At 44.0% G+C, this 274,863-nt stretch overlaps 1 protein-coding gene across 10 annotated transcripts; it reads left to right on the top strand.

Moving 5' to 3' along the window:
* The first annotated feature begins 110,919 nt into the window (after positions 1–110,919).
* On the top strand, positions 110,920–250,154 carry ZNF831 (zinc finger protein 831). Of its 10 annotated transcripts, none has more exons than XM_049869017.1 (7): positions 131,565–132,053; positions 150,830–154,840; positions 156,129–156,268; positions 174,290–174,441; positions 243,115–243,275; positions 244,766–244,844; positions 249,827–250,154. In XM_049869017.1, exons 2-7 carry the CDS (start codon positions 150,848–150,850, stop codon positions 249,871–249,873), a joined length of 4,572 nt encoding a protein of 1,523 aa, XP_049724974.1. In that variant the 5' UTR covers positions 131,565–132,053; positions 150,830–150,847; the 3' UTR covers positions 249,874–250,154. The 10 variants fall into 10 exon arrangements, 6 of the variants coding, with proteins under 6 accessions (XP_049724973.1, XP_049724972.1, XP_049724974.1 ...); XR_007515384.1 differs by lacking the exons at positions 243,115–243,275; positions 244,766–244,844; positions 249,827–250,154 and adding exons at positions 187,747–187,848; positions 191,352–191,450; positions 191,539–195,414 and having other exon boundaries at positions 131,566–132,053; XM_049869016.1 differs by lacking the exon at positions 131,565–132,053 and adding an exon at positions 110,920–111,123 and having other exon boundaries at positions 244,766–250,154.
* The last annotated feature ends 24,709 nt before the right edge of the window (positions 250,155–274,863 follow it).

Below are 274,863 nucleotides of genomic sequence, written 5' to 3'. Positions count from 1 at the left end.
CAGCCGGCGGACCGTCTGGCCGGTTTTTGTGGGCTCTGGCTTAGCTCGCCTTTGCCTTCTGTGGGAAGGCCGGTGGAGGAGTCCAGGCAGGCCATTTGCACACATAACCCCCGTCGTGTTCACTTCAGCAAAGTTTCTTGGCGCCCCTAGCAGAATGTTCATCGCACCTCCTGTTCCAGCTCAGGCTGTGGTGGGTCCAAGGTCAACCAGTTAACCCACCAACCAACCGCCCAACCAGTCAGCTCTGTGCTTGTTCAACTTGCCCTCCAAGAGATGATGCCCTTTGGTGGGAATATGACAAAGCACATGGCGGGGCCAACGATAGTTTGGTTAATGCCCCAGGGGGCTGTAGAAAGGGGAGGGATGGGTGTTGGATGGACAGAAAACTCCAAGAACGGGGAGGCTGGCATTGCACTGCCCTTAGATTAGTGGTGGAGCTTGGCTCAGATGGACCCCCCAGAGACGCCTTCTGTGACCCCTGTTTTTTTAGCAGATCATCCCGCCCCAGAGCTCGTCACAACGTCCGGCTGCATTTTTCTTAGCACTTATCAGTCTCTGAGATCATCTTGTTTATTTGTTTAACTTCCAGTCAGACATAAGTCCTTGACGGTGAGAATCTTGCTGTCTTGCTCAGTAATGGTTCTCAATGCCTTATATACTGTCATGTTTTTATATACTGTGAAGGCTCAAATAATGACTGATTGACAGATGAAATAATAATTATTTGTGGAATGAATTAATAAATGGAATAAACTAGTCTATTAGTTTAACTTCCACGAGAATGTAAGCCCCTGAGAGCAAGGTTCTTACCGGACTTGTTCAATAGTCTTTCTGTACTTCCATGATAATTACCTGTTGCAGAAATCAGTGAATGACTGACAAAGGAGGAACAGGAAGAGATGAACCCTGTCTACTGGACCAACTGCCTGGCCTTGTTTTACCTAGGGTAGCAAAAAAAACCCAAACCCTTTGTGGTCCAGTGGATTCCGACTCAGTGACCCTACAGGACAGAGTAGAACGTTCCTATAGTTTCCAAGGGGTGCCTAGTGGATTCACACTGCAGACTTTTTGGTTAGCAGCAGTAGTTCTTAAACACTACACCACCAGGGTTTCCAGCCCCCCCTTCCCCCAATCTGCCTTCCTACACCCCACACCCGCCCCAACCTTGTACCTCATAAGGGAACACTTTGCCATTTTAAATGATGCCTGTGGAGGAAACGCCTTTACATCTGGTTACTTAGAAGCTGGTTAGAAACAGTACCTCATTCTTGTTCTTAGCTTATTTGATTGTTAAAAACAAATAATAATTAAAAAAAAGCCAGGTTAATTTAGGAGGGAGGCTAAAATTTTAAAATAGCTGAAGCCCTTTATATAGAAAAAACAGAAAAACTACATTAGACAGGATGGAAATAATACGGTTGGGTAGTTGCTAAGTGCAATTTGTGGTACCTAGGATCTTAAAAAAAAACCAAAAACCTACAGTACTTACAGTGAATTCTTGGGGAGGTAAGCTTTAAGGGCTGCTAAGAGCCCACAGTCTTGGTTAAGATGCTAAGCTAACGTTGCTGGGTGTAAAAAACACTGGCTCAGGAACTATCAGCACAGAACAGCCTGTCCCTGCTATTCCTGGAGCTCGGTAAAGCTGTTACCATCCAGGATTCCTATTCTGTTTATTTTAGAGAATGTTATTCTGCCCCTAGTTCAAGATTTCTATTTTTTAAAGTTGTCAAAATTAAATGACACCTACCCCCAGCACTCACACACATTTTATCAGTCTATTGATTTGACTTGCTATATCTGCAATAATGGGAATGCAGGCATGGAAGGATGGGAATCCATGACCCAAGTATCTTTTCCATGCATCTCTCCAACGTGGTAATAATACCACCCCATACTATAGGGTCACTGTGAGTCAAAATCAACTCAATGACAACCGGTTTGATTTTTTTTGGTACTTAGATTTGAAGAGCAAGACCTTCACACATATTATCTCCTGGAGACGCACCAAGAGACACACAGAGGAGGCAAATGAATGGTTTTTAGATACCTAAGCTTTGTATCACTGACACTGTCTCTCAAACAGCCGAGTCATTAACAGGTCATTAACTTGACTTGAAATTAAATAGGTGACTGGCTGTAATGGCTCTTGCCTGAAGGATGACACACCATCTGGTCCTCATGCCCTTCCAGTTGGGATTCTTCTCACCCAGCCCTATGTCTGGACCAAGGAAGAAGGCAGATATGACTCCTAGCTACAGGGAGCATCACATCTGGCTGGGGAACCAAGATGCAACAATTAGAGGCTGTATAACAGCTGAACACAGTGAGGCTGACCTTACTGAGAGTGGTGAGCTCGGAGCAGAGAGACCCATGACTATGAGCTGCATGCAGCCCCTTGGGGAGGCTTCGTGGAAGATGGTGGGGGGAGGGGGTCACTTTCCTGGATGGCAGAGGATTTGGTGTGGGGCTGAGATCTGGGCTGGTTTGTGAAGAGGCTGGGGGCATTGACAATGTTAGTGGGTTCCAGAGACAGGCCTGGCTGGTTGGGAGCTGCCATGTGCTCCAAAGTTAGCCCGTTCTAGCTCCTATTTGCAGACTTCAGTGGTTCACACACCGTTTTCAAAAATGCCCTATCCATGTTCCACCTGTTCCATTACTTCATTTTTTTTTTTTTACATCAGCTCCTTTACAAATATACTTTAAATGGAAATTTTATCCACTATAAATAAAAAAACAGTATTTTTTTTCATGAAATACATAGTCATTACAATAAGACAGGGAGTCCCATGGGTCCCCTCACACCTTATCATATGCTCCAGCAGTGGGCGTGTCTCACTTTGGGGCCAGTTTCTAAGCTTCCCAGCTGCATTTTTTTGAGGCTTATCCATTCTTCTCAAACCCCAAATCCACTTTTTCCTCTGAACTTCTCACAACATTTATTTCTGAATTCACTGCAAACTTCTGCAACTTCTCTCTCCTTCTTAAAACGCCTTCTATTCTCATTAATCCTTTGAGTATTTCTTCTTGTGTCAGAAGACATATCCTTTCTCCTTTCCAATTCTTTTGCCTTTGATGCCTTCATTTATTCATTCAACAAATATCTACTCATCATCTCTTTGGGATTATCTCTATCCTATGGAAGGAACCCTGGTGGTGCAATGGCAACTAAGTGCTTGGCTGTTAACCAAAAGGTTAGCAGTTCGAACCTACCAGTGGCTCTGAGGGAGAAAAGACCTGGTGATCTGCTCCCTCCCATAAAGACTGCAGCCTAGGAAATCGTTTGGGGACAGTTCTACTCTGTCCTATAGGGCCACTATAGGGTTCGGAATCAAACTCGGAATTGGTTCAGAATCAACTTGAGGGCACAAAACAAGCGTCCTATGGAGCTTAAACCACTGGTTCTCAGCCTTGTTGATTTCCCCCCAGGGGCATTTGGCAACTTCTGGAGACATTTTTGATGTCAGGAGTGGAGGAGGGTGCTGTTAACATCTAGTGGGTAGAGACTAGAGATGCTGTGCAACATCCTACAATGCACAGGGCAGCCCCCACAACAAAGTGCTGTTATGGAGAAACCATGGGCTAACAGGCTCCATCTTTTGTATTCCTAGCCCCCATTTCAGCTGACCCCTATAGCTACAACAATTCCTTGCTGTCCCTCAAGAGGCCATGCAATTTCACACCCTTGACTCTGTACACGGTATTCTCTCTGCTCAGCGTGCACTTTCCCCTGGTTCATGGTGAAAAGTCTTACTCTGGAGACTCTGAGCAAATAAATACTCCACTCCCTCTGAGCTCCTCACTGATAGGCCTTTCCCCTAGCTCAACACAATGCTTTGCTTTTGCTTCTATGTTCCTGTTGGCATTTCATATCGACCTTTATAATGACACATTGCAGTATAACTGACGTGTGTGTTTGCAACTGCCATTTAGTACACAATATGGTGACTTCTGTGGTGGCTTCCTGTGTAAGTAGTCATCCTTATTTAATTCTTCATTATTTTAGCCCTCAGTATAATGGGGCAACACAGGGAAACAAGAATCATCCTAGCATGCAAATATTCACTATGAACCAAATACTTTTAAAATTGGTGCCTGCAAAAACACCAGCATAGAGCCTTGTCTGTAGAGACCAACTGTCTGCTGGTTAGTCTCTCACTGGTGGTCCAAGGATGAAAGTGTAACAATAATGGTTTGAAAAGTAAAACTGAAGTTCCTGGAAAGATGAAGGATTTCATCAAGTTGATGAGAGTGATGTTCAAGAACTCTTTGATCATAGCCTAAGCCACTGGCAGGTGACTTCATATAGAATTAAGGCAGTTAACACTTGAGAAAATCAACAAGGGATGCTTCCCAATGAAAAAAGATGTCAAAAGGCAATGATTTGAATAGCCAAGGATTGAGAGAGGTGCTTAGGAAAACTAATGAAGTCCTTGAATATTTCTGAAAAGGTGTCTATCACCAGGATTGGGCTGTGAAATTCAACCATGAAATGTGGTACTAGCATACAGTTTGGTGGTGAAAATTACACCAAAAAAATAGCACTCGACTTATGCCATGTAATAAGAATTTTCAGAGTTACAATTTTAACTTGTTTCTCTCTCTATATACCATATGTTTGTCTATTAATATCTATTTAAACTTATTATCATCATTTCACATTTCTTTTTTCAGATAAAGATTTGGCCACTTTTCACCCCATTATTTAATATGAAATTTTGGTCTTTGTTTTTAAAGGGTTCTCTTTCAGTGGGTTTTATTGAGCACCAATTATACACTGAAAATGAGAGCTTTCTTAAACCCCAAGAGCTAGGACTATATGGAGAAAGCAATGGCTAACTTCTTGGAGAAGCTTTCTTGAGATCTAAACTTGGTTTTGAAAGATGAATAGGAATTTTCTAGGGAGAGAGAAAAGGGGGGAAAAAAAATGCATTCCAAGCAGAATGGCAAAAGTAAAGACCTTGGGGCTTGGTAGTAGAAAGGTATCAGGAAGTAGTTTTATTGACTTGAGTATAAGGTCCTTGGGCAGCAAGCTGAAAGATAGGCTGGGCCAGGTTGGCCAGCACCTTAAGGGAGTGTGGACTTTATCCTGTAAGCAATGAGGAGCCATGGCGGGCGTTTAAGCAGAGGAGCGATGTGATTGGAGCTGTAGTTTAAATTAGACTAGCGTTTCCCAGAATGCATTTTGTGGTAGCTTAAAGATGGCTAAAAGTCCTTTGCCACTCTTCCCATTGCAAGGTGGGGTCTATTTCCCCTCTGGATAGTTACATTTTTGTGCAGTAGAATGTTCCCTCTTGGAACCCAGTTGCCATGCTGTGAGAAGCCTAGCCAGATGGGAAGGCCAAGTGGAGTAGAACAGAGGTGTTCAGCCTCAGTTGAGCTTCTAAGTTGACAGACTGCGCTAACTTCCACTGTGTGAGTACACCGTCTTGGATGCTGCAGCCCAGTTGAGTCTCCCACCAACTGCAGCCCCAGTTGGCATCATGTGGAACAGAAGGCAAATCACAGAATCAGCAGAGAGAATAAATTGTTGCCATTGTTTGAAGCCGTTAGATTTTGGTGGGGTTTGTCATGTGATAATAACCCCAAAACCAAATCCGTTGCTGTCTAGTCGATTCCAACTCACAGCGACCCTATAGGACAGAGTAGAACTGCCCCATAGGGTTTCTAAGGCTGTAATCTTTACGGAAGCAGACTGCCACATCTTTTTCCTGCCACACGACAGTGTTGTTGTTAGGCACCATTGAGTTGGTTCTGACTCATAGCGACCCTATGTACAACAGAATGACACACTGCCCAGTCCTGTGCCATTCTCACAATCATTGCTATGTTTGAATATACTGTTCCAGCCACTTTTTTGCTGACCCTCTACTTTACCAAGCATGATGTCCTTCTCCAGAGACTAGTCCCTCCTGGTAATATGTCCAAAGTATGTGAGGTGAAGTCTCACCATTCTCTCTTGTAAGGAACATTCTAGCTGTACTTCTTCCAAGACAGACTTGTTCATTCTTCTGTCAGTCCATGGGATATTCAATATTCTTCGCCAACACCATGATTTGAAGGCATCAATTCTTCTTCAGTCTTTCTCATTCATTGTCCAGCTTCCACGTGCATATGATGTGATTGAAAATATCATGCCTTAGGTCAGGTGCATGATACTATCCTCAGGGTGATATATTTGCTTTTTAACACTTTAAAGAGGTCTTTTGCAGCAGATTTGCCCAATGTAGTGCGTTGTTGGATTTCTTGACTGCTGCTTCCATGGGCATTGATTGTGGATCCAAGTATAATGAAATCCTTGACAACTTCAATATTTTCTCTGTTTATCGATGTTGTTATTGGTCCAGTTGTAAGGATTTTTGTTTTCCTTATGTTGAGGTGTAATCCATACTGAAGGCTGTGGTCTTTGATCTTCATCAGTGAGTGCTTCAAGTCCTCCTCACTTTCAGCAAGCAAGGTTGTGTCATCTGCATAACAAAGGTTGTTAATAAGTCGTCCTCCCATCCAGATACCTCGTTCTTCTTCATGTAGTCTTGTTTCTCAGATTGTTTGCTCAGCATACAGACTGGATAAGTATGGTGAAGCGATACAAACCTGCCGTACACTTTTCTTGACTTAAAATCACTAAATATCCCCTTGTTTCTTTTGAATGACTTCCTCATGGTCTATGTACATGACAATAGAGAACCAAAAAAACAAAATGAAAGAAAAAACAGCATTTGTACCCCTGGTGGGCAATCAAGGTGAATTTCAGTGGTATTCAGAGCTGAATATTCAAATTTTTTATTTTAGTAATGATTATTTAGTTTAATGTTCTTTAGGAAAATACTGGCTTTCCAATGACATCAACTCAAGAGACTGGGTTAGTTGCCTATTGCTGTTGTAACAAGTCACCACAAATTTAGTGACATATAACATCACACATTTATTATTTCATCGTATTTTGGAGTTCAGAAGTCTGAAATGGGTCTACTAAACTAAAATCAGGGTATCATCAGGGCTGTGTTCCTTTCTGGGGGTGCTAGGGAGAGTCTGTTTCCCTGCCTTTTGCAGCTTCTAGAGACTGTCTACTTTCCTTGGCTCCATAACTCCAAACTCTAGATCCGTCACCACATCTCCTTTTCCTGTCCATGACTCTCCCACCTCATTTTATAAGGACACTTGTGATTTCATTGAAACACCCAGATAATCTCCCATCTCAAGAGCCCCAAAGTAATCACAGCTGCATGGCAAGGTAACCTATTTATGGGTTCTGAGAATTAGGATGTGGACATCTTTGGGGGACCATTACTCAGTCTACCACAGTGACCAAAATGAGCCAAGTTAAAAAAAAAAAAATCAGTCGTTAATAATCCGGTTGCTATGTAACATGAACATGGCCAAGAAGAATGGGAGTAGCCTGGGAGGAACTGTAGGTGGGGAATGGCTGGATGAGGTGGCTGGGCCATGGAGTAGGGGCTTGAGAGCAGGGATGGGTGGCGGTTGAGGGTATGAAGATCATCAAAGAGAAGATGCAATAAGTACTTAGGGTGAGAAACAGCAAGGGCACAGTTGGACAGAGGGGATGGAAAAGTTTGAGTGTGTGTGCTCTTACTTTTCCACTCTCTGACCAAATTTGTTGTCGTTAGTTGCCATGGAGCGGATTCTGACTTACAGCAACCCCATGTGTGCAGAGTAGAATTGTGCTCCATACAGTTTTCAAGGCTGTGAATTTTCAGAAGTAGATTGCCAGGCCTGTCTTCTCAGGCACCTGTGCCTACTTGCTGGTTAATAGTCAAATACTTAACTGTTTGCGTTAACCCGAAGCCCTTACAAAATGGAGAGCCGAGTTGGTGCGCACTGGCTGGGGCCGTAAAATAAGCCAGAGCAACGCAACCTGCACAGCTCAAGCCGAGACATCAACACCACTGTGGTTTCTCCTACCTGGGAGATTTAACCAGCCATAGAAGGAGAGATGAGAAAGTAGCAGGGGCCCAGAAGGGCTGGCTGAGCCTTCTAGGCCTGGAGCCCACCTCCCACTTGTTCCTTACACATTTCTGGAATCTCACCTTACTTATAATTTAACAAGTATCCAGAGTCAAATTCAATTTAATTCCCGTTAATGATTGAAGATTTCGGGTAATTCTCCAGAACTTCCTATCTATATATTTTTCTTTTCTTTTCTTTTTTCTGTTTACCTAAGTCTCTAACCAAGTTATCCCTAAATTCCTGTCATAAGAAATGAATCTCTTCTCCTGGGAGGACTCTGACTATTCCAGTAATTCCTCGTCTTGATAAATTAAGGGTAATTTCTTAAAGCTAAATCAATTTGTCTTACTAGCAATCTTCCCACAGCTGGGCAGCCCATATCGGAATTGGCTTGACTCTCTTTCTATGCTAAAAGCTTTCACTATGAAAAGAATGTTTCTCATAGACACACACACTCACACCCATACCCACACCCACCCACCCACATACAGTATAAAACCCAGCCAGGAATCCTTACTGGGAAAATAAAAATGTCACCATCAGCTGTGTGCCTCCAGATGAACAGGCCATCCCTGGCCAACTGCCTAGCACCTGAAGTCCAAAGAAGGTTCACCATGCACTGGTGTGGACTTAGATATAAGCTACGCTTTTCTTTCCCCATGTAGAAGACATTTCTTATTTGAAGTCACCCACTTGGTGACCTGCTGTCTTTTGACCATGGCCACATAGTGGGGCAATCACCTACGTTTCATTTAATCAGTAGGCAGGGCTGACATCTGTCTGATGGCCTTTTCGTGAGAGCCGTAATTGTTGTTGTTAGGTGCCGTTGAGTTGGTTCCAACTCATAGTGACCCTATGTGCAACAGAAAGAAACACTGCCTGGTTCTGTGCCATCCTCACAATCACTGGTATGCTTGAGCCCATTGTTAGAGCCACTGTGTCAATCCATCTCATTGAGGGTCTTCCTCTATTTCGCTGACCCTCTACTTTACCAGCTATGAAGTCCTTCTCCTGGGACTGGTCTCTCCTGATAACATGTCCAAAGTAAGCAGGATAAAGTCTCTCCATCCTCCCTTATAAGGAGCATTCTGGTTGTACTTCTTCCAAGACAGATTTGTTCGTTCTTTTGGCAGTCCATGGTTTACAAAAGGGGATAGCACCTGGCTCTTTGCGAGCAGCGTGGCAGTTCCCTCCATTTTCCAGCAGGCAGATTACTTTTCCATCTTTGCTGGAGGCTGAGCAGCCCATCCAGAAACAGGCCGGGCCTTGCCGGGGCCACCCTTCCCAGCACCCCAGTCCACAGGGGGCCTTGGAAATGGAGGTACACCTGCAGCCACACGTTGGCTGGGGATGGATCCAGACAGCTTCTTTTTGGATGGACTATTCTCGCTCACCTTTATCTCGGTGACCTTCCAGATATAACATTTCAGGGCAGACAGTGTCAAGAGGGAGAGGAGAACAATTAGAGTCGCAACCCACTTCCTGAAAGCAGTTGACCTGAGCTACAGTTTCAAAGGATCAAACTGCCACCTCTTTCAATTCCCTGGGGTTGGACTCAGCCAACCCACTCAGTAATAAGTGCCTGGGCAGTATTCAGAGGTTAATAAATATCTTGTCTTTCACCGAAGAAGCTCAGAGCGCTTCCCATATTTTCTCTCATTTGCCAGTGCTACAACCTGTAAAGAAAGGAAGAACTATTATTTTTGTTTTACAGCTAGAAAGTGGAAGCAAAGAGATGTCAGGGCCTTCTCTGTCCCCTGGGCTTTCTAATTCCCAGCATTATTCTCCTGTGGATGGATCCTGGGCCTGGGCTGAGGGCAACCCAACAAAGCCTTGTTTAAGGTGCGTCCTTGTTTCTCCAGGCCTAGGTAGCAAGGGCAGCAGCCCCAAGCTTGGTTGTGTAATATCAGAGTGTGACCTGCTGCGTCACCCTTCTTCATCCTGTAATAAGAAGAGTGGGTTCCTACATTCTGAACAGAGATGGAAATGCTGGATTCTAGACACAGACTCTGGGACGTTGTTGTCGTTGGGGGTTGTCGAGTTGATTCTGACTCATAGCCACCCTACAGGACATAGTAGAACAGCTCCATGGGCTTTCCAAGGCTGTAAATCTTCACAGAAGCAGACTACCACATCTTCTTCCTGCAGAGCAGCTGGAGGATTCCAACCGCAGACATCTTGATTAGCAGCCAAGTGTTTTAACCACTGCGCCACCAGGGCTCCCTAACAACATGCCATATGTATCAATGGGGGTCAGCAGGCATGTGGACAGGTTCATGAACCTTGATAATACCCTGAATTTGGAACTTGCAAGGCACAAAATGAAGGTCCCAGAGCCACAGAGAACACAAGGGGACAGGGAGAAGGCCAGAAGGTGCCCAAGTGTGAGCAGTGCCCTGGCACCCTCTATGGGTCCTAAGGCTGTATCTGGGGAGACTGGTCTTCAAGACCAGAGTGAAGCAGGACAGCATGCTGGTGGGCAGCTCAAAGCAGGCCTGGAGGGAGGGATGTGCCTGTTGCCCAAACGGCCCTCATCTGAGAGAAAAGCTGTTGGCTTGGGCCTGTGGCTGGGAAAGAAAATGTTGAGCCGCATATCCTTAGTGGATCAGTGCTTGGCCCTGCTAGAAGAAGCGTAGTAATGAGGGATTAGAAGATAACCAGCCAGCCCTGCATATTGCTTATACTTGCTGGGTGCTGCAAGTTTCTTGAATGTCAAAATGCACTCAAATTTACCCTGTTCCTTCTACTTCCATTTTTCATCAAAAAAGTTGTCCATAAGTCCATGTACTGTAACCCATGGAGAAGAGAAGAAGGTAAGACACTTTCTTAAGAGCTAGTACTGACACGTGAAGTGTGAGCTCCAACAGAACCATCGCCTGTTATGGGGTCTGTGCTACCTTAACAATAGTGAAAATGTTACGAGCACCTGCGAGCTGTTAGATGATCATGGAATCCTACATTCCTGTAAGAATTTCCTTCCAAACACTCCAGACGCCTCACAGATGGGGAAAAAGAGGCACAAGGATCCATGTGCTGAGTGAAATAAGATCATAATCTAGGTCTCCAGTCTTTTTTCTTTTCTGACTTGTCTGTTCGCTAAGAATTGTTGTTGTTCATTGCCATTGAGTTGATTCTGACTCATGGCGACCTCAAGTGTGCAGAGTCGACCCACAATCTTAGGGTTTTCAAGGCTGTGACATTTCTGAAGCAGATTTCCAGGCCTGTCTTCCGAGGTGCCTCCAACCTTTCAGCTAGTAGTCAAGCACTTAACTGTTTGTGCCACCCAGGAGCTCCTTCACTAAGAGTGTTGTTGTCGTTGGGTGCCGTGGAATGGATTTGGACTCATGGAGACCCCACAGGGCAGACTCATAGAGCTGCCCAATAGGGTTTTCTTGGCTGTAATTTTTACAGAAGCAGCTCTTTCTCCCTCAGAGCTGCTGGGTTTGTCTGAACCGTTGTTAAGAGTAAACCAAAAAAACCAAACCCGTTGTTGCTGAGTCAATTCCAACTTATAGTGACCCTATAGGACAGAGTAGAACTGCCCCATGGAGTTTCCAAGGAGCAGTCGGTGGATTTGAACTGCTGACCTTTTGGTTAGCAGCTGAGCTCTTAACCTCTGTGCCACCAGGGCTCTGTCACTAAGAGTACAAAAAAAAAAGTAGTAATGTAGAAAAAGTCTACCTCAAGAAATAATTTCAGTGGTTTCACTTTTCTTCAAAAGGCATTGAAGCTAATTCTAAATAAGATGAAATCCTCAAAGAGCTTTCGTTGTTTACTCCAGCCAGGTGGTACTTCAGTACAAATACATTCATGTATTTACATATTGAGCCCATTGTAAATGGCGCCCTGGTTGCGAACCAAAAGGCTGGTAGTTTGAATTCAACAGCCACTCCTTGGAAACCCTACGGGACCGCTCTACTCTGTCCTATCAGGTCACTATGAGTTGGAATTGACTCGATGGCAATGGGTTTATTGGTTGTATATCTATTAAAATTGCACATTGGGGAACTGTGGTTAATTTGAAAAGTTAGTATAAAATCTTTAAAATTTTATGCAACATTAATTTAAAAAGTTATAATTTTCTTTCATATAGCACTGTCATTTATAAACTATAATGAAAAGTACATTAAAATATGAAATAACCCCCTTGCTGTAGAGTCGATTCTGACGCACAGTGACCCTATAGGACAGGGTAGAACTGCCTCATAGAGTTTCCAAGGAGTACCTGGCAGATTTGAACTGCCGACCTTTAGGTTAGCAGCTGTAGCACTTAACCGCTACGCCACCAGGGTTTCCAAAACATAGGTGGAAATCTTCATAAGAATCAGATAGGATCTATATGAAGAGCATCATAAGTTTTTTCAGAGAGACATAAAAAGTAACTCAAGTAAGTGGAGACATATCACGCTCTCAAACAGGAATAGTGAATGTTTTGATGTTGTCAGTTCTTCCCAAATTAGATTAATGAAATTTCAATCAAAATACCAATAGAATGGCTTTGGAACCTGACAATGTGATTTCAGTGTTCATTTGGAAGAATAAAGTGCTGAGAATATCCAACAAATTTTGAAAAGGAAAAGAGGAGAATTTGATTTACTAGGTATTACAGTATATTATCCATTTCTCATACCTAAAATAGTGATTTACTGAGCAAAAATGGGTAGAAAGAAATGGATAGCCTTAAAATAAACCTTAGTGTACACGATATTTTAGTGTGTGATTTAAGTTGGCATTTCATTTCCTAAGGGAAAGGGTAGATTATTAAATAAATGGTGTTGGGATAGTCAGATATTTGAAAAAAACATAAAGTTGTATGTCTCAGGTTATAGTCCTATATCAATTCTAGATCAACTAACGAGATAAACATAAAAAATCTACACAGTAAAACATGCACCAATTCAGTGACATTGATTACATTGCTCAAGTTGAGCAACCTTCCTCACCTTCCTTTTCTGCGTTGTTCCTCCCACGTTAACATAACTCACTGCCCCCAGTTTCTTATCTAACCTTTCCAGTTGCCGCTGTCATTTTGATCCCATGCAGTGAATTCTTTAAAAGAACACAATATTCAAGGCAGACATTCTTTACTAATTAAGCTAAACTATTGTTTGATTTAAAGAAGACTTCAGGGGATATTTTGGTTTAAGACTTAAAGGTTATCTCAGGGCAATAGTTTTGGTGGTTCATTCAATCTTAGTGGCTCCAGAAAATCTGGATTCCATGAGAATTTGAAATTTTGTCCCACATTTTCCCCTGTTTTGATCAAGATTCTTCTATAGAATCTTTGATTAAAATGTTCAGTAATGGAAGTTAGGCACCATCCAGTTCTTCTGGTCTCATGACACAGGAGGCAGTTGTTCATGGAAGTAATTAGCCACACATGCCATTTCCTCCTCCTATTCTTGACTCTCTTTCCTCTGTTGCTACAGGTGAATGGAGACCAGTAGATCTATTTAGATGGCCACTTGCAAGCCTTTAAAACCCCAGGTGCTACGCCAGGAACTAGGAGGTAGAACAGTAGCCCTAAACAATAGTAGGCCAATTAACTGGGATGTCCCATGAAACCATGACCTTAAACCTCCAGACCAAGGAACCAAGTCCCATGAGGTGTTTGGTTGTACATAAGCAGCCTCAGCAGCTACTCTTCATCTTCTTTTGTGGTGGTAAGTATATCTATCATACAACATTTGCCAATTCAATTTTTTGTAGGTGTACAGCTTAGTGACATCAATTACATTAATTGGCTGTGCAACCGTTACTCTTAATGTGAGTTTTCCATCACGGTAAACAGAAATTCAGTGTTTCATAAGCAGCAACTACCCCTTCACCACTCCCTCCTGTCCTTGGTCCTCCCGCCCTTGGTAACCACTAAACTTTGGTGTCTATACATTTGCCTATTCTTGTCTTTTTATATAGGTGAGGTCTTGTAATATTGTGATTGTCTTAGTTCACTCAGCATAACATCTTCAAGCTCCTTCCATGTTGTAGCATGTGTTAGGACTTCATTTCTCTTTCTGGATGAGTAGTATTCCATTGTATGTATATATCACATTGTATTTATCTGTTCGGCTGTTGATGGACCTTTAGGTTGTTCCCACTTTTTGACTATTGTGAGTAGTGCTGCAGTGAACATTGGTGTGCATACCTCTGTTTGCATCACTGCTTTCTGGTCTCTTGGATATATTCCTAGCAGTGGCATTGCTGGGTTATATGGTAGTTTTATTTTTAGTTTTTTGAGGAACCACCATACTGTTTTCCACCATGGCTATACCATTTTGCATTCCCACCAGCAATGGATAAGGAATTTCCCCACATCTTCACCAGCAATTGTTATTTTCCATTTTTTTTTTTTTTTAAATCTTAGCCTTCTTAGTGGGAGTGAAATGGTATCTTATTGTGTTTTTTGCCTTTTTTTTTTTAATAATATTGCATTTTTGGTGGAAGTATACACACACAAAAATGTTCCCATTCAGCAATTTCTACACATATTGTTCAGTGACACTGATGACATTCTTCACATTCTCATTATTTCCATTCTAGTTGTTCCATTCCCATAAGCCTTCCAACCTTCTCATCTATGCTTTAGAGTATTTGTTGACCATTTGGTCTCAAATAGATGGTTTTTGAAAAGAGTGCAGTACTCAAGGGTGATATTCATTACTTTATGAGCTAACCTGCTATTTAGTGAAAAGGTGACTTGAGGGAATAGTTTCAGTTCAAGGCTTAAATATTCCAGGGTAATAGTCTTGGAGTCCATTAAGACTGGATTGTTTTGAAAATTTGAAGTTCTGTTACATATTTTTCTCCCTTTCTATCAGTATCCACCTATCGTGGTCCTGATCAGATGTGCGGTAGCGGTAGCTGGGCACCATCTAGTTCTTCTGATCTCAGGGTCTCATCGTGGTTTTGATTTGCATCTCTCCAAAGGCTGCTAACCAAAAGGAGTCCATGCAGAGATGCCTCGGAAGAAAGACCTGGTGATCTACTTCCAAAAAACCAGCCATTGAAAACCCTATGGAGCACAGTTCTACTCTGACACATGTGGGGGCGCCATGAGTTGGAGTCAACTGGACAGTAACTGGTGGTACTTACAACTGTGCCAGACAGATTCCACATTCATGATTCTCCTTATGTTCCCTGCAGAGAATAGGGGATCAAATAATTACGTATTGGGTGGATGAACGAGTGTCTGCATGAATGTTTAAAGGCGTGTAATTTGTTGTAATGAACAATTTGAAGTCACCTAAATGTCCAACACAAGAGGAGGGACTAAGCAGATGGCAGTATAATCATTCAGTAGAAGAGTTTGCAGCCATTAAAATGGAACACTACGAGGATCATGAAAAACTGAAAAATGCTTGATGCAATATTCTATGGGGAACAAAAACAGAATACAAAATATCACATCCTTCGCAATTACAGCTATGGTCCAAAGTGAGAGGGGATACTGAGAAGTAAACATTTGTGTTATGGGGAGAGGTGGGGCCTGCGGGTGAATTTAAAAAAGTCCCTTTAATGATTCAAGAATACTGTGTTAGCAATGAAATAACAGCAACAACAACAAAAAAGTAAGAAAATGGCTGCTGTGCAGAGAGAAAAATAGGGGCGTTGATTTTTTGTTATTGTTGTGGAAGGCTCACAATCAACCAAGTTCATCTAAATGCAGTTTGATGAATCTCTACTCATGTAGGCACTTGCTTAACCTCCACCCAGATGGATTTATAGGACATTAAAAGCAGGTGGTTTTAAATGGGAAAAATAGTTCTGGTGTCTATTTGGAGGGCGGATATGAATTAACACAATATTATCCTGCAGAAAGATAGCCTGGCATTACCATTGCAAAGATACGCTGTTGTAAATAAAGTGCAGCGTGGAGAGCCCGTTTTTTTCAATGGAGTTCTGAAGTTGGCAGATTTTTCGAATGAAAACAGTGCCAGCCAACTTTTTTCCTCCCTTTTTCTACTAAAAGGCCCGGATGGAGGAAAAGCACTTCAGAATGAGGACACACAGGATGTATAACTACAGATCTGACACCACCGAAATAATATGCATAATCTCAGGTTTCCCTTCTGCAGGACAAACAAAGCAGCCAAGAAAACCTGGCTGGAAGGACCACTCTCAAATGGTAGACCACTATTTGGAACGTGGAAAAGGTGGCAATGGTGAAGGGGCAATTTGGAAAGAGGCCTGTCCTTGTTTCTGGCCTCATCCTTCCCCTTGCTTTCCTCCAAAATGGGGGTGGGCACGTAGATATCCCTCTCACAGCCTCCCTAATGCCCAGGCCACAGACACTGCCGCCTTACATAATTTCACTGTTTTCTATTTGGTTGGTAATTTATCTGGAGTGTTGCTTGGCTGCTTTATCTTCTTCTCCCCACACGGCTTCTTAAATTGCTTTGGCAGATTCTCACCTCTCCAGAGACAGGAGATAGGCAGGAAGCTTTGTGCCGGACTCCCCTAGGCCCCACGGAGGTGTGGGTGGTTAATGACTGCTACCCGATGGCCGGGATGAGTCACTGAGATTTAGGGGCGATGTGTAGGAGGGTGAAAATGGAAAAGGGCTGAGCTCCGAGGCAGGAGATGCTGCAGGTCAGGCATGGTGACGTCAGCCCTGAGCCCAGGCTTTGAGACCAGTGAACCCCCTCTGTCAGTCAAAATGATGCTATGGGGGAGAACAAAACCTGCGACGGAAGGTTCTATTGCTTCCGGAAATAAAAGTAATTTATACTCCATCTCAAGAGAAACAAAAGGTACGAATCAAAATAGAATCGGAAGTGGTCTAAGTAGTCAGAAACACATCAAAACAGCCCGAGTGAATGTGCCATGCTCTCCACAATAACAACGAGAGAAAACTGGTAGAACTAGCCAACAGCAAATATATCTGGCTCCTTTCCCCACTGCAGTAACCTGGGTGGGCAAGATTACCAGCTTCTGCTTTACAGCAAATAACATATGTCTCCTGTGGATCCTTATTAGAAATAACGCAGGATCGAGCACGCGAGGGTAGGGACCATGGAGCATTTGTTGCTGAAGCTGTCTGAGCTTATTACTCCAAAGAAAAATGGATCTGAGTATGTTTTAGGGTTGTGTAACTTGCCCAGGCTTGAACAGTCCAGGCTGTTTATTCATACATACTTAATATGCCAGTATTTAATGTAAATGGTTTCCTTCCCTTGATGGAAAATAGAAGGCTATTAGTCAACTACCCCAAGTGTCCTGGCCCACCCCCCCCAACCCACAAGAAAGTCTTTGTGGATCCTATACAATGAGGTGGCTAAATTCTTCAGTGATTGATTCTATGTAAGAATATAATCACCAAAAAATAACATTTAAATACTATCAGTGTATAGAACAGCTGGACACAGAGCTGGCACTTAGTAAATACCAAATAAGTAATGAGACTGCATCTGTAGTTCTAAATTCAAAATCAATTCTGCAACATTAATAATAAAAACAACCACTTGTAGGAATAAAACTTTTTGCTTTCTTTTAGTGATTCACAAGCTTGGGGTAATAAAAGTAAAAATAGGATTTACCCATTGAATTAAAAAAAAAAAAATTCTACTCAGGAGAACTAAGTAAAGCCAATCATTAAATACTGCAGTTCCTTAAAGTATAGTTTTAAGTTTGTCTTTTTATAAAATTAAGTTTAATAAATATTTTAATGATAAATAGTATGAGACTAGAGATCCTATTTTTTTCTTAAATAACCTGAAGCAACTTAATAATTATAATAATAGTTAATTCCAATTCCCGTTGTTAGTCTTTATGTATTTTCAAGCTGTTAAACAATGCAAGATGTTATTTTACCCGATAGCACTTTGTGCTACCCATGAATCGCAAGTGAGAGCCAGCCACAGTGATCAATTTGTGCTGTTTGGCACCGTTCTAATAATTTATGTCAAAAAAGTATGCCAGCAAACTGTTGTGGAGACATTCAAGTGCCATCGGCATACAGCATGGTACAAATACATAAGGGAAATCTACATTGGGGTTACAAAATGATAAGAATATAAAAACCTAGAAGACTTTAGGTTGAGTTGAAAGTTTTAAAGAAAGCTTTGTAGTTATCAAGAAAGGTAGTAAAGAATCTGACTGCATAACTGGAAGTTTTGACTCTAATTCTGTATTCACCACCAAGCTAATTTGTAATGTTCTAGGGGAATGAGAAAGATAACTCTGTATTCAGACAGACTCCTGTGACTGTTCAGGGTAAGCCACATTCTGTGTCACAACTGCAGAAGAAAGAGCATTGCCCCTTTCTGCTAGAAGAGTTTGGGAGCACAGAACATGTTTATGATAAATAGCCTGTCATTGGATGGAAATAATCTGGAGTCTGCAATGTAATGGGAAGATTTCTATTGCCTTGGTAGAAGAGGAATAGAATGATAAATTTAGAATGATCTACAAATAAAATATTCTTAAGAACAACCTTGCATTTTTTCCAAGATCTTCTGAACAAATGAGTTTATATATTAGAAGAAAGTTTTCAACCTTAAATGTTGCCAAAAATGTCGTTTTGGCTCAGGATAAACAACAAGGTGAATGTCCTACCTGTATAATAGATTAATACTTTTACCTTCATGATTATAAAATATTTATCAGGAATATTTAGAAAGACACATATTAGAAGAAGATAACATGATTCAGAAACTGCGAAGTGTCATCCATAATATCTGGCAAACAATAAGGAATTACTTGACAAAAGAAGAAACAAGAAAAGTGACATAATCAAGAAGATTAAAGAGTCAATAGAAGTAGACACAGAGATAATCCCTATAATGAAGTTAGCAAACAAGTATTTCAAAATAACTATGATTTACATATTAAAGAAAATACAGAAAAATACGGGCAGAACAGATGAAATTCAATAGTGAATTAGAATATATGAAAATAATCAACTAGACACTCTAGAATTGCAAAATACAGTACCTAAAATTAATAACTAATCAGATGGGTTTAGCAGCAAAATGGATGCAACAGAATTAAGGATTATTGAATGTAAAGACAGATCAATAGAACATTTCAAGATGGAAGAACAGAGAAGAAAGAATGGGGGTGGGGAGAGATAAGTGGTAAGAGATGCAACAGGCAAAATATCTTTGCATACATGTATTTGGAGAGATAATGAGGCAGAAGCAATATTTAAAGCATTTTTTTCAAATCTGATGAAAGAGAAAAACCCAAAGATTAAAAAATTGCAGTAAAGCCCAAATAGAGGAAACACAAAGAAAACAACATTTAGGTACATTATAGCGAAGCTGGTGGTGGAGAGGAGAAAAGATAAACAAAAAAAAATTTAAATCACTGAGGAAAAAAAAAAGACATTTCTTTCGGGGAATAACAACAGAAGCTCTGGAAGTCAGAAGACAATGCAATGACAAGAGAGGCAAGAAAAATCTCCTGGCCTAGAATTCTATACCAGCAAACTTATCTTTTACAAATAAATGTGACATAAAGATGTTCTCAAACAAAAGCCAAGAGAATTTGTCTCCAGCAGACTTCAAACTCAAGGTTATTTACATAATCCTAAACAAAATAATCGTAGATAAAATCCAAAGTGTATGTAAATCGTAATATATCATAAAGAAGTGATGAGATTTATTCCAGACATTCAAGGTTGATTAAACTTTTAAAAATCAAATGTTGATTTACCACATTACCGCGTAGAGGACACAGAGGAGTCATTTGAAGAATTCAAGACCTGTTCATGATTTAGAAACAAAACAACAACAAAACCCACAAAACCCCACAACCCTCAGCAAACTAGGATTAGAAGGGGCCTTTCCTAATCTTATAAAGATGAACTACAAAAACCCTTTAGCTAACATCATTCCTGAGGTCAGGAACAAGATATGAATCATTACCACTTTAGTGAACATTGTACTAGAGGGCCTACCCAGTGCTACAAGGAAAAACAAAACAGCTAGGAATTAGACTGGAAAATAACAGATAAAGGTGTTACTGCTCACAAATGATACGGCTGTACACACAAAAGAATTGATAAACTATTAAGTAATAACTTAGCCAGGTTGCTAGACACAAGGTTAATATACAAAAATCAATTTCTTTCTGCATATAACAACAAACAATTGGAAGATGAAATTAAGAACACAATCTTTTATAATAGCATAAAAAAAAATCAAATGCTTAGGACTAAACATAAAGATGTGCCTGAACACTGTACAGTATTACTAAGATAATTTAAATATGACATAAATAAATGCATGATATAACTTGTTCATGGATTGTAAGGCTGCTAAGGTGTCAATTTTCCCCTTAGTTTATAGATTAAATGAAAATCTCAGCAGGTGTGTGTGAATGACTGTGTATGTATGTGTGTGTGTAAACTGGTAAACTAAATTTACAGGAATGAGTGCTTATGTTTCCAAAAGACAAAGAATCAAATGTTCATGTCAGCTTTATTTGTAGTAGCCCCAAACTGGAAACGATACAAATTTCCATCCATAGAAGAACGAGTAAATGAACTGTCAACACACACACACACACACACACACACACACACACACACTGTTAGGCACTGTCGAGTCTATTCAGACACGTAGTAACCATCTGCTTCGTAGGATTTTCTAGGAGGAAGGTCCTTAATGAGATGGATTGACACAGAGGCTGCAGCAGTGGGCTCAAATATAGCAATGATTGTGAGGATGGTACAGGACTGGGCAGTGTTTCGTTTTGTTGTAAATAGGGTCTGTATGAGTCAGAACCGGCTCGATGGTACCTAACAACAACAACAACAACATTGTGTTTTCTTGGTTATAATGGAATCAATCACCAGGCCTTTCTTCTGTGGTGCTGCCAGGTGGGTTCTACCTGCCAACCTAAAGGTTAGTTGTTGTTGTTATTGTTGGGTGCTGTCAAGTCAATTCCAACTCGTAATGACCCCATGTGACACAGTAGAACTGCCCCGTAGGGTTTTTTAGGCTGTGATCTTCACAGAACCAGACCACCAGGCCTTTCTCCTCTGGGTAGGTCTGAACTGCCAACCTTTTGGTTAGCAGTTGAGTGCTTAACCGCTGTACCATCAGGGCTCCTTGAACACACATGTAGATGAAAGAATATTATAAAGCAATGAAAAAGAGCCAACTACTGATATATGCCATCACATGGGTGAACCTTATATATAGACTGTTGAATGAAAGGAGTCAGACACAAGTGAGAATATACTGTACAACTCCATTTATGTGACGTTCAAAAACCATCAGAATTAGTATATAGTGCTAGAAGAAGCCAGGTTTACAGAGACCATGGGAGAAAGCATGAGGAAATTTTCCGGGGTGTTGGAAATGTCCTATATCTTGATGGGGTGATGGTTACTTGAGCATTGTACTGTATGTAAGTAATACCTCAATAAGAAAAGAAAAGTCAAATAAAATCCTGGAAGATATTTTTAGTTGAGTGTTAAACTGTTCCAAAGGGGTCTAACATTGTCTTTTAGTTTTAAAAAATGCTAAAATGTTTAATCTAATCTCTTTTCAGTTACTGAGAAATGCAGTTTTAGGACCCGGATCATCTCCCTAAATTATCTTTGATGTTAGCTATAAATCAAACAGGAAAACAATTGCTGAGGACCCCAAAATGGATACAAAGTTATTCTGGTCAAGATACTTTTGTTGAAATCCTGCTGTTTGAAAATTTGGCAGTTGATTTCTGGTCTCATCATGATGCCAAACATTGGTCAAAGGTAACTATTCAGTGAGACACCCTGATGGATTGATTAGCATGGATTTGTTAAGATTCCTGCTAGGAGCCCAGGCTGTTGCATGTGTCAGCAACCAGTTAAATAATTGTAGTGACTGAAAATGGGAGCAGGGCAGGAGTGAGGGCAGCAGTAGGAACTGTCTGACTCCATCTCATCTATCAGCCCAGACAGGGACAGAGAAGGGAGAAAAAAAAGCCTTCAAACCCAGACAGGGGGTGTCTTTATCTCTCACCCCTGTAACCAGAGAACAGTGAAGCTCTTCCCTTTATTGCTTTCATTAGAGACTCAAAATGCAGGATATCACACTTGCAAAAAAGCTCACATAAAAGATTCCTGATGGCTATTTCACTTGCTGAATTTCCTGTTCGTTTCAGACACTGCTCTCTGAAAGCAGCATTCAAATGGAAGATATCATGTATTTTCCCCTCCAAACCTTTTCAGCTACCTGATGTGAAAATATGATAGCCTAGCCTTTTAAGTGGAAGGGGGCGTTTATTTCCCCAGGTTTCTACACTGTCTTCAGCGTTTCAATTTTCCGACCATTCAGAGGCTCCTGTGGACTTATTTTCCTTTCAAAGTCAAGGTCGCCAGGGCTGTGGGAGTCCTGAGACGATGAATCTCTGCAAATTGTTCTGCCGGCTCACAATAGACACGGCTAGGATTCCTGCCTCCCTATTTGCTGTAGGCAAGTTTTGGAGTCGATATACCTCCCCGCATAGAAATGCTGAGAGAAGAACACAAACCTATCCTTTAAATTCCCGGGGTCAAAACCGGCCAGCTGCCCATTTTTTTATAGCCCCCAAGCTAAGAACCATTTTTACATGTTAAATGGTTGGAAAAAAAAATCAGAAGAATTATAGTTTGTGACACACGAAAACTACATAAAATTCAAATTTTCACTCTCCGGAAATAAAGTTTTACTGGAACATAACCAGACCCATCGGCTTATCTATCATGGTGGCAGTGGTAGTTCAGTGGTAGAATTCTCACCTTTCACATGAGAGACCTGGGTTTGATTCCTGTCCAGTGCATCTCAAATGCAGCCACCACCCGTCTGTCAGTGGGGGCTTACACGTTGCTATGATGCTGAACACTTTTCAATGGGACATCCAAACTAAGGCTAGGAAGAAGGGCCCGGCAATCTACCTCTGGAAATCAGCCAGCGGAAACCGTATGGGTTACAATGGTCTGATCTACCTCCAATATTGGGGATGGCACAGGACTGGGCAGCACTTTGTTCTGCTGTGCATGGGGTTGCCATGAATAAGGGGTCAACTCGTCAGCAGCTAAGAACAACGACAACATGGCTGCTTTAGTGCTACAATGGCAGAGTTGAGTCTTTTTTGACAGAGACCTACCCAAAGCTGAACATATTTACTACCTGGCCCTTTATAGAAGTTTGCCCACCTCTGATCTAAAGTGAAAAAGCCCAGGTACTACCACTGAAAGGTATTAATGCCCTTTTCAGATCTTTGGCTTCAACAAATGCCCCAGACGTTTCTCCGGATTCCTCCCACTGACACCTGGAGACAGAGCACTGGGGGTAGCTGGGCTCTGTCTTGGTAATAGGGCGATCTCAGTAATGGCTGTCTCTCTCTGCACCCTACAAATCCCCACGGTGACGTGATGCATCCTAATTTTCCTGATAGAAAACGAATCAAGAACTGTCAATCAAACTCCCACTTGAACCAACTTCTCAGAGTCTCCTGATTCAAAATTTTTAATTTTTTAAAAGAGGCTTTACTTTAAAAAAAAGAAAAAAGAATGGTTCCTTCTGATGTTCTGCCTTCTAATATTTTTAAGGCCACCCACTGGTGGACTTTCCAAGAGGGCGCCAGAATGTAGAGATACCTCTAGCCTCTCATTTTGACACCCCGAATAGTAAGATGAAGGAACTAAATGTTTTGGGCTCATTTAAAAAAAAACAAAATGAAACATTTTAAGACTCCAAATCCACTTTCAAAAGAGGATTCAGTTAAAATATTTGATGAAAGCAAATTACCATTTGAGAAAAAATAATATAATTCTCCTGATCTGCATTCTATGATTGGTTACAGTTTTAAAGTGCCAGAACCATTTGTGGAGTCCTGTGTGGCATAAACGGTTAACACCCTCATCTGCTAACTGAAAGGCCAGTGGTTCAAGCCCACCCAGAGATGCCTCAGAAGAAAGGCCTGGCAATCTACCTCTGAACAATCAGTCATTGAAAACCCTACGGAGCAGGGTCCTACCCGACACGCAGGGAGTTGCCTTGAGCCGGTGATGACTCACCAGTAACTGGTCCAACCGTGTGTAGAAGTCGTTCCGCACAGGTGCCACCGGCTGACGTGACACAGCACGAAGATCTACATGGAGGTGAACGCTAACCTGGGCTGGTGATGAAGATCTACATGGAGGTGAACGCTAACCTGGGCTGGTGATGAAGATCTACATGGAGGTGAACGCTAACCTGGGCTGGTGATGAAGATCTACATGGAGGTGAACGCTAACCTGGGCTGGTGATGAAGATCTACATGGAGGTGAACGCTAACCTGGGCTGGTGATGAAGATCTACATGGAGGTGAACGCTAACCTGGGCTGATGATTCCCTTTAACAGGGCTTTGGGGTTCCTTTGGAAATGATTTGGCTTATAAACATCTGATTGTTGGACATTGTTCTAGAACACATCTATTGCACAAAGCATCAATTCCCGATCAAACACAACAGGAATTGGATGAGAAGCTTCTGATTCTGGTGCTAAGGGGACACAAATATACCGAGACATAACTTTGACCTCAGTGAATTTATGGAACTCATTGTTAGCCTGCTTGCAAAGCTGAGGAAGTTCTAGAGCCAAGGGCTAGGTGGATGGCCAGGCTCAGGCGTGCAGTCCATGTTCAGGGCGGGCGAAGGTCCTGGCAGCATCGCAAAGCCACACGGGAGGAGATGGATGTCAGTTGAGCTGTACCTATGAGAAGGAGGATGGTTTGAATAGAATAAAGAGGGCAGAGAAAACTTCTGGGTGGGTCCACAATGGGAGCCTCGACTCAGAGTGCAGGGTACAGTGTTGTGGATTGAATTGTTGTTGTTGTCTACAGGTGCTGTAGAGTCAACTTTCGACTCATAGTGACCCCATATGACAGGGTAGAACTGCCCCACAGGGTTTCCTAGGCTGTAATCCTTACAGAAGTAGATCACCAGGTTTTTATCCCTCAGAGCTCCTGGGTGGATTTGAACCGCCAACTTCTTGGTTAGCAGCTGATCCCTTAACTGTTGCCCCATCAGGGTTCCTTATGGATTGAGTTGTGTTTCCCTGACTATGCGTTGGCATCCTAACCCCTATACCTCTGGATGTGATCCTGTTTGGAAATAGTTGTTTTATTTGTTATGCTAATGAGGCCATATCCGGGTAGGGTGGATCCTAAACCTAACCACTTCTGAGTTACAAAAAGAACAGATTAGACACAGAGACACACAAGGCGAAAGACAGATTCCAAGGAAAATGAAAGGAGCTGCTGGGGCTATTGACAAGGAGGGGTCCACCCTGGCCCCCCACTGCCCAAGAGCTGGTGCCCTAAATTCAGCCTTCTAGCCTGCTGAACTGTGAGAAAGTAAATTCCTGTCCTTTCAAGGCACTCACTGTGGTATTTGTGTTACAGCAGCACTCGGAGACTAAGACAGACGGCCGGCTTCCTGAGGGCAGGAGCTATGTCGTGTTTGCTTGTCACTAACACTGGGTGCTGGGCTTGACACAGAGCTGGGGCTCAAGCCTGCTGACTGACTGCGTTAATGATAGTGACAAGATTGTTGTTAGCTGTTGCCAAGTTGGCCCCTGACTTCTGGAGACCCCAGGCACAGCTGAACAAAAAACCACCTGGTCCTGTGGTATCCTCACGATCAGGTGCAGATTGAATTGTTGTGATTCACAGGGTTTTCACTATCTGATTTTCGAAGTAGATTGCCAGGTCTTTCTTTCTAGTCTGGAAGCTCTGCTGAAACCTGTTCAGCATCATAGCAGCATGCCAAAACAGAACCAAACCAAACCCAACCCAACCCAAACCAAACCAAACCAAACCAAACCAAACCAAACCAAACCAAACCAAACCAAACCAAACGAAACCAAACCAAACCAAACCAAACCCATTGCTGTAAAGTCAATTCCGACTCATAGGACAAAGGAGAACTGCCCCATAGGGTTTACAAGGAGCAGCTGGTGGATTCAAACTGCTGACCTTTTCGTTAGCACCTGTGGCTCTTAACCACTATGCAATCAGGGTTTCCATAGCAACATGCAAGCCTCCACTAACAGATGGGTGGTTGCTGCACATGAGATGCATTGGCTGGGAATGGATCCCCGGGCTCCTGCATGGAAGGTGAGACTTCTATTACTGAAACACGACTGCCCCCTAGTCAAAAGTGTACTGATTCCAGATCCCTTCTTCCTTGACACCACAGGTCCCTCTGTTTGTCCATGTATGGCCAAGCCTAGTTCCTGGTACAGAACAATGAATGCTTCCTGACTGAAAGAAGATTAATTTATCTTCCTCTGATTTTATTTAGTAGTGTCTTCCGAACAGGATGTTCTTAGACTTTCAGGACTTTCTTATCGTTTGGTCACATAGGGTCTGATCTTTCATATTGCTGCCATTTAGAAAAATGGGGAAAAGATGGAGTTTACAGCAATTTGTTGAGTATGTGAAACTGCTATCAGGAGTACATAAGCCTCTGTTATTGGGAAGATTGGTGGGGGTGACAACGGCAGGGAAAGATGGGCTTCGGAAATAAAATTCCTCCGTCAAGGATAAACATAAGTTTGTAAAGGAGCAAGAGGGAGGCTCCAGGGATTAATACCTTAAGTTATGGATAGGAGGAGGCATGGGAGAGATTTTAGGACTTGGTAATGACAATGATGACATATACAGGCACTAAATACAAACAAGTCCGTAGGTAATGCAGATTACATGAAAGTAATGTATGCATCATTCTGCCTCTCAGAAACAAATAAAGGGCAGTTAAGATCAGTTCAGAAATACTTTTCTGAAAATGTGGGGTCCCTTTCCTCTTGATCCCTATCTAAAAACCCAAACTAAACCTTTTCTAACTCATAGTGACCCTACAGGACAGAGCAGAACTACTGCCCCATAGGGTTTTCAAGGCTGTAATCTTTACAGAAGCCAACTGCCACATCTTTCTCCTACGGAGCAGCTGGTAGGTCCAAACCACAGACCTTTCAGTTAGCAGCTGAGTGCTTATCCACTGTGCCACCAGGGCTCCTTCTTCTACCTAGAGGGCATCGTTATTTATCCCAGGAATTCTTAAAAATAAGAATCAAAGTCAAGCGCCTTTCAGTGATCTGGTACATCCATGCATCTTGTAAGGAAACTGGAAATGGGTTAAAATGAAGGGTCACATAAAATGCCCATCACTTACTTGACACTCAGAATGTATTTTACTTAATGATTTTTATGATTAAAATTAAATATAAATGTATAATACCTACTTCACTCTGATCAGCTCAGTCGCTGGGCTGAGACAGAAAAACCTACCAGCTATAGTCCTATCTTCCCAACTTTTACACACCAAGAAAAAAAAAAAACAACCAGCTTTCAGAATTACCACGCTGAACTTCGATGGCAGTCTCAGAAAGTTAATGCTTAATTCTACATCTCTTAGGCAAAGCGGGCGGTGCATGATTTCATTTCAACTTAATAAGTCAATTACCTGAAAAATAGACACCAAATTACAATGTATACTGTTTTTTTTTTTTTTCTTATTCGCTTGCTAGAGAATGAAAATGTCACAGGTAGGTGGGATACAACAGAATTTAAAAAGTTTTCTGCTTATGAATGATACATAATTTCAAATGACTCACAGTACTTACTGAAATAAAGTATCCAACTTGGGTGACTCATAGTAACACTGGCAATAGAGTTTCAAAGAAGTTTTCCATAATAACAAAACTGGACCCAACGTTTGTATTGCAGAAAGTTATCTTGACCACAACAAATGACTCATGACCAGGCTGTCAATCATTTAAACCAGCAATACTATCACAGGAAAATGCAGTCAATTGCCTAACCCCATCTGGCAGTTCCCTGGGAACTAGAGGAGGGCACTCCTAACTTTAACAGGATGCTGTGGAATGCATTTTAAGATCTTTTTTATAAGCAGCCTCCATTGTAAAGCCCTAATGAAAAACCGGACTCTGTATTCACCTACAATTTTGAAAATGGTTTCATTTCTTCTCTAAGTACACACAAGACATTTTGGGTAATTTTGGAATACTGAATTTCTTAAAATCGCTATGTGAAAGATGTGGATGTCTGGGCATGAAAAGACCTGGGTGCCTTCACTTGTTCCATCCCTTTCGAACCCACAGAGCCTGAAGGGATCGTATGATGCATTTTTCACTTTGACATATGGTTTTCAGTGAGAAGGTATTAGAACAGAAAAACAGAACCCTAAATAATTAAGACTGATTCACACTTAGTGGCTTGCAACAATTTCCATCTCACTTGTTTAAAACACTTGTGTGAAAAATTCCATTTTAGCTTTCTCTTCCAGGGTGGAAAGGGGGCATTTTACTTTTTAGCAATAATGCTTCAAAAGGGGAAAACCAGAGACACAGAGCCATCATGCTTACGGAAGAGAGGAGACACTAATGGATTTATGTGAGGGAGGCTTTATGAAAGTCCTGATATTAGCGTTATTCAACTTTGCTGTCATTATAAACACCTTTTCTGTGTGAAGAGGGCACCCATTACTCTTTCTTTTTCAAAAGCAGACTTCTTTGGAAGAATTACAAAGTTCTGAAGAGGTAGGAAGAATCTCTGAAGAGTTGGTTTGTCTGGAGTTTTCTAATTTCCTAAGATAACCACCCTGTTCATTCAGCCAGTATTTACTGAGTACCTACTATGTAGATCCCCGGGTGGCGTGAATGGGTTGCGCTGGACTATTAAACGTTTGGTGATTTGAACCCACGCAGTGGTGATCTGCTTCCCTAAGACTCAGCCAAGGAAGTCCTATGGAACAGCTCTACTCTGTCTGTAGCACATGGTGTTGCCGTGAGTCAGAATTGACTCTACAGCAATTTTTTTTTTTTTTGTACCTATTATGCGTCAACTGGAGAGTTTAAGGATCACCTGACCTCAGGGAATTTACCCTCCGGTAGGACAGAAAAGTTCTTAAAGAGAAAAGTGGTTGTTAATTACAAAGTGTGATAGTCATGAGAGGTAGGAAAAAGGTGAAGAAACCGAGGATGACTGTGGGCAGGATGGGATGAAGGGAGATGCAGATTGTGACCTAGATGGGTTGACTCAGTTACCCGAGCAGGTGACTGACATCTTACCTGAGATCTGAGGAATTAAAAGCATTCAGCCACCTGGCCAGCAGGAAGAACAGTTTTCAGGAGAGAAGATAGTGGGGCTGAGGGCCCTGAGGTCTGGAGGACTCAGTGTGTGTGTGTGTGTGTGTGTGTGTGTGTGTGTGTGTGTGTGTGTGTTTAGGAACAAGAAGAAAGAAGGGGCAGCATTCATAGTTCTTGCTTAACCTGGTTCCTTCCCTCTTTCTTCCTCAGGGGTAACCAAGGCAGGTTCAGAGTCAGGTGAGGGTGGGGGTGGGGCAGCAGCCTCCTGTATATGTGTGTTTCAGACAGTGCACGTGTGTATGTGCTCCCTAGGGTGTACAGGGTGCTGTGGGCAGATGTGGGCTGCTCCAGGATTTTTTGAGGAAGCCCTGAATCTCTGTGCCCCTGTGTGCTCTCATGGACGTTAATCTACGACGTGAATGGTGCTACTTTAGATGTGGTGCAGTGCATTGCCTGAACACCTGGACATGGTTGCCCTGGCTGTGAGGGAAGCATCTGGGCAATGCAGGGATCTGGCTTGTGCTACTGGCAGTGCCAGGTACTGAGTTAGGAAGGACTGAGGGGCCAAGTTGGGGGGGGGGAAACGAGTAGGACTAGTCCCTCCCCCTAATTAAGTGGCTCGTTTCTTCCAGTAACATCAAGTAAAAGCTCCTAGGGGCAATGTCCCTTTACCCCTTAAGCCCAAGAGGAGCCCCCACTGTGCATGTACGCTCCTGCCCGGCATGGACATCGGAGGGTGAAGCCATGGGATGAGAGGCCAGCTGCCTTGGTTTCTGCTGGGTCCCTCCTTCTGCCAGCTAAGGGTCACCTAAGTCTCTGGGTCTCAGCTTTGACATCCGTAAAGTGAGTAAGAGGAGACGCCTGGGTTGGGATCCAGGACTCTGTGGCTCCCGAGTGCCTGCTCACCACCATTTTTCCTGCTAACTCCCCCACAGCCCTTCTGTGTCTAAGTTGTAGGCACATGGTCCCCATTGAAGGCATCTCTTGAAAGCAAGCATTTAAATTTTTCCTTTAGGCATGCAAAAGAAGTCCCAGGTTTCCCAAGCAAATAAATTTTAAATGCAGACTATCAAATTTTTAAGTACAGAATATCAAAGATGATAGACCTCATTTTGGTCTGTCTTACATATAGTAATAATTTCCAAATGATTCCAAAGCATTTCTATCCCTTGCTATAGTAAATTAGAGTTGAGAAATGGCTTCATTCTTTACCAAGCTCAAATATAAAACGGTCAGTTGAAATGAGATATATATGACCCAGGAGGCTCCAGCTGTAACCAAAACAGCTGCTCACGCTCCATATTTCCAATTCTTTCATTTATGTCTGTAATTTTTTTAGAGCAAGTAAAACAAGACAAAGGAATATTTAGGTTTCTGGGGGATTCTGAGAACTTTGAAAATAAGGTCAGTGCTTCCAGAAAAAAGGAATGGCACAAGAATGGTGAACTCAATCTCAAAGTCCATCCTGAAAACTTTTTACATTTAAATCAACAAAATATTTTTCTAAAACCGCCTACATTTGCATAACTTCACCTTGTCTTCCCACGAAAAGAAGGTTCCTCTCCTCACGTGATGGCATAGGACACCTGGTTCTGGTCTTGTCACGTCTGCGGTCAGCTTGGGAAAGGCACAGAACTGAATACCGGGGAGCATTTATGGGCGGACACACCCCCATGGGACAGTGGCACCTACCACGCAGCAGGTATGATCCTGTTCCTAGTGACTTCCAGTTTTCCTGGGTGGTACAAATGGTTAACATGCTTAGCTGACAACTGAAAGGATGGAGGTTTGAATTCACCCAGAGGCACCTCAGAGGAAAGGCCTGGCACTCTCCTTTTAAAAGATAAATCATTGAAAACCCCATAAAGCATAGTTCTACTCTGACACCAGAATTGACTCAATGGCAATTGGTTAGTGACTTTTGGGTGAGACTCAGCATGTCAGCTCAAGAGTTATCTGATCTACTACTAGTCTATAACATCAAGACAATATTTCTTTTTAACACTACGTGAGTTCTCAGCTCATTGTTGTAGTAGACATGAAAATGTGAAGACACCTTCTGACAAACCTGGAGAGATATGGCCCCATTCACACCTCATCTGGTCCAGAGATCCTTCTGGATCAGTCAAGTCAGAGTGACTTTCCCCCCCTTTCTTAGAGGCCCATAGGAGTCCCTGGGTGGGTGCAAACAGTTAAACAGTCAACTACTAACCCTTAAGTGGTTCGAATGTCCCAGAAGCACCTCTGAAGAAAGGTCCAGTGATCTGATCCCAAAAGTTCATGGTCTTGAAAACCCTATGGAGCAGTTCTACTCTGTACCCATGGAGTCGCTATGAGTTGAAATTGACTCAGTGGTAACTTTTTTGCTGTTGTTGTGTGCCATCGAGTCGATTCTGACTCATAGCGACCCTATATGACAGAGTAGAAGTGCCCCAGAGGGTTTCCTAGGGTGTAGTCTTTATGGGAGCAGATCACTAGGTCTTTTCTTCTGTGGAGTACCTGGTGGGTTTGAACCACTGACCTTTCAATTAGCAGCCAAGCACTTCACCAATGAGCCACCAGACCTCCTTTGTTTTTGTTTAGAGGCCCAGCATTCTGGGTTCATGCCTCAGTTGTGGCATTTTGTGTCATTTGCCTTGCAGTGCGATGTTAATGTGTCTATGCTAGATTTTGCCTTTCTTCCTCAGAATAATGCCTTCAACCTAACAGTTCCTCAACAAATATTTACTGAATTTGAATTTCAAATTTGCTCCCTATTAATAGACACGATCACTGAGAAATTCACTATTTGTATTTCAAGTTTGAGCTGAGACACACACGGTGTCAATCAAGATTTCTGATTATCAACAACAGAAATTGGTTCTGATTAACTTAAGAGGGCAGGGATTTACTGGCAGGGCATCAACAGTTCACAGAACCGATGAGGAGGCTGGTAAAACAGTCTTGGAAAGTGAGCAAGAATTTCAGGCATGGGAAGGTAGGAACAAAAGATCACGCCACAGGGAGGTGTGCCGGGCTACCCTTGGCACTTCCCCCACTGTGCACAGCCCATCACCACTCTTAGACCTTAACTGGGCTGCCATTGTGCTAAGTGACCTTGAGGTGTATCTGCTTCTTATGGTCACTGCCTAACATTTCAAAGCCATGGACAGAAGCATGTGAGTTGCAAAGTCTGGGTCACGTGCCCACATCCTGGCTGTTAGAAAATGGGGAGAGGGGCCAGCTGCGCCCCAGCCTTTGCTCCTTTCTGGAAGGAAGGGACTTCCCCATGGAGAACTTCCTTAAGATCTGAGGGGTGTTATCTGGGTGGATGCAGAGAGAGAGAAAGAAGAGAGAGAGAGCGAAGAGGACACTATCTAGTACATACTCATTAACTAGTTAGGGAAGACCTTTTTTTTTTTTGGCACATTTTATTTTACTTAATTTTTCCATGGGGTGTGTTATAGCTCCATACTTTATTATTTTATTTTATGTATTTATTTATTTTATTGTACTTTAGGTGAAGCTTCACAGAGCAAAATTAGCTTCTCATTAAAAAATTACTGTTTTAAAACAAAATATTGTTTTATGACATTGGTTGCCAACCCCACGACATGTCAACACTCTCCCCTTTTCGACCTTAGGTTCCCCGTTACCAGCTTTCCTGTCCCCTCCTGCCTTTTCATCCTTGTCCCTGGGCTGGTGTGCCCATTTAGTCTCATTTTGTTTTATGGGCCTGTCTTATCTTTGGCTGAAGAGTGAACCTCAGGAATGATTTCAGTACTGAGCTAAAAGGGTGTCCAGGGACCATACACTTGGGGTTTCTCTAGTTTGTGTCAGACCAGTAAGTCTGTTTTTTTTCTTTGAATTAGGATTTTGTTCTACATTTTTCTCTAGCTCTGTCTGTCCGGGACCCTCTATTGTGATCCCTGTCAGAGTAGTCAGTGGTGGTAGCTGGGCACCATCTAGTTGTGCTGGGTTCAGTCTGGTGGAGGCCGTGGTAGTTGTGGTCCATTAGTCTTTTGGACCAATCTTTCCCTTGTGTTTTTGGTTTTCTTCATTCTCCCTTGCTCTAGATGGGGTGAGACCAGTGGAGTATCTTAGATGGCTGCTTATAAACATTTAAGACCCTGAATGCTACTCACCAAAGTAGAATGTAGAACATTTTCTTTATAAACTGTGTTATGCCAATTGAGCTAGATATTCCCCAAGACCATGGTCCCCATACCCCTCAGCCCAGAAATTTGGTCCTTCAGGAGTTTGGATGTATCTATGGAGCTCCCATGACCTTGCCTTGGACAAGTTGTGCCGGCTTCCTCAGTATTGTGGACTGTCTTACCCTTCACCAAAGTTACCTCTTATCTTTTGTCTCTTTAGTGTTTTTCTAGAGAAGAAATTTTGACTTTGTTAATCTTGGTTTTTTAAAGCAGGTTGTATCAGTCAGAATTCTCTAAAGAAACAGAACCAATAGCATCTCTCTCCCTCTTTCTTGCTTTCTTGACCGATCTCTATCTCTATCTCTATCATCTTTGTCTCTAACTCTATCATCTCTATCTTTTATCTCTCACCTCTATCTCTATGTATAACATCTCATTACTGTGTCTTCAGAGATTTATTTTAAGGAATTGATTCAAGTGTTGGTGGGTGCTAACAAGTCCAAAACCTGCAGGGCAAGCAGCACCCTGGAAACACTATAGGAGTTGGCACTGTGCTCTCAAATCTGAAATTGTTCTCTGGGAAACCTCAATATTTGCTCTTAAGGCCTTCCAACTGATTGAATGAGGCCCACCCACACCATTGAGGGTAATGGATGGTAGACCTTAGTCACAGGTACACAATACCTTCACAGCCACACCTGGCTTAGTGTTTGACTAAATGGCTAGGCTAGCCAAGCTGACACATAAAACTAACCCTCGAGAAGGTAGAACAAACTCTTTTCAAAAACAAACAAGCCCTTTCTGAACAAACTTACCTAGAAAATGTAAATGGTTTGTAGGTATAGAAAGAGCTTAAGTATATAATCTAAGTTATAAACCACATACTGACAATACAATATCAACAATTTAAACACTGAATAGAACCAAAATGTAAAGAATGAAAATTATTTCTCATCTCATTGCTAATAAAAAGGGAACCATTTTAGAATAGAAACCAGAAAATTAGTTACTAAGCAGACAGATTTAGATCTCAGAAATTGAAACTGAAGACCTGTGCAATAAACATTCTCTTAGTTTCAGGTGGTGGCTCTGCCTGGTCAAGTTCTGAGAAAGAGACCGCTTATGACACTAGGAATTAAGGCTGCTCCTAAGGTGTGTTAATATACAGAGAATATAACTTACAAGGAGCCCTGGTGGTGTACCGGTTAGGAGCCTGGCTGCTAACCAAAAGGTTGGCAGTTTGAATCCACCAGCCGCTCCTTGGAAACCCTATGGGACAGTTCTGAGTCAGAATCCACTTGACAACAGTGGGTTTTGGGTTTTAGAGCTTATAAATCATTTTGTTTTCGTACTAAATCAAAACTGTTTTTCCTAGGGTAGAAATTAGGGATGCTTATAATGATTGTCGGTGCTATGTCACCAGGCTGCTAATTTCCCCTTTCATATTTCCCACTTTCTTCTAGTTTTTCGTGAATGGCTATTCTAACTTTCCTAAATACTCCAGGTGACTCTGTATACCTTCACACACACCTTGGGTGACAATGACTCTTTCTTGTAAAACTAGTGTCTTGCGTTACTTATCCTGTCTCGACTTTGTTAAGCCATGCTCCAAAAAAAATAGAAACTTAACATTATAAAATAACATGGCACAGAAAATACCACCAGTTCATGGTTATTAATTTTTTTTTTCTGCAAGTGGGCAAGTCCAAATTCCTACTGTGTGATCTACTGATAATATCCCAGGAAAAAGCAAACAAACAAACAAAAAAACACTTAAAAAGTTAAAATTGGTATGCATCTGGCCCATATAATATTGGTTCTCCAATTGCTAATTATATGGACAACTTTCAAGATGCATGAAATGGCATTTGTTTGGTAAACAGTGACACAAAGCCTCAACTCTGTAAACGATTTTACTTTAGTTTCTAAAGATCATTCCCAAAGAGGTGATCTTTACTGTCTTAATGGTGATAAGTAAATGAACCACCATCTTCTTAACAGAATGTTAAAGGTGGCTGTTAGGGATTGATTGTGTCCCCCCAAAATATGTGTTGTAAATCCTAACCTCTATGCTTGTGGTTATAACCCTATTTGGGAGTGGGTTGTCTTTGTTATGCTAATGGGGCAGGATTAGTGTAGGGTGTGTAAGTCAATCTCTTTTGAGACAGAAAAGAGAATAAACAAGCTAATGAAAGAAGCAGAGATGGGGGAAGAGAGAAGCCAAGCCATGTGAATGTTGAGCAGGAGCAGAAGCTCAGAAGAGACAAGGATGTTCCTCCAAAGCCGGCAGAGAGAGAAAGCCTTCCCTTGGAGCTGGTGCCCTGAGTTCGAACTTCTGGCCACCTAAAATGTGAGAGAATAAATTTCTGTTTTTTAAAGCCATTCACTTGTGGTATTTCTGTTATAGTAGCACTAGGTAACTACGACAGAGGCTAACATTACGTAGGTCATGAAGATAAAGGACAAGCAGACACCGTTTCTAAAGAATATTAATGATAACTTTTCAAGGTACAAGTGAAATACTTATCTCTAAGGTTTAAGCAAATCAATGGGTTATCATTCAAATCCAAGTTATTGGACCTAAACCACCCAGTGGTTATATTTGACTGTGTATAAATTGAGCTAGAATGGGAATCCCAGAACACTTAATTGTGCTCATGGGGAAACTTTACATAGATAAAGAGGCAGTTGTTCGGACAGAACAAGGGGATACTGGTTGGTTTAAAGTCAGGAAAGGTGTGCGTCAGGGTTGTATTCTTTCACCATAACTATTCAATCTGTATGCTGAGCAAATAATGTGAGAACCTGGACTATATGAAGAAGAACAGGGCATCAGGATTGGAGGAAGACTCATTAACAATCTGTGTTATGCAAATGACACAACCTTGCTTGCTGAAAGTGAAAAGGACTTGAAGCACTTACTGATGAAGATCAAAGACCACAGCCTTCAGTATGGATTGCACCTCAATATAAAGAAAACAGAAATCCTCACAACTGGACCAATGAGCAACATCGTGATAAATGGAGAAAAGATTGAAGTTGTCAAGGGTTTCATTTTTCGGGATACGCAATCTTCACCCATGGAAGCAGCAGTCAAGAAATCAAAAGATGCATCGCATTGGGTAAATCTGCTGCAAAGGACCTCTTTAAAGTGTTGAAGAGCAAAGATGTGACCTCGAAGACTAAGGTGCGCCTGACCCAAGTCATGGTATTTTCAATCTCATCATATGCATGTGAAGCTGGACAGTGAATAAGGAAGACCAAAGAAGAATTGATGCCTTTGAATTGTGGTGTTGGGGAAGAATATTGAATATACCATGGACTGCCCAAAGAACGAACAAATCTGTCTTGGAAGAAGTACAACCAGAGTGCTCCTTAGAAGCAAGGATGGAGAGACTGCTTCTTACATACTTTGGACATGTTATCAGAAGGGATCAGTCCCTGCAGAAGGACATCGTGCTTGGCAGAGTACAGGGTCAGCAGAAAAGAGGAAGACCCTCAACGAGGTGGATTGACACTGTGGCTGCAGCAATGAGTTCAAGCATAACAATGATTTTAAGGATGGCTCAGGACAGGGCAGTGTTTCGTTCTGTTGCACAGAGGGTTGCTATGAGTTGGAACCCACTCAATGGCACCTAACAACAACAACAGTAAAGACCTAACAATGAATTTGTGTAAAGATTATGTAGAAGGATATTCACCACAGAGTTAATTATAAAAACAGAAAATTATTAATTTTTATGTCTACCATCAAGACACTAGATGAATAAATTGTAGTATATCCACATAATGGCATGCTATGCAGGTGTTAAAAATGACACAGGTACCATTTCATACCCATTGGGATGGTCATAATAAAAACATGGAAAATAAAAAGTATTGGGGAGGATATGGAGAAATTAGAACTCTTGTACATTGCTGGTGGGAATGTGAAATGGTGCTGCTCTGTGGAAAACAGTTTGGCTCTTTCTCAAAGGGTTAAGCATAGAGTTACCATATGACCCAGCAATTCCACTCTTAGGTATATACCCAAAATAATTGAAAAGGGGTACTCAGACAGATACATGTACACGTATGTTCATAGCAGCACTATTCACAATAGCCAAAAGATGGAAACAACCCAAATGTCCATGGGCTGATGAATGGATAAACAAATAGTGGCATATCCATGCAAAAAACCAAACCAAACCCATTGCTGTCGAGTTGATTCTGACCCATAGCCACTGTGTAGGGCCGAATAGAACTGCACCATAGAATTTCCAAGGCTATAAATCTTTATAGAAGCAGACTGCCACATCCTTCTCCCGTGGAGCCACTGGTGGGTTGAAACCAGCAGCCTTTCAGTTAGCAGCCAAGTTCTTTAACAACTACACCACAGGGTTCCCTCATCTCTAGACAATGGAATATTATTCAGCCATAAAAAAGAATGAAGTACCGATAGATTCTCCAACATGGATGAACCTTGAAAACATTATGCTAACGGAAAGAAGTCAGATGCAAAAGGCTACATATTGTCTGATTGCATTCATACAGAATGCCCAAAGTTGGTAAATTCATGGAGACAGAAAGCAGAGTGGTGGTTGCCATGGACCGAAGGGAGGGGGTAGTGAAGAGTGAGCACTCTATGGGTACTGGGCTCCTATTGGGGGACTAGATGGAGGTAGTGGTGGCACAGCACTGTGAATGTACGTGATATCACTGAATTACTCACTTGTCGTTGTTGTTGTTAGGTGCTGTCCAGTCGGTTCGGAGTCATAGTGACCCCACGTACCACAGAGCAAAACACTGCCCAGTTCTGCACCATGCCCACAATCACTGTTATGCTTGAGCCCACTGTTGCAGCCTCTGTGTCAATACTTCTTGTTAAGGGTCTTCCTCTTTTTCACTGACCCTGTACTTTACCAAGCATGATGTCCTTCCCCAGGGACTGGGGTCTCCTGATGACATGTCCAAGGTATGTAAGACACAGTCTCGCCATCCTTACTTCTAAGGAGCATTCTGGTTGTACTTCTTACAAGACGGGTTTGTTCATTCTTTTGGCAGTCCATGGCATATTCAATATTCTTCGCCAATACCACAATTTAAAGGTGTCAATTCTTCTTTGGTCTTCCTTATTCATTGTCCAACATTCACATGCATATGATGAGATTGAAAATACCACGGCTTGGGTCACCTTAGTCTTCAGGGTGACATCTTTGCTTTTCAATGCTTTAAAGAGTTCCTTTGCAGCAGATTTGCTCAATGCAACGCGTCTTTTGATTTCTTGACTGCTGCTTCCATGGATGTTGATTGTGTATCCCGGTAAAATGAAATCCTTGACAACTTCAGTCTTTTCTCTGTTAATCATGATGTTGCTTACTGATTCAGTTGTGAGGATTTTTTTTTTTTTTTTTATGTTGAGGTGTAATCCATACGGAAGGCTGTGGTCTTTGATCTTCATCAGTAAGTGCTTCAAGTCCTCTTCATTTTCAGCAAGCAATGGTTAATTGCTAGATTTATGTTTTGTGAATTTTACCTCTATAAAAAAATGATGCTGTAGAAGTATATGGAATGAAGGAAAAAATTTTACCTTATATTTAGTGGGGAAAAATGGCAAAGTAGATAAGAAAATAGTGGATATAGAAATTTGTTGCACTTGATACATACAAATATATACATATATTTATACACTCACATAAAAAAGTTAACAGTGGTGATTCTTGGGTGGTGGGATTATGTGGTAGGATTATGATTTAATTCTTTTATTATCTGTATTTCCAAATCTCTTATAATAAGCATGTAATACTTTGTATTAAGAAAAGGGAGGCAAAGCTAATATAATAATCGCAGTCATGAAAAGCCAAGATTATCTCCTGTGATTCATCGAATGCCTCCATAGAGACCAGTAATGACAGGGAAAACTTTTGCATGAACTCACCTGTATTATGGGAAAGTTATGTCCTGTGGAGGATAATAGCACAACGAGAAGCCAGATAGCTCCTGCTGAACAAATGAGCCAATCTCTCTAGAGTGGCTCCATTCTGCTCCTGTACAATGACTTAAACCTCTTGGTTGAGATAATATTGAGACAATTACAGCAGCTCAACTACATTGCATGACTTTTGAATGTGCTCATAAGAACTATACTTACAAGAAATAGCATGTCAAGAAAATAAACGTACCTACAGCATTTAACTATTAAAAAAAATTTTTTAATAAAAATATAATTTGCTTAAAATCAATAACTAAAAAAATAAAACAAAACCATTGCCATCGAGATGATTCTGACTCAGTGACCCTATAGGACAGAGTAGAACTGCCCCATAGGGCTTCCGAAGAGCGGCTGGTGGATCGAACTGCTGACCTTTTGGTTAGCAGGCAAGCTCTTAACCACTGCGCCACCAGGGCTCCAAACACCATTAATAAGAACTCATTTTTTTATTCATAAGTTTTATCAAATGTGATCAATTTAACCAGGATGAAATAAAATATTATATTAGCTTACCATGTTTCTACTGCTTCAGATTGCTGCTAAAAATGGCACTCAAATAAAAATATCTGTATTCTCAAGCTTTAAGGAAACTTGATAAAAGCACCGAGCTGCAAAACAGGGAAATCACGTGAGTCCCAGTTGTATTACTAAAAGAAAGACTGAATTATTTTTTGAAAGAATGAGCTATTTCAATGCGTTTCAGAAATTTCAGGTTTTTTTCTACTGCACTGAATTACTTCAGTACAGGAAGGTCCTGTATTAAACTTTTAAGGTTCTGTTTGTATTTAAAATGCACGCTAGAGCTTCTCCCAGGGTCAAGGTCTGGCTATGTTGTTGTTGTCGGTAGGTGCTGTCGAGTCGTTTCCAACTCATAGTGACCCTATGTGACAGAATAGAACTGCCCCATAGGGTTTTCTAGGTTGTAATCTTTACAGAAGCAGATCACCAGGTCTTTTCTCCCATGGAGCTGCTGGGTGTGTTCATATGCCAGCCTTTCAGTTGGCAGTCAAATGCTTAACCATTTGCACCACGAAAAACAAAAACAAAAACAAAAAACCCCAAACCCATTGTCATCCAAAGCTCCTTAAAACCATGCACATTGCCATCGAGTTGCTTCCAACTAGTACAACTGCCCCATAGGATTTCCAAGGAGCAGCTGGTGGATTCAAACTACCCATCTTTTGGTTAGCAGCTGAGCTCTTAATCGCTGTGCCACCAGGGCTCCTTGGCTGGCTATATGGGATGGGCATTGCTCAATGGCAGGTGTTCATGAGCTGGCATTTACTGAGCACCTACTAGGTTCTGTGCATGGAACCCATTACAAACACTAGTTGATTCACTTCTAGGGACAGCCTTTTGATCTAGGGAGTATTATTAGCCCCACTTTACAGATGAGAAAACTGAGGCTTAAGAGGTTAAATAACTTGCCTGAGATCATTTGTCATGAAGCTTGGGGATTGCCCTGCTTGCCAAGGACGAGGAGAGAGAAGACAGTGATGAGGAGCAAAGAGAGGCCCTTGGGGATGGCTACATTCAGGGGGAAAGAGGAGTGGGCACCGGGGCAGAGAAGACATGCAGGAGGGGCTTCCAAATGCTAAACAAATGCTAGAAGACGTTTCTAGAAGATCCAGGTCACAAGGGTCAAGTTGAAGGAGAGGTGTGGGGTGGGGCTGGGAGGAGGACCAGAACTGTGGCTTCTGAGGGGTGTCTGCTATGAAGGGAGGGCAGAGCAGAGCACCCAGGCTGTGGAGGCTCCATAGTACTGAGACAGTGCACCTAACTCCTCTTTGCAGGAGACTTGGAAAGGGGGAATGAAGGGGCTTAGAGGACGTCCAAGGGGGCAGAAGTGTCCAGGGAAGAATTATGTCAGGTTGGGACAATATCAGGAGACAGAGAGAGAGAGAAAGAAATAAAAGAGAGTCAGAGACAGAGAGACAGAGACTGAGGGGGGAGAAAGACAAAGAAAGATAAAGAGAAAGACAGAGAGAGGAGAAAGAGAAAGAGAGAGAGGAAAGGAGAAAGACAGAGAGCGAGAGGAGAGGGATTGGGGGGAAATATATATAGAGAGAGAGGAGAGGAGAAAGACAGAGAGAGAGAGAGAAGAAAGACAAAAAGAGAGAAAGAAGAGGAGAAAGAAAGACAGAGATAGAGGGAGAAATACAGAGAGAGAAGGAGAAAAAGAAAGACAGAGAGATGGGAGGGGGAGAAAGGCAGAGAGAGAGATACACAGAGAGAAGAGCGAGAGGGAGAGTGAGAGAGAGAGAGAAAGAGAGAGGGAGAGACAGAGAGATGGAAACAGAGAGATGGAGAGAGACAGAGAGATGGAGAGAGACAGAGAGAGATAGAAGCAGACAGAAGTGGAGACGAAGAGATGGAAAGAGACAGAGAGAGGTGGAGAGAGACAGACAGAGGTGGAGAGAGATAGAGGTGGAGAGATAGAAAGAGACAGAGAGAGGTAGAGAGAGACAGAGAGGTGGGAAGAGACCGAGAGATGGAGAGAGAGACAGATGGAGAGATGGAGAGAGACAGAGAGATGGAGAGGGAGACTAAAGTTGGGTGAGGGCGGGGCAGGGAGGGAGGGTGCAGGCCAGGGGAGGCAGAGCTGCAGTGATGAGGGTGCAAGGACCGAGCTTGGCAGAGGGGAGGCTGTTCTCTGGGGCAGGGACAGACACAGGAGGCCGCCCAAGAACATGATGGCACTGATGCCAAATGCAGCCCAGAGCGGGGCTCCAGGATCAAACCACCCCATGCTCAAGTGGTGGGTCCTATCATCACTGAAGGACACCTTCATCCCAGGAGAATATTAGGCAGTGTGATGCGGCGAGGGCAGGGAAGCTCAGGATGGCTGCGGTGGGTGGCAGGCCACATCCCCGCATGGGGCGTGGGCACCTTGTACTTCCTTGGTCATTTCATATGGTTACTTTGAGTTCCAGGCCAGGGGCGCTGCTGGTTTTCCACTCGTGGCAGTTTTATAAAGTCTCCTTTTAAAATAAATCTATTTAGGTAAAACAAATAAGCCTACGAAAGGAAAGGTACCCAGTAAATAATGGTACAGATGGCCCAGGGACAGTGCAAAAATCCTGAAGGTGGGGTGTGGTAAGTGGAGACTGGAGGGTGTTGCACCAGGGAGTCGACGTGCTAATGAAACCATTTAATTTTTAAAAAATGCACAGCTAATTGGTTCACCTGCAATGCTAGAAACTGATGAGGTGGGGCCACGTCTCTGCCAAAACCAACACCCGCCCCGAGAGGAGAGAGGCCAAGTCCCTGGCGGGGATCCGGCTGGCCTTGAAAGAGACTGCAGCCTCAAGAAGCCTTGGCCTGGTTGCAACATGTGGGTTTGCGGCTGTGCACCCAAAGGGGGCTATGTGGTTTTTTTTTTTTTTTTTTTTAAATAAAACAGCTACCCTTAGCTCAACACTCCATTAAAAAATGTGTATATCCCTTTTCAGGCAGTATGGCATTTTATCTCACTCTGTATTTGTAAGGCATTGCAAAAGTAAGTGGAAACATCTTTGCCGTAATGGCCGAGAAGCAGGGCAAGCTAATTGGCAGATTCCTATCTGACTGCATCTTCCGGGTGGACTCTTATCCCGTTTCTTCAGAGTGCCTGTGGCTTTTGCCTGCTATGAAATTGATTCCGGGCACAGGGACATAAACAGAACCCAAAGGCCAGTGCCGACTTCTTATTAGATTCCAACCTCTCCTTTGGGTTTCCCATGGAATACTGAGTTGGCTAATCAATTATGCTATTTAACTCTAGAGAACTAAATAATAATTGTCATGTAGAGATGAAACGATGGTTAGTTCCAGAACCCCTTCCCTTCTGGGGTGCACAATCAGCTTTATAAATTACAGAGGTCTGCTGAAATTGAAAACTCAGGCATAAAGGGAAACTACAGAAATGACTTAGGATGCCATACTCTCTTTTATGCCCCCATGGTGTTAAATTACATTTCCCCTAATCACTTCCTTTCCAGATTTCTTCCAGTGATATAGCATTAGCTGTTGAAAAAAGATAACCCTAAGGAAAAAAATAAAAAAAGAATTTTTTCTTTTTTTTTAAGATCTAGATGCTGAATACCGAAGTCTTCTAGATTCCCAGTAGCCGTCACTCCACCCTCCTTAACGCTGTTGTTAGTTGCTGTCAGTCAGCTCCAGCTCGGGAAGACCTCACGTGTAACAGAACAGAATGCTGCCCAGTCCTGCCCCTTCTTTGCAGCCCTTGGTATGCATGAGTTCATTGTTGTGGCCGTTGTGAATTTTGAGTGCCTTCCAACCTAGGGGCCTCGTCTTCCAGCACTATGTGAATATTATTCTGTGGTGATCCATAGGGTTTTCACTGGCTGATTTTCAGAAGTAGAATGCCAGGCTTTTCTTCGGAGCCAGTCTTAGTCTGGAAGCTCCACTGAGACCTGTCCACCATGGGTGACCCTGCTGGTATTTGAGATACTGGTGGAATAGCTTCTAGCATGGCAGCCACATGCAAACTGCCACAGTATCACAAATGGGCAGAGGGATGGTGGACCTCTCTGGACAGCTGTCTGAAAAAAGAATAGTTGGGATGGAGCTTTTCTGGGGCAGAATGAACACATAATTACATTTAAAATGATTCTGTTTGATGCACAGCACAACTTTCCTGCTCCATTCGTAAGCTTCTTAAAGACGCTGGGTCACTCAGCAGCACGTCAGTTCAAAATACATTTCGATTTATCGTGAGGGAAAAGTGTGGTTCACAACAAAATCTCCATAAATGAAGATTCAGTTAGAAATCCATTAACCTAAAAATTGAAAAAAGAAAACCTCAAAGGCATGAACCTTGATCTTTTTTTTGGTTTCATCCTCTAGACAATTCTTAAAACTTCAAAATGTGGCTACATAAACCACTTTCAGAATTAAGGCCCTTGATTACTGGGGCTGTGAGATGGATAGGAAGCAAATATCAGATGACTCAAAAACATTAAAGCTGATTCCACAGCACTTCCTTCAAATCGCTAATTGCATGGAATTCAGACAATGGGAGCATGCATCAGCCAGGAACCTTATAAGCCTCCTCAGAAAACCCATACGGTTCTTTAGGAGGTTTTATATAGAATCAGACAGACAATAGAATGCAAAGCTAAAACACTGTGTCCTTGTCTAGAACTTTGACAGAACTCCCAAACTATATGCCTAGGAGTGCGAGAATTCCTGCCAGTCAAAGAGAATGCTGTTTTTTTTTTGTCATTTTAATGTCTATTAGGAGGCCAGCCAGATTATAAAAAAACTAAAAAATGGGCCGGTAGATTTTTGCTACTAATTTATATATGTGACTTATGTACCATGTGACAAGGCACATAACTGATACGACTTACATACCATCGCAATTTTAATATTTAACAAATATTAGATACAAAACTGGACAATGAAAGAGAAAGACAGAAGAAGGATTGATGCATTTGAATTGTGGTGTTGGCAAAGAATACGGACTGCCAGAAGAGTGAATGAATTGGTCTTAGGAGACGTACAACCAGAATGCTCCTTAGAAGTGAGGATGGTGAAACTTTGTTTTCCTTACTTTGGACACATCATCAGGAAAGACCAGTCGTTAGAAAAGAACATGATATTTGGTAAAGTGGAGGGTCAAAAAAAACGAGGGAAACCCTCAATGAAATAGACTGACACAATAGCCTCAAGAATGGACTCAAACATATCAGTGATCATGAAGATGGAGCAGAACCGGGCAAAGTTTTGTTCTGTTATATACAAGGCCTCCATGAGAGCAGCTAAGAACAACAACAACAAATACAAAGCAAGTCATCAAGAAAACACCAAATACGTACTAGTGAAGGAAGAAGGAATGGTGAACTGGGAATTCTTACTGGGTATTTTTTTTATTCTAAATATGGTTGCTCCAGAAGTGTTTTCCACACGGAAGTTACCGATGTAGAAGAGCTGTTTACGTATAACAACAACAACAACAAAAAACAGGAAACAAAAAACCAAACATGTTGCCATCAAGTTGATTCGGACTCATAAGGCAGCAAATTATGGCTCACAGACCAATTCTGGCCCATTTTGTAAATAAAGTTTTGTTGGAACAGAGCTGTGCTCGTTCATTTGCATTTTGCTTCTGGTTGCTTTCCTGTGGCAACAGGAGAGTCCAGTATTTGTGGCAGAGACCTTCTGGCTTGCAAAGTTTAAAATATTTACTATCTGGCCCTTTGTAAAAAATGTTTGCTGACCAGATTTATAGAATCATTCAGAATAGCGATGACTAGCCCGTACTTTAATTTTCACTGATGATAGCGAACTGGCAAATTAATTAATTTTGCTTCTCTTTACTTTTCTATACTCAAAATAATTACGTGCTTGTTTAAGGATTTAGGGCTGATCAGTGCTCAAAGCCAAATAAGCAAAATTATTCACCTGAACTAAATACTATGCAAGTTACTTTCATAAAAATAAATGAGGCAGATAACAAATAGGATATACAATGGATAGTACAAATAATAAGATGCTAATTCAAAACTGAAAGCCTCCCAAAGCTGCTAGGACAGCATTACTTACATGACACGATTAACCTCACTTGGACGGTTCTCACCCCTTCCCTGTGGAGCCTATGCTCCCTGCCAGACGCATGCTGACAGTGTTAATTTAAATTAAGTTTGAAAGTTCCAGACTGACTGGGAGATGGGCCTGTAGCCCTTGGTTTTTTAAAATTTTTTCTATGAGAAAGCAATTACTCAGGGTAAAGAGCTGAAATTTTAACTTGACGGTGAATACTACAGCTTTCTGACCTTTGGGATGCAACTGTAAATAAAAATATAAGATTTCAAGATCTATCCTAAAATACAACACCTCCAGTGATAGGATAATATCCATACACCTACAAGGAAGACCAGTTAATACAATTATTATTCATATTTATGCACCAGCCACTGATGCTAAAGATGAAGAAATTGAAGATTTTTACCAAGTTATGCAGTCTGAAATTAATCAAACATGCAATCAAGATGCACTGATAATTACTGGTGATTGGAAAGTGGAAGTTGGAAACCAAGAAGAAGGATCGGTAGTTGGAAAATATGGCCTTGGTAATAGAAACGATGCCAGAGACTGTATGACTGAATTTTGCAAGACCAACAACTTCTTCATTGCAAATACCTTTTTTCAAAAGCGAAAACAGTGACTATATACCTGGAACTCGCCACATGGAATAACAGGAATCAAATCGACTACATCTGTGGAAAGAGATGATGGAGAAGCTCAATATCACCAGTCAGAACAAAGCCGGGGCCGACTGAAGAACAAACTATCAATTGCTCTTACGGAAGTTCAAGTTTGAAGCTGAAGAAAATTAAAACAAGTCCAGGAGAGCCAAATTACGACCTTGAGTATATTCCCACCTGAATTTAGAGACTGTCTCAAGAATAGATTTGATGAATTGACACTAATGACCAAAGACCAGACAAGTTGTGGAATGACACCAAGGACTTCACACATGAAGAAATCAAAAGGTCATTTAAAAGACAAGAAAGAAAGAAAAGACCAAAATGGATATCAGAAGAGTCTCCAAAACTTGCTGTTGACCACAGAGTAGCTAAAGTGAAAGGAAGAAAAGATGAAGTAAAAGAGCTCAACAGAAGATTTCAAAGGGCAGCTCAAGAAGACAAAGTATTACAATGAAGTGTGCAAAGACCTGGAGTTAGAAAACCAGAAGGGAAGAACAGGCTCAACATTTTTTAAGCTGAAGGAACTTTAGAAAAAATTCAAGCCCCAAGTTTCGATATTGAAGGATTCTAAGGGGAAAAAATTGAACAACTCAAGAAACATCAAATGAAGATTAAAGAAATACACAGAATCATTGTACCAAATAGAACTGGTCAACGTCCAACCACTTCAGGAGGTAGCGTATAATCAAGAATGGATGATACTGAAGAAAGAAGTCTAAGAAGGCATTGGTGAAAAACAAGGCTCCAGGAATTGATGGAATACCAAATTGAGACGTTTCAACAAATGCATGGAATGCTGAAAGTGCTCACTTGTCTATGCCAAGAAATTTGGAAGACAGCTACCTGGCCAACTGACTGGAAGAGATCCATATTCGTGCCCATTCCAAAGAAAGGTAATCCAACACAATGTGCAAATTATAGAACAGTGTCATTAATATCACATGCAAATAAAATTATGTCAAAGATAATTCAAAAGTGGTTGCAGCAGTGTATCAACAGAGAACTGCCAGCAACTCAAGCTAGATCCATTGTTGATGTCAGATGGATCTTTGTTGAGAATACCAGAAAGGTGCTGACCTGTGTTTTATTAACGATATAAAGGCATCTAACTCTGTGGAGCAAAACAAATTATGGATGCAAAGGCATTTAAATCTGTGGATCATAACAAGTTATGGATAACATTACAAAGAATAAGAATTCCAGTATACTTTATTGTGCTCATGAGGAAACTGTACATAGACCAAGAGACAGTCACTTAAACAGAACGAGGGGATTCTGTGTGGTTTAAAATCCTTTCATCATACTTTATTCCATCTTTGTACTGAGCAAATAAGCTGAGAAGCTGAACTACATGAAGAAAAGCATGGCATCAGGATTGGAGGAAGTCTCACTAACAACCTGTGGTATGCAGATGACATAACTTTACTTGCTGAAAGTGAAGAGGACTTGAAGCACTTACTGATGAAGATTAAAGACTACAGCCTTCAGTATGCATTACACCTTAACATAAACAAAACAAAAATCCTCATAACTGGACCAATAAGCAACATTATGATAAATGGAGAAAAGATTGAAGTCATCAAGGATTTCATTCTACTTGGATTCACAGTCAATGTCCCTGGAAGCACCAGTCAAGAAATCAATTGAGGTATTTATTGCATTGGGCAAATCTGCTGCAAAAGACCTCTTTAAAGTGTTAAAAATCAAAGGACTAAGGTGAGCCTGACCCAAGCCACTGTCTTTTCAATTGCCTCATATGCATGTGAAAGCTGGAAAATGAATAAGAAGACTGAAGGAGAACTGATGCATTTGACTTATGGTGTTGGTGAAGAATATTGACTATACATACCATGGATTGCCAGAAGAATGAACAAATTTACCTTGGAGGAAGTACAGCCAGAATGCTCCTTAGAAGTGAGGATGGCGAGACTTCCTCTCATGTACTTTGGACGTGTTATCAGGAGGGACAAATCCCTGAAGAAGGACATCAGACTTAGTAAAGTAGAGAGTCAGTGAAAAAGAGGAAGACCCTTAACAAGATGGATTGACACAGTGGCTGCAACAATGGGCTGAAACAGCAACAGTTGTGAGGTGCAGGACCCGCCAAGTGCTTCATTCTGTTTTACATGGGGTTGCTATGAGTTTTGTGAACGGCCGCAGCAGCAACAACAGCAACTCCATGTGTTCTCTGAAACGTAATATATTGGTCACAAGGGTTAAGAAGAAAATGATCTCAATTATCAAAACATAAGTTAAAAAATAAGAGGTAAAAATGAGTTCCTTGGAATATCTCAGTAGGTGGGTAGAATGCTCTGGAATGAGACATAGACACTGGTTAAGAGGACCCCCCAGAGGACACCTTGTTTCTAAGACTTTCCTAGGGTTGTTTCCTAGCTGGGTAAAATCCCTGATTCAGGATCCAGCTAAGGATTTTCATGGAGACCCTGAACCTGTCTAATCAATTTTGAGGTTCTTATTTCCTTCTCAAGGCTGGGCCAAAAATGCTCTGATTGACCCTTGAAGGACACAGATGGTTATATCCCCTTAATACAGGATCCTCTATTTTTTTAATCCACCCCCGTCTTTCACTATGTGGTATTGTGGTGGTTTGCCTGTTGCTGTGATCCTGGGCGCTATGCTACCAGTATTTCAAAGCATATCTGGATGGATTTGAACTGCCAACCTTTTGGCTTGCTGCAAAGTGCATTAACAGTTTGAGACTACAGGGTTTGTTAAATAAACGGGTAGACTCAACACAGCTGATGATTGCCAGATGACAGCTCACATCCTAGCCAAGGAGACTTTGAAGCCCACGGAGTACTGACTCTCAGGGTTGCCTGGGTTCCAACCTCTTATGAAAATCTCCCAAGGTCGATAACATCACCTGCCTGAAACCCAAGCTTCTTCCTTCTTGGTCAGCTGGTGAAATGTTCACCTCTCCAAGCCCCACCATGATGCCCTACACCCCTTCTTGCTTCCTTCTTTAGAGGTAACCAGGCCAAGAGTGAGCCAGAGGTGGTGGGTGATACCCGGGAGAAACTGGGGAGAGGTCACTTCTGTTTAGCTGTGGAGAGTGAAGCCACTTCTCACAATTTTCGACTACTTGTTACTTTTCATCAGCTTACTCTTTGCAAGTATTGTTCCCAAATTAAATTTGAGTCATTTCGGGAACCTGGAATATTCTCCTGAATTATTAGTATAGCTTAGGAATGCATTCTCCAAGAGCCCCTTGTAAATTTCCATGAGCTGCAGTTATCCAAAGTACTATGAAGGCAGTAATCCATCAGATTTACCCCTTGTGCACAGGAGAGGACTGTCTAGAATCTAATTTTATCTCTAACTCTGTAAACAGCCAAGTGGCACCATTTATTACTTTACATAAATCAGTCCTGAGACCAAATTCTCCTTTAAATATGTCCTTCAGTCTTTTCTAATCCTGCTTAAAAAACCCCAGTAGCTTGAAACAGTTCCATGGGCCCTGCTTGTGGGGAGGGAGCAAAGGGCTGGAGGAATGGGAGGGGAAGAAAGAGCCCCGAAAAGGAAAAGGGCACCCAGTCCAGCACCACTGTCCAACCAAAGCTTGGCCATTAAAGCCAGAACATCTGGACAGAAGGTGGAGTCAAGTCAATGGCAGGCCTATTCTCCTCTTGGCCAGAAGCCTTTTCCTCTTCTCATTTAGAATATCTTTTGGAAAATAAGAAGTTGTAGGTCTGCATTAGTCACTGTTAGGAAAACTTGTACAGGAATTTACTCTCTGGTGACTTGGAGAGTGGCCTGTATCCATGGGTACTTAATAAATGTTATTGAGAGACCAGGATTCTGATGAAGATGGGTGCTCAATAGGCCATATGCTTCCTGTGGCTCTAATGGAAATCACATTGTATTTAGCATAATGGCAATATGGAAAATCCATTTCCTTTTCCCAGCCATATTTTTACTAATAGAATATTCTAATATGATTCTCTCTTGTTTATCCCCTTATTTTTTATCGTTAAAATTTTAATTTCGTGTTTAAATGTAATTTGAATATTGCCTAGAGCTCTCCAGAGGCAAGGTGTGATGTCGAGTCTGCGGAATGAAATAATTGTAATTTTCACATGGTGTTGGATGGCAACAAGGGACACTCTCCGCCCTGGCTGGTAGCTGTACATGCCTGCCTCCAGCTTCAAAAGCACCATCATGCACAAATGAGAAACCGATAAAAATAAATGTTCCTCTCCTTCCACGTTCAGTTACCAGAGTGGAAAATCAGCTCGTTATCTTTTCTTGCCATACCTTATAGGATGAAAATTTGGTCTTTTAAAAATATTTATGAGAAAATAGCCAGCTCATCCTTTCTGTTCAGCTATGGGCTGAATTTCTGGGCAGGGAAGTCATCCGTAAAACTAAATCCTTTCCTGTCTGATTTGGCTGCTCTGCTGGGGGACAGATTATATTCTTGTTGTTGTTTTGGCTTGCTCATCGTTCTCAGCCCAGTGAATTCCCCCCTCTAACTTCAAACCAGACCTAATTTACATTCCAGGTATTTGGCGTCCTTGGATGCCATCAGAAGTAGCAAACAACTTTGAGAACTATGAGCTCATACAGTTATAAGTGTTTGCCTGTTGGACTTTTTTGGTTTTGGTTCAGTTATAAGCTGATATTCGTTTTCAGAATGAAAGAAAAACCCCCAAGGAGTTGTCAGCAACATAAAAATCGCTTACGCCACCAACGTTATTGAGTGCCTACTGCATACCAGGCCTGATGCTACGCAATGAGGCCGCTAAGAGAAATAACACAAGGCTCCTGCCATCAGGGAGCTTCTCACTGAAGTGAGTGAACCCAGTGTTCACCCCACAGGGTTTTCCAGTATATTGTTGGCTGTATAGAAAACAATCACCTGATGCCTGATTCTGTGGGTTCAAATCCCGGCTGAATCACTTAATATCTTTGTGGTCTTGGGCATGTGGTTCAACCTGTCTGAACTTCTGTTTTGTCACCTGTAAAATGGGGCTATGCATCGTTCCAATCTCGTTGTGAAGGTTAAATGAGTTACCGTGTGTCGAGTGCCTAGACCAACGCCCAGCATGTAGTCACTGCTCAGAAAACCTTAGCTGCTGTTTTCATTATTATCAGAACATTCAAAGTGCTGCAGAAGATTGAGGAGTCCCCAGGCGGAACAAATGGTTGAGCGCACGACAACTAACAGAAAGGTTGGGGGTTCAAAGTCACCCAGATGTGCCTCGGAAGACAGTCCTGGTGATCTGCTTCTGAAGGGTCACAACCTTGAAAACCCTATGGAGCACAGTTCTGCTCTGCACACTTGGGGTTGCCTTGAGTTGGAATTGAGTGGACAGCAACTAACAACAACATGGGAGACTGAGAAGCGTGCACCTAACTGAGGTTTCATAGAGGTGATGTCTGAGCAGCGTCTTGAAGGATGAGTAGGAGTTCACCAGGAGGGCAAGAAAGGACATTCTAGGCAGAGGAAATGATGTGTCAGCTATTATTATAGTAGTAGGAAATAGCCTGGTATGTTTGGGAACTACAAGTTCAATGGGAGACAACATTTATTGGGTCCTTTTCTGTGCCAGGTGCACTTCCAGGTACTGGGGATTCATGGTGAAAATAGACCTGGGGTCTGCTGTCAGGGCACTTACGTTCTAGTGGGGGAGATAATCCATATATGAGTAAACACAGACATTTGAAAGACAATTTTAGGTAGAGATAATGCTACTTGCATGTATTCCCGTTATAACAAAACTGGAACGAAGAGAGCTTATTGAGTAAAAGAGTTCCCCAAATATCCCCTCATCTGAAGTGAAGGGTGTGTGTGGTGGTCAGGAGAAATGGCAGGTGATAAGTCGGGGAGTTAGCAAGGCACCAGATCCCGAAAGACCTTCCAGGGGCTGATGAGCCCCAAACTTCAGTCTTTCACAGGTTTTGCTGTGTTTGCAGAAATTATAAACTTCTTGTTCAACTATTTATTTAAAATGTCTGCTTAGAGAAAGCATTTGACAAAGTCCAACACCCATTTATGATAAAAACTCTCAGCAAAATAGGAAATTGAAGGAAAATTCCTCAGCATAATAAAGGGCATCTATACAAAGCCAACAGCCAACATCACTCTAAATGGAGCGAGCCTGAAAGCATTTGCCTTGAGAACGGGAACCAGACAAGGATGCCCTTTATCACCGCTCTTATTCAACATTGTGTTAGAGGTCCTAGCCAGAGCAATTAGGCTAGACAAAGAAATAAAGGGCATCCGGATTGGCAAGGAGGAAGTAAAATTATGTCTATTTGCAGATGACATGATCTTATACACAGAAAACCCTAAGGAATCCTCCAGAAAACTACTGAAACTAATAGAAGAGTTTGGCAGAGTCTCAGGTTATAAGATAAACATGCAAAAATCACTTGGATTCCTCTACATCAACAAAAAGAATATCGAAGAGGAAATCACCAAATCAATACCATTCACAGTAGCCCCCAAGAAGATAAAACACTTACGGATAAATCTTACCAAAGATGTAAAAGACCTATATAACGAAAACTACAAAGTACTAGTGCAAGAAATGAAAAAGGACCTACATAAGTGGAAAAACATGGATAGGAGTCTTCCTTGCTCATGGATAGGAAGACTTAACATAGTAAAAATATCTATTCTACCAAAAGCCATCTATACCTACAATGCACTTCCGATCCAAATTCCAATAACATTCTTTAAGGTGTTGGAGAAACAAATCACCAACTTCATATGGAAGGGGAAGCAGCCTCGAATAAGTAAAGCATTACTGAAAAAGAAGAAGAAAGTGGGAGGCCTCACTCTACCTGATTTTAGAACATATTATACAGCCACAGTAGTCAAAACAGCTTGGTACTGGTACAACAACAGGCACATAGACCAATGGAACAGAATTGAGAACCCAGATACAAATCCACTCACATATGAGCAGCTGATATTTGACAAAGGCCCAGTGTCAGTTAATTGGGGAAAAGATAGTCTTTTTAACAAGTGGTGCTGGCATAACTGGATATCCATTTGCAAAAAAATGAAACAGGACCCATACCTCACACCATGCACAAAACCTAATTCCAAGTGGATCAAAGACCTAAACATAAAGACTAAAACGATAAAGATCATGGAAGAAAAAATACGGACAACCTTAGGAGCCCTACCTAATACAAGGCATAAACAGAATACAAAACATTACCAAAAATGATGAGGAGAAACCAGATAACTGGGAGCTCCTAAAAATCAAACACCTATGCTCATATAAAGACTTCACCAAAAGAGTAAAAAGACCATCTACAGGTTGGGAAAGAATTTTCAGCTATGACATCTCCGACCAGCACCTGATCTCTAAAATCTATATGATTCTGTTAAAACTCAACCACAAAAAGACAAACAACCCAGTCAAAAAGTGGGCAAAAAATGTGAACACGCACTTCACTAAAGAAGATATTCAGGCAGCTAACAGATACAGGAGAAAACACTCTCAATCTTTAGCCATTAGAGAAATGCAAATTAAAACTACGATGAGATTCCATCTCTCTCCAACAAGGCTGGCATTACTCCAAAAAACACAAAATAATAAATGTTGGAGAGGCTGCGGAGAGATTGGAACTCTTATACACTGCTGGTGGGAATGTCAAATGGTACATCCACTTTGGAAATCTATCTGGTGTTTTCTTAAAAAGTTAGAAATAGAGCTACCATACAACCCAGAAATCCCACTTCTCGGAATATACCCTAAAGAAATAAGAGCCTTCGCACGCACATGCACACCCGTGTTTATTACAGCTCTGTTTACAATAGCAAAAAGCTGGAAGCAACCAAGGTGTCCATCAACGGATGAATGGTTAAATAAACTGTGGTATATTCACACAATGGAATACTACACATCGATAAAGAACAGTGACGAATCTGTGAAACATTTCATAACATGGAGGAACCTGGAAGGCATTATGCTGAGTGAAATTAGTCAGAGGCAAAAGGACAAATATTGTATAAGACCACTATTATAAGATCTTGAGAAATAGTATAAACTGAGAAGAACACATACTTTTGTGGTTACAAGGCGGGGAGGGAGGGAGGGTGGGAGAGCGTTATTTACTGATTAGTTAGTAGATGAGAACTGCCTTAGGTGAAGGGAAGGACAATGCTCAATACAGGGAAGGTCAGCTCAACTGGACTGGACCAAAAGCAAAGAAATTTCCGGGATAAACTGAATGCTTCAAAGGTCAGCGGAGCAAGGGCGGGGGTTTGGGGACTATGGCTTAAGGGGACTTCTAAGTCAATTGGCAAAATATTTCTATTATGAAAACATGCTGCATCCCACTTTGAAATGTGGCGTCTGGGGTCTTAAACGCTAACAAGCGGCCATTTAAGATGCATCAATTGGTCTCAACCCACCTGGATCAAAGGAGAATGAAGAACACCTAGGTCACAAGATAACTATGAGCCCAAGAAACAGAAAGGGCCACATGAACCGGAGACTTACATTATCCTGAGACCAGAAGAACTAGATGGTGCCTGGTCACAACTGATGACTGCCCTGACCGGGAGCACAACACAGAACCCCTGAGGGAGCAGGAGATCAGTGGGATGTAGACCCCAAATTCTCACAAAAAGACCAGACTTAATGGTCTGACTGAGACTAGAGGAATCCCAGCAGTCATGGTCCCCAAACCTTCTGTTCGCCCAGGACAGGAACCATTCCCGAAGACAACTCATCAGACATGGAAGGGACTGGACAATGGGTAGGAGAGAGATGCTGATGAAGAGTGAGCTACTTGTATCAGGTGGACACTTGAGACTGTGTTGGCATCTCCTGTCTGGAGGGGAGATAGGAGGGTGGAGAGGGTTAGAAACTGGTAAAATTGTCACGAAAGGAGACTGGAAGGGCTGACTCATTAGGGGGAGAGTAAGTGGGAGTATGGAGTAAGGCGTATATAAGCTTATATGTGACAGACTGACTTGATTTGTAAACATTCACTTAAAGCTCAATAAAAATTATTAAAAAAAAATGTCTGCTTAAGTGAGCTCACCTTTAAACATTTCTTAAAAATAAACGTATTTATTTTCAAAAGGTTGCGTCATAGTTGGGCTGCAAATGGAAGATCAGGATTACTTGCTATCAAGGTGGCAGCTGTAAAAATAAATACATACCTATTCGAATAAAAACATTGCTTGTCTGGATGCCACCTAGCTCTTTCCTGAGTAGATGCATTGGTGCACTCCCTGTGTATTTGGTCAATGTTGACAAGGGCAGTGGGGAGTCACAGAACATTCTGAATGGAAGGGTGGCTCGACCCTGGATGGCCAATGGAGTCATGGAGGAGAGGATGGGGTCAGCAAGACCTCAAAGATGCTCTGAGCTAATAACTTACTCAAGCCACAACCTCATCTACCCTGAGACCAGAAGAACTAGATGGTGCCCGACTACCACTACCAACTGTTCTGACCAGGGCCACAACACATGGGCCTTGACAGAACAGGAGAAAAATGTGGAGCAGAACTCAAACTCTTAAAAAATCCAGACTTACTGGGCCAGTTAAGACTAGAGGACTCCCTAAGACTATCTCCCTGAGACACTCTTTAAACTTTGAACTGAAACTAGCCCCTGAAGTCATCTTTTAGTGAAATAACAGATTAGCACACAAAATAAGGAATATTACCTGTGAGTACGGTACTCCAGTAAAAAACCATCTGTATGAGGTCAAAAGGACAACAATCACTGTAAAGCAAAGATGAGAAGATAAGAAGGAGAGGTACTGGAGTACTGGAAATGGAACAACCAGAATGCAAATAAAGTCAATGTTGGCACGTTGTGAAAAAAGTAACTAATGTCACTGAACAATTTGTGCAGAAATTGTCAGATGGGAACCTAATTTGCTGTGTAAACTTTCACTGAAAACACAATAAAATGTTATTTTGTTAGTTATCTCTTGCTGCTATAAGAGAAATACCACAAGGGGATGGCTTTAACAAACAGAAATTTATTCCTCATGGTTTAGCAGGCTGTTGTTGTTGCTGTTGTTAGGTGCTGTCGAGTCAGTGCCAACTCATAGCGACCCTATGTACCACAGAACGAAACACTGCCCGGTACTGTGCCATCCTCACAATCGTTGTTACATTTGAGCCTGTTATGCAGCCACTGTGTCAATCCATCTCGTTGAGGGTCTTCCTCTTTTCCGCTGACCCTCTACTTTACCAAGCATATGTCCTTCTCCAGGGACTGATCCCTCCTGACAACATGTCCAAAGTATGTAAGAAGCAGCCTCGCCATCCTTGCTCGTAAGGAGCATTCTGGTTGTACTTCTTCCAAGACAGATTTGTTCATTCTTTTGGCAGTCTATGGTATGTTCAATATTCTTCCCCAACATCACAATTCAAAAGAGTCAATTCTTCTTCGGTCTTCCTTAGTCATTGTCCAGCTTTCACATGTATGTGTTGCAATTGAAAATACCATGCCTTGGGTCAGGCACACCTTAGTCGTCACGGTGACATCTTTGCTTTTGAACGCTTTAAAGAGCTGCAGATTTCCCAATATAATGTATCTTTTGGCTTCTTGACTGCTGCTTCCATGGGTGTTGATTGTGGATCCAACTGAAATGAAACCCTTGACAACTTCAATCTTTTCTCCGTTTATCATGATGTGGCTTATTGGTCCAGTTGTAAGGATTTTTGTTTTCTTTATGTTGAGGTGTAATCCATGCTGAAAGGCTGTGGTCTTTGATCTTCATCAGTAAGTGCTTCAAGTCCTCTTCACTTTCAGCAAGCAAGGTTGTGTCGTCTGCATAATGCAGGTTGTTAATGAGCCTTCCTCCAATCCTGATGCCCCATTCTTCTTCATATAGTCCAGCTTCTCAGATGATTTGCTCAGCATACAGATTGAATAGGTATGGAGAAAGGATACAACCCTGAGGCATGCCTTTTCTGATTTTAAACCACTCAGTATCCACTTGTTCCGTCCGAACAACTGCCTTTTGATCTATGTGAAGTTTCCTCATGAGTACAATTAAGTGTTCTGGAATTTCCATTCTTTGCACTGTTATCCATAATTGCTAGAAGTCTGAATTCAGGGTGCCAGCTCCAGGGAAAGACTTTTTCTCTTTGTCAGCTCTGGGAAAAGGTATTTGTCATCAATATTCCCATAGTCTAGGAGCTTCTCAGTGCAGGGACCCTGGGTCCAAAGGATGTACTCTGCTCCTGGCTCTTCTTCTTGGTAGTATGAGGTCCCTCTTCTCTCTGCTCCCTTGTCTTTTTTATATTTCAAAAGAGATGGACTCAAGGTACAACCTAATCCTGTAGATTGTGTCCTGCCTCATTAACATAACTGTTTCTGATCGTGCCTCATTAACATCATAATAACCAAAAAAAAACCCCAAACCCACTGCCAACAAGTCAATTTCCACTCATAGCGACCCTATAGGACAGAGTAGAACTGCCCCATAGGGTTTCCAAGGAGTGGCTGATGGATTCAAACTGCTGACCTTTTTGTTAGCAGCGGAGCTCTTAACCACTGTGCCACCGGGGCTCCATTAACATTATAGAGTTTAGGGTTTACAACACATGGGATAATTACATCATATCACAAAATGGAGAACAATCTCACAATACTGGGAACCACGGCTTAACCAAGTTGATACACATATATGGAGGACATAATTCAATCTGTAACAATTATTTAAAAACAAAAACAAAAAACACCTCAAGGATGCTGATGCACGTATTGCAGGAAGGAGGTGGGACCCCACTTGAGAAAACACCTGAGATCACGTGGGACAGACAGATACAATGATGTTTGAGGCCAAATGGATGGGCTGTGTGACAAGTTGGCTGAAGGGATGAGGGAGAGGGAGAAACCAAGGAAGACGTCCAGCTAATTTGGGTTAGGCGGTGTCGGAAGTGAATATTTTTATGTTTCTGCATGTCGGGGTTTCTTTTTTTTTTTTAAATTGTACTTTGGATGAAGGTTTATAGAAAAAACTAGCTTCTCATTAAACAATCAGTACACATATTGTTTTGTGACATTTGTTACCAACCCCACGACATGTCAACACTCTCCTTTTTCGACCGTGGGTTCCCTATTACCAGCTTTCTGCCCCCTCCTGCCTTCTAGTCCTTGCCCCTGGGCTGGTGTGCCCATTTAGCCTCATTTTGTTTTATGGGCCTGTCCAATCTTTGGCTGAAGGGTGAACCTCAGGAGTGACTTTATTACTGAACTAAAAGGGTGTCCAGGGGCCATATTCTTGGGGTTTCTCCAGTTGCTATCAGGCCAGTAAGTCTGCTCTTTTTTTGTGAGTTAGAATTTTGTCGTACATTTTTCTCTAGCTCTGTCCAGGTCGCTCTATCGTGATCCCTGTCAGAGCAGTCAGTGGTGGTAGCCGGGCACCGTCTAGTTGTACTGGACTCAGTCTGGTGGAGGCTGTGTTAGCTGTGGTCCATTAGTCCTTTGGACTAATCTTTCCCTTGCGTCTTTGGTTTTCTTCATTCTCCCTTGCTCCGGATGGGTGAGACCAATGGAGTATCTTAGCTGGTCACTCACAAGCTTTTAAGACCCTAGATGCTACTCACCAAAGTAGACTATAGAACATTTTCTTTATAAACTGTTACACCAATTGAGCTAGATGTTCCCCGAGACCGTGGTCCCCGCAGTCCCAGCCCAGCAATTCAGTCCCTCAGGGAGTTTGGATGTGTTTATGGAGCTTTCATGAGCATGTCAGGGCTTTCTGAGAAAACATTATTGGCATCTGGATTAAAGGGCAAGCTTTGGATGTTAGAGCGTGTTAGGTCTACAGACTGGAGTTCCTGTGTGGGGCAATGGTTAAAGGCTGGGTTACTAACTTAAAAGTTGATGGTTCAAACCCATCCAGAGGTGCTTCAGAAGTAAGGCCTGGCAATATGCTTCCAAAAGTTCATAGCCTTGAAAACCCTATGGAGCACATGTTTATTCTGCACACGTTGAGCTTCCATGAGTCAGAACTGACCGGCACCTAGGAACAACGACAACAGGCCTGGAGCCATTGGCTCCCACTCAAGGTATTAAAAACAAACAAACCAAACCCACTGCCATTGAGTCAATTCCGACTCATAGTGACCCTGCAGGACAGTAGAACTGCCTCATAGAGCTTCCAAGGAGCACCTAGTGGATTAAGCAGTAGCACTTAATCACTAGCCGCCTGGGTTTCCAGTCAAGGTATAATAAAACTTTTTTTTTTTTTCTCCAAATACTTGTATTCTGGGGTAGGAGCCTCCTCCTTCCTCTTCCTAAAGGCATTGTTTACATTCCAAAGTATTGTAAAACACTGTTGTTGTTGTTAAGTGTTGTGAGGTCTGTTACAACTTATAGAGACCCTACAGGACAGAGTGGAACTGCCCCATAGGGTTTCCAGTAAGCAGCAGGTGTATTTGAACTGCTGAACTTTTTTTGGTTAGCAGCCGAACTCTTAAAATAAAGATTTCTCTCCCTTTCTCCGGGGGAGTGCGCAGCATGTAGCCTATAGATATAAACTCCCAGACTAATAATTTCAGGGTCCTTCCTGCAGTAGAGACCCCATAGTGCGGGGTGACTTGGGCTCTCACTGGGTCGCCTGTAGGCTGTTGGGCTTGGGGAACTAGTGCACTTATTGCTGTAAGTTGTAATAACTCTGATCTCTGCTCCAGAAACTCATGTTTGCTTCCAGGATAAAAATGAAGAACGGTAGATATTAAAAACTGATCAGGCGGATGGTGCTAGAACTCCCATCACCTCCGTGTGTATAGAACTTCCGAGTCTTAAAAGTCATTTCCCATCATGACCTTGTGTGACCTTCTCAAAAATTCACAGCCAGCCAGGCAGCTATAAGGCCTCTTTTATGAGTGAGGGAACAGGCCCTGAAATGTGAAGAGATTTGCTTGAGGTCAATACGTAACAGAGTTGCATTCCTCTATGCCAGTGATTCTCAACCAGGACAACTCTGCCCCCCAGGGAACATCTGGCAATGTCTGGGACATTTTTGCTTGTCACGGCTGAGGGGGACAGTGCATCTAGGGAGAAGAGTCCAGGGATGCTGCTGACTGTCCTACAATGTGCAAGACACACCCTTTGGGGCCAGATGATTCCTTTTCTGGTGCTAAGGAGCCCTGGTGGTGCAACAGTGAAGTGCTCAGCTACTAACTGAAAGGTTAGTGGTTCGAACCCACCCGGTGGCTCTTCGGGATAAAGACCTGCTGATCTGCTTCTATAAAGATTATATTCTGTTGCCATCAAGTTGATTCTGACTCATAGCGACACTGTAGGACAGGGTAGAAACTGCCCCATAGGGTTTCCAAGGCTGTAGTCTTTATGGAAACAGACTGCCACATCTTTCTTCCACAGAGCCACTGGTGGGTTCAAACTGCTGACCTATTGGTTAGCAGCTGAGAGCTTAACCATTTTGCAACCAAGGCCCCTTTTCGTAAAGATTGTTGTTAGGTGCCATCTAGTTGATTCCGAATCATAGGGACACTAGGTACAACAGAATGAAACACTGCCTGTTCCTGCGCCAATCTTTCGTAAATAAAAAAAAAAAAAAAAAATATTACAGCCTAGGAAAGCCTATGGGACAGTTCTACTCTGTTAACTGGGGTGGCTGGGAATGGGAACCTGCTTTCCGTCACAAAACAACAATAACAAGTGTCAATGGTCCTGAGGTTGAGAAACCTGTTCTAGGGTCTCAGATCCCAGCCCCATGCCTTTCCTTACCCCCCGAACCAGCCTCCTTGCTCTGCAATTTCCATTCTGTCTTGATAAAAGGGAAAACCGACCTGCCCCTCATGTCCTATCAAAAGTACCGGGGGCGGCATATGTGACATTTTTAGTTTCCTTTAGCATATAAATAATCCTTGCCTTGATTATAATGTTCGTCTGGATAACGCCTAACTCTGCCCTAAAGGAGTGTGTTCTCTGTGTATGTGTTTTCTTCACGAGCTTATTATACTGAAATAAAGAGGCCGTGAAGCTTACTGAGCAAAACAGCACCTGGGGGCTGCACATTCAAGCAAAAGGGCTTCAGAAAAGAAAGTTGATCAGCCCCTCCCTGCTCCCTGTTCTCTTTTGGTGGACCTTCTGATATGGAAGGTGGTGGAGGTGTACAGTGTCAGTCCCTTTTAGGAATTGAATTATGTCCCCCCCAAAATATGTGCTGTAAATCCTAACCTCTATGCTTGTGGTTATAATTCCATTTGGGAATGGGTTGTCTTTGTTATGTTATGAGGCAGGATTAGTGTAGGGTGTGTCTTAAGTCAATCTCTTTTGAGACAGAAAAGAGATTAAACAAGCAAGTAAAAGAAGCAGAGACAGGGAAAGACACATGCCAAGCCACATGAAGACCACCCCGGAACAGAAGCTGAAAAAGACAAGGGCCTTCCTCCAGAGCTGATGGAGAGAGAAAGCCTTCCCTAAATCAGGCTTCTAGCCTCCTAAACTGTGAGAAAATACATTTCTTCCTGTTAAAGCCACTCATTTCTGGTATTTCTGTTATAGCAGCATTAAATAACTAAGATAGAATTTGGTACTGGCAGAGTGGGGTGCTGCTCTAACAGATACTGAAAATGTGGAAGGAGTTTTGGAATTGGGTAATGGGTAGAGGCTGGAAGAGTTTTAAGGTGCATAACAGTAAAAGCCTAGATTGCCTTGAAGACGCTGTTGGTAGAATTATGGTGGAAAGGCAATTCTGGTGAGGGCTCAAAAGGAAGTGAGGAGAGCTATAGAGAAAGTCTCTCTGATCTTAGAGAATACATATGGCACCAGCAGCAGAATGTTGCTAGAAACGTGGATGTTAAATGTGCTTCTGGTGAGGCTTTAAAAGAAAATGCTGAAGACGTGACTGGACAATGGAGGAAGGGTGATGCTTTTTGTGCAGTGGCAGAGACCTTGTCTGAATTTTGTTCAAATGTTTGGTGGAAGGTAGAACTTGTAAGTGATGAACTTGGATTTCTGGCTGAGGAGATTCCTAAGCAAGATCTTAAAGGGGCCAGGTAATTTCTCCTTGCCACTTATAGTGAAATGCGAGAGAAAAAAGATGGACTTAAAAATGAACTGTGCAAAATGAAAACAGAATTTAAAGCTGAAACCCAGGGCTGGGGGGCCCTCCACCCAGAATCCATAGGGTGAGGCTAACACTCAGAGTCTGGAGGGTGGGGCCATTGCCCATTTGGTCTCAGAGAAGAGAGGATTATTTTCAAGCCCTGAGAGTTTATGTAATTTTTTTCCTGCTGGGTTTTGGACTTTCTTGATGCCTGTTATCCCTTCTTTCCCTCCAATTTCTCCCATTTGTAATGGAAATGTCTACTTCGTGCCTGTTTCACACCTGTACTTTGGAAACTTGTATTCTCGATTTCACAGATTCACAGATAAAGAGGAATTTTGCCCCAGGATGGAATATACCTAATGTCTCACCCATATTTGATTTAGATGATTCAGAAGATAAGATTTTGGACTTGGAGCTGATTTAAGAGTTTTGGGATGATGTGATGGAGGGAATGTGTTTTGCATGTGGTGAGGACATACATTCTTGGGGTCCAAGAGGTGGAATGTTATGGATTGAATTGTGTCTCCCAAAAATATGTGTTGTAAATCCTAACCTCCTTGCCTGTGGTTGTAATCTCATTTGGGAATGGGTTGTCTTTGTTATGTCAATGAGATAGGATTAGTATAGGGTATGTCTTAAATCAATCTCTTTTGAGATAAAAAAGAGATTAAACAAGCTAACGAAAGAAGCAGAGATGGGGAAGAGAGATGCCAAGCCACATGAAGATTGTCCAGGAGCAGATGCTCAGAAGAGACAAGGACCTTCCTTCAGGGCCGACAGAGAGAGAAAGCCTTCCCCTGGAGCTGGCACCCTGAACTGGGACTTCCAGCCTCCTAAAATGTGAAAAAATAAATTTCTGTTTGTTAAAGCCACCCATTTGTGGTATTTCTGTTACAGCAGCTCCAGGTAACTAAGACAGTCCCTATGTCCTTCTCCAGTGTCTCTGGCTCCCCTCTGGCCCTCTCTTGCTGGCTATTTGGCTGCTTTCCTGACTTAGCAGCATGAGCCCAACTTGGCGAAGGTGGGAGTCATTTGGCCCAATGCTGGGTTGCCAGGTGGTATATTTGATGCAGTGACTGAATTTTTGAAGAGCGGAAAACTCTGCACTAGTGAATGGACACAGGTTCCTGGATGGCCACCTTAGCAAGAACAGGAGGCATTTTATGATTTGTCAAGGACTTTCAGCTTCATCCTGGGCACAGTTTCTCTCTGGGTCTTATCACAAACCTTCTACTGTAGTTTCATTTATTGGCTTATTTTTTTCTTCTTTTTGGTTATTGCTGTTTCCCTGAGGCTTAGAGTGAGGAGGTCAGGGGACTCAGCAATGGCTTGGAAACCTGCAAGAGTGAAATCAGATCTAACGTCTGGGTGAATTTACTGTACCACCTGAGATGGCCATGTGTCCTGTCCACCAGCTCATTCCTCAGTTTCCCTAATTGGAGCCTGCCTGCTTTCTCTCTAGGTGCCAAGAAGATGTTACAAGTGGTGCATTTTACTTCTTATGAGTTGAGATGTGCCCACCCCCACCCCTTATTCTGAGGGGGAGGATGCTCTCATTGAATAGACACACTGGATCCTCACTTGTCTGAATCTCTTCAGCTCTACAGTTCAACTCAACTCACAAAATGCTGAGCAAAGTTCTACTCAGGAAGTCTCCACACTAGACATTAAGGTCAAACCCACCATGTGAAGTGTAGAACCTGGGTTCTGAGTTTTCCCCACCCTGGGGGTTGTGAAGGGGCTGAAGTGGAGATAAACTTAAGTTTTCCACTTGCTACTGGTGTGAAACAAGACAAGGAACCCAACTTCACTGAGCCTCCATTTGTAGTTGTAAAGCAGAGATGTTGTTGTTGGTGTTGTTAGCTGCTATCAAGTTGGACCCCGACTCATGGTGACCCCATGCATGCTGGAACCAAATGCTTCTTGGTCCTGCGCCATCTCCATAATTCGTTGTGGATTGGGCCATTGGGATCCATAAAGCTTTCCTTGGCTGATTTTTGAAAGTAGATTTCCAGGCATTTCTTCACAGCAGCACACAAGCCCCCACTGGCAGAAGTATGGTGGCTGTGCATGAGGGGCGTTGACTGGGAATCAAACCAAGGTGTCCCTCATGGAGGTGAGGCTTCTACTGCTGAACCGCCAATGCCCCCTGCCCCTAATACAGTCCCGTTAAAGAAGAAGGGGACCAAAACTACTGATTAGGGAACCTGCTGTCTCTCCACAGATGTCACAGCTGGGGGGACAGTGCTACTGGTATCTAGGGAGAAAAGTCCAGGGATGCTTCTGAACATCCAACAATGTGCAGGACACGCCCCACAACAAAGAATTATCGCCCCCAAATGTCAATGGTGCTGAGGTTGAGAAGCCTGCTCTAGGGCCTCAGCTCCTAGCTGAGCTGCCTCTTCTGCCAGGAAACATTCTCTGGTGTCCCCAAAACTAAGTTAGCTGCCCTTTCCATGAGCCCTCAAAACTTCCTGTCCTTCCCAGCAAGATAGTGTATGGCAATCACCCGTTTACTTGTCTGAATCCCTCATGTGGCAGAGGGCAGGGAACTCAGTTTTGGTCCTCTTTCTGACCTCAGTCTATGTTGCCTCCCTCTGATATTAAGTAACAGAAGAGCTGAACTCTTAAACTGGCTAAAATGTAAGGGCATTTATTTTTTTGTCCAACAGGAAGTCCAGAGGTGGGTCAACTTTGGGCTCTGGAAGCCAGGGCTTTGGCTTTACTTGCTGCCTCCTCCAAGTGTTAGCTTCAGCCTCAGGTGAGTAGCAAGATGGCATCCCCAGCTTCAGATAAATACTTTTTGAGAGGAAACGTTTCCCAGACTTCGTCTGTCATGTCAGGATCGGATCATGTGCCCTTTTGTCAGTCAATGACTGGGAGAGGGCTGGCTTAGAATAATCATTTAGGGGTATCTGGGTGTTGAGATGAGCCCTGGTGGAGCAGTGGTTAAGCATTAGGCTGCTAACCAAAAGGCTGGCAGTTTGAATCCACCAGCTGCTCCTTGGAAACCCTACAGGGCAGTTCTATTCTGTCCTGTAGGATCGCTATGAGTCAGAATTGACTTGACAGTGATGAATTTGGTTTTTTTTTTTTTTTTTTTTTTGAGTGTTAGGGATTCAACCACTAAGACCATGTCATTGTGTAAATGAAGACACTCTTCTTTCTTGCTGTCTCCACATTGGGCTTAGGACAACACTCTGCCCATGGCCTCTTGATCGCGTGGTGACTTTGAAAGCTCAAAGCCATAGAGGCATTTCTCCAGACCGAGGGAACCAGTGGAAACCCGTTCTTCTGTGCCTTGAGCCAGCATCTTCTGATGGCTGTGCCTCATGCCAGCACCGTGGGGGTCAGCTGAGGGGACGCTTGCTGTTCTTTCTGAGCAGGAACCAACTTTCTTTCTTGGAAAGTTACATGTTCCTGAGCTGGGCACATCCCCAGGCAGCCCTGAGGTCAGGGTTGTGGGTGAGCAGAGTCCACTGAGGGCCTAAATGGATGTTGTTTGGCCTGGAAGCAAGTCAGGGAATGGGCTGCTGCCCTCTTTAGCTCAGGATTTGGGCTCTGATTGGTCAGCAAAAGACGGGGTGGGAGGAATGGAGGTGACTGTCGAAGTCTGAAAGCCAAGAAATAGCAAGGCAAGGCCAATCTTTATTTAAATCAATTCCTACAGGAATAAAGAAGGTGTTGGTGGTGTTTCTACTTGCAAAATAAGAACAGAATGAATAAATCACCTTCAGGGAACACTTACCAACAGATCTCCTATTCTCTCCTACCCGGAGCCCTTCCAGATGGCCCAGACGGACCAGGTGTTGATCCCAATTCTGTCGTGATTTCTTGCAGGTGTGCCCACTTCCCCTGCTTTAGGGCAGCCTCTTCCGCCATCTGGGGCCTCCTAGTTTTGTGCGGAAAGATATAAAGTAGTAATAATAATAGGTAGATTTTACTAAGCACTTACTACGTGGCACAGGTTTTCCCATTTAATCTTGACTGCCCCCTTCTGGGGTGTATTGTGTTATCGCCCCCCCCCATCTTACAGTCATATTTGATGCTCAGCAAGGTAAGGATACCGCTCAAAGTCCCACAGCTTACACCTGGTGGGGTCAGGATCTGAACACAGGCCTTGCTGACCCCAAAGCCTGAGCTCTAAGCCATCACCCTTGTTCTGCTTCCCAAAGCCAAGCTGCTGCTCTTGCGTTACCTCTTGAGTGTGTCCAAGTGGTAACATCTTACTGGTCGAGAACTCGAGTGGCTTTTCCACTGCCTTCTTCAGGTGAGCCACAAGCTAAGTAGTAAAAAGTGTCAAAAACAAGTAGTGAAGAGGTAGGTTTTTCTCAGGAGACACACAGAGCCATCCTTTGTGTGGCCCACTGTTATTTGTAAGAGGACGAGCCTGGCAGTAACCAGATGTCCCTCAGCACAGACCTAGCTAAGTAACTGCGGTAAAGCCAAAACACCCACAGTGTGCTACTCCCTGGTAGAGAAGTGGTGAATCTTTACACACTGATACGGGGTGACTTTCAATTAAGTGAAGAAACAAACAAGATGCTTAATAGTATTTATAGTATTCTACTTTTTTATTTTTTACCTTTTGTGTAGAATACTAAATATATAGAATACTATATGTATACATAGAGAGAGAGCGCCCTGGTGGCACAGTGGTTAAGAGCTTGCCTGCTAACCAAAAAGTCAGCAGTTCGAATCCACCAGCGACTCCACGGGGGAAAGATGTGGCAGGCTGCTTTTGTAAAGTTTACAGCCTTGAAAATCCTACGGGGCAGTTCTGTCCTGTCCTATAGGGTTGCTATGGGTCAGAATTGGCTTGATAGCACACAACAACATGACAACATAGGGTAAGGAAAGGATTAGGGTGAAGTAGGCAGGGATGGAAGTAAGGCTTATGAGAAGGTGCCTTATTTTATAGAATTGATTTTGGAACCTTGTACACATACTTTGTATAAGTAAAAATCACAATTGCCTAAAATTGAAAATAAACTGAAATAAATAAATCTAGCTGAATATCAAGTTGGTGACTTCAAAACACAGGATTTGAACTCTATCTTCCTAGTGAAATATATCCTAATGATAAAATGAAGTACAAAGAAATCTTGTATTCAAAAGTCTTATTTTTAATAATATTGATATCTCTATTTTGAAACTATTAATGTATAATGTAGATTAAAATAAAAGGCAATTATGTTAGAATCTTTAGGAGCCAAAATTTCCATTGTAAAAGCAGAGACATACAAATAAAACCCCAGAATAAGTTACAGAAAATCCTGTAACCTTAAAAGTTGAATTGGAAATGCCAGTGAGAACTCATTAGTTCTTTTTCCTTTCTAAAAAAAATATGTATTTCTTAGTTCTCTCCACTGAAAAGTCCTGGAAACAATGACTAATCCCATAGTAATGAGCACTCCAAGTGTCCAGATGGTGGTCCCTAAATATTATTTCGCCACTAAAAAGAGCCAGAGGTCCTCAGAGACACAGCCAGTTCCAGGTCTTGGTCAGGAAATGTGTAAGGTGAACACGGTCGCTTTTACCCCGTCAGGGAGCAAGAAGTCTATGAAAGTCTAATGAGGACATACTAAAGGAACATGGAGCCACAGACAGGTCAATTCGAGCAACAAAAAAAATGATGACTGCAATTGATTGAAACAAATCAATAAGACCAAAGTGACACTAAAAACTAAAAACTCATTGGTCACTCTTAAAGATTGCTGGGACCCAACACATTATTCTAAAAATTGATTAATAAATAAAAAAAGAAGCAATTGTCCTTCGTTTTCTGTATAAAGTGTATTTCGTGGTAATCAAAAGTTGACAAAAGTTCTTTACAGAAGAATTTTAATATTAATAAATACAGAAGGAATGCTAGAATTAGTATGTCACTGTTTTTCTATCCCTAATAAAATAATAGGAGCCCTGGAGGCACAATGGTTAAATGCTCAGTTGCTAAAAGAAAGGTCAGCTCCATGGGAGAAAAGACCTGGTGATCTGCTCCAGTGAAGATCACAGCCTAGAAAACCCCATGGAGAAGTTCTACTCTGTCATGTAGGGTTCTGTGAGTTGGAACTGACTCGACAGGACACAACAATAACAACAATAAAGTAATAGACCCAGGCAACAATCTTTAACGTCATTAAAGTCATTAGGTGAAAGGCTGATGGGGGACTCTATAGTGCATGAACCAGGCTGACAGCACTTGAACCCACGATCTTAGCATCACTGAAAGTATGGCATTCCGACATTGTTCGCCTCCTGATGTGATGCGACAGTAAGTACACTGCACCACCTGTATTTTTCCCTCCCCTCTCAAAAAAAAAAAAAGAATTAACTTGAATATAATCAAGCCGCTGGAGTTAACTACCAGGCTTCAGGAATATGAGGTAGAAGGGAACAAGTTAAATGCCACCACAAGTCATCAAGCAGCCAAATCCATACTGTGACATTCTACAGAATACATTTCCCAATTAATTTAACAAATAAATAGAAAGGGGAAAAAAAAGAGAGAGATTAGATTAGATTAAAAGAAATGTAAGAGGCATTGTCAGTCAAATGTGGATGTTTTCTGTATTTTAATTCGAGTAAATGAACTGTAAAAAGAATCTTTTGGAGCAATTTGGGAAGCTTGGCCCTGCCTGGAGACAAGACGATATTCTTGTTCATTTTGTTAGCTGGGACAGGGCATCGTGGTCATAAACAATGTGTCTTCAACTGTTGGAGATGTAATCCAGCAGTACTGATGGGCAAAATAATACATGATCTAAAATTTGCTGTAAAACAATTCAGAAAGGAAGAGAGGAAGATGAAGCAGATGGGTAAGACATTGATAATCCCTGAAGCTGGGTGGTGGGTTCACGTTTTTGCTAGGTAGATCTAGCGGGTTCCGACTCATAGCAACCCTACATACAACAGAATGAAACATTGCCAGGTCCTGTGCCACCCTCACAATTGTTACTATGCTTGAGCCCATTGTTACAGCAACTGTGTCAATCTATCACCTTGAGAGTCTTCATCTTTTTTGTTGACCCTCTACTTTACCAAATTTGACGTCCTTCTCCAGGGACTGGTCTCTTCTGATAATATGACCAAAGTATATGAGATGAAGTCTCACCATCCTCACTTCTGAGGAGCATTCCACCTGTACTTCTTCCATGACAGATTTGCTCATTCTCCTGGCATTTCATGGTCTATTCAATATTCTTCAACAATACCATAATTCAAAGGAGTCAATTTGTTTTTGGTCTTCCTTATTCATTGTCCGACTTTGACATGCATATGAGGCGACTGAAAATACCATGGATTTGGTCAGGCACACCTTAGTCCTCGAAGTGACATCTTTGCTTTTCAACACTTGAAAGAAGTCTTTTGCAGCGGATTTGCCCAATGCAATGTGTCTTTTGATTTTTTGACTGCTGCTTCCGTGGGTGTTGTTTGTGGATCCAAGTAAAATGAAATCCTTGACAATTTCAACCTTTTCTCCGTTTATCATGATGTCACTTATTGGTCCAGTTATGAGGATTTTTGTTTTTTTTATGTTGAAGTGCAATCCATACTGAAAGCAGTAGGTAGTCTTTGATCATCAGCAAGTGCTTCAAGTCCTCTTCACTTTCAGCAAGCAAGGTTGGGTCATCTGTATATCGTAAGTCTTCAATGAGCCTTCCTCCAGTCCTGATGCCTCGTTCTTCATATAGTCCATCTTCTTAGCTTATTTGTTCAGCGTACAGATTGAATAAGTATGGTGAAGGGATACAACCTTGATGCACACCTTTCCTGACTTGAAACCACGAAGTATCCCCTTGTTCTGCTTGAATGACTGTCTTCTGGTCTAGGTACAGGTTCCTCATGAGCACAATTAACTGTTTTGGAATTCCCATTCTTTGCGATATTATCCATAATTTGTTATGACCTACACAGGCACGTGACTTTGCATAGTAAATAAAACATAGGTAAATATCTTTCTGGTTTTCTCTGCTTTCAGCCAAAATCTATCTAATATCCCCAATGATATCCTTTGTTCCACGTCCTCTTCTGAATCTGGCTTGAATTTCTGACAGTTCCCTGTTGATATACTGCTGCAACTGTTTTTGATTGATTTTCAGCATAATTTTACCTGTGTGAGATATTAATCATGTTGTTTGATAATTTCCACATTCTGTTGGATCACTTTTCTTTGGAATGCATACAAATATGGATCTCTTGCAGTCAGTTGGCCAGGAAGCTGCCTTTGATATTTCTTGACATAGATGAAGTAGTGCCACTAGCATTGTGTCCGTTTGTTGAAACATTTCTGTTGAAACAAAGAAAAAAAAATTTTTTTTCTTTTTCTTTTTTGTTTCATCAATTCCTGGAGCATCGTTTTTGGTCAATACCTTCTGTGCAGCAGGGACTTCTTCCTTCAGTACCATCAGTTCTTGATCGTATGCTACCTCCCGAAATTGATGAACATCAACTGATTCTTTTTGGCATAAAAAAAAATAGTGACTGTTTATTCCTTCCATTTTCTTTGATGTTTCCTGCTTCTTTCAATATTTTCCCTGTAGAAGCCTTCAATATTACAACTTCGGGCTTGAATTTTTCTTCAGCTCTTCCAGCTTGAGAAATGCTAAGTGGGTTCATGGGGGTTTGTTATATTATTCTCTCAAATTTGGTGTATGCTTCATCATTTCCATTATAAAAAGTTAAAATAGCAGAGTTAGATAGTGTCGTTATAATTAAAAAAATGTGTGGCTCATTTTCATATTTCTCTGGTTTGTCTCTGTTGCACAAAAAAGATTGCTTTTCTTGGCTCTAAGGTCTGGCCCACTAATAGTGGCCCACTAATGACCAAACACCAGACGAGTTGTGGAATGACATCAAGGACATCATACAAGAAGAAAGCAAGAGGTCATTAAAAAGACAGGAAAGAAAGAAAAGACAAGAAATGGATATCAGAAGAGAATCTGAGATATACTCTTGAATGTGGAATAGCTAAAGTGAAAGGAAGAAATGATGACGTAAAGGAGTTGAACAGAAGATTTCAAAGTGCAGCTCAAGAAGACAAATTATTATAATGAAATGTGCAAAGACCTGGAGTTACAAAACCAAAAGGGAAGAATACACTAGGCATTTCTCAAGCTGAAAGAACTGAAAAAAAAATTCAAGTCTCGAGTTGCAGTATTGAAGAATTCTGTAAGCAAAATATTGAGTGATGCAGGGAGCATCAAAAAAAGATGGAAGGAATACATGGAGTCACTGTACCAAAAAGAACTGGTCGGTGTTCAGTTATTTCAGGAGATAGCATATGATCAAGAACTAACAGTACTGAAGGAAGAATTCCAATCTGCATTGAAGGCATTGTTGAAAAACAAGGCTCCACGAATTGATAGAATACCAGTTGAGATGTTCCAACAAATGGATGTAATACTGCACGGATTTACTCGTCGATGCCAAGAAATGTGGAAGAGAGCTACCTGGACAACTAACTGGAAAGGATCCATATTTATATGCATTCCAAGGAAAGGTGATCCAACAGAATGTGGAAATTATCGAAGAATATTATTAATATCACATGCGAGTAAAAGTTTGCTGAAGATCATTCAACAGCAGTTGCAGCAGTACCTCAACAGGGAACTGTCAGAAATTCAAGTCAGATTCAGAAGAGGACGTGGAGCAAGGGATATCATTGCTGATGTCAGATGGATCATGGATGAAAGTAGAGAATATTAGAACGATGATTGCCTGTGTTTCATTGACTATGCAAAGTCATTCGACTATATGAATCATAGCAAATTATGGATAACACTGCAAAGAATGAGAATTCCAGAACACTGAATCGTACACTTGAGGAACCTGTATATAGACCAAGAGGCAATTGTTCAAACAAAACAAGGGGATGCTTCGTGGTTTAAAGTCAGGGCTATACCCTTGCACCATACTTAATCTGTATGCTGAGCAAATAATCTGAGACGCTGGACTATATGAAGAAGAATGAGGTGTTAGGATTGGAGGAAGATTCATTAACAACCTGTGATATGCAGATGACACAACCTTGCTTGCTGAAAGTGAAGAGGACTTGAAGCACTTACTGATTACGATCAAAGACTATAATAGCCTTCGGTATGGATTACTTTTTGTTTAAAAAAAAACAAAAATCCTCATAACTGGACCAATAAGCAACATCATGATAAATGGAGAAAAGATTGTAGTTGTCAAGGATTTCATATTTTACTTGGATTCACAGTCAATGCCTATGGAAGCAAAAAATCAAATGACATATTGCATTGGGCAAATTTGCTGCAAAAGGCCTCTTCAACATGTTGAAAAACAAAGATGTCACTTTGAGGACTAAAGTGGGCCTGACCGAAGCTGTGGTATTTTCAGTCGCCTCATATGCATGTGAAAGCTGGACAATGGATATAAAAGACTGAAGATGAATCGACTCCTTTGAATTATGGTGTTGGCAAAAAATATTGAATATACCATGGACCACCAGAAGAATGAACAAATCTGTCTTGGAAGAAATACAGCCTGAGTACTCTTCGAAGTAAAGATGGTGAGACTTTGTCTCATGTACCTTGGACATATTATCAGGAGGGACCAGTCCCTGGAGAACGACGTCATGCTTGGTAAGGGTCAGCGAAAAAGAGGAAAACCATCAATAAGATGGATTGACATAGAGGCTGCAACAATGGTCTACAACATAGTAAAAATTGTGAGGGTGTCGCAGGACCGGGCAGTGTTTCATTCTGCTGTGTACAGGGTCACTATGAGTCAGAACCTACTTGACAGCACTAACAACAAGGTCTGGCCCAGAATTTACCTCCTCTGGGAAGACTTTCCTGCTTTCTCTCGCCAGAAACAATGTTTCCAGTATGAAGGTCCAAAAAATTCTGTTCCCTCTTCCACTCCAGCATGTACCAAATATTGTTTGGTACCATCGGTCAGCTTTTCAAGCCCTAAAGTTGGGATTTTCAAACTTGAAAGACTTGGATTTGAGTTCTGGCTCTGCTACTTATTACTTACATGGCATTAAAGAAGTGGCTTTGCCTCATCGAACCTGGGTTTTTTCCCTGTAAGAAAATCACGTGGGATCATAGTCATTGTCAAGGGCTTGGTCTAATTCCTGGCACATGGTTTGAGCCCAAGCAATGATAGGCAACATCTCTTCCCCACCACTTGTCTGTCAGTGTGTCCTACTGTGGTAGCTTTTGTGTTGCTGTGATGCTGGAAGCTATGGAACCGGTGTTTCAAATACCACCAGGGTCACCCATGTTGGACAGGTTTCCGTGGACCTCCAGACTAAGACAGACTAGGGAGAAAGGCCTGGTGATGTAACAACAAAATACTGGCTGATACAGTGCTGGAAGATGAGTGGAAGGCATTAAAATATGCAATGGTTGCAACAACGGACTCAAGCTTATCAGTGATCGTGAGGATGGCGCAGGACCAGGCAACATTTTGTTCTGTTGAGTTGAGGCTGACTCAGTAGCAGCCAACAACAACATTATCTCCTCCACAAAGTGTCAAGGTTGGGTCTCTGTCTCTGTGTCCCCTTCATCAGGCACCCACTGTCTCCTTCAGATCTCATAGAGAGGAAACATGGGTTGTTAAGGATGTTGACATTGTTGACAAGGCAGAGCTTCAAACCTGCACACACACACACACACGCTGTTTACTTCTACTACTCTAGAACAAAATATCCCATCCTTGTCAGGTTGTTCCTGATGTGGTAAAACTTCAGGAAAGGACAATGAGGCCACAGAGAGACGTCAGGGAATGATTTACTCATCAACTGGCTTAAGCCAACTCCATGGGAGTTAGTCCTGAAAAAAACTAATTCTTGAGTCTTAGAAATTGATGTTACAAAGTATTTGGATTGAATTTGGAGCTGAAGTTCTGCCAGGGTGCTGTGAAGGCTCCCGATACCTCAGAGTTTATCCAAATGCTTTGTCCCTGTGTCTTTGTTATGCCAGGCCCCTAGGTGGTCATTTATACTTTACAGAGTTCCCCCGCAGTCTCTCCAATACTTTACAGAGTTCCCCCGCAGTCTGTCAGGCAGCAGTGGGTCTCCCACATGCAGCCAGGTTTGAGTGAGCTCCATTTCCTGGAACTTCTGTAATTTCCTAAGTTCTCTGTTTCCTGGAGTAGCCTAAGTTCTCTGTTTCCTGAAGTAGCCTAAGTTCTCTGTTTCCTGGAGCAGCCTAAGTTCTCTGTTTCCTGGAGCAGCCTAAGAGGCAAACAAAGGAGTCACTGCCAGGTGCAAAGGAGGACTCCAGAACAGGAAGAAGCGCTGAGCCTGTGGGCGAGAGTGAGCGAGAAGGTACATGTGTCTTCAATGCTTGTGGGCATCATTTTGGCAAACAGCCACATCCCTGAAAGTTTGGGAAGGCCAGTTGTGCAACCTTGAAGAACTAGGGATTTCTTGTAGCCATGGAAACATAAATCTAGGCATTTAGGAGCCAGAGAGAAAACCACTTGGGTTGCCTTGGCAACAGATAAAACCCAAGTCTTTGTTGTTAAGGGTAGAGATAACGCACCTTCAGTCTTTGAAATTAATTTACTTGAGGGAAGGAGAAGTTGAAGTGGGCTTGCAAACCTTCCGGAAGCAGCTGATGTATGAAAGCCTTGGTTTGGGAGCAGGGGGCCTGCTGAGCGGTGGGGAGTTAAATTCTGCTTTAAAATTGGCTGAGGTGCCCCTGAGAGCCTGTATGAAGGGCTCGTGTTCTCGGGCCCCCAGGGTGCCCCCTCTGCTTGACTCTGGAAGTCTTCAAAGCAAAGACTGTCGAGTCCCTACAGCAGACGTTGTCTGTTTCAGGTAGGGACCTGGAGATCTTACTGTTATGTGGACAAATACTTAGATGCCCTTTCCTCCTCCAAGTTCCTGCCCCTCAGTGTTTCTAAGGAAGGAAGGAACATGTCAAGACGTGCTGCTTGGAGTGAAATGAACCGCCCCAACCTCATCTGAAATGTCTGCACTCAAGTAGAGATCGCCCCTGGGTCTCAGATAATCATCCGTAAATAGTCCTAGCTCTGGCCACATAAAGGTGTGATTACCATGGTCCACCATGACATTATTTTTTTCACCTTAATATCCTCCAAGGAGACTGTAGCTACATGTGGCATAAAGCTTTCTGGTTTGATGCCCAGATGAAGTATGTCTTGAGAGTGTGTTCGAGTGCCAACTTCACAGTTCTGGTAAAGGCTTCACGTTCTCGCTGGAAGGACAATGATGTTGCGTCTTCTCGACGCCGAGTTGTGGACTCCATTTGTGGGGGAAGACAGCACCAGGAGATGAAAGATAACCTGGAGGAAAGGCTTTTAGGGAAAGTCATGATGTTGCCAAGTGTGGGATTCTGGCTGCTCTTTGGTCTAGAGAACATTAAGTAAAATGAGAAGAAAGGAGCACACACAAAAATATTTATGAGATGGCTGATGAGAGGAACAGGTGGTGTGTTTCCTTATCCATCCCCACCCCAACCCAGTCTCCAAAAATGATGCCTTTTCAACAGTTATTTTAATGTAATGCGCTGATAGGTAGAGAGTAATACATTGAGATGCATAGAGAAGGAGTCCCTGGATGGCACGAATGGTTAAACGCTTGACTACTAGCTGAAAGGAGCCCTGGTGGCGCAGTGGTTAAGTGCTTGGCTGCCAACCAAAAGGTCAGCAGTTTGAGTCTGCCAGCCACTCCTTGGAAACCCTATGGGGTAGTTCTACTTTGTCCTATAGGGTCTCTATGAGTCAGAATCAACTCAGCAACAGGCTTCTTGTTTTACTAGCAGAAAGTTTGGTGACTTGAGCCCACCTAGCAGTGTCTTGGAAGAAAGCCTTGGTGATCTGCTTCCAAAGGTCAGAGCCTTGAAAACTCTATGGAGCACAGCTCTACTCTGACACACATGGGTGGCCATGACTTGGAATCGACTCGATGGCAACTAATAACAACAAGACAGACAAGGTAGTTACATGGCAGCAACTTTTTTCGGTGCTGAGGGCTTGCTTCCAGCCCAGCGCTAGCCCTGGCTCTCTCCCCGAACCGTGGAAGGCTGGCTATTCAACCTGGTGTGCTACTTCAGGGAAACCCAATATGAAGAATTACCACCCCCCGGACTCCAAATGAACCTTTAAGAAAAGGTGTCATTCATTTGGCAGCCAGTGACAGCCTGCTCTGCATTGGAAGCTTCGCCACCGCTGAGGAGACATCATGGTTGAAGCAGGTCTCTGCCCTCAGGGGCCTTCAACCTTGAAGAGTAAATATCCTGACTACCACACAGATGACTTCATTCATAAATGTGGAACTCTCACAACATTATTACAAAATGTGAAATACAACTGCACGACAAAAACAAAAGAAAACAAACTCACAAATAACAAACCAAATCATGCCACAGAGACAAAAAGCTTTAAGCTAAGTTAAAAACAACTGCTTATCGAAATGGCTGGCACCATAGTCCCTGACCCATGAGGCGACTGAGCTTCCTACTTCCTTTCATTGGTCCTATGTCCTCATATTAAATTTAGACAAAAAATGGAGACTTGCCATTGAAAATCAACACATTTGTGAATTGGGAAACTATTCAAAAGTATTAAAGATGCAGGAGATGAATAAATTTGGACATATTCTTTTTTCTCGGCTTTGTAGCTATTGAACTTGCTACTGATCGGAAGTTTATTTCATAAAAAACCTCTTTATTTATAAACATCAGACTGGGATTTCTCATCTTCAGTCCCAGATAGGAAGCGCGTCTGTGGAGGGGTTATTTTGGGTGATGATTTCCAACTTCTGTTTTTCACGCTTGAGCTAGAGAACATCAATTAAACGTCGTAGTCCTGCATGCATTTTGCAAGTCACCTTAGCAAATAAGCAAAGGGAAGTATCCAGAAAGTGTCATCCACCCATCTCTGTCTCTGAGCTCTTGCCCCGAGTGACTCACAGCTTCACACTGTGATATTCTTTTTTGCTTCTGTTGAAAACAACCACCTTTTAAAAAATAGGTTTTCAAACTGGGGATTAGGGAATTGATTATGTGGTGACATGGTGCTGCTGACATTTCAAGAGGTGGGAGTTGAGCGGGAATTTTAAAGTGGATGAATCACCGGGGGGTTAGAGACGGAGCAACAGCAGCTGGAGACATACGCCTTCACAATGGATCGCCTGGCTTATTCTGAAACTCGGAGCCAGAGCCTCTGCTCTCTGAAGGCCAAATGGTGGAGAATAACTTATTTCAGCTGACGCACAGAGAGTCCAACTGCCACGATGGATGACAAGTGACAAGACATAATAATGCCAGCAGCTTCCGTTCTGAAGCCACTTAACCCTCTCCTCCCCTCTGAGGGCTCAGCCCTTTCTGGGATCTTCTCTGTTGAAGAGCTTGCAGATAGAATAGCTTCTTAGGCCATAAGTGGAAATGTCATGAAATTTTGACATTTCCATTTGGAAATGTCCAAGACTTTCTGATGCACAATCCTCCATCATGAGTCCACTCATTTTCCAAGCATTTCCTAGGTTCCAGGCATGATTATAGATGTGATGGGTCCTATGGTGGGATCAAGACATCTCACTAGTCAGCCCAGTATTTGAAATGATCTGGGTTATGATCAGAGGGGCAGAGAGAGAGGTGGCTGCTAGTGTCATTTGAAACCCCAAATCAGGCTCGAGGCAGACCTTCTCACCTGAGTTGGTGAATGCTTTTCTGAATTAAGCCAGTCCACTTTGGGTTTCTGTCACTTACCACCAGAAGAATCCTGAGTACAAGGGACTAACGTTGGCTGAACCAGTGCTGCCTCTGGTGTGTGATGAACACTTATTAGGATATGTTGTTGTTGTTAGGTGCTGTTGAGTAAGTTCCAACTCATAACCACCTTAAAGGAAAGAGTAGAACTGCCCCACACGGTTTTCTAGGCTGTAATCTTTACATGAGCAGATAGCCAGGTCTTTCTCCCATGGAGCCATTGGGTGGGTTTGAACCACCAAACTTTCTTTAGTAGCTGAGCACTTAACCATTGCACCTCCAGGGCTCCTTTCATGTAATACAGTTGTTGTGATTTTCCCCACCATTGGGCTGCTGGCAAGTGTCTCCTGTGCTGTGGCCCTGGCTGCCGACTCATTCTGGAGCAGCAGGATGGATCTTCCTGGACCTGTTGTACAGCCCAGGGTCCTTCCCTTCCCAGCCTCAGGAAGGAAGCCAAACCCTGTGGCAGAGTGAAAGGCTGCTTCTTGTCTCCTGGTCCAGGGCTAGGGTGGCTGAGATTCCTAGAGTGTGCTTTGTAAAATAGTTTCTATAGAGTTCCGGAATTTGCCGGAGGTTCACAGGTAGAAGGGGTTTTATCCGGTAACAAATCACCCCATTTCTCTTGCTAAAGAGTTGGTTGTTGACCAAGGGTGGATCCCTGCTTCTTGTGGGGTGTCAGGTGGATCAGGACGGTCATCTTCATCTGTTGATTTTGGCTGTCCAGCACTCACGTCCCTTCTTCTGGTAACCTCTACTTTCCCCTGGGACCCATTGGAGTCTGTGAGTCCAATGTGCAGATGGAAGCAATGCCACAGCTAAAGTCTGAATGGTCATCAGAAAGGCGGACCCAAGTCACTCCATAGAGGGGAGCAGGGAGACCTGAGAATTCTGGGCCACCATTCCATCTGTGCTGAGTCTACCTGGCTCTGGAAACTTGGTTCAAACATAAGGGGTGCCTGAATCTTTCTACAAGAGATGTTGAAGTAGATTATTTGCAAAAATGGCCACAATTCTCCACCCCTCCCTGTGTCTACAAGGAGCCTTGGTGGTGCAATGGTTAAGCACTTGGCTCCTAACTGAAAGGTTAGCAGTTCGAACCCACCCAATAGCTCCGTGAGAGAAAGACCTGGTGACCTGCTCCCGTAAAGATTACAGCCTAAGAAACCCTATGGGGTGGTTCTGTCACATGGGGTCATTATGAGTAGGAAACAACCTGACAGCACACAACAGTAACCCTTCTCCACCCTTATGTTGACTTGGCAGCTCCTCCCACCAAGAGGCAGAGCCAACTTCTCCACCCCTTGAATTTGGCCTGGCCTGAGACTTGCATCGGCCAATGGAACGTGGTGGAAGTGACGCTGTATCAATTCTAAACCTAGAAGTCCTGCGGGCTTCTCTTCTCATTCTCAGAAGTCTGCCACCTCTGTGTGAAAAAGCCTGAGCTAGTTTGCTGGCAGATGACAGGCTGGTGGAGAAGCACCATTAGCCCCAGTTGGGACCATCCTGATCCGGGCTATATAGCCAGACGAACCCAACCACATGAGCGCCAAGCCGAGATGAGCAGGGCTGTGTACCTTGCCTGTAGCGGACTGCCGATACCTGAGTGACCCCAGCTGAGACAGGAAGCACCACCCGCTGACCTTCAGAGCCAAGATAAAGCTGATTGTTATAAGCCACCAAGTTTTGGGGTTATTTGTTACGCAGCAGCAGCTAGCTATTACAGACATTGTCAGTCAGACTTGCAAGGTGCTGTGCCAGCTGCTGTGGTAAGAAGTTGTCTAAATGTAATTTACCTCCACAAGTCCCACGAAGCTTTGGGAGGTCACTGACTTTGAAAGCACAAGGTATTCTTGTTGCTATGGATACCTCCATTGAGACATTAGAGTGCAAAGAGAGAAACCTAGCATTGCCTTGGCAACAGGGTTAGAAATCTGCATCTGGTGAGGCAAAAGACGGTAAAACAGGAAGAGCCCAGAGGAGGGGGGACGTTAGCCTAGGAAAGCGTCCCCGCAGACAACAGCTTGCCTCTGCATACTACCCAGTCTGTTAGAAGCAAGCGCCGCCTGAATTGGGAGCCTCAGGTGAACAACAGGAAGACTTTCCCTCTCCATGCCGACCCCCACAAGCAGGGACATCACAGCCGGGAGCCGCATACAGCACAGTCACTAGGTGCTTCCTTTCAGGGTTTACAGTTTGCTCACCACCAAGTCTCATTCCGAGAACTAGAGCTCACCCAGGATGGGGCTTAGCGGCATCCAATTTGCTGTGCGTTCCTTCCCTCTGCAGAGAGGGAAACTGAGGTTCAGAGAGGCAAGGGAGCGACTCAAGGTCAGATAAGGCAGTAGGAGCCTAGTGTAGTGTAGGGGGTAATTGCTCAGGCCTGGCAGTCAGTTAGACCTGGGTCCCAGTCCTGGTGACACTGCTTATAGCACAGTGACATTGTGCAAGCCAAGTGACCCCTTGGATCCTTTCTGTAAAATGAGTATCTCAATTGTGTGGACCTCAAAGAGTGTGGAGCATTCAATGAGTGCTTCGCACAGTGCCTTGCCTGTGAGAGGTTTGCAATAAATTGCTTGCTGTCATTTTTACTGTTACCATGTCTCCCTGCCTTTCTTCTTCAGAGTCATCAAAACCACACTGAGGAGGCCCAACTGGATTAGGATCTTAGAGTGACTTGGTGGTGCCTTTTAAGATACACAGTGGCTGTTTTCTGTATCTTGTCGAAGATGTCAAAGATTGTGATTTTCAGGGCAGCCACATCTTTTTCTTCCTCTGCTCAGCAGCCTTGCCGGCGAGGTGACGCCTCGTCAAGGAGGAAACTGAGCCTCAGGCAGGTGCCATGATTTGCTCCAAGTCGTCAGGAAGACTCCGTCATCTCCCACGTCTGTGTCTCCATCCCCCGTGCGGCGGCCCCCACACTATGGTGCATTCATGCAGATGGTCCAGGTGTTGGGTTTCATGAAGACAGAGGAAGGAAGTTTGGAGCATCTGTTTATGAGACCAACTTGCCGGCCCTGCATGGAAATCTTCTGCCTGGCAAACAAATGATGGGCAAATACCCACTTGCGGATTCACAGGCATGTTTCCATCGTCTTGCCTCACCTGAACGCCTCTGCCTGAGACGTTTAGTTGGGGCCAGGAGAGTTTTTCCAGGTCCTGGCTTTGGAAGATATCTGCAGCCTGCTTAGCGTGACGATGAAAGGGAGGCCCACGAAGCTTGGTGGGCTAGCAGCAAAGTGGGACCTGGTGGGCATTCCCTGGGGGGAGGGGTGGGTCTGGAGATCAGATCAGCAGCTTCTCACCTGGCAAGCACCAGCAGGGAGGCAGCGTAAAGACAGCGCTGGCGGAAGTGATTAAAAAAAAAAAAAAAAAAAACCAGTTGCCATTGAGTCGATCCTGACTCTTGGTGACCCAGTGTGTCAGGGTAAAACTGTGCTCAGGGTAAAACTGTGCTCAATAGGGTTTTCTTTTCTTTTACTACTTTTTTTTTTTTTTTTACAATTTATTTTATTTTATTGCTGTTGAAAATATGCACAGCAAAACACACCCATTCAACAATTTCTACATGTACAATTTGGTGACATTGATTACATTCTTCGAGTTGTATGACCATTCTCACCCTCTTTTTCTGAGTTGTTCCTCCCCCATTCACATAAACTCACTGCCATCTAATCTTTTGAGTTGCTGTTGTCAGTTTGATCCCATATAGAGCGATATTAAAAGAGCACAATGCTCAAGGCAGACATTCTTTACTGGTTTTAAGAAGACTTTAGGAGAGATTTTTGGTTTAAGATTTAAAGACTATCTCAGGGCAACAGTTTTGGGGGTTCCACAGGGTTTTCGATGGCTGATTTTTCAGAAGTAGATTGCCAGGCCTTTCTTCTGAGACACGTCTGTGTGGATTTGAATTGCCAACTTTTTGGTTAACAGCCAAGATCATGAACTACTACACAGGAGGTGAAGCACGACAGGAAAAATGTGACTGAGGGGAATGTGTCACCCACTCATCCCTGGGAGCACGTGGTGTTCCAGACCCATCCGTGTCAGCCCCAGTGGCATGATCTTGCTTTCTGGTGGGTGTCTCTGTTCCGGGCCTGTTTAGCAACACTATTTTGGGGTCTGATCAGGCTTCTCATACTGCATATTTGAAGTGGGGGCCGGTTGAAAGGACTGAAGGTTTGCCTTCTAACTGGCTTAGCCTGGGCTCACAGGAGCAGGCACCACCACTCCTGGGTCGGCGTGGAGAGTGTTTATCTGCTTCCCCTGATGGTCAGTGGTATTGGCTCAGGTGTGGGTAGGAGCGAGGGGGGACATGTCTGAGGCAAAATAATCTGTGTTGGTGGCAACGTCAGGTGATCATCCAACGGCTCAGCAAAAATCAGCTTTCCTCCTATGGCTGTTTCCTTTCACAAGGTTCGGAGGAGTAGGAAGACACTGCACTGCCTGTGTGTGTTCTGTAACTCCAGCCCCCGGGGCCACTCCTCGAGCCCCATTGGCAAAGAAAAATGGTGGCTGTGTTGGAGGTCTTGCCTGGCTGAAAACACAGCTGGGTACAGATTCTGATTTTGAATAAAACCACCACCTCTTTTGTCCCTTGGCAATGTCCCCCAGTGCCATGGAGGGTTTGTGTTTGTGTCCCTGGCTCGCCATCTGTCTCAGGGTTCGAAATCCAAGTTCTGTGATAATTCAGGCTCTGCCCCGTGATTAGCTGTCGGATCTGGCTTTTATTGACTCCAAACCTTCTGTGGGGGGGTTTCTGGCCCACCTAAGGAACCTCTGCAGTGGGGTGTCCAGCAGCGGATGATGCTGAGCTTACAGTCAGAAGACGGGTCAAGCCTCCTCTCCTTGAGCCTCGTTTACTCCCCTGAGTGGAGCCCTGGTGGCACAGTGGTTAAGCGCTTGGCTGCTAACCAGAAGGTTGGTGGTTTGAACCCACCAGCTTCTCCCCGGGAGAAAGGCCTGGCGATCTGCTCCTATAAAGATTATAGCCTTAGAAAACCTGCGGGGCGGTTCTACTCTGTTCTAGAAGGTCTCTGTGAGTCAGAATCCTCTCAGGGGCACCCAACAACAACAACAAAGGGCTGGACCCTTGCAGAGCCTCCTCGGGGACCATTGTGGCTCTTAGGGTAGCAGGTGTTGCTGGTCACTTCTCCCCACCCTGGCTGGTGGGGCCCCTGTTTGGTTTGGGGGACCATCTGCCTTCAAGGTGGGAAGGTGTCAGGTAAGATGGTCCCATTCCCCCTGGAGGGGACATTCTGACTGGAGTCCATCAGTCCTGGCAATCCTGTTCCTCTGACCAGGGCCAGATTTGAGGGGATCATGGGTCTCAGGACTGGCCAACAAGGCACGAGATGGTGGTTGTGGGGGGCTTTTGGAAAAGGTTTCTGTTAAAGAGGGGATCAAGGAAGAGATGGCTTTTTTCCTTGGCTGGGCATTACTGGGACCACATGTGACACCTGGGGTGGTGACAGCCAAGTTGTGATGATGGTGTCCTGAGGACTCACCTTGTCCTCCAGGGATGCAGGCTCAGATCGATGGAAAGTGCAGGTCTCTGCTGGGAATCTGCTAGCCCCTGGTGTCCCATCCCTGGCCTTGTCCTGCTGGATGACCTCTTGGTATGTGACCTGAGAAAAAGCCCTTGTCATTTCAGCCACTTTGAAGTCTAGCTTCTGTTGCTCTCAGGCCCATGCATCCTCATGCCTTGGTTCTCCGAGAGTGGTCTGTGGACCAGCAGCATCAGCAGCACCTGGGAGCTGGCTGAAAATGCAGAATCTTGGCCCCACCCAGACCCACTAATCAAAATCTGTGCTTTAACGAGATCCCTGGGTAATTCGTGGGCACATTAAAGTTTGAGAAACTTGGCCCTAAGGGGTATACATTTTGTTCAACCAGCCTTATTAAGGAGGCCTTTACAAATACACATATATTTCTTTTTTTTTGTGTGTGTGGTAAGATATATATAAAGAAGCCTCGGTGGTGCAGTGGTTAAGCGCTCGGCTGCTAACCGACAGGTTGGTGGTTTGAACCCTCGGCCACTCCAAGGGAGAAAGACCTGGCAATCTGCTCCAGTAAAGATTATAGCCTCGGAAAGCCTATGGGGCAGTTCTGCTCTGTCACACGGGGTTGCTATGGGTCAGAATCAACTCCCAACAGAACCTAACAACAAAATACATATAACAAAAAGTTTGTCATTTTAACCATTTTAAAATGTACAGTTCAGTGGCATTAATTACGTTCATCATTATTTCCAGAAGTTTTCCATCACCCCAAACAAAAACTCAGTACCCCTTCAGCAATAACTAGCATTGACTCCCTATCTCCAGCCCCCAGTAACCGCTAATAAACTTTGGTTTCTTATATATTTGCCTATTCTAGATATTTCATATAAGTAGGATCATACGATACTTGATCTTTTGTGTCTGGCTTATTTCACTCAGCAGAATGGTTTCAAGGTTCATCAATATTGTGGTATGCATCAGGACTTCATTTCTCTTTATGGCTGAGTAATATTCCATTGTATGGATAGGCCACATTTTACTTTTCCATTCTTCTGTTGATGGAAACTTGAGTTGTTTCCACCTTTTGGCTCTTGAGAATAGTGCTGCAATGAACATTGATGGACAGGACTTTGCTTTTGAGACCAATGGCTTCAATCTCTTTCCATACCTGCATAGCAGGTATTGGCCAAGGTTTGCACCAAAAAACTGTGAAGGATGGAGGGCCTGGGCCAGCCTCTCAAAGAGAAAAAAACATGAGAGAGTTGTTTCCTAGTTCCTGCTTTTCCTCAGCCGTTTGGCATTGACTCAGACTTGGGTATGGCATTGATTTTCATCCAAAGCCGTGAGCGCAGTAAAATCTCATTAATTCAGGCCTCGCCAATTTTGAAGTGATAACTTAAATTAGGCCTGGCTAAGGGCTGGCTGGAGTTAGAGCAAGATTGAGAGCAAACTGTTTTTAAGGACTTCAGCTCACCGGGTGGAGGAAACAAGACACGTCCAATCATAAATGAGCTTTGGTGTTTGCCAGTACGGCAGGGATGGCACTTGCAAATCAATCCATCAACAAATATTTATTGAGTGTTCCTTATGCACAAGTCCCTGGCTGGCAGGACACTCTTTGTGAGGAGTTACTTTTAATCACTACCTATGCTGGAAAGTAATGAATTTCTGTAGGAAACGCAATTTCTTAAACGGTCTGTGTTCCTACCTGCGGCCCACTTCCTGTGCGCGCTGGGCTCCGTCCCCTCTCACTGACGTAAATGCTTCGCTCCTGTATTTGTTCCATTTCTTTCCCGCGTCATTAATTTCCTCTCTCATGCTGTTCAATAACTTGCTGTTACTTCTATCATCTTAAAAAAAAAAAAACTCTCTTGTCCCGATCCCATATCCTCCTCCATCCCCCAGGCCTATTTCTCAGCTTCCCCTTGCTTAAAATCTTCTCAGAGAATTGACTGTTCCCCCATCTCTACCTGCCCTCCCCAACACGCCATAGATGCTATTCTTTTCACTCTTACCAGGCCTGAAGCAAGGGCAGCGGTGGGTCAGTGGTAGAATTCTTGCCTTCCATGAGGGAGACCCGAGTTCAATTCCTGGCCAGTGCACCTCATGCACAGCCACTGTCCCATCTGGCAGTGGAGGCTTCAGTGTGCCTGAGATGCTCAATAGGTTTCAGCGGAGCTTCCAGACTCAGACAGACCGGGAAAACGTCTGTTGATCTGCTTCTGAAAATCAGCCAATGAAAACCCAGTGGATCACAATGGTTTGGTCCACAACTGATCACAGGGATGGCCAAGACCAGGCAGTTCTGTTCCTTTGTGCGTGGGGTTGCCATGAATCTGGGGCCAACACAGTGGCAACCATGAATCTGGGGCCAACACAGTGGCAACCATGAATCTGGGGCCAACACAATGGCAGCCACGAGTCTGGGGCCAACACAATGGCAGCTCACAGCAGTGAGGCCTGAGCTGTGAAATTTCATGGTCAGTCCTTAGACTTTGTCTTACTCTACTTCCCCGCAGCATGTGACATAGCTTCTCATTCTTTCCTTCTTGGTAGCATTTTCTTCCTTGGCTTTCTTTGCTTTTCTCTCTCTCTTTTTTTTTTTTTTTGATGTTTGATCTGTTGGCTTTATTATTATTATCTTTTTTAAAGCTAATTTTTTAAAATTGTACTTTAGATGAAGGTTTACAGAACAAATTAACTTCTCATTAAACAATTAGTACACATATTGTTTTATGACATTGGTTAACAACCACACGACATGTCAACACTCTCATTTCTCAACCTTGGGTTCCTATTACCAGCATTCCTGTCCCCTCCTGCCTCCTAGTCCTTGCCCCAGGGCTGGTGTGGCCCCTTAGTCTTGTTTTGTTTTGTTGGCCTATCCACTCTTTGCCTGAAGGGTGAACCTCAGGAGTGTTCATTACTGAGCTGAAAGGGTGCCCAGGGGCCATACTCTCAGGGTTTCTCCAGTCTCTGTCAGGCCAGCAAGTCTGGTCTTTCTTTTTGAGTTAGAATTTTGTTCTACGTTTTTCTCCAACTCTGTTCAGGGCCCTCTATTGTCGTCTTTGTCAGAGCACTCAGTAGTGGTAGCCGGGTACCATCTCGTTGTACTGGACTCAGTCTGGTGGAAGCTGTGGTAGATGTGGTCCGTTAGTCCTTTGGAGACCAGTGGACTATCCTAGATGGCCTCTTACAGACTTTAAGACCCCAGACGTTACTCACCAAAGTGAAATGTAGAACATTTTCTTCATAAACTATGTTATGCCAGTTGAGCTAGATGTTCCCCGAGATCATGGTCCCCACAGCCCTCAGCCCAGCAATTTGGTCCCTCAGGGGGTTTGGATAGGACCCAGTCTTTCTTGATTCTCCACCAATCCAACTCTGTCTCAGTCTTCTCTACTGGATTATTCTGGTTTTCTGAGTCTCTAAATGCTGGTGCCTTAGGGCTGGTGCCTCTGTTAGGCGAGGAATTGAAAGTGGGGTTTCACATGCCAGCTGTATACTGATGGGCTCCAAGCTTATATTTCATGGCTAAATAGCAATTCCATTCTTCCTGTTGCTCCAGTCAGCACCCTTGGAGTGGTCTTTGATTCCTTTCTTTTCTCAGACCCCACGTCTAATCCATCAGCAAGTCCCATTGGCTATGTCTTTGAAATATTTCCAGTTTGATAGTTCATCCTTATTCCTGAGGCCAGGTCACCATGAGCCCTCTCCTGGGCCACCAGTCATCCTCCCACAGCTCTGCCTGCCTACCCTGTGTCCTGCAGTCCTTTCTTCACATAGCCATCGTAGGAATGCCATTGAAACCTAAGGAGATCATGTTGCTCTTCAGCCCAATCTTCCAATGGCTTCCCTCTCCCTCAGAGTAAAATCCCAAGTCTTCGTGTGGCCCCAAGACCATACACACTCAGCCGCCTTGCTCTCCCTGTTCCAGCTACACAGGATCCTTACTCTTCCTCAGTTGTCCCAAGCCAGCTTTCACCTCAGGATGTTGACACCTGCTTTCCTCTATTTCTAGAATGCTCCTCCTTCACAGTGTGTCTGGCTCTCTCCTCCCTTCAGTCAATCTCTATTCACATGTATCTGCTTCTTCTCTTTTCCTGGCGGTCTTGATCCTCTGACTCGTTAGATGTCTATGTATGTAGTGTCTATCTCCCCTCTAGAATGGAACCTCTTCAAGAGCAGGGTCTTAGTTGTTCTGGTTGCTGCCGCACTCCTGATGCTCGACAAACATTCATCAAATGATGGAGTTTATCCATTGGTTGAACTTTTCTGATTTCAGACTGACCTTCTTTGGCCCCTAGGCAGAAGAGAAGGGTATTTGGAGGATACAGGCTGGAGAAGACTGGGGGGCTCATTTTAACAGTGCAGACATAGTGCAATAATGCTTTGTTGTTGTGTGCTGTTGATTCTGACTCACAGCAACTCCATGTGATAGAGCAGAAATGCCCCATAGGGTTTCCTAGGCTGTAATCTGTATGAGAGTAGATCTCAAGGTATTTTTCTCCTATGGAGCCACTAGGTGGGTTCAAATCACCAACCTTTCAGTTAGCAGCTGAGTGCTTAACTGTTGCACCACCAATGCTCCTTGTGACAAGGTTGTTGTTGTTAGGTGCTGTTGAGTTGGTTCTGACTCATAGGAACCCTAGGTACACAGAATGAAACACTGCCTGGTCTGCGCCACCCTCACAATCTTTGCTATGTTTGAGCCCATAGTTGCAGCCACTGTGTCAGTTCAGCTCATTGACATGTCTTCCTTTCTTTTGATGACAGTCTAATTTACCAAGCATGGTGTCCTTCTCCAGGAACTGGTCTCTCCTGAGAACATGTCCAAAGTACATGAGACAAAGTCTCACCATCCTTGCTTCTAAGGAGCATTCTGGCTATACTTCTTCCAAGACAGATTTGTTCATTCTTATGGCAGTCCATGGTATACTCAATATTCTTTACTAAAAATAAAATTCAAAGGAGTCAATTCTTCTTCATCTTCCTTATTCATTGTCTAGCTTTCAAATGTGTATGAGGCAATTAAAAATACCATGGGTTGGATCAGGTGCACCTTAGTCTTCAAGGTGACATCTTTGCTTTTCAACACTTTAAAGAGGTCTTTGGCTGCAGATTTGCCCAATGCAATACGTCACTTGATTCCTTGAACCCTGCTTCCATGGGTGTTGATTGTGGATCCAAGTAAAATGAAATCATTGACAATTTCAATCTTTTCTCCATTTATCATGATGTTGCTTATTGGTCCAGTTGTGAGAATTTTTATTTTCTTTATGTTGAGGTGTAAATCATACTGAGGGCTGTAGCCTTTGATCTCATCAGTAAGTGCTTCAAGTCCTATTCACTTTCAGCAAGCAAGGTTGTGTCATCTGCCTATCTCAGGTTATTAATCATTCTTCCTCCAATCCTGATGTTCCATTCTTCTTCATATGGTCCAGCTTCTAGGATTATTTGCTAAGCATACAGATTGAATAAGTATGGAGAAAGGATACAACCCTGACATACACCTTTCCTGACTAGGCTGGGAGAAGATTATTCATTCAGCAGACATGTGCTGAGCACCCATTCAAATGCCAGGGACCTTATTCAGGTATCGTGTGTGTTTGTATGTGTGTGTTTGTGTATGTGTGGGTGTGTGTGTAGTTCTACACAATTTTATCACATGCATAGGTTCATGTAACCACCACCACAATCAAGATACACAACTATTCCATTGCCACAAAGGAATTCCCTGAGCTACGCCTTTGTGGCTGCACCCCACTACTGGTCCCTAATCCCTAGCAACCAAGAGTCACTTCTCCTTCTCTATAATTTTGTCATTTTGAGAATGTGATATGTATGAATCGTGCAGCATCCGTGACTGGCTTTTTTCACTCAGCATAAAACAACACCAAAAACCGGCATAACACCCTTGAAATTCATCTAAGATGTTGGGTGTATCACTAGTTTGTTCCTTTTTATTGCTGAGTAGTACTCTGTGCTTTGGATGTGCCACAGCATGTTAAACCATTTATCTATTGAAAACAAAACCCCCAAACCCTGTTGCTATTAGTCGATTCTGATTTTGGTGACCCCCATGTGTCACAGAGTAGAGCCGCTCCAGAGGGTTTTCTTGGCTGTAGCCCTTCACCAGCCCTTTCTTCCATACACTACTGCGTGGGTTTGAACTGCTAATCTTTAGGTCAGCAGCTGATGGCAGACCACTTGTGCCACCCAGGGGACCTTTTCGCCTGTTGAAGGACATTTATGTGATTTAAACTACTATCTAGACTACAGACCTGCTAAGGATTCCAAGATTCTAGATGTGTGTTGCAGGTTGAGCCCACAGCTCTCTGATTGGGTGTGTGATCAGAGAGAAAAAAAATGAACCTAAACCTCATGGCCTCAGTTTCCTCATTTGCAATGTGGGGGTAATAACGGTACTTTCCATACAGGCCTATGGGGGAGGTGCTTAGTGAAATCAGGCATCTGGTAAGACCCTGACAAGCCTCTGCCATTATTACAAAGGGAGGGCCATTGTGATGTGGGGGCAGACGCTCTCTCAGGCAGGTTTCGTGAGCGATGTGGCCTTTGAGTTGGGCCTGGAAGCACATTCCTGAAGTTGGCATTGCTTTCTTTTCCCCCTGTTTTTCCAACAGGATGTGAGGCCCCATGGCCATTGGGAGACATGTGGGTTTCTCAGCGTGAAAGGCCCTCTCAGTTCCAGGGTGCACTGATCTGGGCTGTGCCGTGGCCCTGGACTCTGAGCAAACAGTCACCTGATGCAGGTGCCTTTCATCCTACACATCACTGTGGCCAGGGCCAGAAAAATATGTTTGGGGCCTTTGGGTCTGTGTCCCTCCTCAGGAGTAAGACAGGCTTTATAAATGTGCTGTGGGTATGTTTATGTGCTTGAGTGTCCCGAATGCACAAGAGCACTGTTGAAGTGTCAGATGAGCTGTCTTGCGGAGTTCTATGTGACACTGAAGCTGCTAGTCACAGGAGTGACCCAAACTTGACACAGAGAGATGACAAGATGCCCCCAACGTGCAATGGGTGTGGCAGCATTGTGGCTTGGGCAGTAGATAGCATAAATGTTCTTAGGTGGGAGGGCCAGAGGTGTGTAATAGGTGGTCATTAATGTGAGATGCTGCTGAGACCCCCTGTTACAGATTGAATTGTGTCCCCCCCCAAAAAAAATGTGTGTCAACTTGGCTAGGCCATGATTCCCAGTATTGTGTGGTTGTCCACCATTTTTTGATCTGATGTGATTACCCTATGTGTTGTCAATCCCAATCTCTATGATGTTAATGAGGCAGGACTAGAGGCAGTTATGTTAATGAGAAGGACTCAATCTATAGGATTAGGTTATATCTTGAGTCGATCACTTTTGAGATATAAAAGGGAGAATTGAGCAGAAAGGGGAAGGACCTCATACCACCAAGAAAGTAGCACCAGGAGCAGAGCATGTCGTTTGGACCAGAGGTCCCTGCACTGGGAAGCTCCTAGGCCAGGAGAAGACTGATGACAAGGACTTTCCCCTAGAGCCGACAGAGAAAGACTTCCCCTGGAGCTGGCGCCCTGAATTTGGTCTTCTAGTCTCCTAAACTGTGAGAGAATAAATATCTATTTGCCAAACCATCCACTTGTGGTGTTTCTGTTACAGCAGCACTGGATGACTGAGACACCCCATGTCTGAAATGCTTTTTTATGGATGAGTTTAAGAAAGGGCTCTGCCCCACCACTAATGTGTCGGCATCTCAGGGGTGTTTCTTGGTCTGAGCTCAGGAGAGGCCCCCTGACTGTCAATGCCCAAAGTCACCGGTACCACACTGAAGGCCTACCCTCTAGTCAGCCCCCACTTTCTTGGAGAGCAGGACTGTTGCTAGTGGCTGCAGAGTCTGCCCCCAATTCGTGGCGACCCAATGCACAGCAGAGCGAAACGATGCCCAGTCCTGCACCATCCTCGTGATCGGTTGTGAGTTGGGCCGTTATGATCCATAGGACTTGCACTGGCTGATTTTTGGAAGTGGATCACCAGGCCTTTCTTCCTAGTCTGTCTTAGTTGGGAAGCTTCTCTGGAACCTGTTCAGCATCACAGCATCACTCAAGCCTCCACTGATGGATGGGCGGTGGCTGTGCATGAGGTGTACCAGCTGGGAATTGAACCCAGGTCTCCTGCGTGGAAGGCGAGAATTCTACCACTGGCCCACCAATGTCTCTGGAGGAGGGGAACCATACTCCTAATAGTGGTGAAAATTCATACTAATAGTTCACTCCCACTATGAAGCCTGGTCCCCAGTTCAGACGCTGTGCCTCAGCTCTGAAGGCAGGTACCATCAACATCTCATTGGATAAGAAGAGGAAACTGAGGCCTAAGGAGGCCCAGTCCTTGGTCAGCTGACACATGGTGAGTGTGTCTGGCTCCATAGCCTTGGTCTCAGTGGCCTTCTTGTACTCACTCTGCCTTGCCTCCTAACAACACCCCTGGGGTTGGCCCTGGCCTTGTCGCTCTGTCCCTGAATGCCAGTGTCCTCGGGGGTCACTGGAGTAGAGCAGGGAGCCTGCTGCCTGGCCTGACTAGAGCATGCCTAGAGCATGGGAGTCGAGTGGGTAACGGGTGCAGCCCCGAGGAGTCTGCAGCATCAGCGGGGGGATGGGCAGGGGGTCCTGCTGCATCCTTGCTGTCTAGGGTTTGAGGCCAGTTTATCCCCCACCATGTGTGGCTCGTTCCTTTAGGACACTGTCTTTTCTTTGCACTTCATAGAATGTGCTCTCTTCTTCTTAAAATGGAAACCATTTGTTGGTACCTTTTCTGATTGTAAAAACGATACACGATTGTGGTGAAGAATTCAAAGTCCACAGGAAAGCACGAAGATGAAAATTGAAATCCCTTCCACTCCCTGCGTGTGGAGGATGAGGCGGCAACCAGTCTTCTGGGTGTCTTGCTGTGCGCAAGCATGTGAAGGCCCCATTGTGTGAGCAGTTTCACACAAGTGGGAACACTGGCCTGTGCTGCGCTGTGGCTTGCTATTTTTCCACCCAGTAATACGAGATAGACATTTTCTAAGACGCCAAGTGCAGAGACGTGTCAGCCCTTTAAATGACCACATTGCCTTTGGTTGTACAGGTAGCCCATTATTAAGCTGATCGGGTTCTGCTGGAGATTTAACTTCTTTTTTTTTATTTTGTCCATTTATTTTTTTGCTCCAATAAGCTACTTTGTGCAATGTATGCTGAACTTATCTAATTGTATTCTCAGGAAAAGAAGTCCTAGATGATTGAGCACTGTTATTGGTCTCTGAATAGCAGAAGCCCTGGGTGGTGCAGAAGGTTAGTATGCTCACTGTTAACTGAAAGATTGGAGGTGTGAGTCCATCCAGAGGTGCCTCAGAAGAAAGGCCTGGTGATCTGCTTCCAAAAGATCACAGCCACTGAAAACCTTGTGGGACACAGCTCTGTTCCGGCACATGTGGGGTGGCCATGGGTTGGAGTTGACTTGACCGCAAATGGTTTGGTTTCTCAGAACAGCAAAATCGTAATACTGCCATTTCCACGCCCATCTAGGGGTCAGGAGAAAGCCTGCAGCGTCCCACTGCCCTTGTTGAGCCTGGGTCTTGGCAACATCTTAGTTTGTGGCCAGTCTGTGAGGTAAAAAAAGATCTGTGTCTGCTTGCTTTCTTTTGAGTATCTGAGAGATGAAGCACCTGTTTACGTGCCCCTCGGACATTCAAATGTCTTCTGGAAAGATCTTTGCCCTTTTTTTCCCACCACTGGGTGCTGTGTCTTTTTCTCACTTATTTGTAACCCCTGGATGGCTAAACTGGTGGTTCTCTGCAAACTCAACCTCATCTCAAGCATGGCTCGGCCGGAGGACGGTGAGCTCCTTAGTGGTGAAGGCTCCTTCTCCGGCCTCACAGGCCTGGATGGGCCCTGCAAGAAGCCAGACACAGGCCGGGCCCTGCCGAGGCACCCAGAGCCTGACGGGCCCCGTAGGCTGCTGACCGCAGCTGGAAGCCTCTCGGGGGATCTGTTAGGGCCTATTCAGCCCCAGGCAGTGCTGGGCTTGTTTTTCCACTAGCAAGTCATATCTTGCCTGTCAAGCTCTCTCCTAAAGTCAATTTTCCAGATGATTTAAAGCAACGTATGTGAAAATTTTTATTATGTGAAGGAGATAGGCTTATAGGCAGCTCTGTTCAGAACTGAATGACCATGCTCACGGGCGGGCCAGTCGCCCCTGGAGTGGCTCCATCTGAGAGTTTCCAAGAAGGAAAAGGGAACCGAAAGCATCATGTACGAATGGAGTCCTGGCTCTGCAAATGGTTAGCATGCTCGGCTGCTAACAGAAAGGCTGGAGGTTGGAGTCTACCCAGAGGCACCTCAGAAGAAAGGCCCGGCAATCTATTTCCAAAAACTCAGCCATTGAAAACCTTATAGAGCACAGTTCTGCTCTGATGCACACACATGTGGTCACTATGAGTCAGAGTCAACTCGGTGTCAACTCGTTTTGATTACGGTTATGGATGCTGGGCAAGGCACACGGCCCACCACCTGTCTGTCAGTTTGTTGTCCTGTGGTGGCTTGCATGTCGCGGTGATGCTGGAAACTGTATCATCAGTATTTCAAATACCAGCGGGGTCACCCATGGTGGGCAGATTTCAGTGCACCTTCCAGACTAAGACAGGCTTGGAAGAAAGGCCTGGCCATCTGCATCTGAAAGTTCTTGTTGTTGTTAGGCTCCAACTCATATCGACTTAATGTACAACAGAACAGAATACTGCCTGATCCTACATCATTCTCACAATCGTTGTTTTTCTTGAGCCCATTGTTGCAGCCACTGTGTCAATCCATTTCCTTGAGGGTCTTCCTCTTTTTGCTGACCTTCTACATTACCAACCATGATGTCTTTCTCCAGTACTGGTCCCTCCTGATAACATGTCCAAATTATGTGAGATAAAGTCTCACCATCTTTGCTTCTAAGGAGCAGTGTGGCTGCACTTCTTCCAAGACAGATTTGTTTGTTCTGGCAGTCTGTGGTATATTCGCTACTCTTTGCTAACACCAAAATTCAAAGGCATCAATTCTTCTTCAGTCTTCCTTATTCATTGTCTAGCTTTCTCATGCCTATGAGGTGATTGAAAACACCACGACTTGGTTCAGGCACACCTTAGTCCTCAAGGTGGTATCTTTGCTTTTTTAACACTTTAAAGAAGTCTTTTGCAGTAGGTTTTCCCAGTGCAGTACATGGTTTGATTTCTTGACTGCTGCTTCCATGGGTGTTGATTGTCGATCCAAGTAAAATGAAATCCTTGACAACTTTAATGTTTTCTCCATTTATCATAATATTGCTTATTGGTCCAGGAGTGATGATTTTTATTTTCTTTATGTTGAGGTGTAATCCATACTGAAGGTTGTGGGCTTTGATCTTCATCAGTAAGTGCTTCAAAACCTCTTTATTTTCAGGAAGCAAGGATGTGTCATCTGCGTAACACAGGTTGTAATTACTCCAATTCCGCTGTAGCATTCTTTATCGTATGGTCCACCTTCTTGGATTATTTGCTAGATATACAGACTGAATAAGCATGGTGAAAGGATACAACCCTGATACACACCTTTTCTGATTTTAAACTACACAGCATCCCCAGTTCAACAACTGTCTCTTGGTCTCTGCAGAGGTTCCAAGTGAACACAATTAAGTGTTCTGAAATTCCCATGCTTTGCAATGTTATACACAATTTGTTATGATCCATGCAGTCAAATGCATTTACATAGTCAATAAAACACAGGTAAACATCTTTCTGGTATTCTCTGCTTTCAGCCAAGATCCATCTGACATCAGTAATGACATCTCTCATTCTATGTCCTCTTCTAAACGCAGCTTGGATTTCTGGCAGTTCCCTGCCGATGTGCTGCTGCAACTGTTTTTGAATGATCTTCAGCAAAATTTTACTTGTGTGTTTTATTAATAACATCGTTTGATAATTTCTGAATTCTGTTGGATTACCTTACTTTGAAATGGGTACAAATACAGATCTCTTCTAGTTGGTTGGCCAGGTAGCTGTCTTCAAAATTCCTTGGTATAGATGAGAGAGCACTTCCAGCATTGCATTTATTTGCTGAAATATCTCAGTTGGTATCCTGTCGGTTCTTGGCTTGTCTTTTGCCAATGCCTTCAGTGCAGCTTAGACTTCTTCCTTCAATAGCATTGGTTCTTGGTCATATGATCCTCTTAAAATGGTTGAACATCAGCCGATTCTTTTTGGTACAGTTACTCTGTGTATTCCTTTCATCTTCTTTTGATGCTTCTTGTGTCCTTCAGAATTTTGTCCATAAAATCTTTCAATATTGCAACTCAAGGTTTGAATTTTTACTTCAGTTCTTTCAGTGCAAGAAATGTTCAGCATGTCCTTTCCTTTTGGTTTTCTAACTCCAGGTCTTTGCACATTTCGGTATAATACTTTACTTTGTCTTCTTGAGCTCCCCTTTGAAATCTTCTGTTCAGCTCTTTTATTTCATCAATTCTTCCATTCACTTTAGCTACTCTACTAAAGCAAGTTTTAGAGTCTTTTCTGACATTAATTTTGGTCTTTTCTTTCTTTCCTGTCTTTTAAATGACCCTTTGCTTTCTTCATGTATGATGTCCTTGATGTCATTCACAACTTCTCTGGTCTTTGGTCATTAGTGTTCAGTGCATCAAATCTATTCTTGAGATGGTCTCTAAATTTAGTTGAGATATACTCAAGGTCATACTTTGGCTCTTGTGGGCTTGTTCTAATTTTCTTCAGCTTCAACTTGAACTTGAATATTAGCAATTGATGGTCTGTTTTGCAGTCAGTCCCTGGCCTTGTTCTGACTGATGATATTGAGCTTCTCCATCTCTCTTCTGTAGTCGATTTGATTCCTGTGTATTCCATCTGGCGAGGTCCGGTGTATAGTTGCTGTTCATGTTGGTGAAAAAAGGTATTTGCAGTGAAGAAGTCGTTGGTCTTGCAAAATTTTATCATGTGATCTCTGGCATCGTTTCTGTCACCAAGGCCATATTTTCTAACTAATTCTTGCTGCCAACTTTTGCATTTCAATCACTGGTAATTATCAACGCATCCTGATTGCACATTTGATCAATTTCAGACTGAAGAGGCTGGTAAAAATCTTCAATTTCTTCATTTTTGGGTTTAGTGGTTGGTGCATAAATTTGAATAATAGTCGTATTAACTGAGCTTCCTTGTAGGCGTATGGATATTATCCTATCACCGACAGCACTGTACTTCAGGATAGCTCTTGAAATGTTATTTTTGAGGATGACTGCAACACCATTCCTTTTCAAGTTTCATTCCCAGCATAGTAGACCATCAGATCATCAAATTCAAAATGGCCAATACCAGTCCATTTCAGGTCACTAATGTCTAGGCTATCCACGTTTATGTGTTCCATTTCATTTTTGCTGATTTCCAATTTTCCTAGATTCATACTTCATACATTCCACATTCAGATTATTGTTTGCAGATGTTTGCAGCTCTTTGTTCTCATTTTGAGTTGTGCCACATCAGCAAATGAAAGTCCCGAAAGCTTGCTCCATCCAAGTCGTTAAGGTGGACTCTACTTTGTGGAGACAGCAATTCCCCAGTTGTATTTTGAGTGCCTTCCAAACTGAGGGGCTCATTTTCCAGCACTGTATCAGACAATGTTCCACTGGTATTCATAAGGTTTTCAGTGGCTAATTATTTTCAGAAGTAGACCGCCAGGTCCTTCTTCCTAGTCTGTCTTAGTCTGGAAGCTCAGCTGAAACTTGTCCACCATGGATGACCCTGCTGGTGTCTGAATACAGGTGGCATAGCTTTCAGCATCATAGCAACACGCAGGCCTCCACAGTAAGAGAAACTGACAGACACATGGAGGTGCCTCATAGCAACCCTATGTATGACAGAAGGAAACGTTGCCCGGTCCTATGCCATCCTCACAATCATTGCTATGTTTTATCCATTGTTGCAGCCACTGTGTCAATCCATCTCATTGAAGGTCTTTTTCTTTTTTGATGATCCTCTACTTTACCAAGTGTCTTAGTGCTGCTACAACAGAAATACCACAAGTGGATGGCTTTAACAAACAGAAATTCATTCTCTCACAGTCTACGAGGCTAGGAGTCTGAATTTAGGGCTCTAGGAGAAGACTTTCTCTCTCTGTTGGTTCTGGCGGTAGGTTCTTGTCATCAGTCTTGCCCTGGTCTAGGAGTTTCTCAGCACAGGGACCCCAGATCCAAAGGACAAGCTCTGCTCCTCGCTCTTCTTTCTTGGTGTTATGAGGTCCCTATCCTCTCTGCTTGCTTTATATCTCAAAAGAGATTGACTCAAGATATAATCTAGTACTGTAGATGGATTCCCACCTCATTAACATAACTGCCTCTAATCCTGCTTCATTAACATCATAGAGGTTAAGACTCACCACACATAGAATAAATACATCAGATCATAAAATGGAAGACAATCACAACACTGGAAATCATGGCCTATCCACGTTGACTCACATTTTTGGGGACAAAATTCAATCCATGATACCAAGCATAATGTCCTTCTCTAGGGGCTGGTCCCTCAAAGTATTTAATTGTAGGACTACTGTTGAGGCATAGAAATTTATTTAAGGGCACATTCAATGTATTATTTTAAAACTGCGATTTACACCCATTTTGGAGCATTTTGGAAGGTTAATTAAATGATTGAAAACCACGTTCTGGCTTTGCAATGTTTTCTCAACAAAAGCATTTGTGGAAATTAGGTGTAATTCAACCACCTCATTATGCAATTAGTTGTTTAATTCTGTCTATAGGCATTTGAGGTCACGGCTAGTGTAGAGTTGGGATTTATGGAGCATGGCTGAGCTTTTGGGACAGGTCTCTCCACTTTTCAAGGTGTGGTCTTCTCCTGTGACTTGTCCCCATTCCCACCACTCTGGCCACACTGGTCTTCTCCCTGCCTGGCTAATTCACACCACGCCATGTTTGTGCTTGCTCTTCCCTCTGCTTGTGTGGTCATTGTGAGTGCTGTGCACCAACTGTTTTTGATTCTTTCAAGCATATGGTAGAATTCACTCCACTCCACCCTCTTGAAGTTAGGTAGCCCTGAAAAAACCAAACCCATTGCCATGAAGTTATTCTGACTCATAGCAACCCCAGTAACTTGTTTTTACTAACGTGATGTGAGCAGAAGAGATACGTGCCATTTCTGGACAGAAGCTTTCAGAGCCAGTGTAGAATTTGTTGTTGTTGTTGTTAGTTAGTCGCCATTGAGTTGGTTCCAATTCATGGCTACCCCATGTACAACAGAACAAAATGCTGTCTGGTCCTGTGCCATCTTCAAAATCATTGGCACACTCAAGTCCATTACTGCAGACACTGAATATTTTGAGTGTCTTCCAAATTACAGGGCTCATCTTTCAGCACTATATCAGACAATATTCTGTTGTGATCCATACTGTTTTCACTGGCTAATTTTTGGAAGTAGATCAATAGGCCTTTTTACTAGTCTTAGTCTGGAAAGGTCCACTGAAACCTGTCCACCGTAGGTGACATAGCTTCCAGTATCACAACAGCACTCAAGCCGCCACAGTACAACAAATTGACAGGTGAGTGGTGATGTAGAATTTGCCTCTCTCCATTTCCTCTGCCATGGCAACTGGCAATATTCCAGACAGTGGCTTCTCCATCAGCCTTGGGTCTTGAAGTGAGGAAGATACTTCTTATGGGCAAGGAGTAGAAGTTAGAAACAAACCTTTTTGTCTTAAGCCTCTAGACTTGGGGATTGTCTTGTTCCGTGTCTTGGTCTAACCTACCCTGACATACATGTAGGGATATGCTCCCCCAGATTTTGCCCAGTGTCTTTTTATTCTTCAGACCCTTCTCAAACATCACCTCCTAAGAAAGGTCCTCTCTCTCAGCCTCTCTCTACCTGCCCTTGACTGTATTCTCCTACTATATTTTTCCCATTAGCACTTATAACCATCTGAAATTATTTAGTTTAGTTGTCTATTTACTGAATTTTATTATTTTTAAAAGAATTTATTTAATTTGTTTTGTTGTTTTGAAAATATGCACAGCAGAAAATACACCAATTAAACAATTTCTACATGTGCAATTATGTGACATTGATTATATTTTTCAAGTTGTATAGCCATTCTCACCCTTCATTTCCAAACGGTTCCTCCCCCATTAATACAAACTCACTGCCCTGTAAGTTTCCTGTCTAACCTTTTGAGTTGCTGTTGTCAGTTTGATCCCACTTGTATAGTTCTTCAAAAGAGCACAATTCTCAAGGCAGACATTCTTTACTAGTTAAGCTAACTGTTGTTTGGTTTAAAGAAGACTTCAGGGGATAATTTCAATGGAAGGTTTAAAAGTTATCTCAGGGCAATAGTTTCAGAGGTCCATGCAGCCTCCATGGCTCTAGAAAGTCTAGATTCCATAAGAATTTGAAACTCTGTTCAGCATTTCCCCCGTCTTTGATGAGGATTCTTCCATAGCATTTCATTATTTTTATTTCTGAAATCAGGTTGGGTCATACAGTCCATGGTGTCTTACTGAGGGTATGTATTAGTTTTCTAAAGCTGCTGTTACAAACTGCCACAAATAGGATGGCTTATAAGAACAGAAATTTATTGTCTCACAGTTCTGCAGGCCAGAAGTGCAAAATCAGGGTGTCAGGTATATTAATTCCTTCTAAGGCCTCTGAGGGAGAACCTGTTTCCTGCCTCTCCCCAAGCTTCTGATAGTGTCCTTGTCTTGGAGATGCACACTCCAGTCTCTGCCTCTGTCTTCACGGTCTTCCCTGTGTCTCTCTCTTCTCCTTTTTTATAGGACACCTCTCACATTGGACTAGGGCCCACCCCACTCCAGCATGAGTTTATCTTAACTGATAACATCTTCAAAGGTCCTGTTTCCAAACAAAGTCATATTCTCAGATATTGGGGGCTTAGGATTTGAATGTATCTTTTTGGGTGACACAATTCGATCTATCACAGGCCATGACATAGTTGATCTGCCTGTGCATGCGTGAACATCAAAATCGTCCGCATCCAAGCCTGGAGTTCCCTCCTGCAGCTGACACGTGTAACTAACATGCAACTGACCAGGTGTCAGCATCCTGGAAGGTACAAAATTCTGGATTGTTTGGATTTGACCCTGTGAATAGTTATAGGGATACAGAAGAGAACTTGGGCAAATTGGAAATATTTAGCAACATTGCCAACATGGGACCCACAGCAGGAAAACTATCCATAATTTTAAAGTCTGCTTACCAGCCCAGCACTAATGACTTTTAATCCTTTTATGGGTTCTTTTACAAAATGCCACATCATTAGTGTTCTTGGATCAATGCACAGAAGATGACAGAGTGTGGAAAAAAACCCCAGACATCGATGAGTCTGAATTGAAAAGTGATTCAGAAGAGCTGGGCTTGGAATGTAAAGAAGTTTGGGGAATAACAACCAATTTATTTCACTTGTATTTTCATTTTTATGTATGCACAATAGTAATATGTGATAAAAATCTGTCTAATTAAGTCTAAAAGAGCTCTTTGAATAAGTAAAATGAAAAATTCTAAGCGATAAGAAAGCATTGTGTCATGGTTTAATTGGCAGCACATTTTCTTTTCAGAGTGGAACAAAAAATAATGGTGCTTTTGCAATTGTATGTCTTCCAGTTAATGAAATGCGGTATTTCTGTCTGAGGCTGCCCTTATCACAGACATCCGCTGTGTCATTCAATTCAATTTCAGTTAACTTTAAACAAGGCCTCTGGCCAGTTAGAGAGTTGGCTCATTTGGACTTGGAAGCTACTGTGATATTAAATTTGACCACGTCCTGAGCCAAGGAAGAGCTTGAGTTTTCCTTCGGATGTCCAAGGGTGCCTAAGGTCCTGCTCCTGGTGCACAAGACCCCCAGCAAACAGAGGACCAGCGAGTCCCAGTCTTCCGGCGTGTCTGTGCCATCATCAGCATTTTTTTTCTGCATTCACGAACCATCTGTACTATTATATCATTAATGTATATATATTTTTAAAACTGTTTTGTTTGAGATCATTGTAGACCCACAGGAAGTTGCAAAAATAGTACAGAGGAAGTCCTCATGTACCCTTCACCTGGCTAACCTCACTTGGATGTTACCCCAATGGTAACATTTTACATAAAGATAGCACAATATCAAAAGGAGGGCACTGACAATGATTCAATACACGGACCTAGACCAGGCACCATATTCCGATTTCACCAGTTTTTACTTGTATGTACCTGTGTGTAGTTCTAGGCAGTTTTATCACATGCATAGTTTTGTGTAGCCACCACCACAATCCAGATACACAACTGTTCCACGGCCACAAAGGAATTCCCTGTGCTATCCGTTTGTGGCTGCACCCGCCTCCTTGTCTCCAATCCCTGGCAGTCACAAATTTGTTCTCCCTCTCAATAATTTTGACATTTTAAAATGTGGTGCATATTGAATCATACAGTGTACTTGATTGGTTTTTCACTCAGGGTAATACCCTTGAGACTTATCCAAGTTGTTGGGTGTATCACTACTTTGTTCCTTTTTGTTGCTGAGTAGTATTCCATCATATAAATGTTCGACTGCTTACCCATTTACCTGTTAAAGGGCATTTTGATTATTTGCAGTATTTGACAATTGCAAACAAAGCAGCTACAACCAGTCCTGCACGGGTTTGTCTGTGGAAGTAAGTTCTCCTGTCTTTGGGATGAATACTCGAGATCAGGTTATATGGCGAGTGCATGTTTAGTTTTATAAGACACTGCTCAACTGTTTTCCAGAGCGGCTGCACCTTCTGCCTTCTCACCAGCAATGCACGAGAGATCCAGTTTATTCACATTCTTGCCAGCATTTGGTATTGTGGTTATTTTTTACTTTAGCCACCTTAATAGGCGTGCAGCAGGAGCGCATTATGCTTTTAATTTTTATTTCCCTGATGACTATTGATTTTGAACAGCTTCTCATGTGCTTATTTGCCATCTGTATATCTTCTTCGGTGAAACGACTCTTCGTCTTTTTGCCTCTTCTTTGGTGAAATGTCTCTTCATTGGATTTTTTTTTTTTTTTTAAACTATGGAGCTTTGAAAGTTCTTTATGTATTCTGGACACTAGTCCTTTGTCACTTACGTAATTTGCAAATGTTTTCTCCCAGTTTATAGCTTGTCTTTCCATCCTCTTAATAGGGTCTTTCACAGAGCAAAAAAAATTTTTTAATGGTCAATTTTTTATTTTTACCAGTTCAACTTTTTACAGGTGTATAATTTGTTGACAGCAATTACAAAAATTGGCTGTGCAACCCTACCCATAATCACTATTAACCCCCCTGTTATGGATTGAATTGTGTCTCCCCAAATTTTGTGTCAACTTGGCTAGGCCATGATTCCCAGTGTTATGTGATCGTCTGCCATTTTGTGATCTGATGAGATTCTCCCATGTGTTGTAAATCCTATCTCTATGAGGTTAATGAGGTAGGATTAGCAGCATTTATGTTAAAGAGGCAGGACTCAATCTGCAAGATTAGGCTTTGTTTTAAGTCAATCTCTTTTGAGATACAGCAGGGAAAGAAGCAAGCAGAGAGACATGGGGGCTGCACCACCAAGAAAGCGCATCCGGAGTAGAGTGAGTCCTTTGGACGTGGGGTTCCTTCTCAGAGAAGCTCCGAGACAGTGAGAAGACCGATGACAAGGACCTTCCTCCAGAGTCGACAGAGAGAGAGTCTTACCTTGGAGCTGGTGCCCTGAATCCAGACTTCTAGCCTCCTAGACTGTGAGAGAATGAATTTCTGTTTGTTAAAGCCATCCACTTGTGGTATTTCTGTTATAGCAGCACTAGATGACTAAGATACCCCGTTTCCCCACTCCCTCCTGCCCATGATAACTCCTAATAAACTTTGGTCTCTGTACATTTGCTTATTCTTGTCTTTTTATTTAAGTGAGGTCATAATATTTGTCTTTTTGCAACTGACTTATTTCACTCAGCATATTTTCAAGCTCCATCAATACTGTAGTATGCATCAAGACTTCATGTCTCCTACTGGCTGAGTAGTATCCCACTGTATGTATGTACCACATTTTTTTATCCATTCATCTGTTGATGGGCACTTAGGTAGCTTCCACCTTTTGACTATTGGGAATAGTGCTGCAATGAACATTGGTGTACAAGTCTCTGCTTTCAAGTCTCTTGGGTATATACCCAGAAGTGAAATTGCTGAGTCATATGGTAGTTCTAGTTTTAGTTTTTTGAGGAACTGCCACCTTATTTTCCACAATGGCTGTACCATTTTGCATTCCCACCAGCAATGGATAAAGGTTCCAATTTCCCCAAATCCTTGCCTACATTTGTTATTTTCGTTTTTTTAAATCTTAGCCATCCTGTTGTTGTTATTGTCTGCCTCATAGCGACCCTATCTATGTACAACAGAACGAAACACTGCCCGGTCCTGCACCATCCTCACAATTGTTGTTTTGCTTGAGTCCATTGTTGCAGCCGCTGTGTCAATCCATCTCACTGAAGGTCTTCCTCTTTTTCACTCACTCTCTACTTTATCAAGCATGATGTTCTTCTCCAGGGACTGGCCCCTCTTGATAACATCCTAGTGAGAGTGAAATGTTATCTCATTGCGCTTTTGATTTGCGTCTTCTTATGGCTAGCAACGCTGAGCATCTTTTCATGTGTTTGGTGGCCCTTCGAATATGTTCTATTGTGAAATGTCTATCAAGTCCTTTGCCTATTTTATGATTGGGTTATTTGTTTTTCTGTTGTTAAGTTGTTGAAGTTTCATATATATTTTTGTTATTAGATTCTTGTTGGATATAATGTTTCTGAAGATATTCTCCCAGGAGGTACTTTGTCCTTTTTTTACTTTTTTCATGAACAAAAGTTTTTAATTTTTATGAGGCCCCATTTATTTGTTTTGTCTTTTACTGTTTGTGCTTTTGTTGTTATGTTAGATAATCCATTATTAAAAGCTAGGCCTGACAGTGTTGCTCCTGTTTTTTCTTCTAAGGATTTTATGGTTTTAGTTTGAATGTCTAGGTCCTTAGTCCATTTTGAATTTGTTTTTGTGTGTGGTGTGAGGCATGGATCCTGTTTCATTTTTCTGCATGTGGAAATCCAATTTTCCCAGCACAATTTATTGAAGAGACTTTTCTTCCTCTGTTGAATGGACTTAGCATTCTTGTCAAAAATCAGTTGACCATAGATTTGTGGGTTTATTTCTTGGCTCTCAGTTCTATTCCATTGGTCTATGTGTCTATTGTAATACCAGTACCACGCTTTTTGATTACTGTAGCTGTATAGCATGTTTTAAAATCGGCAAGTGTGAGTCCTCCTACTTTGTTCTTCTCTTTCAACATTGCCTTAGCTATTTGGGGCCTCTTTTCTTTTTTTTTTTTGCCACTCCATATAAAGTTGAGTATGGTTTTTCTATTTCTGTAAAGAAAGCTGTTGGAATTTTGATCAGGATTGTGTTGAGTCTATAGATTACTTTGGGAAGTATTGACATCTTAACAACATTAAGTCTTCCAAAACCATGAACATGGAAATCTTTTCATTTATTTAAGTCTTCTTTAATCTCTTTTAGCAGTGTTTTATAGTTTTTATTGTATAAGTCCTTCATGTCCCCCATTAGATTTATTCGTAGGTGTTTTACTCTCTTAGTTACGATTGTGAATGAAATTGTTTCTCTAGTTTTCTTTTCAGGTTTCTCATTGCTGTTGTATAGAAACCCAACTGATTTTTGTTTGTGGACCTTATACCCTGCAACTTCGCTAAATTCCTCTGTTAGCTCCAGAAATTTTCTTGTGGATTCTTTGGGAATTTCTATATAAAGAATCATATCATCTGCAAATAGAGATAATTTTACTTCTTCGTTTCCCACCTGGCTTTTATTTCTTTTTCTCGTCATTTTGCTCTGGCTAGGACTTCATACGATATTGAATAGAAATGACGAGAGCAGCCACCCTTGTTCTCGATTTCGAGAGGAGAACTCTCAGTCTTTCTCCATTATGTATAATGTTGACTGCTGGCTTTTCATATATTCCCTGAAGCATGTTGAGAAATTTCCCTTCAATTCCAATCTTCTTTAAGGTTTTCATCAAGAAAGGGTCTTGATTTTATCAAATGCTTTTCCTGCATCCATAGAGAGACGATCAGGTGGTTCTTTTCCTCGGTTTTATTGAGGTAGTGTATTATGCTGATTGATTTTCTAGTGTTGAACCATCCCAGCATCCCTGAAATAAATCCTACTTGGTCATGGCATATGAGTCTTTTAATATGCTGTTGGATTCTGTTTGCTAGTATTTTGTTGAGGATTTTAGCATTTTATATGTATAAGAGATATTGGCCTGCAGTTTTCTTTTCCTGTGTTGTCTTTGGTTTGGGTAGCAGGGTTACGTTTGCTTCGTAGAATGAATTAAGGAGTATTAATTCCTTCACTACCTTTTGGAGGAATTTAAACAATATTGGTGTTAATTCTTCTCTAAATGTTTGGTTGAATTCCCCCAGTGAAGCCACTGGTCCGGGACTTTTTTTTTGTTTGTTTGGTCGGGAGGTTTTTGATCACTGATTCAGTCTCTTCACTTATTATGGGTTTGTTGAGACTTTCTATTTCCTCTTGAGTCAGTTTGGACAGTTTGTGTCCTTCTGAGAATTTGTTCTATTCATCTAGGTTATCCAGTTTGATGCCGTACAGTTGTTCATAGTATTCTGTCATAATTTTCTTTATTTCTCTTGAGTCAGTTGTAATGGCTCGCTTTCATTTTTTATTTTGGTCATTTGCATCTTTTCTCTTTGTCAGTCTAGCTAAATGTTTGTCAATTTTATTGATCTTTTTAAAGAACCAACTTCTAGTTTTATTAGTTCTTTCTGTTTTCAATTTTATTTATTTCTGCTCTGACCTTTGTTGTTTCCTTTCTTCTGGTAGGTTTAGGCTTAGTTTGCTCTTCTCTTTCTATTTCCTGGAGTTGTTGAGTTAGGCTGTCGGTTTGAGAGCTTTCTTCTGTTTCATGTGGGCATTTATTTCTATAAGTTTCCCTCTGAGTACTGCCTTTGCTGTATCCCGTATGTTTTGGTATGCTGTGTTTTCATTTTCACTTGACTCTAGGAAATTTGTGATTTCTCTTTTGATTTCATCCTTTACCGACTGGTATTTTAATAGTGTGTTGTTTGATTTCTAGATGTTTGTGTATTTTCCAGGTTTTTTGTTTTGTTTTGTTTTTGATATCTAGCTTCACTTCATTGTGAACAGAGAAAATACTTTGTATGATTTCAATCTTTTAAAATTCGTCAAGATGAGCTTTGTTACCTAATATGTGGTCTCTCTTGGAGAGTAACCCCTGTGTACTGTAGGAGAATGTGTTTTCTGCTGTTGTTGACTGGAGTGTTCTATACATGTCTGTTAAGCCTACTTGGTTTACAATGTCTTTCAAGTCCTCTGCTTCCTTGCTGATCTTCTTTCTAGATGTTCTGTCCGATATTGAAAGTGGTGTATTGAAGTCTCCAACTATTATGGTAGTATTATTTCTCCCTTCAATCCTAACAGTGTTTGTATATTTAGTTGCCCCTATATATATATATATATATATTTATGATTGTTAGATCTTCTTGATTAACTGATCTTTTTATTACTGTTTTCATTGTGTTTCTTGGTAGTAATCCATTCACCCATCATTTCCTCCTCGAATAGTGCCTAGTATATAGTAGACGTTCGAATTCTCAGCCAATGAAAGATTAAACGAATTGGATATTTATTTACATTATCCTTTGACCTTTGTCTTTTCACAGGACTGTGCTTTTGTTTTGGTTTTCATTAAAAAAAAAAATAGACTATATTTTTTAGAGTAGTTTTAGGTTTACAGAGAAATTGTGCAGAAAGTATAGAGAGTTCCCATCTCCCTCATCTACCCTCATCACACAGTTTCTCCTGTTATTAACATTTTGCATTCCTGTGGTAAGTCTGTTACAATTGACGAACTAATATTGACACATTGTTACTAAACTCCATTGTTTACATTAGGGCTCACTCTTTGTGTCCTACAGTTCCATGGGATTTGACAGATGCGTGGTGTCATGTGTCCAGCATTACAGTGTCATGCAGAATAGTTTCACTGCCCTAAAAATACCCCCTGTTCTACCTGTTCATCTCCCCCTCCCCGAGCCCTTGGAAACCACTGATCCTTTCACTGTCTCCACAGTTTTGCATTTTCTAGGATGTGGTAGAGTTGGAATCATATAGTACCTTTTCCAGGCTGGCTTCTTTCACTTAGCAACACGCATTTACGGTTTTTCCATGTCTTTTCCTGGCTCGATAGCTCTTTTCTTTTTATTGCTGAATAATGCTCCATTGCATGAATGTACCAAAATTTGTTTATCCATTCATCTACTGAAGGAGATCTTGGTTGCTTCCAATTTTTGGAAGTTATGAATAAAGCTGCTACAAACATTTATGTGAAGGTTTCTAAGTAGACATATATTTTCAACTCATTTGGGTAAATACCTAGGAGTGTGATTGCTGGATCTCTTGGTAAAACTATGTTTAGCTCTGGAAGAAATTTCTAGACTGCCTACCAGAGTGGCTGCACTGTTTTGCAAAGGACTGGCGTAGGAAGTGCTCAAAGAGAGGATCATTGCTTGGCCTGATGAGTGAGTGACTAGATGGACGGAGAAGGTGCTAGAAATTCGAGGCTAAAAGTCTGGCCTCACTTCCCGTTTTGACTCTGGAGGAAACTGGTGTCATTGGCTAGTGTGGGCCCGTTTCAGAAACTTGGCTGGTCATCCCTTCCTCGAAAGCCTCTTTGAGAGGGGCTAGTCTCTACATTCATTTCCTCTCACATACCCTCTCTTCCTTCCCTCCTAGGATGCACCTCTCCCTCACTTTGGCCACAGCAGGCCTGGCCCCCGTGACTCTCCAGGGCTTGAACCCATCTGGGACTTTTCCCCTGTTGTGAACAAAACCATCTCAGGGGGCTGGATTCCCAGGAGTACCTAGTGGGTGCTACCTGGGGGACCAGAGCAAGACACAGCCAAATTGTCTTCCTTGAGGCCAGGCAGTTGGCTGGATCGTCATCTGAACTTGAATTTCACTTTCTTTTTCTGTTGTGCTCAGGACTGCATCCTAAGTCAGCCTGAAGATTTGTGGAAAAGAAAATCCAGAACTCAAAATGGGTACATCCACGTTGTCATCACGACCGGTTAGCCTCTTTCTGAGTAAAGATCAACAATAATTTTCAGCTTTGTTTAAAGCCTCTTTAATGGATTCTCTGAAATGCTCTAATTACAAATGATTACCCATCGAAGAGCTCACAAGCCCTTTGGAACTCCTCCACATGCTCACGAGGAGCTCAAGCTGTCTGAGGTGCTCAGGCAAGAGGGGGGCAGCCCTCTTCTTCTTTAAATCATGTCGTTTGGAGAGTTTACTAAGGCAAGCAGGCTTTCTCTCTTTTTGGTCTGAGGCAATGGGCTCTTTCTTCACTTTCCATCTGTTTCCGTCTTGTTATCCAGCAAGAAATTAGATGCCTTTTAAATTATATGGAAGTCTCTTTCTTATCAAATACCACCACAATGCTTTCCGGTTTACACAGGATTCTGCAATGTATTGTCTCTTTGAACTTCATGAAAACCTCTGAGGGAGACTGGAACATCCACTTTTTAGACTAGGGTTTCTCAGCTTCCATACTATTGCTGTTTGGGGCCATACACTGTACTGGGGGCTGCACATTGTAGGATGTTTGGCAGCATCCCTGGCCTCTACCCACTAGATGCCAATAGCAGCTTCTCAATTGTGACAACCAAGAATGTCTCCACACATCACGCAATGTCCCCTGGGGAGCAAAATCACCCTTGGTTGGGAACCATTGACTTAAATCCATTTTCAGATGAGGAGGCTGGGGCTCAAGTGAGGGGAAGGGCCCATAGATGATGAGTTGTAGAGCTAGGGCCTGCCAGCCTCTTACCTTCCCTTCACTAGATGGCCTATAAAACCAAAAGAAGCCAAACCAGTTTCTGCCAAGTCGATTCTGACTCATGGTGACCCCAGGAGTTCCTGAGTAGTGCAGTTGGTTAAGTGTTTGACTACTAACCAAAAAGTTGGCAGTTCGAACCCACCTAAGGGAGCCTTAAAAGACAGGCCTGGTGATATGCTTTGGAAGGGTCACAGCCTTGAAAACACTATGAAGCAGTTCTACTCTGCACATGTGGGGTTCCCATGAAGATGGTCCATACTAAAACCCACTGCCATCGAGTTGATTCCGACTCATAGCAACCCTGTAGGACAGAGCAGAACTGCCCCACAGGGTTTCCAAGGCTGTAATCTTTATGGAAGCAGACTGCCACATCTCTCCCATGGAGTCATTGGTGGGTTCCAATCACCGAGCTTTCAGTTAGCAGCCAAGTGCTTAATCACTGTGCTCCCAGGGCTCCTTAGGATGGTCCATAGGAGCCTCCAAGACTAGCAGAGCCCTCCATCTTGTCCTGCCATCCTGTCATCATCATCCCAAATGAGAATGCCTTTCCTGGTGAAATTCTCTCCTGGGGTTGAAGCATTTCATGCCTTTGCTCTTCCGTCTCCCTTCTGGAAGATCTGTGAGCTGGGAGGACAGGCTTGGACGTCTCGCTGTGATCTCCATGGTGCCTGCACAGGCCTGCAAGCAGGGAGGACAGGCTCGGACGTCTGGCTGTGATCTCCATGGTGCCCGCACAGGCCTGCGAGTAGTGGGCCCAGTGAGTCTGCAGATCTGGGCATGGCACCACTGATGACCCCGTGAGTTAGAGCCTGCTCCCTGGTCCAGGATGGCTCCCTCGCTGGGTGTGAGAAGAGAAACTCAACCTTGGGTGTGAGAAGTGAAACAAGTGAGAAACTCCTCAAATATCTGGATGTTCCCCAAGCAGTGGGGGTCACTCTTGATGACCTAACCTACCTATCCATCCCAGTAGCCTTGCAGGGTGGTGTGGCTGGAAAAGGTGGGGCCAGAGGATCCCAGATGCAGAACGCCTGCTCCCGCCCTCCTCCTCAGAAACTCAAGAGGAGAGATTGAAGGGAGTTGAGTGCTGAAAGAGAAAAGAAAACAGAAGTTTCCATTTGTACCGGATGGTTTTGTTTTTTTATCTGTTTGCAAATGTTCACTCTAACGGTTTGAAACCTAGCGGGTGTAGCTGCTGCCGCCCACACATGAAGCTGCAGTGGTACGGAGCTCTAGCTGGCAAACCGTATTACCAGCAACGGCCATTACCCGTCCCCACCCAGAACAGGCTCAATACCTACCCCCGCTGTCCCTAGGCCACCCCCTACCGCCCCAGCACCCCAGACGCCCACCACCCTCCACACACAATTTCTTTCGTTCTTTTTCTTCTTTTTTTTTTTTTAAATTTCCAGCACTCGGCTTTCTCTAGAGAAGGCATAAAGAGAAGCAAAGGCAGAAATGGGACGAGCAGAGAGACTGCTCCTGCCTCGTCGGAGCCACCAGCTTTCGGGAGCGAGCGGCAGCCCCCACCTGCCTGTGGACTGACCCCTGAAAGGTGAGAGAGGACTTTGATTTCTTTGTGCAGCTGGAGGTCTGGGAAGCAAGGCCGGATGAAGGGGTCTTATCACGGAGCCCCGGCTGCTGCCTTTCGAGTGATTCTATCCGGCAAGCATGATGGATGCCTCCTCCAAACACACGCAGTGTCTCCCACACAAGCCCCCTCTCGAGAAGGCCCCCTCTCACCAGGGCCTCCTGCTCCCCTCCTCCATCTTCCAGCCCAGCCCCCCAAAGCTAAGATATGGATGAAGGGATTATTCTACTTTAAGCCTAACCTGTTGATTTTCGACTGAGGCTGCCAGGCTGCTGACCTTTCCTTCTAGTGAGCAGGACCCAGGCTTTCTGGACAATATGGAATGGCTCTCCACCCAAGGGGCTTTGGGAAGCCTGTTTCCCTAGTGGCCTCAAGCCCGGTAATCAGAAGCAGTCAGACCCAGCTGCCCAGCTACTCTGTATGAAATAGTCTTCTTTCCTGGTAGAAATCAACAAAGTTTACAATAGAAGGGACGGTGATCAGAGACTCAGCTACAGAGTGCTGTGCGAGGTGCAGCAGGCCAGGACATCCACAGGGGAAATGCTGAGCACAAATTAGGGCTCCCCACCATGTGAACCAGGAAACAAAAAAAGAAAAAGGGTTTCCTTGCTTATGAAGCATGTTCGTGGGTCGAAGGGTAGCCGAGCGGGGCCATCTCCTCTGGAAGGCTTAGCCCTCTGAACAAGGACAGAGAGAAAGGAAGAACAACAAAGCTGGGAAGGTAGACAGAAAGGCCATAATGTAAAGCATGTAACAGAGCAGACAAAAGCTCCCAGCTCTGTGCGTGAGGGATGAATCAGTTGGCAGAAGTCTATTTTTAGAGTTCCCAGGATCTGATGCTACATCTTGCCTGGCATTAATTAATGTCACAGGCATGTTTTCAGCCCCATGTTCTGAAGGGCCTTAGCACGTCACTCAAAGGAGGTGGCCCTCATGGACGGGCCCTCTCTGGGCCTCATGGGGTCTGGGCTCCTACACAAACACGTGTCCTGGACGTTCCGCTTCTTGGCCTTGTCCCCACCAGGTGTATCCGTTAATCTCCTGGCTCCAGCCCTTGGATATCTGGCCACAAGCCAAGGGAGAATTACAATTGTTATGGTTTGTTTTTCAAAAAGGAAAGCCTGAACAAGCTGAAATTGGAAAAAAGATGTTGCCTCATGGCTTGGGATTAAAAAAAAAAAAAGGCTTTGGGGGCAACTCTACGACCGCGAGGAAGAAGGATGAGGCCCCCCTAATCTCCAAACAAGGCCGATTCGACAAAGTAGATTTCATAACTGAGGAACGTATTCCAATGAAGTTTAGAGAAAGTGTATAATATTTTAGCAAGAAGGCATTATATGACTGGGGTGATCAGATGCTGGCTGAAATAGCGTGTGAGGCTAATTACCCCCGCAAAGCTTGGCCCCATTTCAGAGCTGAGGCTGTAAATCTGAAGAACAATTTAAATGCAGGAGTGATTGTAAGCAGCACGCCTTGTTTTCTGAGGTGATAACAGGATAACAGTGCAAAAGGCAAGAACGAGAAATGGAAGGCCAAGTGGGAGTCCAACTGTTGGGACAACCATGTTTGTACATTCGCAACAATTATTAGGTCAGTGAGAAAGTGCGGATATATCATGGCCACTGATTAGGAGACACATCCCTTAAACTCTCTTAAATTATTCGAAATATTCTACCATTATCATGGAGTCCGAGCCTCTGGTGGTACAAACAGTTAAGCACTCGACTACTAACCTAAAGGCTGCCCCAGAGATGCCTTGGAAGAAAAGACTGGCAGTTGGCTTCTGAAGGCCTTGACAACCCTATGGAGCACAGCTCTGCTCTGAAACACACGGTGCTGGAAACGACTCGATGGCAACCGGCTGCCATAGAGTCAGACTCAGCCGTTGACTAGTGAGTTGTCCAGCGACATTTATCAAGGTAGTCATCCTTTCACTCATAAGTCATTTGTCATTGGTCCATCCAAGACGGGCATGACCGATGTCCCAAGAGTAGGCTGGAAGGATCCCAGGATGACCTGTGGCACATGGCCATTCCATCTGATAAATGGAAAAATGCAGAGTAGCTGATCTCCGCTGACCCTTGCCAAACCGGTTTCCAGGTTTTCAAGAAAGATTGCCCCTGAGTTTCTGAAAGTCTTGAGGAGAAAGATCACAACCACCCAGAGGGTATGAGCAAGCAGGGTGCCCACGACTTTGGGTCTCATGCCTGCTGCGAGGTTCAATTCCATCCTTTCACCCAGAGAGCTGATTCAGGGCTCTTAAGTCACTCATCTCACCTCCATGTGTCTGGGGTGAGTCCTGCCCTCCCGGCTACACTCGCACACCGTGGACACTCTTTGTCACACCCTTTCCCAGGGCATTCTGAGCCTGGGAAAGGCAGGCACAGTTGGGTTGTTCTAAGCTGGAACCCTGAGTTCAGCCTTGGCAAGAGGCCATGGGAGGAGCCAGGAGACGGTCTCTCCATTCGTCAGGAGGTCCTCTGGCCCGTTCCAGGCTGGCCATGTCTGTGACCACAGATGTATGGGGTGTGTGTTCTTCTTGGCATGTCACACAAGGCATGTGGCTTCCAGATCCCTGTCCTCTGCCATCTGACCAGAGGATGCCACTAGGAAATCAACGGAAACGTCCTCTGGTGCCCCAAACTGAAGTCCTTTTGCTGTTTGGTTGTTTCTTTATGCATCTGACATGGTTTGACATGCAAGATCAGATGGGAAAAAACCCAGTTGCCATCCAGCCAATTCTGACTCCTGGCAACCCCATGTGTGTCAGAGTGGAACTGTGCTCTGTAGGGTTTTCAGTGGCTGATTTTTCTGAAGTAGATCGCCAGATCTTTCTTCCAAAGTGCCTCTGGGTGCACTTGAACCTCCAACCTTTCAGTTAGTAGCCGAGTGCTTAACAGTTTACACCACCCAGGACTCCTACCACCAGATGAAAGGATCCTGATCCTTGAGTCCCGTCTCGATAGTGGTCATAGCTGCAGAGAAAGCAGATCTGTGCACCGGGCTTGGCCAAGGAGATCATTTACCTACATTTGTTTTACGTTGTCTTTGCAATGGCCCCGTGAGGTTGGTGCTGTCACCATCCCCCTTTTATGGAGGAGGAAATTGAGACTTACACATTTAAAAAATTTTAAGTATTTTTGCGTTTTAACTTAAAAATACAAAAAATTTGCAGTACCTTCCATACTATATCCACTGATCTTATGATAAGATAACATTTCCCCCCCCAAAACTTTGAAGGGAAATCGGCACCCTAGGGGACATGTCGGTGGCCCACGACTCGGTCCCTTCTGGAATTGACTCCAGCCCACCAGCTGGAGAAGCCTGGATTTAGCCCGTCACGGTAGCATCAGGTGGCAGAGCCCATGAACACACAGGAGATGCTTTGCACAGCATCAGACCACACGAGGGCCACACCCAAGTCTTAGACAAGTGATGTGGATTCCAAGCGCATGGTCCAGCAGGGACTTGAACTCAGACCCCTGAGCTACGGTCCTCCCCACATACATGAGGAATCTGGCAAGACCCATGGTCACGACTGTGTTCTGTGGAGGGCCCCAGTTGACTGTGTGAAGGGAGAAGCCAGATGAAGGGCCAGAGGCAGGGGAAGGCTCTCCAGGAAGCCCGGAACCAGGTTCTCACTCCCACCCAGGGCTGGCCTATGGCCCCAAGCAGCCCCTCTTCTGGCCCCCTCTGCCATGCGCCTCTTCCTCTGTGACCCCCACGGGACTCACATCCTGAGGGGAGCTGTAGAAACCTGCCTGTTGCCGCAAACACATGTGCCCTTTGCCACAGGAAATGCAGGCTCACATTAGTGCTAATTGCCAGCTGCTCACAGAAACCAAAGAGGAACAGATTTTAGATTTTCGCCTAAGTTAGGTGAAATCTCTCTCTCTCCTTCTCTTCCTCACCACCCCCCCGCCGCCACCAGCAATTCTCACTATACCCCCCACCTAACCTGCCCTCCCTGCCTACCTCGGTTGGGAAGCTCAACATTTAGGAAACAAAGGCTAAGCTCCTGCCCGCTAGGTGAAGGCGTGGGAGAGCAAGATATTAGTCATCCAGGAGCCACAGTCCCCAGGTCACGGGTGGCGCTGCCACCAAAAATGCAGAATATCCAGTTAACATGTGAATTTCAGAGGAACAACGAATTCTCTTTTAGCATAAGTATGTCCCCGATATTGCAGCAGACAGACTTTCACTAAACTATTATCTATCGTTTCTTTGGAACTCAGATTTCACTAAAAAATATTTCACTAGGCAGCCTGTATTTTGGTTTGCCACATCTGGTAACTGTAGCCCAGGGAGCCCCCCGGGGTGAGCTCAGAAACATCATATGGGACGAGGGTGGGGGCCAACCTCTCCATCCAGACTTGATTCCTGGCCCTCTGATAATAAGAAACCACCTACTAGGTGCCAGCAGGTACTGGCTCCAGGCAGGCACTAGGCACTTTGGGTGCAGGAAGGTGCCCCGGGCTCTGCCATTCATTGTCCAGATGAGAAATTGGGACCCAGGATGTGGAGCAGCTGCCCGAGGACCCAGCATCAGGAGGGGCCTGTCTTACTTCTAGTACTCGCCGATGTGGGTGGGAGGCGCGGGCGCGCAGGGAACCCAGCTTCAGAGGTGTGGTAATAACAGGTTAGCATGGAAGCATTCTGCACAGAGATGGGAACCGCTGAGTCAACACATGCAAATTATATGCAAATACACAGGACCCACCTCGCAGGCTCACCTACTTGGATGGGAGACCATGAGCTCAGCCTCCAATGGCTGTGGGTTTCTCGCAGGGGAGGTGTACCAGCGGAGGGGTTCACATTCCGGGCGACACATGGGCTGGGCGGGAGGTGTGTGTGCACGCGTGTGAGTGCGCACATGTGCTCCCGCGTGGATGAGGATTCGAGGGGGCCGTGTGGAGGTGGCTGCTTGAGGCTGGGGTGTGTGTTGATGTGTGCGTGACTTGCCACCGTGATCCATGCAGTCCTGGGAAGCCACATGGCTCCTGCCTCCTGGGATAAACTCTCCTGGGCTCCGGTCCTTCTCTCTGGAGAGAGAGAGGCAGCCTTTCCCTTACCACCCTCCCGCTGAGGTGCCCAGGCCTGGGGACCATGGAGGATAACAGTCAGAACAAAAAAATGCTACAGTAATTGTCTATGGAGTGTTTACTCTATGCTGGGCCCTGTACTGACTCCTCCAAGATGCCTGTGGTTATTATCGTCCTTACTTGAGAGATGATTCAAATGAGGCTTTGAAAGTTTCAGTGACTTGCCCACCACTAGTGAGATGCTGAGCCAAGACTTCACCCTGGCTGTAACTCACTCTCTCTCTCTCTCTCTACGAGAGGCCCGGCAGTGCCTGGGATTGATGATGGCAGGAAAACCCGGAAGCAGGGTGTGGACTTTCCCAAGAGGGAGTCGGTTCCGACTCAAACAGCGATCCTATGCATAACAGAATGAAACACTGCCCGGTCCTGAGCCATCCTTACAATTGTTGTTATGCTTGAGCTCATTGTTACAGCCACTGTGTCAATCCACCTCGTTGAGGGTCTTCCTCTTTTCTGCTGACTCTGTACTCTGCCAAGCGTGATGTCCTTCTCCAGGGACTGATCCCTCCTGACAACATGTCCAAAGTATGTAAGATGCAGTCTCGCCATCCTTGCTTCTAAGGAGCATTCTGGCCGCACTTCTTTTAAGACAGATTTGTTCATTCTTTTGGCAGTCCATGGTATATTCAATGTTCTTCGCCAACACCACAATTCAAAGACATCAATTCTTCTTCGATCTTCCTTATTCATTGTCCAGCTTTCACATGCATATGATGTGACTGAAAATACCATGGCTTGGGTCAGGTGCACCTTAGTCTTCAAGGTGATGTCTTTGCTCTTCAACACTTTAAAGAGGTCTTTTGCAGCAGATTTACCCAATGCAATGTGTCTTTTGATTTCTTGACTGCTGCTTCCATGGTTGTTGACTGTGGATCCAAGTAAAATGAAATCCTTGACAAGTTCAATCCTTTCTTCAGTTATCATGATGTTGCTCATTGGTCCAGTTGTGAGGATTTTTGTTTTCTTTATGTTGAGGTGCAATCCATACTGAAGACTGTGGTCTTTGATCTTCATCAGTAAGTGCTTGGCTTAATGGGGCCAGATAGCCAGGGCTACTGGCTGAGTGGTAACCTTTGGAGTCTCAGTTTCCCTGTCTGTAAAATGGGGCCATGACACAGACTGCTCACAGCATGGTATGGAGGCATTTCTGCCACATTGCTCCATCAGTTGTGGCTACTTTTTGTCATTGCTCTGTGTCAGGCAACATCTCAGGGCTGCAGCAAGAGAAAAGGCGTGGTCCTCACATTTGAAGAGGCCCCTGATGGTGCTAGCAGCTTGCCATCAGCTGTTAACCTAGAAGCTGGTGGTTCAAAGTCACCTAGTGGTGCCATGGAAAAAAGGTCTGACCGTCTTCTTCTGTAAAGATTGCAGCTACCAAAATCTTGTGGAGCTCAGTTCTACTCTGTAACACATGGGATCTCCGTGAGTAAGAATCGACTTCATGGCAGTGGGTTAGGTTTTGGTTTTCTCACCTTTGAGCGTCTTAGAATCCAACAAGTGAACTTGGTCCACTACAGAGTAAGGTGTGTAAAGATACATACTGATAAAGAAAGCGTGGGGCGTGCGTTGCTGAGGTTTAGAAGATGGGGGTCAGAGCTAGCTGGGGAGGGGCATCCCTGACACCCTGGTTGAGGGGGCAGCGTTTGGGCTCCACCTTGGTGGATGGGCAGATTTTGGGTACGTGAGAAGGAAGGGCATTCCAACACAGGCATGGGTGTGTGTGTGTGTGCACGCGCACATGTGTGTGTTTCAGGGTGATTGGAGGTCCATGCATCCATCCGTTCCATGCACTGTGCACCGATTGTGTGCTGGCAACAGGCTCAGAGCTGGAGAACAAGGTAGAAACATCTCTGCCTTTGTGGGGTTTGTACCGTTGAGCAAGTAATTATACATCTAGTGGTTGTTGTTGTTGTTGGGTGCCATCGAGTCGATTTTTGACTCATGACAATCCCATGTGACAGAGCAGGACTGATCCACAGGGTTTTCTAGGCTTTCATCTTTACTGAATAGATCGCTAGGTCTTTCTCCCATGAAGCCGCTGGGTGCGTTCGAACCACTGGCCTTTTGGTTAGCAGTCCAGCAGTTAGCCATTGTGCCACCAGGGCTCCTATACATGTAATTGATTAATTACAACTCAGATGAGCCCAGGGGCATCTGACCTGGTCAGGGAGCCGTGGCAAAGAAGGCTTTCTGAAGCTGGGATTACCGAGCTGAGATAGGAAGGCTGGGTGGGAGCTGTGAGGGTGATGGTGGAAAGAGCATTTCAGGGGTGGTGGCCCCAACCTTTGTGGGAGGAGCTGGGGTGCTGAAAGGCCAGCGCATGCCTGGGGTGCAGGGACTGTGAGTGGGGCAGAGGGTGGACCACTCAGGACCTTGTAGTCTGGAGGAGATGATTACATCTGGAGAGTAATGAGGAGCCATAGATGGTTCTAACTAGTGTGGGGGTGTGTTTGAAAAAGATCCCTCTGGTTCTGGAGTAGGAGTCTCTGGGTGGCCCGAGTGGTTAAGTGCTCCACTACTGACTAAAAGGTTGGCAGTTTGACTCTACGCAGAGGTACCTCAGAACAAAGGCCTGGCTATCTGTTTCCAAAAAATCAGCCATTGAAAGCCCTATGGAGCACAGTTCTACTCTTACACACATGGGGTCGCCGTGAGTTGGAATCAGCTTGATGGCAATGAGTTTGGTTTGGTTTGGATGATGGAGTGCAGGATGGATTTGAGAGGGGCAAAGGTGAAGGTAGGTAACTGGGCTTTGGCTAGCTTTGGCCCAAATGGTTGGATCATAACCTTACTTGGCTATACTGCCATCCTTAGCCCCTGGAACCATGTCTCATGCAGACACTGCTCCTGAGTCTACTGCCCCACTCACTCCTTACCCCTCACAACGTTTGCTCCAAAGAACCTGTGCGGGTGCCCCTGGCCCCTATGATCCAGTCCCCAGAGAGATCAGAAGAAGCCTACCAGATATTGAACTGCTAAGACCCACTGCCTGACTTTTGAGAAGGCCACAGTCTGATTTCAGTTTGGCCCTGGTCACTGGGCCAGGGATCATCTTCACGAGTGGACTCCCCTGGGCAGCGGAAGGCTTGGCAGGAGGAGAGATTGCTTCACCAAGGGTGTGCTCCCAGGTCTATAAGGTGAAGGGTTTAATTGTTCTGGACTCTGCCCAGGCAGTCTGGGCTCACAGCTCCAGCCTTGATTGGAAGGCTGGACAGACATGTTGGCTTGTCCCAGTGCCCGGCAGCACACCCATGAAGGTGGGTCCGTGTGGGCCGTCCCCATCCTTCTGAGCTCTGGACGAATGGAGACAGAGCAGGAAGGAGCTGCAGTGCAACTGTAGTGAACTTTTTTTTTTAAGAAGAAAAAAAAATCTGTAATCACTGGAAGAGATTTTTATTGTAAAAATATATATAACACGACTTTAGCCAATTCAATGTTTTTCATGTGTACAATTTAGTGATATCAATTACATTAATCATGTTTTGCAACCCTCTCCAGTAATCCTTGCCAAATTTTCCATCACCGTAATGTAGTGAACTCTTTGAAAAAGCCACCAGCAATTTTTGTTCTCCCAACACAGCTGAAAGGCCCCATTCCACCAATGCATACCAAGTACCGACTTGGAACTTGGCTGTGTTCCTGCAGTTGTGTGCTGTTGAGTCTATTTTCGACTGATAACGACCCCATGGAATCCATGTGACAGTAGAATTGCCCCATAGGGTTTTCTTGGCTGTAATCTTTATGGAAGCAAATCACCAGGTCTTTCTCCTGCGAGTTACTGGGTGGGTTTGAATCGCCTACGTTTTGGTTAGCAGCTGAGCACGTAACCGTTGAACCACCAGGGCTCCTTGGAGCCCGGCCGAGGAAGTTAAACTTCTGTCTGATCTTCCAGGGTGGGAGACTGAGCCCTACCATCATTACAGTGCACTGTCCTCCTCAGGCCTCCTGTATGATGCCACGGGTTCCCAGAGGTGGTATGGTTCCCTCTGCCTGGCTGAGCTGGGTCCTGCTTCACAGAGGATGGGCTATTTCTGCAGAGTCTGGGTCGGTTTTCCCCGCTTTAGGGAGAGAAACATACGCATCCAGAAACTGGACTTCTGTAAGAATGCACATATGCATGTTCACATGTACTGGCAAATCCCAGAGAATGAATCCATAAACCTATTATCACTGGGACTCGTGGTTCAGTCTCAGAGTGGCTGTATGAGCACCCACTTGAGTGTAGCAAACAGAAAGCAATATGAAAATAACTCAAGTTCTTTGCTTGTATTTCGTGAGCTCTGTGAAGCTGAAGCATGGTCCACAGCAAAACTGTAAAACTTCTTCTTTCTTCTTCCACCCACTCTTCTCTCATCCATGGAGACTCCAATGTCCCTCTCCTTCAAATTCTGAAATATTCTTCCCTCTGTTCTGACTCTGATATTCCTCTCAATTGCCTTCCTCACCCCAGTGCAAATTCAATGGTGGTTGTTGTTGTGAAGGGCTGTCGAGTCAATTTTGAGTCATAGCACGCTATATGACAGAGTAGAGCTACTCCGCAGAGTTTTTGAGACTGTAATCTTTATGGAAAGGAGCCCTGGAGGTGCAACAGTTAAGTGCTACACTGATAACCGAAAGGTCAGCTGTTCGAACCCACCCGGTGGCTGTGTGGGAGAAAGACCTGGCGATCTGCTCCTGTAAAGATTACAGCCTAGAAAATTCTATTGGGCAGTTCTACTCTGTCACATGTGGCTGCTATGAGTCGGAAATCAACCTGACAGCACCCAGTGACAATGACAATCTTTACGGGAGCAGATTACCAGGTATGTTCGAACCACTGGCTTTTGGTTAGCATCCCAGCACTTAATTGTTGCACCATCAGGCCTCCTTCAGTTCAATGGTACTCTGGACAAAATTTCGTCTGTGGCCTAAAAAGCTCTGCATGACCTGTCTTCTGTAAGTCCTCTGACTTATTTCCGAGCACTCCTCTTAGTTCGTACTCTGCAGACCCACTAGCCTTCTGTTGTTTTTCTTAACTTGCCGAGTGAGTTCTCGCCTCAACGCCCTGGCCTCAGATTTTCTTGGCTAAATCTTTCTTTGAATCATTCATGTCTCTCCTCAGAAGTGCCCTCATCACTCATCAAACCATTCTATTTTTCTTTTTTCATTGACTTATCTCTATCTGAAATTTCCTCACTCATTTATGTGTTTTCTTATTTGTGGTTATCTCACCCACGAGAACATCAGCTTCATGACAGCAGGAACTTTATCTGCCTCATTCTCCCCTGGTCCTTGAGACCTAGAACAGAACTCAGAACATGGCTGTGATTCACAGTTGGTAATGATTGAATGAGAAACTCTTGAAAGCAATGTCCACAATACATATTTCCCTGGCACCTGGATATGGGTAATGTTTTCTTCCTTTGCTGCTTTTTCCATCAGAATCTGCCCGTTTGGTTTTTGTCCTTGCTTTTATCCCCAATTATCTTGATTATGCATCACTTAAAAGGCTAAAGGACTAGTCTACTAAAGGCAAAAGTCTTCCAGAAGAAGGGAAGGGAAGGAATGGATTTGACAAAGCCAAAGCCCACTTTCCTGGGCAGAGAACAGGAACGGCACTCACACATTGTATTTTAAGGGCACAGACGCCCGCGTGTATGTCTGTCTTTGCACGCATGCTCATACAGCACTGAGGCAGAGATAACCGCCGCCAGATTTTGGTGCCAGGGGTGATGGTATGCGCTCCGGTGGAGCTGGGTTCTGGTTCTACCTTATTCATGAGTTGGTCAACCTTCCCTGCTTTGCTGCCTTTAAAATGTTGTTGTTGTCAGCTGCTGTCCCGTTGGCTCTGACTCCTGGTGACCTTAGGTGCAACAGAACAAAGCATTGCCGAGTCCTGCTCCCTCGTCACGGCTGTGGGCACGTTCGAGTCCGTTGTTGTGCTGCTGTGTCAGTCCATCTCACTGAAGGGTTTCCTTGGTTTTTTTTTTTTACTTTCCTTTTTGTTTATTTATTTTACTTTAGATGAAGGTTTACAGAACAAACTAGTTTCTCACTAAACAGTTAGTACACATATTGTTGTATGACATTGGTTAACAACTCCACAATATGTCAACCCTCTCCCTTCTCCACTTTGGGCTCCCCATTGCCAGCTCTCCTGCCCCCTCCTGCCTTCTAGTCCTGGCCCCTGGGCTGGGGCGCCCCTCTAGTCTTGTTTTGTTTTATGGGGCTGTCTAATCTTTGACAGAAGGGTGAACCTCAGGAGTGACTACATTCCTGAGCTAAAAGTATGTCCGGGAGCCACACTCTTGGGGTTTCTCCAGTCTCTGTCAGACCAGTAAGTCTGGTCTTTTTTTTTGTGAGTTAGAATTTTGTTCTACATTTTTCTCCAGTTCTGTCCAGGACCCTCTATTGTGATCCCTGTCAGAGCAGTCAGTGGTGGTAGCCGGGCACCATTTAGTTGTACTGGACTCAGTCTAGTGGTGGCTGTGGTGGCTGTGGTCCATTAGTCCTTTGGACTGATCTTTCCCTTGTGTCTTTAGTTTTCTTTATTCTTCCTTGCTCCCAAAGGGGTGAGACCAGTGAAGCATCTTTAGGTGGCTGCTCTCAGGCTTTTAAGACCCCAGATGCTACTCAGCATGGTAGAATGTAGAACATTTTCTCTATAAACTATGTTATGACAATTCAGCTAGAAGTTCCCCAAGACCATTCTGGAAAACATCTCCTGGAGGGGATAAAGTGACGATCAATCTAATGCATGCATGAATGAAAAAAAAAAAAAAAAGAAGAGTTGTCATCGAGTCAATTCCGACTCATAGCAAGTCTGTAGGACAGAGAAGAGCTGCCCCATAGGGGTTTATGGAAGCTGACTGCTACATCTTTCTCCCATGGAGTGGCTAGTGGGTTCAAACTGCTAACCTTTCGGTCAGCAGCCAAGCTCTTAACCACTGTGCCACCAGGGCTCCGTAGATGGATGAGTTGGTGCTAAACCAAAGACTTAATCAAACTCCTAGCACTTCAAGTCCTATAGGGAGCTGAGGGTGACCATCCCTGTGTTACCAGGAGCTGGGGGTGACCATCCCTGTCTTACCAGGAGATCTGAATCCAGGCCATGCTTATTCTTCCCTTTGGGTGGGGATGGGGTTCTGAACTGTGGCTTTGGAGGGAAGTTGTGTGGCTTACAATTTGAGCTTTGCCTCCTTCCAAAAAGAATTTGAGGGGACTGACAGTAAGAGCACACCCAGAGGATGGGTCAGCGAGGAATGAAGCCAGAAGGAGCACTCAGAGGCCAGCAAAAGATCAAACCAAATCAGAGGATCAAACGAAATCCTTGGGAAGGGCCAGCATCTCTCAGGCCAGCGCCTTGGATTCGAGGAATAATCCTCATTTGGTTTTGTAAGAACAAAAGTATTCTTGGCTTAGAGAAGCAGCTGGCAGAGGCTGATATACAAATCTGTGTTTTAATCTGTTTATTGAAATGTTTAAGCATTTTGTTTTTGTAAATACATCCAGAAGATGCTGATTAGCTAGTCTCCTGAGTGATGGGGTGTGGTGGGGTCTTAGCCCTGCCATTTTGTTCCCCATCTGGTGGGAAAGTGAACTTTTCCTTTAAAAAAAAAAAACACCAGAAGACCAACTCCTTACACAAAAAACTTTTGGGGGCAATGGGGGGGGGGCAGTATTTCTTGTTAGAGTTGAAACAGAAGGTTTTTTCTTTTTGGTCTAGAAAAATTAATCTACAAAAACAGTTGGTGATGCCAATGAAATCACTCCAGGTGCTGGGAATGGCTTTCATTTTTACACTGTGTGATTCAAAGTCTAGTGACCAAGTACTCAAGAGCCACAGCATGCATCTGTAAATGGGGACACAGGCTGCAGGGAAACCAAGTGCCCTGACTTCTCCCGGCTTTTTGTTTGTTACTCGGGCACTGTCATTACATGTAACACGGTGAGAGTGCGGAGGCAGCCAGTGCTTGGAGAAAATGAGCTGCAGAGGCAATTTCCGCCAGGAGAACATTGGCTGTAATGGGTGCTGAGAGCCCTGCTTGCCCTGAATATGCCGCAATCATAGCCCGGTGCACAGGAAGCCGGCTTGATGAAGCCGTCACCATCAGTGGGACAGAAGCTGTTCCAGGAGGGCTGGACATGGCTTTCCCAAACAGCCTTTGCTGCATGAGGAGGGGGCCAGGCAGCGGGCCAGAGGAGGCGGGGGAGGGGGGTGTGGGTTGGGGAAAACTCTCTCGTGGGTCAGAAGGACGTTGTCTTGACCACTGGTTGCTCTGGTGTGTCCATCTTTCTGCTTCTCCCATGGTGTTCCTGAGAGGGTCTTTGGGCCAGAGAAACCAACTCAAGCCCAGTTCTTCCCTTGTTGCTCGTGAGACCAGAAAATCCAGAGTTGCAAGGGCATTAGACACAATCTGGTCTGACATTTCCCAAAGCCTGGTACCAAACTGCTGGTGTACATGACATCTTTTAAGCTGGGGCTTCCTTTTTTTAAAATTTTATTTTGTCTTTGTTGTTGAGATTATGCACAGCAAAACACATAACACTTCAACCATTTCTACATGTCCAGTTCAGTGGCACTGATCATGTTCTTTGAGTTGTGCAGCCATCCTCACCCTCTTTTCTGAGTTGTTCCTCCCCCATTAACATAAACTCGCTGCCCCATAAGGATCCTATCTAATCTTTTGAGTTGCCCTTGTCGCTTTGATCCCTTATAGATAATTCTTAAAAGAGCATAATGCTCAAGGCAGACATTTTTTTTTTTTTTTTTACTAGATAAGCTAAACTGTTGTTTGGTTTAAAGAAGACTTCAGGGGCTCCTTCGGGTTTAAGTTTTAAAGATTATCTCAGGGCAATAGATTCAGAGGTTCACGCAGCCCCCAAGGCTCCAGGCAGTCTGGAATCCATGAGAATTTGAAATTCTCTTCTGCATATTTGGTGAGACTTTTTTTTTTAATTTTTAAATAAAATTTTTATTTTGGAATAATTTTCAGTTGACAGAAAAGTCACAAAGTTAGTACAGCAGTTCCCCTCTACCCTTCACCGAGCTTCCCTGTTGGTAGCAGCTGACATGATCGTGGTCCGTTTGTCACAAATGAGAAACTGACGTTGGTGCGTTGCTTTTAACCAAACCCCGGTCTGCCCATGGGCACCGTCTTTCGATTCCAGGGGCCAAATCACTGTTAGGTGGTACTTCTTTTTAAAAGAAGTTTAATTCTTTAGCAGTTATTTTAATGAACATTACAAAAATACATGGTAGTCACATCAAACATTAAAGCTTGGGACAAATGAAATGGTAAAAACAAGTCAAAGAAAAGTTATTTGTTGTTGTTGCTCTAAGTCGCTGTCCAGCTGGCTCGGACTCGTGGCGACCTCATGTCTAACAGAGAACTCTTGCCCGGTCCTGTACCATCTTCATGACGGTTAATGTTTGAGTGCATTGCTGTGGCTATCCTGTCAATCCACCTCGTGGAGGGTTTCCCTCGTTTTCACTGACTCTCTGCTTTACCAAACATGATGTCCTTTTCTAGTGATTGGTCTTTCCTGATGATGCGTCCAAAGTCAGTGAGCCGAAGTCTTGCCAACCTTATTTCTATAGATATTAGTAAAGGTAGTACTCAACTTGGTGATAAGAACTATGCCGTAGATGTTGTCCAGCCCTGCCCTTCAAAACCCAAAAGAAGGAGGGGGCTTTGTGTCACATCTCCTGGCACGTTAGTGACAAAGTACCAGCAGGGCTGGGCTGTTGATTCCGGCCCTGCACCTCTTCCAGAACCAACAGCAGCCCTGTCCTTGCTTGGGAGCTGCGGAAAGAAGAAGGAGGAGGTGGAGGAGAGAGAAACTCAGTTGGGATAAAGTTTCCATTTCAATTATTCAGGGACCCTTGACCCTCATTACCATGGATAATCAAAACCTGGCTGGATGCATCATGCTTTAACTAAAAACATCGTTGAAGTGGCCTTGGAGACGAGCAGGCAGATAATTGCAGGGGGCAGGTGTCCAATTACTCAGGCAGGCGCTTTCCTATCTGCTCAGAGATGAGAGCAGCCTCCAACATGGTGTCACGTGGCCATGGAGTGCTCCTTTACTGAAGGGCCTCGGCAGGTACAGCCTCATTTCTCAGCAGGCAAGCCTCTCTTGGTAATGGCGAGGTGGACTCTAGGGTGAACTGAGCCCAGGAGAGAATGGCTGAAATGAAAACTGGAGCACGTGGTCACCCAGCAGAGCCCCGTGTCTGGTGCTTCCTCTGCCCAAAGCCTGCTTGACAGAGCTCTGCATTTGATTATGGACGGGGGCTTGGAGTCTCTTAGGATTCTCACCTAGTTTGTGAGTTTGGAAGTCTCTGGAAGCAAAGACTGGGTTTGGTTCCATTAAGTGAGTGATTTGATTCAGATAGACTTTCACCTACAGAGTCCCTGGGTTGTACAAAGGGTTAAGCGCCAATCTACTAGACGAGAGGTTGATAGTTCGAACCCACTCAGAGACTCCTTGGTAGACATGCCAGGTGATGTGCTTCTGAAAGCTCACAGCCTTTAAAATCCTATGGCGCACACATGGATTTGCCATGAATTGGAGTAGACTAGACAGCCACTAAATAACAACAGTCATTGGACTACTGTGACTGAGGCCTGGCTCTGTGCCGGCCCTGTGCCCCGAGTGAGCTGCAGAAAGGGGGCAAAGGAGGACAGAGAGGCGTGTGTTCAAACCACTGCAGATGACATCTGGGTGGCACCCAGAGAAGGGACGGACAGATAGAACAGCCGGTGGGCACCGTTGCTGAGCATCCGCCTCGGGGTCTCGAGAAGAGGCTTCCAGATGACCACTTGTCTTCATTTGTCTTGGGTGGTCTTGGTCTTTCACAAATTGTGTTCCATGGACCGTGCAAACCAGAAGAACCAGGGCAGTTGTTGTCTAGTTGACTCCAACTATTGGCCACCCATATGTTTCAGGGTAGAACTGTGCTCCATAGAGCCTACTGTGGCTGATTTTTCAGAAGCAGATTGCAGTCTGGATGGACTTAAACCTTCAACCTTTTGGCTAGTAGCCAAACATTTAACTGTTTGCACCCCCCGCAGACTGAGTGTAGATACATATCTATATGTATATATAAGGGTTTGGTTAAGTGCTTAAGAGCTAAATGAAAGGTCGGCATTTCAAACCCACCAGTGGCTCTGTGGGAGAAAGATGTGATGGTCTGCTTCTAAGGCTGTCCAGTAGGGTTGCTTTGAGTCCGGATGGACTTGATGCCAATGGGTTTGCTTTGTTGGTATATATACAGTGAAACCTGTGAGAGCTGGAAGTTGACGGGGCTTCCTTGTTTTTCTGGAACTCGCAAGGTTCCTGCCTTTGACAGGGTGCAATCTTTCCCCCTGCTCTTTTTAGTGGAAAATATTTTAGTTTCCTTTTCTGACAGGTTTTTGCCCTACACGGGTTCATACACACGCACACACACACACACACACACACACATATAGGAGCCCTGATGGTGCAATGATTAAGAGCTTGGCTGCTAACCAAAAGATCAGCAGTTTGAATCCCCCAGCTATTCTTTGGAAACCCTATGAGGCAGTTCTACTCTGTCCTACAAATTCTCCATGAGCTGGAAGCAACTCGATAGCAACAAGTTTCGTTTTTTAGGCGGGGGGAGGGGATCGCCAGGCCTTCCTTCCAAGGCACCCCGGGTTGATTTGAGGATCGTTTTCTCCATTGACATTCATTTATTGAACATACTTTGGGGACCTGATGCTCTGCTAGGCCCTGTCCCTGGCACACTTGGGTACTTTGAAGGGGGTTGCTGGGAATGGGGGAGAGAAGGCAGGCAGCAGGATGTGGCAAGAGAGCTGGGGGTCTTGGATGGAGCTGGGAAGGACTTATGTCATTACCACTATTGCTTTGACTCACTGGGCACTGGGACAGGTGTCTGTGCCCGCCGCCTGCTCTTTGGACCATGCCAGGAGCCAGCCCAGTATCCATGCTCTGACCAGCCACACTCTGTGCCCCGGGTGAGCAGGTGGCTGTGCTTGGAGTTTCAGGCAGGGGACAGTTCAGCTGCAGCCTGCTCCTCATCCCAAGGCTTTCTGCCCTGGGACTGCACATTTAGGGGCCGGGCAAGGTCCTGGGGACCAAACCCCAAAGGCGGGTGATCTTTCCGTTCCCTCTGGCCATGGTGGCTCAGCAGAAATGTCTGTCTGAGGGTGCCAGTGCACAGTGTGTCACCCGGACACACGGACACCTGATGTCTTTGTTGGCTTTGCTACGTTTTACTGTAACACACTGTGTAGCTCTGTCTGAAAGAACAGCTGCCGTAGGCTACAATTTGCCAGATGAGCTTGCTTTGAGCAAGTGAGTTCTGTAGCTTTTTTTTTTTGGCGGGGGGGGGGGGATGGGGGGGAAGGCCTCAGAAAGCAAGTTAACAACACTTTGAAAATTATTTTTCCTTGTCTTTGGTGACTGTTGCCCAGGCTTGGCTCCTTGGTTATCTGTCACGGGCTTTAAAAAGGACAGGGATATCACAGTGTTTACACAACTTGGAAGGGGAGAGGTTTGTTCATGTATTTGTTCTATTGAGATATAACTTCCATCCCATCAAATCCATCCTTTGAAAATGTACAGTCCGATGGGTTTTGTATACTCACAAAGTTGCGCAACCATTGCTGTCGCTGGGTGCCGCTGAGTCGACTCTGACTCACAGTGACCCCATGTGACAGAGGACAATTGCCCCACAGGGTTTTCTGTGCTGTGACGTTTACAGGGTCAGATCACCAGGGCTTTCTCCCAGGGAGCCGCCTGGTGAGCCTGAACCGCCGATCTTTCGGTTAGCGGCTGAGTGCTTAACCACTGCGCCACTGGGGCTCCTTCCCCAAACCGAACCTGTTGCTGTAGAGTCGGTTTCGACTCGTAGCCACCCTGTAGGACGGAGTAGAGCTGCCTCATAGGGTTTCTAAGGCTGTAATCTTCGCGGAAGCAGAATGCCACATCTCTCTCCTGCAGGGTGGCTGGGGGTTTGAACCACGAACCTTTCTGTTAGCAGCCAAGTGCTTAACCACTGCGCCACCAGGGCTCCTTAAGGCTGCTTTACCACTGCCTAATTCCAGAAGGTTTTCATCAGCCCAAAAGGAAACCCTGTAGCCATTAGCAGTCATTCCCATCCCCCACCCTCGGCTCCTTGGCAGCCACTAATCTGTTTTCTGTCTCTATGGATTTGTCCATTCTGGACACTTTATGTAAATGGAATCATACAAAATGTGGTTGTTTGTGTCTGGCTTCTTTCACTCAGCCTAGGGTTTTCAAGGCTCATCCATGCTGTAGCTTATCAGAACTTTATTCCTTTTTACTGCCGAATGATATTCCAGTGTCTGGGTGGACCACGTTTTGTTTATTCAGTCTTCAGTTGAGATATTTATTTTTAATCAAGGGTTTTTAATTTTTTTTTTTTTATAGTAGCTCTTGTACAGGAAACTTTGCCATTAACTTACCTTAATAAAGTACATTCAGATTGCACCTTTGGAGTTGTAGAGGCAAACCAGCTTCTTTTGGTTCCAGAATGTGGGGACAGATTCTTTCCTGAGGGTTTCCGTGATTGATTCCTGGAAACATCTGGCCCAGGCACTCCCAGGGGGTAGGAGTGAGGATGTCTCAGCTGGTCACCCCTTTTCTCGTGTCTTTCCTCCTCCATAGCTCTCTGATCCTGAGCAGAACTTTTGGGGGTCTCCGCTACTCCGGGAGAAAGTCCAGTTTCCTCAAATGATGTTCCAGGTGCATTGCCGGCTGGCTCCAACCAGTATTTCCGTCTCCTCTTCTCCCTCCCGAAGTCTACTCTAACCCTCTAGGAGCAGTGGAACACCCCACATCTCTGACCTTCTTGTGCATATCAGGCCTCCCAGCTTCCTCTTGCTCTTTCTTCTGTCCATCAAACTCCTATGCATCCTGCAATGCCCAGCTCGTTGCCATTTCCTCCAGGAAGGTTTCCCCAAGCCCTCTTCCTCTGGGTTCCCACAACGTTTTATTTGTATGTCTGTTGTGGTCGGGGTGACACAAACAATGTTTAACAAGGAGCAAGGTGCAAGCACTAAGAAGTCAGAACAGTCATTGGTCTCAGTGCTGGAGTAGGCTCCCGTACCAGGCATTTACTCCTTGGTTGCTCAGTGGTAGGGGATTTGGGGGCCCCGGGGGTGGAGCACTGGAGGAGGAGTTGTGTTGCATAATGAATTAATAAACAAAATGTGGTTTATCCATACAATCGAATATCATTCGGCCACAATTCGAGAGTTGCATTGTGCTGTCTCTGTGTTTGTCCATTTCCCACACTCAACTGCACACTCCCGGAGGCCAGTGTGCGTGCTCACTGGAGCTGGGGGGGATCGGGAAGCAGACGTAATGAGTTGTTGCACACTTTGGTTCTTTCAAAACCCAACTCACTTTGGGGCTCATGCTCCCTGATGAAACTCCCCCAGCCCTGATCTCACAAAAGAGGAGCCTGAGATTATGAACAGCTGGATATACCTAATTTTTAATTTTGGTGAAAATATGCATGCTCATATACCATTTCAACAATGTCTACACATACAACTCAGTAACATTGATTACATTCTTCAAGTTGTGCAGACATTCTCACCCTTCTCCGAATCATCCCACCACCATTGACTTCGATTCCCTGCCTCCTAAGCTCCTCATCTAACCTTTTGAGTTGCCTTTGTCAATTTGGTGACACAGAGGGGAAAGAAGCAACCCTCCACCCAATGAAAGAATGACACATTTACAAGTGACAGGAAACCAGCCTAAAATAGTTAATATTGCATTATCCTCTGCCAGTTTTGCCTCTAACCTGCTCCGTCTGACCTCCCAAATAAATTTTTTTCTGTTAGCTAATATTCTGGCTTAGAGATCTATTCCCCCCTTGGCCTCCCCCACGTAGAATAGTTATATTTTTCAAAGAGAGTGAAAGAGGATTGTTCTGCTTCTCTCCCTCATTTTCTCCTTCCAAAGGCGACCAGAGCAGTGAGGACTAGGGTGAGAAGAGTGAGGTACTCATGGTTGAGAGGGGACAAAATTTCAGGGGGCTCCAGAAAAAAAAAAAAAAAGACTCTGTAACCCGGATAATATCTGAATACACTATTTTAAAACAAAAATTAGTGCGAATAAGTCTATGACAGACAAAACATAGACATTTTAAATAAAGACACCACCACAGAGATTGTTGGCCGAGGGGCCCTACCACCATTCCCTGCAATGGATATGTTCATCCTGGACCCTCAGGAACCCCTGGGGTCATGCTTGGAGTCTCCACAGACTCTCTGCAGTGACCACACACCCAGGAAAACAGCACCCCTTGCTCTAAGTTTTAATAGCCTGCACAGGACAGCATCGGCTCCAATGCGCTGGATTGCACACCCACCTTCCTGAGCAGCCACTCTCTTTGTGGGCTGTTAGCTCCATCATCGCAGTTACCCAACAAAGCCTGAGCTGGGTTCGAATTTTTTTTTCCTTCTCTGCTTCTATCTCTTCCTGTTTTCTAATTGTTGCTACTGTGACATTAGGTAATGTATAGAAAATAATTTACTTCCTATTTCCGAGCCAGCCCGGGTTTCGTCTCTGCTAGAGCCTCCTCCTCTAGGTTGTGAGAAATGGCGCTTTCCTCAGTTAGACACGGCGTTGACTCAAAGGCCAAGCCAGGGAAGCCAGCTCTTTTCTACGGTTTCTAAGGTGCATTGAGCATCTCGCTGCCCCCTGAGATGCTGGCTGCGGAGGAGGAGCTGGTGGAGGTTGCTAAGACGCCTTCTCAGCAAAGAGGAACAGGTTTCTTACAGAGAGGTAAGGAGCGGCCCTTGAGTTCACGTCTCCTCTGGGTGGAGGAAGCCCAGTTGCCCTTTTTGGATCTGTGGCTGCCTTTTCAGGGTCAGGTCAGCATCTCGGGTTGGGAAGACGTTGCTCTTCATAAAGGCACATAACATGCTCCACAGTAGAGCCTATCTAAGACATCAGTTAAAACAAACCAATGATCTCTTTTCACCCCATAGTTTTTAATGATATGTTTGCCTTCGAGCATGCAGTTAAAAAGAAAATGCTATGTAAAACTGGTCTGACCCAGCTCAGCAATTCTCTCATGTACTTAGCACCACTGTTGCTTTTGTCAAAATATTTACTGCAACTCACAACGGCTGTCAGAAGCCAGGTCCACATCCGTGTTCTGCTAAACAGAAAAGCAACCTATAAGTAGAGTCATTGCTCTATAAACAGTTTTTTTCTTTTTTTTCCAATGATGGACCTAATTAAACAGAAGGCGTGAATTGGTTAGAAACACCGGTTTTATTAGCCCAAGAGTTTTAAAAACAAAATGTACAGTGTGTATAATTTAAATATCAAGGTATTTAATAGAAATACTATTTATAGCGTGTCTACCAATCAGCCACCCAAGGGTAGCATTTTTCAATGAGATTTATGGGGGCCAACAGTTCCTATGTTTATACACATACTCGGGTTCCCAATGTCCAAAATAACCAAGAGCTGGAGGGGATCTCAGATAAGCAGTGGAGGCCATGTTCTGAGAGGTACCAAGCCTCTCCTTTCCCGTAGCAAATCTTTCTGTAAGAACGAAACCAGAGATGTTATCTGCCCAAATACGAAGAGAGGCAGGATGCAACTTCGAAAAAAGACAACATCCGCTTACTGGGAAAAAACAGAAGAAACGTCACAGCCAGCTTAAAATATCGTGCCTTTTAACCACCTTGTTGCTCTGCTCCAGCTGAAAGCGAGTCTTTGTGATAACAAGGCTAACATGAATTAGGCAAACGTTGAGGTCTGTGGTCATCTTGTGGTCGGCATGCAGGTTCTCAGAGGCCAAGTGAAGATTTGCTTTCTCAGTTGGACTTAAATTGGGAAGTTGGGGGAGGGGTGGCTATGAAGGAGGAGCTCCTTGGGAAGGGCACACCCCAAAGGCATCAGTGACTCTGGCATTGTTGTCCAGGAGAGGTGAGTTCAGGGTGGGGGGCAAAAGGGTACTGGCCACGGAGGTCTTGCTGGGGGAGAGACATGAACATCACGTACCTAGAGAACCAGGGTTGCAAAAGGCGGAGGGGGGCAGGGGTAGGCCGATGTGTGACTAAAAGGAAAGAAAAATAGGACCATCAGAATGCCTCCCCTGGCCAGACAGGCTGCTCCACTGTCTTATCCAACCCTTCCAACATGTGGACATGGACACCAATTTTAGATAAGGAAAACACAGCTCAGAGAGTTTAAGTGACTTTTTCAAGGCCCCAGAGCTTGTAGGCAGCAGAGCAAGGGTTCAAAGACAGGTCTTGCCTGGAGTTCTGGAATTTGGCCACCTGCCCTGGCCTTCTGGATGTGGCATGGCAGAGACGGCTGAGCTACTCTGGGAAGGTCGAGTTCTGGAATTTCTGTAGAGCTGGCCTGAGGCATCCTTACAAAGCCTCTTCTCTACTTCGGCTTACAAAGCGGTGGTCTTTGCAGGCCTTCGTTGTTTTAACTGTAGTTTCTTTGTGACCACTTTCTATTCATAGCAACGGTGAAGCTTTTTCTTATAAGGCTGTTGTTAGCTGTCATCCAGTCAGACCCTGACTCATGGTGACCCCGTGCACAACGGGATTGGATCATTGTGCTTCATAGGGTTTTCACTGACTGATTTTTTGGAAGTAGATTGCCAAGCCTTTTCCTAGCTCATCTTAGTCTGGAAGCTTTGTGGAAACCTGTTCAATATCACCAACAGACAGGTGGAGGCTGCATTCGAGGGGCATTGGCTGGGAGTTCAACTTGGTCTCTCACATGGAAGGTGAGAATCCTACGACTGAACCTCCACTGCCTTTGAATGTCAGGATACTTAAGGAAAAGTGAGTTGATATAAAGAAAACTATGTAAAGTAAAATGGTCTGTGCTGAGTCACTGTGTATCCAAGGGTGGGCCTGCAGCACCCAGGGCTCCACGTACAACACAATGAAACACTGCCCTGTCCTGCGCCACCTCCATGATCGTTGGTATGCTTGAGTCCGTTCTTGTAGCCCCTGTGTGTTTTGAGTGCCTTCCAACCTAGGGGGCTCATCTTCTAGCACTGTATTGGACAGTATTCTGTGATAACTGTAGGATTTTCACTGGCTGGTTTTCAGAAGTAGATCACCAGGCCTTTTTCTAATCTGTCTTAGTCTGGAAGCTCTGCTGAAGACTGCACCAGGGGTGACCCTAATGGTATTTGAAATACTGGTGGCTTAGCTTCCAACATCATAGCAACACATAAGTCCACAAGATGACACCCTGACAGATGGGTGGTGGTTTTAGGGGCCTGGTTTTAGAGGAAATATAGTTGCTGCATTAAAGAACATTGACTTACATGCTGGGAAGACCATTTCTATTTCAATTCTCTCTTGTATTTATTATTTTTATAAGTTAATTCTTTTGTCTTGAGATAACTGTGGATTCACATCCAGTTGTGAAATGATGCAGAGAGATCTTACGTACCTTTGACCCACTTCCCCCAATGCTAAAGAAAAAAACAAAACAAAACAAAAAGACCTGTTGCTGTCAAGTTGATTTTGACTCATGGCGATCCTGTAGGACAGAACAGAATTGCCCTTCAGGGTTTCCTAAGCTGTTATCTTTACAGAAGCAGACTGCCACATCTTTCTCTCACAGAGCAGCTGGTGGGCTTGAACTGCCAGCCTTTTGGTCAGCAGCTGAGCACTTAGCCACTTTGCCACCAGGGCTCTTTCAATGGAATAAAAAAACAAAAATAAACGAAATACTGAAATATACAACTTCGATGACTCAAAAGCATCGTGTGCTCAGTGAAAGAAGGCAGGATTCAATCTTTGATGTGACATTCTGGAAAAGGCAAAACTATGGGGACAGAAAATAGATTGGTGGTTGTCAGGGGCTAGGAGTCTGGGAGGGGCTGACCAAAAAGGACATGGGGAGTTTGGGGGGGCAGTGATGGAACTCTTCTAAATCTCAATTGTGGTGCTTACACAACTGTATCCTTTTGTTCAAATTCATAGTATCATACACTAGAAAAACTGAATTTTACCGTACATGAATTGTACCTTAAGAAAAAAACAAAAACACCTTAGTTCCGTGCAGGGTACCCCTGCTGAGAGATGGAGAGAGTCTGGGAAGCAGCAACTCCTGCCATCATCTCAAGTCTGCAAACAAAGGACCATCTTTTCACGTCTCAGTGGACACATGCACACCCTTTGTGAGCAAACCCACAGGCCCTGTTAAGTGTATTTGCATATTGCACCCTGTGTGCTCGCTGTATGTGTTTACCAAGGGCACTCCACACACACTGCGTTTCCAAGGGTGGATACTTGACGACGCAGGGGTTAACGCTTGTAATGCTCTGGGTCCCATCAGTATGTGCGGCCTGTTCCCTACCCCTTCCTTGAATCCAGTGTTTCATCTGTTTGCTATTTTCCTGGCTAATGACTGTAATTATATAAAACAATAAACCGTCACGAATGCAATATTCCGAATGACATTATTTCACATCATAAACAAGCACGTCTGTAGTTTGCCAGGTGATCCCGAATGGCCGTGCTGTGTTCTATTTCATTATATGTGTTCTAAGCAGCGTGGGGTGATGACCAGCCCCCCAACATGGCCAGCCCACAGCAGGAAGGGCTGCTCTGGGGATGCATAGCAGCCAGCAGTGGTCACCTTCAAAGTGGCCTTCTGTGGAGGAAGAAGGGCAATCCCTGACAACAGCTCTCGCCTTCCTGTTGGTCCTGTCTGCCAGCCAACAAGAAAGCTTTAAGCTTGACTTTCCCCATCTGCCATACAGGGTAAGAGTCAAAACAGTACTAAGGACAGGCCCCTTACTCGACATTTAAATGAGCATGGTGCCTCTAAATCAAAACCCAAACCCGTTGCCTTTGAGGAGATTCTGACTCATAGTGACCCTGTGGGGCAGAGTACAACTGCCCCATAGGGTTTCCAAGGAGCGGCTGGTGGATTGGAACTGCCAACCATTTGACTAGCAGTTGTGCTCTTAGCCACTGTGCCACCAGGGCTCCGAGGTGCCTCTGGTGTCTACAATTTCTAGACGTTTTGTGCCCAGACATGTTTCTCCTCATTCTGCAGGTGGAGAAACAAAGACCCGGGGAAATAAAAGACTTGCCCCAAATACTGCTGGGCAGGCTAGCAGCTGTGAGGGGAGCACTTTTAGGTTTAGTGCCCTATGCTGTAATCGCGCCCGGCACACACCTACCTCAGGGCCTTTGCACTGGCTGCTCCCTCTGCCCGAAACGCCCTTCCTCCAGGTACCAGCATGCTCACTCTATCGTGAGCTCCAAGTGTTTGTTCCAACACCTCCTTCTCAGTGGGGCTCACCCAGACCATTTAAAATCACAGCCCTCCCTCCCTCACCTCTCCCCCACATATTCCTGTCCTCTCTTCTCCTGGTCTATCTTTCCTATAGAGCTTATCATTGTCTAATACAACATACAGTTTATTTTAAAAACTACTCCTTGTCTGTCTCCTTAACTAGAGTGGAAGTTCCGTAATAGAAGTGCTTGTCTTTACTGGCGTAGCCCTGGGGAGACCACCTCATCCTGGTTTGCCCTGGACGTGCCTGTTTTTAAAACTGTGGCTGTTGTTGAGTACCGTGGAGCCTAACTCATAGCGACACCATGCGACAGAGTAGAAAAGTCCCATAGGGTTTCCTAGGCTGTAATCTTTATGGGAGCAGATTGCCAGGCCTTTTCTCCAGCAGAGCTGTTGGTAGGTTTGAACCGCCAGCCTTTTAGTTAGCAGCCAAGAGCCTAACCACTGAGACACCAGGCCTTCTTAACCTGATTATACCAAAAAAACCAAACCTAACCAAACTCATTGCTGTGGAGTCTATTCTGACTCATAGAGACCCCCTGGGACAGAGTAGAATTGCCCCTTAGGGTTTTCGTTCTGTAATCTTTAAGCTAGCTGATGGAAGGTCTTTTCTCCAGCAGAGCAGATCGTGGGTTCCTACCGCCAATCTTTCGGTTAGCAGCCGAGCGATTAACAGTCGCGCCACCAGGGCTCCTCGTTGTGCCATTAGATGGCTTAATGCATGCAAGCGCTCGGAACGCTGGCTGGCCCAGGTTACCCACTTCTGCTAAGAGTCTGTGAAAACTATGATCTCCACTTGGGCTCATCCAGGTAAATGTGAGTTACTTAGAAACGGAAACGGGACAAGCGTCCTCACAGTTGTCGACAGATTGCTCATGGCACTTACGCTGCTGTAAGGGCCTTAGGTGGGACCCTATAATCCTCTTCGATGCACATTTTACAAATAAGAATCCCTGAAGTTAAAGGGACTCTCTGAAGCCACATGCTGGGTAAGTGGCAAAGCTGGGACTCCAACCTGGGCTTTTCTGTCTTCAGCCGAGGCACCTCCAGACCCCAGGGGCCGCAGACCACACGAGAAGGCCCCCTCTCCTGCCTCAGACGACCCAACATGCCTCTTTTTTTCTCCAAACATCCGCGACCTATTGGCCATCTACAGGGAAGCCACGTAACGTGTGTATGAAAATTAGGCAGTGGCACAGCCCACTCTTGGGCTTCAACTTACATAAGCTCTCTGCACACGGTATTTTGTTTGTAAATGATCTTCTTGCCTGCTCAGTTATCCCAATTTGTTTAAAAATATATATTTTGCCACCAAATACAGTGAATTTGGAAGAAGTTAGAGTGGAGGCTGACATGCATTTGGCCTTAACTGGTCCTGAGCAGCCTGTGGCCCAGGCCTGTTTTCGGGGGCGGTGGTGCTCCCAGCCAGGTGCCCTTGTCCTTGCCAGCCCTTGGAGAACCTGGCAAATGTGAGGGCCACTCTTGCTGTCTGGAGAAATTCACCCCTGCTGTAGTATCAGCTGTGATGTCAGTGGGGTCCTGGCAGAGGGCACACTGGAGGGGGCACTGGAGGGGAGTCTGGTTGTTGCTGTTGTGAGCTGCCGTGGAGTGGGCCCCTGACTCATGCTTACCCCATGCACAACTGAGCAAATCCCTGCCCAGTCCCCATGATTAGTTTTGTATCAGACCATTGTGATCCATAGGGTTTTCACTGGGTGATTTTCAGAAGACTACCTGGCCTTTCCTCCTAGTCTGTCTTAGTCTGGAGGTTCCACTGAAACTTGTTCAGCGTCATAACGACACACAAGCCTTCACTGACTGAATACAGGTGGTGGCTGCATGTGAGGTGCATCGGCCGGGCCTCAAACCCGGGTCTGCTGTATGGAAGATGGGAATTCTACCATTGAACCACCATTGCCCTCACAGGGGAATTTAAGGAGGGGACTATTTGCAATGGGTAAAGTGGACCTGGTTAGGGCTGGTGAAGCTTCCCAGGACTGATGGTAGTAGGGAGTGTTCCCCCACCCCCGGGCCTAACAACCAAGGGGTGGGAGCTGTTACTGGGGACTGGAGAGGGTCACTGGGCATAAGCGTGGCTTTCAATAGAGGGACGCAGCCCACCTTGAAACCACCTGACCTCACTCTCCTTCTTCCTGCCCCTGACTATTGGTGCTGCCTGTTGGACAACCTCAACCAGAAGCAGCCAAAGCACAAGGGAGCCAATTGCTGTCTCCCGGGGCTCGAGGGGGCACAGAGCAGAGTACAGAGCAGCAGACCTCTCCGGAGGGCCTAGATCTGACGGTCTCTAGGTCAAGGTCTTAAATTAGAGGGGTGTTCCCCAAGTCTGGAACTGCACCACTTGGGGTGTGCAATGTTATATAAGGAGCCCACAATGTACATTAGAAAAATTAATGGTTATCTATCTTAATGGTTCTTAGAAAACATAATGATCTTTCCTCTTTGGTGATGACATTGTCCCTTTGTTAAGTAATGTTATTCAAGCGAAACAGACTCCATTACCCAGTGGTGGGGGGAAGAAGGGACCATGCCTGGCAGGGGTGACAGTACTCCAGGATGTACTGAAGCTTGGGAAATTCATCCCTAAGACAGCAACCTCAGCTCCCAGGCTCTCTCTGAAAAGCTTGATCTGCTTCTTCACAGCCTTCTCCTTCAGGGTCCCAGCTGTGAATGAAAAAAAAGAAATTATTTTTTAAATAATATTTTATCGTGTTTTTGGTGAAAGTTTACACAGCAAATTAGGTTTCCATTTGACAATTTCTACAGAAGTTGTCAGTGACATTAGTTCCATTTTTCATAATGTGTCAATATTTTCTTTAATTTTGTTCTGGTTGTTCAGTTTCCAATACGCTAGTTTCCCCATTCCCTTGTTTTCTCATCTTTCCTTTGGAGAAATTGTTGACTTTTTTGGTTTCATACAGATGGTTTTTTAATGAAACCTCATACCCAGGGGTAATATCCTTTATTTTGTGTGCCAACCTGTTATTTTGCTAAAAGGTGACCTCAGGGGCTAGTTTTGGTTCAGGTTTAAAGAGTATCTCAGGACGGTAATTCTCAGGGAGTCCTCTGGTCTCAACTGGTCCAGTAAGTCTGGACTTCTTAAGAATTCGAGTTCTGTTGCGGGTTTTTCTCCTGATCTATCAGTGTCCTTCTCTTGTAGCCCAGATCAGAACAGTTGTAGTGGTAGCCAGGCACCATCTAGTTTTTCTGGCCTCAGGGTAGATGAGGCCATGGCTTGTGTAGGCTATGAGCCCTATAGACTGGCTAGTTCTTCTCCAAGACTTTGGTTTCCTTCTTTCACTTTTGCTCCTGATGAGTAGAGACCAATAGTTGTATCTTAGATGGCTGCTTCCAAGCTTTTAAGCCCCCAGACAGTACTAAGCTCATTAGGATGCAGACATGAACTTTGTGAACTATATTATGCTAATTGGCTGAGTTGTCCCATGTGACTAAACCTTTAAACTCAGAAAACCAATCTCACAAGGTGTTCGGTTATGTCTGAGAAGTATCTGTAATTTGTGTCCTTTTTTTTTTAATGAATATACATGTGTGAACACACATGTCTGTACATACATATACTTCTATCTGTGCACACTTATGTACTTACCTGTATACATATTTGCCTATACACTTACATATGTGACCATACACTCATTTTTTGGTTCTATATGTCATATTCTTTAGCAGAAACATTCTTTTCCCTTGTGCAATTCTTAGTGATGTCATTTACTGCGGTCAAGCTGTGCTCATTACACCCATATTCTGTGTTGCTTTTTTAATTTTTTTTTTTTTTTTATTGTGCTTTAGGTGAAAGTTTACAGCTCAAGTCAGTTTCTCATACAAAAATTTATACAGACGTTGTTGTATGGCCCTAGTTGCTATGCCCATAATTTGACAGCACACTCCCTCTTTCCACCCTGTATTTCCCGTGTCCATTCAACCAGCTCCTATCCCTTTCTGCCTTCTTACCCCGCCTCCGGACAGGAGCTACCCATTTAGTCTTGTGTATCTACTTGAACTAAGAAGCACACTGTTCATGAGTATCATTTTATGTCTTATAAACAAAAAAATTTATTTGTCTGAAGAGTTGGCTTCAGGAATGTTTTTAGTTCTGGGTTAACAGAGAGTCCATGGGCCATGTCTTCTGGGGTTCCTCTAGTCTCAGTCAGACCCTTAAGTCTGTTTTTTTTTTCCTAGAATTTGAGTTCTGCACCCCACTTTGCTCCTGCTCCATCAGGGACTGTCTGTTGCGTTTCCTGTCAGGGCAGTCATTGGTGGTATCTGGGCACCATCTAGTTCCTCTGGTCTCAGGCTGCTGGAGTCTCTGGTTTACATGGCCCTTTTTGTCTCTCAGGCTAATGTTTTCCTTGTGTCTTTGGTGTTCTCCATTCTCCTTTTTACCAAGTGGGTTGAGAAACAATTGGTGCATCTTAGATGGCTGCTCACTAGCTTTTAAGACCCCAGATGCCATCACCAAAGAGGGAGGCAGAACATTTTCTTAATAAACTTTGTTATGCCAATTGACCTAGATGTCCCCAGAAACTATGGTCCCCAGACCCCTGCCCCTGCTACTCTGTCCCTTGCAGTGTTTGGTTGTGTTCAGGAAACTTTTTAGCTTTTGGTTTAGTCCAGTTGTGCTGACTTCCCCTGTGTTGTGTGCTGTCCTTCCCTTCACCTAAGATAATTCTTGTCTACTATCTAGTTAGTGAATACCCCTCTCACTACTTCCCCACCCTCGTAACCATCAAAGAATGTTTTCTTCTGTGTTTAAACCTTTTCTTGAGTTCCTATATAGCAGTCTGGTACAATATTTGTCCTTTTGTGACTGACTGATTTCACTCAGCATAGTGCCTTCCAGATTCATCCATGTTATGAGATGTTTTGTGGATTTATCATTGTTCTTTATCGTTGCATAGTATTCCATTGTATGAATATACCATAATTTGTTTACCCCTTCATCTGTTGATGGGCACCTAGGTTGTTTCCATTTTTCACTATTGTGAACAGTGCTGCAATGAACATGGGTGTGCATATACCTATTTGTGTGACAGGTCTTATTTCTCTAGGATATATTTCAAGGAGTGGGTTTGCTGAATTGTATGGTACTTCTATTTCTAGGTTTTTAATGAAGGGCCAAATCTATTTCCAAAGTTGTTGTACCATTTTACATTCCCACCAGCAGCATATAAGTGTTCAAGCCTCTCAACAACCTCTCCAACATTTATTATTTTGTGCTTTGGGGATTAATGCTAGCCTTGTTGTGGTGAGATGGTTTCTTACTGTAGTTTTGTTTTGCATTTCTCTAATGATTAATAATCGCGAGTATTTCCTTACGTACCTGTTAGCCGCCTGAATGTCCTCTTTGGTGAAGTGCCTGTTCATATCCTTTGCCCATTTTTTAATTGGGTTGTTTGTCTTTTTGTTGTTGAGGTTTTGCAGTACCTTGTAGATTTTAGAGATTAGACGCTGATCGGATTTGTCGTAGGCAAAGTTTTTTCCCAATTTGTAGGTTTTCTTTTTATTCTTTTGGTGAAGTCTTTTGATGAGCATAAGTGCTTGGTTTTTAGGAACTCCCAGTTATCTAGTTTCTCTTCTGGTGTTTGTGCATTGTTAATTATGTTTTGTATTCTGTTTATGCCATGTATTACAGCTCCTAGCATTGTCCCTACTTTTTCTTCCATGATCTTTATCATTTTAGATTTTATATGTAGGTCTTCTACCCATTTTGAGTTGTGTTTTTGTGCATGGTGTGAGGTATGGGTCCTGTTTCATTTTTTTGCAGATGGAGATCCAGTTATGCTAGCACCATTTATTAAAGAGACTGCCTTTCCCCCAGTTAACAGACTTTGGGCCTTTGTCAAATATCAGCTGCTCATAGGCAGATGAATTTATGCCTGGATTCTCAATTCTGTTCCATTGGCCTATGTATCTGTTGTTGTACCAGTACCAGGCTGTTTTGACTACTGTGGCGGTATAATAGGGTTCTAAAATCAGGTAGTGTGAGGCCTTCTACTTTGTTCTTCTTCAGAAATGCTTTACTTATCTGGGACCTCCTCCTTTTCCATGAGAAGTTGGTGATTTGTTTCTCCATCTCATTAAAAATGCCATTGGAATTTGGACTGGGATTGCATTGTATCTGTGGATTGTTTTGGGTAGAATAGATATTTTTACAATGTTGAGTCTTCCTATCCATGAGCAAGGTATGTTTTTCCACTTGGGTAGGTCTCTTTCGGCTTCTTGCAGTAGTGTCTTGTAGTTTCCTTTGTATAGGTCTTTTCAGTCTCTGGTTAGATTTATTCCTAAGTATTTTATCTTCGTGGAGGCTACTAAAATTATTTTTTTTCCTTGTTCTTTCTGTTGTCGATTGCTATTTTCATACCATTATGGTCTGAGAAATGATTTGTATGGTTTCAGTCTTTTTCAATTTGTTGAGACTTGTTTTTTGACCCAGTGTCTTGGTTATCTAGTGCTGCTATAGCAGAAATACCACAAGTGGATGACTTTAACGAAGAGAAGTTTATTTCTTCACAGTAAAGTAGGCTTAAAGTCCAAACTCAGGACATCAGCTCCAGGGGAAGTCTTTCTCACTCTGTCAGCCTTCTCGTCAATCTTCCCCCAGACTAGGAGCTTCTCTGTGCAGGGACCCCGGGTCCAAAGGAAGCACTCTGCTCCCAGCACTGCTTTCTTGGTGGTATGGGGTCTCGTCTCTCTGCTTGCTTTCCTTTCCTTTTTAATCTCCTGAGAGATAAAAGGTGGTGCAGGCCACATCCCAGGGAAACTCCCTTTACATTGGATCAGGGATGTGACCTGGGTTAACGTGTTACAATCCCACTCTAATCCTCTTTAACATAAAATTAGAATCACAAAATGAAGGACAACCACACAATATTGGGAATCACGGCCCAGCCAAATTGATACACACATATTTTGGGGGACATAATTCAATCTATGACACCTAGCATGAGATCTATTCTGGAAAATTATCCGTATGCACTGGAGAAAAATGCGTATTATTCTGCCGATGGGTAGAAAGTTCTATCTATATCCATTAAGTCAAATTGGCTTATAGTTTTATTTAAGTCTTCACTGTCATTACTGATCTTTTTAGATGTTCTATCTCGAGAATTGAAAGTAGTATGTTGAAGTTTCCAACTATTATTGTGGAGTTATCTGTATTCATAATTGTTATGTCTTCTTTATGGGTTGGCTCTTTTATTATTATGTAATGTCCTTATTGCTCTCTTTCAGTAGATTTTTATTTAAAGTCTGTTTTATCTGATACGAGCATGGCCATCCCTGCTCTCTTTTGGTTACTGATTGCCCAGGTGTGAATTTTTAAGATGTATTTGTGGCATTTTCATGTTGTTTCTTCCACCAGTCTGTTTTTGAAAAAAGAGAGATTTGCAAAGAGTCACTTCTTTCCCGGTCTGTTCCACTTTCCTCCATAAAGCTGCACATTTGCCCTAAGGAATATTGCTGGACAAGGTGGTGGAGGGGGAAGTACCTGGGTGGTGTGAATAAATGGTGAATGCACTCAGCTGCTAACCAAAAGATTGGAGGTTCAAGTTTACCCAGAGGTGCCTTGGCAGAAAGGCCTGGTGATCTACTTCCAAAAATGCAGCCACTAAAAACCCTGTGGAGCAAAGTTCTATTCTGACACACCTGGGGTCACCATCTGTTGGAGTCAACTCGATGGCAACTGGTTAGGGCTCCATGCCTCTGGAGATTGGCCAGAGGTGAAAGAGACTCCTTGGAGAGAACATTTCTCCAGGAGGTTCTACCACCTAGCCACACCACTCCACCACCAGAAAATCAGTTGTATTTGAGGCTTCATGCAGGTAGAACAAGGGGTAGTTTCCTTTGCCAAATCTTTGCAGTTAGAATGCTATAGAACCAGTGTTTCCCTTTAAAGGGAGTGGTAGAGTGTGTGCTTAGCATGCATGAGGTCCTGGGTTCGATGCCCAGTACTTCCACTTTAGGAAACCCTGGTGGCATAGTGGTTAAGTGCTACGGCTGCTAACCAAAGGGTTGGCAGTTCAAATGTGCCAGGCACTCCTTGGAAACTCTCTGGGGCAGTTCTACTTTGTCCCATAGGGTTGCTATGAGTTGGAATCGACTCGATGGCACCGTGCTTGGCTTGGCTTGGCCTTCTCTTATAAGCCCAGTATCATATTCCCTTGGAACCCCTGGCTGGTGCAAACAGCTAACATGCTTGACCAGTAACCAAAAGGCTGGTGTTTGAGTCCACCCAGAGGTGCCTCGTAAGAGGTGCCTGGCGATCTTCTTCTGAAAACGTAGCCACTGAAAACCCTATGTTCTACTAGTTCTACCCTAGTTCTACTCTGACACGCATGGGGTGGCTGAGTAGGGTAGACTCCATGGCAACTGGTGTTTGGTTTTAGGTGGCGTGAGATGTTGGGGAAAAGTGGGGTGCTGGGCAAATGGCAGGATAAAGAAGTTGGAGAATCCGTGAGTTCTCTGTATGGCTGCCCTTGGGATGGGGGTGGAACAGGGGAGCACTAGACGATGAGCCTAGATGGCAGGGGCCAGGGAGCTTCCTAGACCCATCCCTGCCACATGCAAGGGGAGGGCCTTCTCGCAAGCCCTCTCCACTCTTGGTCCTCAGTTTCCCCATTAGTCCATGGGATAATAGGACTTTTTCTCTTCTTGATTCAGAGTGAGAAGTGGCCGGGCCTTGGAGGTCCCCTGAGAAAGCACCTTTCCGGTGTCAGTCTACGCTATCTTGCCTGCAGGGATAATCTGCTACGAACAGGCATCGACTGCACCGTGATCACAGAACAGTCTGCTGAGAGGGCAAAAAAACGGCAGAGGCAGGTGTGTCAGAGACAGAGCCCTCTTATTCTAGAATTTCTATTTTGAAGCCTGCTCCTTGCACCCTGGGGGATCAGTTCTCGGCTTCCTTTCTTGTTCTCTTTCCCCTGAGATGGGGTTTATGTTGGAGGAGGTTTGTGGCTCTCAACCACCAGTTCCTCAGTGAGTCTCCACTAAGACACCCCTTTCACAGCCTCTCCATCGATTCTGGTCCTTAATTTTCCAGTCGCTTCTGGGCTCCGGGGTTCATTCTGCTGCTGCTGCCTGAGAACACGGTGGGCTCCTCCCTTCTTTCCACTTGGCATGGGGCACAACATTTCTGCTCTGGGGCCTGGTGCCTCTCCAGACTGCACCAGGCAAGGGTGCCTAGGTTTCCTGTCTACTCAACGCCCCCCTGAGGTAAAGGTGGAGGGTTTCATTCCCTCCTCTGGTTCTCCTTCCTTCCTTCCTCCTCCTCCCAACCCTGAACTTTTCCTCCCAGCGATCAGTTGCCACATAGTTGGCTCCGAATCACTATGGCCCCACGTGTGTCAGGGCAGATCTGTGCTCCACAGGGTTCTCAATGACTGATTATCCAGATTTGGGTCGCCTGGGCTTTCTTCCAAGGCACCTCTGGGTAGGCTTGAACCTCCAATCTTTAGGTTAGCGGCTGAATGTTTTAACTGTTTGCCCCACCTGGGGCTCATTTCCTCCCGGCACTTCTGCCCCAATGACGCTGTCCTTAGAGCCGAGGACACTGAGTTTCAGGCCTTTTCAGGAGCCAGCCAGTTAGTCAGGGACAGGAATTCAGCCTGTGAGTGCCCTGGGAAGCCTCTTAAGACTCTCCGGCTAACTGGGAAGGATGCAGTGTCTTGAGACAAGCCTTTATCATCCTTTCATAACCGCTCTCATGAATTCTGGCGGCCACCTAGGAATCTCTAAATATGCCTGTTTTTGAATCTTTCCTTAAAAAGTTAGAAAGCCTCAGAGTTTTTGGGCAAAGAGGCCTCGCAGGTGGCATGGTGCTGAGAGATCGGAATGCCAGGCGGAGGTTTGTCTTAAGAACAGATGATGGGCAAGACGCTCGTACCTGCTGTCCCTTCTCCGCAGTTGTTGGGTACCATCAAGTCAATTGTGACTCACAGAGACCCCAAGTGACAGGTTAGAACTGCCTCATAGGGTTTTCTTGCCTATGACCTTTACTGAAGTAGGTCTTTCTCCTGCAGAGCCACTGGGTGGGTTCAAACTGCCAACCTTTTGGTCAGCAGTAGAGCACTTGACTGTTGTACTACGCGGGCTCCTTTTGCCTGGTAGACTGCTGAGCAAAATAAAATAAAATAAAACAAAAAAGCCTGATTTGTAGCATCTGCCCATTTCTGTGGTGTAAATACTCCCACTGTGGCCAGTTTCTAGCTATGAACTGGACACAAAGCTGGGACGAAATGTGCAGTATCACACTGTGATAAAGCACTTCCACCCTGCAGATACAATTGACATCGATAACCTCAAGACAACTGGCAGGTAAGATGTAATAAGACTTAGATGTAAAAAGACTTAGGAAGTGATGGACTGTATTTACTTCCTTTGCTTTTAATAGAATCTATTTAGTTGTAAGTTTATATAATTTATCTTTTAATTATGGTTGTCTTTAACAACTGGCTTGCAAAATTCTTCAGCGTGCGACAGTTGGCTCTCGAGAGCTGGAGTAAGGCTGTAAGAGCTGGCTCCGGCATGCCGCTGCTTCCGATACCTTGACGCTCAAGGCTGGAGTTTTTTTGTGTGCGTGCTTCTGGTGAAAGTCTATAGAACAAATTAGTTTCTCATTAAACAATTAATACACAAATTGTTTTTGACATTGGTTGCCAACCCTGCGACTTGTCAACACCCTCCCCTTCTCCACCCCAAGTTTCCTGTTTCCGTTTGTCCAGTTTTCCTGTCCCTTCCTGCCTTCTTGTCTTTGCTTTTGGGCTGGCATGCCCGTTTAGCCTCATATACATGGTTGAACTATGAAGCAGTCAGTGGTGGTAACCAGGCACCAGCTAGTTGTGCTGGACTCAGTCTGGCAGAGGCTGTGGTAGTTGTAGTCCATTTGTCCTTTGGACTAATATTTCCCTTGCGTCTTTGGTTTTCTTTGTTCTCCTTTACTCCAGCTGGGGTGGGACCAGGAAATGTATCTTAGCTGCTTACTGACTTTTAAGACCCTGTCAAGGCTAGAGTTTAGAGTGTTTTTTTTTTTTTTTTTTTTTTTGAGGAGCTGAACTAGATGATTGGTGAAGGGTGCTTACGGGAGCCCCTGGAATGGGTGCCTGGGGACAAAGTGTCTGGGGCCTTGATCCTTCAACCATGGCCTGCCCAACTGCTGTACCTGGCTGTCCCTTCCGTGGCTTAAAGACGTGGCTGGGCCTCTCTTGCTCCCTTCCCGAGCATTTGCCCAGCGGTCCATCTCCCCCAGGGTCAGAGGGAACCAGCTGTGCCCCAGCTGGAGCTAGAGGGGTTTTGAACCCCTGCCCCCCCCCGCCCCTCCCCAGCTTTGAGGAAGGAGCCGAGCCTGATCCTGAGGCTGAGGAAGTGTTCCTTTCCTGGTTCTGTCCCTGGATAACATACAGGACACTCAGCTAAACTGGAATTCCAGATAAACATTTTTTTAAAATAATTTTTATTGTACTTTAAGTGAAAGTTTAAAATCAAGTCAGTCTCTCACACAAAAACCCATATACACCTTGCTACACACTCCCAATTACTTTCCCCCTAATGAGACAGCCTGCTCTCTCCCTCTACTCTCTCTTTTCATGTCCATTTCTCCAGCTTCTAACCCCTTCTGCCCTCTCATCTCCCCTCCAGGCAGGAGATGCCAACATAGTCTCAAGTGTCCACCTGATCCGAGAAGCTCACTCCTCACCAGCATCCCCCTCCAACCCATTGTCCAGTCCAATCCATGTCTGAAGAGTTGGCTTCAGGAATGGTTCCTGTCCTGGGGCAACAGAAGGTCTGGGGGCCATGACTGCCAGGGTCCTTTCAGTCTCAGTCAGACCACTAAATCTGGTCTTATAAGAATTTGGGGTCTGCATCCCACTGCTCTCCTGCTCCCTCAGGGGTTCTCTGTTGTGTTCCCTGTCAGGGCAGTCATTGGTTGTAGCCAGGCACCATCTAGTTCTTCTGGTCTCAGGATGATGTAGTCACTGGTTCATGTGGCCCTTTCCGTGTCCTGGGCTCGTAATCACCTTGTATCCTTGGTGTTCTTCATTCTCCTTTGATCCAGGTGGGTTGAGACCAATTGATGCATCTTAGATGGCTGCTTGCTAGTGCAGATAAACATTTTTTTTAGCATGTATATTATTTAGCACCTCTTTAGCATTTAGTAGTGGTATAAGCCATGCAAGATTTGGGATATACTTATGCTAAAGATCATTCACATGCAATATCTGGGTCATGTCGTTGGGTGCCATCAAGGTGATTTTGACTCATGGCAATCCCATGTGACAGGGTAGAACTGCCCCATAGGGTTTCTTAGGCTGTATTCTTTACGGGAGCAGATTGGCAGGTCTCTCTCCCGTGGAGCTGCTGGGTGGGTTCAAACCATCAACCTTCTAGTTAGCAGCGGAAGGCTTAACCGTTGAGCAACCAGGGCTCCTTATTTGGGTCATATGCTTATTAAAAAAGTTGTTCATTGTTTATTTGAAACTCGAATGTAGCTGGAAGTCCTGTGTTTCCGTTTGCTAGCTCTGGCAGCCCCACGCTCGGGCAGTTATCCTCCTCCTCATCCTCATCCAGTGGCAGAGACTCCAAACCTCAGAGAGGTTCCTGCCCATCTCACAGATCTGGAAACTGAGTCCCAGGGACTGAATGGGACTTGCCCCAAGTGCACAGACGCCCTCTGGACCTCGAGGCCCCGACAAGCCACATGACTTTCTCTTTGGTGACGTCAGCACAGTTTTTGAGTGGCTCCTCTGCCCGGGTGCCAGGATCAGCAGGGGCAACCCAATCGTTCGGGCACCATCCAGCCCCCATTGGACGGTTGTCTGGGAGACAGGGTTCAGACAGACCCTGGCTGAAATCCCAGCTGTACCACCTGTCGGCTGCACGACAAACCGCTCCACCACTCTGAGCCTTGGTTTCCTCTTTTCTACCTGAGTAAAGGGATAGGGGAACCCTGGTGGCGCTGTGATTAAGAGCTTAGCTGTTAACCAAAAGGTTGGCAGTTCAAATCCACCTACTGTTCCTTGGAAACCCTATGGGGCAGTTCTACTCTGCCAAATCGACTCTATGGCAACGAGTTTGGAAAAAGATAGGAGGAGCTCTGTGGTGCTGTGATTAAAGCGCTCAGCTACGAGCCAAAACGTTGATGGTTTGAACCCACCGGCCGTTCTGTGGGGGAAAGATGTGGCAGTCTGCTTCCACACAGATTTACCGCCTTGGAAACCCTATGGAGCAGTTCTATTCTGTCCTACAGGGTTGCTATGAGTTGAAATGGACTCCACGGCCCTGGATTTTTCTTTGGATTTAAAGGGTTAGGACTCGTTGGGGGTGGGGCTGTTGTCAGGCTTCGGTGGGACAGGAGAGACTTAACTGTGTGGTGATTTATTTTTTGCACTTTAGATGAAGGTTTACAGAACAAACTAGTTTCTCATTGAACAGTTTGTACACATATGGTTTTATGACATTGGTTAACAACCCCACGACATGTCAGGACTCTCCCTTCTCAAACTTCAGTTCCCTATTTACCAGCTTTCCTGTTCCTTCCTGCCTTCTAGTCCTTGCCCCTGGGCTGGGGTGCCTCTTTAGTCTTGTTTTGTTTTATGGCCGGTCCAAACTGGCTGAAGGATGAATCTCAGGAGTGACTTAATTACTGAGCTGAAAGGGTGCCCAGGGGCCATACTCTCAGGGTTTCTCCTGTCTCTGTCAGGCCAGCAAATCTGGTCTTTCTTTTTGAGTTAGAATTTTGCTCTACATTTTTCTCCAGCTCTGTCCCGGACCCTCTATTGTGATCCCTGTCAGAGCAGTCAGTGGTGGTAGCCAGGAACCATCTAGTTGTACTGGACTCAGTCTGGTGGAGGCCGTGGTAGATGTGGTCCATTAGTCCTTTGGACTAATCTTTCCCTTGTGTTTTTAGTTTTCTTCACTCTTCCTTGCTCCTGATAGGGTGAGATCAGTGGAGTATCTTAGATGGCTGCTCACAGGCTTTTAAGACCGCAGACACTACTCACCAAAGGAGAATGTAGAACTTTTTCCTTATAAATGATGTTATGCCAGCTGAGCTGGATGTTCCCTGAGGCCGTGGTCCCCACAGCCCTCAGCCCAGCAATTCGGTCCCTCAGGGAGTTTGGGTGTGTCGATGGAGCTTCCATGACCTTGCCTTGGACAAGTCCTGCTGGCTTCCCCAGTATTGTGTACTCTTACCCTTCAGCGTGGTGATATTTGGTTATTGCCCACAGGTTGCTGGATGATGTGGGATGGAGGCCCCGCCTGCCAGGGACAATCATGCTCCCAGCCCCTCTGGGCCCCCCAGCAGGCAGGCCTCTCCTCGCCTGACCCTGGGCCCCATCCTTCTGCCGCAGGAGCAGGGCCTGGCCCCCACTGTGTTCTTGAAGGCTCTGCCGCTCCCCCTGTATCACACGGTGCCTCTGGGGGGCCTGCAGCCACGTGCTGCCCTGGCGCCTGGCGGCCTGGACGGGGCCAGCCTGCCTTTCATCCTCAGCCCCTTCCTGCAGCCCGAAGGGCCTGGTCCTGCCCAGGTGGCGAAGCCACCTGCCCCGGTGCTGACTTTGAACCTCGTCAGTGCTCTGCCTGTGCTGTCATCGGGCTTGGGGCCCCCAGTAAGCAGCCCCAGCAAGGTGCGGAGCGCCGGCAGGTACCTGTGCCCGCACTGCGGCCGGGACTGCCTGAAGCCCAGTGTCCTGGAGAAGCACATCCGGTCCCACACGGGTGAACGGCCCTTTCCCTGCGCCGTCTGTGGCATTGCCTTCAAGACCCAGAGCAACCTGTACAAGCACAGGCGTACCCAGACGCATCTCAACAACTCGCGGCGGTCCTCCGAGTCTGACAGGGGCAGTGCCAGCCTCCTGGACAAGCGAGATGGGGCTGGAGAGACCCCCGGAGCAGACGACATCGGGGACGGCCGGAGCCAGAGGCAGGGTGATGGGGCAGCCGAGAGACCCCCTTCTCCTGGGCACTGCCCAGGGTCCACTGCCAAGAGTCTGGACATGAAGCCAGAAGTTGTTCCCTGTGCAGGGCCCATGTTTGCCGACAGAGAGGCCCCTTTGGACTCTGCCGGGCTGCAGCCTCAGAGGAAGCTGCTAGAGCAGAAGTCTCCGACGGCCAGCAAGCCGTGTCCTCTGCAGCGGCAGCAGGCTACATCCTGGGAGAAGACCTGGGAGGCCAAGGGCTTGGAAGGCTGGCTTCAGAAGTGTGAGAGCTCAGACTCGGGCTACCTGTCCCGCTCGGACAGTGCGGAGCAGGCACCCGTGCCTGCCAGCCCCCTGCACAGCCTGTCGGAGCCCAGCACCCAGGGGGAGGGGGGCCTAGGGCCAGGTGAGCGGGCAGCTTCCCTGGAACTGGAGAAGAAGCGGCTGGAGGAGCGCATCGCACGGCTCATCTCGCATAACCAGGCCGTGGTGGACGACCCGCAGCTGGACACGGTGCGGCCCCGCAAGACGGTGCTGTCCAAACAGGGCAGCATCGACCTGCCCGTGCCCTACACCTACAAGGACTCCTTCCACTTCGACATGCGGGCCCTAGAGCCTGGCCGCAGGCGGTACGCTGCCCTCGGCCCGGCCCGGTCCACCTGCACACCTGCAGACAAGGCACGGCCCCTCTCCTTCCACTCCGTCCCCACCCAACTCTCCACCACCGCAGACAGCATGCCTGTCACCAGGAGCAACTCGCTGCCCTTCGTTGAGAGCACCCGCCCTTGGCAGGACCCCCAGGAGGCCTGCCCTCCGAGGCAGAGGCTGCTGAGCCCCCGGGCCACCCCCGTTTTGTCAGCCGTCCTCAGCACTCACCCCCGGGCCCTGGTCCGGCAGGCTGCCGTGGATGATCTGTCTGGCACCCTTGCAGGGGAGAGCCCCATCCCCGCAGACGACTCCCAGAAGACTCCTGCCGGGGAGGGGGTGGCCAGCAGGGGCAGGGCGGCTGGGAAGAGAGGCAGCCAGAGGAGGCTGAAGATGTTCACCCAGGAGAAATGGCAGGTATACGGGGATGAGACCTTCAAGAAAATCTACCAGAAAGGCAAAGCCAGCCCCCATGGAGGCAAGAAGGCCGGGGAGCTGAGGGTGGACCCGCCTCCCCAGGAGACTATGCAGGCAGGGATCATGAAGACCCCCATCTGCGGGGATGCGAGGACCCCCATCTGCTGGGATGTGACAACAACCATCTGTGGGGACATGAGGACCCCTATCTGTGGGGAAGCAAGGATTCCTGTCTGTGAGAACATGAGGACCCCCATCTGTGGGGACATGAGGACTCCTGTCTGTGGGGAAGAAAGGACCCCTGTCTGTGGGGACGTGAGGACCCCCATCTGTGGGGACATGAGGTCCCCCACCTGCGGGGATGCAAGGACCCCCATCTGTGGGGATGTGAGGACCCCCATCTTCGGGGACGTGAGGACCCCTGTCTTTGGGGATGTGAGGACCCCTGTCTGTGGGGACTTGACCCCCATCTGTGGGGACACAAGGAACCTTGCCTGTGGGGATGCAAGGACCCCTGTCTGCAGGGATGTGAGGACTCCTGTCTCTGGGGAAGCGAGGACCCCTGTCTGTGGAGATATGAGGACCCCTGTCTGTGGAGATATGAGGACCCCCATCTGCAGGGACGTGAGGACCCCCATCTGTGGGAATGTTCTCTCTCCTGCACCTGTGTCTTCCGGGGCTGAGCTGGGGTTCTGGGGAGGCCGAGTGGCCCCAGAGCTCTCCCTGGTGGCTGAGCCCCCCAAGGCCAGATCAGGAGACAGCGATGAGCCTGGGGTAAATGGGACCGTGGGACCCTCCACCCTCAGCTGCACAGATGGCCCTCTTTTAGGTCCCAAGAGCCCTCAGCTTCCTCCAAACAGGAAGCTAGAGCCAGGAGGTGAGCTGTCCCTGGACCCTGGCCCCCTCAAAGGAGGAGACCCCGATGCCCACAAGCAGGAAGGAGCCAGCTGCAGCAATGGGGGAGAGGAGACCTTCCTGTGGGCCCAGGGCACCCCGAGGCCACCCAGCAGTCTTCCTGAGCAGGCCCCAACCATGGGAGACAGGCTTCCCTCAGAAAGGAAGAAGCTGAAGGTGGAGGAGGTTGGGGGCCAGGGCCAGGCAGAGCCTCTGGGAACAGGAGGTGAGAGAGGAGAGACCACTGAGGGCCCCACACAGGCTGCCTCCCCGCCAGCCTGGGCTCAGGACAGTAAGCTTGGAGAGAAGCCAGAAGAGAGGCCCCTAATCACTGACCGCATGGGGGGTAGGAGCAACGTGCCCTCGGAGTCTATTGGTGCCTCCTGGAGCTCTTCTTTGGCTGTCCTGAGGCAGGCCGGGCCCAGGAGCAAGAAGCCCCCATTGCATCCTGCAGCTCTGCCCCCCAGGAGTTACCCCCAGGCCCCAGACGGGAGCAGCTTCCAGCTGTCAGCCTTGCCTCTGGCTCCAGATCATGCCTTTACCCCAAAGTACCTGCTCAGGTTGCCTCAGGGAGAGAACATCTCCAAGCTGCCAGGTGCGAGGGGGTGCGGGCAAGGCCAGGACCCTCTCTGCAGGAGGGGGTGGCCTGAGGAATGGGCTCCCTTTGTGGGGTCAGGGTGGGGGACGGCCCTGTCCCCTGGGCCAGCCTCAGGCAGGACTCCAGAAGAGGCAGACAGCCTTGGCAAGGACCTGGACTGGCCCAGGGCATGGGACGGGGTGGAAGAGAAGCAGACAGGAGAAGAGGGAGAGGACCGGTTGGATATGAGATCCCTGGGACCCAGAGACCCGGCCTCTGTTACGTCCATCCCCACACCTGGCTCCTTCCTGGCCCAGGACACAGAGCTCAAGGCTCCCACCATTCCCTGTTTCTGCTCAGGCAGCACGTCAGTGAGGGCCAAACCCCCTGAGGGTGCCCCGAATCCCTGGCCACCCGCCTGGGAGAAGGCATCAGAAGGCCCTCCCTCAGGACCTCTGGCGCACCTCAGCCTCAGCCTTTCCTCTGAGCCTAGTTTCTTCCTCTCCGCCATCATGCAGCCCCCGATCTGGCCCAAGCCGGCCTTGCCTCCCCACTCAGCACGCCCCAGGAGTTGTGGGGCCGAGGGCCCCTTCCCTTCCTTGAACGCTGAGCCGCGGCTGACATGGTGCTGCTTGAGCCGCAGCCTCCCCCTGCCTGCCGAGCAGAAGGAGAAGACCTCCTCTGTGTACTCATCGCTGCATCTCGTTGGGGGTGGCCCCCAGGACGAGGGTCTGGAAGGATGGATCAGGACCAGCCGGGGAGACCCAGGGCCTGTGCAGATGTCCAAGGTAAGGCTTGCTTTCCCCGGGGCCCTGGGGCTGCAAGCACTCGCTTAATCAGGCAGGATCTGTAATGGGAGAGAGAACGGGAAGCTGAGGCAGTAGTACCCCATGAATAACATCCACGGAGCATTTGTAGGGCAGGAGAGAACTAAGGCAAAAAAAAAAAAAAAAAAGGAGCACCAACCCCCCCCCCCCCCCAAAATCATAAAAACGTTTCAAAGGAAAGAATTAGTGTGTCCAAAGTCTGGGTGAGATATAGAAACCCTGGCGGTGTAGTGGTTAAGTGCTACTACAGCTGCTAACCAAAAGGCCGGCAGTTCGAATCTGGCAGGTGCTCCTTGGAAACTCTATGGGGCGGTTCTACTCTGTCCTATAGGGTCACTATGAGTCAGAGTCAACTTGACGGCAATGGGTTTAGACATAATACTTAACTCTGAGCTTCCTGGTAACAGAGGCAAAAAGGGAAATGAAACACCATCCGAGGGAGGAATCTGGGCAATCTGATTATAAACTAGAGGCTCTTATTGAGAGGTGGACCCCAGGCAAAAGCCATTTCTTAAAAGAAGAAAGTCATTGTACTGGGGAATCTGGAAAAGTGATTACTATGATTGGATGCAGACCTACCTCTGAGTCTCCTGGCAGCAGAGGCAAAAAGGGAAATGTGGTGGGTTCTCAAGAGAGTTCTCACTTGGTGACTAAATGACAAACTTAGAGTCCTATCTTGAGAGTGAGGCCATGCATGTAGATTTTATAGTTGAGGCCACTGTCCTGTGTGGGGTGGCTTGGGCCAGGGCACCTGCAGAGGAATCCCAGAGTCCTAATCAAATCGTGCAGAACAATGACAAGAGCCCAGAGCCAGGAGCCTTTCGAGTTGCCCCTTCTTTCCTCAGGTGGAGCCTGTGGGCATGATAGCACTTCCATCTTGGGTGTGGTGAATTAATAGAATGTGTGGAACTGAGAGAAGGGGACTTCAAAGCCCACTAGCTCTCCTTCCTCCAAAACGCAATTGGGAATCAGGCAGGGGTACCTGGATAGGTGGAGTGGGAAGAGGAAAAGGATTTGGCCATGGTGTTTCCTGGTCTGGTCTTTCCTCTGTGGATCCAGCCCAGGCAGAGTTCTAGAACGTTCTGCCCAGGAACGCTCTGCAGCTGCCCAATCAGAACCCCTCTGGGGCTCAGGCTGCTTGACGTCGCTGCATTTCCGTGCCTTGATTTCCCTGTCTGCGGAGAGAGAACCCTTCTGGGCTGTCCCCGTCATGAGGGCAGTATGGTGCCAACGTGACTGGTATTTTCAGCTTCCCGGCCCAAAAGCCCCAGGAATGACGTCCCAGGACTGGGTGTCTGAGCCTGAGCAGAAGAAAGGACTGCCTCGAAGGAGGGCGAAGACGTCTCGTGGGATCGGCAGGCAGAAAAAACTGAGGATCAACCCCAAAAGGTAGGGCGTGTGGCCACCTTGATCATTTCCACATGTGTCCACAGTTTTAGGAACTGCAAACGGTGATTTAGTTCAACCCCCAAGAAGAACTTAATGTGAGACTCAAAAGGTGCCTCTGTCCTTCAGAGAAAGAGTTCCTGTTTAGTGAGGTCTAGAGTTTCTTGGTTAAAGGACTAAGTTTGTTTCCCTGTCCGCCCGCCCAACACAGCCCCACGGCCTGTGTTCATCAATGGTGCCTTTCTAAGGCCAGGAACTCAGCAAACGTTTGAAAGAACTGGTCTGAAAATCCATCCATCCAATTTAAGCCCTGAAGAGAGGAGGGCGTTAATTATTTACAGCTTTTATTGCTTTTTTAATTATACAAGCAATGCATGTCCTTTTCAGAAAAATTAGAAAATACAGATGAGCAGAGAGAAGACAATAGAACATCCTAGTAATCACCCCACTCGGAGATAAGCTCTGTTAACATCCAGTTCTATGCCCCTGCAGACTTGTCTCTGTGATATGCTGGCACACATATCTCCCAACAAGAAATGGAAGGGCACCTGAATTTTAATACCACTGCTATTGTGTCCCTCTTTGATTGTCTGGCTCCTTCGCTCAAAACCCTTCTGGCTGCCCGTTGCCTACAAAGTAAAAAGCAAGCTCTGTAACCAGGGCAGGACCCTCCCTTCCTGCCCCTCACCCCACCCCACAAAGCTTTCCATCTCGTTGCCTACCATCTCCTGCTCTGGAACTAAAGGCAGCTCCGTGCTTCCTCCACCATCTCTCCCCATTCTCTAATGTGCACCCCCAGTGTGCCCAGAAGGAGCCCTGGTGTTGCAATGGTTAAGAGCTTGGCTGCTAACCAAAAGGTCAGCGGTTGGAACCCACCAGTGGCTCCTCAGGAAAAAGACCTGGTGATCTGCTCCCATAAAGATTACAGCCTAGAAAACCCTATGGGACAGTTCTACTCTGTCATATGGGATTGCCATATGAGTTGGAATCGACTCAACGGCACCCAGCATCAAAGGTGTGCCCAGACCCCTAATGTTCCCTGGCATCCCTGCCCCACCCCATGATGCTTTCACATGACGTGAGGACTCCCTTCCCCCAGAGTGAGCAAGCCACAATGCTTCCATGACCTAACCTCAGGAGTCACATTCTGCCATTTCAAAATCTTATGGATTACACAACCCAAAAAACCCATTGTTGTCAAGTTGGACCCAACTCATGCTGCCCCGTGTGTGTCAGAGTAGAACTGTGCTCCACAGGGTCTTTTCAATGGCTGTGATCTTAAGGAAGTAGATTGCCAGGGTTTTCTTCTGCAGTGCTGCTGGGTGGATTTGAACCACCAACCTTTTGGTTAGTAGCTGAGTGAAAACTATTTGTACAACCCAGCAACCTATGGGTTATACAGGTAAGCCCTACTGATTGCGGAGGGGGCCTTACATCTTGGAAGATGGCCACCTCCAGAGATTCCAAAGGAGCAGACACTGTGCTTAGCACTGGGAAGATACGGTGCCTTCTCTCAAGGTGCTTGTGGCCCCAAGAGGGAAGCACCAAACCAGTTCCCATTGAGCTGATTCCAACTCATGGTGACCCCATGTGTCTCAGGGTAGGTCTGTGCTCCATAGGGTTTTCTTTCTTTCTCTTTACCCTGCTTGACTTTTTATTGGGGTTACTTGAATCTACAAATAAATTTGGGGAAAACTGCTGTTTTTCCAATCCACGAACATGGTATATCTTTCCATTTTTAAATTTCATTTTCTAACCTTTTGTGGCTGGCACAGAGATGTACAATAGATTTTTCTATATTGACATTGTTTTCAGCAACCTTGAAAGATTCACTTACCTTAGGGTTTTCAGTGGCTGATTTCTCAGAAGTAAATCACCAGGCCTTTCTTCTGAGGTGCCTCTGGGTGGACACAAATCTCCAACCTTTTGACTATTGGCTGAGCATGCTAGCTGTTTGCTCCACCCAGGGACTCCAAAGGAATATGCTCCTGTGCTTATAGTGAAGGTGTTCCCTGTAAAGGCAAATTTCTTACAAGCCATTGGTATTCTGGCCACAGAGACTTGGTAAAGGAAACTACCCATTTGTTTTACCCACATGAAGCCTCAAATTTTCCAGTTTTCTGATGGTGGGAGTGGTGTGGTTAAGTGGTAGAAACGTTCTCTCCAGGGCCCACTCCTGAGCCCTAGCCAACCAACGAGTTGCCATCGAGTTGACTCCAACGCACGGAGACCCCCATGTGTGTCAGAATAAAACTTTTCTCCATAGGGTTTTCAGTGGCTGTGTTTTTGGAAGTAAATCACCAGGCCTTTCTTCCAAGGCACCTCTGGGTGGGTTCAAACCTCCAACCTTTCAGTTAGCAGCAGAGCTGGTTCCCTGTTTGCACCACCAAGGGACTCCATTCTGAGTCCTTTAGATGGGAAAATGCTGAAAGGTGATCTCTGCTTCTCACAGTGCTTCAAATTCACTGTCCAGCAAGCCATACACAGAGCTTTTTTCTCGTCACAAAAGTTTCACCTCTACATGTGGAAATACATCTATTTTTCATATGGCAATTTACATTGGAAGTCAGTCATTACGTAAGATTCGTTCACACCTAGTTCCTTTTCAGAGAGCCAGACAGGAAGACTTCCATTTGGATAAGTACAGGATCTGTCTGTCTGACTGTCTACCTGTCTGTCTGTCTGTCCACCTACCTACCTATCTACTGTCTGTCTGTCTATCTACCTAGGAACCCTGGTGGCACAATGGGTAAGCACTCAGCTGCTAACCAAAATGTTGGCTGTTGGAACCAACCCAGTGGCTCCCTGGGAGAAAGAGCTGGAGATCTGCTCCTATAAAAGTTACAGCCTAGGAAAACCTATGTGGCAGCTCTATCCTGTCACTTGAGTCGGAAGCACCTAACAGTACCACATCTATCTGTCTGTCTATCTGTCTACCTACTTATCTATCTGTCTGTCTATCTGTCTACCTATCTACCTACTTATCTGTCTGTCTGTCCATCCATCCATCCATCATCTATCTAATCTATTTATCTATCATACTTCTCTATCACTGCTATAACATATTACCAAAGTTAATGTGTTGTTTTGAACAGCACAACTCTATTTCTTACAGTGATGGAGGTCAGAAGTCCAGTCCATGTCTCGTGGGACTACAATCAGGGTGTCTGCAGGGTGTGTTCCTTTCTGGAGGCTCTGGGCAAGGATCAGTTTCCTGTTCATCCTGGTTGTTGGCGGAATTCAGTTCCTTGGCTCATGGCCATTTTCTTCCATATTAAAAAAAAAAAAACAGTGGTGTGTCAAGTCTCTCTCAGACTTTAACCCTCCTCCCACCCCTTCCTCAGTCTCATCTCTCTCTTCTGCCTCCTCTTCCTCCATTTTTAAGGACCCATGTGATTAGATTGTGCTCACCTGGGTAATTCAGGGTAATTTCATCATCTCAAGGTGTTACAATTGTTGTGTGCTGTTGAGTCCATTCTGACTCATAGTGACCCCATGTGACAGGGTAGAACTGCCCCATAGGGTTTCCAAGGCTGTAGTCTTTATGGAAGCAGATTACCACACCTTTCTTCCACTGAAAGGCTGGTGGGTTTGAACTGTTGACCTTTTGGTTAGCAGCCAAGCACTTAAACATTGCACCCCCAGGGCTTCTTCATCTCAGGGTCCATACTCTTAATCGCTTCTGCAAAGTCTCTTTTGCCATGTAAGGTGACACAGCCACAAGACCTGGGGATTAGGGTATGGGCATCTTTGGGGATTCTTATTCTGCCTCCCACACTATCTATTCACCTACATATGTATGTATGTATATATGTATGTATCAACCTCTTATCTCTTTCTAATTTTTATATTTTCTTATCAAGAAAGAAGCCCATTTCTTGATTAACTTGCCCATTTTTGCTTCGGTTGTCTTTACTGTTCTACAGAAAATGAAATACTTGGTAGACATCCCCCCTATAAGCCTTAGCTCACAGAGAATGTTAAAATTCACATATCAGATGATTTGTTATCTTTTTCTCTCTGTTTGGAAAAAAGTAATACCAAAAAAAAACAAAACTGCTTGGTAATGATGACCCAGTAATTAAAAATGTTTACTTTTTGTCACATTTACTTCGAGTCTTTAAAAGACAAACAAACATATCGCAGATAATTATGTAGTTTCCCTAGCCCCCCTCCCTCCCTTCTTCAGAAAAAACCACTATTATGCATTTGGCATGAGTCATTTCAATCCACGTTTTCATACATTTCCTACAATGCAATGCATCTGCCAATAGCATATAACGTTTTGCTTCTTTTAAAAATCTATATAAACAATATCATGCTGAGTATATCATTCTTCTGTTTGATTTTTAAACTCAATATTGTGGCTTTGAAGATCTAACGATGTTGGGACACAAAGATCAAATTTATCCATCTTACTTTCTGGACACCAGGAGTGTTCCAACCCACGAGTATCCGTACTTTATTTTCCATTTTCCTACTTATGGGCTGTCTTAGTTAACTTGTTGTTGTTGCTAGGTGCCATTGAGTTGGTTCCAATTCATAGTGACCCTATGTACAACAGAACTAAACGCTGCCTGGTCCTGCACCATCCCCACAATTGTTGTTATGCTTGAGCCCATTGTTGCAGCCACTGTGTCAATCCATCTCCTTGATGGTCTTCCTCTTTTTCAATGGCCCTCTACCAAGCATAACGTCCTTCTCCAGGGGCTGATTCCGTCCTGATAACATGTCCACAGTATGTGAGATGTAGTCTTCCCATCCTTGCTTCTAAGGAGCATTCTGGTTGTACTTCTACTAAGACAGATTTGTTTCCTCTTTGGGCAGTTCATGGTATAGTAGTCAATATTCTTCACCAGCACCACGATTCAAAGGCGTCAGTTCTTCCGTTTTCCTTATTCATCATCCAGCTTTTTCATGCATGAAGCAATTGAAAACACCATGGCTTGATCAGGTGCACCTTCGTTTTCAAGGTCACATCTTTGCTTTCCAACACTTTAAAGAGGTCTTTCTCAGCAGATTTGCCCAATGCAATGCGTCTTTTGATTTCTCAACTTTTGGTTCCATGGGTGTTGATTGTGGATTCAAGTAAAATGAAATTGCTCAGTCTTTTCTCCTCTTATCACGATGTTGCTTATTGGTCCAATTGTGAGGATTTTCATTTTCTTTATATTGAGGTGTAATCCATACCGAAGACTGTGGTCTTTGATCTTCATCAGTCAGTGCTTCAAGTCCTCTGTGCTTTCAGCAAGCGAGGTTGTGTCATCTGCATAATGCCGGTTGTCTTCCTCCAATCCTGATGCCCTGTTCTTCTTCATATAGTCCAGGTTCTCAGATTAGTTGCTCAGCATACAGATTGAATACGTATGGTGAAAGGATACAACCCTGATGCACACCTTTCCTGACTTTAAACCATGCAGTATCCTGTTGTTCTGTTCGAACAACTGCTTCTTGATCTAGTTATCTAGTGCTGCTGTAAAAGAAATATCACAAGTGGGCGGCTTTAGCAAACAGAAATTTAGTCTCTCACAGTTTCGAAGGCTAGAAGTCTGAACTCAGGACACCGGCTCTAGGGGAAGGCTTTCTGTCTCTGTTGGCTCTAGGGGAAAGTCCTTGTCTCTTTTCAGCATCTGTTTCTTGGTGATCTTCATGTGGTGTAGCCTTTATCTTCCCCCATCGCTTTTGGCTTGCTTCTCTATGCCTAATCTGCTCTTTTATATCACAAAAGAGATTGACTTAAGACTCACCCTACACTAGTACTGCTTAGTTAACATAGCAAAGAAAACCCATTCCAGATGGGATTATAACCACCGGTGTAGGGCTTAGGATTTTCCGCACATATTTTTTGGGGGACACAATTCAATCCATAACGTGAACATTAAGGTGGTGTCCCATTTTCGTTGTTGTTAATGTTGCAGCGAACATGTTTACACACGCCTCCTTAGGCACAGTGCAAGAGGCTTTCTAGGAAATTTACCTAAAAGTGGAATGGCTGGGTTATAAAACATAATCACATTTTCAACTTTACTAGCCAGTGCCGTCAAGTCGATTCCGACTCATTGCGACCCTATAGGAGAGAGTAGAACTAGTTATTACCAAATCACTCTCCAGCTTTGAGTGAGAGTTCCACCTTCCCTCAAATCCTTACTGATGCTTGTTATGCCAGATTTTTAATATTTTTGCCACTCAATTTACACAGTTTGTAGGATTTTTTATATATCCTAGATTTGTATATATTATTTGTTTACTGAATGTACTGCAAATGTCTTCCCGAGTCTATCATTTGTCTTCTTAATTTATTTATTTCTATTTACCCCATAATTGACCATATCTTCCCTTGTCATTCTTTTTGAATGTCAGGTCTTCCTGCTGGGATCATTTTCTTCTGTGTGAAGCATATTCTTTTGAATTTCCTTTAGAGAGGAACACTTTCCGTCTTTATTAGTCTGAAAATGGATTTGTTTTATGTTGCTGAAAAACGTTTTTGCTTGGGATACAATTTTCAGTTGACCGTTATTTTCTCTCTGCACATCAAAGATGCTACTCAGTAGCCTTTGGTTTCCATTTTGTGATGGCAAAGTCAGTCAGCTGTTAGTCTACACCTCTGTCCTTTGAAGGCCTTTTGTCTCTAGGTACTTTAAAGATCTTCTTTTCATCTTTGGTGTTCTGTAGTCTTACTTTGATGTATGTAGGTATATGCTTCTTTGTGTTTATTCCATTAGGAGTTCACTGGGCTTTCATAATCTGTGCATTGATTTCTATCTGAAAAGTTTTCAGCCATCCTTCTTCACATATTGCCTCTGCCCTATGCTCTCTCCTCTCTTTCTGGAACACTGCAATAATGCACACTACACCTTCTCGCTCTGTATTTCGTGTCCCTTGACCGTTCTTCATTTTTGCTAACTTTGTTTCTCTGTGCTACGATCCAGATACTTCGTTCAAGTGTATCTTTAAAATTGTACTAATTTTCTTGATCCATTGAGGTGTTTTGAACAGACAGCTTTATTGAGGTGTAATTAACTTTTAATAAATTGTACATATTTAAAGTGTATAACTTAATACACTTTGATATATGCGTACACCTGTAAAACCAACAGCACAATCAAGATCATGAACATATCCATCATACCCCAGAGTTTCCACGGGAACCTTTGTAATCCCTCCTCCCCCCACATCTCCTGGTAACACTGATTTGCTTCCCATTGCTATAGATTAGTCCACATTTCCTAGAATTTTATAAAAATGGATTAATACATCATATGCTCTTTTCTTTCTGGCTTCTTTCACTCAGCGTGATTATTTTGAGATTCTTTTATGGTGTTGTGTGTGTCAGTAGTTCTTTTTTTTATTGCTGAGTAATATTCAGTTAAGGAGCCCTGTTACCTGCCCAGCTGCTAACCAAAAGGTTGATGGTTAGAGCCCACCCAGCAGCTCCAGGTGAAAGACGTGGTGAGCTGGTTCTGTAAAGAAACACAATGGGGCAGTTCTACTTTGTTACATGGGGTTCCTATGAGTCAGAAATTGACGTGACAACATTTAACAGCAACAACAACAGTATTCTGTCACATGGATATACCATAATTGGTTTATATATTCACTTGTTGGTGCTCATTTGGCTTGTTTCCAGCCTTGTGTGGGCATAAGCTTTATTTTCTCTTGCGTAAATATCTAGGAGTGGAATGGCTGCAACCTATGGTATATGAATGACAAACTTTTTAAGAAGTTAAACTGTTTTCCAAAGTGGTTGTATCATTGGTTTCTGCCTTGGTCTTCATTATTTCTCTTCTTCCCTTTACTTTGGGTTTCATTTGGTCTTCTTTAGTTTCTCAGGGGAGATACTGAAGTCACTGGCTTAAGACTTTTCTTCTTTTTTAATATGGGTATTTAGTGCCGTGAATTCCTTGCTAAGTATTGTTTCAAAGTCACATCCCACAGATTTTAATATGTAGTGTGTTCATATTCATTCAGTTAAAAAATTCTTTCTAATTTCTCTTTTGATTTCTTCTTTGACTATGGTTTATTTAGAAATGTATTGTTAGTTTCCAAGTATTTGTGGATTTTTTTAGATATCTTTCTGTTACTGATTTTTAATTTAATTCCATTGTGCTCAAATCCTCCTTTGTATGATTTGAACCTTTAAAAAATTTATTGAGACTTATGGTCTCAAACACAGTCTATCTTGGCCAATGTTTTGCGCGCACTTGAAAAGAATGACCATTCTGCTGTTGTTGGGTACAATGTTCTCTAAATGTTCATGTCATATCTCCCTGATTCTCTACGTGCCTGGTAATTTTTTATTGAATTCCAGATATCACAACTTTTATGTTTTGGTACTGAGAATATTCTTGAGTTTTGTTCTAGCTCATGGTTAAATAACCTGGGAATAGTTTGACCCTTTTGAGACTTGACTTTAATTGTTAGACAGGACCATGGCAGCATTTAGACTTGGGATAATTTTTTCCTCACTACTAAGGCAAATCTTTCTTAGTATGGTACTCAGTGCCCTGTGAATTATGAGGTTTCCTAGTCCGGCTTGTGGGAACAGGAACTATCTTTGCCCTGTGTGATCTCTGGGGATTATTCCCTCCAATTCTTTCAGGTAGTTCTGGCCCTGGCTTTGGGTAATTTCATTGCATGTATATAATGGTCAGTTCTTGGCTGAAGACTCTAGGGAACTCTTTGCAGATCTCCAAACTTCTCATCCTGTGGTGCTTTTGACTCTCCGCTACTTTGCTCCATGAAATCCATCCACCTGGGCCTCCACAGACTCCCAGCTGTGTGTCCCTAACTCAGAACACTGCTAGGTTCTTCCTGGGTTCCTCCATTCTGAGTTTGACCTGGAAAAATTCTCCACTAGTAAGCAAGGCAATCCTAAGGCTCATTTCATTTTTTCTTCTTCTTTCAGGGATCGCTGTCCTTCATTCCTTGATATCCAATGTCCTTAAAACCATTGTTCCCGGCTTTTGTCCATTTCTTCAGGTGGGGGAGGGGCAGTAAATCTGGTTTTTGTTACATCATCCTGGTCAGAAGAAGTTCCTGAACTGTTTCAGTGGCACCTTAATTTGTCCCCCTGCTTTCATTGTTCTACTGAGTTTTAAATTTCAGTTGTTGAGTGTATATTATAGTTTATCTCCAAAAAGTTCTATTTAATTATTTTTCCAATCTGCTTTGTCATTTTCATATCCCTTGTTCTTTACTCTTATTTTCAATCTTTATTTTAAACACACTTAGTATTTTTAGTCTGATAACACCGATATATGAAGTCTAAATGTCTAACTCTGTTTTATGTACCAGCTCTCACTTATGGTCACTTGTTTGCTTGTGTGTCTTGGGATTTTTGACTGTGAGCTCATATTTTTGGAACTTTGAGTCCTGGATGAAAGATGAGTTTCTCTAGTGGTGATTTGTATTTGCTTCTGCTAGATGCCTGAAAACACCCACTGGGCACCACTTTAAATGAAATTCTTGGCTTTAGGTTTTTTTGGGGGTTGCTCATGTAGTGTGAATTTAGTTGCAAAACTATGAAAAGACTGTCTTATTGTTATGAAATTAACAGGAGAGGCTTTCCACCCCTTCATCAGTGATAAGATTTGAGTAAAGAATTTTTCTTAGTGTCATCTGGGTAGGAGGTTGGGTAGGTGTTTTTATTTCTAGTTCAACTATGTATTGAGAGTATAACTCTCTAATAAGGTCTTCACTGGCTACTTTTTTTTTTTTTTTTGGTCTTGGAAGAAGTACACCCAGAATGCTCCTTAGAAGCAAGGGGGCAAGGCTTTGTCCCACTTACTTTGGACATGTTATTGGGAGGGACCAGTCCGTGGAGAAGGACATCATGCTTGGTAAAGTAGAGAGTCAGTGAAAGGGGAGAAGACCCTCAATGAAATGGATTGACACAGTGGCTGCAACTGTGGGTTCAAACATACCTACTATTGTGAGGATGGTGCCTGACTGGGCAACATCTAGTTTTGTGATACCTAGGGTTGCTATGAGTCAGAACGAACTCGATGGCACCTAACCACAAAACAACCCTCTGAGGTCTCAGCTTTACGCAGGCATGGAGATTGGGTCTTGTACTTGGCTCTCCACCTAGGGAAGGTTCTGGGCTTTGAATCCAGTGCCTTGCACCCAACCAGACCATAAAAATGGAACTCAACCTCACCTGGTTTGTTAAATACCCTCAAGGGGAAATATCATGTCAGTCCTTAGCTTACCTTTCTCGGTTTCTATTTTTACTTGGTTTTTGACCTTTAAATGTTTCTTACTTTCTAAAGGGAGCATCAACACATCTCAACATAAATATTTGAAAAATCTTTATTTTAATCCACATTTTTACTGTAAAGGTGAGTATGTACTAGTCTACCAGTGTATCTAGTTGACTGTACTATTGGAAATGAAATTCATATTTTTAAATCCTGTTTATGATTCTTTTTTCATTAAGAGTTGTGTATTTTGAGAATCGATTGTAGCTGTCTTTTTCTTTATAATTATTACTTTTTGGTCTTGCCTAAGAAATCTTGGTCTCAATTTCCCAGTGTCACAAATATACAAATATATTCTCTTACATTTCTTCTCATATGGATATCTTTCTCTCTGTATCTCTGTCTGTCTGTCTACCCATCTATCTATGTATGTAAGGTAGGGATTTATTTTTGTCCAGATAGAAAACATGGTCCACAGACCAAATCTACCTTTTGACGTGTTTTTGTATCCCCTGTGAGCTAGGCATGGTTTTTACATTTTTTAAGGTCATTAAGAAGAAGAAGAATATGTGACAGAGATTGTACGTGGTTTGCAAACTCTAAAATATTAAATCCATTTTCCCCACTTACTTGCTATATTTTAACCTCCTGTTTATATTTGAGGGTTTTTTCAAAATCCTCCATTCTGTTCCATTTGCCTGTTTTTCGCCACTCCAAGTACCACACTGTAATGAAAATGGCTGTTTTCATTAATGAAACTACATGAGTCAAAGAAGGGGGGTTAGAAAATGTAGGGTCCATTTTCTGAGTAGAAATGGAAAAACAGAGAAAATTCATGCTTGGATGGCTAATTGCCCTGTCATTATCCAGAGGCATCGAGATTCAGAGAGCTCACAAACAAAGCTTCTGCTGCACCCAAAGTAAGCGCTGGACCATGGAATTGGATTTTATTGATTAATTTGTAACTGTGTACGGAGCTGTATGAAGCATGAGACAGAGACTTGTTCTAGGAAGTTTCTGACAAATGGAACAATGGATGGTGAAGTCTCAAGTGAATCGAGATGAGCGGGGAGGAGATGGAAGTCATGTGGGAGAAGGGTGCTCTGTAACCCTATAGGACGCATTAGTCACTGGAGGGCGAGCTGGGAGAAAAGTAACAAGGCTCAGAGAAGGTAACTGTATGACTAGGTAGTGGCTGTCTTTGCAAAGCAGGTGTTTATCTGTCTGAGGCTGTCAGACCACAATTTACTTATTCAGTGGGATGGCACAGTAATGAGTACACAGTCTCTGAAGGGAGGTAAAAACATAGCCCTGTGGATGTGGCTCCTGTGTTTACGTGGACTCCAGTAGATCGGGCTCCAGGTACTGTGGATCATGGTTTTCCATATGGAAAAAAATAAAAATAAATCCCTGGATTACATATGTAGATACACAGATAGGTAGATGGATAGATAGATGATAGGTAGGTAGATAGATAGATAGATCAATAGATGATAGATAGATAGATAGATAGACAGACAGATACTTAGGTAGACAGGTAGGTAGGTAGATAGATGGATAGAGATAGATATCCATATAAGGAGAAACACATGGCCCCTGGTACATGTGATGTGTGGTATACATGGCTCCCAGTACACATGGTCCTTAGTACACATGGACCCTGGTACACTGAGTTCCTGGTACATGTGACACCCACTATACATGTCTGACAGGCTTTGTCATGCTCACCACAGTCCCAGAAGCTGTGACCACAGCTCCAGACCTCTGCTTAGTGAGATATGGGGGCTGTACCATTCCTCACCTCACACTTTGTCTCTTCTTGCTTTGTTCTTCCCTGTGGGATGAAGAGAAGAATGGGTGAGAAATAATATGAGAGATGACAAGCTTTTCCCCTAGAAAGAGCATGTGTGAGGTGGGCTCCATCTCCTCCACTCAGATGTGGCTCATAAAAGGGGCAGTGGAGGAGGGTGGACAAGAGGAGACTGGTTGGTCAACAAAGTCCAGCATCATCAAGATATGACCCAGATCTCCCTCTGCCCCTTTCCAGGGCTTCCCTCGGGACCAAGTCAAAATTGATGCCCTTGAACTCATGACCTTGGCCACCTTCAGGCTCTCAGGTCTTTCTGTGATGATGCCTCTCCTATGCTGCTGAAGCTAGCATAAGGCAAAACAAAAACAAAACAATAACAACAAAAAAACCCACTGCTGTTGAGTCAATTCTGACTCATAGCAACCCTACAGGTCAGAGTAGAACTGCCCTGTAGTGTTTCCTAGGCTGTAAATCTTTACAAGAGCAGACTGCCATATCTTTCTCCCATGGTGGGGCTGGTGGCTTGAACTACTGACCTTTTGGTTAGCAGCTGAATGCTTAACCACTGCACCACCAGGGCTCCTAGCATGGGGTAAGAAGGCTTTTTTTTCTGATGAGTCTTCCATGAAACCTATAAACAAATATATCATGATGGTCTCACACAAGTGTCCATAATCTACACAAACACACACGCACCCACACACCTCACACACGCACACGCACATAGAAAGAGAGAACAGGAGTGGATTTAAAATCTGAACCTTAAATAGAAGTCAATTAAAAAAAAAAAGGTAAATCACTATATAAAACCAAAAAACTAAACCTGTTGTCCCTGAGTTGATTCTGCCTCGTGGCCACCCCTATGTGTGACAGAGTAGAACTGTGCTCCATAAGGTTTTCTTAGCTCTAATCTTTACAGAAGCAGGTCACCAGGCCTTTCTTCCACTGCACTGCCGGATAGATTTGAACTGCCAGCCTTTAGGTCAGTAGCTTAGTGTAAACCATTTGCACCACCCAGGGATCCAAATCACCATCTAGGCCAGCTAAAAACAACAAAGTAGATATACATACCAGGGTAGATGTTAAAAACAACCTTGAGTAAAAATAAAGTGAGGGAAAGGTTGGGATCTGTGGTACAATGTCGCAAACAAATACAACACTACATATTCATAAGGATACATGCATATTTAAGGATGTTTATCAAATGCACGAGTGGGTGTCTCCAGGGCAAACAGAGGGATTGGACTCGGGAGAGCAGAAGAAGGGGAAAACAACACTCAAATGGGGTGTCTCAGGGGAGGTTCCCTAGAAGCAAAGCCTGAGGCAGGGATTGTGGTACAAGTGACTTATAGAGGGAGGGCTCTCAGGAGGTATGCAGGGACGTGAGGAAGGCAGACCCGGGCAGGGAAGAAGCTAAGCAAGGAAGTAGTTTCCACTGTACAGACTCAGCTTGATCCCACGGGGAGCTCTGGAGTGTGAACTGCCCCATAGAGCTTCTCCTGCTCAAGGTCAAGGGGCTGTTACACCTGCAACATCAGCAATGGGGAAGAGCCCCTGGGGTGTGTATGTGTGTGTGTGTGTGTGTGCGTGTGTGTGCAAACACCCTACGCATATCCAACACTATGGCTCCATCGGCCAGGGGTAATCCTCACAGAAGGGTGAGAAGCGGTGCTGTGAGTCGTTATTGCCCACACCCCAGCCTGCCTAGGGAAGGAGCTCTGGACAGCCCCTGCATGGACCTGTGATGAGGGCAAATTTACAGGCTCTGCCTGACCCTCGGCCTTAGTTCCTAGGGTGCTGCTACCACTGGAGGGGTTGTACGCAGAATGATCTGGAAGATCTCAGAGAGAAAGAAGCAGATCCTGCCATGACTCAACAAAACGTTGTGCTGATGGCAATGCCAAGGCCTGTGGGCTCTCCCCAGCTCCACTTTAGTGGGACTTGCGCAGTGGCCTCCTCGTTATTTGATTGAGTGGAGTCGGCCACTCTCCGTTTCTGGAAGCAAGACCTCCCTGCAGCTTACACTTCGCCCATCTCATCACTTGTTAGCGTGTGGCATCACCCACTGACTCAAGGCAAAGGTGACTCACAGCATGGAGAAGAATTATCTCCTGTCTTCTCACCTTCCTCCTTTTTCCCTGCACGTTGAAGTCACACGCTGCCGGGGCCCAGCAGGAACCCCACTGGTGCGGGGCTTTGTGATTGGCAGTCCCGTCTCACCCCCACCCCGGCTCAGGTAGGTCTTCTGGGAGCTTGTGGTCTTAACAAGCAGGTACCTAACGGCTCCTGCCCAGGGTCGGGGAGGCACCCTTGTGACAGGAGCCATGACCATACACTATCACTGCCAGGAAAGAGAAGGAAAAAGCCACCAAGTGGATGCTGCATTTGTGCAGGCCTAATGTGAAGTTCTCCAAGCAGCCCAGTGATTAGGAACTGTGGCTGGCTTTTGGGGAGGCTCAGACAGGTGCTGAGGAAATGGCCACGTACGTATCCTCACCTGCCCCCTGCACTGGGTGGTTCTGAAGGGCTTCACGGCAGCAGAGCTTTTGGAAACAAAGGCTTGTAAGGGAAGGGGTCCTGTTGCTAGACCTTGCCATGGAATCAGTGCAGAGATCTTGGGAGCCCATCGCTTTGACCTCTGATGGCAGCTGCTAGCAAAATGGTACTGAGCACTGGATTACAAGTCCAGTTTCCACCGGGCCACACATTCTGGGTGTTTTAGGGCATGTTGCAGCTGCTGTGCATCTCCGTACTTTAGCTTGTAAAATGGGCTGATGTTGTTTGTTCTCAAACTGAAGAACTGCCTTTAATAACTCTTGTAAGTTTGGTTTTTATATATTCCCCTAATTTCTGTTTATCTGGAAATGTCCTAATTTCACCATCATGTTTGAACGAGAGTTTTGCAGGATATGTTATTCTTGGTTGACGATTTTTTTTCTTTCAAGCTTTTATATATGTCATCCCATTGCCTTCTTGCCTGCGTGGTTTCTGCGAAGTAACCAGAGTTCAGTCTTGTTTTCCTTCTGTACGTGACTTTTTGTTTTTCTTGAGCTGCTTTCAGGATTCTTTCTTTGTCTTTGGTTTTAACAAGTGTAATTATGATATGCCTTGATGATTTTCTTTTGGGCCTATCCTATGTGGGGTTCATGGGGCCTCTTGAATGATCAGCTTTTCATCTTTCATGATATTAGGGAAGTTTTCTGTCAGCAATTCTTCAATGACCCTCTCTGTATTTTCCGTTTTATCTCCTGTTCTGGGACTCTGATCGCTTGTAAATTTTTGCTTTTGATTGTATCTCACATAATTCTCAGGGTTTCTTCATTCTTTTTTCTGACTTTTCCTCAGAGTTGTATCCAAGTGTTTGCCTTCAATTTCACTGACCCTGTCTTCCATTTTTTCAAACCAGCTCCTCAGACCTCCTATGACCCTGTCCATTTCTGAAATCTTGTTTATCTTTTGGATTTCTAATTATTGTTTTTGTATGATTTCTAGTTGTCAATTTATTTTGACATTTTGTTCATGTATTATTTTCCTGTTCTTTTTTTAAATAATATTTTATTGTGTTTTCAGTAAAAGTTTACACAGCAAATAAGGTTCTCATTTGAAAGTTTTTACACAAGTTGTTTAGTGACATTAGTTACATTTTTCACAATGTGCCAACATTCTCTTTAATTACGTTCTGGTTGTTCCATTTCTAGTGCTCTTTGCCCCCCTATCTCCTCATCTTTGCTTTAGAGTAATTGTTGACCTTTTGGTCTCATTTGTTGTGGTTGCTAGGTGCCCTCAAGTCGGTTCTGACTCGTAGTGATTCTGTGTATGACAGAACTAAACACTGCCTGGTCCTGTGCCATCCTCACAATCATTGTTATGTTTGAGCCCGTTGTTGCAGCAACTGTGTCAGTCCATCTCCTGAGGGTCTTCCTCTTTTTTGCTGACTCTCTATCAAGCATGACGTCCTTCTCCAAGGACTGGTCTCACCTGATAACATGTCTGTCCTTGCTTCTAAGGAGCACTCTGGCTGAACTTCTTCCCAGACAGATTTGTTCATTCTTATGGCAGTCCATGGTATACACAATATTCTTCACCAACACCATCGTTCAAAGGCATCGATTCTTCTTCAGCCTTCCTTATTCAACGTCCAGCTTTCACACGCACATGAGGAGATTGAAAAGACCATGGCTAGGTCAGGCGTAACTTAGTCCTAAAAGTGACATCTTAGCTTTTTAATACCTTAAAGAGGTCTTCTGCAACAGATTTGTCCAATGCAATGCATCATTTGATTTCTTCACTGCTGCATCCATGGGCATTGATTGTGGATCCAAGTAAAATGAAATATTTTACAACTTCAACCTTTTCCCCATTTATCATGATGTTGCTTATTGGTCCAGTTGTGGGGATTTTTGTTTTCTTTATGTTGAGGTGTAATCCATACTGAAGGCTGTAGTCTTTGTTCTTCATCAATAAGTGCTTCAAGTCCTCTTCATTTTAAGGAAGCAAGACTGTGTCATCTGCATATCACAGGCTGTTAGTGAGTCTTCCTTCAATCCTGGTGCCCCATTCTTCTTCATATTATCTAGCTTCTCAGATTATTTGCTCAGCATACAGATTGAATAAGTATGATGAAAGGATACAACTCTGATGCACATCTTTCCTGATTTTAGACCACACACTAGCCCTTGTTCTGTTTGAATGACTGCCTCTTGGTCTATGTACAGGTTCCTCATGATGGTTTTTTACTGGAGCTCCATACTCATGGGTGATAAACTTTATTTTCTGTGCCAATCTATTCTTTCACTAAAAACTGGCCTCAGGGGCTGGTTCCAGTTCAATGTTTAAAGAGTATCTCAGGGCGATAGGTCTCAGGGAGTCCCCAAGTCTCAAATGGTCCAGTAAGTCTAAACTTTTTAAGAATTTGAGTTTTGTGTTTTTCTCCCATTCTATCAGGGTCCATCCACTGTGGCCCTGATCAGAATTGTTGGTAGTGTAAGCTGGGCATCATCTAGTTCTTCTGGTCTCCGTACATATGTTCTACTCTGCTAATGTTTTGTGTACATTACAAAGTGCACATCACCATGGAAATAAGAAAGCCTAGATGAAACATAAAGTAACTTTCTTTCTCCACCCTTTCTTGTCCTCCCCTGGGGTGTGAAGTCTCCACTTTGGAGATGATGAGGCCAGATGATTCAGATGGCTCATCAGATGGAACTTGTGATGCTCACTTTCTGAAGAAGTTCCTCAAGGCCTGTGCTGTCCAGTCTGGTCACCACCAGCCACATGTGGCTACTTAAATTAATTAAAATGAAATGCAGTTCAAAGCTCAGTTCCTCAGACACACTAACTCCACTTCAAGTGCTCAGTACCACATGGCTAGTGACTGCTGTGCTGGACAGGTCAGATCATAGGGCATCTCCAACATGTGGAAAGTTCTAATGGGCTGCCTGTTTATTAAGTCGCCAAGACTATATAATTTAGTAGTCAATTACAGCAACTATCATTTATTAAAGAGCCCTTGGGTGGTGCAAGTGGCGAATGCACTCAGCTGCTAACCAAAAGGTTGGAGGTTCAAGTCCACCCAGAGGCTCTTTAGAAGAAAGACCTGGTGATCTACATCTGAAAACTCAGCCATTGGAAACCCTATGGAGCATAGATCTACTCTAACAAACATGGGGTCGCCATGAGTCAGAATTATTTATTAAACACCTAGTATGTGCCAAGCACACAACAACAGCAGCATGTGCTAGGCAGTGTGGGAAGCATTTTATAAGCACTAGGTCATTTAGTCCCTACGAGAAGCTCATGAGTTAGATCCTGTTGATAATCCCGTGTCACACAGAGGGCTGCCGATTGGGGGAAAGAGTAAGTTCCTGGAGTCACCCAGCTAGTTAGAGGTTGAGCTCCAAGTTCTCATCTGAGGGGTGTGTCATCTGAGCGTAGCCTCTTTAGGCTTTGCAGGTCTTAGTTCCTGGCTCGTCCTTTTCGGGCTGCTGACCACACATGTGCTTCTGTGCCCTGCAGGTACACAGGGGCGTTTTTGCAGAGCCGTGCTCAGCTGAGAGCCAGCAGACTGCGCAAACTACATTGGGTGCCGAGAGGAGGCTGCCGCCCTCATCCACTCAAGGCATGGGACCCACGCAAGCCCCTCCAGCAGGCTTCTTCAGAAATGGCAGGTAATGCTCCCATTGGAGGCGAGCCCCTTGTTAGCCCAAACTGGACATGTCCAGGACCAGGGCCACCTGGGTACTGGGATGCAGGGTGAGCAGGAACCACCACCCTTGACCTCAGGAGCTCAAAGCCCAGCCAGGGACCAGGTTCGTGATGATAACGGCAAAGGTCATCATCAACATGACCCTGAAGTAGTGGTGAAATAGTGGAGAGGGCACTGGGTGAGAATATTGAGAAACCAAGGTTTAAATCCAGCCCATAACACCTCAGCACCATCTGCATGTGCTAGGCCCTGTACTCAGTGCGGATCACCCCCCATAAACCAAACCAGCTGCTGGCGACCCTGCGTGTGTCAGAGAAGACCTGGGGCTCCTAAGGGTTTTTGATGGCTGATTTTTCAGAACTAGCTTACCAGAACTTCCTTCCACGGCACCTCTAGGTGGATTTTTCTGCCAACCTTTTGGTTAGCAGCCTAGTGCTTAACCGTTTGCACCACGCAGGGTCATCACAGACTGACCCCAGGACTTAGAAAAACACGAGTGAGACTCCCTGGTGCCTCTACCTTTACCCATCTCTACAAAGAAAGTCTGCCTGGTTCTTTCCAAGGGCCACTGTGGTCGGAATGGGCTGCTGGATGGACAGGCAGCTTGAGGGTTAGCATGAGGGAGGAATAGGAGTGTTATATGCTGAGAGCTGCAAGGTACATTGCTCACGTGCCCAGTGGTAAGAGGCATACTTTTCACCAAACTCGGAGAGAAATGGAGGATGAACTAATGGACATGGCTTTCTGGAAGAGGTGCTATTTGAAGTTGCAATCACTGAGCAGCCAGGGCAAAGCTTAATCTCTGGAGACTTCAAATGCCCCTCCCTCCTCCCACCGCCCCCCCCCCCAGCAGTGCTGAGCTCAGCCTCAGCCTTGCTTTCAGGGTGCTGACAGGAAAATGGGGACCATCTGTAAAAAGGCCATGGCCTCATCTGGCCAGCAGTGACTGAATTATCAGCCTTCTGTGGCTGACTGTTGTCTGTTTGGCTCAAGGGCTGACCCTGGGCTCCATATGCTCTCTGAGGTTTTGATCTTTGCGGACAGTTTGCAAGGACACCTCTGCCTCCACCTTTGTGAAGCTCCAGTACGCCCTGCAGGCAAATGGTGCTTTTGTTCGGCCCCCAGCCCCAGCTCCCAAAGCCCTCCCCAGTAGGGAGGGACAAAGACTAGTCCTTGAGAGGATGTAAATCAAGGAAACTGTCTTCTCTTCTCATTGATGGCCACTTGTGGAATGAAAGCCATTGTCTTTGCTAAGGAACTTCAAGGATCAAAGTCCTTTGGGAGAGGTGGTATGGTGGGGGTAGGCAGAAGTAGGGTCAGGGAACCAGCTTTGTGCTTCCTCTGTTTCTGTGGCTCCCATCCTTACCACCATTGCCTTGTCTCTCTCAAGTAGACATGGCCAATGGAATTGATCATTGGGGTGTACTTGGTGTACTTGAGTGACACCCCTCGTGGAGGGCATCTCTGGACTCAATTTTGGCCTGTGTTTTCAGGACAAGAGAGAGCTCGCTCCCATGCAGAGAGCAGAGGACACCACGAAATCTCCCTCCTCTGCCATGGGGCCTCCCCGTGATAGCAGCAGGTGGCTTTATGTCACATCTGTGCCCTCCAGACCCTCCACAATACCCCTGTCACTCCTGAGACCTTCTCCAGCTCCCAGCCCACCCTTGGGAATGTAGGTCCAGCCTGAGGCCCTTGGATGTTCAGGGCATGGCTCCATGGCTCAGGGCATCCACAAGGCAAAGAGTTGGAGTGCTGTGATTTCCAGGGGCACAACGTCTCCTCATTTGGATTAGATTGTGCCCCTGAAAGAATCATGCTGGTGGTGGGTTCCTTGTTACTTGTTTCCATGGACCTGCTCCAATGTTGCCCCCATTAAATCCTGTTCTTGAATTTCCATTTATGTTGGGATGTCAGTGACCCACAGTAGTTCCAATGGGACTCCTTCTGAGACAAAGGCAGAGAGCTGATAGCTAGGGACAGAAGGCTCCCAACGGTCATTGGTGGAACCCAACAGACCAATCAGAACTCTGCCAATCTCTTAAGTAGTGGAAAACAAGTGAAGTGTGCACTACAGATTAGTAAATAAGCACCAGTAAGCTCATGTGTGCTTTGTTTATTGGGTAATCCATCTCTGGCCCCATGCAAGGATCAAGAGCACCACTGTGTATGGTCAGTGCTGTGCAAACTCCAAGGCAGACAATGCATGCCAACTGGTGTTATCTACTCAGCACCATGGCAATATGAGTAAGGAAAAGCCTGAGTGCCTGTGAGTGGGGACACATGGTAATAAATGTTTTGTTTTTGAGTGGAGAACGAGGCCAAGCTCATCAGTGTTGGGGGAGAGACCCCAAGAAAGGTTTTTTGGGGCTCCTTCTGGGCCAGGAATGCATAGACAATGTGAATGTTGGGAGGGCAGATCAGAGATGGTCAAAACTCAGGCGTCAGGACTAGGAGCCAGGAGGGCAGGTTGCGTCTGGGAAGAGGCGTTGGCCGGTGCAGAGGTGGGCCCTGTGCGGGGAGATGTGGACAGCGTCCAAGGCAGTGTTTCCATTTGGCCATCACCTTTGCAGTTGTCCCCATCTCTGTGAACCAACCTTAAGGTCAGAATGTGTTTCTCAACTAAAAAGGCAGCTATGTGGAAATCTGGTGTACGAGAATATCCATCATCTGCATGCTCATTGTTTGCAAACAGATGTGGTGGGAAAAAGCTTTGCCATAAACTTTATCAATACATAATCATCCAGTCACCCTGCTCACTGCCAGCGGTGCGTGATCCACACTTGGGGAACAGCACGTAGGTTTGAGCCCAGGTGGGGGTGTTCGGTAGGGGACTTATTATCGTCCATTTGAGAAGAAGGCCCAGTGGCAGACCGAATGGGGGACAGGGTCTCTGTGTATGGTTATGTGGATTGTGCCAATAGGGCTGAAATCCAACCATGCCTAGCTTGTCAGGCCAGACCCTCTGGCCATGGGCTGAGTCAGCTCATAGCAAAGACGCCTGCTCCTCTCTCCTCCTCCCTGAGGGGGTGCCTTTCACACTTCCTCCAACAAAAATGGGTGCTCCTTCTGATTTTGCACATGTACCTTGTGTGTCCACTGTGACCTGGGGACCCCAGTGTGGGCAGAGACCTGTTGGAAAGCCTCTGACCCTTCATTGTCCTTTTCACCCTGTCTTAGTTATCTAGTGCTCCTATAACAGAAATACCATAAGTTAATGGCTTTAACATATAGAAATTCATTTTCTTACAGTTTAGAAGGTTAGAAGCCTGAATTCAGGGCACTGGCTCTAGGGGAAGGCTTTTTCTTTCTGTTGGTCCTGGGAGAAGGTCCTCGTCTCTTTCAGCTTCTGTTTCTTGGTTCCTTGGAGATCTCATGTGGCATGGCATCTATCTTCCCCCTCTGGTCTTTGCTTGCTTGGTTGCTTCCTTGATCTGCTCTTCTGTATCTCAAAAGAGAGTGACTTAAGACACACTGGATACCAACACTGCCTCATTAACATAGCAAAGAAAACCCACTTACAAATGGGATTATAACCACAGGTATAAGGGATAGGATTTACAACACATATTTTGGGGGACTCAATTCAACTCATAATGCACCCCTTCTTTCCTTTAGAGGAGCCCCTGGGTGGTGGAAACAGTTAACTTCGTTGGCTGCAAACCAAAAGTTTGGAGGTTTGTGTCCACCCAGAGGTGCCTCAGAAGAAAGGACTGGTGATCTACGTTTGAAAAATCAGCCACTGACAACCCCAGGGGGCACAGTTCTACTCTGACACACAATGGAGTCACCACGAGTCAGAACGGACTCTGCAGCAGCTGGTTCCCTTCAGAAGCTTTTCTCAGCTTTAGGGCAGGGCCTCACCCCACCCACACGGACTAACAGAGAACCCCTAGAGAGCCGAAGGCTCCCTCTATTTTTGAGAAATCCCACTTCTAGTTCCCCCAAATCCCACATGCAAATGAAGGGCTCCAATGAATGGAGAAGGAACCCGGAGCCAAAGACCTGTGACCATTTTTAAAAGGGCTCCCTCCCCAGCAATAAGGACAAATACGGTGGACTTCCATGGAAGGGCAAGCGTGAGTCTGCAGGATGTGGCTAAGCCTTGGCCCAGGAAATATTAATCACTGGACCTTTCTTATTGAAGTGCCAGGGTGGGGCCAGGGAAGGCTAGCCAAGCAAACTACCCCGCATGGGGTCGACAGATCGTGATGGACGCCATCAAGTTAGGGGGTGGAAGAGTGCATTAAAACAAAGGCCACCTGGAGATCAAAGGGGAGCAGGGGGTTTCGTGGTCACCACTTGCCAATATCAGTATTTCACAGCCAAGCGACAGGCACTCTGAGGACGCTGGGTGTTTGAAGACAAAGTGCTGTGACTTCAAAGGAACTTAAAGACCGGCTTTGGCCTTCCACCCCTTACAAACAACTTTTATGCATCTCCTTTGACCTGGCAGGTTCTAGATGGAGAGATCAGAGCTAGCCTTGCATTGAGGGAGCTGACCTCCTCGTGTGTGTGTGCGCGCGCGCGCGAGTGCGTTGGTGGGAAAGACCTGTTTTCCATGGCAGGACAGAGACGGGGTGATCTGTCTCGGTGACCTGAGTGCCTGTGACTAGGGAGAAATGACGAACTCCAACAAAGAAATTGAGATTGGCCGTTAGGGAGTTTCTCAGTTAAAAGGTAGGAAAACCCTTGACTTGCCCCTTATAGGCCGACTAGAATCAGTAAAGCACAAATAAGCAATCGAGGAGACTTGTGTCCGGGGGCCAAGGTACGATGCCACAGTCAACTCCTCGTGCCCTTTACTTTTTGGAGAATCTTCTTGTCGATAACTTACGAGGGTGACAGAGATGGTGTTTTTAAAAAAATATTTTTCAGAGGGTGCTGAATTTCCCTCTCCTTTAAGCTATTCCGATAGCTTGGTACTAATCATTCAAATCAACAGACGGCCTGGCAGTGAAGCCGCCCGCAAGCAGAAGGCCAGAGGAGTTACGAAGGATAAAGGCCTAATTTACAAGATTTTACACTGAGTGGAGTCTTGGAGAGTCTACTGAAAAATTAAAAAAAAAAAAATTTTTTTTTTCCCTTAAATCTAAATCCAATGGTCCATCCCGTCCAAGTTTCCAGCAAGGGTGTGTGGGAAGCTGGAAGTTTCTTTGTAGATACCAAATACAGTAGGTTTACCAGATACCCCAGGAGCCCTTGTGGTGCAGTGGTCAAAGCGCTCAGCTGCTAACTGGAAGGTTACTGTTTGAACCCACCAGCCAAGGGAGAAAGATGTGGCATTCTGCATCGGTAAAGATTTACAGCCTTGGAAATCCTATGGAGCAGTTCTACTCTGTCTTGTAGGGTTGCTATGACTGAGATTTTAATATACGCATACATTAAAAAAAAAAAAACGCACACACAAGTCACTGTAGACCAGGCCATAGCTTGCTCTACAGCAGAGTTTTGAACAGTAAATCTTAAAACTGAACATCTGGGAATGAACATCTGAGAGTGATAACACCAGCAAACTATGTGCAGCAACATTATAGATAGTACATATTACTAACGACAAGATGTACCCCCCCCCCAAAAAAAAAGGGCCGTAAGTGCCGTTTATCATAACTTGAGAATGTCCTAAACCGGGGCTATCCATAATTCACTTTTATGGAATCATCCATCTTCATTCTTAATGACTCTGTAATGTCACCAGGGGGTCATCTAACGTCATCTAATATTTTGGGGTGGCGCAAGTGGTTAACATGCCCCGCCACTAACTGAAAGGTTGGAGGTCCAAGCTTACCCAGAGGTGCCTCGGAAAAAAGGCCTGGTCATCTCTTCCCAAAAGGGCAGCCATTGAAAACCCTACGGAGCACAGTTCGACTCTGACACTCAGGGAGCCGCCGTGAGTCAGAATGGACTTGATGGCAACTGGTTGTATTTATTTATTTACGTCACCACCATTTCGTAGATGAAACCCTGAGGGAGATAAACATATGGTAACCTTGAGCCTGAGGATGTTCTCCGCAGTGGCTTTTGACCCGGGGCCTTCTCTCACATGACAGTGGGACCGTATTGAAATTGGGGATTCGTTTCCAAAGCTGGCCCTTAAGGCAAAAATCACTTATAGTCAAAATTACCTCTGAAAATTGCCTCTGTTGTCAAAATTATCTCTGAAACTCAATCACGGAGGTAACGCTTGTTTATGCAATTCCGAAGGTAAATTCTTATGCACAATATGTTGGAGGGCTACCGGGTAAAAGAAGGAAAGGAAAAAGGCCGTCCATCCCTGCTACCTTTAAGAAAAAGAGCAAACCCTTTCTGGGAAGAGGTTGTGAGCAGACTTTTCACAAGGCCCTGCTTTTCTGCCAGGTTTACCACCATGTGGTTTAGCGCTAAGCCTCTAAAGCCATTATGATATCTTCATGGATTGGTTTGTTGTGGATTAAGCAAGAAAACGGAGTTGTGCTTCTGGGGGTCGGCTTCGCCTCCAAAGTAAAAAAAAAAAGTGTAGGTTAAATGCCTCTGGGACCGGGCTCTGCCGCGGTGGACTCCCGCCTCACCTAGGATACTGCTGTCTTTCTGGATGCCAGGTGAGGAACCTGGAGTCTGTTCTCTGCTGGCCAATTGCTGCAGACCCCACGTGAGCCAGCTGGTTCCCCCAAAACCCATCCTTTGTAGCTTCAGGAAAAGGTTCATCCCCAAGTCTCCTGAAGCTGCTTGTCCCACCACTCATCTCCCAGGTTTGGGTCTCTCTTAAGAACAGAAGCTTGCCGTGTGGGTGGTTTGCCCATTAGAAAGAGTAGTCGGAAAGCCCACACATGCCCCCAGAATGGAAGATGCCACCTGAGCACACGTGGCAGATGGCTCTCCTTTGTTGTGGTCACACAATTCCTGACCCATTTCTCCTGACAAGGTCGCCGCTCTGAAATGAATGCCTCTCTGTGAACGCAACACCGTTGAATTGTGTTTGTGCTTGGAGTGGGACATTCCATTCTCTGGGAGCATAAAACCCATGCATCTACGGCCTTCTGGTCTCTCACCTAGCATCACAGTTGCTGACCCTGGGCTGCAAAAAGAGCCTCTTAACGAAGTTTGCCCGGCTTTGGTGCCTGTGTGCACACCACTTTGTCTGGAGCTGATGACATATCAGCTTTTATTTTCATTTATTTATTTTTAATATTGAAATCTCTTGTGTTAGAAGGGCCTGCTCCATTAACAGAGACTTATTATGTTGATTCCGCCACTGGAATACATTTTAAAAATTCTGTGGTATCAAGAGTGCTCTTAGCTGTTTCCTTAGAAATGCGCGTGCCGCGGAGCTGAATGGAGACCATCATTGTATTGTAGCTAAGGTTAATTGTCCATGCTTTTGCTGGCTACATTGGAAGTCCTGCTGCTTCTGCTGGTTCACAGACTAAAACTGGGGCACCGAGGGGTGCAAGCGTGGCCCTGCTCCCAGCTGATACATCTGAAGTCATATTGATGGAGGGAGGTGTTTTACTGAATGAGAACAACACCAAGTAGATAGCTTGGCAATTTTCTGAGGGTGCCATGGTTTACAATTGTGAACAAGGGGAAGTTCGTGGCTATGCTCGAAAAGTGAGATTTTAGAAAACACACTCAATAACTAAGCTCGGACAGGACCTCTGCTTTAGGGGTCTGTCCCTTGTAATCCCCTCAGCAAACGTGTGAGGAGGGACCTTATCTTCACTTTGCAGAAGGAGAAACTGAGGCTCAGAGAGGCATTCTGTGCGTCTCCAGGACCGCCCCACCACGCAGCCGGTGGTCAACAGGGCTTCCTTGAGCCAAATCACTCACGCTTCACCTTCAGAACCTCCTTTCATCTGCATGTCACCTGCATGCTCCGTTACTCATGTTTTCCTTTTAACTCACTCACTGAAAACTTAAAACATTTATTTTATAAAGAAACTGTTGATCATTACTGAAAATGGAAAGCTACTGCCAGGTGCCATTAAGAGAATGTTGCAAAAATAAATACACCATAAACAAAGCTTGTTAATAAATAAATTCTAGCTAGAAACCGTTGTTGGCAGAAGGCCACAAGTCTCAGGCTTACTCCCTCTGCTAAAAAGAGACTTGGAAGTGGTGGTGGCTGTCGTGAGCTGCCATGGAGTTGGCCCTGACTCATGGCGACCCCATGCACAAAGGAACGAAATGGAGCCTCGTCCCGCACCATCCTCATGATGCATGTTGAACCGTTGTGATCCATAGGGTTTGTTTTTTCCTGTTTTTTAAATTTTTTATCATAATACACACACAACAAATACACGATTTCATTAGTTTCTACATGTACACGTCAGTGATATTGATTATGTTCTTCAAGTGGTACAACCATTTTCACTCTTTTTCCAAATGCTCTCACCACCATTAACGTACATTCTATGCAATCTTAGCAAAACCCCCCTTTTCCCTCCTCCCTCCTGCCCCTGGTAACCACTAAGTACTTTTGGTTTCTGTATATTTGCTTATTTCCTATAAGTGAGATCATACAGTTTGTCCTTTTGTGCCTGAGTTCTTTCACTCTGGGTGATGTTCTCAAGGTTCATCCATGTTGTGGCATGCATCAGGACTTCGTTCCTCTTTATGGCTAAGTAATAATCTGCTGTATGGATCGACCACATTTCGCTTACGCATTCATCAGTTGTTGGAACCTATAGGGTTCTCACTGGTTGATTTTCACAAATAGATCACCAGGTCTTTCTTCCTAGTTCTTCTTAGTCTGGAAGCTCTGCTGAAATCTGTTCAGCATCGTAACAACACACGAGCCTCCATGGACAGAAGAGTTGCGGCTGCACGTGAGGTGCATAGACCAGGAATTGAATCAGGTCTCCCACGTGGAGGTGAGAATTCTACCACTGAACCGCATCTACCATCTTAGAAGTGTTAGTTAGGGAGGTGTTAAAGATCCACTGGCACCAAGTTGAGACTTTCTTCTTTCCTTAATCAGAAGAATTAAAACAAAAGGGAGAAGAGCTTTCTCATGGTGTGACTCAGCTTGATTTAACTCTGTGTTTGTGAATCTCCAAAAATCATCTCCCACTGGGGGCTCAAGCCCCTCCCTGGGCCCTTCCCATCTTTTATTTTTTCTGCCATTAGGATTTCTGTTGGCTTGTGTTTTCTAATCTTGTATTTCCTCAACCTGTGTAAGGTCTTGGCCTATTCAGTTTTAAACTCTACACTCAACAGAGTTGGCTGTTGAGCCACAGAACAACATTCTAGAAAGATCCACTTTGATAAGCCCTGCCTTCTCTGTCTTACTGAGGGGGAAGTCTGCTAGAAGCTCCTGGAAGCAGTTTCAAACTCTGCAATCCTAAGATTCTGAGATGTTGATGCCCAGCCTGCTGACAGTATGCCATCTGTAGGAGGGGGCCTGAGATGTGACCGCTGTGGCTGGGATGCAGTGAGGGGAAGGACCCCAGGAAGGGGGTGGGCTTCAGGTGAGGCCAGAGGGGTAGGGCACACCTGCGGGCCTGGCCTTCACAGGCCCTGGAAGAGCTTGATTTTCCTCCTGATAGCCTGGGGAACAATTGAAGGCTTTGGTAGAGGGGAGGAGAACAGAGATGAGACCATCCAATTTAGGTTTTAAAGAGATCCCTCCAGGCTCAGAGTGGAGGAAGGGCTGGGTCAGACAGAGTGGATATGAGGGACCAGTGAGAAGCTGCTGACACTGGCCAAGCGCGGCAGGCTGAAAATATACTTGGAAACAGGAATGCTGCATCAAAACCAAAAACACTCATTGCTGTCAAGTCGATTTTGACTCATAGTGATCCTAGAGAAATGAGTAGAACTGCCCCACAGGGTTCCAAGGCTGTCTTGGAAGAAGTACAGCCAGAATGCTCCTTAGAAGCCAGGATAGTGAGATGTTGTCTTACGTACTATGGACGTGTTATCACGAGGGACCAGTCCCTGGAGAAGGACATCATGCTTGGTAAAGTAGAGGGTCAGCAAAAAAGAGGAAGACCCTCAACAAGACGGATTGATACAGTGGCTGCAACAATGGGCTCAAAAATGGCAACAACTGTGAAGATGGCACAGGACTGGGCAATGTTCCGTTCTGTTGTACCTAGGGTTGCTATGAGTCAGAATCGACTTGACTGCACCTGAGAACAAACAAATCTTTTTCTTTTTTAAAAAATTATCTATCTAATTAGTGAATACCCCTCTCCCAGCCTCCCTCTCTCCCTGCTCTCATAGCCATCAAAGAATATTTTTTCTCTGTTTAAAGTACTTCTTGAGTTGTTATAATAGTCAGTCTCTCACACAAAAACTTATATACACTTTGCTACATACTCCCAATTACTCTCCCCCTAATGAGACAGCCCGCTCCCTTCCTCCACTCTCTCTTTTCATGTCCATTTCGCCAGCTTCTAACCCCCTCTACCCTCTCATCTCCCCTCCAGGCAGGAGATGCTAACAATAGTCTCAAGTGTCCACCTGATCCAAGAAGTTCACTCCTCATGAGCATCCCTCTCCATCCCATTGTCCAGTCCAATCCCTGTCTGAAGAGTTAGTCTGGGGAATGGTTCCTGTCCTGGGCCAACAGAAGATCTGGGGGCCATGACCACTGGGGTCCTTCTAGTCTCAGTCAGACCATTAAGTCTGGGCTTTTTACAAGAATTTGAGGTCTGCATCCCACTGCTCTCCTGCTCCCTCAGGGGTTCTCTGTCAGGGCAGTCATCAGTTGTAGCCGGGCACCATCTAGTTCTTCTGGTTCCAGGCTGATGTAGTCTCTGGCTTATGTGGCCCTTTCTGTCTCTTGGGTTCGTAATTACCTTGTGTCCTTGGTGTTCTTCATTCTCCTTTGGTGCAGGTGGGTTGAGACCAATTGATGCATCTTAGATGGCCACTTGCTAGAGTTTAATACCCCAGACGCCACTCTCCAAAGTGGGATTCAGAATGTTTTCTTAATAGATTTTATTATGCCAGTTGATTTAGACATCCCCTGAAACCATGGTCCCCAAACCCCTGCCCCTGCTATGCTGGCCTTCGAAGCTTTCAGTTTATTCAGGAAACTTCTTTGCTTTTGGTTTAGTCCAGTTGTGCTGACCTCGCCTGTATTGTGTGTTGTCTTTCCCTTCACCTAAAGTAGTGCTTATCTACTATCTAATTAGTGAATACCCCTCTCCCACCCTCCCTCTCTTCCCGCTCTCATAACCATCAAAGAATATTTTCTTCTCTGTTTAAACTACTTCTTGAGTTGTTATAATAGTGGCCTTATACAATGTTTGTCCTTTTGCAACTGACTAATTTCACTCAGCATAATGCCTTCCAGATTCCTCCATGCTATGAAATGTTTCACCGATTCATCACTGTTCTTTATCAATGTGTAGTATTCCATTGTGTGATTATACCATAATTTATTTAATTATTCATCTGTTGATGGGCATCTTGGTTGCTTCCATCTTTTTGCTATTGTAAACAGTGCTGCAATGAACACGGGTGTGCATGTATCTGTTCGTGTAAAGGCTTTTATTTCTCTAGGATATATTCCCAAGAGTGAGATTGCTGGATTGTACGGTAGTTCTATTTCTAACTTTTTAAAGAAGCGCCAAATCGATTTCCAAAGTGGTTGTACCATTTGACATTCCCACCAGCAGTGTAGAAGTGTTCCAATCTCTCCACAACCTCTCCCACATTTATTATTTTGTGTTTTTTGGATTAATGCCAGCCTTGTTGGAGGGAGATGGAATCTCATTGTAGTTTTGATCTGCATTTCTCTAATGGCTAATGATCGTGAACATTTCCTCATGTATCTGTTAGCTACCTGAATGTCTTCTTTAGTGAAGTATCTGTTCATATCTTTTGCCCATTTTTTAATTGGTTATATGTCTTTTTGTAGTTGAGTTTTTGCAGTATCATGTAGATTTTAGAGATCAGGCGTTGATCAGAAATGTCATAGCTAAAAACTTTTTCCCCAGTCTGTAGATAATCTTTTTACTCTTTTGGTGAAGTCTTTGGATGAGCATAAGTGTTTGATTTTTAGGAGCTCCCGGTTATCTGAAGTTTTCCTTCTGCATTGTTAGTTATGTTTTGTATACTGTTTATGCCATGTATTAGGGCTCCTAATGTTGTCCCTATTTTTTCTTCCATGATCTTTATCATTTTAGATTTTATATTTAGGTCTTTGATCCATTTTGAGCTCATTTTTTTGTGCATGGTGTGAGGTATGGGTTTTGTTTCATTTTTTTGTAGGTGGATATCCAGTTATGCCAGCACCATTTGTTAAAAATGTCTTTTCCCCATTTAACTGCTTTGGGGCCTTTGTCAAATATCAACTGCTCATATGTGAATGGATTTATGTCTGGATTCTCAATTCTGTTCCATTGGTCTATGTAACTGTTGTACCAGTACCAGGCTATTTTGACTACTGTGGCTGTATAATATGTTCTAAAATCAGGTAGAGTGAGGCCTCCCACTTTCTTCTTCTTTTTCAGTAATGCTTTACTTATCTGGGGCCTCTTGCCCTTCCGTATGAAGTTGGTGATTTGTTTCTCCATCTCATTAAAAAATGTCATTGGAATTTGGATCGAAATTGCATTAAATCTATAGATCGCTTTTGGTAGAATAGGCATTTTTATAATAAGTGTTTTTATCTCTGAGCAAGGTATGTTTTTCCACTTATATAGGTCTCTTTTGGTTTCTTGCAGAAGTGTTTTGTAGTTTTCTTTGTTTAAGTCTTTTACATCTCTGGTAAGATTTACTCCTAAGTATTTTATCTTCTTGGGGGCTACTGTAAATAGTATTGATTTGGTGGTTTCCTCTTTGATGTTCTTTTTGTTGATGTAGAGGAATCCAACTGATTTTTGTATGTTAATCTTGTATCCTGATACTCTGCTAAACTCTTCTATTAGTTTCAGTAGTTTTCTGGAGGATTCCTTAGGGTTTTCTGTGTATAAGATCATGTCATCTGCAAATAGAGATACTTTTATTTCTTCCTTGCCAATCTGGATGCCCTTTATTTCTTTATCCTGCCTAATTGCCCTGGCTAGGACCTCCAGCACAATGTTGAATAAGAGTGGTGATAAAGGGCATCCTTGTCTGATTCCTGATCTCAAGGGGAATGAGTTCAGGCTCTCTCCATTTCGGATGATGTTGGCTATTGGCTTTGTATAAATGCCCTTTATTATGTTGAGGAATTTTCCTTCTATTCCTATTTTGGTAAGAGTTTTTTTCATGAATGGGTGTTGATCTTTGTCAAATGCCTTTTCAGCATCAATTGATAAAATCATGTGATTCTTGTCTTTTGTTTTATTTACAGGATGGATTACATTAATTGTATTTCTAATGTTGAACCATCCCTGCATGACAAACACATCTTTATGGAAGCAGACCGCCATATATTTCTCCCTCCAAGCAACTGGTGGGTTTGAACTGCCTACCTTTTGGTTAGCAGCCGAGGGCTTAACCACTATGCAACTATGCCTCCTACGCTGAACCAAGAGGAATAGAAAAGCTAATGATTCACTTTTAACTACATGTGCATGCATGATGCTTCTTTTAACAAATGGAAACCTAGGAGATAAGGATATGTTCATTCCGGACATTGCCCCAGATGAATCTCCTAGGACCACTGTGAGAAAACACCACAAACTGGGTGGCTTATAAGAGCAGACATCACAGGTCTGGAGGCCAGCAGTCTGAGTGCGGGTTGTCTGCACAACCACATTTTCTGTAAAGACTCTCGGGGAGGATCTTCTTTCAGCTTTCTTTGCTTCTGGTGGCCCAAGACATTCCCTGGCTTGCAGCTGAAGCATAGCTCTGCCATTACATGGCATCTTCCCTCTGTATCTCTTCTCTTTTATGGGACACTATTTGATCAGGAACCCCCAACTCCAATATGATCTCATGTTAACATAACTGATAACATCTTCAAAGACCGTATTTCCAAACTACATCTCCAAACCCGGGGTTAGAACTTGAACATACCTTTCTAAGAGATACAATTCAACTCATAACATCATCATTCCCATACCCTCCTCAGATAAAGCTGCAGCTTGGAGTTTGCAGTGAATCTTTATCCCTGCATTTATAGATATTTATGTATGTGTAGAAAGCATAAGGAGCCCTGGTGGTGCAGTGGTTAAGTGCTCAACTGCTAACCAAAAGTTCACCTGTTCAAATCCACCAGAAGCTCCACGGGAGAAAGGTGTGACAGCCTGCTTCCATAAGGGCTGCAGCCTTGGAAACTGTGGGGCAGTTCTGCTCTGTCCCATAGGGTTGCTGTGAGTTGGAGTCAAGTTGAGAACATGCACACGTGTGTGTGTATGAGTACATGGGTGTGTGTGCATGTGCATGTAACATAAGGGCACCACCCTGCATGTTTCATTGGGAAACTTGTTTTTTTCACCCAACAATGTTTCGTACAGTCCCACCCTATTGGAGCCCTAGTGGGTAATGGTTATGAGCTCGACCACTAACCAAAAGGTCAGCAGTTCGAATCCACCAGCCTCTTCTTGGGAACCCTATGGGGCAATTCTACTCTGTCCCATGGGGTCGCTATAAGTCAGAACCAACTCGACCGCACATAATAACAACAACCACCCTATTAATATGTACAGATCTATCTCATTCTTGTGCTGGGGACAGAATCCCTTTGGGTGGGAACACTCTATGTAGCTATTTTCCTACTAGTGGATAATTTGGTCATCTCTAATCTTCACTATTTCAAGGTGTGCCTTGAGCCCACTTTCATATCCCCTCGGCCCAAACACAAAGGTTCTTCTAGGGAGGGTACCAAGAAGAGGAATCATTGGGTTTTTGTGTGTCACATTAGGAATTTTCATAGATACTTCCAAATTGCTCCCCAACTTACACTCCTACCAGTAGCATATTAGAGTACCCCTCCTTTCCTTGATATAGCAAACTTTTTTTTTAGCCCCTAAGATGGGTGGAAAATGCTACCTTCCATGCCTGCGAACAGGGCGGTTTGTCCACCCCACCTTGCCTCCTACAACGGGGCCAGCTGCCCATTCTGACCATGTGTGGGGCTGGAGTTATCCCATGGAAAAAAAGGACACATGGAGGGACCATGAGACTATTTTTGTAGATCACAGAGAAGTGACTTTCTCTCAGCCAGACTTTAAGTGCACTGGGTACAGTTCGATGTTATCTCAAATATTAATAAAATTGTTCCTTCATGGAGGCACAGTGTCTCAGCTCCAAGAGGCACCCTGAAGACGATATGAAGCCATGCAAGACTTCCTCTTCACCTCGCCAATTAATTAGACTTGGTTAGCAATTTGCAAAAGAGATGAATTGATTTGCAGGCTGCTGGGTCCTGAGTATTATTCACAGCAGCTCAGCCCAGCAGGGAGCGAAGGGTGATGGGGGCGGCTTTAGTCAGAGGTTTAGCAGAGGCTTCATTCCTCATTATAAACACAAGTCTCAGCCTTTGGCTTAGTGGGGGCTTTGGGGGTCACAGCTCAGACTCTGGAGACCAAAGTCGAAGGCTTATGGAGATGTGCTTGCCAGTAGGAAAGCAGGGTTTCATTTAGCCAGCTTCAATGAGTCCCAAACAACACCCTGGTTATCTTGTTTTGAAATGTTGCCACTGGAGGTGGGGATTTAAACCCTGCATGCCTGTATCAGGAAGGCGTCTTTTGGTTGTGAGGAAGAGTAACTCAATTCAATTCGGCTCCAGCAAAAAGGAGATTCAGTTATCTCCTGTGACAGACAGTGGCTTCGAACTCGGCTGGATCCGCAGGTTCCGATGGTGTCCTCGGGATTCAGTTTCTCTCCCTCTCTTGGCTCCTCTTTCTTTCTCCCCCCCTTTTTTTTTTTTTAAAGTCTTTTATTGTGTTCTAGTGACGGTGTTTACATTCTTCACAATGTGTGAATGTTCTTACTATTTCCATTCTGCTTGTTCTGTTTTGGCCCCTCTTTCTTAGGGGTTACTGTCACTGGTACCTCTGCTACTTGCCCAGTCTTTCCAAGGTCATGTTGGCTGGACGAGTTTTCATAACCCAAGTCCTCACGTGCAATCTCATTGATGTGGGTCATGTACCTGTCCTTGAAGCTACTATTGGGGTATGTCAATGGGCGGGTCCTGGGTCAGCCCCTGGAAGGGGTGGGTTGGGGATGATTTTCTTTTGGGGAACCACCTGTCCTACAGTGACTAGAGTGAGGGAGAGGTGGTTCCAAACAGAAGAAGGGGCATGGGTGCCAGGCAGACCAATGCTACAATGCCCACTCAATAGCTGTGCAAACATGGGGCAGCCCTTGCTTGCTCCTGGTCAACACCACTGGGCATGCATTCTGAGCAGCTGGGCCCTGACAGGTGCAGGATAGAAGAGAGCATGAACCTGCTGCTGCAGGAGCGAAGAGGCTGGCTGGTCACCCAAGACCTCTTTGTGGGCTGGACCAGCACTTACAGGGGCTGAGAGTCTCCTGCGTCTACAGCCTGCTCTGTGATGGGCTGTGTGTGGGAGCCAGAAGAGGGTAAATGCAAAAATGCCAGGGCCCTTGTCCTTAGAGAGCAGGTCGGGTGGCCAGGGGAGAGGCACAGGATGGTAAACAAGTCGTCACAAAGGCAGCACCATGTGGGAAGCTTGCTGATACGATCAAGTGTTCAAATGAGGCCTCCTGACAAGGCCGGCTGCAGGACACGGGCCGAGTGGGTGGCATAAACAGGGCACTGCCAGAGGGGCTGCAAGCTTTCACTCCCCCCCTCCCGCCCCCAGCAGAGGGAGCGTCCCAGGGTGCTGGACACCCACACCCGACTAGCTCTTTTTTGTCTCTTCTTCCCTCTTGGGATCATAAAGAATTTTTGCCACACACACTAAGCAGCTGCACACACTAAGGGCCAGGCACTTAGCTACTTATTTATCTAAAATGCTAAGTGTTTCCCTTGGCAATCACTAATAGATTCCTGTAGAAACGGAGCGATGCATTCGGAATTCTGATGTACGACCCGGTGTGTGTTGGTGAAGGCCAACGTGACTGCCGCAGTAATGAGGGATTCAGGTGAGGAGCCGGAGGGCAGGATGGCAGCCATTTACCACCAGGCTGAAATATAGCTGTTTTAAGGATAAACGTCTGTTTATGTTTACAGAATAAAACGAGCCACAGACCTTCAATTCCAAACCTGAAATGGAGACTTTCCTGCTTTTGAAGGACTTTTTGAAAACCCATCTTACCTTTGAGTCAGGAGAAGGCTCAGAACGCTGAAGCCTGAGTTTTGTTCTGGCATTTTTACCTGTGAAGTGCTGGGGCCAGTAGCCCGATGAAGTCAGAGGATAAGGCTGGATGAAAAGCGAAGGTCCTAGAGACGGGGCTCTGGCACTTGGACAACCTGGGGACGGAGGACCTTAGTGACCCTCCGCAGAGTGATGGCCAGAGCAGGACTCACCTGGCCACACTCTTCCCTTCCCACCTCCACGTGGTACCTGGTCTTCACCAAGGCCAAGGCCATTTTGGGTTTGGAGGCAGGTGAATCTTTAGGATGAGTTCTAACTAAAACGTCAGTGGCAAGATAAGGCTGAATCGAATCACCACTGGTGGGCCAGAGAGGAGAGGATACATAGACTGACATAAAAGAGCCCTGGTGGTACAATGTTTAACTGCTCAGCTGCTAACTAAAAGGTTGGTGGTTTGAACCCACACAGCAGCTCCGAGGGCCTGGTGATTTGCTCCCATAAAGATTATAGCCGAGAAAATCTGCCGTATAGGGCGGGTCTACCCTGTCACCTGTGATTGCTGTGAGTTGGAATCTACTCGATGGCACCCAGCAACAACAGACCGATGTTAAATGACATTGAATCATAACGAGAAGGTCATTCTCTTCTCAGTTCCCTTGATTACATTATGGAGAAAGTTCCAGTCTGATGCCGATGTGCCTTTGACACCTGCCCAAGCCTTTACTAGTCTCCGTTTTCAGTGAAGAGATTTGGTCTCAGCATCGAGCTGGAATCTGAGGACACAGTTTTGTTTTCATTGTATTTATTTTCACAGGTACTGTCTCATGCCAGATACTGCAAAAGGCTTCTTAACCACCTTGGCCAGCTCCTGCTAGGATTAGCCTTGGAGAGCCAAATTCTCTGTCTCTCTGACTCACTCGGGGACAAGGGTGGGGCAGGGGCAGGAGTTTTCTTCTTGGATTCAGAATTCCTTAGAGCCTTGACCTCTCCTCTGATGAGTTCCTTGGGCAAGGAACGTCTCTTCTCTTTGCTTCCTTTCTTTATAAAATGGAGGTACAATTGCAGATTGCAGAAGGGTCAGAAACATTCACTGCTGCTGACCCATTTACTCTGCCCTTGATAACCCCACAAAGCCAGTCTCTTCACCTGGTTTCTCTGCCCATACGATTGTGAGAGGTTCAAGCTACCAGAGATGGAGAGTGTGAAAGAGCTGTGTAAACTGTGAAGTGCTTTCTAGGTGTGGTGGTTATCACGGCTGACAGAAGAGGGTCAGAAGGTGCACTAAATGTTTGCCCCCAGTCCGGAGAGGACATCTCCAAGCCAAAGACATGAGCACCAAATGGTGGACTTTCATGCCACTCATGGGGAAATCTCCTTGATTGTCGAGGGGATCTTTGGGGGCACTTCATTTCATGCTGCTACATGGATGCATATGTGCTTCTGGGCTTCAGTGGGATTGGCTGTGGCGGTGGAGAAGACAATGCTCCAGCTCAAGGCCATCCAGGTCTCCCTGGCAACACCATGCTCTGCTTAGGGACGCTGCCTTCTCCTAAGTAAGCCCACTGGTCTTTACCCGGACTTTGGATGCTGTCAGGGAGCCTGGGGAATTGGCTCCTACAACAAGGATTGCATTCTGCTTCAGCAGTCTGGGTGTTTCCTCCCAATGCCTGTCCTCCTGTAATTTTCAATATGAGCCCATGAGGTCAGGAAGGCAGACACGGTGGCCATGTCTGCTCTAAATTGGGGGTCTCCCTCAAGTCCATACAGCCAGGAAAAGAGATGCAAGTTCAAGTCTGAGGTTTTTACTTTGCTAGAACTCTCAATATTTGGCTTGCTTATTTCCTTCCCTCCCTCCCGGAGACATGAAAAAGCGATTTTTTATGCCACCCTCGGCACAGACATTAGGGGTCATTTTCTGTCATTTTCAGCTCTCCCTTCTGTGGTGAGGCACCTGTCATGCCGTGAATGGACAAAAGCCATTTTTATATAAGTACTAGCATTTGGAATTATTAAGCGTTCATTATGCACCCCCGGGTGCGAAGCAGTCTCGGAGATGTTTGTTTCTCAATTTTCCGCAATTTCCTTATTTTTTTCCCCCGGAGCTGAAGGCAGATTGAAAAATGAAGGCAGTGCGTTTGAGTCTCTGAGTCATAGTTAATGTGCGACGCCCCCTCTCTTAACTGCGATGTTTTCTTCCTGTCTCCTCTTGTCTCCTCGCTCATCAATCCGCTAGAGTTCTTTTTTCTTTTTAACCCCTACTCTCGGGTTTGAACTTTTGCTTCCTTCCCCACTGCCTGCTAGGGAAAACGAATGCAAACTCCGCAGCCAGCCCTTGCCTGGATGCCGGCCTGAGGGGCTGGAAAGATGAAGCAGCAGCTGGGCTGCCTGGGTGCGAGGAGGCTCAGAGGCAGACGGCTCGCCGGCCGCAGCGCCCCGGGTGCCCCATCGACCTCCCGCGGGGCCCCCACCGTCTGATCAGCATGAGAGGGCCTTGAGACTCGGATGTCTAGCTGGACCCCTTCTAGAACGAACACTAGTGCCCGAAGCCCCCCACGCAGTACCCTCCCCAGCTGCGTGACTCTGGGTCTTAAATGAGCAGAAAAACAAGCTCTGTTGTTTTCTTTCTTGCTTTTTTTTTTTTTGACAGAAACCTCATATAACCTCCAAAGTTACCCATGAATTTACCAAAACTCTTTATGAAACTATTTTAACCTCTGGTGGGGGTTAAAAAACAAGCCCTGAAAATTTATTCCCCGGAAGAGGCGAAGCACGACTTTTTATTGCAGGGAAATCGTCTTCCAAGCTTCAAGGGGGCCCCCTAGCGGTGGTCGGCGACAGACCTGCAGCCAGCTCCCTTCAGCCCGCATTCCCCAGCCCCGTGCTGCTTTCCAGCTTAGGTTCTACCCCTTCTAGACTCTGACCGTGCCCAGATGTGTGTCTGGGGATGACCTCTTGCCTGGTGACCTCAGGGGGACCTGTTCTGAGTACGAGGGGACCCATGGCATGAATTTATTTTATTTTATTTTATCTGGCAGTTCAGGAGGCTGAAGGCAGGTGCAGGCTGAAGCTAAAGGGAAGGAGAAGAAGGCTTGAGACCTGGGCTCTTTCGAATAGCCTGGAGCCCCTTGGAGGAAGTGACTGTAGTCACTGTCTACCAGTCCCCAGCGACCCCCAGTTTCTCATGAGTCCACCGTTTGCATTGGGCATGTGCAAGAGAAGAAGGCAGCACCCGAAGGGAGGGAGCAGGAGCCTGGCTGAGAGCAGGAGGGAAGGAAAGAGCATGAAGGAGGAGGATGAGGAGAAGGGGGTAAAAGAAAACAAGGCCCAACAGGGGGCCTGAGGAGGCTTTGAGGGGCTCAGGGACTGGAGGGACGTGAAGCAGAGCCAGGATCCTGCTGCAAAAAGCCAGTCCAGCAGGTCTCCTAGCCCTTGCTGTCGGCAGTATAGGAGATGTTTTCATCTGCTCCCAGCCAGAGTCACACGGGTTCTCTGGCAGAGCTGGCTGCGTTTTTACGAAGCACATATAAAAATATTAAAAAGCAAATGTTCTCAAGTAGGTATGCCTACGAGGAGGGAGCCCATAGCAACCTGTCCAGCCGAGGCTGTGTGGTGCAATAGTTAGTGGCACCCCAAACAGAGGCTGCCCTGGTTCAAGTCTGAGTTCTACCACCTGTGGTTTTGTGGACTTCTGTGTGTGACTTAGCGCCTCTCTGCCGCGGCTTCCCCATCTGCAAAAGGGGTTGATAATAACAGTACTCAATTTGTAGAGCTGTTGAGATGTCAGTTATTTATCCATGCAGATAATTTCAGACAATGCCCTGTACCATAAACATCTTGGCTCTTGTGTGGTGAGAATGTCAGCTCGACTTGGCAAATCTATCTCTAGGGAGAAGCCAGAAACACAGGACTGCATTTAAGGTAAGACTTCCCGATTTTTGCATGATGATAATGAATTCACAGGAGCCTGGGTGGTGCAAGTGGTTTGTAATTGGCTGCTAGTTTAAAAGTTGACACATCGAGCCCACTCTGTGGCTCTGTGGAAGAAAGGCCTGGTGAACTGCTTTTGTAAAGATTACAGCCAAGAAGACTCCATGGGGCAGCTCTGTTCTGTAACACATGGGGTACCCCGAGTCAGAACCGACTTGATGGCAAGGCGTTTGGCTGTTTATTGATTTATTTAGGAATGAATTCACGTTCAAGGACATTCAGACACAGACACCACACACACATACACACACACACACGCGCACACACACACAGTCCAGGCCCAAATATAGTCAGCTAGTTTGAGCCCTTTCAGCCGCCATCTCTCCCCATCACCTACCACCCCCACACCCAGGCCACTGGACCCAAATGCAGAAATCACTGTGACCCCAGCCCTGTGGGTGGTGTTTGGGGAACAAGCCCTTCTTCTCCCTTCCCCCTGGAGAACATGGGAGGGGACCCACTCTTAGTGCAGGTGCACCAGGAAGATTTCCGGAGTGTGAAGTCGCACGGTGGCCATGGGGCGCCTCCTCTCCTCTGCCCCAGAGACTCTGCTCCTCCCTCCAGACAAGGGTATTCTCTGCTTGCCCCAGCTTTGCACCCACCCCGAGACCTAGCAGCCCTGGGGCTTCCAGGCTCCCCTGGGCTTCTCATCTGTGTTTTGGGGGCACGTCTTCCAGGCTGGCTTCTCATGTGTCCCTGGAACCCAGCATTCTACTATACCAGGAACAAGAAGAGCTGTGTGGGGTCTCCTCTCCTGCCCAGTGCCTTGCCCCTCCTGGTGACATGCCCTCTGCCACCCACCCCATGGACGTGTCTTCCCACCTACTCTTAGGACCCCATTACTTGGGTGAATTTGGTGCTCCTTATGCATTCACTCAGCCACTCGTTCACTCAGCAGCTATTTCTGAGCCGACCCCGCACAGGACAGTGTGTCTAACGGGGCAAATCAAGCACGTTTCATGGCATCTGCATTGTCTCCTAAAACCCAGCCTTTAATGCTCCTCCAAGTTTAATAGAGAAAAACAACAACAGAAATTACATGCTGCAGTGGTTCCAAAAAACTCCACGGAGGAGACGGCAGACAGCCAAAGACCGGTAGCTGTTTATCTTCATTCAAATAGATTAAGTAGAATACGGTATTGATTTTTATAATTCCACACATTAACGGTTCCAAAGAAATTGGTTTTGCGTGTTTTAATGTGAAAGCAATTATTTTCTTTTTAAAGTGCTTCCTGGGTCTGTAGATTTTCTTTTTTCCCTTTTCACTCAGTCGAGTAGAATCCTGCAAGCTGCTGGATAGAAGGGGAATGGCTTTTCACTTTTCACTTATTAATCTTCATCTGCTTTACCTTCTAAATGTTGTGTTGTGCTTAATTTCAATTAATTTTGATTCATTTAAGTAACATTGTGTTACAGATTCAATGTGGGTTGAGTATATAGGGTTTCTAAAAATTAAAAGTGAGGAACCTTTTCCCATTACTGAACATTTTGATCAAAGGCTCTGTAGAAGAGTCTCGATCAAAACAGGGGAAACGCAGAACAGAATTTTGAAATCTCACGGACTCCAGACTTTCTGGAGGCATGGAGGCTGGATGAACCCCCGAAACTATTGCCTTGAGATAATCTTTAAACCTTCAACCAAAAATATCCTGTTAAAACTGAACAATAGTTTAGCTTAACTAGTAAAAAAGGTCTGCCTTGAGCATTATGCTCTTTTAAGAACTGTCTGTATGGGCTCAAACGGCAACAGCAACTTGGAAGATTAGACAGGAACCTTGAGGGCAGTGAGTTTATGTTAAGGGAGGAGGAGCAACTCAGAAGGGGAGGGTGAGAAATGGGTGCACGACTAAAAGAATATAATCAATGTCCCTGAATTGTACATGTAGAAACGGTTGAATTTGCCTATGTTTTGCTGGGTATATTCTCAACGAGAACAAAATAAATAAAACTGTACCGTGGGAGTGGCGGGGTGGGGGGCTTTTGAAGTCATTATGCTTTAAAACTAAGGAAAGCCCCTTCACTGGGTTCACTCTGAAAGTCCCTGTGTGAAGGAGGAGGGTCTTCTCACTCTTGTTTGTTTTGTTTTGTTATTTTGTTCAGTCTTTTCCCATCTCGCCTTGGATATTCCACAACTGGCTTGGTAGAATTAGCTTGGGCCCCGACAGCTTGAGGCTTTCAGTACTGCTGAGGACAGAGGGTGTATTTCACTCCGTAAATTTGAGGAGTCACCAGGCAGTCATCTGGGTAGTTAGATAAGGAAGAAAATGATGATTCCCCTATTATTTTGCTTAGAAGAGTGAGAAGCCAGCTTCATCAATGTCAGTTGGAAATGCTGTTTATAGAAAAGACTGGCTTCTTTCATCAAAGTCATGATTTATGTCTCATACGCAAACACGCTAGTTTTCCAGGGACTGGAAGTAGACAAGCAAGGTTTGGATTTTAAGCCCGTCATTACATGACATTAAAACAAAACAAAAAAAAAAACCTGTTGCCGTCAAGTTGATTCTGACTCATGCCTAACCCTATAACTAAAAAAAAAACCCAAACCCTATGGCATTAGGTAAATTTTAAATCCCACCTTTAATCTGGGTAGAGGGTGACGGGGTCAGCAGGTATATCCTCTGGGGCATATAATCTCTATAAGAGCCAGGCAGACCCTTTGGTATGGACCACAGTTCTTGGCTGCGTGGAACTAAAACCAATTCAAGAAGGCACAACCCAGCATGTGTTTCTCACGCAATGAAAAGCCCAGAGCCGGGCCAGGCTGAGCATGGGGACCCAAGCAATATCACCAGGGCCTTGCTTGTCCCTCCTCACATGTGAGTCTGCTTCCCTCTGTGTTGCCTTCGTCCCTGGGCATGGGGTGGTCCTTAGTGGCCCCTGGCTTACACTCTACCCACTTGACAATTGGTAGAAAGAGAGTTTCCTTTTCTTTTTTATTTGGTGAAAGTATACATAGCCAAAGATAGACCAGTTCATCAATTTCTACATATATTATTCAGTGACATTGATCGCCTTCTTCAAGTTGTACTACCATTCTTGCTATGCTTTTCCAAATTGTTCCACCACCATTTTCTTAAACTCACTGCCCCCCTCAGCTTTCTATCCAGCCTTACCAGTTGCCATTGTCAATCTGACCTCATAGAGATAAAGAGCTTCCTTTTCTTAGCATTTCTAATAAAAGCCTCAGGATCGACTCTTATTTAGTGAGGTACCATGAACCTCTGCTTGGCCAGGCGGGTAGAACGTGCCCACTTCTGAGGATGGAAGGCGATGGTTACAAGTCAGCCAGCCCCAGCCTCTATTCCAAAGGGATGTTCCCTGAAGGAGAATTGAGGTAGGGGGTGGCTGCTGAACATATAAAACAAGAGATGTGTCTAGCCACTAACCCTTGATTACTAAGTAGGTAAGACCAAAGACTAGCTGAGGGTCAGTAACTTACATTCTATATGTTATGTGCTACAAGATAACAGTTGTAGCAGCATTGTTGGCGCCCCACCCAGATCTTCTTCACCAGGTTAGGACACCCATCCCATCTCCTAGCTGTTAAAGGTGTTGGCTGCTCACAACTCTTACCTATTCTTTCTCCAAAAGATTGCCCTTGGCTGATTGGCACCACCTTGTCCTCTACCCGCCCCCCCCCCCCACACATGCATACGCATACATACACACACATACACACACACAGTCTGACTGGTTGATGTGGGGATGTAATAGCCCAGCCCATTTGCCTCTGGGCGGGGAGAGATTGTGTGCTGTAATTCTCACTTCTGAGTTCTCTGTGGGCTAAGGCTAAGGCTAGATTTCTCCAGAAACTGCATCTTTATCTAACTTTTTCCTGCTTCTGCCACTCCTGTTTCTCCCTGGAGCACTCCCCCAATAAATCACTTACACAGGAGCCCAAGACAGCATATATCTATACATCATGACGGGGTGGTACAAGTTAGCAGTCAGCTGCTAACCTTAAAGGTTGGCGGTTCAAACCTACCCAGTGAGAACTCTGCAGGAGAAAGGCCTGGCAAACTGCTGTATAAATATTGTTGTTAGGTGCCATCAAGTCAATTTCGATTCATAGTGACTCCATGTGACAGAGTAGAGCTGTTCCACTGGGTTTTCTAGGTCAGTGGTTCGAACCCACCAGCCGCTCCACAGGAGAAGGATGTGGCAGTCTGCCTGCATAGGGCACTATGACTTGGAATTGACTCAATGGCAATGGGTTTTATAATCATTACCGGAGCAGATCACCAGCCCTTTCTCCTGCAGAACCATTTGAACCACCAGCCTTTAAGTTAGCAATTGAGCTCTTAACTGTTGCATTACCAGGGCTCCTTTCTGTAAAGGTTACAGCCAAGAAAACCCTATGAAGCAGTTACACTATGTAACACGTGGGGCTGCCATGAGTTAGAATCGACTCAATGGCAATGAGTTTGTTTGTTTGTTTTTTAATCATGTATGACTCAATCTAAAGCTGTTCCTTACTTTCTCAATGTGAAGATCAAAAAGGATTGCGGGAATATAGATGCAAAAATTCTTAACAAAATTCTAGCCAATAGAATTCAGCATCATATAAAAAAACAAACAAACACCACAACCAAGGGGGATTCATACCAGGTATGCAAGGATGATTCAACATTAGAAAACCAGTCAATGTAATCCACCACATGAATAAAAGAAAAGAATCACACGATCATCTCAATTGATGCAGAAGAGGCATTTGATAAAGTTCAACACCCATTCCTAATACAAGCTCTTAATAAAATAGGAATAGAAGGGAAATTCCTCAACATAATAAAGGGCATCTATACATACAAAAACCAACAGCCAACATCATTCTCAATAGAGAGAGGCTGAAAACATTTCCCCTGAGAAGAGGAACAAGACAAGGATGCCCTTTATCACCACTCCTATTTAACATTGTGCTGGAAGTCCTATCTAGAGCAATAAGGCAAGAAAAAGAAATAAAGGGCATCCTAAGTGGCAAAGAAGAAGTAAAACTATCCCTATTTGTGAATGATATGATACTAAACATACAAACCCAAAAGACTCCACAGGAAAACTCCTGGAACAATAGAAAGATTCAGCAGAGTAGCAAGATACAAGATAAACATATAAAAGTCAGTTGGATTCCTATACACCAAAAAAGAGAACTATGAAAAGGAAATCAGGAAAGCAATACCACTTATAATAGCCCATTAAAAAAAAATACATTTAGGAATAAATTTAAACAGGGATGTAAACACCTATACAAAGAAAACTATGAAACACTGCTGCAAGAAACCAAAAAAGACCTGCATAAATGGAAAACCATACCATGCTCATGGATAGGTAGAGTCAACATCGTGAAAATGTCGATTCTACTCAAAGCTATCTATGAATACAATGCGATTCTGATCTAAATACCAACAGCATTATTTAACAAGATGGAAAAACATTAACTTTATATATAACTTAGTTATGGTTTGTATCCTATTTATGCCATGTATTAGGGCTTCTAGCATTGACCCCATTTTTTCCTTCCATGACCTTTAGTTTTTGGTTTTATATTTAGAATTAGTTTGTGTATGACGTGAGGCGGAAACCGCGGTGGCGTAGTGGTTAAGTGCTAGGGCTGTTAACCAAAAGGTCAGCAGTTCAAATCCGCCAGGCACTCCTTGGAAACTCTATGGGGCAGTTCTACTCTGTTCTATAGGGTCGCTATGAGTCGGAATCGACTTGACGGCACTGGGTTTGGTATTTTTTTTTTTTTTTTGAAAGGAAAGAGGTCCTAGATAAGTAAAGCGTTATTGAAGAAGAAGAACAAAGTAGGAGGCCTCACACTATCTGGCCTCAGAACCTACTATACAGCTACAGGAGTCAAAACAGCATGGTACTGATACAATGACAGACATATTGACCAATGGAACAGAATTAAAAGCCAGACGTAAATCCATCCACCTACATTTCACCTGATCTTCGACAAAGGCTCAAAGTCCATTAAATGGGGAAAAGACTGTCTTTTTGACAAATGTTGCTGGCAAAACTGGATGTCCCTCTGTAAAAAAATAAGACAGGATCCATGCCTCACATCATCCCAGTGCCATCGAGTCGATTCAGACTCAGAGTGACCCTATAGGACAGAGTAGAACTGCCCCATAGAGTTTCCAAGGAATGCCTGGTGGATTTAAACTGCCGAACCTTTGGTTAGCAGCTGTAGAACTTAACCACTACGCCACCAGGATTTCCGCCTCACATCATACACAACTAATTCTAAATATAAAACCAAAAACTAAAGGTCATGGAAGGAAAAAGTGGGTCAATGCTAGAAGCCCTAATACATGGCATAAATAGGATACAAACCATAACTAAGAAACACCAGAAGGTAAGCTAGATAACTCGGATCTTCTGAAAATTAAACACTTATGCTCATCAAAAGACTTCACCAAAAGAGTGAAAAGAGAACCTACAAACTGGAAAAAAAAAAAAAATTTGTCTCTGACATATCTGACAGAAGTCTGATCTCTAAAATCTATAGGAAAATCTAACGCCTCTACAACAAAAAGACAAGTAATCCTATTAAAAAATTGGCAAAGGATATGGACAGACACTTCACCAAAGAAGATATTCAGGCATCTAACCGACACAGGAGGAAATGTTCAAGATCACTAGCCGTTAGAGAAATGAAAATGAAAACTGCCATGAGATACCATCTCATCCCGACATTATTGGCACAATAAAAAAAATAGAAAATAACAAATGTTGGAGAGGCTGTGGGGAGATTGGAACTCTTCTGCACTGCTGGTGGGGATGCAAAATAGTACAACTGTTTTGGAAAATGATATGGTCCTTCCTTAAAAAGCTAGAAATAGAAATACCATACGATTCAGAAATCCCACTCCTAGGAATATATCCTAGAGAAATAAGAGCTGTAACACGAATGTCACACCCATGTTCATTGCAGCATTATTCACAATAGCAAAAAGATGGAAATGACTACGTGTCCATCAACAGATGAATGGATAAATTATGTTACATACACATAGTGGAATACTATGCAACAATAAACATCTCACAACATGAATGAATCTGGAGGGCATGATGCGGAGTGAAATAAGTCAGTCACGAAAGGACAAATACTGTATGAGACCACTATTATAAAAACTCACAAAAAAGTTTACACTTGGAAAGAAACAATATTTGATGGTTACGAGGGAAGAGAGGGATGGGGAGGGAAAAACACTAACTAGACAATAGATGAGCGGTAACTTTGGTTAAGGGTAAGATAGTACACCATACTGGGGAAGGCAGCGCAACTTGACCAAAGTAAAGTCATAGAAGCTTCATAGACACACCCAAACTCCCTGAGGGCTAGGGACCATAGTCTCAGGGGACTTCTAGCTCAATTGGCATAACCTAGTTTTTAAAGAAAGTGTTCTACATCCTACTTTGGTGAGTAGCATCTGGGGTCTGAAAAGCTTGTGAGTGGCCATCTAAGATACATCTACTGGTCCCACCCAGTCTGGAGCAAGGCAGAATGAAGAAAACCAAAGACACGAGGGGAAGATTAGTCTAGAGGACTACTAGACCACAAGTACGACAGCCTCGACAAGTACCACTGAGTCCAGCACAACTAGATGGTGCCCAGCCACCACCGACTACTTTGCCAGGGATCACAATAGAGGGTCCAGGACAGAACTGGAAAAAAATGTAGAACAAAATTCAAACTCACAGGAAAAGACCAGACTTACTGGTCTGACAGAAGCTGGAGAAACCCTGAGAGTATGGCCCCCGGAAATCCTTTTAACTCACTCCTGAGGTTCACCCTTCAGCCAAAGATTAGGCAGACCTATGTAACAAACAATAACACACGTAGTTCAACCATGTGTATGAGACTAAATGGCCACACCAGCCCAGGGGCAAGGACAAGAAGGCTGGAGGGGGACAGGGAAGCTGTACAAATGGAAATGGGGAACCCAAGTTTGAGAAGGGGAGAGTGTTGACATGTCACAGGGTTGGCAACCAATGTCACAAAACAATATGTGTATTAATTGTTTAATGAGACACTAATTTGCACTGTCAACCTTCACCTAAAGCACAATTAAAAAAAAAAATGTTTTGGGACCCACCTGAAAGATAATGTATAAAGATATAGGTGAGGTAGGCACATTTGTACCTCCAATATTTAATTTATGAATCTAGTTGCATATATGTATTTAAATCACATATGATATGAAATATTAGTCTCGTGACATTTTGTTTTCCGCTCACATTTCGTGAAGCAGTGCTATCTGAACTTGGAGTGTGCGCCTCAGATATCCGTGTCCTGGTCATCTCTAGAAGTGATCCATTAAGTCTTAGAGGTATTTGATGGAGTTTTCTAGAGCAGAGGATCTTCATTTTCACCCCAGCTCTTTGAAGATTAGTACTTTCAGACTCTGAGCATAATACCATCATGGCCGTTTATCCATTGCCATGAACACACAGTCACACAACATTAGGGCAACTGCTTTCATTTCTCCTTTAGGTGCTTATTTGTAGTTCCCACAAAATAAGCATGTTTTACTGCTTTTTAAGGCAATCTTTAGGAGATTTGTTTGCAACAACATTCAATAAAAAAAAAAAATAAGTCCAGGGATAATGACTAAATTTGTGTTAACCACCCATAACCTTTTGAAAGAAACCTGGTGGTGCAACCGTTAAGCATGGAGCTGCTAAACGAAATGTTGGTGGTTCAAACCTACCCAGCGGCTCTTCGGGAGAAAGAACTGACGATCTGCTTCTGTAAAGATTACAGCCCAGGAAACTTCATGGAGCAGTTCCATTTTGTCCTACAGGGTTACTATGAGTTGAAATCGACTTGATGGCAACGGGCTTATTTTTTTTGGTTTTGGTCCTGCTTGACTTGAACCTGACACCCTGAATGTAATATGACATTTGGCTGGACCTGGAGAAGGAATGCTTTCCTTATTTTCATGGGAGCGAAGGCAGAAAACGGCCCAACATCTAAATGATGAGCCAATCATATGAGGGTCTTTAGGGGCAAATGTATTTTCCCACGCATTACTTAAAATAGACGTTCCTTCTAACCTTATTATAAATACCTTTATTCTCAAACTTCATTACATTAATCATTCTATCACATTATAATTTGCTTATAATGTCTTGTATTATTGAATGAGGATTGTAGTAGGAATAATCTTAAAAAAAAAAAAATTTTTTTAACATCAATGGGGTGTCACTATCCTGAGCCTTTTGCTATGTCTTTGAACTTTCTAACAGAGACAAGTGCTATTTGGACACCCACATTGAAGGTGAGAAAGTAGGCATAGAAAGGTGAAGTGATTGACTGGGATTACACAACAATCAAGGACTATATACCTGGGCAGTCTGGCTCCAGAGCCCAGGTTATTCAGTGCTGTGCTTCCCAAAGTATAGGGTACTCACCACTGTGGTTTGTAAACAAATACTTTGAAAGGAGTTTCATCATAAAAAAAATATGTACATGTGAATCATCATAAATATATGTTGTTGTTTTTTGCCGTCGAGTTGATTCCGACTCATACCGACCCCAGGTGTGATGGTTATGATTGTATGTCAACTTGGCTGGCCCATGATTCTCAGTGTATTGGCAGTCATATAATGTCATGATCACATTCCTCTTGAGATTTGATATGTGATCACACTCATGAGGGAATCTGCTGTGTGTAGCCAATCAGTTGAAAGGGAGCTTCCTTGGGTCTGTGGCCTGCACCCAAATATAAGTGGACGTTCTGGCAAGATTCGAGGGGGCTTTTGCTTCTTCTGAATCTTGCACCTGGCTCCTGTTTGTCTGACCTCCGATTCTTGGGACTTGAGCTAGAAGCTTGCTTGCAGGCTTGCCTGCTGATCTTGGGATTTGTTGATCTTCACAGCCTGTGAGCAAGAGCTCTGCTCTCTGACCTGCTGATCTTGGATTCAACAGCCCCTGCAGCTAGGTGAATCAGGAGAAGCCTCTATCCTGATCCACAGACTTGGAACGTTCCAGCCTCTACAACCTCCATGAGCCAATTCCTTGATATAAATCTAGATATATATTTATACTCTTTACTGGTTTCTCTTCTCTAGAGAACCCAGCCTAAGACACCATGTGACAGAGTAGAACTCCATAGGGTTTTCAAGGTGGTAATCTTTATGGGAGCAGATTGCCAAGTCTTTCTCCCATGGAGTCGCTGGGTAGATTTGAACTGCCAACATTTTATTAGCAGCTGAACACTTAACCCTTTGTGCCACCAGGGCTCCTTGTATACATACATAGGGATATATACACATATATTCTTTACAAACCAAACCAGAAACCAAATCCACTGCTGTGGAGTCGATTCTGACTCATAGCAACCCTATAGGACAGAATAGAATTGCTGTATAGGGTTTCTGAGGCTGTAAATCTTTATGGAAGCTGACTATCACATCTTTCTCCCACAGAGTGGCTGATGGGTTCCAGTCACCGACCTTCTGGTGTGCAGCTGAGTGCTTCAACCATTGCACCACCAGGGTGTGTGTGTATATATACACACACACATATATATATTTATTACAGAGAAGTAGCCAACTTCTGTCAAACATATGTTTGTTGTAGTTGTTACTTACTGTTGAGTCAGCCCCAGATCCACAGTCACCCCATGCACAATGGGATCAGACTGTTGTGATCCATAGGGTTTTCATTGATTGATTTTTTTGGAAGTAGATCACCAAGCCTTTCTTCCTAGTCCCTCAGTCTGTTCAGCATGATAGCAACACACAAGCCTCCACTGACAGACAGGTGATGGGAGCCCATGAGGTGATTGGCTGGGAACAGAACCCAGGCCTCCTGCCTAGAAGTCCAGAGTTCTACCACGAAACCCCTCCTGCCCCTAAACCTGTGCTTACCTGTGATGTGAGTTAGCCCCCGCTGTGTAACAGAAGACCCCGAAACTCGCTGGCTCAAAACGATAAGTATTTCTTTTTGCTTGTGAGTCTTTAGGTCAGTAGGGTGGCTGATCTCCCTGGGCTTGCTCCTGGTCCCTGGGTCCGTGGGGGGCAGTGCTGTCAGGGTGGCTGGGAACTGGCTGGTTTGAGATGGCCTCACTCACATGATGGAAGTTGGTTGGCTGCCAGGAAGGCTGTTGTTGCTGTTGGGTGCCGTCCAGTCGATTCCAACTCCCAGCTACCCCATGTGATAGAGTAGAACTGCCCCATCGACTTTCCAAGGCTGTAGTCTTTATGGGATCTAATGACCAGGTCTTCTTCCCGTGGAGCCACTGGGTGAGTTTGAACTGCCAACCTTTCTGTTAGCAGCTGAGCACTTAATTGTTGTGCCACCAGGGCTCCCGATAGGGTTTTCTAGTCTGTAATCATTATGGGAGCAGATTGCCAGGTCTTTCTCCCACAGAGCCACTGGGTGGGTTCAAACTATCAACCTTTAAGTTAGCAGCCAAGCGCTTAACCTTTGCACCTCCAGGACTCTTGTCAGGAGTAACGCGGGTGAATAAAGGGTGCCTCCCAAACTTCCATGAAGACTGGGCATATTTCCAAGAGAGGGAGCAAGCCTTCCGGAGACCTGAGCTTGGAACTGGCATAGCATCACTTCTGATGTGTCCTATTGGTCAAAGTGAGCTACAGGACCAGCCCAGACTCAAGGGATGAGGACAGAGACCCCACCTCCTGATGGGGGACCCTGCAAAGTCGCATTGTAGAGGTTGTGGAATCGACTGACCACACCTTCTACTTAGGGCACATGGGGCAATATGGGACCCATTCACCAGGAATTTTTATTATTATTATTATGTTTTAGGTGAATATTTACAGTGAAAATTAGTTTCTCTTTCAAAAATTTATTCCTGAGTTGTTTTGTGACATTGGTTGTAATCTCCACGGTGTGTCAACACTCCCCCCCTTTCCCTTTCCACCCCGGATTCCCTGCATCCATTCATCCAGGTTTCCTGTCCCTTTCTGCCTTCTCATCTTTGCTTTTGGGCAGGTGTTGCCCATTTGGTCTTCTATACTTGATTGAACAAAGAAGCACTTTCCTCAGATGTGTTATTGTTTGTTCTATTGGCCCGTCTAATCTTTTGATGAAAGGTGGACTTAAGAAGTGGCTTCAGTTCTGAGTTAGCAGGGTGGCTGGGGACCATAGTCTCGGGGGGGGTCCCTCCCCCTGTCAGACCAGTAAGTCTCACCAGGAACATTTTTTTTTTTTTTGAAGTAGTAAACACAAAGTTTATTACAATTTAGGGACATCTGTCAATAGAACCATCATACTTAGATTATATCAGATATTTGAGTTGGTTTAAAAATATCTTTTTTACCAATTGAGGTTGACGACATGAGCTTTGAAACCTTTCGTTTGAGATGAAAATGAGCTCAGTTACTGATTTGAAGTTGAATTAGGGCATATTTACTTTCCATTTCTTTTTACTCTGCCTGCCTCAGTGGACTCCTGTTCTATGAGTTTGAAAATCACCACAAAACCAATATTCATTCAGTATTCTCATTAGAGCAAGAATGAGTTTAGAATAGTGTTCTCTCATAGGATGAATGGAATCCAGATGGCATAATGGTTAGGAGCTCAGCTGCTAACCAAAAGATTAGCGATTCAAATCCACCGGCCACTCTTTGAAAACTCTATGGGGCAGTTCTACTCTGTCCTATAGGGTCGCTATGAGTCGGAACCAACTCAATGGTATCTTAACAACAACAACAACAACATAGAAGGAATAGAAGGATTGTTAAGATACTTGAATTCATCATTAGCCTGGTACAGACATGTGAAATCGGCATAGTACTGGAATATACTGGTATAGAATCTCTTGGTTAAAAAGTTGTCATTGGCATACCATATATCGGGATGCTACTCATTCATCTTTATACATCTACCTTTATTCACCAATAGAACACACAGCTATTAGTTAAATATGACATGATTTATTAATAGATGGGTAGGATGTTGAAAAATTAAATAGGCTCACCAGGAACTTTTAATAAACAAGTGCTTCATTTTTCATACAACAAAAGGTCGGAGGTGGAAGGCCTGGACTTGTGCAGCTGTTCACAGACCTCCCCAGAGGCCTCGGGCCCTTCGTGCCCCGCTGTCCCTGTGTCTCCAGCCCTGTGGGTAGAGCACTGCATGCAGTGCCTCTTGACTTTGGGTTCATGTTTCAGGCAGGAAAAATGAGAAGGGCCCAAGGTTCTGAGGGTCTAGCAGCCCCTGCTTACATCTCATTGTCTAGAACTGGGTCATAGGCCACCCCTGTCTGCAGGGAGCCTGGAAGAAGAGTATTTTAGAGGTGCAATAAACATCACTGGGCTATTGGTGGTTCAAAATTCTCACCTTCCACGCAGGAGTTACGGGTTTGACTCCCAGCCAGTGCGCCTATCTGTCAGTGGTGGTTTGTATGTTTGTATGTTGCTGTGATGCTGAGCAGGTTTCAGTGAAGCTTTCAGACTAAGAAGGACTAGGAAGAAAGGCCTGGCAATCTAATTCTGAAAAAATCAGCCAACAAAACCCCACGAATCACAATGGCTCCATCTGCAACTGATCATGGGGATGGCGCACGCCTGGGCAGCGTTTCGTTCTGTTGTGTGTGAGGTCACCATGAGTTGGGACTGACTGGGGGCAGCTGGAAACCCTGGTGGCATAGTGGTTAAGAGCTATGGCTGCTAACCAAAAGATCGGCAGCTGGAATTCACCAGGTGCACCTTGGAAACTCTATGGGGCAGTTCTACTCTGTCCTATAGGGTAGCTCTGAGTTGGAATCGACTCAACGGCAACAGGTTTGGATGGCAGATAACAGGAACAAACACCAATGGGGAGACATTGATAAGAAAGTAAGGGAGAGTGATAGCAGATAGAACCCTCCACAGTGTCTGCTCAGTGAGTGATACCAGCTTCCCCCTTCACCCCTTTCTGTTGTGAAAATAACCTTATTTAAGTAAAAAAGACAGTTAATTAAAAATTTTTGTGTAATTAATAGTCCAGATCAGAGGTTAGCAAGCTTCTGTAAGGGCCAGATAATAAATGTTTTCAGCTTGGTGGCCGTACAGTCTCTGTTACAATTACTCAGCTCTGCCACCGTACCTCAAGAACAGCCTCGAACAATCTGTAAACAAATGGGTGTGGCTCTGCTCCAATAATACTTTTTTTAGAAAAATAGGCAGAGGGCCAAATTTGGTCTGCAAGCTTATAATTTGCCAACCCCTGGTCCAGATAATTTGCAGATATCACAAAATCATGAAGGCTTAATACTTGGCCATTGGCAGACATGGAAAATCCATGAAAGTTTTGTGGGAATGATGACCAAAATTTAGGAAATAGGCTAAAAGTTTAGATGCTTACACTCTAATATTTCTCATCACCCTGGATTTTTTTTTTTTTTTTTTTTTTTTGGTATTACCTGTGATAAAGTCGTGCCTCTCTCCTGAAGACTGAAAGTAGCAGTGAATTTAAAAAGATAAACAAAGTTTCTTTCTCTCACATTTAATCAATGGGCCTAGGATGGCAGGTTCATGGTGTGATGGGGACCCAGGTTCCTTTATCTTGTTGCTCTGTGGTCCAGGATGGCTGCTGCAGCTCCTGCCATTAGGTTTGCATTCCAGCCAATAAAAAACAGAGAAGAGGAAGGAGCAGCTACCCACTTTCCCTTTAAAGTCATGCCCTACAATTTGTATATATCACATCTCCTCATGTCTCTTTCACCAGAACTTAGTTATTTGGTTATACTTGGCTGCAAGGGAAACCGGGAAACATTTATTTTTAGCAGAGTGGCAATGTGCCTCAGCTATAAAAAAACCAAACCAAACCCACTGTAGATGAGTCGATTCTGGCTCATAGCAACACTATAGGACAGGGTAGAACTGCCCATAGGGTATCCAAGAAGCACCTGGTGGATTCGAACTGATGACCGTTTGATTAGCAGCCATAGCTCTTAACCACTACGCCACCAGGGTTTCCTTAAAAAAAAAAAAAGAACAGTTCTTGTTAAAAGAAAAAAAGGATCGAAAAATAGGGAGGCAACTCATATATTCTGCCACAGCAGTCTACAAATATAGGCAGGATGAAGGCAGTCCAACATTTTTCCCTAAAAAGACAAGCTGTAGTTAACATTCTTTGCCAGTAATGCTATTTTTCAGGTACGACTTACATGCCAAGGGTTCCCTGGCATGTGTCTCTCTAGGCAGTGATAAAATCCTATTCATTATAAAAAAAAAATATAGTACTCCCCAAAAGTCAAGTTAAAAAAAAAAAAAACTCGAACAGAACTTTGAAATTCTAGCTGAAGAAAAAAAAATGTATTTTCTTTTGTTCATCTGAAAGAAAGCAAGTGATACCCCTTCAAGAGTCTTGTTACTGAACACCCATGTCAGTGTTTGCGAACGTGGAGCTGTTAATTCTCTCCCCAGTTCTTCCCCTTTCAGATGCTTTTGTTTCAATCCCCCTCCCTAGCCAACCCCCTTCCCAGAACTATTGCAAAACAAGGTCCCTCATTTGTCCAAACAATTCCAGGTACTGTGACTGGAGGCAGTTTTCATCACTGATGCTTCCTTTCTGTCTTTGTTTGTTCTCTACAGTCGCCCACTGAAGAAACCTCAGATTATATGGTGAGCATTAGTAATGACAGTAGCGACAACAACACCTTGCTATTATTTACACAGAATGAGGCATGCGCCTCCGTCCTGACTCTGTGAGAGCTTCCCGTTATTCGTATATATTTTGCTCTCTCAGTACATCCCTCTGCTCACCCAGGGAGAGCACAAGGGTATAGCTATACACTCTTAGAGAAAATTAATCCTCTGCATAGCAGAAAAAAAAAAAAAAACATAGCAGAGAGAAGACAAAAGCCTGACATCAGAAACACATGAGCCTATACTGACTTGTAACCCACGATGGGCTTGTATTCTGTCAAGGCCAGGCGCCCTGCTAAAGCAGGACTAAAAATTATGGCCACTTTCAACTTTTCCTCTTTCAAATTACCATCAGACACTGGGCATGCTGCCGTGCACATTCATGTTTAGCCTTTCAGGAGAACTACCCCTTTAAAGAAAAAAAAAAAAAATCCTTGATGAATGCAAATTAACATTAAATGGCATTTAAAAAAAATGATCAGAGTTTTTAAATATGATTATAATCAGTGAGAATAGTGTGGCAAGTCAATTATTGATCTCCTTCTGGGGGCGGCAGGGCAGAGCTGCTGAGAATTAATCAGAAAAGGAGATTTTCTGTAAAGCTTGTCCAACTGTGAATTCTCCCTGGAGGGCTCCAAGCTCTGGGACTCCTGAGATGCCGGCACCAAGTTAACCCTTTCACAGCCCTCCACAGGACCTACAATCACATTAAAGGGGGAGAAAAAATCTCTCTGCAGGGATTATATCTGAGATGCTGAGGAATGAGGTGGAAAACAGCATGAAGTTTCAGAATCAGACAGACTAGATTTCATTAAGTCATTCATGATGTGGAGCACCCAGAAGATGGACTGGCACAGTGGCTGCGAACAACACAGCAATGACTGTGGGGGTGGTGCAGGACCGGGCAGTGTTTCCTTCTGTTGTACCCAGGGTCACTATGAGTCAGAACCGAATCAAGGGCACCTAATGACGACAAGAAGCCATTCAACAGGTGTTTACTGAGAACCTATTATGTGACATGATGGCAGTGGTGATTCAGTAGTAGAATTCTTGCCTTCCATGCAGGAGTCCTGGGTTCGATTCCTGGCCAAGGCACCTCATGCCCAGCCACCACCCATCTGTCATTGGAGGTTTGTGTGTCGCTATGAGGCTGAACAAGTTTCAGCAGCTTTTTCAGACTGAGATGGGCTAGGAAGAAAGGCTTGGTGATCAACTTATGAAAATCAGCCAGTGAAAACCCTATGGATCATAGTGATCTGATCCACAATGGGTCATGGGGTGGTGCAGGGCCGGGCAGTGTTTCCTTCCACTGTGCACGGGGTTGCCATGAGTTGGGGCCTGCTTGATGGCAGCTAACAGCAACAATATTATGTACCACACCCAGTATTTCCGGTGCTGGAAAAAAAGCTGCGGTGAACAAGACAGACCAGGTTCCTGCCCTCAAGGAGCCAATGCTTTAGCTGAGAGGAGATGGACCCCAAACACAAACAAGTAAACGAATGAGATGACAACTTACAGTGATGATGATGAAGGTGGTGCTGAAAGGAACAATTGCCCACACTCTGGAGCACTATGCCCCAGCTCCTGTGCTTGGGGCTTGTAGAGTCAACTCAGTTAATACCCCCAGCCACGCCTGGAGGAAGTGTGAGGACTCTTCACATTTTAGGGATGAGGAAGCTGAGGCACAGAGAGAGGTGCACTGCCCCAGTTACATGGCCAGTGGGTGGCAGGTGCAGGATTTAGACCCGGCAGCCTGGCCTCAGAGTGCCATCTGTTGTACCAGGCCACCTGTTTGGAGGTGAGGTCTGGCACTTTTCCTCACAATCCTGAGAAAAAGGATCACAGGATGGGGTGGTTGGGGTGGTCCTCTCTGAGAAGGTGGAATTTGAACCTGACTGATGAGAGAGAGCTGGTGATCAATGCTGGGTTCCAGGAGTAGATAAAGCAGTGATGCAAAGGCCCTGGGGCAGAAGGTGGTATGTCTGGGCAAAGGCGAGGTCCCAGTGGTGAGAGCCGGTGAGTGAAGGTGGTAGGGCCAGGTTTATGCCGGGAAGGAAGGGTTTATGCAGGGAAGGAAGGCAGATGGCAGCAGGGGCAGGAGGAAGCCCGTTGGGAGACACTGCAGTTGTTGCTGTAGAACCCTGGTGAGAGGTGGCAGACACCCTAGCCACTCTCGTGTTTATGCCACCCTGTACTGCCTTATTGTATTGTTCACAGCTCTACTGTTAGCTCAGGAGCCCTGGAGGCTCAGTGGTGAGGTGCTTGGCTGCCAAGTGAATAGTTGGCAGTTGGAACCCACCAACTGGTCCTCGGGAGAAAGATGTGGCTGGCGATCTGCTTCGGTAAAGATTACAGCCTTGGAAACCCTGTGGGGCAGTACTTGTCTGTCACATGGAGTTGCTAGGAGTTGGATGGCCCCATTGGCACCCAACAGTGACATCATTAGCTCCAGGCCTTACTCCTATGCTGATTTTCTCCTATGTCCTGTCTTCTCCTTTGGGGTGTCCCATCCACGTCCAACTCGCGTGTGCCCAGTGCCTGAGCAGCAAGCACTAGGCAGGGTAGATGCTCAACAAACGTCTACAGAGGTCACTTGGGTTGTGCCTCACTTCTTCCCGTTCCAGATGTGGACAATGGCTGCCAGACGAATTAGATTCACGCCTCCCAGAGCCGCCATTTTTACCCAGGGCCTCCTCCCCACATTTGCCTTGGTCCTCTCCAGGGGTGAGGGGGAGGGGAAACCACAAGGACACAGGTGAGCTCCTCAGAACTAAGGGGAACTCGGCCCCATCTGTGTCCACTCTGGACAAGAAGAGCCTCCCCCAACCGAAAAAAGAAAAGCACACCCTAAAACAAAAACTCCCAATCAGATCAGGATATAGTCCAATATTTACGTTCTACTAAAGCCAAGAAGATGGGTAGCCAGCCACACTTCTACCCCATAGAAAGTCCCTCAAATTCAGTAAATACTGAAATACCCTGTCCCTCTTTGGGGACTGTGGTCTTATAAAAGTTTTATTTCGCTGGCCTAAGTTACTCCCTGTTTTATCCCAAAGACAGGACAGGAATAAGGCAGAGAAACTTACAGAATTCTCTCGAGCCTGTCCCAATTTTCCTGAGGATCAAAACTGATGGTGGTTCTCACTGTGTGTCCGCAGTTGACGTGTTTATCCCTCTCTCTGGAAGTGTGTGTGTGTGTGTGTGTGTGTGTGTGTGTGTGTTCAACGATGCCCACCTTCTTAACAGAAGTAAAAGAGGAAACAGCCCAGGTGCACCACCTCATGTGATGGCGCCTCCTACCTGTGGTCATGCACAGCTTTTTCCATGTGGGCTTTGGGGTTTCTTTCTGAGAAAAGAAGTCAGCCTGGGGGTCCTGGGGGTCACCTTGGGGAGGTGCAGTTCCTGTGGGTTGGTGACCCAGCTCAGCTCTTTAAAGAACAGCCTCAATTCACTACACACGATGTGTTTACAAGAGTTTCATTCTCTGCTCTTTCTGTACTTTGAGACTTGGAGGTGGCGGTGGTGGAATTAAGAACAGCTCCATAATAAGCATCTCCTAGGAACACTGGTGGTGCAACAGTTAAGCCCTTGGCTCTTAACTGAACGGTTGGTGGTTCTAACCCATCTAGCAGCTCTGAGGGGGCAAGACCTGGTGATTTGCTTCCGTAAAGATCATAGTCAAGAAAACCCTATGTGGCAGTTCTACTCCATCCTATAGGGTAGCTACAGTCGAAATTGACTTGACGGCACCCAGGAACAACAAATATCTTCTGGATGGAAATACAAAATGGTACCCAGGGCCAAATGCATGGGGCTGTGACCAGGGCAGTCACACAGGCCTCATGCTTAGAAAGGCCCACGTTGAGTTCAATGCTCTGCTGGCTCCATCTTGAAATTCTTAATAATTTTGAATAAAGGGCTCCATTTTCATTGGCACCGGGCGCCGCAAATATGTGGTTGGTCCTGGCAGTACAATACTCCAAGTGCTGTTAAAGGAAGTGATTTGAAAGGAGAGAATTGAAAACGTGTGTGTTTGTTTCAAAGCCTGTAAGGGAAGGGAAGAGACTCTTGCAATGGCGTCTTAGAATAAGAGCTGTGCTGTGCTGTGTAGTCCCAGAGGATGAGGGAGAACGCGGGGACTTCTAACAGTCTTAGGTTCAGTCTAGGTTTTAAGGCACTGGAAGCATCAGCCGTCGAAGACCCCTCTACCATCCCTCACAAGTCTCTGCCTGGGAGACAGACATTCATTTGAGCCCATATGCCTTTGTTTTTCTGTAATAAGCATTTTATTTAGAACAGTTTCAGATTTATGAAAAGTTATGAATATAGTACAGACAGTTCCCATATACCCTACACTGTTTCCCTGAGTGTTAATATCTTATATTTGTATGGCACATTTTTTGCAATTGATGATATCGAAACACTGGAGTCCCTGGGTGGTATAAATGGTTAACTAACTCAACTACTAACCTAAAGGTTGGTGGTTCAAACGCACCTGTTGGTGCTGTGGAAGAAAGTCCTGGTGATCTGCTTCCATAAAGAAAATCCTGTGGGGCAGTTCTATTCTGTAACACATGGGATTGCCATGAGTTGAAATTGACTTGATGGTGACTGGTTTGGGTTTTTTTGTTTGTTTGTTTTGATATTGATACATTGGAGTCCCTGAGTGGTGCAAATGGTAACTGCTAACTGAAAGGCTAGAGGTTTGGGTTCACCTAGAGGTGCCTGAAAAGAAAGTCTTGGCAATCTACCTCTAGAAAATCAGCCATTGAGAACCCTATGGAAAGTAGTTCTACTCTGACACACATGGGGTCACCATGGGCTGGAATTGACTCAATGGCAACTGGTTAGGTTCAGTTCTTAATATGTTATCGTTAAATAAAGTCCATGCTTTATTCAGATTTTCCTTAGTTTTTCCACAGTGCCCCTTCTCTAGTCCAGGATCCCATCCCACGTTACTTTTAGTCATCACGTCTCCTTCGGCTCCTCTTGACTGTAACAGTTTCTCAGATCATCCTCGATTTTGATGACCTTGACAGTTTTGAGGCATAGTGGCCAGGCAGATTATAGAATGCCCCTCTATTGGAATTTGTCTGATGGTTTTCTCATTATTAGACTGGGGTTATGGGTTTTGGGGAAGAAGCCCACAAAGTGCCATTCTCATCACATCATATCAAGGATACATATGATCAATGTGACCGATCACTGTTGATGTTGACCTTGATCACCTGGCTGAGGTAGTGTCTCCACTGTGGAGTTATCCCACCCCACCTCCACCACTAGACTTCAATCCACAGGAATTCTGCTTTTCCCTGAGGGAGAGTTCAGTGCCTGCCTCTGTTCTCCTGTGCTTCCGGAGGTTTCCTTCAGGTGCACACTCTGCCCTGTGGAGTCTCCTCACTCACTCATGTCTCCTGTGAGGCCCAGTGTAATTCGTGTTTTTGGAGCGAGGTTAGCCCTGGCCTTTCTCAGAGCTTCGACATGAGACTGAGTTTGCCCCAGACTTCACATGAACCAGAATGTTATTGAAAAAGTAAATTATTTTTATTTTTCTTGAGAATATATGATGGGAACCACATTACAATCCTTGCTGAGAGTATATACCCAGGGCCTAAAATCAGAGGAGAGATGTTACCTATAAGAAAACAGAGAACCATACGGTACATTTCCACACTGAACCTATTTGAAATTTATTTACCCCATATTATTTCATCGACTTCCATCTCCCCACCCTGTATTTATTAGCAGGTGGGCATAGCTCTCTCTCCCTCAGAGGGCTTTTGTAATAGCGATGCATGCTTCAGCCTCTCTTCCAGGGCAGGAGGATGTTCAGTGTGGAGAAGTGGATAGCCTTGGGTCCTCACAAAGAGGGAAACATATTTCTGAGGTAAATAGACTAATTATTTTAAAAAATAGAATTTTTGGAGGTTGTCCTTGGATAGTGGCTCTAAAAATGTCTTGAGCTGACAGGAAAGATATAGGGTCCTGATTTTTTTTCCTGGCCATCCGTCAACCTCTGGCCTCTGGAGTTCACTTGAAATTCCTTGTAAATTCATTCCTTCTTCCGGGCCTGTCAGAGATCCCTCCACAGTCAGTGGGTTTTCATAAGGTGGCTGCACTTTCCACATGACAAACACAAAGTGAGTGTGTTGCCCTCCTGCCCAGCCAGCTGGCCCCTTGGACCACATGTTCCCTTTCATCCTTTTTCCATTTCTTCTCTCACCTCTGCTAGATACAGGAGGAGAAGTGAATATATGCACGAGGCTCTTCCTGGGTTGTTCCACCTGTTCCTTCAGGGAGCTCTTTTCTCAGAGGTAGTGCCTCTCCTCTAGACACTGCCATTTTCTTATGAACATTTTGCCCTCAGGTCAATGGGAAAGAGGGTGTTCCTAGTGGGGAAAACAGCCCACTCTTACCCTTTTCTGAAGTACGTACAGTTTTTAAGTTTATCAATAAAGGCCAAGGTTTGCATTCTTTTTTCCCTTCCCAGTTTATAAAGAGAAGAAACGGGATTTATTCTAATTTTTTCTTCCCCCTTTAAAAAGTTATTGAAGTAGAAGTTAGGAGCATAACAAAACACCCATTTAGAAAATGTTTCCAAACCTGCAGTGGCCTGAGTGAGGCTGCCTTGCTCAGAACTGTGAGATGCGTTTCTGCAAAACACCCATTTTTGATGTCATCATCCGCCTCATGCCATTTTCTCTCTCATCCTCTCCCTTCCGTAATTATTGGAGGTCAGGAGCCCCTGCGTGCAGCTAACAGCTAACGTGCTTGGCTGCAAATTGAAAGGTTGGAGCTTCAAGTCTAACCAGAGGTGCCCCAGAAGAAAGTCTTGGCGATCTACTTCCAAAAACTCAGCCATTGAAAACCCTATGGAGCATGGTTCTACTCTGACACACACAGGTTCACCATGGGTCGAAGCCGTCTCCACGGCAACTGGTTTGGTGTGGCTAGCTAAGACCTTCCACCCAGAAAGAAACCTCATGACAATGAACTATGGTATTCTTTCCTGGTGATTACAGGTTAGGGGAAGGGATCTCTGGTGGTGCAGTGGTTAAAGCACTCAGCTGCTAACCGAAAGGTCATTTGTTGGAACCCGCCAGCCACTCCAAAGGAGAAAGATGTGGCAGTCTGCATTCGTAAAGATTACAGCCTTGGAAACTATGGGGGCAGTTCTACTCTGTCTTAAAGAGTCGCTATGAGTAGGAATCGAGTTGACGACAATGGGTATAGGTTATGGGACAATTTGGGAGGAGAATAGATAACCCTGGGTGTTGAATCTATGGGAGCGGGAGAAATATTTTTAAGATCAAATAAACTAATAATTTTCAAAATAGGCTTTTTGGAGATTATTTATGCATGGTGGTGCTGAAATTTTCTTGAAAATCATGGAAGGGCTGTGGGATGCTGGTTCTCTCTCTGAAGATCTGTCACTGCCTGGCTGTTTGTCTTCTGAGCCTGTTTGGAGTCTCCATAAGTTGTTTCTCCATCAAGAGCTATAGGGCTGTCTCCACGCCTGGAACATTCATGCGGTGTCTGAGTGAGACATGGAGGCATAGAGTCTCCCTCCCCTCAAAGGGTGCTTCTATTGATAATAATGACTCATCCCTTGACAACTTCAATCTTTTCTCCATTTGTCAAGATGCTGCTTATTGGTCCAGTTGTGAGGATTTTTGTTTTCTTTATGTTGAGGTATAATCCATATTAAAGGCTGTGGTCTTTGATCTTCATCAGTAAGTGCTTAAACGCTCTTCACTTTCAGCAAGCACGATTGTCAAGGATTTCATTTTACTTGAATCCACAATCAACACCCACGGAAGCAGCAGTCAAAAAATCAAGACGCGTTACATTGGGCAAATCTGCTGAAAAGGATCTTTTTAAGGTACTGAAAAGCAAAGATGTCACCTTGAAGACTAAGGTGTGCCTGACCCAAGCTGTGGTGTTTTCAATTGCGTCATATGCATACGAAAGCTGGACAATGAACAAGGAAAACTGAAGAAGAATTGACATCTTTGAATTGTGGTATTGGTGAAGAATATTGAATATACCATGGACTGCCAAAAGAATGCACAAATCTGTCTTGGAAAAAGTAAAACGAGAATGTTCCCTAGAAACAAGGATCGTGGGACTATGTCTCACATAGTTTGGACGTGTCATCAGGAGAGACCAGTCCCTGGTGAAAGACATCATGCTTGGTAAAGTAGAGGGTCAGTGAAAAAGAGGAAGACCCTCAAGGAGATGGATTGACACAGTGGCTGCAACAATGGGCTCAAGCATAACAACAATTGTGAGGATGGTAAAGGACCAGGCAGCTTTTTGTTCTGTTGTACACAGTGTCGCTATGAGTCAGAACCAACTCAATGGCACTTATCAACAACAACAACAACAATGACTCATCCCAGTTCAACCTAGGACCCCATAGCCATCCTGGGTTGACAGCAGAGAGCCCGTGGAGCCAGTGGCAGGAAGAGGTAGCTGTCCCACCCAACATCTTCATAAAGACTTTTCTAAGCACAGTCTGGCCCCAAACCAGCTTCCCCCTCCCCTTCACCCTAAGGTTGGGGGCCAGATTTAGCATATAAAAATACAAGATGCCCGGTTAAAGTTGAATTTTGGATAAACAATGATTTTTTTTATTATCATAAGTATATCTCAAATATTGCATGGGGTATACTTATTTTTTAAAAAGTGTTACTTATCTGAAATTGAAATGTAACTGGATGTCCTGTATTTTGTCTGGCCACTAAAACTTTCCTAAGGCAAAGTAGCAAAGACCTCAGACTACTCTCTCTGGCACAGCTTGAAAATTCATCCCTGACTTTCTTTCAAATCTGATTTCACCTCTCAATCCCGATCAGTTTGGGGTTTCCCATTCATCCTGATCCCCTATGCATCTGGCAGTTTGTTGTACTGTGAGGTCTTGTGTGTTACCGTGATGCTGGAAGCTATGCCACCGGTATTCAGATACCAGCAGGGTCACCCATGGTGGACAGGTTTCAGCTGAGCTTCCAGACTAAGACAGACTAGCAAAAGTACCTGGCAGTCTACTCCTGAAAATAATTAGCCACTGAAAACCTTATGAATAGCAGCAGAATGAGCCCCTCAGGTTGGAAGGCACTCAAAATATGACTGAGGAAGAGCTGCCTCCTCAAAGTAGAGTTGACCTTAATGACATGGATGGAGTCAAGCTTTCAGGACCTTCATTTGCTGATATGGCATGACTCAAAATGAGAAGAAACAGCTGCAAACATCCGTTCATAATTGGAACCTGGAATGTATGAAGTATGAATCTAGGAAAATTGGAAATCATCGAAAATGAAATGGAACGCATAAAGATTGGTATCCTAGGCATTAGTGAGCTGAAATGGACTGGTATTGGCCATTTTGAATCAGGCAATCATGTGATCTACTACGCCAGGAATGACAACTTGAAGAGGAATGGTGTTGCATTAATCATCAGAAAGTCTATTTCAAGATCTATCCTGAAGTACAATGCTGTCAGTGATAGACTAATATCCATACACCTACAAGGAAGACCAGTTAATACGACTATTATTCAAATTTATGTACCAGCCACTAAGGCAAAAGATGAAGAGATTGAAGATTTTTACCAACTTCTGCAGTCTGAAATTGATCGAACATGCAATCAGGATGCATTGATAATTACTGGTGATTGGAATTCGAGAGTTGGAAACAAAGAAGGAGGATCAGTAGTTGGAAAAAATGGCCTTGGTGTTAGAAATGATTCCAGAGATCGCATTACTGAATTTTGGAAGACCAACAATTTCTTCATTGCAAATACTTCTTTTTCACCAACATGAACGGCAACTATACACATGGAACTCTCCAGGTGGAATACACAGCAATCAAATTGACTACATCTGTGGAAAGAGACAGGGAAAACTTGATATCATCTGTCAGAACAAGGCCAGGGGTGGACTACAGATCGGACCATCAATTACTCATAAGCAAGTTTAAGTTGAAGCTCAAAAAGATTAGAACAAGCCCATGAGAGCCAAAGTATGACCTTGACCATATTCCACCTGAATTTAGAGACCATCTCAAAAATAGATCTGGTGTGTTGAACACTAATGACCGGATGACCAGACGAGTTGTGGAATGGCATCAAGGACATCACACATGAAGAAAGCAAAAGGTCATTAAAAAGACAGGAAATAAAGAAAAGACCTAAATGGATGTCAGAAGAGACTCTGAAACTTGCTCTTGAACAGCAAGTAGCTAACGTAAAAGAAAAAAATGATGAAATAAAAGAGCTGAACAGAAGATTTCAAAGAGTGGCTTGAGAACACAAAGTGAAGTATTATGATGACATGTGCAAAGAGCTGGAGTTAGAAAATAAAAATGGAAAAACACACTCAGCATTTCTCAAGCTGAAAGAACTGAAGAAAAAATTCAGGCCTTGAGTTGTGATACTGAAGGACTCTACAGGGAAAATATTAAATGACATAGAAAGCATCAAAAGAAGGTGGAAGAAATACACAGAGTCACTATATCAAAAAGAATTGGTCGATGTTCAATCATTTCAGGAGGTAACATATGACTGGAAACCAATGGTACTGAAGGAAGAAGTTCAAGCTGCACTGAAGGCATTGGTGAAAAAAAAAGCTCCAGGAGTTGACGGAATATCAGTGGAGATGTTTCAACAAACAGATGTAGCGGTGGAAGTTCTCACTTGTCCCTGCCAGGAGATTTGGAAGACAGCTACCTGGCCAACCAACTGGAAGAGATTCATAGTTATGCCTATTCCCAAGAAAGGGGATCCAACTGGGTGTGGAAATTACTGAACAAAATCATTAATATCACATGCAAGCAAAATTTTGTCAAAGGTTATTCAAAATTGGCTGCCACAGTGTATCAACAGAGAACTGCCAGAAATTCAAGCCAGATTCAGAAGAGGATGTGGAACCAAGGGTATCATTTCTGATGTCAGATGGATCCTGGCTGAAAGCAGAGAATACCAGAAGGATGTTTACCTGTGTTTTATTGACTATGCAAAGGCATTTGACTCTGTGGATCATAACAAATTATGGATAACATTGCAAAGAATGGGAATTCCAGAACACTTAATTGTGCTCATGAGGAATCTGTACATGGATCAAGAGGCAGTCGTTTGAACAGAACAAGGGGATATGGCATGATGTAAAGTCAGGAAGGGTGTGCGTCAGGGTTGTATCCTTTCACCATACCTATTCCAACTGAATGCTGAGCAAATAATCTGAGAAGCTAGACTGTATGAAGAACGGGGCATCAGGATTGGAGGAAGACTGATTAACAACGTGTGTTTCGCAAATGACACAACCTTGCTTGCTGAAAGTGAAGAGGTCTTGAAGTACTTACTGAAGGTCTTGAGGATCAAAGACCACAGCCTTCAGTATGGATTGCACCTCAACATAAAGAAAACAAAAATCCTCACAACTGGACAAATAAGCAACATCATGATAAATGGATAAAAGATTGAGGTTGGCAAGGATTTCATTTTGCTTGGATCCTCAATCAACACTCACGGAAGCAGCAGTCAAGAAATCAAAAGACACATTGCTTTGGGCAAATCGGGTGCAAGAGACCTCTTTAAAGTGTTAAAAACCAAAGATGTCACCTTGGGGACTAAGGTGCACCTGACCCAAGCCATGGTGTTTTCAATTGCCTCATATGCATGTGAAAGCTGGACAATCAATAAGAAAGACTGGAGAAGAATTGACACCTTTGAATTGTGGTGTTGGCGAAGAATATTGAATATACCACGGACTGCCAAAAGAACTAACAAATCTGTCTTGGAAGAAGTACAACCAGAATGCTCCTCAGAAGCAAGGATGAAGAGACTGTGTCTCACATACTTTGGACATGTCAGGAGGGATCAGTTCGTAGAGAAGGACATCATGCTGGGTAAAGTAGAGGGTCAGCGAAAAAGAGGAAGACCCTCAAGGAGATGGATTGATACAGTGGCTGCAACAATGGGCTCAGGCGTGGCAACAATTGTGGGGGCTGTTGCAGGACTGGGCAGTGGTTCGTTCTGTTGTGAGTGGGGTCGCTATGAGTTGGAATTGACTCCACGGCACCTAACAGCAACAACAACATTAATCCTGATGGAGTCTGTCTGAAGCCTTTCTTCCAGCTGGGCTAATTTCTGGTCTGTTCTGAGGGATGGGAAGCTGGTCCCTGTCCACCAGGGCATCCAGATCCAACTTTTCCTGGAATCAGCCAATTTTGATCTCTCTCTCTCTTCACTTCTTGTGTCTCAGTCAGCTCCTTCTCCTGTGGAGACATGACCCTAACCCCCTCAGAGGAGAGATGGGGTGGAGGTGACATGGGCGTCGTTCAGGGCCTTAACCCATTACTCCTCCAGCAATTAAAGGCCACACTCTCTTTTTTCTTTCTGGAAGATAAAAAATGGAGGGAGAAGAGTTAATTTTATTTTCTCTTTGAAATTTGTGAGGGAGAATGCATCAAATCCTGTACCAGTCTGGCTTAGAAAATACTCTCAGAAGCTGTAATCAGTGGGGAGAGGAGATCTTATACACAGGGTACATTTCTACATTAAAACCTATTTTAAATTTTATTATCTACCTCTTGCTACTTCATGTCCTCTTCTCTGCCCCTTGTATTTATTAGAGGCTGGATATGGATTTCTTTCCTGAGAGAACTTTCATAATAATGAAGTGTACTTGACAGTTGCTCACAGTGAATACAGGATTGAAAGATATTCTGCAAGGAAAATGGATAGCCTTGCTTTCCTCTGTGTGAGAGAAATATATGGGGTAAAATAGACCAATAATTTTTCAAAATAGAAGTTTTGAAGGCTGCTTTTGCATAGAGAAGTTAAGAGCTCCTTGAAGTGATAGAAGGTGTGAGAGATATTGTAATTACTACTTCACCCCCTGTCAGGCCCCCATTTTCTTTTTTAATATACCAGCATTCTTTGGGGTTCAAGCCTCTTCACATTTTTCTTGTGCTTTCGCTGCATTGACTTTTTTTTTTCATGAGGTGCCTGAGTGAGAAAACCAAGCAGAGCCCACTCTCGGCACTGCCAAGCCTCACTCTTTGATGGATGTTCATGCAGTTTTCTCATTATTTTTCTGTCAGAATTCATAGAAACAATGTAAACTACTCTATTTCCAGACCATTATGTTAGTTTACTCCGTGATAATTTAAGCTGCATATTCTTTTTCTGATTTGAATTTAACGATAACATTTTTTTAAAAAGATAAGTCAAGAAGATTTCCCGAATAAATTTTGGATGACAACTGCTTAAGGTGCAGTTCCCCCCACCTCCTTGAATTGCTTTTTGTTGGACCTGAATTTTCCTCACTCAATTTAGCGATCATTTCTTTCTGTAAGTATTATAAGCGAACTCCGTGACTGACATGGTAGGCTATCTCAGAGAGGCATCCTTTGGACTCTGCTGTCTTTCATTCAAGTGAACAAGAAAGTAGATAGCTGAAATACCAGTCACCCTCCAAGATCAGCCCCAGGATTGAATTCAAGTAATTGGTTAAAGTGGGAAGCGTTTCTGAAGATCGTCTTCTCAACCCTCCCATATTAGGTTTGCATATTTTTTATTCTGTCTTTTCCAGAACCCTCTTAGCTTCTGTGTGTCAATTGTGCAGAATTGCGTGTCTGGCTCAAGAGTCTTCTCCCATCCCATTCTCCATTGCTTCTCTAGGTAGAATTGTCTGGGCGCACGATGTTGTTTATATATTTTTCTCCAGACAAGAGTTAAAGTCCACCTCCCATTTTCTGTCAGATCATGGATTCATTTCCTATATTGCTTTAGGATGGCAGAACAGACCGCTTTTGTGGATGGCAGCATAGAAACCTTCAGAAGTGGAGAGATTTTTCAAATACCTCAAGGGGTAGACTTTTAGATATTTCTAATATGTCATTGGAGCCCCTGAGTGGTGCAAGCTGTTAATTTGTTTGGCTGTTAACCAAAAGATTGGAAGTTAGAGGTACTTTGGAAGAAAGGCCTGTCAATCTACTTCCAAGAAATCAGCCATTGAAAACCCCAGTTCTACTCTGACACACATGGAATCACCCTGAGTCAGAGTCAACTCGATGGCATTTTTTTTTTTTTTAATATGTCAATTGCTGTTCTTAAAAAATAAATCTAGAAATCAGATTTCCTGGTTAGTTTGGTAGGTTTAAAAAATATTCCGAGAACAGTACTCTTTCTTTTTTTTAATTCTCTCGCTTCTCTTAATTTTGCCTTATAGTCCTGACCTGTACTTTCAGGTAAGCTTTTGGCTTTGTGCGTAACTGAACTTTTAAATTTTCAGTGCATTTTGAGAAGGTTGATTACATTTAGAGGAAGGTAAATGGTGTTACTCTAAGAGATAGCTTCTAAGGTAAAATATTCCCTTAATTCAAGTTTCACATCATAAAAGAATTTCTAAAGCTGGAGTGAGGACAAAAGAATAACTTCTTGGATGCCTGTAAGACTCTGACCCGTCTCCTCCATTATTAATCTTTTCCCCTTGGTTACTGGTGTCTCAGTCTCCAAGTCCCACGTAACCGTGGAGTTTAATTCTCCTTGGTCTCCTCATAACCAGGCAGAGCTAAATCTTTTTATTTTATTCCCTGCTCTAGTTGAAAGAATTCATGACTGTCTCCCTTTATTTTTCTCTCAGAATCCATAGAAACCACGTACAGGCTTTTGCTTAAAAAAAAAAAATAAAATGCTACTTGAGTTGCGTTGTCACAGGATGGAGCAGCAGAAGTACTCTTTCTGTTGAGGTGGAAGTCTGGAGAAAAGATGAACCCACATTGAAAGCATTTCAATTACGGCATAGTCTACCCAGTTTTCTTTCATTATAAAGAAAACCACACTTACAAAATCAGCCAGAAAGCTTATATGCTTGAGTAAATTTTTGTAGGAAAGTTTTAAAAGAGTATTTGTGGGCAGCTTTTATTCTTTTCTCTTTATCTTGGTCCCCTTGCTCTTAAATAGTATTTAAGAAATGCTATTCAATTCTATACAGGAGCAAGACTTTACAGTACTGAAGTGCTTTAACGTGGCTCTCCCACTATTACTGTTTAGGAGAGATGTCTGAGTGGGAGAAAGTGTTGAATTTTCCAACAATTTACTCCGATGCAGAAAAGTCAAGAGAATGGCAAAGACAGATGTTCTAAAGTAAGAAAAAAATTTACCTAAGTATCCTATGAGATAGAATATCTAAATTCGTTATGAAAACAAAAAAGTATCCCTGCATCCTCTTTTCCTCATCTTTTTTATAAAATTAAATTTTACTAGTCTGCAAATTAGTTTTGAGGGAAGAGCTAAATACTCCCTCAGCATTTCTCTCTTCACCAAGACTGGCCTTTGATTGTTTTCCTAAGGTGATTGGAAAACCAAAATTGATGAGACCAACTCCATTATTTTCTTTCTCATCTCTGTTTTTAGCTTGTCATCCCATTTTTTTTTCCTATCAAGATTAATGAGGGAGAAAAGGGAAGCTCTTTTTTCCCAGCTATTATCACTGAAATGGATCAATTTCTTCTTTTTAAGGATGCAAATCTTGATGGAAAATGAGCTCTCTTGAAAATAATACCTCAATTATTTTTCAAGAAATGGACTGTCTTTTACAGACTCATTTAGTAACGAGAAGCATTGAAAATAATAATTCAAAGAGTAGATGCTCTTGATTCAATCCTGGCATTATAGACTTCAAATGGTATTTTCAGTAATTGTGTTTTTTTTTTTCTCTCTCTCTTTTCATCTCATGTCCCCATTTGCTCTGTAAATTTTAGGTACATGCTGTGATCTGGGCACAAACTTTTACTTAAAGAATTTTAAATATGTCTTTCCACTAAACATCTTTCAGGGAAAAAACAAAAACAAAAAAGGCCTCTGAGAGGGCAGCCTTTTCAAATTGATTGCCTTTCATCAAAGAAATAGAGAAGAAATGAGAGCCACTAAGGAAAATATTTTCCGAAATAAAACATATGATTACTTAGAAGAGAAAAACTTTCAGAAAATTGCATTAGGATAGAGAAATACCCTGGGAGGAAGCTAGATTTTGGTAAATGTGTTTTTCTGTTTCTCTGATGGGTCCTTTAACCACATGTCTCAGAGGAACAAAGTGAGGTTTCACCTCCATAGACAGTTCTGTGAGGTGGCGTTTCAGTGCTTTTTCAGGCTGGCCATTTCTGACTCTCAAACCTGATTAGGTGTTCCTGTGGTATGATTCATAACTCACCTCCTTTGTGGCATTCACCACAATACCAATCAATGTGTAATTATGTCCTAATTTTCTTCTCTTCAGCTGCACTGTACCCTACATCAACTACGTAGAATTGAGCTGCTTAAATTATTAACAGGAAACCTGTATTTAATTCAAGTGCGGGGAGGGGGGGAGTACTTTTATTCTTTCTCTTTGTCTCATTTACTTTCCTTCTCAGTGAAATCTCTTCTTTTGAATTCCGTGCATGACTAAGCTTTTACGTGACTGCGATATTTTAACTAGATTTTTTTTCTTTTCTGTTAACATAGTTTAGGGAAAATTCCTCTGGGAATGAAGTTATCAAAGTAACTGTCTTTCATTGAAAAAACAGAAGTAAAGAGAACTGCTCTGACAGGTACTTTCTGAGGTGAAAAATTAAGAGGTAGTAGAATATCTAAATATTACACGAGGATGGTGATATAATCGTCTGGAATTAAATAGACTTGATTTTTTTTTCTTTTTAGCCTTTAAACTTAGTCTGCCATGAACGGACAGGGGGAGGGAAGTGTGGGGAGCAAGAATCTCCCCTGGTGTTTCTGGTGCCCTCCTCCTTCTGTCAGAAATCACCTCAAAATGTTTTCCCAAGGAGAAACAAAATGGCAGCCTGAACTCCAGAATCCCCTCACTCACCACCCCCCTCCCCACTTCTCTCTGTCACTCGAGCTAATAGCTCTGTACCATTATTTTTCCTGTCAGAATTAATAGGGAAATATTCTTTTCCTAAAGCCATTAGTTAAGTGATATTGCTTACAGAATTGCTGAAACAGGATAACACCTCCTTCTCCAAGGTGTAAATCTTAAGAAATGATGAGGCAATTGCTTAAACACATCAATTGTATTCCAAAGCCTGAACTTTTCCTCTACAATTTTCATTTAGCATTAAGAAAGTTTGAAAGTAATGATCCATAAAGTAGATCCTCTTGATTCAATTTTGGCACTAAAGAATTCAAATAATATCAAGGGCTTTTTTTTTTTTTTTTCATCATTTAAGTTTCCCTTCTTCCCTGTCATTTGTCCTCTTGTTACTTCAGAACATTCTCTTATTGTCTGGATGTGATGAAACTTCTAACTTACTGAAAGATTTTAAGTATACTTTCACACTAAATATGTTTTTCTGGAGAAAATGGCAAGTGAAGTGTTCTCAAACTGATTGCTTTTCATCAAAGGAAGAGAAGAGAAATGAGAACCACAGAGAAAAGTGGCCTCTGAAAAAAGAGTTCTGAAAATGATTACTTAGAAGAGGCAAAGTTTCAAAAAAACATTAGGGTAGTACAGAAATACTCTAGATAGTTTGTTCTTGTTAGGTGCCTATGCATGGATTTTTGACTCAGAGAGACCCCATGTACTGCCCCATTGGATTTTCTTGGCTATAGTTTTTTTTTGTGTGTGTAACCATTCTTACCCTCCTTTTCTGAATTGTTCCTCCCCCATTAACATAAACTCATTATCCCCTGCAAGCTTCCTATCTAACCTTTCGAGTTGCTGTTGTCAATTTGATCTCATATAGGTATCTTTTTATTTTATTGTACTTTAGCTGAAGGTTTACAGAGCAAACTAGCTTTTCATTAAACAATTAATACACATATTGTTTTGTGACACTGGCTGCCAACCCCATGACATGTCAACACTCTCTGCTTCTCGACCTTGGGTTTTCCATTACCAGCTTCCCTGTCCCCTCCTGCCTTCTCATGCTTGCCCGTGGGCTGGTGTGCCCATTTAGTCTCATTTTGTTTTACGTTGTTGTTAGGTGCTGTCTAGTCGGTTCTGACTCATAGGGACCCTATGCACGACAGAATGAAACACACTGCCCAGTCCTGCTCCATCCTTACAATCGTTGCTATGCTTGAGGTCATTGTTGCAGCCACTGGGTCAATCCACCTTGCTGAGGGTCTTCCTCTTTTTTTTCACTGACCCTCTACTTTACCAAACGTGGTGATCTTCTCCAGGGACTGATCCCTTCTGATAACTTGTCCAAGGTGTGTGAGACATAGTCTCGCCACCCTTGCTTCTAAGGAGCATTCTGGCTGTACTTCTCCAAGACAGATTTATTTGTTCTTTTGGCAGTCCATGGTATATTCAGTATTTTTTGCCAACACCACAATTCAAAGGCGTCAATTCTTCTTCAGTCTTCCTTATTCATTATCTAGCTTTCATGTGCATATGAGGTGATTAAAAACACCATGGCTTGGGTCTGGAGCACCTTAGTCTTCAAGGTGACATCTTTGCTTTTCAACACATTAAAGAGGTCTTTTGCATTAGATTTGTCCAATGCAATGTGTCTTTTGATTTCTTGACTGCTGCTTCCATGGCTGTCGATTGTGGATCCAAGTAAAATGAAATCCTTGACAACTTCATTCTTTCCTCCATTTATCATGACGTTGCTTATTGGTCCAGTTGTTTGGATTTTTGTTTTCTTTATACTGAGGTGCAATCCATACTGAAGGCTGTGGTCTTTGATCTTCATCAGTAAGTGCTTCAAGTCCTGTTCACTTTCAGCAAGGAAGGTTGTGTCACTTGGATAAAGCAGGTTGTTAATCAGTCTTCCTCCAATACTGATGCCCTGTTCTTCTTCATATAGTCCAGTTTCTTGGGTTATTTGCTCAGCATACAGATGGAATAGGCATGGTGAAAGGATACAACCCTGACACACACCTTTCCTGACTTTAAACCACAGAGTATTCCCTTATTCTGTCCAAACAACTGCCTCTTGATCCATGTACAGGTACCTCACGAGCACAATTAAGAGTTCTGGATTTCCCGTTCTTGGCAATGTTATTCATAATTTGTTATGATCCACAGAGTCAAATGCCTTTGCATAGTCAATAAAACACAGGTAAACATCCTTCTGGTATTCTCTGCTTTCAGCCAGGATCCATCTGACGTCAACAATGATATCCCTGGTTCCATGTCCTCTTCTGAATCTGGCCTGAATTTCTGGCAGTTCCCTGTCGATATACTGCTGCAGCCACTTTTGAATGATCTTCAGCAAAATTTTGCTTGTGTGTGATATTAATGATATGGTTCAATAATTTCCACATTTGGTTGGATCACCTTTCTTGAGAATAGGCATAAATATGGGTCTCTTCCAGTTGGTTGGCCAGGTAGCTGTCTTCCAAATTTCTTGGCATAGATGGGTGAGTACTTCCAGTGCTGCACCCGTTTATTGAAACATCTCAGTTGGTATTCCATTAATTCTTGGAGCCTTGTTTTTCACTAATGCCTTCAGAGCAGCTTGGACTTCTTCCTTCAGTACCATCGGTTCCTGATCATATGCTACCTCCTGAAATGGCTGAACATTGACTAATTCTTTTTGGTATAATGACTCTTTGTATTCCTTCCATCTCCTTTTGATGCTTCCTGCCTCGTTTACTATTTTCCCCATAGAATCCTTCACTATTGCAACTCGAGGCTTGAATTTTTTCTTCAGTTCTTTTAGCTTGAGAACGCTGAGCCTGTTCTTCCCTTTTGGTTTTCTATCTCCAGTTCCATTAGGGCTCCTTTCTAGAAACGGTTAGAGATGGATATATATATACACATATATATTTTGCCTTCCTTTCGTGAGTCTCTCAGCTTATCTCTGCCGGAGTTACTAGTGTATGAGGATTTGCCTTCCTCTATTAGCTGTCCACTCTGACTCTCTGCTGAAGGACTAACTTGACACTTAGCACTTCCTGCTCACACTTGGGTACAATCTGAAGGTTTTCCTCATTATTTTCAATCTGAATTTTAGAGCCAATATCATTATTTGTCTTTTTTCTTTCAAACTAATAAAGCAATGCCATGATTATTATAACAAAGAAAGCTACACAGGCACATCCAAGGAAAGCCTGACAGTTTCCAGCCCAATGCTCCCTGAGGCCACCAGAGTTAGGTTGGGATGCATCCTTCCACACCTTTCTCTATGTACAAACAAATATGGACAGACAAATGGGTCATATCATATGCACTAATCTGCATCTCTTTTCTTCGTAATACATCTTATGCCTAACTCTAGACCAATGTAGAGGTATTGTTTTATTTGTGGCGTAGTATGGCTATACCAGCATTTATTTATTGAACCTTCCTCCTATTGATCGACGGTTCTACTGATTCCTATCGTGTTCCCTCCAACAACCAGCAACTGCACTAAGCATTTTTGTGCAATTTCCCAAAAAGTGATTGCTGGATCAATGGTTTTATAATTACATATTTCATTTTATACAATGCTACCAGATTACTTTTCAAAAACAGGTTTAATTGGTAAAAAATCAGCCACTGTTGAGCTGACTCTGAACTCATCATGGTCCGTGTGTGTCAGAGTAGAAATGGGCTCCATGGGGTTTTCAATGGTGGATTTTTGGAAGTAGATCACCAGGCCTTTCTTCCAAGGTACCTCTGAGTGAGTGTGAACTTCTAACCTTGAGGTTTGCAGCCAGGAATGTTAACCATTTATACCACCCAGGGACTTCAAAACCAGGTTTACTTTCTGGTCAATCTTTTTCTAACAGTATTTTATAAAAGAAACTTTGCTTTAGGGAAAATGCAAAACCTGAGTGAAGCTGAAAGCTTTTCCATCATGGTTCCTGCGCATAAGCTTCTTAAATAACAAGTGGTCCTGAGCTGACCTCTCATTGGCCAAATTCAGGCCACAGATACGTTGGTTAGCACTGGGATTTTTTTTTTTTTAATTTAAAATTAATTAGTTTTCAATGTTTAAAAACACATAAAATCCACATTCCTGGCAAACAGGATCCTCAGTCCTTGCCAGCCAGAATTGGCTGGACCTGAGGGTCGGCTGCCCCCTTGAAGCTGGGAATGCTCTCCCATTCACCACAGTTCCCAAAGCCCCAGTTGCTTTCCTCACTTACATTGTCTGCCTGGCGCCTGGAGCATTGGGGTTTATGCCCAAGGTTTAGTGTAAACTAAGGTTTCTCACCCTCAGCAATGTTGACGCTTGGGGCCTGATCATTCTCTGTGGTGGGGGGGTGGTGTCCTGTGCATTGTAGGATGTTTAGCAGCATCCCTGGCCTCTACCCGCTAAATGTCAGTTAGTACCCCCACAAGTTGTGACAACCAAAGATGTCTCCAGACGTCTACCCTAGCTGAAAACCACTCATTTCGACGAATCTGCAAAACCTATTTTCCACAGAAAATTTTGAGACAAACTTTTCAAAGGCTGTTCCTGGGCAGTTTTCATTATTTCTCTTTATTCCGTCGGCCTTTGTTTTTTTACTTTATGAAGGAAAATTGTAGTCTTTACACGATCAAGCCTTAAAGTCACCAAAATGTTTGAAACCAGCCCGATTCACCTAGTTTGGAGGAAATATCTTAAGGAAGAAAGCAGTCAAAACCCTTTGCTTTCATCTCAGGAACAGAAATGCAGAGAAGGCTGCGATTACAGGTGGTTTCTGAAGTAAAAGTTTTACCTAATTACACACACGTAAAAGATAAAATTTCTAAATACTGTGTGAAGATGGTTGAATAAATCCCTGGAATAAGGGTAGACGTTGTCTTTGTTCATGCTGTTATTCTCTAGTAGTCTCTTCTGTTAGTTCATCGTGGGGCCTCAGGCCAGCTAACCCATCTTCTCAGTGGCTCTCACATCCCCCTGTTCTCACACACAAATTCTCCTCATAACGTATTTCTGAGGTGTCTGGGGAAACAGGGAAGTGGGGAGGGGTCTCTCCAGGGCTGTCTTCTTGCTCCTTTTCTGACAGGCACTAAGACCTTCCTACATCTTTCCTCATCAGAATTAATATAGAAGTATTAATTCTTTCCCCAAAGCTATTAGTTAAGCCATAGTGTTCTCAGATTGCTGAAATAGAATAATTTATTCTTCATTTGAGGGTGTAAATCTTGAGGAAAGATGAGAAACTATTTCAGGTTTATCAATTACATCCCAAGGAATAGACTTGCGCATATAATTTTCATTTAGCAATAAGGAACTTCTAAGATAATGATACATACAGTAGATTTGCCATGTTCCTTCTTGGCACTTAACATTTCAAATGGTATATATATATGTGTGTATATATATGTATATATATGTGTATATATGTATATACATGTGTATATATATGTATATATATATGTGTACATATATATATACACACCAAGACATGTGTTTTGTCTGGACATGATTAAATGTTAACTTAAAACAAGATTTTAAAGGCCATTTTGCACTAAACATAGTTTCCAGTAAACCATTTTCTCTGAGGGGAGTTGTCTTGCCCTGATTGCCTTTCTTCAAAGAAACAGAAAAGAGATGGAACTATGGAGAAAAGTGGGCTCTGAGAGAAGATATTTGTTTATGATGACTGAGAGGCAAACTTGCAAAAACTGCGTCAGGGCAGTCCACAAATATCCGAGGCTGCACTTAGCGTTTGATGAATATGCTTTTGAGTCCTTGCCTGTGGGGCTCAAGTCTGATGCTGTGCCTGCTGCTCACCGGCTCCCAAACATTTTCTGATTAGAATTGACGTCCGACATCTCCCAGCCTCTGCCTGAGAGGGATAATGACTCCTTTCTTCCATCATGTCCAGCCCCCTTTTTTTTTTTTTTTAAAGAGACTATAAACCAAACTTGTAATAGGATTGCAAAAACAAATGAATTTACTGTTGAAAAATTTTAGTATGATGACTGGTGTGCAATAGGGACTTAAAAATCTTGGCTGAACGATTACACGAATGAATGGTTTAGGCCTATCGGAGAGAAAACCAGTGGAAATAGGTGCCATGTCGAAGGATTTGATAGTCTGTGTAGTTTTACCCTTTTCCACACATAGAGGTTGGGTAAGGCTCCGTTTCACTGCCCTCTAACACCCTGAAATTTTCCACGTTTGCTTGGGGAATATTTTTTTGTGTAATTATTTGCCTACTGAATATATCCCTGCTTGGAATATAATTTCCATGAGGGCATGACTGCCTCCTTCACCCTTGAACAAATTCCTTGTGTTTAACGCCGTATCTGGCACAGAGTAAGTGCTCAATAAATATCTGAATTAAGGAGCAAATAGCTGCACACAGAGTGATTACTTTTAGAGTTCTGCTCCACTTTATTTAAGTAATTGCAAATTTTCTTGTGAAATGTTTTTCTTCTTTAAAATTTATTTTGTTTTTTGTCATTGTTGAGAATATACACAGCAGAGCATATACCAATTCAACAATTTCTACATGTACAATTCAGTGAGTTGATTACATTCTTCAAGTTGTGCAACCATTCTCACCCTCCCTTCTCAAGTTGTTCTTCCCCGTTAACATAAACTCTCTGTCCCCTAAGATTCTTATCTAATCTTTCTAGTTGACATTGTCAGTTTGATCCTGTATAGATAGTTCTTTAAAAGAGTGCAATGCTCAAGGCAGACGTTCTTTACTAGTTAAGCTGAATTATCACTGGGTTTTAAGAAGACTAAGGTGGATGTTTTTGGTTTAACATTTAAAGATCTTCTCAGGACAATAATTTCAGGGGATCATCCAGCCTCCACGGCTCCAGAAAGCCTGGACTCCGCAGGAGTTTAAAATTCTTTTCTGCATTTCTCCCCTTTTGATGAGGATTCTTCTACAGAATCTTTGATCAAAATATTCAGTAAAGGTAGCTGGGCACCATCCAGTTCTTCTGGCCTCGTGGCAAAGGAGGCAGTTGTTCATGGAGGCAATTAGCCACACATTCCATCTCTTCCTCCTATTCCTGACAAGTAACTGCAAATTTTAACTCTAGCACATTAGTACGTTCTTCAATGGCAGTGATGTTGCTAGATAATTTAATCTCAAATCAATGAATAATCTATGGGATTACTCCTACATTCTTGTTTACACTTGTGGCTTGCTTTAAAGGCCAAGGCTGTGGACTCACTTTAGCCCTTCCTTATAATTCAGACTCTGTGAACTCCAAATCAATGGAGTTTTTGGTGTATTGGGGCATCCTAAAGAAAAGTATCGAATTACTTACATTTTCAGAAAACATATTCTAGTAATATCACACTCAAGTAAAATTTTGCTGAAGATAATTCAAAAACAGTTGCAGCAGTACATCAACAGAGAACTGCCAGAAATTCAAGCGGGATTCAGATGAGGACATGGAGCAAGAGATATCACTGATGATATCAGATGAACCTTGGCTAAAAGCAGAGAATACTAGAAAGAAGTTTACCTGTGTTTTATTGACTATGCAAAGGCATTTGACTGTGTGGATCATAACAAATTATGAATAACATTGCGAAGAATGGGAATTCCAAAACACTTAATTGTGCTTATGTGGAAACTGTACACAGACCAAGAGGCAGTCATTCGAACAGAACAAGGGGATACTGCGTGGTTTAAAGTCAGGACAGGTGTGCGTCAGGTTTGTATCCTTTCACCATATTTATTCAATCTGTATGCTAAGCAAATAATCTGAGAAATGGACTATATATGAAGAAGTACAGGGCATCAGGACTGGAGGAAGGCTCATTAACAACCTTCAATATGCAGATGATACAACCTTGCTTGCTGAAAGACAAGAGGGTTTAAAGCACTTAGGAAGATCAAAGACCTCAGTATGGCTTATACCCCAACATAAAAAAAATAAAAACTCTTACAACTGGATGATAAATGGAGAAAAAAAATTGAAGTTGTCAAGGATTTCATTTTACTTGGATCCACAATCAACATCCATGGAAGCAACAGTGAAGAAATCAAACAATGTATTGCATTGGGCAAATCTTCTGCAGAAGATCTCTTTCATGTCTTAAAAAACACAGATGTTATTTAGAGGACTAAGATGAACCTGACCCATACCATACCTGTTGCCGTTGAGTCGATTCCGACTCATAGCGACCCTAAAGGACAGAGTAGAACTGCCCCGTAGAGTTTCCAAGGAGCCCCTGGTGAATTTGAACTGCTGACCTTTTGGTTAGTAGCCGTGGCACTTAACCACTACACCACCAGGGTTTCTGAACCTGACCCAAGCCATGGTATTTTCAGTTTCCTCGTATGCATGAGAAAGCTGGACAATGAATAAGGAAGACCGAAGAAGGATTGATGCATTCAAATTATGCTGTTGGCAAAGAATATCGAATATATCATGAATTGCCAGAAGAAGGAACAAATCTGTCTTGGAAGAAGTACAGCCAGAATGCCCTTTGAAAGCTAGGATGGTGAGACTTTGTCTCACATACTTTAGACATGTTATCCGGAGGGACCAGTACCTGGAGAAAGACTTCATGCTTGGTATAGTGGAGGGTCAACAAAAAAGAAGACTCTAAACGAGATGGATGGATACAGTGGCTGCAACCATGGGCTCCATCATAGCAACAATTGAGAGGATGGTGCAGGATTGAAAATTGTTTACTTCTGTTGTACACAGGGTTGCTACAAGTTGGAACCAACTGGACGCCCCCTAACAACAACATAGCATTTCAACACCGTCATACTTGAAATTGTTCTCCCCCACGCCTTGAAATTGTTATAGCCCTTTAATCAGTCTCTTCCTTTAAGCATGGATTGTCAATTACTGCTGAGGAAAATTATGAAAAACTTAGCTGTTAATCAGGAGAAGAACAGAAGGGCACAGAGAACTGAGCTGAGTGTTTGTCTAATAAGATTCACGTAATTGCGTAAGAGTGGCTGAATATCCTGAGATTGCATTATGACAGTGGGATTTGTAATTTCTGAAGATGTAGGAAGTGATTCATGGAGTGTGATGTTCATGCTTAAATGGGAGCATCTTCTGTGCTCTACAATCTGACCAGGATGCTACTTGGTTTTTGAAGAAGGCCATTCTTTTAAAACAGGTTAGCCTCCTTCCTCAATAATCCAAATTGGTTTAACACACTTCAGTGACATTATTTGGGTGTTTTTCACAATTACTAAAGATAACTCACATTCCCGTCTAGACTGGAAAGTCGGAAGCAAATTAAATCCTCTGGTCTTCTTCCCTTGCTTTCACAGATGAGTCACAAGTTATTGGTCAAATGTGCATATGACCTTTCAGCTCATGCTGAAAGTCCCAAACAACCTGTTGGGCAGACATTTGGCCAATCTGATTATTTTCTCCATACTAATTGGTTTTCCTTCCTCATTGGATGGAATGAATTGCCTACTTGTCACTGTGGGAACACACTTAGAGGGAGGCATGTGTGCTTTGTAAGCTACGGCTAGAGAAATGCTTATCATCATTACTATTTCGGGGTTATTCTTCATAGATCAGAATGAATATATCTCGAATCCATTTATTTTCTCTGATTTTACCTCAGCTGCCCTGTTGAGCCACCGTTACTGGGCTCCTTGACCATCTAGTGGCCTCATAACTGGTTCTCTTACCTCTATTCCCCTCGCCTCACAATTTAGTCTCTAGAGAGTAGAAACCTGTGTCTTCAAAATATGTAGACCTCCTACTGAAAACTCGTTGGCTTCTTCACAATGAATGGAGAATAAAATCTAAGCTCCTTATTATGGCCACCCAAACCCTTTGAGATCTCACCCCCTGTTGACTTCCCACCTTCATTTTCCTCTTACCTCCTTCCATGCTGGTCTCTGACTGGTTCCTTAATCCCCTAAGCTCCTACCCCCTGTCCCCAGGGTCTCTGCATTTGTTTTTCCTTTGCCTGGAATATTCTTTCTGAGGCTGGTCCTTTCTCATCCCATAGGTCTCAATCTAATGTCAATGTTTTAGAGAGGCCTTCCTCGGCTGTATAAAACAACCACTCCTCCATTACTCTCTGCAATATGCTACCACCCCGCCCCCCTGTTTATTGTAATACTCTGTTTATCATTGTTTTCTGTGATAACCAAAACCAAACCAAACCCATTGCCGTCAAGTCAATTCTGACTCATAGTGACCCTATAGGACAGAGTAGAATTGCCCCATAGGGTCTCCAAGGAGCAGCTGGTAGATTCAAACTGTCCGCCTTTTGGTTAGCAGCTGAGCTTTTAAGCACTATGTCACCAGGGCTCCATTTTCTATAATTGTTTTTGTTGTTGTTAGGTGCCATTTAGTCGGTTCCAACTCATAGTGACCCTATGCACAACCGAACGAAACACTGCCTGGTCCTGCGCCATCCTCACAATTATTGCTATGCTTGAGCTGATTGTTGCAGCCACTGCGTCAATCTACCTTGTTGAGGGTCTTCCTCTTTTTCACTGGCCCTCTACTTTACCAAGCATGATGTTCTTCTCCAGGGGGGACTGATCCCTCCTGATAACGTATCCAAAGTGTGTGAGACATAGTCTCGCCATCCTTGCTTCTAAGGAGCATTCTGGCTGTACTTCTCTAAGACAGATTTATTCGTTCTTTTGGCAGTTCATGGTATATTCAGTATTTTTTGCCAACACCACAATTCAAAGGCGTCAATTCTTCTTCAGTCTTCCTTATTCATTATCTAGCTTTCATGTGCATATGAGGCGATTAAAAAACCATGGCTTGGGTCAGGAGCACCTTAGTCTTCAAGGTGACATCTTTGCTTTTCAACATATTAAAGAGGTCTTTTGCATCAGATTTGTCCAATGCAATGTGTGTTTTGATTTCTTGACTGCTGCTTCCATGGGTGTTTATTGTGGATCTGAGTAAAATGAAGTCCTTGACAACTTCAATCTTTTGAATTGTATCCATAAATCAATGCAATAGCCCTGTTTATTGTTACTCCCTGTAGTAGCCCCTGTTTGTTGTTACTCTCTATTGTTTCTGTTGTTAAGTGCCCTCGAGTTGATTCCAACTCATAGTGACCCCATGTGACAGAGTAGAACTGCCCTATAGGGTTTCCTAGGTTGTAATCTTTACGAGAAGGCACCCTGGTGCCGCAGTGGTTAAGCACTTGGCTGCTAACTGAAAGGTCAGCAGTTCAAAACCACCTCAGGAGAAAGGTGCATCAGTCAGCTTCCATAAAGATTACAGCTTTGGAAACCATATGGGGAAGTTCTACTCTGACCTGTAGGGTTGCTGTAAGTCAGAATTGACTCTACGGCAACAAGTAATCTTTATGGGAGCAGATTGCCAGGTCTTTTTCCTGCGGAGCCACTGGGTAGTGTTGAACCTACAGCCTTTTGGTTAACAGCTGAGCCCTTAACCGTTGTGCCACCAGGGCTCCTTACTCTCTATTATATTCCCCATTTATCGTTACTCCCTATAATAGCTCCTGTTTTTTGGTACTCTCTGTAATATCCCCTATTTTTTGTTACTCCCTATTTATTGTTGCTCTCTATTATGCCCCTGTTTATCATCACTCTCTGTAATATTCCCACTCTGTGTATTTCCTTCTTGACCCCATTGCAATCTGAAATGAACTTATCTGTTTGCTTGCCTTTGTTTCTCTTCCCCTGTTAGAACAGAAGTTCTTTGAGGGCCAGGGCCATATGTGTTTTGCTCTCTGATTCCCTAAGGCTGAGCCTGGTGCCTGGTTCATTGAAGGAGTCCAGGACGTATTGAACTAACTAATGGAACACCGAAAACCTGGCTGTGTGCCATGAGACAGTCCCAGTACACAGGTGGCTCAAACGAAGACTATACAGAAGGAAAACATTGCTTGTTTTTCCAAACTTTGCACTTCTCTGTGGATTTTCAAAGTTGATTTGCTTAGTGTACTTGGTAACCTACTGAGGCATAAGAAGCAAGTATGTTCTTTTGGTTCAAGATGGAGGGCAAAACACATTCACTTACCTCCATTTTCCTCTAAAAACCCAGGAGAAGTTAGTAAGGAAATGTGTTTGCAATGCACAAGCCCCTAAGGGAAGAAGATTTAGAGCGGAAATGATGCCACAAGCGTAAAAAGTTGGAATGCAGAGGTTGAGTGGTAACTGAGCTAGCAGACCTAAGATAACTTAATCCTGATTTAACAGTGAGAAAAGCCGTAAAAATTCAGATATCCATGGTGCCAGGTGGGGCTGAAAACAGATATCTCAGGACATATAAGAAAGGGCTCTCAGAAATTTAAAACAAGACAGCAGAAATAGAAACCCATGAGTTAAAATACAAACTTGAGGGCATTTCACAAAGAGACAAAGAAATAGAAAATATGAAATAAAAGAGAGAAAAAAAAATAGAGGATTAGTCCAGGAGGTCCAATAACCTAATAAGAACAGTTTTAGAAAGAAAGAAAAGACGAAACAGAAGGAAAAAAAAAAAAAATCAACAAAATCACTTCAGACATCTTTCTAGAACTGAAAGACATGTGTTTCCAGATAAGGGCCCACTGAATGCCCACAGCAATGCATGAAATCAGACTCAAGAAATGCCACCCTGCCACTTTGGGCTCGTCATGCCTCTGGATCAATAGGCAAAGAAAGGAGTTAGCATATTGGCTGGTGTGATTGACCCTGACTACCAAGGGGAAATTGGATTGCATATGGAGGTAAAAAAGAGTTTGTCTAGAATGCAGGAGATCCCTCAGGGCATCTCTCAGCACTTCCACTCCCTGTGATTAAAGTCGATGGAAAACTATAGCAACCCAATTCCGACATGACTATTAATGACCCAGACCCTTCAGAAATGAAGGTTTGGGTCACCCCACCAGGCAAAGAATCACAGCCAGCTGAGGAGCTTGCTGAGTGTAAAGAGAATACGGCATGGGTGGTAGAAGATGATAATTCTAAATACCATTTATGACCATGTGACCAGTTGCAGTAATGAGGACTACAATTGTTACGAATGTTTCTTCCTTGTTTGTGTGCACCAGATATTTTTGTTTTCTTCACTTACAAAATATAAGATGTAAGTGGGAAAAAAGAAAATAGATCCAAGTCTATGTGGACACTGGGAGCAAAAAAGAATCTAGATGCTTCTAGAGAGGGAAAAACAAAGAATCTCATACAAAGGATCATGAACACTTCTTAACAACCCGAACTCAGTAGAGCAACATCTTCAGTTCTGAAGGAAAAAGATTTCTAGTTCAGGAAGTTATACCAGACAAGCTGCCAATTAAAGTCTAAACAATTTTATTTCATGTACCCTTTCACATGAAGTTACTGAAGTTTTTGTGTTAGGAAAACAAGGAAGTAAAGCAAGTCAAAGGAAGCCATGGGGGTCCAGGAACCACGGAAGAGGTGAAGGAATCACCACAATGATGGTGAAGAAGACCCCAGGAGCATAGCTGTGCCTTGGGCCTAGAAAGCATAGTCCTTTTGGAGCAGATCAGAAAGTTCCAGGAAAGATATTTTTAAGGAAATGAAGCTGATAGAGACTTTAGACAATTGGGTAGGAGTTTGGGTGATGATTTTAGTCATAAGTCCACAGAAAACTAAGCAAAAAAACCCCAAAAAACTATTAAGAGAATACAATGTTGTCCAAGAAAGACAGTCACCACAGAACACTACATGGCTCAGTCGTGGAAGGCACATTCCTTTCACCTATCTCACTTTCAAGTATGTATCTGAATGAAATTATGACATCATTTTCGGAGAGTCATTAAGAGGTTGGAGGGGCAGGAAGTGTGCATATCTGTGGTTGGTAACAGGTTGTGGACAAGGGGAGCTGGAGGAAGAGCTAAACCCTCTCCTCCCTTCATGGGAAGTTGTAGGCTATACTCCAAACTGGAAAAACCAAGAACTAGTACTATAAGTACGTTATTAGAAGTGGACCAAAAAACCCAAACCAAACTGATTGCTGTCGAGGTGATTCTGACTCATAGTGACCCTATAGAACAGAGTAGAATTGCCCCACAAGGTTTCCAAGGTCGTAAATCTTCACAGAAGTAGGCTACCACATCTTTCTACCATGCAACAGGTGGTGGTTTCAAACCTCTGACCTTTCAGTTGGCAGCTGAGCACTTAACCACTGTGTCACCAGGGCTCCTTTATTAGAAGTGAAAGAAGAAAAGAGAGAGAAGTGAAGGAGGTAAATATTAAAGGAATCCAAAATGGTTGCCGCTGGGAAGTAAGAAAAGATGAGTGAGTTGACAGGGCTTGCTGTTTTTCTTCATAAATAAAAAGGGTTAACTTTTCAAAACTCTATGCCTGTGTAACTGTAATCAAAATAAAAACAAATTTAGAAGTGGGACTAGTGCTTCTTCTCTGGTGAAACTGCCAATTGAGAGGGTTTTCCTGATCTTATCTCATGATGTAATCCACCTTCCCTGCAGTTCTCTAGTCCTTGTGACCTGCAACCCAGGCCAATATTATACAGTGGAGGAGAGAGTAGTGGTGAGGGAAAGGCGATTGAGGGAGACACTATGTTGTGAATGTTTTCAAGGTCTGTTCTCAGCTCCTCCTCTCTCCTCCCCTCCTCACCCTCCTCCTCTCAACACAACAATAACCACCACAATAAAACAATAGCGGCAGCAACACAAAAGCCAGATTCGGACCCGCTATCCAGTGCTCTAATGACGACTTGTTATTTGCCATCAAGTTGGCTTCCACTCATGGCAACCCCATGCATGATAAAACAAAATGTTGCCTGGTCCTGCGCCGTCTTCACAATTGTTGATGCTGAAAAAAGGTCACATGAAATATTTTCAAAACACAAAAACAATTTAGGAATTTTTCTACTTTGTAAATTGGTTTTACCATTTCTTTCCTTTAGAGAAGTGGAGACATTTGCTTTGAGCAAGTGAGAATTAGTTTGAGGTAAATTGAGTTCTTGTACATACAGTGCGAGACAAGAGTTAATGAGCTCAGAGTTAGTCATGAAGTTATAGACACTCTCCTAGGAAATTACTCTTTGTTTATTTTATAATTTCAAATGCATATAAATGTGCCTCCCCCCTTTTAGGTCTAAATCCACAAGGAGAGCCATCTGGTGCCACCTCAGAACCGTCTTGTTGTTGCGAAAACAAAGAAAAGAATGAAGATGACTGCAGACGAATCTCAGTAACACTCGCTCCTAGTACAAGTCCAGGAAACGTCAGGGAAATAGACAACGGGGCTGTGAAGGTGGGAACTACGGTGTCCATTGTCTAGACTTATGGCTTTCCTTGTGTTGTTGTTGTAGCCCAGTGTGGCAAAACTCACTCTGCTCACCTGCTGAAGCTTCCAGGCTCACCAAGCCCATTAGGCAAACAAACGTTCTGCACTGAAAGAATGACAGTTTTAGTGGTAAAACTGTCAAGATGATTTCTGATGGCTTATTGAAAACCCTAAGTATATTATTAATTCATACCCAAATAGAGATGCTGTCTTTTTTTATTTTAGTTTTAAAAATTTTATTCGTTGTTGTTGTTGAGAATATACACAGCAGAACATACACCAATTCAGCCATTTCTACATTACAATTCAGTGCCATTGATTGCATTTTTCAAGTTGTACAATTATTCTCGCCTTCCCCCCCGCCGAATTGTTCCTCCCCCATTAACATAAACTCACCGCTCCCTAAGTTTTCTATCTAATCTTTAAAGCTGCTATTGTTAATTTGATCCCATATATCGTATTTTTACTCAAATAACACAAACCTTCTACATTTGTTTGCCAACCTCGTGGGAGGAGGGGGTGTTTAGCAAACAAACAAAAAAGGCTTGCATTATTTGCGTGACAATATGGTACAGTAAAACCTCTGAAAGCCAGAATCTGTGTAAGGTGGAAATCTGCCAGAGAAGGGAAACTCAAATATTTTCCACTAAAATGAGTGATAGAAGAGTGGTAAGATTACACCCTGTCAAAGGCGGAAAACTTGTGAGGCCTGGAAAAACAAGGTGGTCCCATTGAGTTCAGCTCTCACAGGTTTCACTGTAGATAGTTCTTCAAAGAGCACAATGCTCAAGGCAGATGTTCTTAACTACTTATGCTAAACTACTACTTGGTTTCAGGAAGACTTCAGGGGAAATTCAGAAGTCACTGCTACCTGAGATCATCTCCAGTTAGATTGTGGGGCCACATGTTGAAATATACTAAAATACTTATCTAGACCATAGTTTGAAAACGCTAATCTAGATTAACACAGTGGCTGCAACAATGGGCTCAAGGATAATAATGATTGCGAAGATGGCGTAGGACCAGGCAGTATTTTGTTTTGTTGTACATAGGGTTGCTATGAGTCAGAACCAACTCGACAATAAAAACAATCTAGAAAAAACTTAAATACACAATACTATAAAATAACATATTTGCCTCATGGACAGCTGTGGTCTAAAATAGGGCACTCAGAACTGGGTGGGTAATTGAGTGGCTTTGCTTTTAACAAAACTAGATAAAAACACACAGCAATCTCAGCAGCCTATTTTGCTGCAGCAAAGAGCTTCACTCGGGTTAATGCATCAATTAGTTATTAATGGAACTTTATTGAGGACATCATATTGAAGTCCATGTGCGGTAAACAATCATTAAGACCCTGAGACCTTGTTTTCGTCGAGGACCATGTTTCTGGCCACATTTTTCGGTACCCATTAACCTTTTATTCCCCATTTCTTTTCCTTTGCACTTTGTTGCAGGATATTCCTCCATCTGCCGGTGAACATGGTAACTGTTTTTCCCAATTGTCTCTGCAATTCGACCCCTGTCTGGCAGTGGGTAAGGACCACTTTCCACCACGTTGCAAAAATCTTGATGTTGGGTTGCTCCCTGAAGAGCATGTCTCAGTAGACCCCAAACCAGGCATTTTCACAGACGCTCAACAGTCCTCTTCCTTTGAGTTCAAAGGAACCTTTTCCCCCCATGATGTTGCTACCTCTTCCATTGGTACTTCTCTAGGGGTGAGAACAGGCCACATGACTCTGGAAATTCCCAGTGCACAGCCACAAGGCCACAGCTGGGCTGCTGAGGAGACTTGGGCACAAAGCCCCACAAGCAGAAAAGGTATAGTAGAGGGCACATCACCATCATCCTTGCCAGAGAAACCTTCATCTGGACAAAGACTTTCAGGTGCAGCTCTACTAGGGTCAATGGAGAAAGCTCATCTTGAAACAGGAGCTTCAGGACCGAGTCCCACTAATTCACACCAAGAGGAAGGGAGACACAAGGCATTTTTTCCTTCCAGGGGCCAGTACAAGTGTGGGGAGAAGGTCATCTCCTGCCCTTTGAGTACTGAAAATGAGAAATGCCAAGTAGCCAGATCCACCACTCTGAAGGATTGTGTGGTTCCTTGCAGCACAGGGCAGCCCACAGACATTTCTGAAGCTCCTTCTAAAACCACCAAGAAGGGGAGTTTGGAAGGAGTGAGAAAGCAAACTCGATTGGAATTCAGTGACACCAGCAGTGATGATGAAGACCGATTAGTTATAGAAATATGAAGCTTCCAGAAAAAGATGGCGTCTACCAACCAAGAGTGTTGATGCTTCACAAGTAAATGTCTTTGAGTTAGCCAGAGAAGTGAACTCTATTGATGGAGTGCCTGAAGATTAAGAAGCCATTTTGGGGTCTTCCCAAGCCAAGTCCAACCAACTCTAAGCCCCCAACTCAGCTATATTCTTCCCAGTGCTCCCCTTGGGCATGGCATGCTCATGTCATGTGGTACCCAGTAGGGGAAGGGAGGCATGAAGCAGAGTCTAAGAACACTTGATGCACACAACAACTATGCCTTGACTCCCAGCCTTATGCCTTTTCTCTCTCTGCATCAGGCCCCCAACGTCTGACCCTGATAAAGTGGCATTAACCAAGAGAGCCACAATCAACACATAAATGAGCATGAACGCCACAAAGTCAAGGCTACTGACTTCTCCCATTAGTAAGCTGAGGGCTTGCTTCCAAGGTGGTACAGGTACTTGGGGTAATAGGAGTAGCTTGAAAAGGACATGGGGTGTGAAATGGGTATCAAGAGACTTCCTGTGTATTCTGGGAGGGCAAGATCCAGATTTATTAAAAACCGGTTTGGTCAGAATAATTCACCTCCCTTGTGGAAATTGTAAATATACTTCAAAATGCCTATGATCTGGTGAAATGCTGATTATTTTTAAATGTTGCACCAATGGTCACTGCTTCTTGGGGCTAAAAGACAGAAGCATGTCCTACCCTTGTGCTCGGTGCCTTTTCTGTGGAGATCCCTGGACCCCTGGTTTTTCTAGCTCCGCTAAAGGAACGTTGAGTTAAAAGTTAATAGAACAGCCTCTCAGTCATGAGTCATTTTTTGAGGGGAAAAATTCACTTATTTTCCTCTGATTCTTTTTGTCATATTGTGCTCTGAGCAATTTCAATTAGAGAGTTACATTTTAGTAATCTCTACAACTTAAATTGATGCCTGCTCATCGTGACGGGAACCTTTTAGATTTCCTCCAGAAGCTTCAAGGATACAAAACTAATTGGAGTTTTGACGCTGTTTTACATCTCAGTAATTTTATTTTGGGGGCTTGGTGTTACTTTGCTGTCAAATTAAATCAGCCTCTGTGTTGTGTAAGTCAGAGCAGTGCCAATAAAATTCCCCGGTATTCCGAGCCAGTGCACCCCGGTGCAGGAGAAAATAGCAGACCCACGTCAGCCAGCCCAGGGAGCCAAGCCTTAGGTTTGCCACATTCCTCCCTTTCTCCTTAAATGGGAGAGGAGAAACTTAAAGAGGTTCACACTGCTTCGTTTCAATAAAATTTTATACTTGCTCTTGGTATGATTTTATACAACTTGAAATTTATAGCTGAGCTCTTTTGGCTTAACGTTGGTGTAACGATGTTCAGATGACATCTTGCACTTCAAAGGGAAGGCAGTGATGCCAAGCACCTCACCCATCTGAACACACTTTAATAAGTCTGCCTTGGACCAAGTATGGTCAAACTTAAGTATCTTCACGTGAATTTCCCAGTTTTAGGGTTATTCCTGGGAAACTTCAATGTGAGACTAGCTTCTCCCAGTTACTTAGCATACGTCTGTAGCCATTTCATATGTGGTCGTAAATATCCAAGTAATCTCTAGTCCAGCCAAGAGAGACATCCGAAAGGTGGTGAAAAGGATGTTAGACACTCACTTAGTGTATTTTTTAAGTCAACCAAAAGTGATGCGATTGATTACCTTTTTGAATGATCCATGCCACTGTAAGGAGAGAGAGAGTCCAGGAAAGTGGCCTGATCCCTGGAGAGAGTGAGATTGAAGAGGTGGGGAATCTTGGTTAAGACTTGTACCTTCTGTGTACCTCAGTGTCTCCAACTGAGAATGAGAGAGTAGACGAGATGCGCTGAAAGTAGTCACCAGTCCTTATGGCTTGAGTGTCCATGATGGAGAAGCCACCGTCTCCTTCCCATACATGGAGTTGATATGGTCTGGAGATGTTCCCATTCTTAAGCTGTCACGCCAAGGGTCCTGCACTCAAGAAATTGGGTGGAGACCATGGGGAAGTGAAATATAAACACCTTCAGCCAATTATTGGCATGAAGAATGTGAGCTCAGGAAAAAAAAAAGGAAAACCAAGCCAGTCGCCATTGAGTTGATTCCGACTCACAATGACTCCCCATGTGTTACAGTAGAACTGCTCCATAGGTTTTTCTTGGTTGTATTCTTTATTGAAGCAGATGGTCAGGCCTTTTTCCTCGGTGCCACTGGGTGGGCGTGAACCAACAAGTTTTATCACAAGTGTTTGTGCCACCCAGGGACCTTCTAGCTCAGTGGAGGTTGATCTAATTTTTTTCAAGAGCCAGAATTCTGGACTTTGTGGTGCAATCACCCAGCATATACACTTATAATTCAAACATTAAAAGCAAAAGCAAAACACTACTATGTGTGTTTAAGACAACATGTCTGTGGAGTAAATTGGTTCACAAGCTACCAGGTCTCAGATAGCTACCTTGTCTTTGGAGGCACTGATCAGGGAGAGGAAACTCTTTTCCAGATTCTTCTCTCCTAAGTGGCTGTTGAGCTGTCAACAGGATCTTGGGGCTAAATCAGTAAGCCACAGCTCCGAATAGCACTGATCTTGGGATAGTGGTAGAAGCTCTGTTTTCTTGAGCCACTTCCCAATCTAGATCAAATATGGTAGAACATTGAGTCCCTTTCTTTAACTCCCTGTGTCACTGGGCAGGTTGTCAGCCCATCCTGTCTCAACCAGCCATTTCACTAGTGGGTGACGATGTTTACAAGTACACCTTACTTTATATCAACACAAAGTTCTGAAAAACCATATTACAGTGGATTTAAAAAAAAAACTAAATCAAAAATGTATTTTGAATGACTCTAGGGGAATTGCTATTGAAAGACATCCTAAGATAAAGGTGATTTTTTTTTTTTCTAATGACAAATCCTTTTATAAAACAATGAACAATCTTTGATTTTATAAATCTTAATTTTCCTATGGCTTGTCTTAAAGTGGGATGTAATGATGGGATACATTTTAAGGGTAAAATCAGCAGCCTATAACCCAATTTGGGTTATTGAAAATAAAATTTCAATATTATCTTTGATAATTGCTCTAATTTTCTACTCTACAACTGCGTACTGTCTAATGTCGAAGGGAAAATAATATTTCAGAACAAGGCAAGCCAGAGATTGAGGATCAGGGATTCTCTTCTCTTCCCAGTGCTGTTAACTGTCATTGCACCTTCAAGTAAGGCTTTAAAACAACTGGTGCCTCGGCTTGCTCCCTAGAGAATAGCTGCAGAGGCGCTGGCATGGATTCACTTAAAGGGCACTTTGAATTCTTTGCCATTCACTCAGGGCAAGGTATACAACAAGTGCCATGGCCCACGATACTCAAGACTCATGACTGCTCTGTCTCTTTGCACCTATATCCATCCAGATTTTGCTTGTTAAAGATGTATGGGGAAAGTGGTTTCCCCTCCTTCTTGGCAACCCATGCTGTTAAGGGATGCATACAGTCACGTGATTCTTGATGAAAAATCCGAATCCTTCTTGTCATCCCCTAGGCTCATCATTTGAACTCCTCGGGATGTTCATCGCTAGAGGTGAAGAATAGCTCACCCCTCCTGTTAGGAATAACCTTTGAGATTCTGGATGCAGCCCATATCCCTTTGGTTCATACTTCCAGTCAACCTATGGTTCATTTGCTAAATGATGGCGAAAAAAGGTGGAGGGTAGGGTGAGGGGGTGTCTCTGAATTCTAATCAAAACACTGCCAATAGCCTGTTTAGGGCAAGCTAAACTTTTCTTACTAAAATGTCTCCTCTAAAGCTGAGATGGAAAGAGTAGTCTTACAAAAGTGCGTTATGACCAAGGTCCTTAGCATGAAAGATGAGCAGTTTGCAGCCTCATGCCAAAAAATATTTCCTTGCATTTACATTCATTACTTAGAATGATAGCATTATTCATTTTTTCCCCCATCACAGAAATTTGCATTTTGCACAAAATTTGCCTGGTGCAGCAGATTTTTATAGTTATGGAAACTGTCATCATTATCAGAATATGCTGCTGCTCAGCTCCCCAACATAATTTAATATGGTGAGGAGAAAATGGCCTGCCCAGCTCTATGGGCAGGCATATCTTTACTACTGCAGCAAACATGGTTTTTGTATTTTTCTTCACTTCAGTTGTTATTCCCATATTTCACGTGAGGGAGACTTTTTTGTTTTTGAAACACTGCATTTTTCTGTACTCAAGCACAATTTCTTATCCTTTTCTTTCAGGACTTGTTAAATATAATTGTCAGGACCAAGATAATCTTGAGTGCTAGATTTCTACCTTGTACCATTCTTTTCACCCATGCTCTGTACTTATGTGGGAATGTACATAATTCAATCTGAAGAAGAACAGAAACAGCTGAGCACATTACTTCATCATTGGAAGAAAAGAAACCAGGGGAAAAAAGTCAGCCTCTGCCATTTGGGAGCTTGAGGATGACTCAATGCATTATATATGCAGACTACTGTTTAGAACTCACAACTCTATTGGTTGTTCATATTCAGGGAAGCAGTTGGCTTCTTGATTGTTTATTGAAATTTGTTTCTGTCTTTATATGGTTAAATTATTTTGTTTTCGTAAAAATAAAAATGAAAATGTCTTGTGTGATTTGTTAACAGTTTAATCAAAACTACCACAAACAGTATCCTATGTATTTAGTCCCAACTGGTTGATCAGACACCCTGTCCGCCATATTGGTTTTCCATTCCACCTAACAAAAGGAATAGGTAATGCCAAATTATCATGTTTTCTTGTGCTATTTCTTCTCCCCAGGGGTCTTGATGCCTGTTTGTCATTGTCTGTCATGTTTTATAGTCCATAATTTAAATTCTTAAACATAGCTAAACTTTAAAGCCACATGAGGGCACTAGCTACAGTGCAATAATCTGAAACTTTTCCCCCTGGAATTAATAGTGCTTGAATATTTAACATTCATTAACAAAGAGATCATTCTTAATTCAAAGCAACACCACCTTATGAAGATAATTCATGTACTCTTCAAGAATAAGTGGACTTATTTTGCAGACCAACACAATATCATCCTTCTATGAATATACTTTTTGAACTCAGTGGAGACACAATACATTGGGGAAAAAATGGGAACAGGAATATGGAAGGAACAGATACACCAATTAATGGATTTAATAGTCTTTTTTCTAACTAATCAAATTCTAATAGTAATAAATTAATCCATTATTTCCAAACTTTAGTCATATGAGAGCCATTTTCACACTTTTTGCCCTATATATCCACATTCAATACATTATTTACTTAGTACTTTGACTTAAATAATCTCTGTTTTAAAGAAGAGATTGTTGTCCTAAGCAATAATATCTGGGAATTTATAGCCTTGATTCGCTAGTTACATGTATTTTTATGCAATAAAATAAATACAAATCTATTAAAATTATTCACCCATGTATCATTTAAAGATCATCTTGCATGCCACCAGTGGTATACCCATCACACTTGCAGAAACATTGAGCTAATCACATGAATTGTTACTTTATCTAGTTATTCTAGTTCCTATTAAGAATAGTTTTTTCCCCATTTCTTTTCCTCTCCAAGCCAATAAAACTGGTGACCACAAGTAGAATTGTAGATTTATCAGACATGTTTCTTCAGTCAAATTTACAGGTGAATGAGTAACATTCCAAACCAACCAATTACCACGATTCTCTAAGGAATAATCATATAATGCCTTATTTTGTTGTGAAAATATCATTGTTTTCGGCGTTTCGCTTGTGGGTTGGTTGTCTAGTTGGTTGGTTGTTTGGCTGGCTGGCTGGCTGGTTGTTTGGTTCGTTGGTTAGTTGGCTGGTTGGCTGGCTGTTTGGTTAGTTGGTTGGTTGATTGGCTGGTTGGCTGGCTGGCTGGCAGGCTGGTTGGTTGGTTGGTTGGCTGGCTGGCTGGCTGGCTGGCTGGCTGGCTAGCTGGTTGTTTATTTGTTTGGTTAATTGGTTGGCTGGCTGTCCAGCTGGCCAGCTGGTTGGCTGTCCGGCTGGCCAGCTGATTGGCTGTCTGGCTGTCCGGCTGGCTGGCTGGCCAGCTGGCCGGCCGGCCTGCTGGTTGGCCGGTTGGCCGGTTGGCCGGTTGGCCAGTTGGCCGGTTGGTCAGTTGGTTGGTTGGTTAATACAAAATGGTGTACAATGAAAACACAGATAGGGAGTCATGACAAACTACAACATTTCCATCAATTCTGCCTCAAACCTGTTTCCATCCCTCTGAATTTGAAGCAAATGAATTTGGCTATACTAACAACCACAGGAAGTTATGAGTCTCTACTTAGTGACAGTGGGTGGGTCTTTGGGCTGTGAACAAAGAAGAACTTGGTCTTTGGCGTCTGAGACTTTAGTTCCCAGCTCCGACAAATGTCTGTTTTCAGTTTCCTTCAGTTTCTGCCAGAGGGGAACTCAACACCCTTTATGATTGATTATCCTGGGATTGATTACTCCATTGTGATTTTGATCCAGAAGGCAGTGAATTCTTTTTCTGCGTCAAAGCATAACTGACCAGATTCCTGTAGGTTTTTTGCAGGTTCAGCATCTGGGACAGTGTGCCCTGGCCCTGTCGCTGGTCACAGATGAAATCTGGTTGCTTTCTGTGTGAAGATTATGTGCAACGGGTGTATTCCGCAGAAATTAGGTCTTCTAATTCGATCGGATAGTGAAAGGACAGATATCCAGGCTTTTTTTTTCCTCCATTGATATGTGATCCACAAATGTGAGTGTTCCAGTTAGACATGCCTGCCCTAAGATTCTTCTCCTCCTACACATACACTCACACACATGAGTACACACACACACACACACACTCACACATACACATAGAAGCCATACATTAAGGACCTACGCAAAAAGTCCTTCTCTTGTTCAGATAAAGAAGTGGGTGGAGTGAGGCCAATGAATTCGGAGATAAGACATCTACCTATATGGCCCCTAAGGGGTCTCCTTGAAGGCAGGGCCATCTTGGTGTTAGCCACCGAAGCAATGCCTGGCTCGCAGAGGGCTATACTGTACATTTGCTAAGCAAAAAAAGCAAGTGGAAATCGTTCATAGGGGTGAGGGGATGGGTGGGCAAGAAAGAATCTAAAATGAGCAATAGCCCAGTCCTCATTCTCTAGTGCTGCTACAACAGAAATACAACAAGTGGGGGGCTTTAACAAACAGAAATTTATTTTCTCAGAGTTTAGGAGGCTAGAAGTCCAAGTTCAGGGTGCCAGCTCTAGGGGAAGGCCTTCTCTGTCTGTGGAATCTGGAGGAAGGTCTTTGTCTTTTTTCAGCTCTGTTCCTCAGTTCCTTGATATTTTCATGTGGTGTGGCACCTATCTTCACCTATTTTTGTTTGCCTCTCTGTGCCTAATCTGTTTTATACCTCCAATGTGGTTGACTTAAAACACACCCTACACTGATATGGCCTCATTAACATAACAAAGAAAACTCTACTCTTTTCCAAATATGTTGTTGTTATTGTTGTTAGGTGCCATTGAGTCAGTTACTACTCCTAGCAACCCTATGGATGACAGAACAGAACGTTGCCCTGTCCCATGCCATCTTCACAATCGTTGCTATGCTTGAGCCCATTGTTGTAGCCACCGTGTCAATCCATCTCATTGAGGGTCTTCGCCTTTTTCACTGACCCCCTACTTTACCAGGCATGTTGTTCTTCTCCAGGGATTGGTCCTTCCTGATATAACATGTTCAAAGTATGTGAGATGAAGTCTCACCATCCTTGCTTCTAAGGAGCATTCTGGCAGTATGTCTTCCAAGGCAGATTTGTTCGTTCTTCATCGCGTATTCAATATTCAGTATTCTTTGCAAACACCACAATTCAAGGGCATCAATTCTTCTTCAGTCTTCCTTATTCATTGTCCAGCTTTCACATGCATATGAGGCAATTGAAAATACCATGGCTTGGGTCAGGTGTACCTTAGTCCTCAAAGTGACATCTTTGCTTTTTAGCACTTTAAAGAGGTCTTTTGCAACAGATTTGCTCAATGCAATATGTCATTTGATTTCTTGACTGCTGCTTCCATGGGCGTTGATTGTGGATCCAAGTAAAATGAAATTCTTGACAACTTCAATCTTTTTTCCATTTATCATGATGTTGCTTATTGATTCAGTTGTTCTATTTGTTTTATTTATGTTGAGGTATAATGCATCCTGAAAGGTGTAGTCTTTGATCTTCATCAGTTAAGAGCTCCAAGTCTTCATCACTTTCATCAAGCAAGGTTGTGTCATCTGCATATTGAAGGTTGTTAATGAGTCTTCCTCCAATCCTGATGCTGTGTTCTTCATACAGTCCACCTTCTCAGATTATTTGCTCAGCATACAGATTGAATAAGTATGGTGACAGGATACAACACCTTTCCTGATTGTAAGCCATGCACTATCCCCCTGTTCTGTTCAAAGAACTGCCTCTTGGTCTACGTACAGGTTCCTTATGAGCACAATTAAATGTTCTGGAATATCTGTTCTTAACTATCATGTCCATAAATTGTTATGATCCATACAATTGAATGCCTTTGCGTGGTCAATAAAACACAGGTTAACATGTTTCTGGTGTTCTCTGCTTTTAGCCAAGATCCATCTGACATCAGCAATGGTATCCTTTGTTCCATGTCTTCGGAATCCGGTTTTAATTTCTGGTAGTTCCCTGTTGATATACTGCAACAACTAATTTTGAATTCTCTTTACCAAAATTTTACTTGTGTGGTGATAATGATATTGTTCAATAGCTTTTGCATTCTGTTGGATTGCCTTTCTTTGGAATGTGCATGAATATAGATCTTATCCAGTCAGTTGGCCAGGTAGCTGTCTTCCAAATTTCTTGGCATAGAGTAGTAAGCACTTCCAGTGTTGCAACCATTTGTTGAAATATCTTAATTGGTATTCTGTCAATTCCTGGAACCATGTTTTTCACTAATGCCTTCAGTGCAGCTTGGACTTCTTCCTTTAATACCCCTGGTTCTTGATCATATGCTACCTCCTGAAATGCTTGAATGTCTACCAATTCTTTTTGGTACAGTGACTGTGTATTCCTTCCATCTTCTTTTGATGCTTTCTGCTTCATTCAATATTTTGCCTATGTTGCTGTTAGACACCATCGAGTTGCTTCCAGCTCATAGTGACCCTATGTACAACAGAAGGAAACATTGTCCTGTTCTGTGCCATCCTCACAATTGTTGCTATGCTTGAGCACATCGTTGCAGCCACTGTGTCAATCCGTCTTGTTGAGGGTCTTCCTCTCTTTCGCTGACCTTCTACTTTGCCAATCATGATGTCTTCCTCCAGGGACTGGTCCCTCTTGATACATCATGTCCAAAGTATGTGAGACAAAGCATGTTGTTCTTCTCCAGGGATTGGTCCCTCCTGGTATAACATGTTCAAAATATGTGAGATGAAGTCTCACCATCCTTGCTTCTAAGGAGCATTCTGGCTGTACTTCTTCCAAGACAGATTTGTTTGTTCTTCTGACAGTCTGTGGTATATTCAATATTCTTTGCCAACCCCATAAGTCAAAGACTTCAATTATTCTTCAGTCTTCCTTATTCATTGTTCAACTTTCACATGTCCATAGAATCCTTCAATATTGCAACTTGAAGCTGTAATTTTTTCTTCAGTTTTTTCAACTTGAGAAATGCCAAGTGTGCTCTTCCTTTTTGGTTTTCTAACTCCAGGTCTTTGCACATTTCATTATAATACTTTACTTTGCCTTCTCAAGCTGCCCTTTGAAATCTTCTGTTCAGCATTTTAATTCATTTCTTCCTTTCACTTTAGCTACTCTAGTTCAAGAGCAAGTTTCAGAGTCTCCTCTGACATCCATTTTCATCTTTTCTTTTTTCCTGTCTTTTTAATGACCTCTTGTTTTCTTCATTTATGATGTCCTTGATGTCATCCCAGAAGCCATCTTGTCTTTGGTCATTAGTGTTCAATGTGTCAGATCTATTCTTGAGATGGTCTCTTAGATTGACTCTACTTTGAGGAGGTAGCTCTTCCTCAGTGGTATTTTGAGTGCCTCAAAAAAAAAAAATTTTTTTTTTTTCCCAATCTGAGGGGCTCATCTTCCAGCACCATATTGATGTTCTGCTGCTATTCATAAGGTTTTCACTGGTTGAAGGACTGCCAGTGAGTGGGGTAGCTTCCAGTGTCACAGCAACATGCAAGCCACCACAGTATGACAAACTGACAGATGAGTGGTGGTCCACAAGAATAGGGGTTAGGATTTATGACACATGTTTTAGAGGGACACAATTTAATCTGTAACATCCCTTAACTCCTTTCTCCATGAAGATCTATCTCATGATTGGAGATGCATTAACAAATGCATCTTAGAGAAGTTTCTGTTCACCAATTTCAGAATTTAGTAACAATTTTTTATTACGTACTACATCTTGTGTGTTCAGTATTTACTGATTGATTAAATCTGTAGCAGTTTAGGCATGTGAGGATATAGGAGTGAAAAAGGCAGAAAAGATCTATGGGGCTTTTACTGGGGGGAAGGAATATCAATTTGGGGACCCAGCAACCAAATGCATGAACAATTGGTATCAGATGGTGCTAAGGGCTAAGAAAGTGTAGGGGATGTTAGAAAGCGTATCTTTACCCTAATTTAAAATGTTTTAATGAAAATAAACATTTTTCTTTTCTTGTCTTCAATAGATAGAAGTAATTCTCTGCTATAAAACCCATATCCTTTTTCTGCTTTATGATAACAACCTCAATTCTTCTCATGTGAAACAGAGAAGGTGGCATGGTACAGTCTTTCTAGCCTTGTGGTTATAGTTTTTCTTGCCCTTCTAGTAGCTTCAATGGACATCAGTAAATATTCCCTCCATGGTAACGTGAGTCTACCTGTGCTAACATGCAAATTTCCAGGTCCCACAGCATGTAGGGAATGGATCCCACAGTAGCAAAAAAAAAAAAAAAAGAACCCAGGTGGGTGCCATTTTAGATCTGATTTCCTTGAGAGAAGCTTTGGAATATTTATTACCTTGCTCTACGCAAACCTGGATTCTTTTGTCTCGGGAAATGTTAATAGATCACTTTTTAAGGCAGTGGTTCTCAATTTCCCCTTGGGAATGGGGCATTTTGATATGTCTGGAGACATTTTTCATTTCATAACTGGAGGACGGCTGCTACTGGCATCTAGTGCATAGAGACCAAGGATGCTGCTAAACATCCTACAATGTCCAGGAGAGCTTCCCACACAAAGAATTATCTAGTCCATCATGTCAATAGTGCTGAGCTTGAGAACCCAGCTTTAAGGAGCTAAGGTGGCAGTGTATCAGGGACCCCAAAAGCAACTCAGTCCTCATTATATTGATGAAGAGACTGGAGTGAGGAGAAAGACTTGACTTGTGTGGACCAGAAGTAGAGTCCAGGTTCAATATTTTAGTCCAGTATTTTCCCCACCACACCCCGTGTCACTTCCACGGTTGTGTTAGGGTGTGCCTTCTAGAGTCCACGTGCAAGAAAACGTCTGTTGTATTGGTTATGGTTCAATTAACCCTCAGTATCATTGTTTTTCCCTTTCTGTTCCACCTTGAGGAGAAAGAACCAGGAGGTAGGAAAGCAAGTCCATGTGAAAAGGTGGTGCTTGTAGCTTTATGAGCATCAGGCACGGTGCTTGAGTGTCTAGCAGACTTTCAGGCAATATTTATAGATTGGAGCGTCAGATCTTCCTGTGAGGGTCAATGCGTCCAAACTCCCGTATGTCTTCATCACCCCGACAGCCAAATGGAATGAAGAAGAGTAAACACTGATGTCAGGACCCAGGAGGTTTTCTGATTTGTTTGGGATGGTTTAGTCATTGGCTTGCACTCTTTTCTTAGGGAAAACTGAATACGTGGGGGTTTGGCCCCAGCTTGAGTGAGAAGCAAAGCCATGGCTGACATCAGAACTTTAGCCTCAAAGTCCACATTCTTGCCGTGACCACCTGCTGCCTCAGAAATTTTCCAGTATGTTCTACCGGCTTTGCAAAGAGTAGAAAGCAAGACAATACATCTTACAAAGATTTCCCCATCAGGGTTTGAAATTATTGATAGGTATCTGGTTAACTGGAAATTACCCAGAAAATTAAATTATCCAGACTACCCCCCTTCCCAAATGTTCTAGTTAATAAAGGTTTGGCTGTGTTTGTTTTGCAAAGAAAAAACGTCTCTTCCAAGACATTTAAACTTTTTTAGACATGAGCGGTACCTACGTGGCCTCATAATTTATGCACTTGAGTTGCTATTCCGTGAGCAATCTGGCAGGGATCACAGGCATAGACAAAGAAGAAGTTAACAGCAAAAAAGATATCACCAGGAAATCTTTGGAAGACAAACACTTCAGATCTTCAATTATAAGACAACCTGATGCAGAAAGAGAATAAATTAATTTAAAAACCTCCTGCACAAAGAAAATAATGGAAAAATACATCACAAGTAGTTATCCCTTTTGTGCTAAAAACAAGTGATTTGGAGAAAATAGCTGCATAGGGCTGAATGTGTTAGTCTTATTATCTTTTTTCTGATTTTAAAATCTTTGGGGAGAAACAGAGAAGAAGAAAAAAGAAGCTTCCATTGTTTCAACAAACATTTATTGGGTATTTAGTATGTTGCCAGGCACCAGGCTACACTTTCCGTGACTTTGTCTACTTTTAAAATTACTTTCAATCATTTGGAAGAAACTTCTAGATGTTTCATTTCTGATTCTATTAGTGGTTCCGGAAAAACCATTTCTTCTAAGGCCTTTGCTGAAATTGTTATGTTCAACTAAGGGAGGCAGCTGGGAATATGATTTGGTGTTTTTCTCCCTGGGAACCTGAGTTTGGGAGGGAGGAATTGTCATAGGATTTTGGGTCATCTGTTAGCAAGGAGGGGCTCTGAGATGAGTAGGGTTTAGGAGTGTGCAGGCTGGGCTTCCTAAGAAACAGACTCTAAAACGGAGTTCAGTGTCAAGGAGGTTTATTAGGCAGTGCCTTTGGGATCCTCACCTGGAAAGGAAGAAAGGAAAGCAGGACGGGCAGATGGAGCGGTTGAGCTGGGTTGCAGGCCAATAGCAGCCTTGTCCAACCCCATGGGATGCCCTAGAGCCAGAATGACTCTTCATAGTCCACCAGGCCAGGCTTCCATACCCTCGCATTCATTAGCCATTGGATGTGGGCTGCCTGAGAAGGGTATGACCTTGGATGAGGCAGTGCTGTACACCTGAAGAAATCCCCGAAGGGACTGATGCCTGAAGACTGTCTGCCCATGGCTCCCCAGCAGCTGGGGCAGCAACTCTTCACTAAGGGGGATCTGGATGGCCCATAACAGCATCCACTACAATGAGGCTCCACTGAGGGCACTTTCATCCACCCATCCATCCACCTGTCCATCCCCTCCATCTACTGATCCTTCCACCCACCCACCCACCTATCCATCCATCTATCCACTGATTCTTTTTTCTTTTCTTGCTTCCTTCCTTGCATCTATCCATCCATCCATCATCCATCCCCCAACTGATCCTTCCTTCTTTCCCTTCCTCCCCCTCTTGCTGCTTCCTTCCTTGCTTACATCCATCCATGCATCCAACAAATATTTATTGAGCATCTGTCATGTGCCAGGCACAGACTGGGGGAGAAAACAAAACAAAACAAAAAACCCATTGCCGTCAAGTTGATTCTGACTCATAGCAAGGAGTGCCTGGTGGATTTGAGCTGCAGACCTTTTGGTTAGCAGCCATAGCTCTTAACCACTACACCACTGGGGTTTCTAACTGGGGAAGAAGAGGCCATTAAACAAAAGATTGCCTGCTTTTTATTTACAATATTTTTATTTACAATTTGATAAATGCCAAAAAGGGTCTGTACCAGTGAGAGGAGAGAAAATAACTGGAGGACTCAATACAGTCTGGGAACCTCTATATGAACACTAAAGGATGAGTAGAAATCTAGGAAGTACATTCTTCTGGGCCTGGAAGGGTAGAAGTTGGCTTTAAATTTAAATGTGCACTCTTACAAAGTTTGTATTATTCTTACAAGGTTTGTATTATTCTTACAAGTTTTGTATTATTCTTAAAAATGGGAGATACCCAAGACTGAAATAGCTTCATTCAACATGGCTCAAAGGGGAGCCGTTTGGAGCTGTGTAAGACTCCAAACAGACCCATCTGGGTGTTTGTCTTAGCATCCCATTTAACCTGGCCATTGTAATTTTCACAATAGCTCACCTAAGTGGAATAATCTATGCATAAAATGACTGACATTATTGGTCAGTCAACCACTAGATTTGAGAAGCTGTAGCCCGTAAACCCTCAATAAAGGAGTAGATGGCTTGAATCACCTTGAGATTTTTGCCTTCATCCGGATGAAAGAAGAAAGTCACTATAACATCCAGAAGATTCCGAATGTCTGGTGTTGTGCCTCTTGGTATTCACAGGACAAGAAACTTCTCCTCTGACTTATTTAGGAACACAATTTCAATGAATTGAGTTCTAATAAAATTCCAGAGGCTGAGAGTCATCTTTGAAATCTTTCTCTTCCTCATCTTCTCTCCATTTAGAGAGAATGGTGGAGAACTGCTTGAGAAACACACCCTAATTTTGGCTTGAGGAAGACCAGGCTGTAGTGACTTGTGATCTTGCTCAGGATTCACACCGAACCCTTCACCCACAGGGTACAGCCATCTCAGTTCTTTTTAACATAGATGTAAAGTTGGAAAAGCTTAACGTTTTCAATCAGTAGCCTAGCTCCCTCCCTATAGAGACCATCCAATTAAGAAACCAATTCCTGGGTCAATGTATAGGAGTTGTCTTTTATTTGGTACTTATAAAAATGGCCCACATCCGGCCAGGAGCGCAGAGGGGAAAAAAACACTTCAAAATTTGCTGCTTTCAAAGCATCAGGAGAGGACACTTCAGGGCTGGAAGCCTGGGAACAGAAGGTACATATTGGTCTTTAATTAAGGACACTGTTGAGAACGAGGAACATTTAATATCTCAAAGCACTGGCAGCGGAAAGGCAGCATGGAGCCTGCGGATAACAAGGATGGGCTTGTTGTCCCAGCTGTCCTGGTACCTGCCCTGGCCAGTGTGGCTGACCCAAAGCTAAATGTTTCCCAGCAGGAGGGATTATAAGTGATCACCGACTCTCTGTGCTATGAAGACTCAATTTTCACAAGTGGCAAAGAAAGTAGAATGGCAGGCCCCTCCGGTGGGATCCATCTGCCATAATGCATTAACAGAGCTGGACAAGAAACAGTCCTCGGGTGGGAGAAGCCTGTAGACATGGCAACACTCGAGGTCCGAGGAAGGATCACAATCTTGTACACATTTCATCACTATTTCATCTCTGGGGGAAAGAGCCAGTGGAAGAGGGAGAGAAAAAAAACCCCACTGATCGCACTTTGATTTTATAACAAGATTGCTGGAAATTACTGACAAATGGAATAAAATAATATGTTCAGGAGCAGCAGGGAACTTAAAGGTGGAAATTTAATTGACTTTTACACTAAACCTAGGAGCCGAGGGGAGTGAGGAGCTATACTGTTCATCACCACCATGGTCACTAGTTGGTGGTTTCATAGGCAGTAGGAGGAACGTAGTTTTCCGTTACATACACATGAATTTCAAATGACTACCTGGTGTACCAGAGGAGGGAAATATCGACTGGGAGGGCGCAGCCGTGTGGGTATCCACTTAAGTAGAACCATACTATGCGATGAAAGGATGCAGTTAGAGGGTATTGGGAGAGGAGGTGTGGAGATACAAAGCCCTGGCCTGCAAGAGCCCACCGTTTTAGTCATCTAGTGCTGCAGTAACAGAAGTAAGAAATACCACAAGTGGATGGTTTTAACAAAGAGAAATTTATTCTCTCAAAGTCTGGGAGGCTAGAAGTCTGAATTTAGGGCTTTGGCCCAAGGAGAAGGTTTTCTCTCTGCCAGCTCTGGAGGAAGGTCCTTGTCATCAATCTTCCCCTGGTCTAGGAGCTTCTCAGTGCAGGACATGCTCTTCTCCTGGCACAATTTTCTTGGTGGTGTATGAGGTCCCCCCATCTCTCTGCTCGCTTCTCTCTTTTATATCTCAATAGAGATTGGCTTAAAACACAACCTAATCTTGTAGATTAAGTCTTGCCTCGTTAACATAACCGTGTCTAATCCCATCTCATTAACATCATAGAAGTAGGATTTACAACACGTAGGAAAATCACATCAGATGACAAAATGGTGGACAATCACACAATACTGGGAATCATGGACTAGCCAAGTTGACACTTTTTTGGGGGAGGACACAATTCAGTCCATAATATTCCACCCCTTGGCCCCCCAAAATTCATGTCCTTGCCATATGTAAAACACATTCACCCCATCATATCGTTGCAAAAGTCTTAAATCAATTCCAAGCCCAAAATCCCAAAATATCTCTTTACCTGTGAAAAGTAGAATACAAGTAATCTGCTTCCAAAGTATGATGGTGGAACTGGCACAAACTTGACGTTTCCATTACAAATGGGAAAAACCAGAGGGAAAGAAGGGATTACGGGCACCAAACAAGTTAGCAGACACATTACGTTAGCCCTCACCAGTTGAAAATAATCCTCTGTTCTCTGAGATCATTTACACGATGGCCCTGCCCTCCAGACTCTGGTTCTTGGCCACACTCTCCAGATTCTGGGTGGAGGCCCCTCAGCCCTGGGCTTCAGCTCGGCCTTCCAGGCCCACCGGAATGGCAACTCTGCTCCCTGAGTTTTGGGCAGCCCCATTTTCCTAGTCCATCTGAGTGGCAACTCCACTCTTTGAGGCTGAGGCAGCTCTGCTTCATGTTTTCCTCTCGGCCCTGCTGGGGCAAGTGTTCCAAAGCTCTGTAGCTCCACCAATAAGTGTCCAGAGGCACCCCACTCCACCAGGAAGCCTCCTGCCAAAGGCACTTGGCTCTTTCGCTCCATGTGTTGGCTCCAGTGCTGTCTTGCACTGGTCTCCTGGTTCTGCTGCTTCCAGTTCTTGGGACTTGAGCTAGCAGCTTGCCTGCTGTCTTGCCTGCCTATCTCAGGATTCATCAAACTTTGCAGCCTGTAAGCAAGAGTCCTGCTTTCTGACCTGCCCATCTTGAGTTCACCAGCCCCTGTGGCTACATGAATCAGGAGAAGTCTCTATCCTGACTCATGGACTTGGGACTTTCCAGCCTCTACAACTGCATGAGCCATTTCCTTGATATACATTTCTCTCTACATATATTTACACACTTTGCTGGTTTTGCTTCTTTAGAGAACCCAGTCTGAGACACCCACCTTGGCAGTTCTGTGCTGCTGCATTGACAGTTTTCTTTCCTGAAAACCCCCGGCACTAGCCCTGGCTGACAGAGTTCAGATCTACCTTGAATATGCAGTAACTCTGGCTGCCTTCAGCCATTTTCTACCTTGGAAGTCAGAAGAGACAAAAGGTAGCTTGTGTCTGCTTTAAATAATATGTGAGAAGTTCACCAAATGTGGAGATCAGATTGGGGGTGGCTCAGAAAGACTTTTCCTAATAAATATGGGTTCTTTGAGATGCAGTATTGCAAGACCTTCCTCTGTTGAGCTTTCAGTGTTTTCCTCTGATGTTCAAAAGATAAGATCTTTAGGATAGGGTTGATTATGAGAAAAGGTGGAGGTTGGAGGTTTTTATTTTATTTTTTTAATAAGAAAATCTTTTGGTTTCATTAAAAAAAAAAAAAAAATTTGGTTTCATGGAGAAGAAAAATCAAACAAAACCCAAAACAGTTGTTCATTGATTTGATTCTAACTCATGGTGACCCCATGTGTTTCAGAGTAGAACTGTGCTCCATAAGGTTTTCAATGGCTGTGATCTTTCAGAAGTAAATTGCCAAGTCCTAGTGGCACAGTGGTTAAGAGCTGGGCTGCTAACCAAAAGTTCAGCAGTTTGAATCCACCAGGCGCTCCTTAGAAATCCCATGGGGCAGTTCTACTCTGTCCTATAGGGTTGCTATAAGTCAGAATTGATTCAACGGCAATGGGTTTGGTTTGGTTTGGTTTTGGTATTCCTCCACCTAAAACTCATCTGGGACTGTTTATTTACGTATGGAGTGGCTGTGTGGTCTGGCCTATGCTGGGCATGGGAGACACAGAGATTTAGACAGACGTGTCTCCGCATTCAGGAAGTGTAGCTCCGGTCCCTGCACTGGTTTGTGGTGGGCACGAAATAGTGTTTGTAGAATTGCATTGTGTCAGCTGGAATTCCCATTCATTCATTCAGCAAGCCCTTTCAGAATGCCATAAAGGAGCCACTAGATATAACTAGAGATTGAATAAGTCCAACATCTGGCTAAGTGCACATGCATTGGACCCAGACAGACTTGGGTTTGAGTTCTAGCTCTACTCTGAATCTCTGTCTGGCTTTGGGGAGGGGAGCTTCCCTGTGCCTCAGTTTCCCCTTCTGTAAAATAGGGACAATGGGAACCACCTCTCAGGTGTTTTTTTTTAGTATTTAGTCGGAAACCCTAGTGGTGTAGTGGTTAAGAGCTAGGGCTGCTAACCAAAGGTTGGCAGTTCGAATCCACCAGGGGCTCCTTTGAAACTCTACTGGGCAGTTCTACTCTGTCTTATAGGATCATTATGAGTCAGAATCGACTCGATGGCAATGGGTTTGGCTTTTCTTTTGGTTTAGTTTTTAGCACTGTTCTAGAGTGATTTATTTACATGGATTAAGTCAGCAGATCTGGTCTCAGAGCTCCTTGACACCCTCAAAAATGATTAAGAACCCTAAGAACTTCTGTTACAAAATCCCCATTACAAAATCGTGATTGATATTTACCATATTATAAATTGAAACTGATATATAAATAATTTTAAAATTATTAATTCATTTAAACATAATAGACCCATTACAGAGCCCTGGTGGTGCAGTGGTTAAGAACCCTGGTGGTGACAGCTAACCAAAAAGTCAGTAGTTCGAACCCACCAGCCATTATATGTTAACATAAATAGCATATCTTTTATGGAAAATGGTGGTATTTAAAAAAAAAAATTAGTGAGAAGAAGGGCGTTGTTTTCTGTTTTTGCACGCCTCTTTTAATATGTGTGGCAATATCGCACTTCACATAGCCTCTGGAAAAAACTCCATGGCTCTCTGGTAAGAGAATGAGAGTAAAAAAGGCCAATAACATCTTAATATTATTGTGAAAATAGTGTTGCAAACCCTCTGAAAGGGAGTCTGGGAGACCCTGGACCATACTTCAATCATTTCATCTTCACTGTCTAGGGTTAAGTATAATTTTCATTCCCATTTTACAGATGAGGAAACTGAGGCACAGAAAGGTGAAGAAACATGCCCAAGGCCACACAATTAGAAGCACCAGAGCAGCATTTAAGCCCAGACCATCTGGAAGAGCTATCATTCCTCCCACTACCCCATACATGCAGAGAACCTAGAACGGTGCCAGTCATAGAAGCTCTCGGGAAACGTGGGCCGCTAGGACATTGCTGAACTCATGCAACGTCCTTCCATGGTGGACATGACCCCACTCCACCCTCCCAGTGTCAGTGCATGTCCCATCTAAGGCACTGAGAGAGCCCTTTGGAATGGAGATAGGTCGGTCCGGAAAATAGTCATTAAGATTTTGTACATTTCTTTAATCACCTCAGTCCTCATTCTAGAAGAGGGACTAGAAGAGTCTTTCCAGTGACTAGAAGAGACTTTGTCCCACCATCTGAGGTGCTTTAGAAATCCAGCCAGCAGGACTGTCCTCTGCCCTTGGCAGCGAGGCCAGTCCTCCTTGCACACACATTGACACAAGGCTCTCTCACCTTTACCTCCTGGACAAAAAGGTGGGGATTTGATTCAACTGACCTGTGCCTGGGGCACTTTTTGAGGCCAACCAAAAATCGGAGAGGCATTTCTCACTCTTCTTTTTTAATGCATGGACCATTGGCTCTTTTTGATTCAAAATATTTCACCAACTCTGCAACTAACTTGTTCCGATTTGGTAGTTACAAAGCAAAAGAGACGAGGGAAAAACACCACATTAGAATTCATGGGAAGAAATTAGATTGTTTTTGAGACACTGGCAACTGGGTTTCTTTGTTTTATTAGCATAAGTGAATTATTAATGTGGCACAGATATTTGTCATATAAAAATCATCAATACCACAAGAGACCTTCGCCTACCAGGCTGAAAATAATATCTTACATTTACATAATGCTTTACAATTTATAAGGCCTTGCCATATACTCCATGGATTTAACTTTGAGAGCTGCTTGGAGTGGAGTTTTGGCCCTGAGTGGATTGAACAGGCTGGCACAGGGATTCTACTTCATTACCATCATGCCCCAAGTCGTGAAACTAAACACTCCAGATTCAATCAGAAGCACCTGGGAAAAAAGTCATGAATATTTAACTTTTTTTTTTTTATTGCATCCCTAAACTCAGTCAAACTTTTGCAAAGCTGCCTCCAAGAATCAGGATACCCTGGCCCAGCTTTGAAAAATGATCCACTGGGAGTTTTAGTTGACCTCTCTCTTCCATTTCTAGCTGGACAGGACCATCTGCCAAGGTGATCTGCTTGTGCTGGTTTGCAGGAGACCTTCCCAGTTTTAGCACTGAAAGTCCAGTGCCCTGGGAATCCCCTCAGTCCTGGACTAACTGGGAAGGTTGGTCACCCTACAGTTGACCCACCCCTGGTAACGTCACACACTCAGAACCCACAGCCACTGCCTTCCTTTCCTTCATTTCTGCAGTGGTAGTCTTGGCTGCTGCTTGCTTTGGATACTGATGCTTCACACGTGCATTTAATGTTACTGGACAGGACAAGACTTGCAGCCTGAACCCTAGGACACACTCTTGTCCACCCCCCTCCACTCTCAGTACTCTCCTGTCCCCATCTGTCAGAGCAGCGAAGGCATGAGTGGTGCCCGGCATCAAACACCCTTCATCTCTGGGGGAAATTGTCTCAGTGTGGCTGTTGTCTATCACCACAGGCCCAGAGGTTACTCAAGATCCCCGTCTCTTCTCCCTACCTACAGTGGCTGTGGTTCAGGCACATGTCCTCATATGCTCCCATCCAGGACTTTGAATCTCCAGGGAGACCATTACCACCCACTAATGGCATGGCAGTGGAGTCCTGTGAGCAGGGTGCCAGGGCCAGCTGTGGCGTCCTCACCCACCAGCTCTGCAGCAAGGCCTCGGAGGCTTCTCAGCTTTCCAGCCTCGCTTGGGGCTGGCCTGTTTCTGAGCTCAATTCAACAACATTGTTGTCAGTTCTGTGAGCTAATCAATGTCCTTCTGAGAAATTCCTTCTCTACTTGAGCTAGCTGGAGTCAGCTTCTGATGTCACTGCAACTTAGACCCCTGCCTGGTAGATTTAGAATGTCAACATTATTCCTCCCCCACCTATTTTTGTCTATCACTTTATCCATCCATCCAGCCACTCATCCATCCATCCACCCAACGATCCACCCAGCCACCCACATACTCATTCATCCTTCCATCCATGCATTTACCCAGCCACCCACACACCCATCCATCCATCCATCCACCCATCCATCCATCCATCCATCCGTCCGTCCGTCCGTCCATCCATCCATTCCCTTTTCTAATCCTACTCCGCTCCCTTTTTCTGTTGCTTCCCACTGACAACCATACAAATTTATTAATCATTTTGTGTATTATTGCTTTGTACATATATATACATATACATACAAATCTTCAGTACCTCACTCAGTGGACTTCCGTATATATACTCTGTATGCATATAGAAGGCTTGCAGCACCTGGTAGGCTCTCTCCTACACTTCACCGTTAATTATTAATCCTTCCAGAGGTAACCATCATTCCAACTTTTACTGACCGCCATAGACAAATTTTGTGCTGTGCATTTTCAATTTGCGTAAATGGTTTTGTTATACATCCTCTCCTGTATCTTAATCTCTTTATTATGTCTTATGCTGTTAAGATCCATCCATGTTGCTAGGTGTTCATCTTACCCATTACTTTTAACAGATACATAATACTTAATGGGTACCTTTATCTGCTTATATGTATCCCTTCTCCAGGCTGCCTCAGCTCTAGTGATGGCATTGCAAATGTCTCCAGTGTCTTTGCACATGGGTGTCTGCTGGATTTCTCCATTGCCCAGAGTTTAGAAGGTAAGTTTTAAACCTGGGGAGTTATAAGGTGGGCCTTTAATATGTGTTATGTCCTAGAGAAACCAAAAAACAAGCCCATTGTTTCAGGTAAATTCCAACTTATGGTGACCCCATGTGTTACAGAGTAGACTTGCCACATAGGGTTTTACTGGCTGTGATCTTTTCTTTTGTGGCTTCACTGGATGGGTTTGAACCACCAGCCTTTAGGTTAGTAGACAACGGCAAACCATTTGCACCACTCAGGGACCCTTATGTACTTCTGCTGAATCTGTTGGTATCTCCTTCTGAACAAGGGATTTGTGGGGTGGTGTGGTAATACATTCTGGGTGTAGAACTCACCCCTCCAATTTGACTCACAAGTCCCCCTACTCCTCTTAGAGCCCCACTAGGATGACCCTGATGATTGTAGTGTTTGAAAGCAGTGAGCTGTAAGGGTTCCTTTTTCGTGACACAAGGAAAGGTCCAATGCCTCTGTAAGTCTCTCTAGTGAGGGGCTGCCATTCAGCCACCTGGATGTTCTAAGAAGATTCTTTTTATTCATTTATTTATTTTTGGTGAAAATATACCCAACAAAATATATATCGGTTCAACAGTTTTTATATGTGCAGTTCATTGTCAATGGTTACATACATCACATTGTGTCACCATTCTCCCTGTCTCTGCCCATATGGTTTCACCATTGTTAACTTGGACTCTCTGGCCCTTAAAGTTCTTATCTATGTTTTAAAGTTACTGTGGTCTATTTAATCTCGTATAGACAATTCTTTAAAAGAGCACAATTCTCAAAGCGAACGTTCTTTACTAATTGAGCTAAATTGTCGTTTAGTTTATAGATGAGTTCATGGGATAGTTTTGGTTCATGGCTTAAAACTTGTTTCCAGGCAATAGATCTCATTGGATCCAATAAGGCTAGTTTCCAATAAGAATTTGAAATTCTGTTCCACAATCTTTCCTCCTTTTGATCAAGATCCAACTATTGGTTCCTTGATCAAGACGTTCAGTTATGGTATCAGGGTGTCTTCCCTTTCTTCTGGACTCATGGTAATGGAGGTAGTAGTTTACGGAGGCAGTTAAACCTGCAGCCCATTTCCTTCTCTGATTCCCGGTTCCACTGCTGTTCCAGGAGAATAGACAACAATTGTTGTGTCTTGGTGGCTGTTCACAAGCTTTTCAGACTCCAGGTGCTACTCACCAATCTAGGAGATAGAACAGATACTCTAGGCCAATTGACTGAATAGACCCACAACCATGACCCTAAACCTTCAAACCAAGAAAATTAATCCCATGAAATATTTAGTTGCAGTTAAGTAGTATCAACCGGTGCAGCCTTTTTTTTTTTTTTGGCTGCTGTTGTAGTTGTAAAATTATAGAAAACACTTCATTTGCCATTTTACCTTTTTTTTTTTTTTCCTGGTGTACAATTTAATGGTAACAGCCACATCAGTCTGGTTGTGTGACCACTGTCCTTAGTTGATGCAAATTTTCCCATCACCATAGACAAAAATTCACTACTTGTCAGACAGTGATTTTCCATCCCCACTCTCCTGCCCTGAGCCACTGGTAACGATTTGTCTCTATATAATATATATATAATTATAGATACTTGTTATTTTATGTAAGTGAGACTATACAATATTTGTGCTTTTGTGACCGACTTATTTGGCTCAGCATAATGTCTTTGGGGTTCATCCATGTTGTAGAATGTATCAGGACTTCATTTTCTTTAAGGCTGAGTAGTGTTCCAAGGCGTGTGTGTGCCACATTTTGCTTATCCATTCTTCTGCTGAAGGGTTGTTTCCACCTTTTTGCTGTTGTGAGCAGTGCTGCAGTGAACATCGGCATACATATGTCTGTTTGTGTCCTTACTTTTAGTTCCCTAGAGTATATTCTTAGGAATGGGATTGTTGAATCATATGGTAGCTCTATTTCTAAATTTTTGAGAAATTGCCATACTGTTTTCCACAGTGGATAAGCGTTCTGATCTCCCCACATCCTCACCAGCATTCGTTATTTTCTGGTTTTTTGATCATTGCCATTCTTGAAGGAGTAAGGTGGTATCTCATTGTAGTTTTGATTTTTAGCTCTCTCATGGCTAATGGAGACGAGCATCTTTTTATGTGTCCGTTGGCTGCTTGAATGTCCTCTTTGGGGAAGTGTCCATGCCCTTTGTCCATTTTTTGATTGGGTTCTTTGTCTTTTTGTTGTTAATTTGTAGAAATTTTATATACATTTATCAGAGATTTGGTTCCCAAAGATTTTTTTCTCAATCTGTAAGTTGTCTTTTTACTCTCTCGATCAAGTCTTTTGATAAACGCAAGTATTTCATTTTCACGTGGTCCAAATTATCTTTTTTGTTTCCTTCTCCTCATCGTTTGTTGATATATTTGATAATCTATCATTAAAGAAAACTAGGTCCCATAGTTTTGCCCCCATGTATTCTTCTAAGAACTTTATTTTTTTTTTTTTGCTTTAACATTTAAGTCCTTGATCCATTTTGAAGTTGTTTTGTGTTTAGTGTGAGGTATGGGTCCTGCTTCATTTTTCTGCATGTGGAAATACAATTCTCCCAGCACCACTTGTTGAAGAGAATGTTCTTTCCCCCATTAAATGGATTTAGCACCTTGTTGATGATCAGTTTTCCATAGATGTATGGAATTATTTCTGGGCTCTCAATTTTATTATTTTGGTCTATATGTCTGTCATTAGACCAGTGCCAGCCTGTTTTGATTACTATAGCGGTGTAGCACGTTTTTAAATTGGGGAGCGTGAGGCCTCCTACTTTGTTCTTCTAAGAGGATCCTTTTTAAAGGAAGCCACGGGGAACAAAGCAAGAGTTAGAGAACAGCCAAGCTCAGTTTGGCCATAACATCTTTAACTGTTTGTTATTAGTGTCATTGTCACAACCTGTGGCTGGGGAACATCATGGCCACAGCACTGGAGAACATGGCTTGTTTTTTATTTGGCTTCAGACACATTCTGTTTGTGAAAGAGTTTGTAGAGGTCTGTATATGTGGGTGTCATAGAAACGTGCTTTTCCTGAGGAAACCAAAAGTTTAGGGACAAAATAGACCCAAGGCAAAGGCCGTGGAACTCTGTTCTGTCTGTAAGGCACTGACCCACCCAAAGTAGCTGGCTTACTTCGGAAGCAGCAAATCCTCCTCATCCTGTGCAATTTCGGGAAGATCAGGAAGGTTCTACTGAGGAGGATTTAGCAGGCAAAGTTGATAGAAAAAGAAAATAAATGAATAAAAGAAAATAATCACTGTCTTCCAGGATACAGCATGAAAAATGCAAGCATAATCCTGATTTCATAATAATTCAAACCAGATGGAAAAACTTCATAGGCAACCACACACCAATTGCTGTGATCTCTAATCAATGATGGTGCAGATTTCATGAGCAGAGGCAGAGCCACTGGTAAAACGTGCCCGCTCCAAGACACAGTGTTGGGAGGGAGAGAGCAGGGACCACAAACATAGCTCCAGAGTATGCAGGACTGGGGTCAAATCCATATTTTCCCATGTATCAGTGATATGATTTGGAGCACATTACTTACCTTCCCTGAGCTTCAGCTTTCTCATGTGCAAGGGAATAATAGCTGTACCTACTTCACAGGGTGAACCATGATAATAGTGTACATTAAGTTCTAAATGCTAAGAGGCAGAGAGACCCACACACAGAAGGTGCCAAATACATGTGAGCTCTTTGCTCTGTTTTTATGGGCTTGGTCCTCTAGGGAGGTGGCCACAGAGAGTCTGGGTCAAAGTAAGTGGCATCAGAGCCAACAAGCCAATGAGATCTACTCATGGTGTGGTATTGGTTATTGAAGATTTCCTCTCTCAAGTGACACGTCCGCTTCTAGACCTTTGTCCTCCAAAATTTGCATACAAGTACACCAAGACATTTTTATGAGAATGCAGTACTGTTTGAAATAGAGACCTAGTGGGGACAACGGTCAAGGTCAAATAAACCACAGCACGCCCACTCAAGAGGAGCTTCTGCAGCACCAAAAAGAATGAGTGAATTGCTACATATGACAGGGAAGTTGTGTCATGGTATTTATAGAACGCCTCGTTTTTGTAAAAATGGGCAAGCAACAAACAGTTCAAGTTGAGTGTAGAAGAAAAGAGCGAGAGGAGCATGTATCAAACAGCTGATGGTGATTTTCTTGGGGGAAGGTGGTATTCTCCTTTGTTGTTACGTTGTTAGGTGCCAGCAAGTCAATTTTGACTCATAGTGACCCCATGTGACAGAGTTGAACTGCCCCATAGAGTTGGCACAGTGGTTACAGCACCTGGCTGCTAACCAGAGGGTTGGCGTTTGGAACCCACCAGCTGCTCAGTGGGAGAAAGACGTGGCAGTCTGTTTCAGTAAAGATTTACAGGCTTGGAAACTCTGTGGGGCAGTTCTACTCTGTCCTATAAGGTTGCAATGAGTCAGAATCGACTTGACGCTAACAGGTTTTGGTTAATATTTATGGGAGCAGATCACAGGTCTTTCTCCCACAGACCTGCTGTGTGGGTTTGAAACGTCAAATTTTGGTTAGCAGCCGAGTGCTTAACCATCACCAACAGGACTCCTTATGTATCCTAAGTAGCATGGCCATATAATTGGCCAAAGTGGGGCCCTTGGGAGAGTGAGAGAGGCAAGACACATTGCTAAACAGGACAGGATGCTGGACAACAGGTGCTGACCAGATCCCATGCAGGCCATAGGCGACCTTCTCGTTTGCTGGGCAGTGAAGAGAACGCTAGTTGCTAGTGAGGAAATCCAGGTCAAATCTACTTGGCTCCTGTTTCCTTCCCCTGAGCCCATCACTGGGGCTTTGGTTACACCAGACCTGGAGGGAAGAGGGGGTCTTTCCTATCAGAACCCCAAGGTGAGAGCGAGCTCAAAGGGGAGGGGTGAGCCCCAGGCTATTCTCTGAGGAAGGCAGCATGAATGCTGGGAAGGAAGAGACAACACTTCCTGTTGCATCTATTGCAGATTTGTGAGCACTGAACGCTCATACAGCTGAACGCTATTGTTGTTTGGTGCCGTCAAGCCCATTTCCACTTACAGCAACCCCATATGACAGTAGAACTGCCATACAAGGTTTTCCAGGCTGTAATCTTTATGGCCACCTAAAGATAAAGATGGATACCCTAGGCATTAGCAAATTCAAATGGACTGATATTGACCATTTTGAAATGGATAATCATATGGTCTACTACGCCAGGAATGAAAAATTGAAGAGGAATGGTGTCCCATTCATCATCAAAAGGAACATTTCAAGATGTGTCCTGAAGTACAAAGCAGTCAGTGATAGGATAATACACATACGTCTATAAGGAAGACAAGTTAACATGACTATTATTCAAACATACTCAGCAAACACTAATGCTAAAGATGAAGAAATTTAAGATTTTTACCAGCTTCCACAGTCTGAAATTGATCGAACATGCAATCAAAACACATTGATAATTACTGGTGATTGGAATGCAAAAAGTTGGAAACAATGAAGAAGGATTGGTAGTTGGAAAATATGGCCTTGGTGATGGAAATGATGCCAGAGATCACATGACAGAATTTTGCAAGACCAACAACTTATTCCCTGCAAATACCTTTCTTCAACAACATAAACCGTGACTAAACACATGGAATACACAGGAATCAAATTGACTACATCTGTGGAAAGAGATGATGGAGAAGCTCAATGTTAAATCAGTCAGAACAAGGCCAGGGGCCGACTGTGGAACAGACCACCAATTGCCCATATGCAAGTTTGCGTTGAAGATGAAGAAAATTAGAACAAGTCCACAAGAGCCAAAGCAGGACCTTGACTATATCCCACCTGAATTTAGGGACCATCTCAAGGATAGATTTGATGCATTGAACAAAGTTGTGAATGACATCAAGGACATTATACTTGGAGAAAGCATAAGGTCATTAAAAAGTCAGGAAGGAAAGAAAAGACCAAAATGGATGTCAGAAGACACTCTGAAACTGGCTCTTGAATGTCAAGCAGCTAAAGAAAGTGGAAGAAACAATCACGAAAAAGAGCTGAACAGAAGATTTCAAAGGGCAGCTCAAAAAGACAAAGTAAAGTATTATTAGGGAATGTGCAAAGACCTGGAGTTAGAAAACCAAAAGGGAAGAACACACTCACCATTTCTCAAGCTGTAAAAACTGAAGAAAAATGTCAAGTCTTTAGTTGCAATATTAAAGGATTCCATGGGCGAAATAGTGAATGACACAGGAAGCATCAAAAGAATATGGAAGGAATACACAGAGTCACTGTACCACAAAGAATTGGTCGACGTTCAATTCAATACCATTTCAGAAGGTAGCATATGATCAAGAACTGATGGTACTGAAGGAAAAAGTCCAAGTTGCACTGAAGGCATTGGCCAAAAACCAGGGTTCATGAATTGACAGAATACAAATTGAAATGTTTCAACAAATGGATGCAAAGCTGGAAGCACTTGCTTTCCGGTGCCAAGAAATTTGGAAGACAGCTACCTGGCCAACTGACTGGAAGAGATCCATATTTGTGACCGTTCCAAAGAACTGATACCTTTGAATTAAGGTGTTGGTGAAGAATATTGAGAATACCATGGACTGCCAAAAGAATGGACAAATCTGTCTTGGAGAAGTGCAACCAGAGTGCTCCTCAGATGCAAGGATGGCGAGACTACATCTCACATACTTTGGACTTGTTATCAGGAGAGACCAGTCCCTGGAGAAGGACTTCATGCTTGGTAAAGTAGAGGGTCAGCGAAAAAGAGGAAGACTTCAATGAGATGGACTGACACAGTGGCTGCAACAATGGGCTCAAGCATAACAACGATTGTGAGAATGGTGCAGGACCAGGCAGTGTTTCATTCTGTGGTACATAGGGTCACTAAGTTGGAATCGACTGGACATCACCTAACAACAGCAAAAAAGTCTTTATGGGAGCCAGCTCTTTCTCTTAAGGAGCAGCTGGGAGGGTTTGAACAATCCCAGCCCTTTGCTTAGCGACCAAGTTCTTAACTGTTGCACATCAGGGCTCCTTAACTGAATGTTTTTGGGGGGAAAACTAGTGGGCAGATGCTAGGGCCCAAAGAAAGAGTATATTTCCTCCATGTCAGCTCAGGAAATCATTATAGACAATGTTGGATGCAGCTGAGGGCTTCCTCTG

This window comes from Elephas maximus, chromosome 25 (genome assembly GCF_024166365.1).
Source record: "Elephas maximus indicus isolate mEleMax1 chromosome 25, mEleMax1 primary haplotype, whole genome shotgun sequence".
NCBI classification, from domain to species: domain Eukaryota; kingdom Metazoa; phylum Chordata; class Mammalia; order Proboscidea; family Elephantidae; genus Elephas; species Elephas maximus.
This window is presented reverse-complemented; position numbering and strand designations above follow the sequence as displayed.

Coding starts and splice junctions, on each gene's coding strand:
- ZNF831 (XM_049869016.1), top strand. CDS start 150,848: ATGGAGGCCCCGCCTGCCAGGGACAATCATGCTCCCAGCCCCTCTGGG. Junction 154,841..156,128: donor GGCCTGTGCAGATGTCCAAG/GTAAGGCTTGCT, acceptor TGGTATTTTCAG/CTTCCCGGCCCAAAAGCCCC. Junction 243,276..244,765: donor TAGACAACGGGGCTGTGAAG/GTGGGAACTACG, acceptor ACTTTGTTGCAG/GATATTCCTCCATCTGCCGG.